At 38.0% G+C, this 288,358-nt stretch overlaps 2 protein-coding genes, 3 long non-coding RNA genes and 4 gene segments (V, D, J or C); 6 read left to right on the forward strand and 3 right to left on the reverse strand.

The window, feature by feature from the left end:
- Nucleotides 1-4,087: 4,087 nt before the first annotated feature.
- Nucleotides 4,088-31,351, reverse strand: LOC119864168. Of its 4 annotated transcripts, none has more exons than XR_005373139.1 (5): nucleotides 31,209-31,351; nucleotides 26,086-26,847; nucleotides 23,237-23,360; nucleotides 22,153-22,364; nucleotides 4,088-4,406 (listed from the first exon to the last, which is right to left on the reverse strand). It is a non-coding gene; the product is annotated as an uncharacterized LOC119864168 (long non-coding RNA). The 4 variants fall into 4 exon arrangements; XR_005373138.1 differs by lacking the exon at nucleotides 4,088-4,406 and adding an exon at nucleotides 14,816-15,030; XR_005373141.1 differs by lacking the exons at nucleotides 4,088-4,406; nucleotides 26,086-26,847 and adding an exon at nucleotides 14,816-15,030 and having other exon boundaries at nucleotides 30,904-31,351.
- Nucleotides 23,944-26,874, forward strand: LOC119864166. The segment is given in 3 exon segments: nucleotides 23,944-24,466; nucleotides 25,328-26,161; nucleotides 26,271-26,874. Coding segments are annotated over 2 exon segments (576 nt in total).
- A 5,022-nt stretch (nucleotides 31,352-36,373) lies between the features above and the next one.
- On the reverse strand, nucleotides 36,374-52,514 carry LOC119864169. Its single transcript, XR_005373142.1, has 3 exons — nucleotides 52,386-52,514; nucleotides 38,653-38,753; nucleotides 36,374-36,817 (listed from the first exon to the last, which is right to left on the reverse strand). It is a non-coding gene; the product is annotated as an uncharacterized LOC119864169 (long non-coding RNA).
- LOC119864167 lies at nucleotides 38,404-39,961 on the forward strand. The segment is given in 2 exon segments: nucleotides 38,404-38,727; nucleotides 38,837-39,961. Coding segments are annotated over 2 exon segments (468 nt in total).
- Nucleotides 52,515-53,030: 516 nt separating the features above from the next.
- LOC119877225 lies at nucleotides 53,031-60,463 on the forward strand. The segment is given in 4 exon segments: nucleotides 53,031-53,045; nucleotides 54,228-54,588; nucleotides 58,075-58,122; nucleotides 59,988-60,463. Coding segments are annotated over 4 exon segments (567 nt in total).
- A 1,788-nt stretch (nucleotides 60,464-62,251) lies between these two features.
- On the forward strand, nucleotides 62,252-89,765 carry LOC102152421. The segment is given in 5 exon segments: nucleotides 62,252-62,331; nucleotides 75,516-75,592; nucleotides 82,961-83,290; nucleotides 86,802-86,837; nucleotides 89,167-89,765. Coding segments are annotated over 5 exon segments (666 nt in total).
- A 3,047-nt stretch (nucleotides 89,766-92,812) lies between these two features.
- STARD3NL (STARD3 N-terminal like) lies at nucleotides 92,813-144,106 on the reverse strand. Of its 2 annotated transcripts, XM_038562678.1 has the most exons (10): nucleotides 143,937-144,078; nucleotides 143,176-143,232; nucleotides 117,266-117,533; nucleotides 111,326-111,403; nucleotides 108,294-108,371; nucleotides 105,899-105,952; nucleotides 105,668-105,785; nucleotides 105,365-105,460; nucleotides 94,731-94,806; nucleotides 92,813-93,554 (listed from the first exon to the last, which is right to left on the reverse strand). In XM_038562678.1, the coding sequence occupies exons 3-9, from the start codon at nucleotides 117,488-117,490 to the stop codon at nucleotides 94,748-94,750; spliced, it is 708 nt and encodes a 235-aa protein (XP_038418606.1). In that variant the 5' UTR covers nucleotides 117,491-117,533; nucleotides 143,176-143,232; nucleotides 143,937-144,078; the 3' UTR covers nucleotides 92,813-93,554; nucleotides 94,731-94,747. The 2 variants fall into 2 exon arrangements, with proteins under 2 accessions (XP_038418606.1, XP_038418605.1); XM_038562677.1 differs by lacking the exon at nucleotides 143,176-143,232 and having other exon boundaries at nucleotides 143,937-144,106.
- Nucleotides 144,107-144,329: 223 nt separating this feature from the next.
- LOC119864170 lies at nucleotides 144,330-199,931 on the forward strand. The gene is made up of 3 exons (XR_005373143.1): nucleotides 144,330-144,826; nucleotides 146,676-146,797; nucleotides 197,973-199,931. It is a non-coding gene; the product is annotated as an uncharacterized LOC119864170 (long non-coding RNA).
- An 86,242-nt stretch (nucleotides 199,932-286,173) lies between these two features.
- LOC100683828 (cytochrome b-c1 complex subunit 7-like) lies at nucleotides 286,174-286,625 on the forward strand. Its single transcript, XM_038562532.1, is given in 2 exon segments — nucleotides 286,174-286,450; nucleotides 286,453-286,625. Coding segments are annotated over 2 exon segments (378 nt in total). The 5' UTR covers nucleotides 286,174-286,245.
- The last annotated feature ends 1,733 nt before the right edge of the window (nucleotides 286,626-288,358 follow it).

Below are 288,358 nucleotides of genomic sequence, written 5' to 3' on the forward strand. Positions count from 1 at the left end.
TACTATGAAAAAGAAGCCGCATGCAAAAAAAATGACATATTCTGCAGTTATATAAATTTTCCATAAAGGTCAAATTTTCTTTTTTCAAAGATTTTATTTATTTATTCATGAGAGATACACAGAGAGAGGCAGAAACATAGGCAGAGGAAGAACCAGTCTCTATGCAGGGATCCTGATGTGAGACTTGATCCAGGACCAGGATCACTCCCTGAGCCAAAGGCAGACGTTCAACCGCTAAGACACCCAGGCATCCCAAAGGGCGAATTTTCAATACAGAAAGCAGATCATGATTTACCTGGGACTAGAAGTAGGAGTGAGGGCTAGCTGGAAATAAAGAAACATCTTAGAATGATAAAAGTGCTCTAAAATTACACACCGTGTTGATTTAAAAAGTAAAAATTTACTAAAAACCATGCAATCACACATTTACAATGGATGACCATGCTATGCAAATTATACCTCACAAAAAACTGTTTTGTTTTTTTTTTTAATTAAGGTTAGGTAATATCCTTAGCCATAATGTGTTAATACTTTTCAACACTGTGTTCCAATCTACGCACTGTACACGAAGTCACTATATAATGATCATCTAATTAGGAGCACTGCTGAGAGATAAAGGCGTTCCCGACACTGGCATGGGGCCTTGAGAGTTAGCCAGACTGTTCCAGGCAAACCAGCTTGTATGGCTGGTAATGTGTAGACAGTGTCAAATTCTAATTTCAGCATCTTCATCCACATATGCTTAGCACAGATAATATTAAGCAATTGAGCTATTCAATTGCAATTTTAAATCAGTCTTCCCATGAGTCAAGGGGTGACCAACTGCTCTTTCCTCAGCATCATGACTGGTTCATTTCAGCTGTCTGACCACACATAACACCTTTAACTCAGTTTTCTAAGAAGATTCTGCCTCCTCGTCCTTCCATTGAATACACAGGTAAGCAGAACACAGTTAGACCAACACGCAAAACTGCAAGCAAACCCCCTTCATATTCTTTAAAAGTAAATCTAACAAAAAGGTGCTAATTTATCAAGTCTCTAAGATATTAAAATTCAAGCCATTTTTTACAAGAAAAAATGCAAATATTTTAATTTTTGGCGAGTCTCATGTTTTTCTTCTCTTCTTTTCATCCATTCCTTCCACAGCTATAAATCTACTGTGTGCCAGCACCACAGTAGGTGTAAGAGAAAGAAAGTCAGGAGAAGGCAAGCTGCCCCCAGATGCCCTCTTCTCCACCAGGAGCCAACCAGCGCCGCATCAGTTCCAGGGCAGCAGAAGCACAGATGCCTGTTCTGTTAAATTTTCAGCCACTTGCCTCCTGAGCCAGCGGTGCTTTAGAGTAGTCTTCTGTCCTCAGCACATTAATTCCAATTACAGTTTTTAAGTATAATTCTTTCCTAACTTGAAGGTCAGACAATGAAAATATAATACAATAAAGTAAGTCACTTTGAACACTCCTTCTCTCCTACTACACACTTGCATTTTGTCTTGAACAAAGCAGCTTCCCAGCAGAGCACCCTGACCAGGTTTGTCCTACTTCAGCTCCATAATCCAATGAAATGGAAATGCTCCCAACACCACTAGGTGGGGGTGAAAGTCAGAGCCAGTGGATTTGGAACTGTAAATCTGATTCACAATGATGTCTCCAGAGGTTTTCCTCCCATTATTATCCTGCTGCTCTGAAATTCTAGTTAAGTGAACACATTACTCCTAATACTTTTATTAGTCTTAGAAAATAAACGCTATGCAAAAACATGCATGAAACTGTGAACTTCCTTTCTTCCAAAGAACAAGTCCTACGACCTACAAAAAATTCTCCTTGTAATAAGCCTCATATTGAGGTATACAGAGTTTAATACTTCTGAGGTTTCGCTAGCTGAGAAATTAATTTTCTGCAAATTCACATCTGTATTTCATCTAACTCTATGCTTTCCTGTTTAACCTACATTTAGATGCAATATCAAGAGTCCAGAATATCATGTTACTTGGAGTTCCCTGATTCGCTGGGTCCCATTGCTGTGTCTCTGATCACTCACATGAGTCTTTCTGCCTGGAATCTGCTGTACCGTCGTGTGTGTGTGTGTGTGTGTGTGTGAGTTCAATTACTCACTGAGCTCAATGCTGGGAATACAATAATGCAGTCTCTAACTCAGGTACCCATCTGCATGGTAGGAACAGCCGGGTCAGCGCTGAGGGCAGGGAGCCAGCACAGATGACAGGGCTGTGGGAGAGGTTCCTAAGGAAATGCAGAGAACACCCTCCCAGCAGCCCCGGGGTGGGGGTGGGGTGGGAGAAGCCTTCTCTCCTGTGAGTGGACAGTAGGGCTGCAGAGGAACAGTGGGAAGGATAGAAAAGCAAGCTGAGCAATGGCCTGGAGGCTTTGGCTCATGACATCTTCAGCAAAGCTAAAAAGGGAATACAAGGAGACAGACAGGGTTGGACAACTGGTAAGTGAGGTCAAATGGTGCTTTCTGGAAGGCTGAGGACCCATGACTTCCTTGATCCTTTCCACAAGTGAAGGCTTTTGCACAGGGAAGATGTGATCAACACTGTGTTTCCATTAATACTGAAAGGCCGCACATGGATTAGCTGTGAGCATGGACTCCAGCCCTGAGCCGGGTTCATATCCTAAGTCCATCTCTTACTCTTTGTATGACTTTGCACAAATTTCCCTCTCTGTGCCTATATTTAATCATCTCTAAAACAGGGTTAATGAGACTTTCAAGTCCTAGACTGGCTTCAGGAACCAATGGAACAAGGCTAGTGTTCTATTTCACATGGGGCTCTGGTGGGGCTGGGACAGGGTGACTGTGGCAGGAGGTAGGAGGCTGGTGCAAAAACCGAAGCAGGAGATGCTAAATGGAAGGTGGAAAAGCAGGAGTTGGGACAATGATGAGACATAAGAAGCAGAAATCCAGAGGGTGGACATGGCCCAGTGAGCAATGGGACAAGAGCCCCTGAGAAAGGGCGGGTCTCCAGGGAGGCTCTGGTCTCCATCACCAGCAACCAGGTAGACAGAGCTCCATCCTCACAGTGGGGTCCTGGAGGATGGTCAGGTGAGGGCATGACAGGTAATCAGAGAACATCCAGCCCCTTCCCCTGGTCTGCCTGTCTTCTGAGATGCAGAGGGCACATCACAGGGTCTGTGGCCCTCAGAGACATTTATTTTACACTATGGGTCTCACCACGGGTCCCACAGCAAGACCAGGTCTCAGTTACTTTCCTGTCTCCATGCCTGCTGTGCTCCATGTCTGCTCAGTGTTCTGAGAGCAGAGGGAGGGAGGAGAGGGAGGGAGGACTGGGCTTTTGAGTGATGAATGAAAACACAAATGACAATCACATTTTTTACCTGCTTCAGATTCAGGAGGGAATAAAACTAAAAAAAAAAAAAAAAGTATTTTGAAATCTCTTGACAAAAAACCTGTTTTGTTAATAAGCTATGAACAGTTCCAACTAGTTTTAAAAATTGCCTGTTATTCATATGATTCCTTGACTCAGTATTTATGGCATCTCTCCTTGGGGAACACCGTCCTCCCTGCAGAAATCAACAGCATCATCACAACCAAAGCCCAAAGCAAATCTAAATTCCCGGTCATGTCAGACAAATGGCCTAAAGTATGGATTTCAGTAGAGAAATGTAATTTGTAAAGCACAATAGCCTTTTATAAATGTATAAAACATTATAGGGCTGCCTGGGTGGCTCAGTGGTTGAGCATCTGTCTTTGCCTCAGGTCGTGATCCTGGGGTCCTGGGATCGAGTCCCACATTGAGCTCTCTGCTTCTCCCTCTGCCTGTGTCTCTGCCTCTCTCTCTCTGCATTTCTCATGAATAAATAAATAAATAAAATCCTTAAAATAAAATAAATAAAATAAATAAAACATTATTAAGATGATTTTTTAAAAAGCTATTCAATAAAAAGGTGCCCACAGATAAGAAAGGAATTTAAAAAGCACAGAAAAGAGGAGGAAGCCTGAGGTGGGAGCTAAGCAAACTCACACGTGGTGACAGGGACCATCTCAGAGAGGCTCAGGGCCCCAGGGGAGGCAACGCTGAGAGAAGTTGGGGGAGCACTCGGCCTAATATGCTGTAGACCATGAAAATACAGGCTGTTGTAAACTGTTTCATTCATCCCGTGTTCTGCTGTATTATTTCTTCTGAACTTGGTTAAATCACATAAACTTTCAAGCCTCAAGCCTCAGTCACGTTAATAGTTGACGTGCTTTCAATCAAGTCAATTTGATGTTGACACACAATTACAGAAGCAACTTCCATGAGCTCTCCCTGCCCCTGCTCCAGGAAAGGTTTCATAGAAGGACAGAGGGCACAGCACAGAATTATCTTGATCTGATTCAGGTGTTTTAAAATTTCCTCTTGAATAATAATTATGCCCTTATAGATCTCTGCTCTGTAAAAAAAAAAAAAAAAAAAAAAAAGGAAAAAAAAAAACGGAAAAAAAAAAGAACATTTACAGGGTTATTTATCCTCCACTGTTCTTTGGGAACATATTCATGGTTAACTTTCTCTAGGACATAAGACTTTTTTTCTTAGGCAGAGGTGGCTGAGTGGCTCAGTCAGGTAAGTATCTGCCTTTGGCTTCGGTCATGAACTCAGGGTCCAGGGTTGAGCCCCACATCGGGCTCCCTGCTCAGCGGCAAGACTGCCTCTCCCTCTGCCCCTGGCCCTTTGCACTCTCCTTCACTCACTCTCTCACAGGAAAATAAATCAAATAATTTTTAAAAAGCCTTTTTTTTTCTTCTTAGGGCAAACCAAGCCGGATGAGTGACCGAGCATAATCACAGCATGTGTTGAGATGGCCTGGGTCTCTGCACGGAGCCTGGATCATGTCACCAGCAGGAGGGCAGGTGCGGCCCCTGGACTTCCACTCACATCATCCTGCAGAAGATTCCAGCCCAATAATGAACCTTGCAGCTCAGTCCGTCATGGGGATTTCCTGGTCAGTGTCCAGGGAGCTCCCAGCCCATAGGGAGGTGATAACTGCCTGGGAGGGCTCAGGATCCCACAGTGCTAGGAACCCCTCCGCTCCTCGCAGGAGGATGGGGAAGCTAAAGGGGGCTGAGCACTTGTCTGGCTGGCTGCCCCCCTCCTCCACCATTCATGCAGAGAGGTGCTGGCTGTTTCTGTGGCTGGGATGTCCTTTCCCCCAGGGCTCCCACATCTTCTGAGGAAGCCTGGCCTTATAGCTCGAGAGAGGACCACATTCTCTCACCAGCCTGTCATCCACCTGCTCGGGATTTCTGCTGGGCCCACTGAGGGATGGAGCCCCGATGTCCCCCTAACCCTGCCAAGTGTGTCAGATCATGACTTCCAGGCTCTTCCTTCTAGAAAATGTGGGAGGCTGTACTGTACCTGTGACAGGATTGCTCTGGGAGTAAAGGGCACTAGTCACTGCTGTCATCAACTGACAGACACATCATCCAGCACCATTCGCATTAGACCTTTTACATTGGGAGGAACCTGCTCCCAAAGATCCCTGTCTGAGCCAGAAGCTCCCAATGCCTGGAAAAGCTCTGCCCACACCACTCTGTCCCCAGCCCCTGAACCGACACTGGCCAACATGGGCGTCTCCGTGGCTCCCGACCCCACTGGCTGCTGGTGCTCTCCCTCCTCCCAGGGTCTAGCAGGCCACTGTGTGGGGAAACCGAGTTTTGTCCCCACAAGGTCCAACCTGCAAAGGCACTGTCCCCACAGAAGGGACCCCTGAAATGCAGAGCCGGGGCTCCCCCTAGTGGTTAGGGAGCCCAGGGATCATCCCACAGGACCTGGGCCTAGTCTCTCCATCCCCCCAACTAGGACTCCTAGCACCATGACCCCTGACCAGGGTGATACCAGCAGGAGCCTGACAGAACAGGGATCAGGGGACATGGGGTGTCAAGCTCTGTGAGTATAAACACAGTTGCAGGAACAGTATTTTAGCAAATCACTACACACACACACAGGCACGCTCACACACACAACCATACACACCCTGCAGCCAGAGGGAGCTTCCTGGAAGAAGAGGCATTTTACATTCTGATACTCATTAGGTTTATAGGCTGACATTAAGTGCCAGGAAGTACTAACATCTATGTTCACCAAAAATGACAACTTTCATAAACAGTGATTTCTTCTCACAGCAGTCACATTTCCGGGCCACTTTTGGTAAGTTTATATTTGTTTGAACAAAATTAATAGATCATATAGAATAGGAAAACCCAATCACTGGCAAAATGTTTATGGAAAAGAATTCTTAACATCTTTCACCTGATTACTCTTTTTTTCCCTATATAATTCTGTGTACAATATAAGCTGACCAGAAATGAACATTATTAGACTTCTGAATTTGGTAGGTGTTTGTGATTCATGGTTTCAATTCTCTTGGTAGATTCCTGACTTTGATAAATCTTGATAGGGAAATAGCTCTTACTGACCCAAGATTTTTCCAGGGTCTAATTTATAGGCTGTGCAATTTGGGAGCTCCTCCATTCATACCTGTCTGTAAGATCCCTACATGAAATTAACTTCTTCCAAAATAAATGGTGCTTATTTAGTTATCTGGTCCTGGTTCAGAGCCTTTGAAAAACATTTCCACACCAAATAAGAGTCATCAAAATATTTACTTCAGAAAATTTCAAGATCCTTGATCGTCCAAAGCCCTGAAAAAAAAGGATGAGGGGGAGGAGGATGGGAAAGTGGCCTTCTCCAGAAGTGTCCACAGAGATGGTTTGGGTTTTTTGTTTTGTTTTAAGATTTTATTTATTTATTCATGAGAGACACAGAGATAGAGGTAGAGGCACAGGCAGAGGAAGAAGCAGGCTCCATGTAGGGAGCCCGATACATAACTCGATCCCAGGACCCCAGGATCACGACCTGAGCCAAAGGCAGATTTTTCTTTTCCACTCAGTGGATTTCTAGAGGATATGTGGTTACCAGTGTGAAAGTTCTTTCCACCTCTCTCTCTCCCAGCTACTCTGACTCAAGTTCTGAGGTCACCAAACCATTGTACACACATCCCCGGGCCCTATGTTGGTGAATCTGTAGCAATGTTTTATTCCAAATGGCCTTGACCCAGCAAGTCCTACCCACGCCCACTCTTGGTGTTTTCAGATTTCTCTTTCAAACCCAGTGGCGCGTGGACCTTCGAACAGTTCCAAGACCCTTAAAAAAAATCACATGAAGCAAGCCTGTGGTTTTTATTAAACAGATAGCTAGCTGACATTCCCAGCAATACCATGAAGAGATTCTTGACTTATATCTGAGTGGTGCTTATAATTGCCAAGCAGGCCCTCTCTCAATCTGGATTTTTAACAGTCCCTCCGCACAACTGGAGCCCTGGGCTCCGTGCACCATGCTGTCACACTGCTGTCACCTCGGCCTCCTGCTCCTGACAGGGCGGTGACAGCGTCGGAGGGAAAGCTGCTGAGAGATCAGAGAGGGACAGAGGGCTGCGCTCAGCGATGATGCCGCCCGAGTCACCTGGAAGCCTTCCACTGGAGCTGGTGTGCCTTCCTGCGGCCTCACGGATCTTTCCAGAAGAAAGACATTTTGCACTTTTTTCATTAAGTCTGGCAACCCTATGTGAGGCTTATTTTTTACATTAGGAGGAACAGAAAACCTCTGACAAACTGAATTACTATGTGCACCAGTGCATGTGCTCATGCACACACAAACATGCACACACACACATCCATTTACCTTTGAGAAAAGCCAAAAGCGCACCAACATCACTGATCCAAATTTCTTCTAATAAAGCAGGTTCAATGATTGTCAAATTCACTCACCTTTTTAGAGGAGTCCTTGGTGAAGAATGTCTAAGAGCCTGTCATTATCTGTTGACCGAGAATACTCATGTGCACCTGAGATTTTATTTTCAAGGGTTATAAACTAGGGTTAATGTTTGAAAGGCACTTGACCCCCATACCTGACATGTCCTGGGTGCTCTGATATAGTGACTGAGTTTGAAATGCCAGATCCACCTGATGAGAGAGGCACACAGTACAGAGGAGGGGTGGGGGATTTAATCCTGCCTCAGCTGCTCATAGTCCTGTGATACTGAATGAGTCACTTGCATTTGGGGAGCTGTTTTTTCATCCTTAAAGATGAGGAACAATGAGCTTCTGTAAGGAAGGTTTTCTTTTTCTTGGGGAAAGACTTTCCTCTGCTGTTGTCCTTCTAGTTGGATTTGGAATCAAATTGATATGAGCCAGATTAAAAGGAGAAGATCAAATTAAATAGAAATACATATGAGGGGTCCACACAGACATGGAAAGTCCCAAAACAATGAGGCAACAGGCAGCTTATAAGAGCTAAGGAGAGAGGCAGGGTCTAGGACACAAGGGGTCCAGGAGCAGGAATGTGAGAGGAGGTGTTTAGAGGAACAAGGCTGCAGATGATCCCTTAAGCAAAGGGGAGTCTCTATTAATAGGTCTCTTGCTGCCACAGGCTCTCCTTTCCAGTATAAATTTTAGCAGTTCAGGGAGAGGCACAAGCTTTTCCTGCATCTGCTAGGTTTTGATTTTTTAACTTAAAATAATCTTCATGCCAAAGTGGCCCATCAAGGTCAACCTTCCCCGGTCCCCACATTTTTCATCTGTAATTGTCAAAGTTTCTGTGATTCCTTAGCAAAGTGTGGTTCCCCAGCACACTACTTATAACTGGGTATTAATAATGGGGTTACTCATTTAACAAAAGACAATGGATTTTTTTAACTTATTTCAGTAAAATGTGTTATAAAGGTATAAGATGAATATACAAAAAAATATTTTATCCACCATCTCCTTATAAAAACATATGGATGGCTTTCCTCTTTTGGCTTTTCTAAGCTTGCCCAATTCACTAAGAGATGACATCATGTGGACATCGAATTTATCTCATGGGACCTAGTGAAGAAGTCAAACTGCATTGAATCTCAGACTTTCCCATGGTCAGAAGGGAGCTGTCCCAGGTGAGGGAGAGCAGGCCAGCCTCTCAGAGGTTAAATGAAAAGGTTGAAGCTTCAGCACCTGGCTCTTTGCACAGGGTCTGCCTGAGTCCACACCTGCTCTGACCCACCTGCCTCTCCCCTGGGGCTGAGGTCTGGGGCCATCAGAGCAGTTGTATTCATGGCAGCAGCAGGATGACCTGGGAGGACAGGAAGTACTGCTCCCTCCACAGCCACCTGATTTGATTTCTCTTCCTGGAGACCCTCCACTCTTCACAGCGGGGTTGAGGGAAGCCTTAGCTAATCTTTCTGTGCTGATCAAGAGTTTTCTGCTAATAATAATTAAAAGTGTATCTCTTTTAGACAAATAAAACTGTTCAGCAGCACTTACAAAAGTGCACAGATGCATCACAGCAGGAAGAACATAGAGGACAGGAAAATAATTGTCACTGATGAAATGCATTTCCAGGGCCAGAATGGATCCTCTACACTCTAGGTTGTCAAGTCAGCAAATCAAAACTTCAAGGACTTTCCTGTCCCTGTAAATGTTGCCCTTGACCAGAAACACAGAATATCCCAGCCAGCCAGGCCACAAACATCAAGAATCTGTAATGATTTCCCATGTATACATAAGATCAGATATGCAACCCCAGCCAATCAACCTAACCCATATACTCTATCCTTATTCCCTGACTGACTTACTAGCCTTGTAAGGAAATCCTTGACCTCCCAGCTCATCCATCCTGTTGCCCTTGGGTTACTTCTAAGGTTCTATAAAACTCCCTCTTGCCTAAATTCGCAGGGGCAGAGTGCTCCACTGCTTATGAGGCCCTGAACTCCCCAATCCATGGATAGTTCTCTTTGAATAAAGGACATCATACTCTAGACACTGAATTGTTTTACTCTTGTCATTTGACACACCCAGGAGAGTATTTGGCTGGAGGTTTGGAACAGATTTCATTATATACTAAGGGTGATCATAGATGTGAGCCAGTAGATATTGAGTCTTTACTTTCAGCAGTGTCTGAATAAAAATGGTAACAGTAATTGAGAGAAAAAGAATTTTGAATGCTGACAACATAAACCAAAATTTATTTTCATAAAACAATAGATGGTCATGGATTATCCCCCAAAAGTAGGATTTTCCTATTGATAGAAATCTAGAAAAATGGGAACAGAAAAGTTCACCCAATTTCTCCCCACCCATATTGTTCAACTTCTATATTCAGACTCTTTCCACCTGTCACTTTGCTGTGCAGATGTCACCCCCATTGTCACTCTTTTCACTTAAAATTTTGGCATAGCTGCCCTAGATGCCGTCTGAGGAATATCTCAAAGGAATATTATTTTAACAGAATATTCTAGTCAACACTTAACCAACTCAGCACAACCTCAAAGCCTGCATTTTGGAACACTTGAGCCTTAAATCTTGGTGATAGCCCACCATATCTGTCCTCCCTTCAGGCTGACAGGCTATCATTAGCATAATTAATTGATATCACAATACCCATGAGGTCCTGGTAAACAGGGCACAACTACAAAGGAATTTCGCATTTAGGTGGAAGTCAATACGACTTTTATTTTTCAAATCTTCATTTCAGAACCTTTTAACAGTTGATCCTTCCAAGGCCCTGCCTTAACCATTTCTGAGCATCTAACACTGGAAGTACAGCACCTGGTCCTGCCCCCTAGAGTGCACTGCCCCCTAGTTCAATGCAGGCTTCTTCTTTCGGACACACACACACACACACACACACATCAGATTTTTCCATAACTGTATATTCCCTATAATTCTACACTATGAGAACCCCAGAAATTATCTACAGCAATCGGTCCAGTTTTGAGGTGAACCAACCCCCATCATTTCTTGAGCACTTTCTATGCATCTGGGACAGGCTACATGCTTTGCTTGCATTCCCTGCTCAGTCTGCCTGCAACTAAATGGGGTCCCTTTTGACAGATAAGGAAAGGAGGAGAAATGCTTGCCCAAGACTACATAAGAACCAAGTTATGTTAGGGAATTTAAATCTTCTGATGAGCCCTCTGAGAGAAATACTCCAATTTACCTCAGGATGTCTGTTGCCTTTTTAGCAGGGATCTCTGCTCTGTACTTGTCTGCACAGTCAAGCCTCGCGAGCAGTCTGCACACCGATTGCTCCATTAGTATCAAGACCATTTGAAGCTTGAGATTTGTGTCCAGTCAGACCTGGCTAACATCACCACCTAATTCCTTTTACCCATACTGCTTAGGAAAAGTTGCTTAAAATACCAGCAAAAGCTTTGCCCATTTTAAAGGAAGGGAAGCAACATTCATCTCACAGGGTGATTTTCGGGATTCAATCAATGAGCAGAAACCATTTAGTATGTGCTCAGGTGTAGTGATGTCCAAGGATTGTTGTTGTCACTGGTGCCCTCGCTGCATCAACATTCCTCAGTGTTTCTCAACATCCTGGCCATAGATGGTCCCTCATCGCCCCCCTTGTGATCAGAAGTATCCCTGCTCTCTGGCCCCTCCCTCCCTCCCGCCTCTCTCTAAAGTACCTGCAAGTACCTCAGGGAAACAGAGGCTCAGACTCTAACCTGCCTCTGCCACCACCCAGGCAGTCTCCTCCCAGCAGGTACAGACTTAAGGTCACCCCGGACTTCTGTCTTCCTGTTAGGACCAGAGTCATGCTGTCCTGTGCATTTTCCTGTTTCCAGGTAAGTCTGGACTCCCTCCCAGGTGCAAGGCATAAGGGCTTCCTGAGGCTCTGACCACCACTGCCTCTTAGTGGTCCTCAAAGGCAGCCATGCAGTGATCAGACTTGAGTGAGGCTATGGTCCTGTTGCCCTGCCCACTGCTACTTACTTTGCAGCTGAGAGTCCGAGAGCAGAAGTAAAAGAAGCAGTAAGGTTAAATTCTCAGCACCCTCCTGCACTGGCATGTCTGGGCCTCAGCTCCGGGGGGGGGGGGGGGGACATGATCCTCAGGCAGGTTGATGCATCAACACTGGATGAGACCCAGGGACCTCCACCTTTACTCTTCAACTCTACTCCATATGGGATTTGGGGATCGGATTCCCTGGACTTCTCTTCTCTCCTCTGTAAAATGAGATGATTTAACATCTACAGTTGTGTGACTGATTTCAGTGTTAAAACAAAATGGTACAAATAAGATAAAACTATGTTCACTACCTTTTTATAAAGTTAGCTGGGTAAAAAAAAAAAAAGTAATGAACGAGAGAAAGAAAGCAAGTATTACTGGTTCTCTAGCCTGATCAAGAAACTCTTGCTGTACGTGGGGAAGAAGTAATAGCTCTTTGAGGAGGTCTAATTGAATTAAACCCATTTTCAGTTGAAATTTCAGAGTCTCTATACTGCTCAATAGCATTGGTAACTATGATTAATCAAAGGATATTCTAAGTGATCTCAAGGAAATCGGTCCCTTAGGTTCACTAACTCCTTATGTGTCTCCTAGAGCTTCTGTATTTGTGGTGAGAAATTTATGATTAAGAAAGACCTTTAAAAAAAAAAAGGAATGCTTTGGTTGCACTCCCATCATTGTTGGCCAGTACCCTTTTTCAGTTACTCATTTTTATAGAAATTATATTTGGGTTTGTCACTGGAAGACAAAGAGGCAACTCAACTATGAGTTTTGTTGGGTGTATAATCTGAAAAACAAGCAAACAGACAATAAATAATTATTGACAGATCTGGAAGGAATTAATGTGATTAGTCACTGATCAAGATGTATGTCTGTCACTCACATAGTGATTTGTGGACTTCAAAAGCCAGCAGTGAAGTTTGTACTTTTTGTAATAACAGTTAGTATATGTTGGTAATGGAAATATGGAATATACTGTTAAGAGCATGGTATTATTTCACTAAACTGTGGTAACTGAAATTCATGCATATTGAAACAGGCAAAGCTAGGATTTTCTGTATATTTTTATATATCAATATGCATGCATTTATGTATGCAAGTTTCTTTAAATATGACAAGACTTGTTTTAAAAAAATGTAAGACAAAAAAATAATGCAAGACAGATGGTCCTAAAAATTAGTTTTGATCTTTATCCATTCCCCCTTGAAAACTGCCATAACAGGTGTGGTGAGACAGCAATCTGGAGTGTCAGAGCATATGACAGGAGCACCTTGCCTGGCCAACTGCTCCTTGGCCACTATCAACATCAAATAAAGATGTTCTGCATGAAATAAAAAAAAAGAAATGCCTTCTTATGAAAGAGCCCAGCTAACACCCTGACCGTCTACGGAAGGCCTCGGTCAAGGCTAAGACCTCCAGCATGTGCAGGAAGAGGTAAGGGTAGAGAGATAGAAACCTATCTTGGTCTACTTGGGGGATGTTCCACCGTTTGGTCTTCCCCGTTTCCTAATACAAGCAGGCCCTCTCCTCTTGTGGCATTCTCTCAGGGCCTGACTCCACAGAGCAGTGACTCTGAGACCTATTACACTTTAGTTAGAGAGAAACTAGCTAAATATGAAGACACTCTCAGGAGAAGTCAACTCATGTCAATTAAATTATAATTTATCAAGATGGGGGATCCCTGGGTGGCTCAGCAGTTTAGCGCCTGCCTTCGGCCCAGGACGTGATCCTGGAGTTCCGGGATCAAGTCCCACATTGGGCTCCCTGCATGGAGCCTGCTTCTCCCTCTGCCTGTGTCTCTGCCTCTCTCTTCTCTCTCTCTCTCTCTCTCTCTCTCTCTCTCTCTCTCTCTCTCTCTCTGTGTGTCTCATGATTAAATAAATAAAATCTTTAAAAAAATTTATCAAGATGATTCCATAGTACCTTTGAGTTACACACAACTGGAAAGACAATGGTCTTGGGCATGGAGCAATCAACCCTTTGGGGTTGGTGGTGTAAGTTCAACTTTCCAGGCATTTCCTCCACATGCCCTTCTCCTTTTGGCTAAGGTGAGCTTCACCAAGGACACTTTGGCCACACACACCAAAGGCAAACCTTCCAGATGCCAACCAGCCCTCCTGTCCTAAGTAAACATTTGTTAATTAAATGGTTGTTTAAATCACTGATTCAGGGGCTGCCCGGGTGGCTTGGCAGTTTAGCGCTGCCTTGGCCCAGGGTGTGGTCCTGGGGTCCCAGGATCGAGTCCCACATTGGGCTCCCTGCGTGGAGCCTACTTCTCCCTCTGCCTATGTCTCTGCCTCTCTCTGTGTGTCTCTCATGAATAAATAAATACAATCTTTAAAAAATAAATAAATAAATAAATAAATAAATAAATAAATAAATATCAATGATTCATAAAAACACTGGAATAATCTTATTTGAATGTAAAGCACCAAGTTCAGTTGGTGACTCCTCTGTTGAAGTGAAATTGATATTTTGACTCTTACTAAGGGGTTCACATTGCTTCATGGTGGGGGATTTTGCATAATGGAAGCTCAAAATATTCTGATAATTTGGGCAGAACTCATTTTACTTCATTTCTGAGGTGAGTAAGGACACAATGTCTCTGAACAATATGACCAACATTATGTTATCAAATTAAGGTGGATTAACTCTCAGAGTATTTTAAATATCAGGATTTTCATTAGGTCCATGACCAACTGCCCACAAATACTAGTATTTTGGAAAAATTAATGGCTATTTACCACAGACTCACCATGTAAAAAATCACAATTCAAAAAACTACTTGGCATACCTGGAAATCCATGTTAACTGTTTTGTGTCAGGTGCTTTTCATGTTCAGCTCCTAGAACCAGCTCAGGGACACAGCCATGATAGAGGAAAGGGCACAACTTTGGAGAGGTCACCTCAGCACATTAGGACCAGGATAGTTTTTTCTGTCACTTCCACATACCCTAAATTGTCTCATAGAAATTTTGTATTATTTTTTAATTTTATTTTAAAATTTATTCTAAAAAGAATTCACGAGGCTTCTTGGTGGCTCAGTGGTGGTTCAGGTCTTATTCCGGTGTCCTGGGATTGAGTTCCACCACTGTCAGGGAAGGAGCCCTGAGCTGACTCTGCTCCCACTTCCCAGTCTCCTCCTGATGCTCCTATTGACTGCTTCCAAGAAGCACCCAGAAAATAAGGAAGACCAAAGATCCATCCTATAAGGGTCTCCATCTTAAGGGCCAGGGCAAGGTAGAGAGCCTTGGTTCATGTAGAGGAGCAAAAGGAAGAAATCAAGCAGATGGTCAAATATGTGAGTTATATTTGTCTGCAAATTAGTAAAACAATTTAGAGAGTAGGGGGGAGATTAAATCTAGTTCATTTCATTTCACTTTCCACAAAGCCACCAACGTCCCATATCTAACAGAACAGGATGTGCCCTATTCCTTTGGTAACAAAACAGGAAACTTGACAAGTGTTGAGTGATTATTATTAAATTCTGTGCTTTTCTATTTAATGAACTAAGAAAGGAGTTTGTGGATTATTTGTAATGCTTTCATTCTCAGATTAAATAATGGATTCTCTGGTATTTGGTGACTTATTCAGTAAGTCAGTAATACATAAGTCAAATAAATAATATAAATGAGATCTAGGTGTAAATAAATGACTTATGAATAAAAATTTTTGATGAATCCAATTCTGTGTTCTCAATGTTCTTTAATACAATAAGCAAGTATGCAGTAGTGAAAAAAAATCTCAACTACAAAACAATTGAGACTAGAGAAATGGCTGCCACTTTCATGTCAACAAAATCTGCCTTCCACTCTTGTGTTAATTGATTCATCTTTTCTGTAATTTCTTAAACTACCTTTTTTCCACTTTTGTGTCAACATTTAAGCATGTTTCAATCACAAGCTGATCATTTCTAGCTACTGTAGTTCTGTTGCCTGTATTTTTTAACTTCAAAATTGAAGTTACAGAGTAATTACCAAAAATGCCATTATATTCTGGAAGTAGTAGAATTAGAAATTTGCAGCCATTTGAAACTAGAACTAAATCACAAGAAGAAGTTTGGAAGGATTTCAAACACATAGAGGTTAAAGGCCATCCTGCTAAAAGATGAAAGGGTCAACCAGGAAATTAGGGAAGAATTAAAAAGATTCATGGAAACTAATGAGAATGAAGATACAACCATTCAAAATCTTTGGGATACAGCAAAAGCAGTCCTGAGGGGGAAATACATCGCAATACAAGCATCCATCCAAAAACTGGAAAGAACTCAAATACAAAAGCTAACCTTGCATCTAAAGGAGCTGGAGAAAAAACAGCAAATAGATCCTACACCCAGCAGAAGAAGAGAGTTAATAAAGATTCGAGCAGAACTCAATGAAAAAGAGACCAAAAGAACTGTGGAACAGATTAACAAAACCAGGAGTTGGTTCTTTGAAAGAATTAATAAGATAGATAAACCATTAGCCAATTAAAAAGAAGAGAGAAAAGACTCAAATTAATAAAATCATGAATGATAAAGGAGAGATCATCACCAATACCAAGGAAATACAAACGATTTAAAAAACTTATTATGAGTAGCTATACACCAATAAATTAGGCAATCTAGAAGAAATGGACGCATTTCTGGAAAACCACAAACTACCAAAACTGGAAGAGGAAGAAATAGAAAACCTGAACAGGCCAATAACCAGGGAGGAAATTGAAGCAGTCATCAAAAACCTCCCAAGACACAAAAGTCCAGGGCCAGATGGCTTCCCAGGGGAATTCTATCAAACGTTTAAAAAAGGAGCCATACCTATTCTACTAAAGCTGTTCAGAAAGATAGAAAGAGATGGAGTACTTCCAAACTCATTCTATGAGGCCAGCATCACCTTAATTCCAAAAACAGACAAAGACCACACCTTAAAGGAGAATTATAGACCAATATCCCTGATGAACACAGACGCAAAAATTCTCAACAAGATACTAGCCAATAGGATCCAATAATACATTAAGAAGATTATTCACCATGGCCAAGTGAGATTTATCCCTGCGATGCAAGGTTCAACACTCATAAAGCAATCAATGTGATTCATCATATCAGCAAGAGAAAAAACAAGAACCATATGATCCTCTCAATAGATGCAGAGAAAGCATTTGACAAAATACATCATCCATTCCTGATCAAAACTCTTGAGAGTGTAGGGATAGAGAGAACATTCCTCAGCATCTCAAAAGCCATCTATGAAAAGCCCACAGCAAATATCATTCTCAATGGGGAAGCACTGGGAGCCTTTCCCCTAAGATCAGGAACAAGACAGGGATGTCCACTCTCACCACTGCTATTCAACATAGTACTAGAAGCCCTAGCCTCAGCAATCAGACAACAAAAAGACATTAAAGGCATTCAAATTGGCAAAGAAGAAGTCAAACTCTCCCTCTTCACTGATGACATGATACTCTACATAGAAAACCCAAAAGACTCCACCCAAGATTGCTAGAACTCATACAGCAATTCGGTAGCGTGGCAGGATACAAAATCAATGCCCAGAAATCAGTAGCATTTCTCCACACTAACAATGAGACTGAAGAAAGAGAAATTAAGGAGTCAATTCCATTTACAATCTCACCCAAAAGCATAAGATACCTAGGAATAAACCTAACCGAAGAAGTAAAGGATCTATACCCTAAAAACTACAGAACACTTCTGAAAGAAATTGAGGAAGACACAAAGAGATGGAAAAATATTCCATGCTCATGGATTGGAAGAATTAATATAGTGAAAATGTCAATGTTGCCCAGGGCAATTTACACATTTAACGCAATCCCTATCAAAATACCATAGACTTTCTTCAGAGAGTTGGAACAAATCATCTTAAGATTTGTGTGAAATCAGAAAAGACCCCAAATAGCCAGGGGAATATTAAAAAAGAAGACCATAGCTGGGGGCATCACAATGCCAGATTTCAGGTTGTACTACAAAGCTGTGGTCATCAAGACAGTGTGGTACTGGCACAAAAACAGACATATAGATCAGTGGAACAGAATAGAGAATCCAGAAGTGGACCCTGAACTTTATGGGCAACTAATATTCGATAAAGGAGGAAAGACTATCCATTGGAAGAAAGACAGTCTCTTCAATAAATGGTGCTGGGAAAATTGGACATCCACATGCAGAATGAAACTAGACCATTCTCTTGCACCATACACAAAGATAAACTCAAAATGGATGAAAGATCTAAATGTGAGACAAGATTCCATCAAAATCCTAGAGGAGAACACAGGCAACACCCTTTTTGAACTTGGCCACAGCAACTTCTTACAAGATGCATCCATGAAGGCAAGAGAAACAAAAGCAAAAATGAACTATTGGGACTTCATCAAGATAAAAAGCTTCTGCACAGTAAAAGAAACAGTCAACAAAACTAAAAGACAACCTACAGAATGGGAGAAGATATTTGCAAATGACCTATCAGATAAAGGACTAGTTTCCAAGATCTATAAAGACCTTATTAAACTCAACAGCAAAGAAACAAACAATCCAATCATGAAATGGGAAAAAGACATGAAGAAAAATCTCACAGAGGAAGACATAGACATGGCCAACAAGCACATGAGAAAATGCTCCACTTCACTGGCCACCAGGGAAATACAAATCAAAACCACAATGAGATTCCACCTCACACCAGTGAGAATGAGGAAAATTAACAAGACAGGAAATCACAAATGTTGAAGAGGATGCGGAGAAAGGGGAACCCTCTTGCACTGTTGGTGGGAATGTGAACTGGTGCAGCCACTCTGGAAAACTGTGTGGAGGTTCCTCAAAGAGTTAAAAATATACCTGCCCTACGACCCAGCAATTGCACTGTTGGGGATTTACCCCAAAGATACAGATGCAATGAAACGCAGGGACACCTGCACCCGATGTTTATAGCAGCAATGTCTACAATAGCCAAACTGTGAAAAGAGCCTCTGTGTCCATCGAAAGATGAATGGATAGAGAAGATGTGGTCTATGTATACAATGGAAAATGACATTAGAAACGAAAATACCCACCATTTGCTTCGACGTGTGTGGACCTGGAGGGTATTATGCTGAGTGAAATAAGTCAATCGGAAAAGGACAAACATTATATGTTCTCATTCATTTGGGGAATTTAAAAATTAGTGAAAGGGAATAAAGGGAAAGGAGAGAAAATGAGTGAAAATATCAGTGAGGGTGCCAAAACATGAGAGACATCTAACTCTGGAAAATGAACAAAGGGTAGTGGAAGGGGAGGTGGGTGGGCAGTTGGGGTGACTGGGTGATGGGCACTAAGGGGGGCACTTGGCGGGATGATCCCTGGGTGTTATGCGATATGTTGGCAAATTGAACTCTAATAAAAAAATTTTTTTAAAGAAATTTGCAGCCAATGGGCCAACAGATTTCATTGACTCTACTTCTATTCTTTCCTTAGTCAATTAAAAACAAAGAATTCATTAGTTTCTGTGTACAAAGGTGAATGTGCAGCCATTCCGTCAAGGAGTGGAGTTCCATATGAAAATGAAAACACATAATGTAATGAGGTGATAAGAACATATGACAGCTATTGGTAATTGGTATTCCTTATGCACTAGGCACTGTATTAAGTTCTTCGTATACTTTCTGTTCTGTAATCCCAGTAACCATACCTGAGATAGCCATTATTAGTATCATCATCTCAATTTTATAAGTATTTTGTAGTTAGAAATGTGATACTTGGAAAAATTAAGTCCTCTGATAATGAACAGCAAATTGGAATCTGACTCCGGATCTGTCTAATGACAGCATCTGAGCTCTCGATCCAGAGTGATGAGCAAAACAAAACAAACACACAATTTTTTGAGGAAGACATGTTGGGGGAAATAGAATTTAACCTTCCATACGATTAAGTTTTTCTTTTCTTGATCTGAAGCATATTCCATTTCCCGGAACCACACAAAGTTATTAACATTGATCCCTGTTCTATGAACTTAGAGACAATCTGCAGATGATTTTCTGCAAAGACTATTATGCAATCATTTTTTTCTGACTTCTGGATCCCTAGATTTTTTCTCCAGGAAAGATAGGCATAACAAAAACTGTTTATTGAGCAAAAGAAAGCATTGAGATGGAAAACAAATTGATGCTCCTTGATTACTGTCTTTGGAGCTGCATTCCTCCACTCTCTGCCCACTGATGTGTACTGTACAGAAAACTCTTCATATGTGAATGGACAAGAGAGTAAAGGACCTCCAGGTCAATCATGGTGACTGCATTGAGAAGTTGATTTGATACTTTGCTTGCTGAATATGGGTGCGTTACATCCTTCTTAATTCCTTTTCTGAGTTTATATATTTTCATAAAAGGGACTACAAGAATATTTAGAATCAAAATATTGTTTAACAAAGTCTTATTGTTTTCCAATAATAATAAAAATATAACTTTAAAGCATCAAAGGAACATATTTCCAGGCACAGATGCACTTTGTGTCTATTATCATTTTTAGCATGATAGCATAAATTAACTTTCTGAAGGACATTTACTACACTAATTATAGATGTAGAAACTCAGACATGAACAATTAAATAACTCAGCTGACATCCGAGGGGGTAAGTAGTATAGAAGAGTGCCTATTTTTATAGGTCAATAATAATATTCACAATAACGTTTTAAGGACTTGATGTATTTCAAAATATGAAGTTAACTAAATGGGTTAAGTGGTAGAGGAGGAAGTTTGATTATCTCTGTCAATTAAAAATATTCTCATAGATAATTTAAAGACCTGCAATATTGCTCACAATAAGAAGTGGTTAACTTTATTTGGTTAAAATTAAGAGAATAAAAACCAAATATGAAAAATCTCCCTTAAAAATGTTATGTTTAGGGGCAGCCTGGGTGGCTCAGTGGTTTAGCTCTGCCTTCAGCCCAGGGCGTGATCCTGGAGACCTGGGATCAAGTCCCACGTCAGGCTCCCTGCATTGAGCCTGCTTCTCCCTCTGCCTGTGTCTTTGTCTGTCTCTGTCTCTCTTTCTCGTGAATAAATAAATAAATAAAATCTTCTAGAAAAAAAGAGTCTCTCTTTAAAAAAAAAAAAAAATATATATATATATATATATAACTGAAAGCATTCCTATTTCCATTTTTAAATATGCAGAGTGACGCCTGGGTGGCATAATCAGTGAAGTGTTGGACTCTTGGCTCAGGGCCTGATATCAAGGTCCTGCAATCCAGCCCTACATCCAGCTCAGAGCTCAGCATGGAGTCTGCATGGGATTCTCTCTCTCTCTCCTTTTGCCCCTCCCCCCATGTATACACAGGTGCACTCTCTTGTCTCTCTCTCACAAATAAATAAATATTTTACAAATTATAAATATGTAGCAAATGATCAAAGTAAAATTAAATGATGGGTGCTTTGTATTGTCATTTTTATAATTCATTTTTATAAGAATTTCCTTATGGAACTGTTACTTATATGTGTTTTCTTATTTCCTGTCTCTGTGTCTTTGTAGGAGTTCCTTATCTTTGCCACAGTCCTCATTTGTGAAATGGAGATTAATCATAACAGCTATTTCATGGGCCTACAGAATGTATTACATAAAATAATGCAAGAAGGCATTTACAACATTGCCTCAAAAACTGCAAGGCCACAATGGACTTTAGACTTTAATAGATATTAGCTATAAAGCTGACCACTCTACTCCACATAACATTGCTTTGAAAATTATCCCGTCTGTGACATCCTGCTCATGAGACAGTTCAAGGGACAGAGCGAGTAGAAGTCTGCTTTCCAGAGACTGCTCAGACTCATGTATCCCCAGCAGTTGTAGTCTAGTCCCTTTGTAGAGACACCTAAATTAAATATAAAATTTGATTCTTGTGTATTAATCTAGCTGGTGACATTTCAGTCAACTTTAAAAATGCTTGTGCACAAAGCATACTCTGTAACCTCATGAGATATTTCACTGTCTGAGTTCTGTTGTGCTATGTTACCAAGGAGTTCAGGTTGGGTTTCACATCCCATTCCCAGAACAACTGCAAATCGGAGAAAGACAGACATAGGGGCCAAAGCCAGCAGGCCTGTCCTCATGTTCCTGAGCAATGCTTTTACAGTTTTGGATTCCAGAGGGAATGGCTAAGTGGATATGAGCCATCCTACTTAATCCAGATGAACCTATTCAAAAGGAATTTCTTTCCAGATCTCCTGATTGGGATCCCTCTTACCCAATCTGCCCAACATTCATGGGGAGGATGCCACAAAATGCTCATTTCCTTCGTTGATTATGAAGAACCCAGGAAACTGTCTAAGTCACCACTTTTTCTGAGAAACCTGAACCAGCCCGCCCATCTGCCAATGACATGATAAGTGCTGTTAAGAGGGACCTCACTTCTTACCTTTTTGCTGGGGATCCAGCCAGGCCAACAGGATACTACTGCTGGAAGCGGTCATCATCTTACCCCTCTGGGCTTGTGAGTTGTCCCCAAGTCATGTCAGTCACAGAAGAGATTCAAGAAACTCTTTATTGTTGCCTTTCCTATAATATTTGTTCATGGAAATTTCTCTTCTTTGCTTGCAGTTGGCCTTGGGCAGGTGAAATTGGAACAACCTGAAATATCAAATTCCAGAGCAAGAGATAAGAGTGCCCACATATCATGCAAGGTAGTCACTGAGGATTTTAACAATGAAGTTATACACTGGTACTGACACAAACCAGATCAGGAGATAGAATATCTAATATTGGTTCAAACAAGCTCTACTCAAGTTTCTTTAGATGTGAGGAAAAACAAACTTAAGTAAAAATGCTCCTACTTCCACTTCAACCTTGAATATAAATTTCTTAAAAAAGGAAGACAAAGCCATGTACTACTGTGCCTGCTGGAATAGGATCCACAGCATCAGAGTTGCCAAGAGAAGCTGCACAAGAATCATCTTCTGGTCTGACCCACCCACATTCTTCTCAATATGAGAAACCACAGAAGCTGCACAGCTGGGTGCCCAGCCTGAGCCTCTCCCTCTGCATTATTTTCTGAGCTTTCAGGGAGACTTCATAGACTCCCACATGATATCAGCAAAGATAATGTATATATATAAACATTTTGATATTGTTTCCTTCAAAATTCATTTTCTGGGAACTCTGAAAATACATCATATACGGTTAAGAGAAAAATCATTTTGTCTGTTAACTGACTTTAGAGGAAGAGATTTTTAGTACTTGAATGGTTCAGAAGGAAGACAGGAAGGGGTATATATTTTACATAAATGTCCCTGTTATTATTACCTTCTTATTTTACTTCTAGGCATTACAACTCCTCAGAGTGCAATGATCTGTCAAATGTAACAATTGGATGCCTTTTAATAGTGTCTGTGGCCATCCTGAAGGAACCTACTGACCATGAAATCCTCTAGTAGACAATCAGCTATTTCGAGGAAAGGAGAGAGTAAAGTAAAAATCCTGTATCCTAGAAGTAGAAGCAGTACCTTACTCCACATTCAAGATCCATACTGGGACAAAACCAGGATTGAGCCATTGGAACTTGCCCCTGAGCAAATCAAGTGCCTCCAGCATGATAGATATGCCTCTAAGACTTTGTTTTCCAGGGTTCTACAAAGCAAATTAAAGATCCTGATTAACGACCAGATGGTTAAAAGGAAAGATAATGCAATCTCTCTACATGTCTAAAGAAAAGAAAGGTAATGTCCATCACAAATCAATAAAACAAAAATAATTTTGAGGACCAATTTATTTGATTAGTCACTGGATGATTGTGAATTTTCAAGAAACAGGGAAACACACACTGTAAAAACTCCTCTCCCACAGCTTTAGAAACCACTTTCAAAGGATGAGATAAATCCTTTACTTCACAAAAATAATGGTACTTTTGGTAACATGTTTATCTGACCATTTAATTGCCATGCCAGCAGTTTACCCCTGGTTCCTGAGATCATGAAACACACTCATTCTGTTTCTCATTCTAAGAATCATTGGCCCTATCAAGTGCAGAGATGCTATGGAAAGCAGAATGAATTCCTCCCACAGCAGTGTCAACCCCTTCCCAGCAGCAAACTCAGGATCCTGTGTCCCACACCTTGTCCATTATGACTCATAATTGTGGTAGGTCCCCAGTGGTAAGGCCCCAAGGGATGGGCCTCACCTCCCCCTCTACGCCTACACAAACAATGGCAAGAAGACGCCAGAATGAAATATAGAGTCAGAGAATATAAACCCTTTCTGGAAAGAAATGAATGAAAAGAGAGATTAAGCTCCTCCCAATCTCTGTGCTAAATACTTAATGCAGATTATTTAATTTAATCCTTAAAACAATAGTGCAGAATATGATCCACATGGCCATATGTGGATTAATCTCAGGCGATGGAGCCACCCTGATTTTTCAACACACAATAATCATGAAACACTACAGTGATGAGCAATAGGAAAGGGGGTACCTTATCTACACGGTTTTGAAGTACAGGATAGTTTATAAAGAAGAACATGTTTTTCTTGAAGAATTATAAGTAAAATTTACAAATTTACTGAAGGACAAATGAAGTCTGCCCTGGTCTGGACCTTGGCAGGCATTTCTAAGGTGTGCATATTAACCTACAAGGGGATACTCTGGTTTCTCTTCAGATCATATAAATCTTTCACCTTTTTACCTCCAAGGGGTCCACAACATGTAGCACCAAGAGAGGACTTGACCAGGATGAAAGGTAGAGTCAGTATTTTCAGCACCCCTGCCATCAATAGTTTGGGATTTTTACATTTAATAACAAATTGTTTATATTACAGTTTAAAATATACCTGCATAATAAATAATAAAATAGAACTGTATAGATGACATGTAAAATGATTATATATTTATATTATCCCATGTAATACTATTACTACCTATATCTACGGATAAAAGGAAAACTAAAATAGTATAATTAAACACATTGGCAATAATGGTTGGAAGAGAGTGTCTGCTAATTATGCCCATGCGCAGCAACCCCCAGTTTTGTAAATCAGTTTTCATTTAAACTCGGCCTTGGCCATATGCTTACAAATTGCCTATAGCTGTCATTATACCACAATGGCAGAGCTGAATATTTGCAACAGGGGCCCAAAGCCAAGATGTTGATCTCTTCGCCCTCTACAGAAAATATTTAACAATCACCTCCCTAGAATTATATACTGTGGAGTGCACTTATTTTTATTTCACATTTCCCTATTCCTCCAAGTTTCCTCAATGACCCTTTGTTGTTACATAGCCACTCCACCCATATTATCTGTCTTCCTCTAGATAAATTGTTTAAACTCTCATTCTTTTTCCTCAGTTGGAAAAGGAAAATATAAATATATTTACCTAGAGGAACTGTCAAGAGGACTTACTTGCAGAATACATATAAAGTTCTTACAAGTGCTTGGAGCATGCCTCATGCTCACTCTCCTTAGGCATCCTTTGATTATATGGGTTATTATGGCATATTTGAACATAACAAAATATAGAAACAAAACTGTACCTTATTATTTGCTTCAACTTTTTATTTTAAATAATAGAATAAATGAAAATAGACCACTTTTCCTTTCAGACATTTCTAGTAGAACACCTGCTGCTGACATTCCTGGAACACAGCCATGCCAATGCATTTCCTAACTGTCAATGACTGCTTTTGTGCTACAATGGCAGAGGTGGTAAATCACAAGAGAGATCTTAGGCCAAACAGTCTAAATAAAATATTTGCAATCTGGCCCTGTACAGAAAAATGTTGGCAGCGTCTCTGTGCAAAATGAGTAAAGGAATGAATTCATAGCTATCACTAAAATTTAAGATACAAGAAGAAAATATATTGCTATATTTTACTGCATGAAAATGAAAAAAAAACTTGCAATGCAAAACGCAGCATAAGATGAAGCAAAAGACAAATGACAAACCATGAGGAAAACTTGCAACTTGTATAGCACATAATGGTCAACTATCCTCAAAATAAAAATCCATTCTAAAAATGGAAGTAAATCACTTAACACATCCTGTAGGAAAGTAGCAAAAGATGAAAAGCCAATTTATGAAAAGAAATATAAAAAATAGTTCTTAAAAATATAAATAGAAGTTCAACTTCACTTTTAATAAGATAAATATTAATTAAAACTATATTGAGATACCATTTCACATTCACAAGATTGAATAAAAATAATAACCTCGTGAAGCTATGGGAAAAACAGACATCTCACACATTGCTACTAAGGATGCAAAATACAACACTTTTGTGAAAGAATCTGGAAACCTGAACCAGCCCCGCCTTCCTGCCAATGCCTGACAAGTTCTTTTAGCAGGGACCTCACTTCTTACCTTGTACCCTGGGGAGCTAGCCAGGTCAACAGGATGCTACTGCTGGAAGTGATCATCATCTCATCCCTCTGGACTTGTAAGTTGTCCCCAAGTCATATGAGTCTACAGGAGAGACTTGAGAAATTATTTATTGTTGCCTTTTCCCATATCATTTGTTCACTGGAGTTTCTCTTCTTTGCTTGCAGTTGGCCTTGGGCAGGTGAAGTTAGAACAACATGAAATATCAGTTTCCAGAGCAAGAGATAAGACTGCTCGCATATCATGCAAGGTGATCACTGAGGATTTTAACAGTGAAGTTATACACTGGTACCGACACAAACCAGATCAGGAGATAGAACATCTAATAATGGTCCAAACAAGCTCTACTCAAGCTTCTTTAGATGGGAGGAAAAACAAACTTGAGGCAAGTAAAAATGCCGTTACTTCCACATCAACTTTGAGTATAAATTTCTTACAAGAAGAAGACGAAGCCATGTACTACTGTGCCTGCTGGAAAGGATCCACAGCATCAGAGTTGCCAAAAGAAGCTGCACAAGAATCATCTTCAGGTCTGACCCACCCACATTCTTCTCAATATGAGCAACCACAGAAGCTGCACAGCTGGGTGACCACTCTGAGCCTCTGTCCCTTGGCAGTATTTCCTGAGCTTTGCAGGAAGACATCATTGGTTCTGCTCAGTGAATTCCACATGATATCAGCAATGATAGCATATGTATAACCATTTTGATACTATTTTCCTTGAAATTCACTTGTCTGAGAACTCTGAAAATACAAGGTGGTTGGTTCAGAGAAAGCTCCATCTGTCTATTAATTCATTTTAGAGAAAGAGATTTTTAGTACTGAATAGTTCAGAAGGAAGACAGGAACGGGTATATGTTTTACATAAGTATTTCCTTTTATTACTATTCTCTGATTTTAGTCATAGGCATTAAAACTCCACATAAGTGCAATGATCTGTCAAACATAAAAATTGTATGTCTTTTATCAGTAGTCTGTGGCCATCCTGAAGGAACCTACTGACCATGAAATCCTGAAGTAGACAATCAGCTTTTTGGGGAAAGGAGAGAGCAAAGTATAAATCCTGTATCCTAGAGTTAGAAGTAGCACCTCACTCCACATTCAAGGATCAATACTGGGACAAAACTAGGATTGAGCCATTGGAACAGGCTCCTGAGCAAATCAAGAGCCTCCAGCATGGTGGATATGTCTCTAAGACTTTGTTTTCCAGGGTTCTTCAAAGTAAACTAAAGATCCTGAATAAGGACCAGATGGTTAAAAAGAAAGATAATGCATTCTCCTTACATCTTTAAAGAAAAGAAAGGTAATGGCCATCACAAATCAATAAAACAAGAAATAATTATGTATAATTGAATTCTGTGATTAACATCTGGATGGTTGTGAATTTTCAAGAAACAGGGAAACACACAGTGTAAAAACTCTTCTCCCTCAGCTTTAGAAACCATTTTCAAAGGATAAGATAAATACTTTACTTCACAAAAATTTGGTACTTTTCATAACATGTTTATCTGACCATTTGATTGCCATGCCAGCAGTTTACCCCTGGTTCTGGAGATCATGACAACACTTTCATTATGTATCATTCTAAGAATCATTGACCCTATCAAGTGCAGAGATGCTATGGAAAGCAGAATGAATTCCTCCCACAGCAGTGTCAGCCCCTTCCCAGGGGGCTAACTCAGGATCTTGTGTCCCACACCTTGTCCATTATGATTCATAATTGTGGTGGGTCCTCAGTGGTAAGACCCCAAGGGATGGGTCTCAATAGAGACTTGAGACCTCCCCCTACACACCTACAAAAACAATGGTAAGAAGATCCCAGAATGGAATATAGTGTCAGAGAATATAAAACTTTTCCAAAAAGAAGTAAATAAAAATTGGGTTTAAGTTCCTCACAGTATCTGTGCTAAATATCCTATACAGATTACTTAATTTAATCCTTAAAACAAGAGTGCAAAATTTGATGGCAAGGCCACATGGGGACTGATCTCAGGCAATGGAGCCACCCTCACTATTCAACACACATTAACCATGAAACTTTACACTGATGAACAATAGGGAGAGAGGTAACTTATCTAGGAGGCTTGGAAGTGAAAAAATACAATGTAGCTCTTTGAAAATATGTTTTCTGAAAAAATATACATAAAATTTATAAATTTACTGAAGCACAAACCAAGTCTGTCCTGATCTGAACCTTGGCAGGTGTGCATTCTAACCTCCAAAGGGTCCAGAACATGTAGCCCCATGAGGACTTGATTGAAATGGAGGGCCAAAGTTAGAGTCAGTATTTTCAGCACTCTTGCCATCAATAGTTTTGGGTTTTTACATTTAGTAACCAATTGTTTTTATAACAATTTAAAATATAACTGCATAACAAAAAATACAGTAACTGTATAGATAACAAGTAAAATGGATATATATTTATATTTTCCCATGTAATAGTATTACTATTTAAACCTCCAGAAAAAAAGGAAAACCCAAAAACTGTAATAAACCATATTGGCAATAGTGTTTACCTTGGAACAGGAAGACTGCTAATTTTGCCCATGCCCAGCAACCCCCAGTTTTGTAAATAAGGTTTTATTGAAAGTTGGCCTTGACCATATGCTTACACATTGTCTATAGCTGTTCCTGTACTACAAAGGCAGGGCTGAATATTTACAATGGAGATCTACAAATCCTAAAATATTCAGCCTTTGTTACATATCCACTCCCCCTCCATATTAACTGTCTTCCACAGGATAAATTGCTTGACATATCTTTGATTCTTATCCTTCACTTGGAAATAGAAAATATAAATATATTTACCTGGAGGAACTGTCGAGAGGACTTACTTACAGAATACATATAAAGTCTTACAAGTGCTTGGAGGATGCCTAATACTCACTCTCCATAAGCATACTTTGAATATATGGGTTATTATGGCATATTTGATCATAAGATAACAAAATACAGAACCCAAACTATAACTAAATCTATGCTTCAATCTTTTATTTTAAGTAATAGAATAAGGAAAAAATAGACCACTTTTCCTTACAGACATTTCTAACAGAACACCTGCTGTTGACATGTCTGGAACACAGCCATACCTATGTATTACCTAACTGTCAATGACTGCTTTTGTGCTACAATAGCAGAGGTGGTGAATCACAGGCATCTTACATATTGCTGGTAAGGATGCAAAATACAACCCTGTTGTGCAGGAATTTGGAAATATCTAACAAAAACTTTTATGCATTTATAATTCAACCTAGGAAAAACACTTTTTGAAATTCACTCTTGAAGCTACAGTTTCAATACTATGAGCAAGTATATGCAAAAAGCTTCATTTGGTAATGGCAAAATCTTGAAAATAACATATCAAAATATAATGGATTTGATTGAATAAGTTATGACACATGCACCTAATGTGGGAGTATACACTGCTATATAGAATGTGAGGTGTAAAACCACCTGTAATTTATCTAGTGGCAATTCATAATTAGAAAGTGAAATTTTAAAAATAGTATAATTTACAGTAACAACAATAACTATCAAAAGACCTCTATAACACAGAGAGATGAGATGAAATTTAACTAAGCATGGGAAGGATTTCCATGCTAAAAACAATAAAACATTATTGACAGAAGCCATAGAAGAACCAAATAAATCTAGAGATATACCATATTCATAGATTGGAAGACTCAATAGTGATAAATGCATTCAATGTAATCCCAACCAAATTCCCAGAAGAGCTCTTCATAGAAATCAACAAACTGGTTGCAAAATTTATATGGGAAGAGGAAAACATAGCATTGCCAAAACAGTTTTGAAAAGTACGTAAAATGCCATGAAACTACAATGGTCAAGACAGTGGAGTATTGGTGAAAGCATAGACGCATAGATAAGAGGAACAGAATCCAGAAATAGGGCAACACATAAGCACTTAACTAATTCCTAACAATGATTGGGAAATCCAATGAAGAAAAGAGAGACCTTTCTCCACTGTTTATGAGACAACTGAACTTCTGTGTAGAAAATAATAAATTTCAATGCATATCAAACACCACATACACAAACTAACTAAAAACAGATACTAGAACTAAGTTTTGTGATTCCTTAGCAAAGTATGATTCCCCAGCACACTACTTATGACTGGTTGTAATAATAGAGTTACTCATCTAACAAAGACAGCTGATTTTATTAACTGTTTTCAATACAATGTATTATAAAGGTAGAAATTGAAAATAAAAGGAAGAATATTTTATCCACATTCTACTCATTGGAATGTATTGATAGCTTTCCTCTTTTGGGTTTTCCAATCTTGTCCAGTTTTCTAAGAGTTCACATCATGTGGACATCCAATTTATTCCATGGGACCTAGTAAAGAAGTCAAACTGCATTAGATTTCAGATTCTCCCAGGGTCAGAAGGGAGCTGTCCCAGGTCAGAGAAAACTCACTGATGTCTCAGAGGTTAAATGAAAAGGTCCAAGTTTCATCACCTGGCTCTTTGTACAGGGTCAGCCTGAGTCCACACCTGCTCTGACCCACCTGCCTCTACCCTGGGGCTGAGGTCAGGGGCCATCGGAGCAGTTGTATTCATGGCAGGATGACCTGGGAGGACAGGAAGTACTGCTCCCTTCAGAGCCACCTGATTTCTTTCTTCCTGGGGACCAGGAGGTCTTGCTCAGAACCCTCCACTTTCCACATGAGGGTAGAGGGAAAGCCTTAGCTACTCTTTCTGTGCTGCTCAAGAGTTTTCTGCTAATAGCTTTTAAATGTATTCCTTTTAGACTATATAAGTTTTCAGCACCACTTACAAAGTGCACAGATGCACCACAGCAGGAAGAGGAGTAGAGGACAGGAAAACAATTGTCACTTGTTGAAATGCACTTCCAGGTCCAGGGTGGACTCTCTATTCTCTGGGTTGTCAGATCAGCAAACTAAAACTTAGATACTCTCCTTTCCCTGTAAATGCTGCCCTTGATCAAAAACAGTCTATCCCAGCCAGCCAGGCCCCAGACACCAAGAATATGTAACGTTTTCCTGGTTCTACATAAGATCAGATACGCAACCCCAGCCAATCAAACTAAGCCAAATACTCTCTCCTCATTCCCTGACTGACCTGCCAGCCTTGTGAAGAAATCCCTGACTTCCCAGCTCATCCTGGGCTGCTTCTAAGGCTCTACAAAACTATTTCTTGCTCTGAATCCCTGGGGCAGAGTGCTCCACCACTTATGAGGCTCTGAATTCCCCAATCCATGGATAGTTCTCCTTTGAATAAAGGACATCACATTCTAGAATATACATTGTATATTATTTTGTCATATGACACACTCAAGAGAGTATTTGGCTCGAGGTGTGAGACAGACTTCATTACACGCTAAGGCTGGTCATGACCAAAAGTTGTTGAGTCTTTGCTTTCAGCAGGGTTTGAACAAATGATAACAATAATTAAGAGAAAAATACTTTTGAAGGCTGACAACACAAACTAAAATTTAGTTTCATCAAATAATAGATGGTTGTGTATTATTCCCCCCTAAATAAGATTCTCTTATTGGTAGAAATCTAGAAAAATGCAAAGAAAAGTGTTACCCAATTTCTAAGCACCCACATTGCTCAACATCTATATTCAGACTCATTCCACCTGTCATTTGCTGTGCCGATGACAGCCCCACCGGCTCACTCCTTTCCACTTACCACTTTGGCCCAACTGCCCTACACCTGATGAGGGCCTGAATGATGGCTCTGGAATATTCTTTTAACAGAATATTCTAGTCAACACTTCACCAAGTCAGTATAACCTCAAAGCCTGCATTTTGGGGCATTTGAGACTTCAATCTTGGTTATAGTTCAGCATATCTGTCTTTCAGTTTTTACCAAGAGGAGGAGCTCAGAAGCTAGGTCTGGTGGTGGGTGTGAAGGACCCAAACTTCCTGCCCCGGCCAACCCTTCCTGACCGTCTCCACTGCTTTCTTCTTCCAGGCTGACAGGCTGTCATTAGCATAATTTCCGTAACTACACCCAAAAGGCCCAGGTATACTTTCACATTTCCTTGGCAGTCAATACTACTTTTATTTCTCAAAGCTTCATTTCAGATGCATTCCTCAGCTGACCCTTCCTGAGGCCCCGCCTTTATCATTTCTGAGCATCTGACACTGGAACTGCAGCACCTGGTCCTGCTCCCTGGTCTGCACAGCCCCCCTGGCTCAATGCAGGCTACAGACACACATACACACACATGCACCTATTTTCCAAGACTATAATAGTTCTTATAATCCTACACTATGAAGACCCCAGAAATCATCTACTGCAATCAGTCCAGTTTTAAGGTGAAAGCATAACATTTCTTAAGTATTTTCAAAACTACAATGAGATACCACCTCACACCAGTGAGAATGGGGAAAATTAACAAGGCAGGAAACAACAAATGTTGGAGAGGATGCGGAGAAAAGGGAACCCTCTTACACTGTTGGTGGGAATGTGAACAGGTGCAGCCACTCTGGAAAACTGTGTGGAGGCTCCTCAAACAGTTAAAAATATGCCTGCCCTACGACCCAGCAATTGCACTGTTGGGGATTTACCCCAAAGATACAAATGCAATGAAACGCCGGGACACCTGCACCCCGATGTTTATAGCAGCAATGGCCACGATAGCCAAACTGTGGAAGGAGCCTCGGTGTCCAACGAAAGATGAATGGATAAAGAAAATGTGGTTTATGTATACAATGGAATATTACTCAGCTATTAGAAATGACAAATACCCACCATTTGCTTCAATGTGGATGGAACTGGAGGGTATTATGCTGAGTGAAGTAAGTCAGTCAGAGAAGGACAAACATTATATGTTCTCATTCATTTGGGGAATATAAATAATAGTGAAAGGGAATATAAGGGAAGGGAGAAGAAATGTGTGGGAAATATCAGAAAGGGAGACAGAACGTAAAGACTGCTAACTCTGGGAAACGAACTAGGGGTGGTAGAAGGGGAGGAGGGCGGGGGGTGGGAGTGAATGGGTGACGGGCACTGGGTGTTATTCTGTATGTTAGTAAATTGAACACCAATAAAAAATAAATTAAAATAAATAAATAAATAAATAAATAAATAAATAAATTTCTTAAGTATTTTCTATGCATCTGGGACAGGCTACATGCTTTGCTCATATTCCCTACTTACACTGCCTGTAACTAAATGAGGTCTCTTTTGACAAATAAGGAAAAGGAGGAGAAACAGCTTGCCCGAGACTACACAACTCTCATGTTATGTTAGGGCATTTAAGTCTTCTGATGAGCCCTCTGGGAGAAAGGCTCTAATATAGCTGCTCCCTTTTCAGCAAGGATCCCTGTTCTCTGCTTATCCCTGCCTCCCAAGCATACTCACTGCTCCATTAGTACCACGAGACCATTTGACGCTTGAGATTTGTGTCCAGTAAGAACTAGCTAACATCCACACCTACTTCCTCTTAGGCATGCCACATTGGAAGAGTTACTTAAAATGCCAGCCAAGCCTTCCCCATTTTAAAGGGGGGGAGGGAGTAGCATTCATCTCACAGGGTGATTTTCAGGATTTAATCCAACAATGAGCAGAAGTAATTAGCGCAGTGCTCAGGTATAATCTATATCCAATGAAGGACTGTTGTCACTGGAGCTCTGCTTGTACCACCATTCCTTAGTATTTCTCAGTGCCCTGAGTACTGATGGTCTCTCACCCTCCCTTGTGGTCAGACCTAACCCTGTCCTCTGCCCCTCCCTCCTCCCACCTCTCTCTCACTAGTACCTGCGGGTGCCTCAGGGAAGCAGAGGCTCAGACCCTAACCTGCCCTCTGCAGTCTCCTTTCAACAGGTGCAGCCTTGAGGTCACACCAGGCTTCTGTCCACCTGGTAGGACACAGGGTCATGCTGTTCCAAACACATTCCTGTTTCCAGGTAAGTCTGGACTCCCTCCCAGGTGCAGGGCATAAGGGCTTATCCTGAGGCTCTGGCCACCACTGCCCCTTAGTGGTCCTCAAAGGCAGCCATGCAGTGATCAAACTTGAGCAGAGGCTATGGTCCTGTTGCCCCGCCCACTACTAGTTACTTTACAGTGGAGACTCGGAGCAGAAGCACAGGAAGCAGTAAGGCTAACTTCTCAGCACCCTCCTGCACTGGCATGACTGGGGTTCACTGTGGGGGGACATGATCCTCAGGCAGTTTGATGCATCAACTCTGGATGAGAACCAGGGCCCTCACCTTCCACTTCTGCTTGAATTCTGCTTGAATGCTACTCCATAAGGGATTTGGGGATTAGATTCCCTGGACTTCTTTTCTCTCGTCTGTAAAATAAGATGATTCAACTTCTACGATCGTGTGACAGATTTCAGTGTTAAAACAAAATTGTACAAATAACATAGCACTGTGTTCATTACCTTCTATAAAGTTAGGTGATTAATAAGAAAGAAGAAAGAAAAAGAAAGAAGAAAGAAAACTGGTGTTTCTGTTCTCCAGCTCCAAACAGGAAAACTCCTGCTGAATGTGGGGAAGAAGTAAAAGCTCTTTGAGGAGGTCTAGCTGAATTAAACCCATTTTCAATGAATTTTCAAAGTCTACATATGGCTCAATAACATTGGTAAATATAATTAATGAAAAGAAATTCTAAATAACTGAGACAAAATTGAACCCTCGGGGACACTCACTCCTCATCTGTCTCCATGAGCTTCTGTTTTTGATCCGGGAGATTTATGATTAAGAAATGCCTTCTTTTATAAGAGTCCAGCTAACACCCACAGACACATACTCTTTTGAAGGCCTGGATCAAGGCTATGACTTCCAGCATGTGAGGAAGGGGTAGAGGTGGAGGCGCAGAAATCTTTGTTGGTCTGTTTGGGGGATGTTCCTCCATTCCGTCTTCCCCATTACCTAATACAAGCAAACCCTCTCCTCTTGTGGCATCCTCTCAGGGCCTGACTCCATAGAGCAGTGACTCTGAGTCCTGACTATTACACTTTAGTTAGGGAGAAACTAGCTAAATATGAAGACACTCTCAGGAGAAGTCAGCTCATGTCAATTAAATTATAATTTATCAAGATGATTCAATAGTACCTTTCAGTTACACATAACTGGAAGGACAGTGATCTTGGGCATGGAGCAATCGACCCTATGGGGGGCCGTGTAAGTTCAACTTTCGAGACATTTCCTCCACATGCCCTTCTCCTTTTGGCTATTTTGGCTAAGGTGAGCTTCACCAAGGACACTTTGGCCACACACACCAAAGGCAAACCATCCAGAGGCCACCCAGCCCACCTGTCCTAAGTAAACATGTGCTAATCAAATGTTATTTAAGTTGCTGATTCATAAAAACACTGGAATCATCTTATTTGAATGTAAAGCACCACGTTCAGTTGTTGACTCCCTTAGTGTCTGTTGAAATGAGATTGATATTTTGATCTTACTGAGGGCTTACATTACTTCATGGTGGGGGATTTTGCATAATGGAAGCTCAAAATATTCTGATAGGGATCCCTGGGTGGCGCAGTGGTTTAGCGCCTGCCTTTGGCCCAGGGCGCGATCCTGGAGACCCGGGATCGAATCCCACGTCGGGCTCCCGGTGCATGGAGCCTGCTTCTCCCTCTGCCTATGTCTCTCTCTCTCTCTCTCTCTCTCTCTCTCTCTGTGTGTGTGTGTGTGACTATCATAAATAAATAAAAATTAAAAAAATATTTTGATAATTTGGGCATAACTCATTTTACTTCATTTCTGATGTGGTTAAAGACACAGTGACTCTGAACAACATGACCAATATTATGTTACCAAATTAAGGCTGATTAAGTTTCAGAATATTTTATTTTATTTTTTTATTATTTTTTTTTAAGTTTCAGAATATTTTAAATATCAGTATTTTCATAGGTCTATTATCAACTGCCTGCACATGCTAGTATTTTGGAAAAATTCATGGCTATTACCTCAGACTCACCTTGTAAAAATCATAATTCTAAAAATTGCCTGGGACATCTGGGAATCCATGTTGACTGTTTTGTGTTGGGTGTTCAGTCACGAGAACCTGCCCAGGGACACAGCCTGACAGAGGAAGAGCACAACTTTGAAGAGGTCACCTAGGTACACTGGGATCAGAATAGCTTATTTTATGTCATTTCCATATTCCCTAAATTATCTCATAGAAATTTTGTATTATATTTGAATCCTATTTTAAAATTTATTTTAAAAGAATTCACATGATTCTTAATATTGAAAATCTCTGCATATTACTCAGCACTTAGACACCACATGTGAAATTTGTTATTTTAAATTCCTGTAACTGGCTCTATCTTGACCACTTTTCTCCCCTCTTCTCAAACCTTGGCTTCATTTAGAAAACAAAATTTTATTTTCTCTCAATTCCCATTGCTCTCTGCCAAGTTAGAGACAAGGTTTATTCTTGGAGAGCTCAGAGTAGCTTCTTGACCAGACTGTCTTTTCCTCTGTGTAGGATAGATACAAAGTCCTAAAGAGAGTGGCACCAAAATGCCATCTTCTTATTAACAAAGTACTGTAATTTCTTGCTTGATGTCTTGCAAGATGTCTCTTGCATCCCCATGCATATGCAGGAATGAGATCACATCTAGCAGAACTGCACACAGTGTTGCACACAGGCAGTTTCCTTCAGCAAAGATGTTTGGCACCTTTATTGCCTGAATATGTGACCTCCTAATTTGGGGAAATGTTGCTAGAAAATCATTTTCATGTGATCTTCACCTGGAGACTGGCAAAAGATAAAATTTCAGTTAGTACTCTGTGTGTCCCTTTCTTTGTGGGCACACATTTCTCTCCCAGTCAAATGACAAGCATGGATGCTGAGGGGCATAAAGGCTGGGTTCTCCGAAACCTTGCTTCCCACCCAGGATGGACACTCCTGGTTTCTCCACACTGCTCTCTGCCCCTTTGGCTAACCCCCATGCATTCCACTAATGGACATCTTTGCTCTGATTGCCAGCAGATCTTGGCCATTCAAAGCTGAAGTTTAAAACCATCACCATGTCACCTGACATAAGCATTCCTTCTTGGGCATTAGATTTCCAAGCCTGTGGAAACAGAGCTCTGGGAGAAAAGAAACAAATTCATTCAGTGGGTTAGTTGGTATGAAAGAGAATGACCTCTCCCACTGGCCGGCCCCTCTTAGTTCTGAGTATAAACCTCCAGCTCTGGAGTAGGTGCCACAATATGTTGGATGCAGTTTGATGCTGCCAACCCAAAGCCACTGTCAGGGAGGGACCCCTTAGCTGAATCTGCTTCCACTTCCCAATCTCCTGCTGATGCTCCCAATGACTGCTTCAAAGCAGCTCCCAGAAAATAAGGAACACCATAGATGCAGCCCATGAGGGTCTGCCTCTTAAGGTCCAGAGCAAGGTAAAGAAAGGTAGATGATTCTTGTAGAGGAGCAAAAGGAAGAAATCAAGAAGATGGTCACAAAAGTGGGTTATGTTTGTCCCCAAATTAGTAAAATAATTTAGGGCGTAGGGGGGAGATTAAATCTAGTTTGTTTCTTTTCACTTTCCACAAAGCCACCAAGGTCATATCCCTAACAGAACAGGATGTGCCCTATTGCTTTGATAACAAACAGGAAACTCGATAACTGTTTAGAGATTATCATTTAAAGTCTGTGCTTTTCTGTTTGATGAGCTAAGAAAGGAACTTGTGGATTATTTAAAATGCTTTTGTTCTTAGATTAAATAATGGATTCTCTGGTGTTTGATGACTTATTCAGTTAGTCAGCCATACATAAGTTAAATAAAACAAATAATATAAAAGAGATCCATGTCTAGATAAATGAATTATGAATCAGTATTTTGATGAATGAATTCTGTGTTCTCAGTGTTCTTTACTACGTAAGCAATTGTTTGGGAGCTCAAAAAAATCTCAAACTCTTATTAAATAATTGAAACTAAAGAAATGCTTGTCACTTTCATGACAACAAAATCTGCCTTCCACACTTATATTGATAGATTCATCTTGGGCAGCCCAGGTGGCTCAGCGATTTAGCACCACCTTCAGCCCAGGGCCTGATCCTGGAGACCCGGGATGGAGTTCCACGTCAGGCTCCCTGCGTGTAGTCTGCTTCTCCCTCGGCCTGTGTCTCTTCCTCTCTCTCTCTCTCTGTCTCTCATGAATAAATAAATAAAATCTTTTTTTTTTTTTAAAAGGACTCTGAATCCTGTCTGTCACATCCCAGTCCTAGATCAACAGCAATTCATAGACATAAAGGCCAAACCCAGCAGGCTGGTCCTCATGTTTCTGAGCCAAGTTTTTGCAGTTTGGATATCAGGGGGAATGGCTGAGTGAGTGTGAGAACCATCCTATCTAAGCCAGAAGGACACATTCATACCAGGAATTTCTTTCCAGATTTCCTGATGGGAGCCCTCTTACCTCATCTGCCCAGCACTCATGGGGCACAGGAAGCTCCAAATTGCTCATATCGGTGACAAATCATGAAGAACTTCAGAGAGCTTACTAAGCCACCACTTCTTCTGAGAAACCTGAACCAGCCCACCCTCCTGCCACTGATCTGACAAGTCCTGCTAAAGGGATCTCACTTCTTACCTTGTGTCTGGGGATCCAGCCAGGCCAACAGGATGCCACTGCTGGAAGCGGTCATCTTCTCTTCCCTCTGGACCTGTGAGTTGTCTCTAAGTCACATCAGTCTGCAGAAAAGACTCGAGAAATTATTTATTGTTATCTTTTCCCATATCATTTATTCATGGAAATTTCTCTTCTTTGTTTGCAGTTGGTCTTGGGCAGGTGAGGTTGGAACAACCTCAAATATCAATTTCTGGAACAAAATATAAGAGCATTAACATATTATGCAAGTTGCATGCTCAAAACTTTAACACTAAAGTGATACACTGGTACCGACAGAAACCAGAGCAGGACATAGAACATCTAACATGGGTCCAAACAAGCGCTAGCAAAGTCCCATCTTTAGATGGGAGGAAAAACAAACTTGAGGCAAGTAAAAATGCTCTTACTTCCACTTCAACTTTGAAAATAAATTTCTTACAAGAAGAAGATGAGGCCATGTACTACTGTTCCTGCTGGAGTAGGATCCACAGCATCAGAGTTGACAAGAGAAGCTGCATAAGAACCATCTTCAGGTCTGACCCACTCACATCCTTCTCAACATGGGCAACCACAGCTGTGTACCCAGCCTGAGCCTCTCTCCCTTGGCAGTATTTCCTGAGCTTTGCAGGAAGACATCATCAGCTCTGCTCAGACAGTGAATCCCACATAATATCAGCAATGATGGCATATGTATAAGAATTTTGATACTGTTTTCCTTGAAATTCACTTGTCTGGGAACTCTGAAAATATAGGGTGGATGGTTCAGAGAAAACTCCATTTGTTTGTTAACTCAATTTAGAGGAAGATATTTTTAGTACTTGAATGGTTCAGAAAGGGTATACATTTTACATAAATATTTCCCTGTTATTGGGTTATTTCTGATTTTACTCATAGGCATACTATTCCTCAGAGATGCAAAGATCTGTCAAATGTAAAAATTGGTGCCTTTTGTTAGTGTCTCTGGCCATCCTGAAGGAATCTAGTGACCATTAAATCCTGAGGTAAACAATCAGCTATTTCAGGGATAGGAGAGACCGAGGAATAAATCCTGTGTCCTAGAGGTAGAAAGAGCACCTGACTCCACATTCAAGGATCAATACTGGGACAAAACAACCACTGCTCCATTGGAACAGACCCCTGAGCAAATGAAGTGCCTCCAGAATGGTAGATATATACCTCTAAGACTTTATTTTCCAAGGCTGTACAAAGAAAAATAAAGATCCTGAATAAGGATTAGATGGCTAAAAGAAAGATAATACACACTCCCTACATGTCTAAAGAAAAGAAAGGCAATGTCCATCACAAATCAATAAAACAAGAAATAATTATGTATAATTGAATTCTGTGATTAACATCTGGATGGTTGTGAATTTTCAAGAAATAGGGAAACACACAGTGTAAAAACTTCTCTCCCACAGATTTAGAATCCACTTTCAAAGGATGAGATAAATCCTTTACTTCAAAAATTTGGTACTTTTGGTAACATGTTTATCTGACCATTTAATTGCCATGCTGGCAATTTAACCCTGGTTCTTGAGATCATGACAACACCTTCATTCTGTATCATTTTAAGAATGAGGAGACCTTATCAAGTGCAGAGATGCCATGGAAAGCAGAATGAATTCCTCCCACAGCAGTGTCAACCCCTTCCCGGGGGCAAACTCAGGATCTTGTGTCCCACACTTTGTCCATTATGACGCCTACTTGATTTGGGTCCCCAGTGGGAAGACCTTGAGGGATGAGTGTCAACCTGGCCTCACCTGGCCCCTAACACTCCCTAACACCCCTAAGAAGACCCAGAATGGAATATAGTTTCAGAGAATAAGAGCCCTTTAAAGAGAAGTGAATGAAAAGAAGGATTAAGCTTCTCCCAGTCTCTGTGCTAAATACTTTATACAGATTATTTCATTTAATTCTTAAAATAACTGTGCAAAATCAGATTACTGTGGACACATGAGGACTAACCTCAGGAGATGGAGCCACCCTGACTATTCAATATACATTTAACCATGAAACATAATACTGATGAGCAATAGGGAAAGGGATACCTTATCTAGGAGGCTTTGAGTGACAGGATCCTCTGTAACTGTTAGGAAACATGTCTTTTTTGAAGAATTATAAGTAAAATTTATAAATTATTGAAGGACAAACCAAATCTGCCCTAATCTAGACTTTGATAGGCAATTCTAAGGGATGCATATTAACCTCCAAGGGCCCAGAACATGTAGCCCCAAGAGAAGACTTGATCAAGATGGAGGGCTAAAGATAGAGTCAGTATTTTTAGCACTCTTGCCATCAGTATTTTTGGATTTTTACATTTAATAATAAATGTTTTATAAAATAGTTTAAAATATAACTGCATAACAAATAATAAAATAAAAGTGTATAGATGACATGTAAAATGGTCACGTATTTATGTTTTCCCATGTAATAATATTACTACTTATATCTCCAGAAAAAAGCAAAACTAAAAAACTATAATTAACCACATTGGCAATAGTAGTTACCTTGGAACAGGGGTCTGCTAATTATGTCCATCCCCAGCAACCCCTGGTTTTGTAAATAAGGTTTTATTGAAACTTGGCCTTGACCATATGCTTACAAATTATCTATAATTGCTCTTATGCTACAATAGCGGAGCTGAATATTTGCAACAGAGACCCACAAAGCCTAAAATTTTTATCTTTTCGCCCTCTACAGAAGATATTTGTCAATCGCTTCCCTAGAATAATATACTGTGGAGCGACACTTATTTTTATTTCACATTTCCCTATTCCTCAGAGTTTTTCACTGACCCTTTGTTACATATCCACTCCCCCCCCCCATATTAACTGTCTTCCTCTGAATGAATTGCTTAACATGTCTTTGAATCCATTTCCTCACTGGAAAATGGAAAATATAAATATATTTACCAGGAGGAACTGGTGAGAGGATGAACTCATAGAATACATATAAATTTCTTACAAGTGCTTGGAACATGCCTAATGCTCACTCTCTTTATGCATACTTTGAATATATGAGTTATTATGGCATATTTGAACATATTATAACAACATATTTTTTATTTAAATAATAGAATAAGTGAAAATAGAGTACTTTTCCTTTCAGACATTTCCAGTAGAACACCTGCTGTCGACATTCCTGGAACACAGCCATGCCTATGCATTTCCTAACTGTCAATGACTGCTTTTGGGCTAGAATGCTGGAAGTAATGAATCACAAGAGAGACCTTAGGGCCAAACAACCTAAGTAAAATATTAGTTATCTGGCCCTGTACAGAAAAATGTTGGCTGCACCTTCCATGCAGAATGAGTAAAGGAATTAGTTCATAATTATCACTAAAATTCAAAATACAATAAGAAAGTACATTGATAAATTTTACTACATGAAAGTGAAAATAAACCTTGCTTTGCAGAAAGCAGCATAAGTTAAATCAAAAGACAAATGATAATATTTGAGGAAATATTTGCAATGTGTAAAGCACATAATGTTCAACTGTGGTAAAAAGAAGAACACATTTTAAAAATGGAAGTAAATCATTAAAATCATTAAAAACCTTCTATAGATAAATAGCAAAAAACATAAAAAGCTAATTTGTGAAGAGAAATATAAAAATAGTTTTTACATATATGAATACATGCTCAACTTCACTTTTAATTAGATAGATGTCTATTAAAACTATAGAGAGATACCATTTCCTATTCATGAGAATGAATAAAAGTGAAACATTCTGTTGGTGAGGCTGTGGGAGAAAATTGGCGTCTTACAACATATTGCTAGTAGGGATGCAAAATACAACCCTTTCATGGGGTAATTTGGTAACAAAAGTTCATATGCATTTACCTTTCAACCTAGCAAAAACACTTTTTGAAATTACTCTGAAGGCACAGCTTCAACACTATGAGCATATATAGGCACAAAGATATTCACTGGGTAACTGCAAAATGTTGGATATAACACAGCAAGTTTGATTGAATAAATGATGGCACATGCACCTAATGGAGGAATATACACTGTAAATAGAATGTGATATGTAAAGCCACTTGTAATTTGTATGCTGGCTATTCACAATTGGAAAATGAAATTTAATAAATAGTATCACTTACAAAAACAACACTAACAATTAAAAAAAACTCTATAATACATAGAGGTGAAATTTAACCAAAAATGGGAAGGATTTGTATCCCGAAATCAATGAAACTTTAATGACATAAGCCAAAGAACAACTAAATAAATCTAGAGATATACCATGTTCATAGATTGACTCAATAGTGATAAATGCATTCCATGTAATCTCAACCCAAATCCCAGAAGAACTTTTAGAAATCAACAAACTGGTTCCAAAATTTATATAGGAAGAGGAAAACATAGCATTGCCAAAACAGGTTTGAAAAGAAGTTAAACACTTACTAGGAAGCTACAATAGTCAAGACAGTGGGATATTGGTGAAAGTATGGACACATAGATGAGAGGAAGAGAATCCAGAAATAGGGCAACACGTAAGTGGTCAACTAATTCCTAATGAAGTTGCCAGGGAAATCCAAAGAACAAAGAATAGACTTTTCTACAACTGGGTATGAGACAATTGTTCATCTATGTAAAAAAACAATAAACCTCAATCCATACCAAACATCACATACACAAACTAACTAAAAACAGTTTCCAGGACTAAATGTAAAAACAAAAACAATAACACTTATAGATGAAAATACAGGAGAAAATCTTTGTGACCTTGGGTTAGCCAAAGATTTCTTACATAGGACACAAAAAGTAAGAATCCTAAAGGAAATGTTTGATGATTTGCACTTCCTTAAACTTACAATTTCTGTTTATCTCATGACTGCAAATGGAAGGAAAATAGAAAAGGGAGAGAAAAGCCAGATTAAACTAAAATATTGTTCAAATACATATCAGAGAAAATACTGAGCTCCACAATACAGAGAGAAGTCTCAAGACTCAATAATAACAAATGAAACTCAGTTTAAAAATTACAAAGAGCTATACTGGGAATTTGGGCAGAACTCAAATTTACTTCTCTTCTTTTGATAGCAGAACTTTAAGGTAAATAACAATTTACACAAACAAACAAACAAAAACTAGGAAAAAGGACCCCAATGTGCTCAGAAGTGTAGAGAACATGGCTCCCATCTTAAACAACACCCCAAATAGCAGGACAACCTGAAATGTAATACTTTGTTTGAATCAATTGAATAGCTGAGATTCAGGGTACTTTACCTAAACAATAATTGTAGACACACAGGCACTTGCAGGGAGAAACGGTAAGTGAGCATTTGCTAACCTTGGACAGATGTTATGGAACACATACACCTGGTCACAAGATTAAAGTGTAAATTTCCAATGGAATATTAAGAGCTGGAAAAGTGTGAAACCTGAGGGACCATATGTAAGGTATTTCCTGTCACCTTTTAAGCTTCTTCTCCAGGATCTCCATAAAATTCTTGCAGAAAAGATCAGGAAAAATCCAGAAAAGGCTTCCCTGTTGGTGTTATAAAAGGGGGAACAACTACTGCTGAGACCCACCCAGACCTCACCTACCCCATCACCACTGTAGGAAACAAGTGACCTTATCTGGAGGGGAACGTGCTGGTGGAATCTCATTATAGTTGAGGGAAGACAAAGGAGAGGACCACAAAAAATGTTCCCCAGAAATGTTCAAAAATAACACATTCATCTGCAGAAGGATGAGCATCAAACCACAATCTGAAGTAGGTGCTTACTTATTGTGGTTGAGGGAGGGAGACAGGATTTAAATTTTAAAATTTTCTACCTCTGGAAAAAAAGGCAGGAATATCTGTGAAGGCCACATCCTTAAGACCTAGTTTCGCTGTACCTGGTTAAAATTGAGACTTAATAAAAATATCAGAGAGCATCTCCTGACCTTTCACTCCCATGCTATAAAACCTTGAGTAAAACTAAAAGTAGAATAGACCTCATAGAGCTTCAAAAGACAGCCTTTCTCAAAAAAAAAAAAAAAAGACTTTCTCTGAGGAAGAGTACAAAGCGAAGACTCAAAGACAAGTAAAGAGAGAAAGAAAAGTTACAACTAGGAAATATTTAAGTGTCTGAACTCTGAAAACAATAAATTTCAACCCTGATAACTTAGCAACTACAAGCTTCAAATCCAGTCTAACTTCTAACTAGTTAACACAAACTCCCATGCTCAAGGCCTAGCAGGAAAAGTGTGCTCATTTCAAGCACAAAATATATTAACCTCAATATCTACTATACAAGACAACATGTCCAGGTTCCAACCAAAAATTTCAGAAGCATACAGTAGGTCAAAAAGAAGTGCAGTCTGAGGACACAAAGTAATCACCAGAACCAGATAGAGACATGACAAAGATGTTGGAACTATTAAGGAATTCAAAATAACTATGTTAAAGGTTCTAACCTAATAGCAAAGGTAAACAATATTCAAGATCCAAGAGAGAGCTTCCAAGAAGCTTTTTCTTTCAACATATCAAAGAACTGGATTTTTTTTTCAAATTTTTGGTTAAATAGGAATCTATTATTTCATGGAAGATAGATTTCTACAAATCTATTCCTTCATTCCAGGAATAATATGTCACCACACAAATTATTTTCTCATTTTGCATCATGTGGTAAAGAATCATGTTGTTAAGTTATAAAAAGTCATTAAGATGAAGAACATTGTTCACATTTCTCAAATATATTTCTGTTGACATGTTTGCATTTTTGGTTACTGAAGAGTTTCCTTCTTTAGAAATACAATCCCAAATTACCAATGGAGCAGGTCTGGTGTTTGTGAGAATACAAGAGCTTTTCCTTTGATGCCTTTTCTGAGCAATAGAAAGAGCTAGAAAGCAATAGAAAGAGCTAGATTGAAGTCACCAAGTATAAGTGTATTATTATCTAAGTATTTCTTTACTTTGGTTAATAATTGATTTATATATTTGGCAGCTCCCACATTCGGGGCATATATATTGAGGATTGTTAAGTCCTCTTGTTGAATAGATCCTTTAAGTATGATATAGTGTCCCTCTTCATCTCTCACTACAGTCTTTGGGGTAAATTTTAGTTTATCTGATATAAGGATGGCTACCCCTGCTTTCTTTTGAGGACCATTCGAATGGTAAATGGTTCTCCAACCTTTTATTTTCAGGCTGTAGGTGTCCTTCTGTCTAAAATGAGTCTCTTGTAGACAGCAAATAGATGGGTCCTGCTTTTTTATCCAGTCTGAAACCCTGTGCCTTTTGATGGGGTCATTAAGCCCGTTCACATTCAGAGTTACTATTGAGAGATATGAGTTTAGTGTCATCATGATATCTATTTAGTCCTTGTTTTTGTGGAATGTTCCACTGAACTTCTTCTTAAAGGGGAATTTTAAGAGTCCCCCTTAAAATTTCTTGCAGAGCTGGTTTGGAGGTCACATATTCTTTTAGTTGCTGCCTGTCTCGGAAGCTCTTTATCTCTCCTTCCATTTTGAATGAGAGCCTTGCTGGATAAAGGATTCTTGGTTGCATGTTCTTCTCATTTAGGACCCTGAATATATCCTGCCAGCCCTTTCTGGCCTGCCAGGTCTCTGTGGAGAGGTCTGCTGTTACCCTAATACTCCTCCCCATAAAAGTCAGGGATTTCTTGTCTCTTGCTGCTTTAAGGATCTTCTCTTTATCTTTGGAATTTGCAAGCTTCACTATTAAATGTCAAGGTGTTGAACGGTTTTTATTGATTTTAGGGGGTGATCTCTCTATTTCCTGGATCTGAATGCCTGTTTCCCTTCCCAGATTAGGAAAGTTTTCAGCTAGAATTTGTTCAAATACATATTCTGGCCCTCTGTCCCTTTCGGCACCCTCGGGAACACCAATTAAACGTAGGTTTTTCTTCCTCAGGCTGTCGTTTATTTCCCTTAATCTATCTTCATGGTCTTTTAATTGTTTGTCTCTTTTTTCCTCAGTTTCCCTCTTTGCTATCAACTTGTCTTCTATGTTACTCACTCGTTCTTCCACCTCGTTAACCCTCGTCGTTAGGACTTCTAGTTTGGATTGCATCTCATTCAATTGATTTTTAATTTCTGCCTGATTAGCTCTAAATTCTGCAGTCATGAAGTCTCTTGAGTCCTTTATGCTTTTTTCTAGAGCCACCAGTAGCTGTATAATAGTGCTTGTGAATTGGCTTTCTGACATTGAATTGTAATCCAGATTTTGTAACTCTGTGGGAGAGAGGACTGTTTCTGATTCTTTCTTTTGAGGTGAGGTTTTCCTTCTAGTCATTTTGCTCAGTGCAGAGTGGCCAAAAGCAAGTTGTATTGGGAAAAGGAGAAAAAGAGAGGAGAGAAAGAAGGAAAGAAAAGAGAAAGAGAAAAAAAAGGAAGAAAAAAAACGAAAAAAAAAAAAGAAGAAAAAGAGAAAGAAAAAGAAAGGAGAAAAAAAGGGGGTAGGGGAAGGAAACAAATCAAAAAACAACAAAAAAAAAAAAAAAGAACCACGGGGAGTATCTTCTGATTCTGTGTACTTTAAGTCCCTTGGCTTCCCCTGGAAGTTGTCAGTCCGTCTAGCTGGTCTTCTGGGGGAGGAGCCTGCTGTGCTGATTTTCAGGTGTTAGCACTTGGGGGAGCTGCTCTGCCCCCTGCCTGGTGCAGAGCTCAGTGGGGTTGTTTACCCTGTGAGGCCCCAGGAGCAACAGCCCTAGTGGCGGGGCCAGCTCTGGAAACCTGGATTCAGCCCCCGCAGGAACTCCGGAGCTCTCCGTCTGCAGGGCCTGGAGGCTCCGGGGCGGGGCCGCTGATGTGCTCAGCTGGGGCAGGAGCGTCCTCGCTGTCCTGGGCCCTCCCGGCCTCTGCCTGTCCCGGGGGAGGCGGGATCCTGGGCTGTGTCCCGGCGCCCTGTGCTCCGGGGCCTGCGCTGGTGGATTCGCGCTTCCGCCCCGCAGCCCCCTCCACGGAGCCGCCCCTGAACCCCCCCGAGCTGCTCCCGCCCCGCAGCCCCTCCGCGGAGCCGCCCCCGAGCCCCTCCCCGAGCTGCTCCGGGTCCCGCCGGGTCCCGCCGTGCGCGCTGCAGCACTTAGGGAGCTCAGCGCACTCTCCCGGGGCGCAGGTGTCTGTTACTGTCCCGGGGAGCCCGAGGGCATCCCCGCCCTCCTGGGTCCTGCTCCAACTCCCCGCGAGCCCCTTTCCCCCGGGAAGGTCGGTGCAGCTCCTGCTTCTCGGGGACGGGGCTCTCCTGTCCTGGGGACACTCGCCCCGGCCTCAGCCCGGCTCCTCGCGGGGCCCCTCCCCCTTGGAGGCCTTTGTTTCTTTATTTCTTTTTTCCCGTCTTCCTACCTTGATAGCAGCGCGAACTCTTCTCACTGTAGCATTCCAGCTGTTCTCTCTTTAATTCTCAGGCCGAATTCATAGATTTTCAGGATAATTTGAAGGTTTTGTAGGTAATTTGGTGGAGACAGGTGATTTGGGGACCCTACTCTTCCGCCGTCTTGCCCCTCCCCCCCCAGCAAACATTTATTAAGGACAGTTTTGGTGCTGGAAGCTAAAGGTAAAAGGGTGATCAAGACACAGTCCCAACACTCAAAAAGCCTCTAGTCTAGAGGACAACTGTTCTGGATTGTGGTCATTGGACCACCTATTTTTCCACTTGTAACTTCCATGGACACAGAATGTCTTGGATTCATGAGTTCTTTTGTTTTCTTAATTTATATAAAAAATTACTTATAAAATCCACATATTTGGATTTGGTAGAAGAATTTGATAAAATGGACTGAAACCATCTCAGTAAAGAGAATAATAATATTAGCTAAGATTTATTGAGGACCAGATACCATGTTAACTAGTTCCAGTGCGTTATCTTATTTCTCAACAGCCCTATACAGAAAAGTCTCTTATTGCATTTCACAGACAGTGAAACTGAGGTTTGGAGAAGGTCAGTTATTTGCCTAAAGTCACATGGCTAGTTACTATGGCAGAGAGTGGGATCCAACAGAGATTTATCCATTCCAAAAGGCATGGTCTAGACTATTAAGTGATACTAAAAACAATAGACCATGTTTTTATATTCTGATATTTACTGTTCTGTAGCCTGAATTTTTAAATAGATAGTTTAGCTGAATTCTTTATTAGTAATAGCTCATAATTTGTATTACTACTCATGTGGAAAAGAATGCTTCTGCTTCTAATCATGCCACTAAAATTGACTCTCTTCTCTACACAAGATCAAATAGGTCATGTAGAATATGCATTTACTAAATTCTCACAATGTGCATCCCTGGGTGGCTCAGTGGTTGAGCGTCTGCCTTTGGCTCAGGTCATGATCCCGGGATCCTGGGATCCAGTCCCACATGAGGCTCCCTGTGGGGAGCCTGCTTCTCTCTCTGTGTCTCTCATGAATAAATAAAATGTTTAAAACAAAATAAATTCTCACAATGTGATTCTTATGGTATTTTTTATAAAATGACAAGTCTTTTTGACACCTTTGTATTCAATCTTCTTTCTGGAAGAAAGAAGAATTTTGCTGGAAATATTGAAGCTGATGGAATTGGAGTAGTTGTACCATATGCATGATTCAATTACATAACTCAGAGCAGCCTTCCCACTCATGCTGGGGCAGTTGCAGAAAGACCAAACCAAATGGAGTCCTCTGGTGGAGCAGCTCAGATTGTAAATCAGCTCAGATTGTAAATCAAAACTGCTAGATATTTTCAAGTCCAAAGGAGCATTCTTTTAGGAATAAATACATTAAGAGATCATCATTAAAATTTCAGACTCTATAACAACTCGTCAGGTCTACTATCACTTGGAATTAGATTTGGAAAGAGCTTACTTTACAATCAAACAAGATATCCACCCCTTAATGTATAGAAATAAAATAATATCTGTAAAAATATTGAACACTGATATAGTATATACTCAAATATATTATTTCTATTTTTGTTCCTCTTTGAAAATTTTAAAGAAATAATAACTATAAATTACACTCTAATAAAAAAGTGACATCAGAAGAAAACTCTCCAAAGCAAGAGTTTAGACAGTTCAGGAAAATGGAGAGAAAAGGTAAAATCATCATCTCTAACACTTGTGAGTGAGATGAGAAAGAGAGAAGAACCAGACTAGGCAGAGAGGAGTCAGTTCACATCCACTCTTTAAAAAAAAAAAAAAAAAAAAAAAAGCATTATTTATTATTTATTTTAGAGAGAGTGAGAACAGGGGAGAGGGGCAGAAGAGAGGGAGAGAGAAAAAATCTAAAGCAGATCCAGTGCTGAGCTTAAACCACAGCTTGGTTTCAGGACCCTGAGATCAAGACCTGAGCTGAAATCAAGAGTTAGGCTCTTAAATGATTGAGCCACCAGAGGCTCGAGTTCATATCCATTCTTGACGATGTTCATGTCTAATGGGATTATGCTTAAGTTTCATCTTTGTTTAATGTTAGCAGGGTCCATTTTTAATATATTTATATAAATACTGAAAAAAATATAGGCACAATTTTAAAAGAGGCATCACAGGGGTTTTTTGTAAAAGCTTTTCAAACAGTGGGTTGTTTGACTGGAGCAGAATCAAAGTGTTTGGTCCTGGCACAAAGCTCATGGTTACAGGTAAATTTCTTTACATTCTGCCCTATAACTAGGGAGGGGAGGCAGATTATACAGGGGTTGCGGGCGAGGTGCTGGTGGTGGCTCAGAATTCTAGGATTCAATCCCAGTTTGGCCAGAAGTAGCAGCAGGATACTTGGAGAGGTTAGTGACTACATCCTAGTCCTTTAGCTAATTAGCTAAAGCAACTGAAGTTCCTTAAAAAGTGTAGATGTTAATTCATTTGGGATTTCTGTGTTGAAAGTTTTGTAAAGAAGTTTGTATATCTTATTTATTTGATTTCAAAAATAACCAATGGTCCCCCCCAAAAAAAAATAACCAATGGAAAAGAATGAACAAAAAACTGTTTATGCAATATATTCAAGAATATCATAAGGTAGGGGTTTTTTTTTCCCCCTGAATTCAGTTTGGTAAATTTGTTCATTCTTCATTAGCCTTAAAGATGAAATTTTGCCTGAATGAGGGAGAACATCTCACAGGAATATTTCTAGAGCACAAGGTCTTGTCAAATAATAAAAATATTTTATATTTTTAAGATTTTATTGATTTATTTGAGAAAGAGAGAGAGAGAGAGAGAGAGAGAGAGAGAGAGAGGATGAGCGGGGGAGGGGCAGATGGAGAAGGAAAAGAAGCAGATTCCTTGCTTAGCACAGAGCTCCATGTGGGGTGACCCTAGGATACTGAGATCATGACCTGAGCAGAAGTCAGATGCTTAACCAACTGAGCCACCCAGGTGCCCCTCATATAAAAGTTTTCAAATAATTTTAACAAAGGTGATAAAACATTGAAAACATGAAAGAAATGATGTATTTAGTTTTCCTTAGTGGTTGTGATCATGGACACAAATGAATTCATAAACTGAAAACTAAGTTTCTGGTGTTCTTTTTTCCAACTCACTACATAAGCAATGTAAAGTCTAGCAATCAAGTTTAATAATGGTGACACATATAATTCATGAGGTCCTACAAAAATGTCTTCTAGGAGAGTGTAGTGCAGAAAAAAATATGGATTGTGAACCTAGATCTATCATTTTCCATATAATCATCCTTTAACAAATGCATTTTGATTCACTTCTCATTGCTTTCTTAAAATTATAAAAATAATACATTACTCATTATTGAAGAAATTGGAAAAGAAAAAAATTAAAATTTTATAGTGACACTTGTTACTGTTAACAATTTGGATTTCCATCCACTCACTTTATCAATGTAACAACAATATCAAATGAATTATGATAAGAGTATATGAAATTAAATACGGAAATAGCTATCGTTAAAATTGGGAAATGATCTGTGATAAAGAATGTCCATTCTTCAGAATTCAAATGACCACTCACTGGAGATCTTTATGATATCAAGAGTACAGAAAAATATATTACTAATTACCATCTAGTCTGAGGATCATTTTAGAACAAATTAATTTTGGAATACTTCAGTTTCTAAGACTCATTGTCACCTGCTTCTAAAAATGATGAGAATGTAGCAGGCACTGTCTCAAATATTATTAGCCTGAATATAAGGTTATCTCTCCTTTTTAAGTGGAAATATTCCAGACATAAAGGAAAAAGGAAGGAGGTTTTGCAACTTGAGTATATAAACGTATAACGATCCAGAAAAAAGTCAAGTATTCACTTGTATATTTAATCTCTTAATTGAATTATATCTAAAAGTTAAAAATTATATCAATACGAACATCAGTTGAGAAATACTGCTTTTTTTTGCCCTCAGTTTCATTAGAAAATTTTGCTCTATCTCTTCACATGCATCTCAGACTTTAGAGAAATTTCTGCCTTATCTTAAGGTCTGAGTGTCTGCTTTGGGATCCCCTTATGATGTCACTGGATAGTCTATCTGAAGACAAAATTACCCACTTACAAAGTTTTTTAAAAACATATTTTTTATTTACTTTGGTATTCTATATTTTGCAATGTAAGCAGAACATGCAGAGACTTTCATTCCAGGTAATATTTATCAAATCCATATTAAACTTCTTTATTGTCTTTTACTAGCTCTACCTCTAAAACTAGCATTGAGTTTATTTCAGTTGATATCTTGTCAAGTAGTATTGTTTGTATAGTAGAGCATTAGAATATGAGAAGCTAAAACAGAAGGCAACTTCTGTTTCATGAGGTATAATGTTGGGAAAGAAAGCCTTACCTTATGGTCTGGCATTTCAGTGTGTTGGAACTACACATGTTTTGTGTCTATATCACAGAGTGAGATTTGGAAGCATCTTCTGCCACTTTTTATGTCATCTTTGAGATAGACCTCACCAAACTATGAAGCTCTGGGGCAGAAAAAGAAACAAGCTCTGATGCACAAACTATTTTTCACTTATTTATTGCACAAACTATTTTTCACTTATTTATTCTGCATATTTCCAAAATCTATTTGAGAAAACTTAAAATAAAATACACAAGTAGAGTTAGGCCATGAAATAAAAATATAAGATCAAAAGCACTAAGGAAAGCAGAGAAAAATGGCCTGTGACTATCTAGCAAGAAACACAGAGTAAAATTTTATGTTCAAAGGTATGAGAAAAATATGGAGTACATACTTTATATTATCTGAGAAAATCATGCACACCAAATCTTCAAATATGTTATGTTTTTCCCACCATAAAATTAGAAAAGGATTTCTCTAGAAGAAATGTGAAGTGAAACAATGGGCATTGGCTTCCACAGCCATTTTGTAAAATGGAAGAAATGGTCTTTAAACAAATGCATTTCATGCTGTCACTGTGTCATTGCTATGGGCACCATGACATTTAATGTCATTCACAGATAGTGACCTCCAGCAGACATGGCCAGACACCAAGTTTGGCTTTCATGCTCATATTTACCAAAAAAAAAAAAAAAAAAAGTTTAAACTTTTTAACTATAGTTACAACTTTAAAGTTAGAGATGTCATAAATTTGAAATTCATATTCAAATATGAAATATCCCTATTTATTTATAAAAGAAAAATAGAGAACAATGATATCAACACCAATATAAAAATTGAAATATTACACTTGTACTTGAAAATGTACTTGACATTTGGTAAATTTCCATAGAATTCACACTGCTGCATCTTAAGAAAATACAAATAACTCAGGCAATTTAACTCCAATATATTTTATAATTATGCAAATGAATTTGTATAAATGTGTTAGGCTTATTTATTTTTGAATATGCTTTCTATTATACGTATTATAAAAATGATTTTGGCCATAAAATAACTGTTAATAAGTTTTAAAAAGAATGTTGAAGGAAAAACCATGTAATATAGCTACCCAAAATATAGGCACTAACCATATATAATCAAATACACTATTTTAATGCTCAGCTAATATTCCATTGAGAAAATTGTGGAAGTTCAAGATTCATTTCATGCTGGAAAGAATAAAATATCAAGAATCTAGCTAAACAAAGTAACAGGAGGTAAAATCAATGTGTTACCATCCAGAAACTTTTCAATTTCATCATTTGATTTTCATTTATTTACAATAATGAATCAGAAGTATTCCTATTAAAAAAACACACCAAAGTTTCTAAGATGAAAATTAGATTACTTAATATATTGACTAGAGGCTAACATGTAAATATCATGTACTATTGAAAAAATTAATCTCTTTTATCTAACATGCTTTTAAATTAAAAATAAAGTATATGATTGGAGAAACATACAGTATCTTACTATTATAATCAATATTTGAAGATTTAAAGGTCAACTTGTTAGATTGTCAAGTACGTGTTGAAGTACATTCCCATTCAAAAAGTGAGTGTATACTATTTTTAAAATCTCACATTTTAATCCAAACTCCACCACTTAATAGCTGTGACTTTGAGCAAATTTTTGACTTCTTGAACTGGTTTTCCCAATAAAAATAAGAACTATTAGTATCTCCTAACCCACTGTGGACAAAGGCCACGATAAGCCCTAATTCTATGACAAATTTCCTTCATTTCACTGTGGTTGGTGGTTCCAAACTACATGACATTTGTGTTGCTCTAATAGTGTTTTAATTGCTCTTCCACATCCCCCACAGATAGAAGCCTTGATGCAGACAATTCCCCCAAGCCCACCACTTTTTTCCCTTCAATTGCTGAAACAACACTTCACAATGCTGGAACGTATCTTTGTCTTCTCGAGAATTTTTTCCGTGATGTTATCAAGATAGATTGGAAAGAGAAGAGTGGCAAAACAATTCCACAATCCCAGCAGGGAAACACTATGAAGACTAAGGACACATTCATGAAATTCAGCTGGCTGACTGTGATGGGAGCATCAATGGATAAAGGATACAAATGTGTCATCAAACATGAGAGAAATAAAGGAAGGGTTGATCAAGAGATTCTGTTTTCTTCCCAGATAAAAGGTATGTGTATGTATGTGTGTATGTGTATATATCTTTTTTCAAAGGAAATACCCCGCCATTTTTTGTCAAATATTAATGAAAAGAAACAAATAGAAATCTTTCTTTAATGCTGTTACCTTTAATGGTTACATAAATGTCCTGCTATTTCCCCAGAGAATCAAAGTAGACTGGGCTTTGGAAAATATAGGGAAAAAGAAAAAGACAAATTCCCTTAGCCTTTCTCAGCCTCAGTTTCATCATCGAAAATTATGAAGTTTACAGTGGTGCTTTTAAGGTCATTATATGGACTAAATGAAAAAATACACATGAAAGCACCTACTAACCTCACACACCATAAATGTTCAGAAAAAGAGTCCACATTTGATGATCTTATTTGATCAAGAAACAAAAACAATTATACATTTTTGGGGAATGTTCTATTCAGAAGTCAAAGTCTCTTTCATTTTAATCTAGTCTAACCAGGTACTACCCATCAATGAGTGGATGACAAAAATACTATTCATTTGAGGGAGCTGGATCACAGTTCAACAAAAATAGTAATTTGGTTGCTGAGGTTTAAGTTTGTCTTGAGTTTCTCAGATTTGAATTTTATATACCACCCTAAGGTGAAATTTGGTAAATAAAGATTGGGTGAAGCTAACGTGTACAAAACATTCTTCCATTTTACACAATGAGTATATTCTTTACCATTGGTAAATGCTGCTCAGCACACATTTCTTGCAGTTCTAGTGTGTGCCAGGCCTGGAAGGGATGCAGGATGAACTACTCTCCCAAGGAGGATCACCATAGTAGAGAGAATATACTTTTCCTAATCACTCAGGGTCACTTGTGGTTCAGGCACTGAGACTCAAACTAACCTCTTTGGTAGAGATACTGGACATATTTAGACAGTGTGGGTAGATGGCTGAATGTGCCCTGGCCCCCCTGTGCTCTAGTAACCTCTAGACTCAGGAGTCAAGTCCTGAGCATGAACATCACAGACCAAGGCCCCAGAAGCCCATAAGAAGGAACCAATTTGTTCTTTTCCCTGTGTTTCACAAGGCCTTGGGAAGGACCAGAGGATAAACACTTAACCAAATATGCAAAGACCTTTGCTGTGTACCACTCTGGATTGCTGAACTAAATCTTTATCTTCTTGGATCCTTCATTTTTCCAGTGATCAAATTTAGAGTGAAACAATTATTTACTTTTTCTTTCTCCTGGCATTCGATGAACTGCAAAAATAGCGAAAATGCGTGGTTTTGAAAACATGACATGGATGCATTTATTCATATCTTTATTGTATTTATCCATATTTTCCTAGAAAAACTGGTATTAGATTACAAACAGCCCTAATTTTTTTTTTCTACACCTAGGAAACAGAGGAGACAAATGAGCAAAGCACAAGTTAATGTAACCACTGGGCTGAAGTCCTTTAGGTATTGATTTTTATAGTGATCAATGTAAAAATATAGTAGGTTGCATGGTGATGATTATCCAAAAAGGAGAAGTTCTTGTTTATGGTGTGTTTTACTAAGTAATTAAATTTTGAAAAGAATGTCTCTCAAGATCTTCTCATAGCAACAAAACTAATGAGACCATTTCTGTTAATGCCTTTCTACAGCAAATTTCTAATGCTATTGCTTGTAAGTTTTTTTGTTTCTTGAAGCACAATCAATGAAGTCATTTTGAAGAGTGAGAAACTAATCTGGTCCAAGTTTTCAACCAACCTTGGTTTAGAAAGTGAAACTAGGGATCCCTGGGTGGCACAGCGGTTTGGCGCCTGCCTTTGGCCCAGGGCGCGATCCTGGAGACCCCGGATCGAATCCCACATCAGGCTCCCGGTGCATGGAGCCTGCTTCTCCCTCTGCCTATGTCTCTGCCTCTCTCTCTCTCTCTCTCTGTGACTATCATAAATAAATAAAAATTTTTAAAAAAAAAAGAAAGTGAAACTAGGTTACATATAAAGATTTAATTTGAAAAATCGTTGCCTTAATGTTTAAACTTCAAACAATACATGATGATAAGAGATTTTTATTTTTCTTTTGGTGAGCAAAGCCACTGTATGGAAAAGAGACTTTTAACACACTTAAAAGTCTGTTCTTGAAGATATTTTAACATCTAAAAATAATTATATGAACATTTTTTATTCTTTGGATTTATCCCAAAGCTTATAGCTCAGAATCACTTTTTAAGAACATACCAAAATAAGATTGTGTGGGGTGAATAATTTGCATAACAGAACCATATTATGTGCACAAGGACACATTGAGCAGAGAAAGGATAAAACAAAGCATGTTGGGATTCTCTTCCTCCATTCAACTGTCAATGATCTTTTTAAGGATTTTTGTCTTTGTATGCATGTTGGGTTTTTGGTTTTGTTTTTATTTTTGTGAGTTTTTTTCCCACTGTGGAGGAATACAATCCCCACCTCAGTTTTATATATTCAGAAAACTATGATTATCACTTGGTCAATCTTTCTGCCTCTGGGGAAAAAGTACAACGAAATGCTGAGCTTCTGTAATAAAAAAGACATTTGCTAAGAGTAATTAAGATACTGGAAGGGATGATATCTGAGAGTCCACAATGGTGGAGTTATGTGTGATTACTATGGATTGTTTTACAAGATACTTTCTACATGCTCTAGCTCATCTAAACCCCCATAATGGTTCTTTGAATGTTGGCTCTGCCAATAACTGGTATGACTCCCAAAAAGTTACTTAGACACTATAAATCTTACTTTTTTGAGTCTAACATGGAGTCCTCCAAAATACAATTCACACTAGTGTGACTAGAGGAACCGATGACATAATACATGTGAGCTTTTCACATACTGCGTAGCACAGTAATAATCACTCAATAGATATTGACTTTCATTAGTATCATTGGCATGTCCACAAATACCAGCACTTCAGAAAAACATGTGCAGGAGCTGGGGATACTGGGAACATGCATTATTTGTAAATGTCAGGCTGCTTTCTTTTGCTTAGGAGAATTTACCTATTCTAGGCTCCTTCCAAAATGTAAGATTCTGCTGTGGATTCTAGGGTTGGATGAATGCATTTTGGTAGCAATCCTTCATGTCAGCAGTGGGTGCTGAGAACTTGACAGCAGCCACTGTTTCTGGTTATTTTTCCATTCAACAAGTATTTATAGAACACCTCCTTTGCAGCAGGCACTGGGCTAGGAGCTCTAAGTACAGACGGAAAACAAGATAGTCTTAGACATTGCCCTTAAGTTGTGAGAAAAAAAGAAAAAATGAATCATTCATGAATTTCAACATTTTCATGTGCAGAAATAAAATATATGAATTCATCTACTGAACTACACAGGTCAGACAAATCATTTCTGCAATTGTGGAGCTCATATTAGTAATGGCTCTATCCTCTGTGTTGAATAATTTTATCCGTCAGTTGATCGATCAACCTATCAATCTATCCAAAGCACAGATATATGTCAATTAATGGATATGAACAATTGAATAATACTTGCTCTCATTTCCTTTAGAGCTCACTGCTATTACCTCAACAAAATATTCTCTGAAAGATAAAAATGGTAATTTTTTGTCTATGTTTGCCTTTATGTTATGCTATAGGATCTTTCACCCCTGATCAACTTAACCTTTGAACTCCCCTGGCTTCAGAATGGCTGAATCTTGCAAAATAGACTGAGTGATATTTGAAGTCAATTCATCATTTTTCAGGGGTCATGTTCACACAGTAAATGCTGACTTGAGTATGAAAGACTGTAAATTAGGGGTGCAGTGATGTGCTCTGAATTCTTTCAACCGTGGATTTCATTCACTTCTGTGTCTTTGCTCTTGCTGGTAGTTAATAACAAGAACTGACACTGAGAAGTTCTTGTGCAGAAGTGTTGTGCGGCATTGTGAGCGCATTTTGTTTAATCTCTTAATATTCACTGTGAAGGATTTTATTCCCATTTTGCAGATGAGGGCAATGACCTAAAGTTAATTAAGTCCCTTGCATCACACCACACAGTGAGATCTGAGGCTTCAACCCAGACCATCTGAAAAAAAAAAAAAAAAGGCTCACACACTTACTCATTTAGCTGACACATTGTAAGCACTAGTTTCTGGATCTTTCTCCCAATACATGCACCAAGAAACTATAAGAAGCTTTGGCTCTAGTCCTACTCATCTGCCCTCCATGTCCAGTATCAAGGAGCCTCTGGAAGTTAGCTAACATATTACCTGACCAAGGGCAAGGAGTTATGAGTACAGCACCACTAGAAGTCATTTTCCACACCAAAGGCTAATGATTCTGGAGTTCAGACTCTTTGGAGATAAACACATAAAAGAAATTTCCACATGAAAAGACTCAGCCTGGTTTGTTGCATAGCCAGTTATTAATTATTTCTTGATATCATGTATTTTCTGCAAAACCTCAAAGGAAAAAAGATAAAATTATCCTCTAACACCATAACTAAAATGAGGGTATTCAGGAAAGACAAGGGAGTAAGTTTGACCTCCTAAAGTTGAAGAGATTTTGGTTTAACTCTTTTCTTCCACTTTATGTTATTTTGTTATTTTTTAAAGTTTTTATTCAAATTCCACTTGGTTAACATACAGTGTAATATTAATTTCAGGTGTACAGTATAATTATTTAATATTTCCGTACATCACTCAATGCTCATCACAACTAATGCCCTTTTTAGTAAAACCTCCCACCTACTCTACTCTGAACACTACCAAATTTCCATTGATTGTACCCTTGATAGGAATCTCAGTAATGCACAAGATGTAGTGGTGAAGATGCTTCTAAATCAGCAATTCTTCTTTATATTTATGCTTAAGTCTTTGTTGCCAGGAGTATTTATTACACGTGGAGGTATAGATATACAGAGTAGGTAAGAATGTGTCCTTGAACATTATGTGCTGGGATTAAAATCTTGCTTGTGGTACTTACTAATTGTATGACATTAGGCAAATTAGTTCTGTGTCCTCAATTTATTTGTAAAATGGCAATTAAAATAATAATCTCCTAGGTTATTGAAAAATTAAGTAAGATTACAGCTTTTCACACAGACCTGTCAAATTAAATGTCTGGCATTTACTTAGTGGGTAAAGCATATTTGCTAGATTATTACTTACAGACATGGTAGAGATGAGGAAATGCTAAAAGCTAACTTTCAATAATGTTTTTTTCAGGTTAACTCATTCATCTAATATATATCCTTACTTTTTAAGACTTTGGAATGTTCTAAGTGAATTTCCCAGAGGTTGTTGATTGATTTGGCATACAAGCTGGATTCTGAGTTATCTGGTGGTGGTAGTGGTGGTGATGGTATGGGAACATCCCTTCAACCTGGGTCATCAGAAATGTATGATGTGACCCCTCCCCATTAATAAGTCCTACCCTTCCAAAGAACAGAAAGTGAAACTAATAAATGACCTTTTTTAGATCCCCTGCAGCTGCAGCTCATGAACACCTCTGCCTACTACACCTACCTCCTCCTCCTCCTCAAGAGCCTGGTCTACTCCGTCGTCATCACCTTCTATCTGCTTGGGAGACCAGCATTCTGTGGCAATGGGAAGAGTTCCTAACACATGGTGACACCAAAGGTCCCCTTTTCTCCATTGGCTATTGTGGCTAAAAGTGTCTGCTGAGGATCTAGTGTGGCTTTCTCTTATTTCAGTTCAAGTGTGTCTTTTGTTAGAGCCATTACTGTAGATTGGGTTTACAAACCACTGGGCACACAGAAACTTTCACTCTGTAGCAGGAACAAATTCCGCCATGACTTACGCATGGGGCCAGAAAGCCATCTCCGGGGCTTGAGCGCTGCTCTCTCCTTAACGTCCATCAGCTCCTCAGGCACTCGACAACCATGCCTCTGAGTTCAGCCAACACACAGCTTCCAGTTGCATCTCCTGAGGCTCCTTAACCAGATAATTGCCTCAAAGCCCTTTATTTTACACATCTGAGAGCTGCCGTCTTTGCTACCTGAATTTTGTACTGCTTTTCATGATGAGAACAATAAAAACAATCAAAAGTCTACTTTTGTATCTGTGTTCTTTCATCTGGTGCAATATAACTGAGAGTCCAAGGTAAGCAACAGCATGACAACTGAGCCTTCACATTCAGTGCTGGTTGTTATATTTCCAATTCTTGCCCTGAGATGGACCTTATAACGCCTTCTTTGAGACATTGGCCCCAGGGGAGTCATAGCCAGTGAAGGCCTAGGTTATTTCTCCTTCAAAGATCAGAAGAAAAAAAACAAAAAACAAAAACAAAGATCAGAAGATTCAGACTTACTTGGTTTAAGACACTCTGGTGGTGACTGTACAATATGTCCCATGACTGGTGGGTATGGTCAAAACTTGACCAGTATTTCACATGCACTATGTTTCTGATCTCACAAGAAACCCACGAGATCTTCACTAACACTGAAAAGGTAGAGTGGTGGAGGAATTAAGGGCTTGGATTCTTAACACTAAGTGCCTGGGTTTAAAATCTTGGTTCCATATCTATTTGAACTCTCTGTGTCAAAATTTTCCCATATGTAAAATGAAGATACATTGTGCCCTGTCTCCTGGAGCTGTGTGGATGGGATGAGTTAACTTTGCTGGGCACATGCCAGTCCTCAACATCATTAGCATCTACACTGGCAGTTGGCAGTTCCACTTGGGAAACAATTGATAACACACCTTCTCCTATACACTCACACAGACCTTCAAGGTATGCTCTAAGATTTATATGCAATACCATAGCACCATTTACAACAGTCCCAAATTAAGTCAAACACCCAATAAGAAAGAGAAAAAAATAAAATAAACAACATTGTATGATGGACTAGTATGTATTTACACAAAAATGTAGGTTGTTGGAAGAAATTGAAAATCAGAAAGTGTTGTTGAGGAGATGGCTGTCTGATTCAGTGAAGGAGTCTTGATGTTGGGGTCATAAGTTAGAGCCCCACATGGGTGTAGAGATTGGTGTGCAGAGATTGGGTGTAGAGATTACATAAATAAATAAAAACTTTTTTAAAGATTTTATTTATTTATTCATGAGAGACCAGCGAGAGAGAGAGGCAGAGACACAGGCAGAGGGAGAAGCAGGCTCCATGCAGAGCCTGACGTGGGACTGGATCCTGCGTCTCCAGGACCACACCCTGGGGTGAAGGTGGTGCTAAACCACTGAGCCACCCGGGCTGCCCAATAAAAACTTTTTTAAGAAAAGAAAGTGTTGTTGAAGAAATAGACATTATAGGACTCTAATAAAACTTTTAGAATATACCACATAGTTCCAAAATTTAAACACCCTAAAAATTGAACTACAAAATCTTACTTCAACCACTGTCTCTGCCTGCCCTCAACTTATAGGTTACACTTTTGTTTCTCACCCATCCTTCCGGTTTTTACTTAGGCAAATATGAATTATAGATATAAAAATGAATAAATGCATATAGATATAATTGTCTAACACACAAGAGTAAAGACATAAATTATTGTGCACTTCTCACTTATACATCCTTGTGCTCTTTTTATGTCAATACAAAGGAACACTTAGGTGGCTTCACAGTATTGCATTGGTCACTATATACTTTATAAGATACTTTATAAGATCAGTTCCTTGTGATAGGCCAATGGATTACTTCCAATCTTTTACCGTCATAAAATATACTGAAATTACATTGTTTTATGTCACTTTGGACGTGGTTACCGGTCATGTTGGTAGGTATTGCAGCTTACCCTGATAGAGATAGCGCCGTTGTGCACTTCCAAGATGATGATGTCAGGACAGTGCTGTAAAACATCACAATTTTGTTAATCTGACAGGTGAAAAAATAGCATCTCATCATGGTCTTAGTTTGCTTGTCTCTGATGAGGATAATCATCTTTTGATACATTGAGTCCATTTCTATTTCTTTTTTATATGCAATATTTGTCCAGTCCTTAGACCATGATTTCCAGGAGTAATAACACTAACAAGTATGACATTCATTTATATGTGTGTGTATATTTCTACAAACATGAGTATAAAACAAAATGTTCAATGCCTGGTTGGTGAGGGAAGAAATAAATGATGGTTTGTTTGTCTCCTTTTCTAATGAATATTTTTGAAGTAAAAATTTTTACATATTAGAATAAAACAATGTCTCATTTAAAATTGGGAAAGATTTTTTTATTTACAATCAGCTTCAGTTTCTGTGAAAACAGATTCTGTTGGAAACCAAATAGAGGTTCCTATGTGGAAACAACGTAATACCCACTGGATGCAAGGAAGAGGAAATTTAATTTCGATCTACTTATTGATTCTTAAGAATTTTATCAGCTTCTTTGGGACAAATCACTGGGACTTTACTTAGAGCTCTGGAACTGTTTCAGCATGTGGAAAGCACAGAGGCACAGAGAGGAAACCAGCAAATGATGGAAAGCTGAGTGGGCTGATATCCCTGCTGGGGCTCCTAGGCAGTGTCTCCTGTGGCTTCCGACTCCTCAGTACCTTCCTTCCCCAACTGGATCTGGGCTGCCCTGGATTGGGATGTGCAGAGAGAGGAAGAGGGTGGTGGTACAGGAGACAGTGTGAGTGGCAGGAGACCACTGGTGTGGTGATGGAGCTTTATTTTCTCAGGCTTGTTTTATCTATGCGCTCTATCAAATGCGGTTGATTCGTGGAAAATGCTTGAGGTCAAACCGGCCCCTGCTAGTTGAGGCTGTGCAAGAGGTGGCCCCGGGGTTTGAAAGATGAAATAAGGACAGTTAAACCACAGCCAACTTTGCTCACTTCCAATAGGCCACAGCTAATGGAAGGAAAACGTCCATCTGCACACACATGCTCCCGCTGTCAAACACATTCTTGGGCTGTGAGTGAGGGGTCCCCTGTTTTATACCATTGTTCATTCCAAGTAGGAGCCACATGAGTTGTGATCATCTGACCAGGACTGTTGAGACACTGAACCCTGAGTCCCCTCCTATGACACAGTTCTGAAGAAAACAGCAGGCGACTTCCTGTAACACTAGGTGATCCCTGACATTCCACCAGGATCTGTGTTTTTCCATGGCAGAGGATTCACCAAGGCTCCTACTTTTGATCTCATTTTGTCAGCGTAGGCAGGGTGACATGAGACCCCTGCCCATGAAGCTACTAGCACAGGTAGACTGTGGATGTCACAACAGCAGGTGCTTCTCTCCTCACAAGAACACAGACATATGGAGGCCCTGAGTTCAACTGTGGAATTGGATGTCATAGGCTGAGTCTATGTCCCTCTATAGGGACACATGACTGCAGAGTCAAGAATAATCAAAGCAAGGCTATTTTTTAAATTTTTTAAATTTTTATTTAAATTCAGTTAATTAACATATAGTGCATTATTAGTTTCAGAGGTAGAGCTCAGTGATTCATCAGTTGTATTTAACACCCAGTGCTCATTACATCACATGCTCTCTGTAATGCCTATTGCCAAGTTACCGCATCCCCCATCGCCCTCCCCTCCAGAATTCTCAGTTTGTTTTCTACGGTTAAGAGTCTCTTCTGGTTTGTCTCCCTCTCTGATTTCATATTCTTTTATTTTTTCCCTCCCTTCTCCTATGCTCGTCTGTTTTATTTCTTTTTTTTTTAAGATTTTATTTATTTATTCATGAGAGACACAGAGAGGCAGGCAGAGACATAGGCAGAGGGAGAAGCAGGCTCCATGCAGGGAGCCTGATGTGGGACTCAATCCCAGGACCATGAGATCATGCCCTGAGCTGAAGGCAGATGCTCAACCACTGAGCCACCAGGCATCCCCTCTGTTTTATTTCTTAAATTCCACATACGAGTGAGATCATAATTGTCTTTCTCTGATTGACTGATTTCGTTTAGCTTAATACCCCTGAGTTCCATATACATAGTTGCAAACAGCAAGATTTAATTATTTGATGCCTGAATAATATTTCCATTCTGATAATAATATTCATTCTGACTGGTATTAGATGGTACCTCATTGTGGTATTGATTTATACTTCTCTGATGCCAAGTGATGTTGAGCATTTTTCGTAATCTGTGGGCCATTGTATGTCTTCCTTGGAGAAATGTCTGTTCTTGTCTTCTGCCTATTTCTTAACTGGATTATTTGTTCTTTGGGTGTTGAGTTTGACAAGATCTTTATAGATTTGGGGCACTACCCCTTTATCTGATAAAATATTTGCCAATATCTTCCCCCATTCTGCAGGCTGTCTTTTGGTTTTGTTGACTGTTTCCTTTGCTGTGCAAAAGATTTTATCTTGATGATGTCCCAAAAGTTCATTTTTGCCTTTGTCTCCCTTGCCTTTGGAGACATATCTAGCAGAAGCTGCTCTGGATGAGGTCATAGAGGCTGTTGCCTGTGTTCTACTGTAGGATTTTGATGGACTCCTGTCTCACATTTAGGTCCTTCATTCATTTTATTTTATATATGGTATAAGAAAATGGTCCAGTTTCATTCTTCTGCATGTGGCTGTCCAATTTTCCCAACATCATTTGTTGAAGAGACTGTCTTTTTTCCTGGATATTCTTTCCCACTTTGTCAAAGATTAATTGTCCATAGAGTTAAGGGTCCATTTCTGGGTTCTATATCCTGTTCCATTGATCTATGTGTCTGTTTTTTTGTGCTAGTATCACACTGTCTTGATTATGACAGCTTTATAATAGAGCTTAATGTCATGAATTGTGATACCAGTAGCTTTGGTTTTCTTTTTCAAGACCCCTTTAGATATCTGGGGTCTTTTCTGATTCTATGCATATTTTAGGATTATTTGTTCCAGCTCTGTAAAAAATGTTGATGGTGGGGATTGAATTGAATGTATAGATTGCTATGGGGAGCATAGACATTTTAACAATATTTGTTCTTCCAACTCAAGAGTATAGAATGTTTTTCCATTTCTTTGTGCCTTCCTCAATTTCTTTTATGAGCATTCTGTAGTTTTTAGAGTACAGATCCTTTGCCCATTTGGTTAGATTTATTCCTAGGTATCTTATACTTTTGGTGCAGTTGTAAATGGGAGAGTTCCTTCATTTCTCTTTATTTTTTTTTAATTTTTTTTTTTATTTATTTATGATAGTCACAGAGAGAGAGAGAGAGAGAGAGGCAGAGACACAGGCAGAGGGAGAAGCAGGCTCCATGCACCGGGAGCCCGACATGGGATTCGATCCCGGGTCTCCAGGATCACGCCCTGGGCCAAAGGCAGGCGCTAAACCGCTGCGCCACCCAGGGATCCCCATTTCTCTTTATTTTATCTCAGCATTAGTATACAAAAATTCCACTGATTTCTGTGCACTGATTTTATATCCTGCCACTTTGCTGAATTCCTGTATGAGTTCTAGCAATTTCAAGGTGGAGACTTTTGGGTTTTCCACATAGAGTATCACATCATCTGCAAAGATGTGAGAGTTTGACTTCTTTGCCAATTTGGATGCCTTTTATTTCTTTTTGTTGTCTGATTGCTGAGGCTAGGACTTCTAGTACTATGTTGAACAACAGTGATGAGAGTGGACATCCTTTTTTTTTTAATTTTTATTTATTTATGATAGTCACAGAGAGAGAGAGAGAGAGAGAGGCAGAGACATAGGCAGAGGGAGAAGCAGGCTCCATGCACCGGGAGCCCAATGTGGGATTCAATCCCAGGTCTCCAGGATCGCGCCCTGGGCCAAAGGCAGGCGCCAAACTGCTGCGCCACCCAGGGATCCCGAGAGTGGACTTCCTTGTCATGTTTCTGACCTTGAGGGAAAAGCTCTCGGTTTTTCCCATTGAGAATGATGTTTCCTGTGGACTTTTTGTATATAGCTTTTGTGATATGGAGGTATGTTCTCTCTATCCCTATACTGGAGAGAATTTTAATCAATTAACAGTGCTCTACTTTGTCAAATGATTTTTCTGTATCTGTTGAGGGGATCATATGGTTCATTACTTTCTTTTATTAATGTAGTGTATCACATTGATTGATATGTGGATGTTGAGCCCCTCTTGCAACCCAGGAATAAATCCCACTTGGTCATGATGCATAATCCTTTTAATGTACTGTAGGATCCTATTGACTAGTACCATAGAGATAATTTTTGCATCCATGTTCATCAGGGATATCCATCTGTAATTCTCCTTTTGGGTAGGGTCTTTCTCTGGTTTGGGGATCAAGGTAATCCTGGCTTCATAGAAAGAGTTTGCAAGTTCCTTCCACTCTATTTTTTTGAAGCAGCTTCAAAAGAATAGGTATTAATTCTTTTTTAAATGTTTGATAGAATTCCCCTGGGAAGCCACCTAGCCCTGGACTCTTTCTGGGAGATTTTTGAACACTGTTTCAATTTCCCTGCTGGTTATAGGTCTGTTCACGTTTTCCATTTCTTCCTGTTTCAGTTTTGATTTGTAAATCTTTAGGAATGCATCAATTTCTTCCAGATTGCCTAATTTGTTAGCATATAGTTCCTCATAATATGTTCTTATAATTGTGTTTCTTTAGTGTTGGTTGTGATTTCTCCTCTTTCATTCATGATTTTTTTTAATTTGGGTCCTTTCCATTTTCATTTTGGTAAGTATGGCCAGTGCTTTATCCATCTTATTAATTCTTTCAAAGAATCAGCTCCTAGTTTCATTTGTCTGTCCTACTGTTCTTTTGGTTTATTTTTCATTGATTTCTGCTCTAATCTTTATTACTTATCTTCTCCTGCTTACTTTAGGCTTAATTTGCTGTTCTTTCTCCAACTCCTTTAGGTGTAAGGTTAGGTTGTATATTTGAGACTTTTCTTGTTTCTTGAGAAAGGCTTGTATTGCTATATACTTCCTTCTTAAGACTGCCTTTGTGGCATCCCAAAGGTTTTGAATGGTTGTGTTTTCATTTTCATTTGCTTCCATGAATTTTTAAAATTCTTCTTTCCCTGGTTGACCCATTCATTTCTTAGTAGGATGCTCTTTAACCTCCATGTATTTGTGTTCCTTCTACATTTCCTCTTGTGGTTGAGTTCAATTATGAAAGCACTATAGTCTGAAAATATGCAGGGAATAATCCCAATTTTTTGGTACTGGTTGAGACCTAATTTATGACCCAGTATGTGATCTATTCTGGAAAATGTTCCATGTGACTTGAGAAGAATGCATATTCTGTTGCTTTAGGATGGAATTCTATGAATATATCTGTTAAATCCTTCTGGCCCAGAGTGTCATTCAAAGCCTTTGTTTCCTTATTAATCTTCTGGTTAAATAATCTGTCCATTGCTGTGAGTGAGGTGTTAAAGTCCCCTACTATTATTGTATTATTATTAGTGTGTTTATTTAGCTTTGTTAATAATGGGTTTACATAATTGGCTGCTCCCAAGTTTGGAATATAAATATATATAAATGTTAAATCTTCTTCTTGTATAGACCCTTTAAGTATGATATAGTGTCCCTCATCATCTCTTATTAAAGTCTTTGGTTTAAAATCTAACTTGTCTGTTATGAGAATTGCTACCCCAGCTTTGTTTTGAGGTCAATTAGCATTATAAATGGTTCTCCACTCCCTCATCTCCAATCTGGAGATGTCTTTGGGTCTAAAATGAGTCTCTTGTAGATAGCATATCAATGTGTCTTGCTTTTTTATCCAATCTGATGCCCTGTGTCTTTCGATTGGAGCATTTTGCCCATTTACATTCAGAGTAACTATTGAATGAATAGTTACTATGAATTTAGTGCCATTGCATTACCTGTAAAGTCACTGTTTCTGTATATTGTCTCTGTTTCTTTCTGGTCTGTTAGTTTTGGGCACCCTCTTCACTTAAGGGATCTCCTTTCATATTTCTTGCAGGGCTGGTTTGGTGATCACAAATTCTTTTAGCTTCTGTTTGTCCTAGAAGTTCTTTATGAATAATACCCTTGCTGGATAAAGTCTTCTTGACTGCTTATTTTTCTCATTTAGCACCCTGAATATATCATGCCAGTCCTTTCTGACCTGCCAGCTCTCTGTGGATAGGTCTGCTGCCAGTCTAATGTTTCTGCTAAGGACCTTTTGTCCCAAACCACTTTCAGGATTTTCTTTTTATCTCTGAAATTTGCAAAGTTCATTATTACATGTAAGGTGTTGACCTGTTTTTGTTAATTTTGAAGGAAATTCTCTGTGTTTCCTGGACTTGAATGCCTGTTTCCTTCCCCAGATTAGGGAAGTTCTCAGCTATGATTTTCTCAAATATACTTTTTGACTCACTCCATTCCTCTTCCTCTGGGACCCCAATTATTCTAATATTTTTTCACTTTATAGTATCACTTATCTCTCAAATTCTCCCCTCATGATCCACCAGTTGTTTATTTCTCTTTTCCTCGGCTTCTTTATTCTCCATCATTTTGTCTTCCATATCACTGACTCTTCTGCCTCATTTATCATAGCAGTTAGACCCTCCATTTCTTATTGCATCTCAGTAATACCCTTTTATTTTGACCTGTTTAGATTTTAGTTCCTTTATTTCTCTATAAAGGGGTTCTCTAGTGTCCTCTATGCTTTTTTGAAGCCCAGCTATTATCTTTATAATTCTTATTCTGAAATCTAGCTCCAACATCTACTTTTATCCATTATGATTAAGTCCCTGGTAGTTAGTGCTGTCTCTTGTTCTCCTTTTTGGGGTGACTTTTCCATCTTGTCATTCTGTCAAGAGAAGAATAGATGAGTAATAGAACAAAAATGGCAACAAGCCCCCCAAAAATATACCCTAAACAAATCAGAAGAGACCAGAAACCAAAAAAGAAAAAAAAAGAAGAAAAAGGGGAAAAAAGAGAATATAATCAAACAGATGACTAGAACAAAGGAATACACTAGATCATGGGTGTATTTTTGTCTGATTGTTAGAAGAGATTAGGTCCCAAAATTGTAAAGAAAGAAAAAATTTATATATATATAAATATATATATATATCCCTTAAAATATATATATATCCCTTAAAATCGATTTAATAAAAGAGTTGATAAAATAAGAAATTAGTTGAAGGGACACCTGTGTGGCTTAGTAGTTAAGCATCTGCCTTCTGCTCAGGGCATGATCCTGGAGTCCCAGGATTGAGTCCCACATCCAGCTCCCTGCATGGAGCTTGCTTCTCCCTGTGCCTGTGTCTCTGTCTCTGTCTCTCTCTTTCTCATGTATAAATAAATAAAATCTTTAAAAAAAAGAAATTAGGGGATCCCTGGGTGGCTCGATGGTTTAGCGCCTGCCTTCAGCCCAGCGGGCGTTATCCTGGAGACCCAGGGTCGAGTCCCATGTCGGGCTCCCTGCATGGAGCCTGCTTCTTCCTCTGCCTGTGTCTCTGCCTCTCTCCTCTGTGTCTCTCATGAATAAATAAATAAAATCTTTTAAAAAATAAAAAAGAAAGAAAGAAGAAAGAAAGAAAGAAAGAAAGAAAGAAGAAAGAAAGAAAGAAAAAACGAAGAAGAAGAAAGAAGCAGAAAGAAGGAAGGACGGAAGGAAGGACGACCCGCGCAAGCCCGTAACCAGCCCCCGCCCCAGCCCCCGACATCCAGCCCGCCGCCCTCCCCCACGCCCTCCCGACCTCCCCCTCCCTCCCTCCCTCCCCCTCCCTCCTCCCTCCCTCCTCCCCCTCCCTCCCTCCCTCCCTCCCTCCCCTCCCTCCCCCCCCCCCCGCCCTCCGCCCTCCCTCCCGCCCTCCCCCCGCCCTCCCCCCCTCCCCCCCCCCGCCTCCCCCTTCTTTACACGGATAAAGATTTTTGAACTGAAAGACTAAAGAATCCTGAGGGGAAAAAAACATGAATTCAATATACTATTTTCCCCTAGCAGTGGAGTTTTACTGCTCTGTATGATGGGTAAACTTGGCAATAGCCAGATGTTCTTGCTAATCTTCTGGGGGAGGGGCCTGTTGCACTGATTATCAGGTGTCTTTACCCCAAAGGGATTTGCACCACCCCCTTGCCAGGTGGGGCCAGGCTCAGTGTAAGCAGCTCCAGATTGCTCTTTGTGGCTTGTGTTCCCGGAAGCCTTTCCACACCACTTTGGGATATGGAAATCAAAATGACGTTGGTTGTGCACCAGATCTCCAGCCCCAGAGCTGGGAACTCACACCTGCCCCTCCTCCTCATTGTGCTCTCAGGGAAAAGCAGTGAATCACTACTGTCTCGCTAGTCCCGTTCAGCACTCTGCACTCACCCAGCCTGTGACAAGCATTTCTATCTCAAGCACGCAATCCCATTTCAAGTCTCCAAACCCTGCAGGCTCCTGCAGCTCCCACTAATGCCACTCCTCCCAGATGAGAAGGGGAAGGGGATCTTGCCTGTTGTGTTGCTTGCTGGGCCCCTGCTCAGAGAGCAGATGCCCAACTATGCTGCTGTTTCTGGTTTCTGGCTATCCCAAGCTGAGAGCCCACTCCTGGGCTCACTGATTGCAGCAGGTTTCCCTGCTCTAATGTCTGGGAACTCTGCTGTAGACACTCGTATTCTTTCTGTGACCCGGAGGATCCTGAGACACACTCTCCCACCTAGGATTTGGCCCCCTTTGCTACCTGAGCACCTGTCAAGCCAGGGTGTATCTCACCAAAGCTGGACTTCTAAAAGTTCTGATTTCATACCCTGGTGCTCTATCACTTTCCAGTGCTGGCTGCCAGAGGTTCTGTCCCCACATGGTCTCTCTTCCAATATATCCTCCCAGATTCCCTTCTCCACACCTCCTACCTTACACAAAGTGGTCGCTTTTCTATTTGTAGAATTGCGGCTATTGCTTTCTTGGCTCTCAGATTGAGTTCACAGGTGTTCAGAATGATTTGATGCTTATCCAACTGAATTCCAGAGAGCAGACAAATCAAGGGTCCCCTATACCTCCACCATCTTCCCTTCCCCCGAATAGGGCTTAATAGAAGACATGCACGTCAGAAATGTGTGCTGGGGGTGGAGCAGAGGAGGGCTGTTCAACAATGTGACCACAAAGAGTAAGTGTCAGCAGAAATCCCACCTGGTCATTCAAACTAAGCTGACAAATTTTGTCATGACCTTGAATTCTTCAGGAAGAAAATGTGAATCTCAGATCCCAAGCTTTTCCTTAATAGAGAACAAATGTGTACTATTTTAACAAATGTCAAAATTTCACTGATCATTGCTTTTGTTTTTCTCTCACATACAAATGGAAACACTTTAATAACACAGCTCATACCATCTATTACCAAGAAACAAGGAAACACAGAACTTTTAGAATGCTGAATAAAAACAGGTGCCTTTAAGAAGTATATATATATATACTTCTGTAGGTACCAATACAGTATATATATACTGTATTGGTACCTACAGAAGTCATACCAGCCTCTACAACAAACTCTGTATATATTTCCTCAAATGGAAATGTGGTCCATGAACAAAGTGTTAGTGAGGAAAGATGATACGAAGCCAGGAAACTACAGAGGGATTTGCCAGCAAGTCTCAGGATACACCGAGTTAATGAGGCAGATGCTGGGCTGTATTACTGTGCCTGCTGGGATGCACCATATGGAAATGCTCCACTTCCACTGAACAAAAACCCTTCCACAACTCCACACCCCTCTAAACATTTACATGCTCCTTTCTACCTCCCAGAGGGACCTGCTCACTCTCTAAACAGGGCTTTCTCCTACATTTGTGTCCTCAGCAAAGCTTGAGGTAGGACTTTCAGATCCAGCCTGTGACATTTCTATTGATAAGAACACTTTATCATCTATCCCTACCTCTCTGGGTCCTAGGCTGGCTTTTGTTAGTGTCTTGATTTTTTTACTTCTCCATTTATGAGGAGTTTATTGGGAAAGAAGCCAAACTCAATGTGTAAAATGGTGTGCTAACGAAAGAAAAAGAAAGAAAGAAAGAAAGAAAGAAAGAAAGAAAGAAAGAAAGAAAGAAAGAAAGAAAGAAAGAAAAAAAGAAAGAAAGAAATCTGAATTTCAAATTCCTACTCAGCCACTTAACTCACAGCACCATCCAGGAAAGTTACTAAATCTTTCTCATAGGGTTTCTGGGGACTACGGGAGGTTCCATACAGGACAGTTCTAGCACAGGGTCAACACATCACTGTGTCCTTTCCCATTACTACTAAAATGCTTCACTGAGCCATCTCAGCTAACACAGGAGCTCAGGGACTCTTGAAAAGTCACATCTTACATTATCCTCCAAACAACAGTAAAGTTTGCTTTATTTTGAAAAGCTAAAACTTGTGAATAGTAAAAGAGTTGAGAATAATAAACCAGAGGATATTTTTGCTCCAAGATTTTTCTTCATTCACATTAGAATATAGAAACATCTGAAGCAATAATTACAGTAATTTTAATATTCACCAAACTGTATGAACTTTCTACAAACTACAGATCTATATGTATAAAGTTGTATGATTATTATCTCATTTGTTATTATACAGTAATTAGATTTTAATAACATTATTACACTTTTAATTATTGCACATTACACTTCTGCCTAATGTGAGATTATTATCTCATTTGTTATCATACAGTAATAAGACATTTCTTCCAGTTCTCATGATAGGCATAGAGCTACCTATACTATCACTTAGAATGAAAAGGTGCTCAAAGATAGGTGTGTTTGAAGCAAAACCTAAAGGACAACGCAAGAATGTTATTACCAAGGAGGAGATAATAATGAATTCTTACGACATAGGTGTTTTGGTGAGGTCTAGTGGGATCTGATAGTTCTTTATACCAGGAACATAATAAAATGACACTGAAACAGATCATAATGAGATCTTTCCTTAGTCCTAAAGCAAACCTTCCTCCCCCATCCTTGCTTCTGGAGAACAAGGGGTGTCACTGCCTCCCCAGTCCTGATGTATACCCATCTTGGAGAAAATTCTGAGTAGTCATTGGCAATGCCAACCCTATGGATGCACATGTGTCTTCAGCTTGGGTTTGTAGATTGAGTAAACCCCTTTCTTGTCTCTTCACTGTTTTTATGTCCACTGTCAACTTGTTCAAATGGCTCTGATTTCTCTCCTTTGCTTTTCAGATACAGATAGCAAAATAAGAATATCTAAGGATCAAGTCTCCTTTAACTAAAGATATGAGGGAATGGCCCACATAGGTTGCAAACTGTCTGGGGTTTCCCTGGAGCAGCCTATTATGCATGGCATTAACAAAAAGAAGGGGAGCCCCTGAAATGAATCCTATATGGTTCAACCAATATTATCTGTAAAACAAGCCCAATTCTGGCTTGGACACAGATAAGAGAAACAACAGACATTTGCTTCGATGTGGATGGAACTGGAGGGTATTATGATGAGTGAAATAAGTCAATCGTAGAAGGACAAACATTATATGGTCTCATTCATTTGGAGAATATAAAAAATAGTGAAAGGGAATAAAGGGGAAAGGAGAAAAAATGAGTGGGAAATATCAGAAAGGGAGACAGAACATGAGAGACTCCTAACTCTGGGAAATGAACTAGGGGTAGTGGAAAGGGAGATGGGCGGGGGGTGGGGGTGACTGGGTGATGGGCACTGAAGGGGGCACTTGATGGGATGAGCACTGGGTGTTATTCTATATGTTGGCAAATTTAACACCAATAAAAAATAAATTTATAAAAAAAAGAGAGAGACAGCAGAGTCTTTTGCTTGATAATCAATAATGTCCTCAAGTCCAATTAAGTCACCTGCTATTGTGCCTGCTGAGATCTCACAATGTCACAAAGTCAGAAGGGACCTGTAAGAAAACCTTCTCTTTTACTAACACTCAACTACATCCTCACTTGTTCAACCACAGCAGACCTTTCCTACTCTTTTTTTTTATGATAGTCACACACACACAGAGAGAGAGAGAGAGGCAGAGACACAGGCAGAGGGAGAAGCAGGCTCCATGCACCGGGAGCCCGACGTGGGATTCGATCCCTGGTCTCCAGGATCGTGCCCTGGGCCAAAGGCAGGCGCCAAACCACTGCACCACCCAGGGTTCCCACCTTTCCTACTCTTAATCAAAGTTTCATAAACTCAGAATAGGAAGGGCTCTTTGGACATACATAGCTCAATGGCCACACAACAAATGTGAGATGTGAGAACCCAGGGATGGCAAATGCCTTGTCCAAAGCTAGTTGACCACAGAAGTACAGCTACACATAATTTGCTAAAGATCATAGAATAGCTCTCAAGGGGCTGCTTCTTTCAATGTATCAGAGAACTGGAATTTTTTTCAAATTTTGCTTTAAATAAGAATCTATTATTTCAAATAGGATAGACTTCCACAAATTTCCTCTTATTCTAGGAAAAATAATGTCATTACACAGATTATTCCCGCATTTTGCATTATGTGGTAAAGAATCATTTTTTAAATAATAAATTTATTTTTTATTGGTGTTCAGTTTGCCAACATACAGAATAACACCCAGTGCTCATCCCGTCAAGTGCCCCCCTCAGTGCCCATCACCCACTCACCCCCAGCCCCCGCCCTCCTCCCCTTCCACCACCCCTAGTTCGTTTCCCAGAGTTAGGAGTCTTTATGTTCTGTGGTAAAGAATCATGTTGGTAAGATGTACAAGTACCTGATTAAAAAATAGAAAACATCGTTCACATTTCTCAAGTATATTTCTGTTGGCATGTTTGCATTTTGGTTACTGAAGAGTTTCCTCCTTCAGAAATACAATCCCAAATTACTAACGGAGCAGATCTGGTGTTTGTGAGAACAAAAGGGCTTTTCCTTTGATGCAATCTTTGAGCAGCTGCACACAATTGAACACCTGGAAATCAAAACCTCTTAATTCACAGACTACTTTTCTTAGTAATTAATATAAGTAGTTGGTTGACCAGTTACTCCCAATCTCTCTTTCTTTTTTTTCTTTTGCTTTTATTGTTTCTGTTTCCTATTGTTTCTGTGATTACTGCCTCATTGGAAAACAGACACTGTTGTCAATTAATGTGAGGAAAACTTACAAGATATCAGATGCTATGAAGCCTATATTGAAGGACTTCCAAGAGAATCCAGAAGATCAAATTGCCAGTAAAAGGTTTTACTGTTGGTCATGCCACAAACCTCAAGAGAAGGCTGACATTTTTGTAGAAGCTCTAACCACTGTGATAACTCAGTCTGGATCAAGATATTTGGACAAGGAACTAAGGTCATAGTAACTCCTCCAGGTAAGTAACTTTGCTCTGTTTTGACCTTGTGAATGAAAACCTGATAGCTGTTTTTTAGAAAAAATAATGTAGAATCACCTCAGCACATGGACAGTAATTTTGCAGCTACGGGTCCCTCTACATGGAAACACAACTACTTTTCAAATGGTTTATTTACTTTTCTACATGTAAGCAGATTAAAATTCTACTTTTAGAAAATATATGCATGCACTCAAAAATAGACTCAGGCTTGAAGTTAAAATCATTTTTAGGACCGTGCCTACAAATCGGTTGTGTGTGCTATTCGTTCAAGATGCTTTTCTTCTAATTGGTCTCTTAAGTGAGAAACACTTTGATGAAGTACCTCTAGTATTAATAGTGCTCCTTTCTTAATGATAACATGTTTCTCTAATAACATGCAAAATCTAAGTGATTACTTTTGATGTCTTTAACAGCAGTGTAAAAAATTTAACTCTTACAGTAAATGACTATAGAACATTAATAATCCCATTTATTACTCTAGCTAGGGGGAGGCTGACGCTGGTCAAAATTTGTGCTACTGCTAGTCTTGGGATATTACCTAAAGATGGTCCAGTTTAATGAAATTTGTGAGCTCAGTAAACCACTTCAGCTCCAAAGAGTCCATAAAAAGAGTCTGTCTGCATGGTTTTACACTTTCATTTGTTCATTTATTGTTTCAGCAAACATTTATTAAAGACAGTTTCTCTGCTGGATGCTGGAGATAAAAGGGTGAAGAAGACACAGTCTCAACACTCAAAAAGCCTCTAGTCTAAAGGGCAATTATTCTAGATTGTGGCTTCATTGAGTCCTATGTTGTTTTGGCTGGTGGGTGTGAGAGACACAGAACATCTTGGATTCATGAGCTCTTCTGTTTTCTTAATTTATGTAATACCAGTTGCTTATAAAATCCATATATTGGGACGCCTGGGTGGCTCAGTGATTAAGCGTCTGCCTTTGGCTCAAGGAGTGATCCTGGAGTCCCAGGATCGAATCCACATCAGTCTCCCTGCATGGAGCCTGCTTCTCCCTCTGCCTGTGTCTCTTCCTCTCCCTCTCTCTCTCTCTCTCTTTCTCTCTCTCTCTCTCTCTCTCTGTCTCTCATGAATAAATAAAATCTAAAAAAATAAAATCCATATATTTTGTTTAGTGGAAGAATTTGATAAAATGGCCTGAAACCATCCCACTAAGGAGAATCATAATAGCAGCCAAGATTTTTTGAGGAACAGGTCTTAGTGCATTTTCTCATTCCTCAACAGCCCTATATGGAAGATACTCTTATTCCAAATTCACTGATGAGCAAACAGGCTTGGAGAAGTTCAGTTATTTGCCTAACGTCACATGGCTTGTTACTATGGCAAAGAATGGGATCCAACAGAGACTCGTCCATGCCAAAGAGCATGGTTTAGACTATTATGTGGTATTTGAAACATTAAGCTGTAATTTTATATTCTGATATGTACTCTTTTGTAGCTTGACCTTTTAAATAGACTCTTTACATGAATGCTTAATTAGTAATAGCTCATAATTTGTATTACTACTCATGTGGAAAACAATGATTCAGCTTCTAATCATGGCATTAAAATACCTCTCTCCCTCACACAAGATCAGGTAAGTCATGCCGAATACACATTTATTAAATTCTCGCAGTGTGATTTTTTGGGTATTTCTATAAAAGTACAAGTCCTTTTGACATTAGTGCATTCAATCTTCTTTCTGTATTGGCAACAAATTTTCTGGAAATATTGAGAATTTTTGCATCCATGTTCATCAGGGATATTGGTCTATAATTCTCCTTTTTGGTGGGGTCTTTGTCTGGTTTTGGAATTAAGGTGATGCTGGCCTCATAGAATGAGTTTGGAAGTACTCCATCTCTTTCTATCTCTCTGAACAGCTTTAGTAGAATAGGTATGGTTTCTTCTTTAAACGTTTGATAGAATTCCCTAGGGAAGCCATCTGGCCCTGGACTTTTGTGTCTTGGGAGGTTTTTGATGACTGCTTCAATTTCCTCCCTGGTTATCGGCCTGTTCAGGTTTTCTATTTCTTCCTCTTCCAGTTTTGGTAGTTTGTGGTTTTCCAGAAATGCGTCCATTTCTTCTAGATTGCCTAATTTATTGGCGTATAGCTGCTCATAATAAGTTTTTAAAATAGTTTGTATTTCCTTGGTATTGGTGGTGATCTCTCCTTTCTCATTCATGATTTTATTAATTTGAGTCTTCTCTCTCTTCTTTTTAATAAGGCTGGCTAATGATTTATCTATCTTATTAATTCTTTCAAAGAACCAACTCCTGGTTTTGTTCATCTGTTCCACAGTTCTTCTGGTCTCTTTTTCGTTGAGTTCTGCTCGAATCTTTATTAACTCCCTTCTTCTCTTGGGTGTAGGATCTATTTGCTGTTTTTTCTCTAGCTCCTTTAGGTGTAAGGTTAGCTTTTGTATTTGAGTTCTTTCCAGTTTTTGGATGGATGCTTGTATTGCGATGTATTTCCCCCTCAGGACTGCTTTTGCTGCATCCCAAAGATTTTGAACGGTTGTATCTTCATTCTCATTAGTTTCCATGGATCTTTTTAACTCTTTCCTAATTTCCTGGTTGACCCTCTCATCTTTTAGCAGGATGGTCCTTAACCTCCACGTGTTTGAAATCCTTCCAAACTTCTTCCTGTGATTTAGTTCTAGTTTCAAAGCATTATGGTCTGAAAATATGCAGGGGACGATCCCAAACTTATGGTATGGTTCAGACCTGATTTGTGACCCAGTATGTCGTCTATTCTGGAGGAAGTTCATGTGCACTTGAGAAGAATGTGTATTCAGTTGTGTTTGGATGTAAAGTTCTGTAGATATCTGTGAACTCCATCTGGTCCAGTGCATCATTTAAAGCTCTCATTTCTTTGGAGATGTTGTGCTTAGAAGACCTATTGAGTGTAGAAAGCGCTAGATTGAAGTTACCAAGTATAAGTGTATTATTATCTAAGTATGTCTTAACTTTGGTTATTAATTTATTGATATACTTGGCAGCTTGCACATTCAGATCCTCTTGTTGGATAGATCCTTTAAGTATGATATAGTGTCCCTCTTCATCTCTTACTACAGTCTTGGGGATAAACTAATTTATCTGATATAAGGATGGCTACCCCTGCTTTCTTTTGAGGACCATTTGAATGGTAGATGGTTCTCCAACCTTTTATTTTCAGGCTGTAGGTGTCCTTCTGTCTAAAATGAGTCTCTTGTAGACAGCAAATAGATGGGTCCTGCTTTTTTATCCAGTCTGAAACCCTGAGCCTGTTGATGGGGTCATTAAGCCTATTCACATTCAGAGTTACTATTGTAAGATATGAATTTAGTGTCATCATGATACCTATTCAGTCCTGTTTTTGTGGATTGTTTCCTTGGACTTCCTCTTTCTTTTACAGATCCCCCTTAATATTTCTTGCAGAGCTGGTTTGGTGGTCACATATTCTTTCATTTTCTGCCTATCTTGGAAGCTCTTTATCTCTCCTTCTATTCTGAATGAGAGCCTTCCTGGATAAAGTATTCTTGGCTGCATGTTCTTCTCATTTAGGACCCTGAATATATCCTGCCAGTCCTTTCTGGCCTGCCAGGTCTCTGTGGAGAGGTCTGCTGTTACACTAATATTTCTCCCCATGAAAGTTAGGGATTTCTTGTCTCTTATTGCTTTAAGGATCTTCTCTTTATCTTTGGAATTTGCAAGTTTCACTATTAAATGTCAAGGTGTTGAGCGGTTTTTATTGATTTTAGGGGGGAATCTCTCTATCTCCTGGATCTGAATACCTGTTTCCCTTCTCAAGTTATGGAAGTTCTCAGCTATGATTTGTTCAAATACACTTTCTGGACCTCTGTCCCTTCCGGCGCCCTCTGGAACCCCAATTAAACGTAGATTTTTCCTTCAGGCTGTCCATCTTGCTCCACCTCCCCAATTTGCTGGAAATATTGAAGCTAGCAGAAGAACTGGAGCTAGTATACAACATGCATGACTAAATTGCATAACTTAGAGCTGACTTTCCACTTATTCTGGGACAGCTGCAGAAAGACCAAACCAAATAGTATCCAATAGTATCCTCTGATGAGCAGTTCATAACTGTAAATCAATACCCTAGAAACTGTTAAGATAATATTGAGTTCAAAGAGGTGATCTTTCAGGAATAAATAGGTTAAGAGATTATCATTAAGATGTCAGACCCTGTAACAACTCATTTGGTCTCCAGTTAGTGGGGATTGGATTCTGGAAATAGCTTGCTTTACAGTCAAACAAGATACCCACCCCTCAATTTGTAGAAAGAAAAAAAATACCTGTAAAAATATTGAATATTTACTAAATATTCTTTGTTCCTCTTTGAAAATAAAAGAAATCATGGCTGTATATCTCAAGTAAAGGAGTTATATCATACAAGAAAACCTTTAGGAAAGAGATTTCTAAGGGCCAAGAAAATGATGAGAAAAAGTGAAATCATACTCTCCAATTTGTGTGAGTCAGATAAGAAAGACAGACCCAAGCTGCCCAGGCAGAGAGGGGTTATTTCATCAATTCTTGACTATGTTCATTTCTAACGTGATTTTTCTTGAGTTTCATCTTTGCTTAATGTTAGCAGGGTCCATTTTTATATATTTATGTAATATTGAAAAAATATAAGCGCAATTTTAAAAGAGGCACAAAGAGAGATTTTTATAAAAGCTTTTCAGGCAAGATTAGTATGGCTAGAGCAAAATCAAAGCATTTGGTTGTGGCACAAAGCTCAGGGTTACAGGTAAATTTCTTTATATTCCTCAGTATAAGATAGGGAGGCGAGGCAGATGAGGCAGGGGCTGCTGGCTAGGTGCTGGTGCTGGCTCAGAATTCTAGGATTGTTCCCAATTTGGTCACATATAGCAGCAGGATCCTTGGGGAGGTAAAGGACTCTGTCCTAGTCCTTGGGGGGAAGGGTAGTTGCTGTTTGATCTAGCATAGAAGACATTAACAAGGAGCTAACTGGGGGTCCCTAAGGGATGGAGATATTAGGGCCATTTGGGATTTCTGTGTTGAAAGTTTGCTAGAGAGGGATGCCTGGGTGGCTCAGTGGTTGAGCAGTCTGCCTTTGGCTTAGGGCGTGATCCTGGAGTCCTGGGATCGAGTCCTGCATCAGGATCCCCACCGGGAACCTGCTTCTCCCTCTGCCTATGTCTCTGCCCTTCTCTGTGTGTGTCTCATGAATAAATAAGATCTTTAAGAAAAGAAAGTTTTGTAAAGAGGTTTGAACGTCCTATTTATTTGACTTCAAAAATAACCAATGAAAAAGAATGAACAAAAAAATGCTAAACTTTCATTTAGTCAGAGGATGATTAATAACAAGTATCAAAACATTTAACTGTGTAAACATATTCAAGGATGTTATAAGCTAAGTTTTCCCCCTAAACTCAATCTACTATATTTGTTCATTCTTCACTAGCCTTAGAGATGAAATTTTGCCTGAATGAGGGAAAATATATCACAGGGATGTTTCTAGCATACTAGGTCTACTCAAATAAAATTTTCAAGAATTTTCACAAAGATGAAAATTGAAACATTGAAAAAATGAAATAAATATATCTTTCTTTCCTTAGTGGTTGTGATGATAGGCACATATGAATTCATAAACTGAAAAGCAAGTTTCTGGACCTCTTTTTTCCACCTGACTGCCTAATCAATGTATGTTCTAGCAATCAAATTAAACAAGTTAAACAGTGGAATGGCTCAGTCAACCATTCTACTGACAAAATTGTGGAAGTTCAAGATTAATTTTATCCAAAAGAATAAAACATCAAGACTATAGCTAAGGAAAAGTCACAGGGCGTTAAAACGTGTACTATTATCCTGAAACCTTTCAAGTTCATCATTTGATTTTCAATTTCTTAAGTGTAACAAATCAGAAGTATTCCTATAAAAAACAAAATTTCTAAGATGAAAATTAGATTCCTTAATATATTGACTAGAGGCTAAAATTATGTAACTACCATGTACAATTGAAAAATTGATCTTTATTTAACATGCTTTTTAAATTACAAGCAAAGCATATGGTTGGAGATTGTACAGTGCCTTACTATTATAATTAATAAAATACTATTTCTCAAAGCAAGATGTATAAACTTAAAATAAGCATGTTATGACCTAAATCTACTTAAACCATGAATAAGAACTCACTGTTTCCCTGCTGATTTAGTATAAAAATCAGGAGCTTTGCCACCCAGGTATAAATTCTCTTGCATTATCCAGTCCCTCAAAAAATAGAGTATTAAGAGCCCCCCCCTAAAAATTTTTTCCCTTTCCTTTATCAAATGAGAAATCCAATTCCCTTTTTCTTAAGAAATTGAATTATTAAACTAGTCCAAAGAGAAGATAATAAAAACACTAGAAAGAGCTGTGGAAATCAATTTTAAGAGAGTTCTAACATTTGTAATTTCAACCATTAAATTAACAGTAAATGTATAATTAAGTAACATACCAACATTCAAGTGACATGACCTTTAAAACTATGATATCTTGATATATATTTTGACATTTTATCTGCAAGAAACTCTGGAATCATAACTTTTAACACTATACCAGTTTTATGTGTACTTTATTCAGCTGGTGAAATCACAGTATATTGTGGCATTCTAAAACTGTTTGGCAGCTTTTTAGGGCACATTCAACTTTGAGGGGAATTCTAGAAGTCAAAATAAATTATGTCTTCTTAGTTATACTTAAACTACAAATGATATTCCAAAATAAAATGTGCTTTTGGTAAACATTTTCCAAAGCAAAACAAGATTCTGATAAGTGCGTTATTTGATAAAGTTAATATAAAGGCATTTTTGAAAATAATATTTTTTCATAGCAGTCTTGGAAATACTGCCCCTTAGCTTCCAAATTCAAGACATTGTAAATAATTGGGAGGCAGTTATAAACATTGTCCTACTCAAAACCCTGGAGTTGTTCAGATGTAAGACATCTCAGTCTTACAATCAGAACAATCAAGTAGGAGACCTCCATACTTCAGAAGTGCGTATGGGATTCATATCTGAAGATTTAAAGATCAACTTGATAGATTGTCAAGTACACATGGAAGTAGATTCCCATATAAAAGGAGTGTGTACTGTTTAATAAAATCTCATATATTAATCTAGACTCTGCCACTTAATAGCTGTGACTTGAGGCAAGTTATATGATTTCTGGTACCTATTTTCCCACTGAAAATAAGAACAATCAATACCTCATAACTCATTGTGGATGGAAGACTATAATAAGCACTAATTCAATGGCAAGTTTCCTTCATTTCACTCTGTGCTAAGTGGTTCTAAAGTACACAATGTCTGTTTTTCTCTAATAATGTTATTAATTGATATTCCATTTTCCTTCACAGATAGAAGCCTTGATACAGACATTTCCCCCAAGCCCACAATTTTTTTCCCTTCAATTGCTGAAATAAAACTCCATAAGACTGGAACATATCTTTGTCTTGTTGAGAATTTTTTCCCTGAAGTTATCAAGATACATTGGAAAGAGAAGAATGGCCAAATGATTCTGAAATCCCAGCAGGGAGACACCGTGAAGACTAATGACACATTCATGAAATTCAGCTGGCTGACCGTGGCAAAAAAGTCAATGGCTGAAGAACAACAATGTATCATCACACACGAGAATAATAAAGAAGGGATTAATAAGGAGATTCTTTATCGTTCAATGAAGAAAGGTATGTGATATAGAAATAGAAATATAATCTTGCAGTGCTCTTTTTTTGAAGGAAATACTCCAGCTTTTCTGTGAAATATTAATGAAAAGAAACAAATAGAAATCTTTCTAAACTGTTAATGATAGCATAAATGTGCTGCTTTTCCCCCCATGGATTGAAATATTCATGGTTTTGGAACATTAAAAAAGAAAAAGGAAAAAGACAAATTCACTTACCCTTTGTTGCCTCAGTTTTTCATTCAAAATATGAAGGGTACAGTGATTTTTTTTTTTTAGGGTCATTGTAGGGATTAAATGAAACAATGCACATGAAAGCATCTCGCAACTTTGCACAACATAAATGCTCAAGAAGAGAGTCTGTTTTTGATGATCTTACTTGATCAAGACATAAAAACAATCACACATCTTTCAGGAATGTTCTACTCAGAAGTCAAAGCCCCTCTTACTTCAATCTGGTCTACCTCAGGTATAACCTGTCAATGATGAGTTGGTGGCAAAATGCTATTCATTTGACGGAACCAGATCCCAACTCAACAAAAAATAGAATAATTTGGGTGCTGAGGGTTTAGTACGGCCCTGTGGTTTTTAGATTTGAATTTTATATATCACCATAAAGCAAAATTTGGCAAATAAAGTTTGGGTGAGGCTGATGTGTAAATACATTTTTCATTCTACACAATGAACATATTTCTTAACTTTGATAAATGTTGCTCAGCAAAAATTTACTGTAATACTAGCATGTGCCAGGTCTGGAAGGGATGCAGGATGAACCACTCTCCCAAGGAGGATCACTACAGTAGAGAGAACATATTTTTCCTAATCACTCAGGGTCACTCATGATTCAGGTATGGTGTCCCAAATTAAGCTCATTGGTGCAGAGTATGGACATATTTAGACAGTGTGGGCAGAAGGCTGAATGTGACTGGCCCAGCTGTGGTCCAGTAACTCGCTGGGCTGAGAAGTCAAGTCATGAGTATGAACATCACAGATCAAGGCCTCAGAGGACCCATAAGAAGGAACCAGTTTGCACTTTTCCCTGTGTTTCACAAGCCCTTGGGAAGCAGTGGGGAACACGCACATAACAAGACGTGCAAAGACTTTTGCAGCATGCCACTCAGAATTCCTGAAGGTAATCTATATCTTCTTGAATCCTTGGTTTTTCCAATGATCAAATTAGGATGAAACACTTATCTTTGCTTTGTCCTGGCATGTGATGAAGAGGAAATGCAAACATGTCAGTGAAAATGCTTGATTTTGAAAGCATGACATGGGTGTATTTATTCATGTTTATTGCATTTATGTTTATCTTTGCCTAAAATAACTGAACCGATTTTACAAACAGCCCTAATTTTTTATTTCTATAGCTAAGAAACAGAGAGAAGGCAAATGAGCGAAGCACAAGTTTAATCACTGGGCTGAAGTTCTTTAGGTATTAACTTTTATAGTAATCAAAGTAAAAATATACTATAATAAGTTCCATGGTGATGATTACAGAAAAGGGAGAAATTCTTATTCATGATGTGTTTCACATGAGAATTAATTTCTGAAAGGAATGTCTCCCGAAGTCTTCTCCTAGAAACAAAGCTAATGAGGGCATTTCTATTAATGCCTTTCATCATCAAATTTCTAATGCTGTTGCTTGTAAGTTTTTTGTTTGTTCTTTTTGGTTTTGTGAAAGCTGAAAATATATAGAATGTGTAAGTACAAATCCACAAAGTGATTTTGAACAGATAAAACTATCTGGTCCAAATTTTCAACCAAGTTTGATGGAGAAAGCGAATCTAGGGTACACTCACAGATTTTAATTTGAAAAATTGTTAACCCTAATCAAATTGTTAACCCTACATCAATCATTGCATGGTGGAGAGATATTTTTATTTCTCTTTTAATGGGTAAAGCCATTGTATGGAAAAGAAAGGGACTTTAAGACACTTTAAAGTCAGTTCTTGATATTTTAACATCTAAACATAATTATATAGATATTTTATTTCGAGGACTTACCCTAGGGTACCCTAGGTGTACCCTAAAGCCTACACCTCAAACCCATTTTTTTAAGAACACACCAAAATAAGGCTTGTGGAGTGCATCAATTTGCACACCAGAACCATGTCTTTGTGTGGACAAGAACATATCCAGCAGAAAAAAAATAAACCAAAACACCTTGTAACTTTCTCTTCCTACATCCGATGGTCAAAGGAATTTTGTCTTTGCATGTATGTTGGGCATTTTTTTTTTACACTATAGAGAAATGCAACTCTCACCTCAGGTTTTATATATTCAGAAACCTATATTTATTACTCGGTCTATCTTCTGTCCCTGGAAAGAAGTACACTGAAATGCTGAGCTTCTGCAAGGAAAAGGTCATTTGCTAAGACTCATTATGATATCGGGAAGAGATGATGCCTGGAGTCCACAATGGTGAAGTATGCTTGATTTCTATAGATTATTTTACAAAGTACTTTCCACATGCTCTAGCTCATCTAAACCCCGACAAGTGACCTCTGAATGCTGGCTCTGCCAGTCACTGGTATGACTCATGGCTAGTTAATTACTCACTAAAACTTATTTCCTCAAGTCTAACATGGAGTTTTCCAAATTTGTCTCATATCGTTGTCCCTGGGGGATCAGATGAGATAATGCACGTAGGTGCCTAGCACAGTAATAATCACCCAATAGGAATTGGCTTTCATTAGCTTTATTGTCATGTCCGCAAACAGCATCCCCACTTCAGAAGATCATTTGGGAGTTGGGAATAATGGGGCATACACGATTTGGAAAGGTAAGGCTTTCCTCTTTAACTTAGACAGAAATTTACCTAAATCAAACAACCAAACTTCTTCAAACATGTAAGATTTTACTGCGAATTCTAGGCTTGGGCAAATTCATTTGAATTCATTTTATAACAACCCTTCATGTCAACAGTGGGTGCTGACAACTGCACAGAAGCCACTGTTTCTGGTTATTTTTCCATTCACAAATATTTATAGAACACCTATAGTGCAGCAAGCACTGGGCTGGGAGCTATGAGCATAGATGGAAAACAAGATAGTCTTAGACATTACCCTCTAGTTGTGAGAAAAGAGGGAAAAAACCGCATCATTCATGAATTTCAACATCTTCAAGCGCCAAAATACAATGTATGAGTTGACCTACTGAATTACACAGAATCAAATCAAGCATTTCTGGAATTGTGGGACTCATGTTTGTAATGACTCTCCTCTCGGTTATATTTCTTTTTTTTTATTTTTTTTTTATTATTTTATTTATGATAGTCACACACAGAGAGAGAGAGAGAGGCAGAGACACAGGCAGAGGGAGAAGCAGGCTCCATGCACCAGGAGCCCGACGTGGGATTCGATCCCGGGTCTCCAGGATCGCGCCCTGGGCCAAAGGCAGGCGCCAAACCGCTGCGCCACCCAGGGATCCCTCGGTTATATTTCTATCCACAACATAGACACATGTCAAATAATGATTATAAACATTTGAATAATATTTGCTCTCATTTGTTTTAGAGCTCACTGCTATTAATTCTACAAAAACTGATGATGGTAAGTTTTTGTCCATGTTTGCCTTTATGTTATGTTATAGCATCTTTTCCTCCTTGACCAAATCACCCTTTGAACTCCCCTGGCTTCAGTGAGAAACCTCAGAATGGCTGGCTCTTGCAAAATAGACTGAGTGATATTTGAAGTCAATCCGTCATTTCTCAGGAGTCATGTTCACACAGTAAATACTGGGTTGGGTATGAGAAGACTATGAATTAGGGGTGCAGTGATGTGCTCTGAATTCTTTCAACAATGAAGGAATTTCTGTGGCCTTTTTTTCTACTGACTGAGGAAAACATGGTATCAAGTTTTTTTTTAAGTCTTTCTTCTTGCTGGTAGTTAATTATATGAACTGACATTAAGAGGTTCTTGTACAGAAGGTGTTGTGCTGCACTGTGAGTGCATTTTGTTTAATTTTCTTAATACTCACTGGAAGTATTTTATTCCCATTTTACAAATGAGGCAATGAGCTAAAAAGAATTCAATCCCTGCACCACACCACACAGTGAGATCTGGGGCTTCAACCCAGACTGTCTGAATCAACAATTCACACACTTACTCAGTTTTCTTTTTTTTTTTTTTTTAAGATTTTATTTATTTAATCATGAGACACACACAGAGAGAGAGAGAGGCAGAGGCACAGGCAGAGGGAGAAGTAGGCTCCATGCAGGGAACCTGACGTGGGACTAGATCCCGGGTCTCCAGGATCACGCCCTAGGCCAAAGGCAGCGCTAACCACTGGACCACCGGGGCTGCCCCACTTACTCAGTTTTCTATTCTTCCTCTGTGATGTCATCATAGACCAAGAAATCCCAAAGCCAAGGCCCTGAGACAGGTGCACACATGGGGAATCAGTGTGAGTGCAGGGCTTCCAGTGCCACAGACTGGGCATTAATCCCAGTTCTTTAATTATTAGTTGCAAGAATGCAGGTACAGTAGTTACATTTCCTGAGCCAAGCAGGGATAACAAGAACAACGTTTCACTCAGCTACTAAAGACATAATGTCACATATGTGGAATGTCTATCATGGGGTATATCATTGGCTCTCATCAGACCCTGCTCATATGCCTTCCATGTCCCATCCCAAGGGGCTCCTAGAACTTAGCTAACATATTACCTAGCCAAGGGCAAGAAGTTATGAATACAGTACAACTTGAATTAGCTTTCCACACCAAGGATTAATGATTCTGGAGTTCCTTCGCCCTGAAGATAAAGCATGTAGAAGAAATTTCCACAGGAACAGACTTGGCCTTGTAGTTCATTGAGTAGCCAGTCTGGTCCACCATCCTTGTCATTAATTATTTCTTCATATCAAATATTTTTTTCAAAATCTCAGAGGATATTAAAGACAATTATCCTATTACATCATAGCTATAATTAAGGTATTCAGGAAAGACAAGGGAATGAGTTTGATCTCTTAAAGTTGCAGAGAATTTCAATTAACCCCTTTCTTCCACCTTATTATTTTTTAAGTTATTTAAATTGCAATTAGTTAACATACAGTGTAATATTAGTTTCTGGTGTACAATATAGTGATTCAACACTTCATACATTAGTTGGCGCTCATTGCAACAAGTGCCCTCTTTACTAAAATCTCCCACCTACTCCACTGTGAGTACAACCAAATTTCCAAAGATTGTCCCCTTGTTACAAATCTCATTAATGCATGATGTGTAATGGCTAAAATGCTTCTAAATCAGCAATTCATCTTTATATTTATGCTTAACTGTTTATTGTCGGGGTATTTATTGCACGTGGATGTTCAGAATTACAGAATAGGTAAATGTGTTCTTGGATATTACGTTGCTGGGATAAAATCTGGCTTGTGGGACTCAGTAGTCGTATGACATCAGGGAAGTTGCTTCTCTGTCCTCAACTTATTTGTGAAATGGAATGAAAATAATCTCCTGGGTTACTGAAAAATTAAGTAACATATTAAAGCTTTGCACACAAAGCTCTCAGATTAAATGTTTGGCATTAGTGGTCCATATTAGCTATTATTACTTAGAGACATGGTGAAGAAATAGTAAAAGTTACTTACCACCAGTGCTTTCTTCAGGTTGACTCATTCATCTAAGACCTAATCTTACTTTGTAATACTTTGTAATATTGCAGGTGAATTTCCTGGAGGTTGTTGTTTGACTTGATATACAAGCTAGATTCTGAGTTGTCTTGGTGGTGATGGTGGTGGTGGATAGTTTACTATCAGGTTGTTTTGTTGTTGGGGTGTCCCTTCAACCTAGATCAGAAATGTATAATGTGACCTGTCTCTCATTAATAAGCCTTCATCTTTCAAAAGAACAGAAGATACTAATAAATGACTTCTTTTAGACATACTACAGCTACAGCTGAAGACCACCTCTGCCTACTACACCTACCTCCTCCTCTTCCTCAAGAGCCTGATGTACTCCATCATCACCGCCTTCTGTCTGTTTAGGAGACCAGCGCCCTGTGGCAATGGGAAGAGTTCCTAACACATGGTGGCACCAAAGGTCCATTGGCTTTTGTCGCTAAAAGTGTTTGCTGAGGATCTAACTGGGCTTGCCAAAACCAGAGTTTTGGGTTATTTCAGTTCACATGTGTCTTCTTCAATTGTGTCATTATTGCAGAACAGGTTTACAAACCCCTGGGCAAACAGAAACTTCCACTCTGCACCAAGAACAAATTCTGCCATGACTCAGTGGTGGGGCCGGGGGCCATTCACAGAGGCATCAGCACTGCTCTCTCCTTAATGTCCACCGGTTCCTCCCTCTACCCAGTACCCATGCCTCTGAGTACAGCCAGCATATAGCTTCTAGTCACATCCCCCAGGGCTCTTTAACTGGATAACTGCCTGGAAGCCTATTTACACATCCAGAACCTGCCATCTTTGCTACCTAAAGCTTGTACTGTCTTACATAATAGGCACAATAAAAACAATTAAATGTCGACTTTTGCCTCTGTGTACTATCTTTTGGCGCAATCTGAGAGTCCAAGATAAGGGACCATGACAACTTCCAATTCAGTGCTGGTTGTAATACTGCTCAACTCCACATTTCTACTTCTTGCCCTGAGGTAATCCTTATGATGCTTTCTTTGGGGCACTGGCCCCGGGAGAGCCATAACCAGTGAATATGCCCAGGTTATTTCCCCTTCAAAGGTCAGCAGATTCATACTCATTTAAGACACTCTGGTGGTGACTGATGGGTGACCTCAGACCTTATAGCAGTGTTTCATGGGTACCATGTTTCCTGATTTCATAAGAACCCCATGAGAGCTGCACTAACATCAGAAAAGTAGAATGGTGGAGGTTTAAGTGCTTGGACTCTGAAACTCAAGTGCCTGGGTTTAAATCTTGGGTCTATAGATATTTGAACTCTCTGTGCCATAATTTTCTCATTTGTAAAATAAAGATATAGTGTGCTCTGTCCCTGGAGTTGTATGGGTGAGATGATCTAATTTGGGGGTACATGCCAGTCCTCAATGCATTAGCATCTACTGTTGACAGCTCTACTTTAGAAACAATAGATAATATACCCACACACATTAGCACACACACACCCACACAAACACACACACATACACAAAAGGTATGCACTAAGATTTATGTGCAATACCATAGTACCATCCGTAACAGTCCCAATCAACTCAAATGCCCGATAAGAAACTAAACAAACTAAATGATGTCGTATGATGGAGTAGTTTGCATCTACAAAAAAATGTAGATTGTTAAAAAAAATGGAAAATTAATCAGAAAGTGTTGTTGAAGAACTATGCATGGCATGACCCTACTAAAATTGTTAGATTATACCTTCATGTGGCCAAAATCAAAACACTCTAAAAATTGAACTAAGAAATCTTCCTCCAACCATTGTCTCTACCTTCCCACCACTTACAGGTCACATTCATTGCTTGTGCATCCTTCCAGTTTTTATGTATGTGAATATGAATTTATAGATAAAATATAAATGCACATAAACTAATTTTCTTCCTTCTAACACGAAGGTAGAGTACAATATACATTATTCTTGCACATCCTTGAGCTCTTTTTATGTCAGTATAGAAGGACACTTAGCTGCAGTTATTTCACTGGTGACTTTTTAAGATCAATTCCTTGTGATACACCAATGGATTATTTCCAATCTTTTAGTATTATAAAATATACTGAAATTATAATAGTTTTATGTCACTTTGGACTTGTGTACTAGTCATTTTGGTAGAAGTATTGCCAACTTACTCCAATAGATATAGCACCATTGTGTACTTCTGCCACGATGTAGGTGGATGTCAGGACACTGCTATCAAATATCAGGATTTTGCTAATCTGACACATGAAAAATAATATCCTATCATGGTTTGAATTTTTCCCTGATGAGTATAACCATATTTTCATATATTGAGTCTGTTTATATTTCTTTTGTATAATATTTGTCCAGTCTTTTGACCATGATTTCTACTAAGTAATAATACTACCAAGTATGATATTCATTTACATGTGTGTATCTCTTCAAACGTGTGTAAAACAAAATGTTCAATGCATAGTAGGTGAGTGAACGAATATGTGATAATTTTTCTCATTTTCTATTAATCCTTTTAAACTAGAAGTTTTATGTGTTAGAATAAAACAATGTCTCACTTAAAATTGGGAAGGATTTTTTACTTACAATCAGCTTCAGTGAAACAGATACTTTTGAAAACCAAGTAAAGGTTCCTATGTGGAAGCAATATAAGATGCACCAGATGCAAGGAAGAGGAAATTTAATCTCGATCTACTCATTGATTCTCAGACCTCTTTAGGACAAATGCCTGGGCCTCTGCTTAGGGATCTAGAACTGTTTCTGCATGTGGAAAGCACGGAGGCACAGAGGGGAAACCAGCAAATGATGGAAAGCTGAGTGGGCTGATGTCCCTGCTGGGGCTCCTAGGCAGTGTCTCCTGTGACTTCCAGTATCTTAGCACCTTCCTTCTCCAACCCAACCTCGGCTGCCCTGGAGATACAAATTGGGGGGAGGGTGGTGGTACAGGAGATGGCGTGAGTGGCAGGAGGGTGCTGGTGTGGTGGTGGTGCTTTATTTTGTTTTTTTGGTTTTGTTTTGGGTTTTGGTTTTTTTTTTTTTTTTTTCTGCCTACGTGCCCTGTCAAATGTGGTCAAGTCATGGAAAATGCTTGAAGTCAAACAGGCCTCTGCTGGTTGGGGCTGTGCAAGCAGTGGCTTGGTTGTTGTAAGATGAAATAAGGGCAATTAAACCACAGCCAGCTTTGCTCACTCCCAAAAGATCACAGCTAATGGAAAGAAAATATTCATCAACACACACATGGTCTTGCTGTCAAACATACTCAGGCTGTGCTTGAGGGGTCCCCTATTTTATACCACGTTCCTCCAAGTAGGAGCTACATGAGTTGGGATCCTCTGACCAGGACTGTTGAGACACTGCACCCTCAGTCCACTCGAGACACTGTTCTGAAGGAAATAGCATGCAGACTTCCTGTAGCACTAGGTGATCCCTGACATTCCACCAGGATCTGCACTCTTCTATGGCAGGTGTTTTACTGAGGTTCGTACTTTTTGGTCTTGTTTTGTCAGCATAGGCAGGGTGACGTGAGACTCCTGCCCATGAAGCTACTAGCACAGGGAGACTGTAGATGTCACAACAGCAGTTGCTTCTCTCCCCACAAGAACACAGACATATGGAGGCCCTGAGTTCAAGTGTGTAATTTAATGTCAGACTGAGTCATCTCAGTCCCACTAATGGAACAAATGACTGCAAAGTGAGGCTGAGCAAGGCTCAGTAGAAGACATGCCCATCAGGTAAGTGTGCTGGGAGTGGAGCAGAGCTGATCTGACCTGCACAAATGGCTGCTTTCCAGCCAAATGACCACCAGTCAGTACACACAATTGAGTTTTTCTTGAAGGGCACAATGAATGAGGAAAGAAAACTGGAGACACACTGCCTTCCTATGAAGCATTAAGGTAAATATTCATGTTGGAAAGAAAGAGTTCACAATATAATTTAGTTTATTTTAATTCAAATTAGCCACACAAAGGGAAATGATGGCAATCTGGGTTCAAAATAAGGATCTCACACTATTTCAGAACCATACTTCTAAGAGAAAGATGTTACTTCATAATGAAAATAATACAAAAATGTCTGGTTACACTGTACATGTACTCGCATTCCCTCCCTGCCCCATTTGGTAATTCCAACACTTCAAGCCAAATGCATAATGCAAAACCAAAAAAATAAAATGAACCATTTTGATATGTTGTATTTATTACTCTGTAAAATTGTACAAAGAGCGCATAAGCGTGAGTTAAAAAACACAAGGGAAATGTCGGATGTTAAAAAAGAAATACAAAAGAAATCTGAGACATGAAACAAAACATTCCAAACTGCGAATCAAATAAAAAGATATTTTGCTTACTAAAAAAGTGTTATTCCAATATATTAAGAAGTCTTTTGATCGGGAATACAGCACAAGACTTTGCTCCAACTATTCATGAACAGATCAGACTCCGTCACACTGAACACAGGATGGATCATCACATTATCTTACCAGCCACAGGCAGGTCCTCAAGGTACATGGTCTATACAATGTCTATGAGGTATTACAATAAATAAATTCTTTATTAGCCATTCATTAAAGTCAGCAGTGGATGTCACCTTCAACTTTTAATAGGGAGACCCCAGCTCTGGTCCTTTTTTTTTCCCTGCAGTGACCTTCAATGATGGATTTTCACACTTAGAAAAAGAGAACATAAAAATATTTGAGATATAGTGTTAAAAAGTAAAGTCCTGCACTTTGCCTTATATTTTTATATATATTTACATGCCTTATATATTTTATAAGAAAGTCCATGAAGATGGCCTGTTATAGATACGTAAAGACCTGGATGTGGTCACATGAGAATTTATTTTAAGGCATTTTAGAACTTTACTATTCACATGTCCTCATCTTGGCTGTGTCTCAACCACCAATGCACAAAGTAAGGCTGGAGCGTGTTGGGGCCCTGGGGGTGTAGAAACAGGGTGTGCTCACTGGCCCCAGGCTGCCTCTGCGGCCAGTCCCCAGCTGTCCCACTTGCTCGGCAGCTCTGAGACAGCCACCACTTTCCTTCATCACTAATTAGGCAGAGCTGCTGTTACTACAATTCGCTTTGTGTTTATTTGCTGGCATGTCCGAGGCTGAAGTGTTTTCCATTGAGGATCTGAAGTAACTCAACAATGTGGCTCCACTTGAGGCCCATCAGGCTACTGTTCTGACCAGAACATACCTTTCATTAAGGCATCTCCCCAGCACTTGGCAGACCCTGGTATCATACTGGGTGAGCCTGAGTCCCAGCTCTGCCACTTGTCAGCTTTGCCGCTCAGGACAAATCACTCAGCATCCTAGTACCATGTGCTCGGGTGTAGACAGAGACTAGCAGTCCCGCCTCTCATACAACTGCTCCCCTCAACACACTGAGTTAGGGTTTGTAACTGAATAACACCTGACATGGAGACATTCTGGCCAAGTGAAGAATAATGAACTCATCCTTATTCTGTCTACGTGGATGGTAACTAGACTTATGACGGGGATCACTCTGCAGTAGTGATCTGTAGTATACACATATACCGAATTCTGATGTTGTGCCCTGAAACTTTCATGTTACCAGCCAATTTTACTTCAATTAAAAAAAAGAAGAAGAAAAAGAAATTTGAACTCTGAGGCATTTTTCACACTTGACAAATTCATACCAATGCAAAAGAATGTTAAGAGATTTTACATGAATAAACTACAACTATAAATTCAAGTGAATAGGACAAATCTGGCTATGTATTTATACTCATATTCTTGAATTTGACCTTGAATCTACTCAAAGAAGTGATCCATATGTACCCAGTTTCTTGTTAATGTTTCTGCTTTCAAAGACTCACTTTAACAGAAGTGGTACTCATAGTTCTAAAAGTGGTTTTTCACTGTCCTGTTTCTCTTCAGCTTCTTCTTCAGATCCTAGGAAAGGGAAAGAGAAAAAGTACTGTATTCCATTAAGGAAATGAACAATTTTTTTTAATTATACTATGTGGGCACCAAATTTTAAGTGGGAGATACCGATGTTTAACCTCAGTATCAAAGGTTTAGGTTAAAAAACTGTAACTGTTAAATAAAGTTTTACTTATTTCCTGGAGGAAGAAATATTTAAAATAGAATCTATGACTCATACTAATCTGTTAAACAGATATCAATGAGGTACTACTAAAAATATTCAGAGAGAACAAGAATTAATTACCTACTGCCCTTCCCTAACCATCTCTTTGCTGACAAGCCTGAATATTTTTTTTAAGATTTTATTTATTTATTCATGAGAGACAAAGAAAGAGAGAGGCAGAGACACAGGCAGAGAGAGAAGCAGGCTTCATGCAGGGAGCCCGATATGGGACTCGATCCCAGGACTCCAGGACCATGCCCCAGGCCAAAGGCAGGTGCTTAAATCGCTGAGCCACCCAGGGATCCCCAAGCCTGAATATTTATCAAGTGCAAATAACTTTAACCTTTGGTACAAATCATTCAATCTACTTATTTTTACAAATCACTGTACCCAGTGAGTAGGCATGGTGAAGACTTCCTAATGCTGAGGGTGATGGCACTGTAGGCTGTTACCAGTGAGCACTGGTATCACTGTGCTGGGTCCTATCTTGTGAACCTTATGTTACTTGTACATTTGAGCCCACAATTTCACTCTGGAATTATTTCTTTAGAAAATATGTCTGACGAAATAACATTCATTTTCCATTAAGCAGATTCTGCTGCTAAAAATCAGGGGAAAAAATCTAGATGTCTGAGGGTAAAAGTTAAAAAATTATTTTACTTTCACTGAGTATCTTGTACCCCCTTACATTTATATAGTTCATTACAGCATTAGAAGTGCACATTTTATAAAGTAAAAGCATATACATAATGAAAAATTAGGATCGTAATTACATAGGATCATAATTACAAAAATAAAAACCTAAGTATATATGCACCAATCAGAAAGCCTATAAGAAAATAACCAGATGGCCCGAATCATTTCTGGATGTTCCAAAATATGTGCAACAAACTGACTTCATAATTTTTAAATTATAATTTTTTCAAAAAGGTTGTATAAATACCAGTAGCATGGCCACAATGATGTGAAATTACAAACACAAAACCAGCAGGAGACAAACTGAACTGTCAACACAGATGTGGCCGTAGAGTTGGAAGGACAAGATCTTCGATTGCTCTTCTGTGCACTTTTTTTGCTTTTTTGTTTGTTTGTTTTTTGTGCACGTTTTTATAAAAGGCAAGTGTTACTGTCAGGGAAGGGACACAAAACAGGAGTGGTGGGAAGACAAGGGAGTGGGTGAGGGATGAAGCCTCCTCACACAGAGGAGGCAGTCTGCCTCATAGCTGCTTTCCTCTGGCCAGATAATAGGCCTCAAAGAAGACATTTTGTTCTTCTGAGAATGTCTGCCTGCATTACAGGCAATAACAAATTTGGTACAGGAGTATGAACAGCAGAGAACCTTAAGAAAAGATCGTGCCCCACATCTTAACCTCATAAATATCAGACGGCTCAGGTTAAGTTTGTGGTAACATAAATAGATAAATGTACAGTGGTTGGAGGGTTTCACTATCCAGTGTGTTAAATTGCTGTAAATCATAGTCACACTGGGGCGGGTGACTGCGTTCTCACTTTGAAATGAGTCTAAGGCAGATGATCATACCACATCTTCCTGTTTCTGGGCTTACGTTCCACCCCACTTGTCAGGCTAATGGCATTTGAACCACAAAGAGCTGACATGTCTTGAAATTATTTGGGAGTTCTAAATAAAGCCAAACTTTTAATTAAAACATAATAACAGGTATGTTTTACTTAATTTAAAAGTACATGCTAGCAGGGCTTTCTGGTTATGGTCAAGTGAGGCTAACAAATCTTGAAAAGCAGCTATACAACTGGACTAGATGAACAAAACCAACCATTTCAAAAGTTGGGAAATGTCCAAAGACATACAACAATCTAAGAAGCGTTTATGATTGAAAAACTGCAGAAAGGAACAACAGTAGTGCTCTTACCTAGAGCTGATCCCATCCCTTCCCGACCTCCCAGTATTCAAGTCAATAGGTATGAAGGTTCTTTAAGACAGGCCAGGCCAGGAGGACTGGCAGCAAAATTACACAGCTGAAGGGAGCTGAGTTACTTTGGGGTGGAGAGTGATGTGATGGTGAACTACAAACTCAGTGGTGTGCAAGCAGGAAGGTCATGGGCTCTGCTGGTCTGCGGTTGTGGTCATGGCTGCACCAACCATATGCTTGGCTGAGGCTGTGTGCATGATTAGCAGAGACCCAAAAGAGCCCAAGCCAGCCAAAGACTCTTGGTCAATCCTGAGGCTTTGGACATATGCAGAGGAGATGTGAAAAGACTCAGGAGAGAGTACAAGCAGAGGAAAACTTGAAAATCTCTAAAATCTGAATATGCTATTCTATATACACCCATAATATTTGTCAGAGAATGGAATTTTTTTTTATTTCCAGTATAATGTATACTGTTGTATTAATTTCAGGTGTACAAATAGTGATTTACCAATTCAATACATTACGATAAATATACTCTTAATCCCTTTCATCTATTCTACACATCTACCCACCTACCTCCCCTCTGGTAAAAAGTTTGTTCTCTATAATTAAGAGTCTTTTTTTTATTTATCTTTTTTTTCTTTCTTTAATCCCACGAGTAAATGAAACCAAACCATACGCTATTTGTCTTTCTGACTAACTTATTTCACTTAACAGAGGATGGAGATCTTATCAAGGTGCTTGAGCACAATCTCCATCCAATCTTTGGCTACCTCTAAACTATACAGACACACAGGTGAACCTACGGAGCTAGACTTAAAAATAAATTAAAAAAAGAAAAAACTGGGTACAGCCATCAACAATCGTATACTGCAAGGGACACAATTTCACAGGTTTAGCCTAAACAATTTTTTAATTTAAAAAAATAACAATAAAAGCAAACTTTTGGGGAGAACAAAATTAGATTCTCGAGTTGCTACTATGTTTTTTCAACAAAATATTTTCAAATTAAAAAAAAAAGAAAGGCAAAGATTCAGAAACTGTGTCTATTCTCAGGGGACGGGGAGGGAAATCCTGACAATTCAATGGAAACTGTCTTTGAGTGTGTCAGCAAAGTGTGAGCATTTTATTTAGCAAAGACTTCAAAGCAGCTATTATAAATATGTTCAAGAAAGTATAGAAAACCATGTTTAAAGACGTAAAAGAAAGTATGACAATAATAAATGAACAAAGAGATATTCTAAAGGATGGGACAAATTATTAAAAAAAGAGAAAAGATAGTTTTTTTTAAGATTTTATTTATTTATTTATTTATTTATTTATTTATTTATTTATTTCACAAAGAAAGGCAGAGACAGAGGAAGAGGGAGAAGCAGGCTCCTTGCAGGGAGCCTGATGCAGGACTTGATCCCAGGACCCCGGAGTCACAACCTGAGCCAAAGGCAGATGTTCAGCCACTGAGCCACCCAAACGTCCCAAAAAGATACTTTAAAAAGTAAAATGTGGGGGGTGCCTGTGGCTCAGTCAGTTAAGAGTCTGCCTTCAGCTCAGGTCATGATCCCAGGGTCCTGGGATCAAGCCCCTCATTCAGCTCCCTGCTCAACATCTGCTTTTCCCTCTCCCTCTGCCTGATGCTCCCCCTGCTTGTACGCGCGCTCTCTCTCTCATAAAATAGTAAAATATATATATATATTTTTAAAGTAAAACGTAGAATAGAAAAATATAGTACTTTAAATGAAACATTCTCTAGGAGTTTAAAAAATATATTCAAATTGGCAGAAGAAATAATCTGTGAATCTGAAGATAGAGCTGTATAAGTTATCCAAGCTGAGTAACATAGAGAAAAAGACTTAAGAAAAACTGAACAGAGCTCAAAGACAAATGAGATAGCATTAATGGCATGGGACTCCCAGATGGAACAGAAAGGGGAAAAAAAAAAAAGAAAAGAACATGAAAAATGATTTGAAGAAACAACGTCTCAAACTTCCTTATGGCTAAAACACCCAATTTTGTTGAGAAATATTAATCTACAAATCTAGTAAAACAAATAAGATTAGGATATACACAAAGAGATTCACCTAACAGTAAACCTGCTGAAAGCCATGAGTGCATGAAAATAAAAATATAACACATCAAATTTCATAAGAGGTTGCTAAAGCAATGCCTAGAAGCAAATTTATAGCTTTAAATGCCTACGTTAGGAAAGAAGAAAAATCTAAAATCAATCATAGAAAAGAAAGCAAGCTAAACTCACCCAAATAGAATACAGGAAATAAAAATTGGAACAGAAATAATTGAAGTAGAATAAAGAAAAACAAGAGAGGAATATCAATGAAAACAAGTCAGTTTTCTAAAGTATCAACAGGTTTGATAAACCTCAACCTAGAGTTACAAAGAGAAAATGAAAGAAGACACAAATTACCAAAATCTAGAAGAAAAAAAAAAAAAAGGAACATCACTACCAATTCTATAGAAATTTAAAATGATTATAAGGGAATATTATGAATAATTTGTCAAGAACTAGATAATTCAGAAGAAATGATGAATTCTAGGAAAACACAAATGATCAAAAGAAATAAAAAATCTGAATATATCTGTATGTAATAGGCAAAGAAACTGAATTCGTCATTAAGATAATTCTTGGCCCAGATGGTTTCACTGACAAATCTATCAAACATTCAAAGGAGAAACAATATTAATCATTCATAAGAATTCATTTGGAAAACAGTGTGTTTGGAAAGACTTTCTAATGTACTCTATGAGATCACCTTTACTGATATTAATGCCCAGGACATAAGAACACTACAGACCAATAGGCAAAATATCATGAGTATATATTTTATATGTACATATATGCACAAACATTCTCAGGAAAATATAAGCAAATCAAATCTACAAAAATAAGAGTGGATTATACAACATGACCAAGTGGGATTAATACTATATAAACAGTTGATGTGACATCCAAATATTAATGTACATCATCATATTAATTAATTGAATGCAAGATAAAAACCGCATTATCATCTCAACAGATGCATAAAAAGCATGTGAAAAATTTAATGCCTATTCATGATAAGAACTTTCACTCTAAGAATAAAAGCAAACTTCCTCAACCTGATAAAGGACATCTGTGAAAACCCATAGCTAACATCATACTTAATGCTGCAAGATTGAATGCATCCCCCCAAAGATCAGGAACAAGATAAGGATGTCTGTTCTTGATGTTTCTATTTAACATAGTTTTACAGTTCTAGACAGTGCAACTAGAAAAAAGAATGAAGATATTTAACAGAGTGAAAATTTAAAAAGTCTTTAACCACACATGACATAATCCTGTATGTAGACAATGCCATGGAATCTACATATACACAAAACCAAAACTAGAACTAATGAGCCAGCTTAGTTAGCACTGTCACGAGGTACACATTACATACACAAAATATCAGTTGCATTTCTATACACTAGCATGACAATATGGAAGTGAAATTAAGGAAACAATTCCATTTACTGTAGAACTAAAAAGGATAAAACACTTAGGAGTTAATTCAATAAAAGAAGAGCAAAACTGTGAAAATTACAAAACAATGCATAAATGAGTGGTAAATATCAGAAAGGGAGACAGAACACGAGAGACTCCTAACTCTGGGAAACGAACTAGGGGTGGTAGAAAGGGAGGTGGGCGGGGGGGGGTGACTGGGTGACGGGCACTGAGGGGGGCACTTGATGGGATGAACACTAGGTGCTATTCTATATGTTGGCAAATTGAACACCAATAAAAAATAAATTTATAAAAAGAAGAAAAAAACAATGCAAAAAATTAAAGAATAAATAAATGCAGAGAGAGTCCACATTCATGGATTAGAAGATTCAAAATTGTTGTGATGGCAATTCTTCCCTAATTCAGCTATAAATCCAATGTAGCAGTCTTCATTCACAAAAATTAACGAGCCCATCTCAAAACTGACATGAAGACCAAAAATTGACATGAATAGACAAAATATTTTCAAAAAGAACAAGGTTGAAGGGATGATATGGTCACCCTGCAAAAGCAGTGTAGGAGGGCACACTCAAAATTTGATTTGGATGAGGAGACTGATGATGCCACACACACAGAGGGTGTCGAAAGGTTTATTACTGACACATGGAGTTCTGAGGACAGCAGGGTGGGCCTTTCAAGTAAGGCCTTGCAGGACTTGATTTCAAGGCTTACAGAAAGATTAAGTTACAGTAACAAGCCAGTGTGCTATGAGTGCAAAGAGAACACACAGGTCACTGAGAGAGACCTGAGAGCCCAGAAATAAACACTTACATTTATGGTCAAATGGTTTTTGACAAATGTGCCACATTAATTCAGTGCAGGAAGGGATAGTCTGTTCAACAAATGGTACTCCAACAACTAGATATCTGAAGGCAGAAGAATGAACTTAATTCCCTACCTCCTCCATACATGAAAATTAATTCACCATGGATGATAAACTTAATGGAAGAGCCAACACTATAAAATCTTCTAGAAGAAAATATAACAGAGAATCTTTGCAATACAGGATTAAGGCAAGGTATTCTTAGATGTGGCCCCAAATACATTATCCATAAAAGAATACATTCTGATAAACTGGACTTCACCAAAATTCAAAACGTGTGCTTCAAAAGGCTCCATGAAGAAACTGAAAAGTCTACAGCCTGGGAAGAAATATTTGTGAATCATATAAAGGACTTTTATCTGATAAAAGACTCTTACCTAGAATGTATAAAGAACTTTTACAACTCAATAAGAAGACAAACAACATAACTTAAAAAAAGGGGGGGGGGAGTGGGGGGTAAAAACAGACATTTCTCTAAAGGAAATAAATGAATAACTCTCACAAGCACATGGAAAGGTTCTCAAGGTCATCAGTCCTCAGCGGCAAATGAAAAGCACAAGGAGAAAGTACTTCACACCTTCTAGAATAAGTAGAATGAAAAAGACAGCCTCTGCCAGGCACTGGTGAGTACGTGGAAAAACAAATCCTTAGATACTACTGGAGAGAATGAAAAATGGTACAGTAACTTTGGAGAAGACTTTGGCAATGATTTGAAAAGTTAAACAGAAACTCACCATCATACACAGAGAGTCCTCTCCTAGGAATTTAAGAAAAATAAAAACAAATGTCTCCACAAGGACACGCACATAAAAGTTCATAGCAGGATTAGTCATAATAGCAAAAACTGCCAACCATTCCAATGGCTAACCACTGATGAGTAAAGAAAACACTGTATATATATTCATAAAAAGGAATATTATTGAGTCACATAAAAGAGGAAACTACTTACACATGCTACATCATGAGTGGCTTGTCAAGAATATTATAGTAAGAGAAAGAAGCCACATGCAAAAAATTACATATTCTGTGATATTTATGTTAATTATCCAAAAGGGGCATATTTTCAGGAGAGAAAGTAGATCAGCATTTTATCTAGGAAATAGGAGTGATGATTTGATTAAAAAAAACTATTTTTGGATGATAAAAGTGCCCTATAATTATACTATGATGTTGGTTTAAAAAGTACAAATTTACTAAAAGCCATACAATTGCATATTTACAATGGATCAACTTTATGGTATGCAAAGTATAACTCATTAAAGCTATTCTTTTTTTTAAATCAAGGATTTGTAGTATCCTCAGTGGTGATGTTTTAATACACTTCAAAATTTTTAATAAAAACTAGAAAAACTGTGTGTCAAATTTATTGATTATCTGTAAGGTGACTACAGAATTGATCATCTAAACAAGAACATTTCCTAGAGATCAAAGGAGTATAATAATAATTACATGGACCCACAGGAGTAAGCTAATACTGTCCAGGGCAAACAAGCATGTGTGGCTGGTTACTATTAGAAAGTATCAAAGCAGAATTACAGTGTCTTTCCCTAGATTTGCTTAGCACAGAGTATATTATGCAACTGAACTACTCTTCAAATGAAGTCTTTTGATGATGAGGTGACTAACTTTTCCTCAACATCACAATGGGTTCACTTCAGCTGTCTGACTACACAAACAACTTCATCCCAATCACCTGACAAAGGACTGTGCTTCCTCATTCCTTCTACTGAATACACAGGTAAGCACGATATGGTTAGACGAATATGTAAACCTGCAAACACACCACCTTAATAGCCTTTAAAAGTAATCTATCAAAAGGTGCTAACTTTCAGAATCTCTGTGATACTAAAATTCAGGCCAATCCTTCACAAGGAAAAATGCTAACATTTTAATTTTTGTTGACTCTGATTTATTTCTCTTCCTTTCATCCATTCCTTCCACGGCTATAAATAAATGTACTCTGTGCCGGCACCACACTAGGTGCAGGAGAAAGTCAGGAGAAGGCAAGCAGCCCCCAGATGCCCTCTTCTCCACCAGGGACCAACCAGCGCCGCATCAGTCCCAGGGCAGCAGAAGCACAGACGCCTGTTCTGTTTAATTTTCAACCACTGGCCTCATGAGCCAACAGTGCTTTAGAGTTGAATCTTCTTTTCTAGGTACAGTTTTTAATTCCAATAACAGTTTTTAATTATAATTCTTTCCTAACTTGAAGGTTCAGCCAATGAAAATATAATACAATAAAGTAAGTCACTTTGAACACTCCTTCTCTCCTACTACACACTTGCATTTTGTCTTGAACAAAGCAGCTTCCCAGCAGAGCACCCGGACCAGGTTTGTTCCAGATCAGCTCCGGAACCCAATGAAATGGAAATGCTCCCAACCACCACTAGGTGGGGGTACAAGTCAGAGGCAGGAAGCCAGTGGATTCAGACCTGGGAGCTTGATGAAGAATGTCTAAGGTGGGATTCCTCCTGTTTATCCTGCCGCTCTGAATTTCTAATTAAGTAAACACATCACTACTGAGAACTTTTATTACTCTTAGGAAAATAAAAGCTATACAAAAGCATGAACAAGAATGCAAACTTCCTCTTTCCAAAAGAATGAGTCCTATAACAAAAAAACTCAGGGAAATAACTCTCATGAGGTATACAAAAGGTTAGTACTTACTTGAGTTTCTGTTGGCTGAGAAACACATTTTCTGCTAATTCATATCTGTATTTCATCTGATCCTATGCTTTCATATTTTAACCTGCTTTTAGAAGCAATACCAAGAGTCCAGAATACCATGTTACTTGGAGTTCCCCTGATTTGCTATGTCTCATTGCTGTCTCACTGATCACTCACATGAGTCTTTCTGCCTGGAAACTGCTGTACAGTGTGTGTGTGTGTGTGTGTTCAATTACTCACTGAGCTCAATGCTGGGAATACAATAATGCAGTCTCTAACTCAGGTCCCCATCCCCACAGTAGGAACAGCGAGGTCAGCGCTGAGGGCAGGGAGCCAGCACGGATGACAGGGTGTAGGAGAGGTTCCTAAGGAAATGCAGAGAACACCCTCCCAGCAGCCTGGGGGTGAGGGTGGGGTGGGAGAAGCTTTCTCTCCTGTGAGTGGAGAGTAGGACTTCCGAGGAACAGTGGGAAGGATAGAAAAAGCAAGCTGAGCAATGGCCTGGGGGTTTTGGTACATAGTGTTTTCAGAAAACTAAGAGACACAAGGAGACAGGACTGGGAGTTTGGATAACTGCCTATGGGAGGTCAAATGGTGCTTTCTACCAGAATGAGGACCATGACTTACTTAATCCTTTCCCCTACTGAAGGCTGTTGTGCAGGAGAAGATGTGATCAACACTGTGTTTCCATTAATACTGAAAGGCCACACATGGATTAGCTGTGAGCATGGACTCCAGCCCTGAGCCGGGTTCAAATCCCAGCTCCATCTCTTACTCTTTGTATGACTTTGCACAAATGACTTCCAGGGTTAATGAGACTTTCACATCCTAGAGTGGCTTGAGGAACCCATGGAATAAATCTAGTGTTCTACTTCACATGGGGCTGGGACAGGGTGACTGTGACAGGAGGCAGGAGGCTGGTGCAGAAACCGAAGCAAGAGATGCTGAATGCAAGGTGAAGAAACAGGAGGTGGGACAATGATGAGACACAGGAGGCAGAAATCCAGAGGGTGGACATGGCCTAGTGAGTGATGGGATGGGAGCCTCTAAGAAAGGGCAGGTCCCTAAGGAGGCTCTGGTCTCCATCACCAGCAACCAGGTAGACAGAGCTCCATCCTCACACAGGGGGTCCTGGAGGATGGTCAGGTGAGGGCATGGCAGGTAATCAGAGAACATCCAGCCCTTCCCCTGGTCTGCCTGTCTTCTGAGATGCAGAGGGCACATCACAGGGTCTGTGGCCCTTGGAGACATTTGTTTTACACTCTGGGTCTTACCACGGGTCCCACAGCAAGACCAGGTCTCAGTTACTTTCCTGTCTCCATGCCTGCTGTGCTCCATGTCTGCTCAGTGTTCTGAGAGCAGAGGGAGGGAGGAGACGGAGGGAGGACTGGGCTTTTGAGTGATGAATGTAAACACAAAGGAGAATCACAATTTTTTTTTACCTGCTTCGGATTCAGGAGGAGAATAAAACTGACCATCAGAAAGACCACCAGGTATAAGTGCTGCCCTCTCTGAAGCATCCTGAACTATCAGGAGTCCTGGAAGAGAAGAAATTCAAATGCTGGGAATGATGTCATACTTCTGGTAGCTTCTGGGCAAGGTTAATCACAATAAAATGCTGTTATCATTATATTAAAGGAAGGCTTAGCAAAAAGGTAAGTTCTGTTCAAATCAGGACTTCCAGGGTCTCCCTTCTAGCTTGGTACCTAGCTGGTCTCAGGAAGCTAATCTGGGGAGACACTCACTGTTTTCCTCTTCTGCCTCTTGAGGTAAGACTTTGAAATCCAGGAACCAGGTCTCAATCCAGGCCAGGAGGAAGGAAATGATGGGCAGCACATAGCCGAAAGCCCCTTGAGAGAAAAGCTGGAAGGACAGATGTGAGCAGGAGAGGGAAATGCAATTACCAGGAGCTCACAATGGAAAATAAGGCTTCGCCATTATAGATGGTAATGGTAAGAGAACATGGGAGGCTGTACCTTTGAGAGGATCACTTTTGCGAGTAAAAAGGCACTGGTCACTGCTGTCGTCAACTGAAAGACACATCATCCAACATCATTTGCATTAGACCTTTTACATTGGGAAGGCACCTGCTCCCAAAGATCCCTGTCTGAGCCAGAAGCTCCCAATGCCTGGAAAAGCTCTGCCCACACCACTCTGTCCCCGGCCCCTGAACCGACACTGGCCAACATGGGCGTCTCCATGGCTCCCAACCCCACTGGCTGCTGGTGCTCTCCCTCCTCCCAGGGTCTAGCAGGCCACTGTGTGTGTATGTGGGGGGGGGGGGGGGGGGAACCGAGTTTTGTCCCCACAAGGTCCAACCTGCAAAGGCACTGTCCCCACAGAAGGGACCCCTGAAATGCAGAGCCGGGGCTCCCCCTAGTGGTTAGGGAGCCCAGGGATCATCCCACAGGACCTGGGCCTAGTCTCTCCATCCCCCAAAGAGGATTCCTAGCAACATGACCCCTGACCAGGGTGATACCAGCAGGAGCCTGACAGAACAGGGATCAGGGGACATGAGGTGTCAAGCTCTGTGAGTATAAACACAGTTGCAGAGTCAGTATTTTTTAGCAAATCACCCCCCTACACGCAAACATTTATATATATATATCTCCACACACACACACCCCAGCCAGAGTGAGCTATATCTGAAAGAGAGGAGGCATTTTACATTCTGACACAAATTAATTTTATAGGCTGACACTTAGTACCTTATTAGGTACCAGGTGAGTCCTCCTTCCAGCTGGCTGACCCCTCTCTGCAAATGTTTTTAAAAGGAAAAATAAAAAATAATCAAATGGATGTGCTAAGCATGACCTATCGTTTCATAATTTGGAGTAGATATTGGATACTTTCTAAAAACTCGGGGATCCCTGGGTGGCTCAGTGACTGAGCGCTTGCCTTCGGCCTGGGGCATGATCCTGGAGTCTGGGGATCGAGTCCCGCATCAGGCTCCCCGCAGGGAGCCTGCTTCTCTCTCTGCCTGTGTCTCTGCCTCTCTGGGTCTCTCACGAATAAATAAATAAAATCTTTAAATAAATAAATAAATAATAAAAACTCACTGAGTATCACTCACGCCTCTGAAACAAATACCGAGACAGATGGTCTGACAAACACTAGTGTACGTTAAAGAAACTTTGGAGTAGAATGTCTCAAATGGGATGGCTGAAGAAAATCAGAAAGACACAATCACAGCTATTTGTTATCAGTAAAAATATATTCAGGACAGGGAGTCAAATCTGGCTAATGCTGTCAGCCTACATCTGAGACACATTAGCTTGGGACTCAGCTGAGGGTCTGATGTCCCACCTGTGATTCTGTGGATGCTCAGAAGAGCTGGCTCCTGGAGGACCACGTCTTAGAAGAGGGTCCATCCCCAGCTGGGCAAGCTTTGCTGGCCCACACACACACACCGAGGCCTCACTCCAGAAGCAGAACTGCAAGTATTCTGGAGCCGCTCCCTCCAGCTTGGGGAGCTCAATGTTATCCCCATACACCTGCCTTATTAGAGCTCTTCAAAAGGTCAGTATTCAGACATCTGTGGAAGTAGCAAAAATAACTGAGGCAGAATGGCTTATAATTCTTCTTTTAATCAGTAAATATTTACTGATGGTGAAGAGCAAGTGCCAAAGCTCCGTGCCGGATGTGAAGAAACAGAGACGAGGAAAAATACCACTGCCTTCAGGGCTCCTTCACCTTCAGTTAAGTGTCTGACTTTTGGTTTTGGCTCAGATCAGGATCTCAGGGTTGAGACACTGAGCCCCACTTCTGGTTCCAAGCTCTGCAGGGAGTGCACCTGAAGTTCTCTCTCCCTCTCCTGCTCCCGCTATGTGCTCTAGCTCTCTAAAGTAAATAAATGTTTAAAAACACCACTGCCAAAAAAAAAAAAAAAAAAAAAAAAAACCACCACTGCCTTCAAGAAGCCTGAAGGTAACAATATAAAAGGAGCACAGGAACTTTTCCCTTTGATATTAGAGGGAGGGGAATAAAATAGCAAGAAAGGCAATGATCAAAATAAGCAGAGAACAAGTCATGAAGAATTACCAAGCAGTTTCAACCAAAGGGGAAATTTTCACAAGTATCTTTATGACAGAGGTACTGATTTCATCATTCATTTGCAAAATGAGGCAGAGGGTGTGTTGGTGTTTGGCCAAGAACCATTGTTGGGTCTCTATGTTCCTCATTTGGCTCAGTATCCGTTGAGACAAAGCTAGTTACTCATTGCCATTGGAAAGAAGCCCTGGAGTGTTGAACCTACTGAAGCTAGAAGAATTCAACCCAGATGAAAAGCACATTTTCTCCCAACCTGTTGCTGTGAGCAGGCCTGGGCCACCAGCACTGGAGAAGATGAACAACTCGCACAGACATACTCACCGCTATTGCCCACCAATGGCGCAGTCTGCATACAGCATATGCAAGTATTAACACTTTAAATCGAAAAACTGCCAAAAGCTGTATTAAGAAAAAGACAAAGTAAGTTTTAAAAAACAGATACAAATATAAAATAATGGAGTTTTATGAAGAACTCACCAAAGCATCTTTATTATTCTGACTTAACTGATGACTGGCACTGGGCTATAGATCCATATTTGGGATCTCTGCTTTAGAATTTATGGAATACTGCCCAAATAAGGATTCAAATTCACTTCCCATTATCAACACCATTTTTATTTTTATAAAAATAAAACACCATTTTATTTTTCCTTTCTATTTGAGTACACATATATTTCTGATATGCTGTTAAGACTGGAGAGGATGCTCTCAGAGTTGACTTTCCCACTCCTGGTACAGACACTCACTTTTGAAAGAGACAGGTTCTTAGTAAAGTCCACTGTAAATCTCTGGGTTACAGGGGTACTGGGAGAGTTCTATCCAAGTAGCTACCACCCGATTACTTAGGGTAGCTCTGTAACATTTGTGAAATCCTTCATGTGTATTATTATCCCATGTAATCCCTTTGTCAACAATCCCATGTATCAATTACTGTCATTAATCCCACTATACACATAAAGTAGATAGAAAAATTATACAAGGTCACACAACTCCTTGGGGAGGAAGCCAGGACTTGAAACCAGGTGGTCGGGCTCTACTGAACCACTATGTCACAGCTGTCTTTGTAATTCTCATTTAGTAAGGAATACACATAGAGTAAGATTTTACCAATTTTCCTTGGAAGACATGCCTATTGTGGATAGAGAAAAGTCAGGTGACTCTTGAGCAGTGCCTGAGGGCAGGAGTCAGCCAAAAGTTTTTCACTAATCAAAACTACTGAAAGGTTGGAGGCTGACAGCCTTTTTGCAGCCACTGACCAGAGGACCACACTTAAGATCCTTTTACGTAAATGAAGGTCACAGGTTATGTTTTGTTTTAATTTGCTGTTTTCATTAAAAATGCATTTTCCAACAATCTGCAAACTGTTTAGCTTCTCTATTCATTCTAATTCTAGCCCTGCATTCTGGGTTTGGCAAAAGGATAAGTCTTCTTCAGCCCTCTATGTCAAAGTCTCCCTGGTCCAAAGGTTTCCTGGAGGCTGTGTCCATTTCCAGGCCAGACATATCAGTCCTTTTAGTCTGAGCTAATGGGCCCTGACTATTTGTCCAGGACCACTGACTTCCTAAGCATAAAGAACAGACAACTCTCAGAGATCTGGCTGATAGATTAGCCTGGTTTCCTGGCTGAGGCTAGTTTAAGATAGATTCAGCAAGGGAAAGAAGAGGAAAAAGGGAAATAAATCTTGCTATTATAGGTCAATTGTTTTTGAAGACAGAAATGTCAAGAAATATGGGATCTATCACCTCTGCCACGAACTTTAATGACCTGGGATGGGTCAAGACACCGATCCAAAGAAACTCAATTTCCTCACTTGGAAAAATGAGGGAATTAAAATTATATTAGTGATTTTCCAAATATTCTGTAGCAACCAAACACTTTTTCAACACAATCTTATTGGAAGTCAAACATATCATACAGAGAAAAATGGAACTACTTGGGTTGCAAGATGTCAATGACAGGGAACCCTAACCTCTGCTTACTGGGAGTCACAGCTCCTTCCCCATACACACTTCTGCAGGCCCCTTCAGAAATAAAACAACAACAACAAAAAAGCCTTCTAGTGTAGTTTGAAAACCACTAGAAAATATAATTACTCAATTACTAAAATTCTCAACCAAAAATGATGATGATGATAGTGACAGCAGGTGGTTCTCTGAGCTTCCAGGATGTATCAATCATTGGCCTAAATGTTTTCCATGCATTATTTTATTTACTTTTCAGAACTAGGGTAATCTTATTTTACATATGAAAACACTGAAGTTTAGACCCAATACATTAAAAGATGTACAAATAGTGATAGTGGTGTGAATCAAACCCAAGTTTTTCTGACTGTCGTGCTCTTAACAACTGTGCATAAAGCTTCTGAGGGTAGTGAACAAAGTAGATAAAATGAATTTGGAGGAATTCACTGTGAATATGAATTGCCCACACTACATCTAACATGATGTTACAATCTGATTTACTTACACTATCAACTATAAAAAGATACTGGGGAGACATACCAAACCCAGTGTGAGTTACAGTGTGCCCTGAAAGATTGTAAGCATTCTTTTGAATGAAATGAAGGCCTTGTCTATAGAGAATCACATCTGTGTAGTTCTACAACTAACTAAGGTTGCCCAGAATTATCAACAGATAACTTTCCTTGAAAACTCCAATTATAGAAAAATGAAATGTTGTATATTAATAGAAGTACACTCAGAAATCTATCTCAAGGCAGGAAAGGAATGGCATTTTCATCGTGTTGTTATATAAACAGGTCAATTTTCCTGTTAGTGATTAGGGTGGGTCACTGGCTTCTATGAAAAGAATAAAGGCTCCTTCTGACAATCATTATATGGTTTCACTCATATGGGGAATATAAAAAATAGTGAAAGGGATTATAGGGGAAAGGAGGGAAAATGAGTGGGAAAAATTAGAAGGTGACAAAACATGAAAGACTCCCTAACTCTGAGAAATGAACAAGGAGTAGTGGAAGGGGAGGTGGGTGAGGGTATGGGGTGACTGGGTGATGGGCACTGAGGGGGGCACCTGACGGGATGAGCACTGGGTGTCATACTATATGTTGGTAAATCGAACTTCAATAAAAAATATATATATTAAAAAAAAAAAGGCTCCTTCTGTTGCCCTTCCTTATCTCTCATTAATCATTTTCTTTCCTTCCTGTGACAAGACGATTCATTACAAAGAGAGTGAGAGTGCACTGACTGGTCTGGAAACTGAGAGGGAAGGAAAGCCAGGGTTTAAGAGAGGGAAAGAGAGAATGGCATAGTGTGTGTGATCGACTCAGAAGAAATTCACTTGTGGTTAGATTCATCATATCTGAAGTGAAATGTAAAATAGGAAATACTTACGAATATATCAAAATAAGAGGAGTAGTAGTCATACTGCACCACCTCCTTCTCTAATGTGTTCTCAATGCCTCCATTCACCTAGAAAGGAGAGTGAGAAGTAAAAATGAGACATTTACGTGTGAAAATAATACAAGAAAACATACATGTAAGGTTTTGTACACACTTTTCTGCCTACCTTCTTAGAACCCTGAAATGTTAAAATAGGAAGAACAAATACTCATTAACTCTAATAGAAAAAATATTGAATAGCATTTCCCACTTCAATTCTGAATTCATTTATTCAACAAATATAAATGTATGATGAAAAACAATGCCTTGTTTGTAGTTCCTATTTTAGCAAACTAAAATGTTTTTAAAAACCGCTTCTTTTTTCTTCTAAATAAAATCTTCAATTATACAAATGTATAATTTTAAGGGAGACAATTCACATTCGTCCAGGGCTGCCCTCACTCTCTGCCCACTTTCCATTGTTTTAGCTCTTGGAAGGCCAATGGGTCCTCTAATCTTAGCAAAGATCAATAACATGGGACAGAAGTGTAGATATTCTCTCTGGTTTTTCTTTTTTATTTGCTCCTGGCATATGAAAACCCTGCACTTTTATCAACATATATTTTTAACGTGGTAATGAAATGAGGGACAAACCAGACCTACAATCATATGTGCTTAAGTTACAATAAATGATGAAAATCAGACCTAAGATTACAAACTTTCCTCTGCCAATTCTCCTACCAAGATGACTTTTAAATGATCAAGTTCAGAACTCTACATATTACACTTATAGAAAATATTTTTTTAAAAAAAATAAAATAATAGGGCATCTGTGTGGCTCAGTGGTTGAGTGTCTGCCTTTGGCTCAGGTCTGCCTTTGGCTCAGGTCGTGATCCTGGGGTCCTGGGATCGAGTCCCACGTTGGGCTCCCCACATGAAGCCTGCTTCTCCCTCTGCCCATGTTTCTGTGCCTCTCTTTGCGTCTCTCATGGATAAATACATAAAATCTTTTTTAAAAAATCAAGTAAAGGAACGTGTGTCTGACAGTTAATGCAGCAGTTAAGCAGACACTAGAATCATTAGGGCCAATGGATTAGGGAATATGACATGCAACAGTAAACTGGCATTTCCAATCTGGAGTATAGACATTGTTTATCCTGGCAAACTGATGGAGATGATCTGAAAAAGGACAAACTGAAGGGTGATGGACCAAAGACCTGGATAAATGAGGAGAAAATCAATTAAGGAATGCCTTTGTAAGGTTTGCTAATTGGTCAAACTGGAATTAAAGTTGCCACAAGGAATGGATCCTCTTGGCTTGGAAACTTTTACAAGTATTTGTATTTGTTGTTTAAATGCAAATATACCATAAAAAACATTTGGTACTTTAAAATCCCTTAAGGAGGTTTTGGTTTCTGTGTAATTTGTGCAGACTAGCTACTGACCTGCTTGAATATAGATCTATATAGCATATAGAATGGAAAACTTGGGAGCAAAGAAAAATAATTATTAAAAGCCAAACAATCATGCAGTGTTATCACTGTGTGTCTCCAAACTAAGGACACTTAGCACTATCTCAAATATTAGAAGAATGATTATTCCAACTGACCTACAGTAAAGAGGGGTTCTTAATCTCTATCCTCCTTGCTAAGAACAGCTAACAACCTGCTCATGAAGTTCTTCAATCAACAGACAGTAGAAAAAAGGTTTTCTACAGTATCTGCACACTTTAAAAGACCCTGATTTGGAGGGTGCCTGGGTGGCTCAGTTGGCTAAGCAGCTGACCCTTGGTTTCAGCTGAGATCATGATCTTGGGGTTGTGAGATCGAGGCCCATGTCAGGCTCTGTACTCAGCATGGAGTCTGCTGGGGATTCTCCTTCTTCCTTCTGATTCTCCCCCTGCTTATGTTCTCCCTCTCTCTAAATCTTTTTTTTTTTTTTTTTAAAAAGACGGATTTTGTCTTGCCTTTAAATAGAGAAATCTCAATCTACATCTGTAGCTCCAACCTGCACTCTAAATCTTATTTCAAAATCTTTGTCTCTAGCTCAAGGTGTCCACTATAGACTCGTCTTTAGTTTCACATGGAACCTCTCCTCACAGTTCTGACAGAGCTCATCCTGTTCTTCTACATTCCAACACGAGAAATCTTCAGAGTCGTTTTTGGACACCGGGGATGATAAAACCAGCCTATCGGTAAGTCTATCAGCATACTTATTTTTTTAGTATTTCTCTAAGGTTAGCTTTTTCTTTTCTAGTCCCACCACCGTACATGGGATTCCTTTAACAGCTTTAGAACCGATCTGTCCGTAAGGTAATCCAACTGGCAAACCACTGCCACAAGATCTTTATCCATTCACCAAATATTTAATGAAAACGTATTAAGCGTCAAGTATGGTTCTAAATACAATGAATACTTTAGTAAACAAAATAGTATCTCTGTCTTTATGGAACTTATATTCTACCAAGCAGTGAGAGATGACAAACAAGAAAATAAGTGCCATGCAGAGAACAAAGCAGAGCAGGGTGACACTGTAATGGTTGACTTCTTTTGGTCCAGTGGTAAATGGAAGGCTTCTCTGTGGTAATATTTAAACTGACAGATTACCAGCATGATAAGCAGTCAGAATCTGCATCAAGATAAAGGCAATTAACCATTTCATTTAGAAGGAACAACTAGTATAAAGGCCCCAAACAGAAGAGAGTTTGTTACATTGTGAGACCAGGAGGCACGTCTGGGCTGCTCTGGGTGGACCAGAACAGAGAGAGAGTAGGGAAGGAAGTCTGGAAGCTCCTTGGGGCTGTGCAAGCCATGTTACAGCATTTGGATTTTATTCAAAGTGCTCTGATAGGTCAGTGAAGGGTTATAAATAGAAAGTAACATTATCTGATTTGTGTTTTTACTTTTAAAAGTCCCTCTGGCTTCTGTGAGGAGAATGGGCATTAGGAGGACAAGAGTGGAAATAGGCAAATTGGCTGGGCCTCTGGTACAGTAGTTTGGATGAGTGCTAGCACCGGCATGGTTGAGGGGACCAACTATAGGAATGGAAAGAAGAGGTCACATTTTGAATATATTCTACAAGCAGATTTGACAGGGCTTACTTTTCCCCTGGATGTGGAGCGTGAGAAATACAAAACAAACAAGCAACTTAATAAACGATGAGTCTTCATTTTTGGCCTGAGAATCCTGCTTCCTTGAAGCAAGGAGGAAAACTGGCTACTTTGAAAGTCATAGATGAGGGCAAAGTATTTTGGTTACTGTTATGATTGCAGAGGACAGCTGAGTCCCATTACTCTGCCAAAAGCCTAACACCCTTTGTGCTATTTCTTTCCTCTTTTCAAGACCAACACTACAAGGCAGTATAAGATACGTGTCTTATCTCCTCAGCCAAACTTCAAATCTTATATAATTTTTTTTGTGTAGTTCACCATGCCCTATGCCCTAGCACTCAGAAACGTAGAGACATGTAAAAAGAACAATGGATGTGAGTGATTAGAGATTTAGAGACAGACCACAAATTAAAGGGATGAAAAACCCAGGTCAGGACTGACAATATAAAACAAACCGAATTAGAAACTAAATGTTAATAAATCATTTATTAATAATAAATAAATAAATAAATAAATAAATAAATAAATAAATAAATCTTTGCTTAAAAGGTCAAGATGTGCTATTTTACTATATTCTTATATGATCTTTTAATTTTCCAACAGGGGTAACTAGTAGTCAGTGGAAAAGTTGAGTCTTAAAACACATATCTTAATTTGAAAAGATATATGCACCCCTATGTTTACTGCAGCATTGTACGATAGCCAAGAAATGGAAGCAATCCAAGTGTCCATCAACAGATGAATGAAGATGTGGTGTATACACACACACACACACACACACACACACTGGAATATTAGCCATGAAAAAGAATGTGATCCTGCCCTTTGCAATAATGTGGATGGACTTAGAGGGTGTTATGCTAAGTGGAATAAGTCAGAGAAAGACAAATACCATATGATTTCTCACTCACATGTGGAACTTAAGAAACAAAATAAATGAACAAATGAAAAAAAAGAGACAAACAAAACAGACTCTTAAATACAGAGAACTGATGGTTGCCTGAGTGGAGGTGGGTGGGGTGATGCATGAAACAGAGGGGATTAAGAGGCATAAGCTTCCAGTTACAAAACAGATAAGTCACAGAGATGAAAAGTACAGCATAAGAAATATAGTCAGTGAGACAGCAATATTGTTGTCTGGTGACAGATAGTGACTATGCTTATTGTGAGGACTGAGTGATGTACAGGAATGTTGAATCATTATGTTCTGAAACTAATATACCATTGTATATGTTCATTATACTTCAATAAAAAAATTAAATAAAAATACCTTTCTTAATTGCTAGGCCTAGTGATTTTTTTTTATTTATAACATGTTGCATAGAGGCAAAAACCGATCCTCTCTGATGAACAATAACAGTGCACAGGGACCCCTGGGTGGCGCAGCGGTTTGGCGCCTGCCTTTGGCCCAGGGCGCGATCCTGGAGACCCGGGATCGAATCCCACATCGGGCTCCCGGTGCATGGAGCCTGCTTCTCCCTCTGCCTATGTCTCTGCCTCTCTCTCTCTCTGTGACTATCATAAATAAAAAAAAAAAAAAAGAGATTCCCAGACTCTGATGAGTTTACACCTCCTCTACTGAGGACAAGAACTACCAACAAAAAAAAAAAAGAAAAAAAAAAAAAAAAAAAAACAGTGCACAGTCCACTTCACTTCCATTTCAATTTTGTTGAAGCAATAAGAAAGGAAGGATGAGAGAGTGTGATCCCCCCCCCCACAATTTCACACACTTAAAAGCAGATAGTGATATTACTGGTAAATCAATAAATGCTTTGATTTTGTGCTGTCATTAAAATTAAAATTAAATTAAATTAAATTAAAATTAAAATTTTTAAGTGAGTTCTCTTAAAACTACTGCTATGCTTTCCTGTTAAAAGATGTATTTCTTTTATTTCTTAATACACAGTCATTAGTTTTGGAAACTTTAACTCTTTTGAAATACATATTAATTTAAATATTGTCTTTAAAATATACATGTGGGACAAATAATAAAAAATATTCTAAATTACGATGTTTCTAAATTACGATGTCTTATCACTGGCTTGATTGGTTTTAAACAACTCTTGCCTGTGAAGAAAGCATTCTGGAAGTTTCCTATTTGTTGGTAAGGAATATAAACAGAGCCAAGGCTTTGGGAGAAAACAAATCTATTGAGTTATATAAAATATATTATTTAAATGTATTTTTACCTTTATTAATGTAGCAACTGGAGAACTTAATCATCTGTGAGGCTTGCATTATATTTCCATTGGACAGTATTTGTCCAGATAATTATATGACAATATAACTGCATAGACTTGACAAGACAGAGATAAACCTCCAAATGTTTCTACAACATTTTTTTCCATAAAATATGAATAGTCCCTTTCTGAAACAGTAAAGAGTGCATGAAAAATCTCAAACATGGGGATTAGAAAAGTAGGTTTAACAGCTAAAACATATTCCAGAGGCTTACTACCTTTTTGGAACAAGAAAAGGGTCAGGAAATAAATACTCAAGTCAAGCACTGAGCACTAAAGCCAGTCACGAACAATAGGTAAATGGATGGGCAGGGTTGTGTTCCAATAAAACTTTATAAAAAAGGCCAGATGAATCTGTCCCCCAGGCTGCAGTTTGTTCACTCCTGGTATAGAGCAAAACACCATGAATTCAAACTTCAAAGTGAGTTTTAAATGACCTGGCTTTGCTTTAAAACATGCCAATACAGCACAAGAAAAGTCAAAATCAGCTGGAAAAGAGCATGGAATTCACAAAATGAGACAGAAATGATGAGAAAAATAAGAAAATTGTTTCCTGTCTCTGGAAACAACTCTTATATAAAGTCATGGGAAAAAAACACTTACATTTAACTCTATTATCCACAGTAATGTTACAAATAAGAGGTCAAAGGTGACAAACAAACAGAAAGTCCTCCTGACATCAGATATGCCTTTCTTCTCTCTTCCTTCATAGGATTCAATCCTGGCCATGAGGTGTGTAGGGTTGATGGAATGGACGTCGCGCAAAGAAGCGTGAGAGCTCTGGCTCCCTGTGAGAGCGTTTTCCATGTCTTCTTGCAGGGGGTTCATCCTGAAGGAAGGTTAAAGGAGCCTTTTTCCAACTTCACCATCCCTAGAGAAAGGAGAGCTTTGTGTTAAATCAGAGCTCACCTAACACCACCATGCCAGCCCCACCACCCACCACCGTGCAACTGTTTCTTTAATGAGCAACAGTGTCTTAACTGAAGACATTTGTTTTGATGAAGACAATAAAGAGAAAGTGAAATGGGAAGCAATTCTAGATGTTATCAATCAATACCACAAAAGAGCTGTTACAGAAATGAATGAAATAAGAAGAATGCAAATTTACAGTATTAAAGAGAGAAGACAGGATGCTAACCACATGAGAAAGGTATAACTGATAATCCAGAGCAGACCCGTCCTTTGCTGTGCCAGGGATAAAACCTTTCCAACTCTGTGTCATTTCTCCTGAACCAGGAAAACATTTTCTGAAAGCTCCCCAGACAGTAGGTAACCAGAATATCTAAACTAGACAGGAAAAACATATTCCTGAAGAGGAAATGCATTTCCCCATCACCTCTGAATGAGTAAGCATGTTTCCTGGCCTCTTCTTGGAAAAGAAGTACACCCCCCCCACCACCACCAAAGTTCAGCATTATGCAAACACCTCTGTGCTAATTACACAAGTTACAGCTCTATCTAGAGATCCAGGGCCATCTCTCCCCAAGATCAGGATGCGCTTCTATAATAAAGGTAAAAGATTAGTAATCTAAGTGGTCTGATCACCTCACAGGTGATGCAAAGTCATGAAACAGTATGGTGAACAGTGTCGTTTACCAAATATTCCCGTTTCCCTCCCATAGCATCTCTCCCCATGGGAGGATTCTATACCCCTGGCTCTATCAACCTCATGAGCCTTTCTTTGGCCAATGTATCGCAAGCAGAAGTCTGTGTGCCACTTTTGTCCAGATCTAGGAAAAATGCATTGATTCCTTTCTTTCTAGCATAGTGACTGGTGATGTCCAGATAAAGAAAAGCATTTTCAAGGTGAGTAAAATAGAATTTGTTAACAGACTGCTGAGATTTTCCTAAAGCACTGTTTTCCCACTTGGTCCTATTCACAGTCCAGAACTATCTCTTTACACATGACCCTCACTTCTCTCCCTTCCCACATTCGGGAACAAAAGTCCTTCCCACATTTTCATAGATGTGGTAATAAAATGAATTAACATTCTTGAAAGCAATTTGGTTACATAAACTAAGATGCTTTAAAATATTCATCCTTCTTGGGCTAGTAACCTTACTTCAGCAAACCTAGAGAAAATTAATTGTAGACCTTCAGGACAGAAACTGATCTATGTCATTAGAGGTCAGGTTTGTGATTACTCTTGAGCAAGAAGTTGACTAGAGCTCACAAGTTTGATCAAATTCCATTTCTTGGCTTGAGTAGTACTACCATGGATGTAGGTAGTGGTTTCAGTGGTATATTGATTTGTGAATATTCAAAATGCTATACACTTATGTACACTTACCTATTTATGAACTGTGTATGTGTCTCTGTTAAGCAGACCTTATCATCATATATCTATAATAGTTCTGGTTAGAAAACAATCTAAATATCTAACAGAAAGGTAATAATCATAGATAAATAGATAAATCATAGTACAGACACAGTAGTCATTGAAATACTTATACAGTATTTAGAAGTCAGAAAAAGGCTTATATTACAATAGTAACTAGCCTAAAATCTGAATATTAAATGGAACACACATACACATACAGAGTATGTTCACAATTTTGTAAAAATAAAACCAAATTTTTAAAAGAATGTACCTATAAAGCATATCAAACGTTAATACTGATTATCTCTCCCTGATAATATTATATCCCCCCTTTTCCTTTTCCATATTTTCAGATTCCCTATTTTGTTCATAGTGTATTTACAACAGGAAGGACTAAATTCAAACGTAATATTTTTATAGTCCTGGACAGATGTCCCAGGACTTTATGAGGCTCTTTCCTACTTTTTCAACACATCCGGGTGACAGTAGATAACATCATCTTGGACGTTCTGAAAAGCTCAAAGAGGTCCACTTCAGTGCTTTGTAAAATAAAATAAAAAATTCCAAAAACCAAAATTATTTATACACAATTTCTTTCTCAATGAGATCATTACCATCCTAGGGGAAGGAATACCATTGGCATATTCCCCAGTATAGTTGCTCTTAAAACAAAGTTTGCAAAACACTAAATTTACATGCCAGGCTTCTAGGAGTTCATTCTGAAACTAAATAAAAAGGAAAGCAACTGTGTTTTCTGTGATGAAACACACATTTCAGAGTTCAAAAAGACACCAGAAATGCTCTCTACATTTGAACCCAGATAAATACAGACCTATTTCTGTAATAATACATTCTACAGTAAGAAAAAGCAATCTAAATAGCGTTTAAACCAATCTAATATTCTATTAGCAACTGTATCTAAAAATTAAATTCTCAAGTCTACTAAACTGTACAGACAATCCAACAAATTCACAACTGAAACTCAGGGCTGTTTTTAGGAAGAAAATCACTTCCAAGGTAATTAGATCATTTTCTCAGGCTCATTCATTCCTCCTTCCCTGAGCCCATTCCTCATGAATAAAAAATGGTAACAAAAGGCGAACCCTAGAAATTGAGCCTATTTCAAACTAAAACCTGACACCATACGATGGTATGCACCTGCCTTGAGAAATGAGAATCATTACATTATTTTTTAGATTCATGTGCACAACTGCTAACTAGCTAAAATATATAGGTATTTATATACCTTCAACAATAGTTACTCAAAGCACAGACTGTCGTGAGCAGATTGATTCTTATCAGACTGATCCTTCCCTAGGACAGAGGGAAATCTTAAAGGGGAGAGCTTCCTTTTAATGTATAAAAAAAGAGAAGGGTACTACATAAAGCCCGTTCCAACTCTACAATCATAGGACTTCATGCTAACTTTGTTCTCCCAAGATTCAAGTGTGGATTCCTCTAGGAAGACGTCACTGAAATGCTTGCCACATTCCAATCCCCAGGCAGGGTCAAGCACAGCTTCAAGTTCCCCTGGGACTGTAGACATGCCACTTCCGGTATTGCTTACCACAATGTGCCCTAATTACCCATTACTCGCCTCTCTCTCCTGCTGGTCAGTGTGCTCCATAAAGGCCTTGAGTTTGACTTGCATACCTCTGTGCCCCAGGAACTACCACAGTATATTGCACATGGCAGGAACAAAACAACTGCTGACTAAGTCAATTCTACCATCTAGCACAGTTGGCTTTCAAAATTCTCTGAATGGAAGAGACGACAACTGTTTTTTTTCTAAGGAAGAGCTTGGATATTCGCCCAGTTATAATTTTGGAACTATTGAATATTCAGTTCTTGGTACTGAGAGCCTCTGGGGTTGGCTTGAGGAAAGCTAAGCCTCTCTAACGTGGGTGTTACGCATTGATTAGCTGTATGCACAGGAACCTAAATCTACAATTCAAGATTTTTTCCAACTATGGGGAAAAAATATGGGGGATGAGGAGTGGGGTGGAGAATTATTAAAAAAAAGACAAACATCTCCTTATCTTTTTCTTGGATTTGTATAAGATGAGAATCCCCTTTTGTTGTTTCGGTTTTTGAAAATGAGATTCCTGTCTTCCTGCCTAGATGAATATCTTCCTATACTATAATATTAGCCAGCTATTTTTATAATCATGCTGTTTTAACAACTGCCTAAAATTCAGTGGCTTAAGACAATCTACATTTATTCTCAAGCTCACAGGTCTATAGGTTGCCTGAAGTTCAGCTTATCTAGTAGAGGCTCAGCTGGGCAATGAGGCTTCTGAGGCTCAGCTGGGCAATGAGGCTTCTGGGGACAGTAGAACTTGGCTTCACACTGTGTGTTCCATCTACTCTGATCTTTGTCTGTCCTCCTCCTTGGACCAGGACTATCTGGGTCATGTTCTTTTCATGGCAAGTGGCAAGAGCACATGAGACAAACTAGATCATGTAAATACATTTAAAATCTTTGTATACACGTCTGCTCATATTCTATCAGCCAAAGTATATCTCAAGGCCATGCCCGAAGGCAGCAGAGCTGGGATGTACGCTCCATTCAAAGAAGAGGAGAAGGAGTATTTGCTGGTTAACGTTCCAATCCAGCACAGCTATCAAGGTTCTAAACCAGGGTTGGCAAACTATAGCCTGAAGGTCAAATAATGGCCTGCTGCCTGTTTTTGAATATCGGGTTTTAATAGAACACCACCACACCCAATCGTATTGTCTATGGATGCTTTCACACTATGATGGCAGAGGTGAATTGTCACAACAGAAACCATATACTACAATATTTACTATGGGCATTTTTCTAGAAAGAGGGATTACTGTTTTCATTAGCTTCACAAAGAAAACCCATGTAAGATTTAGAGTTGTTTAGATTAGCAAAACTAGGTTAATTGATGAATATTAATTTTTCCGACACATGCTCTGATTGCGTGATTGGCAAAAACCTGTAATTCATTCTAATTTTTCCACAAGTTGCTCTAGTGACACCACAGGTTAGGTATACACCTTAATGGTGGCTTACCCGAGGGCCACTTCAGCAGTGCCTACAGCATAAATATGCTGCTCTTTGACTTAATTCTCTTTCCTTAATTTCACACTACCAGAATTGGAGAAAAACTATGCCCCATTTATGTTGGTAGCTTCATGAATGATGATATCCTTCCCACATGCAAGAACCGAAACAAAAAGAACAAAGATCCTTTCTGCTACCAAAGAGAAATGCTTACATCTTTGGGATTCTTCTACTGCACTCATCCCCAGGCTGGGTGCAAATGCTGAGCCAAAACTTCAACTCCATCTGCTTCAGCACAGAACTGATACTATCCAGATGGTAAACAGCAGCTGCTCTGAGCACTCACTACCACTGCTAGCATCAGACAAAAGTCCCATACATTCTTGTACCTTCCTAGGAGGAGTAGAGAGAGCCTCTAGGCACCTATTGCCGGTGCCAAACCATGTCTTTCAACCCAACCACCCAAGCTACTTCTCTGTACTACTTCTGGCAACAGCCAGGACACTGTATGTTCTCCAAGAGAGTGTCAGAATGACAGACTTTAAAATCACTTAATTTTAGACAAACTTTAGTCATCATCTTAACCAAAGGGCTAGGGAGCAGACTTGGCTTATAGGCATGTTTTGATTGGTCTTGCACATTGTTTCTCAAGATTTTGAACTAATCGCTAACATTTTAAATAATAAATTTTCATATAAAAATCCAGATGTGCAGCTTCCCTTGAAAAGTTAAAAATAGAATCCCCAGGCCTGCATTTCCTTACCATGACAATAAAGTCAAGAAGCTGCTGACCTCTTTAGATGGGGCATGCACTTTCTACTTGGCCTAGGTTTTGACCTAGCTTGGAGGCATTTGAGTTTGCCACTCTGACCTATTTCCTTGTTTTATAGACAAGGAGATGAATTAACACTTGAAGACTAGTCTCATCATATTGTTTCAAAGCTTTCATCTTTGTTACCAAAGTTATTCTTGCCTATAAAACAAATGTATTCTTAAAGATAAATTAAGAATAAAGAAAAGAAAAAAAATAAAGAAAAGAGAATCTGAGGCCTATGTGGATTATAGGGATGTGCCCATCTAAGAGATACTTTAAAATATATTTTAAGATTAAAATTTGGGTCTTCTACTTCTTTCCTCTCCATCACTCTGCCTCCTCCCAGGTTACTAAAAGGAACTAGGAGTTCCTTAGTGTTTAAATGGACCCAGGGATGCAGGCAATGAATTTGAGAGTCCGTAGAGACATGGGCTGCCTCGCTGTGCCCACTCTATCATAGGACTGGGTTTCTTTGGGAGGAAGAAGCAGCCTCAGCTGGCTATCCTCTTGTAAGGCCCACATGTAATAAGACCTAGTTTATGATGGCAAAAGTCCTATCTAGAGTCTAAAGGTTCCAAGATTAATCAGCTAGAACTGGGGAATGGGAATATTGAGAAAACAACCTGACACTTACAAACATGCCCTGCCAGTAAGAGAAAGAGGCATGGTAACTAAGAAACATAGACGCTTTAAAGAATAAACATGCACGGAACCCTGGGTGGTGCAGCGGTTTAGCGCCTGCCTTTGGCCCAGGGCGCAATCCTGGAGACCCGGGATTGAATCCCACGTCGGGCTCCCGGTGCATGGAGCCTGCTTCTCCCTCCGCCTATGTCTCTGCCTCTCTCTCTCTCTCTGTGACTATCATAAATAAATAAAAATTTAAAAAAAAAAAAAAAGAATAAACATGCAGAGAGAGAGGATGTGGGAAGGGAGCTAAAGCCAACCTGGAGTGTCAAAAAAGACATAGTGAAACAACCTTCCTATTTTAAAGATCTCAGTATGAGGTGAGCAAAGCTCTGCTATGCCTAAGAGTTGGATATCCTACATGTCAAACTCAATTATTAACCTTTCGTAAAATAAAAATGTCAAGACAGTGTGGTACTGGCACAAAAACAGACGCATAGATCAGTGGAACAGAATAGAGAATCCAGAAGTGGACCCTGAACTTTATGGTCAACTAATATTCGACAAAGGAGGAAAGACTATCCATTGGAAGAAAGACAGTCTCTTCAATAAATGGTGCTGGGAAAATTGGACATCCACATGCAGAAGAATGAAACTAGACCACTCTCTTGCACCATACACAAAGATAAACTCAAAATGGATGAAAGATCTAAATGTGAGACAAGATTCCATCAAAATCCTAGAGAAGAACACAGGCAACACCCTTTTTGAACTCGGCCATAGTAACTTCTTGCAAGATACATCCACGAAGGCAAAAGAAACAAAAGCAAAAATGAACTATTGGGACTTCATCAAGATAAGAAGCTTTTGCACAGCAAAGGATACAGTCAACAAAACTCAAAGACAACCTACAGAATGGGAGAAGATATTTGCAAATGACGTATCAGATAAAGGGCTAGTTTCCAAGATCTATAAAGAACTTCTTAAACTCAACACCAAAGAAACAAACAATCCAATCATGAAATGGGCAAAAGACATGAACAGAAATCTCACAGAGGAAGACATAGACATGGCCAACATGCATATGAGAAAATGCTCTGCATCACTTGCCATCAGGGAAATACAAATCAAAACCACAATGAGATACCACCTCACACCAGTGAGAATGGGGAAAATTAACAAGGCAGGAAACCACAAATGTTGGAGGGGATGCGGAGAAAAGGGAACCCTCTTACACTGTTGGTGGGAATGTGAACTGGTGCAGCCACTCTGGAAAACTGTGTGGAGGTTCCTCAAAGAGTTAAAAATAGACCTGCCCTACAACCAGCAATTGCACTATTGGGGATTTACCCCAAAGATACAGATGCAGTGAAAAGCCGGGACACCTGCACCCCGATGTTTAGAGCAGCAATGGCCACGATAGCCAAACTGTGGAAGGAGCCTCGGTGTCCAACGAAAGGTGAATGGATAAAGAAGATGTGGTTTATGTATACAATGGAATATTACTCAGCTATTAGAAATGACAAATACCCACCATTTGCTTCAACGTGGATGGAACTGGAGGGTATTATGCTGAGTGAAGTAAGTCAGTCGGTGAAGGACAAACATTATATGTTCTCATTCATTTGGGGAATATAAATAATAGTGAAAGGGAATATAAGGGAAGGGAGAAGAAATGTGTGGGAAATACCAGAAAGGGAGACAGAACGTAAAGACTGCTAACTCTGGGAAACGAACTAGGGGTGGTAGAAGGGGAGGAGGGCGGGGGGTGGGAGTGAATGGGTGACGGGCACTGGGGGTTATTCTGTATGTTAGTAAATTGAACACCAATAAAAAATAAATTAAAAAAAAAAAAGAATTACACAGCAAAGGAATTAGAGCCAGACAGCTTGTTCAGTATTTCAAAATTTGATTAAAAAGGGTAAAATATTGCAAACTGTTCCAGAACATTAAAAAAAAAAAAAAAGCTATCATATCATTAAATAAGGCTAGCATAATCCTGACATTATCTGACCAAGAATATACAAGGACAAAGAACACAAGTATAAACATATCCTATCTATGAACATGTTATTATATAACACTGTATATACCATATATTAGCCTAGTAGCAAAATGAATAATTTCCTTAGCACAGACTGAGTTACCCAGAGTACTGGTACTTAACTTACACTGGAATCATTTAAGCCTCACAATAGCTCCCATGAGTAGGATTCCTATATTCAAATGTATTTCCGAAACATGTCATACATAAGTCAAAACTCATACAAATAAAAACTAAACGCAATAAGGCAGATATTTCTACCCATTAAAATGTTTATTTGCAAAAAAAAAAATGTTTCTTTGCATTTCAAAAGTATGCATGAACAAAAACATGATTCACATGAGACAAAAAGCTTTGAAATTATATGAATTTTGACTGGTTTTCAGTTTAGGAGGCCTGGCATACTTTCAAACTTTGTGGACTCTTCATCTCCAAATTGACATCTACTGTCTTCCACTTTCCTTCAAGTATGGCTCTTTCAAGTCTCTCCTTCTCCATGTTTTGAAAGAGACAGGGTAATATATTAGTGATATAAGAAAAAAGCGTAAACTGAAAGAAAAAATTAACAACTGCAATGCTGTGTGGCAGGGAACAAGAGGCATCAGAAGAGGAGTGTGTGCCCATCCTTAGGGACACACGTGTGGACAGAGAGGCTATAATGTTGATCTATCAGTATAAGTCAGAAATCTGGACTGTAAGAGGAAATAAACCAAACACCAAGTGTTAGTTTAATCAAAAATAAATAAATAAATAAATAAATAAATAAATAAAGCCACTAAAGATCACGGAAAACTCATTACTTATAAACCATCTGGCCTGTACTTCTGCAAAAAACATCTACAGATGATAAATATGCCATCAAAATTCAGTTGCAAAAGAAAATAACTAGTCTTTCTGGCTCACAGAGAAAGAAATTTATATGTCAAAATATATTGAAGGTTCCATTTAAGTTAATGAAACAAAACCACCTGCACGCATTATGTAGTAAAAGAAACTGCAGGTAAATAAATGATTTTAGGATGAGGAATTTGTAAGAACATCTACAAAGAGAAACATCCGTATATAAAAATCAAAGGTGTCTCTATCTTACATTAGAAGTGAAACTTAACAATGTTTATAGCAGCAATGTCCACAATAGCCAAACTGTGGAAGGAGCCTCGGTGTCCATCGAAAGATGAATGGATAAAGAAGATGTGTATATGTATACAATGGAATATTCCTCAGCCATTAGAAACGACAAATACCCACACTTGCTTCAACGTGGATGGAACTGGAGGGTATTATGCTGAGTGAAATAAGTCAATCGGAGAAGGACAAACATTATATGGTCTCATTCATTTGGGGAATATAAATAATAGTGAAAGGGAATAGAAGGGAAGGGAGAAGAAATGGGTAGGAAATATCAGAAAGGGAGACAGAACATGAAGACTCCTAACTCTGGGAAACAAACTAGGGGTGGTGGAAGGGGAGGAGGGGGGAGTGGGGGTGAATGGGTGACGGGCACTGAGGGGGGCACTTGACGGGATGAGCACTGGGTGTTATTCTGTATGTTGGCAAATTGAACACCAATAAAAAATAAATTTATTATTAAAAAAAAGAAGTGAAACTTAAAAGTGATTAAAGACATAATGAAAATCTTAAAATTCAATTAGAAAAATGGGCAAAGGGATCCCTGGGTGGCGCAGCGGTTTAGCGCCTGCCTTTGGCCCAGGGCGCGATCCTGGAGACCCGGGATTGAATCCCACGTTGGGCTCCTGGTGCATGGAGCCTGCTTCTCCCTCTGCCTATGTCTCTGCCTCTGTGTGTGTGTGTGTGTGTGTGTGTGACTATCATAAATAAATAAAAATTTTTTTAAAATTACATAAAAAAAGAAAAATGGGCAAAGACAAGACACATAAGAAAAGAATGTATTGATACTCTAATAAAAAAGAATTCTCATCCGATACCTGTAAATTTTTTAGAGAAGCAAATTAAATTTATGAGATCATCTATTAAATAATTTCCTCAGACCTTCAGGTAGACATCAAACTCTTAAATCTTGCCTAACCTACCACCTGGTCTACTTCTGCCTCCCTCTCCAGAACCACTCATACTAAAAATCATAAGCACTTCCCTAAAGTAATCACATTCTCTGGAAGCTCTACTTGTATTTTTCTCTCTACCTGGAGTGCTACTCTCGTCATCTCTATGGCTGACTCATCCTATAAGCCTTAACTCAAAGGTTACTTTCTCAGGAAGCCTTGGCTTCTTCCACTCTTTCACACCTCTCTGCCCTGAGAAAAAAATTGGCAACTGCAGTTCCGGAACTTCTATAATGACATTTATTTCACTGCATCAAGATTATTTTTGCTCTTCATTTTTTTTAAAGCAAGTTTGCTTAAAATGTTGGGATTCATCTATTTACCAGTCCCTTCATTCTGGACAGTGAAAGTGGGAGAAATTAAAGACAGACAGACATGGAGCACCTGGGTAGCTCAGTCAATGAAGTGTCTGACCCACTTGTCTGTCTTGATTTTGGCTCAGGTCATGATCTCAGGGTGCTGGGATCCAGCCCTTCATCAGGTTCCCTGCTGAAAAGGAGTCTGCTTATCTCTTTCTGTCCCTCCCTCTGCATGTGTGTGCTCGCTCTCTCTTTCTCTAAAATAAGTAAATAAACCTTAGAAGAAAATACAGAAGACTATTGAAAATTGCATCAAAAACACTCAATTGAACAAAATAGATACAAGATCCCAACATTGAAAACTATAAAACACTGCTTAGAAAATAAAGATGAAAATAAATGGAGAGATATATGATGTCTACGGATTAGAAGAATTCATAGTGTTAAAACTTCAATTCTTCCCAAATTGATCTACAGCTACGACTTAATCCTAATAATAATCCCATCAAGTTTTTTTTGGTAGAAATTGACAAAGTAATTCTAAAATATATATAGAAATGCAAAGAAATGAGAATATCCAAAGTAATCTTGAGAAAAAAGAACTAAATTGGAAGACTCACATGGCCTAACTTTGAGATTTTCTATAAAGCTTCAGTCATGAAAATGGTGTGGTACCAGCATAAGATCAACAGATAGATCAATGGAGCTAACAGAGAGCCTAGAAATAGACCTGCACTTCTATGATCATTTGAACCAAGATATCAGAGCAATCCAAAGGTAAAAAGAAAGTTTGTTGGGGATCCCTGGGTGGGGCAGCGGTTTGGCGCCTGCCTTGGGCCCAGGGCACGATCCTGGAGACCCAGGATCGAATCCCACGTCGGGCTCCCGGTGCATGGAGCCTGCTTCTCCCTCTGCCTATGTCTCTGCCTCTCTCTCTCTCTCTCTCTCTCTCTCTGTGTGACTATCATAAATAAATAAAAAATTAAAAAAAAAAGAAAGTTTGTTTTTAATGAATGATCCTAGGGCAACCAGGTATCAAAACTGAACGGGAAAAAAAAAGAACTTTGAATCCTGACTCCCACTGTACAAAAAATAAGAATGTGTGGGAGAATATTTTTACAACCTTTTCACAGGCAAGGATTTCTTATAGAAGACACAAATCTATAATCATTAAAAAAATTTGTATATGCTGTTTTGAAGGGTTCCCACTGGCGAATGTAGGAAAACCTCAACATGAAAACAAGTAATGACAAGATATGTTGGAAAAACTGAGGGCTGCCTGGGTGGCTCAGGGGTTGAGCATCTGTCTTCAGTTCAGGGCGTGATCCCAGATCCTGGGATGGAGTCCCTCATCGGGCTCCCTATGGGGAACCTGCTTCTCCCTCTACCTATGTCTCTGTCTCTCTTTGTTTCTCTCATGAATAAATAAAGTATTAAAAAAAAAAAAAAAAAAACAAAAGGAAAAACTGAAAGTTGCAAAAGTCCACAGTAGTATTTATTGTGAGAGAGAGAGAGAGAGAAAGAAAGAGAGAGAGAGGTTCTCCTTTACAGGAAAAAATGTCACATAAAAAAGGAAGAAGAGATAATATAGTTGGAAAAAATCAATAATTTGTAACCCACAATTGGAGTAACTGAGCCATGTAAAAATCTTCAATGGACACTAAAAATTATTAAGAGATAGTTGAGAAATAGGATCTTCATAATCCAAAGTCTTATTCTTCAGATTATCTAATAATTCCTTTGAGGATAATATATCTTTATAGTGAAGACATCTAGCAGCCACCATCTGTACCAAGTCTTCAAACAGCATTATCAACACTGGAGTCAGCTGACATTATATACCCTCTGATGTGATGCAGTAAGAAATACATAACACCAATTACCTATTGTGACATACCCTTGCCAAAAATGTTTAACCTGATTTTACTCATAAAGAAACAGGGGAGCCTCAGTCAGTTAAGCATCTGCCTTCAGCTCAGGTCATGATCCCAGGTCCTGGGATCCAGTCGCCCCACACTGGGCTCCCTGCTCAGAGGGGGATCTACTTCTCCCTCTCCCTCTGCACCTCCCCCTGTCAGTCTCTCTCGTTCTCTATCAAATAAATAAATAAAATCTTGAAAGGAAAGAAAGAAAGAAACAATCAAACCACAGCATATTGGGATGTTCTCCAAGATACTATTGTGGACTGTTCAAAGAAGTCAACGGGGTTAAAAATAAAACAAGAACAGAAAGAAGGAAAAGTGTGCATACTCTTTGAACTTAAAAAACATAGATACAATTATCAAATGCAATGCAGAAGTCTAGACTAAATGTTGAATTTAAGAAAGAAAAAGAGAAAGAGGGGAAAAGAAAGAAAGAGAGAGAAAGAGAGAGAAAGAGAGAAAGAGAAAGAAAAGAAAGAAAAAGAAAGAAAGGAAAGAAAGAAAGAAAGAAAGAAAGAAAGAAAGAAAGAAAGAAAGAAAGAAAGAAAGAGAAAAAATATCTATAGAAGACAACTGGGGAATTGATTATAGTTCAGTACTCTGGTTATAGAGAATGCCCCTATTCTTAGTAGATGCATGCTGAAGTACTCTGTAGTAGTGTCATGAAGTACACAGCTTAACTTATGAATAGTTCAGAAATACATGAGGACAGAAAGATGTTTTGTAATAGATTTGGCTCTCTTTAACTATCCATCCAACCAGGACCTATAAACATAGATAGGACATACACTTAAATACAATGTATATACAATATGTACATGCATATGTAGCATATAGACATTAAAAGAGCAAAGTCAAATTTTCATTACAAAAAAATAAATCACCAAAGTATGAGCACAGAGGCACTAAATTCATCCTAGAAAACCGCTTAAGCCATTCTACAAAACAGAATGAACAGACATTTTGTATACATTTGCATAATTCTTCTGAATTCTTCTGTACATGACTGTTTGAGACAGTGAGACTAAAAGGAAAACCTCTGTAAGATCTCTAGGCATCCAAATCATTTTGCTCTTTATATAACCAACAAATTATCCCCACACAAATGAAAATTGGTTGAAGACTTCTAAAGTACTTGTGACTGCAGATAGAAGTCAATTTGTATGAACTTTCAGCCAGTGTCAAATACCTAATGGCCTTTTTTGTCCATCGATGGAGGCCCCAATCAAATGATGGAGGGTACATTGAGCAACAGTCTAGGCTCTAAAGTTTGCTCAATTCTTTAGTGAAAATGTGCACAAGATAATTATTTGCTGTAAGCTTTTACTAGCCAAATCTGTCCCACATTTGGTTCCATACAGTAGTACCCAAACTTTCCCCAGACACTTGGGGAAAGGGATTTTTTACAAGGTATCATGCACCGAGGCCCAGGCATACCATGTACTGTTTTATTCATGCAGTTGATTTATTATACTAACTTGTACCTACATTTCAACACCACCTCCTTCTGTTCCTACTTCTCTTTAAGAATTTAAGAATATCCAACTCCATAGTCATCTCTCCATATATATTTTCCAAGGTTTTATTCCAAATATTTATTTTTTAGGTCTCATATTTCCTAGTGTTGTTTACTCACTTGGGATGTAACAAAAGCTTTTATTCTGTCCTGACAAATCTACTCACTCTTCGCTGCTACTTTCTGCTCTCTTCCCCCTGTCCCCAACACACACATTCAAGGTTTTCTATTAAAACCCTCGGTCATTTCTTGCAGTCTTGTCTCACTCAATAATTTCTGCTAATATCAGACCAAAGTAACTGTGTGTGCATAAAAAGGATTTGACCTTTCAATAGTATGCTTCAAGACTAAGATTTATTTAGAAATTAATATTAGTGATGGGGAAAAATTAAAGTAGAAAACAAACATGTTATGGTGCTGCTTTTAGGTCAGTCTTCTTTTTTTTTTAAGATTTTATTTATTTATTCATGATAGACACAGGGAGGGGGGCAGAGACACAGGCAGAGGGAGAAGCAGGCTCCAGGCCGGGAGCCCGATGCGGAACTCGATCCCGGGACTCCAGGGTCACGCCCTGGGCCAAAGGCAGGCGCTAAACCACTGAGCCACCCAGGGATCCCCTTAGGTCAGTCTTCTAACAACACTAATTTATCTCCCAAGCCCAAAGCTGTTTTTATGAAAACCTGACTTCTAAGTGATCTATTTCTATAGCAATAGTAAAAATATTTGTGAACTTTTGACACTGAATATAGACATATTAATGTTTACAGATGGCTGGATAAATCCATAATGATGTTTCCATAATTTGTAAAGCAAACAAAAATATATACTGAGAAGCTGAATCTGGATGTGTACTACAACATTTTAAAATTGCATTTGATAATTTCTGAAAATTCAGAGTTTCCCAGGAATATACCATGTCCACTTTTATTGCTCCACAAATACATTCTGAGCACCAAAAAAATGTGTCAGGTCTTCCTCTGAGCAGTGGGGATGTGGTAATGAACAGACAAAAAAGTTCCTGCCCTCACAGAGCTTACTTTCTAAAGTAAGGGGGCTGAGGATAAACAGAAGAGCACTGTAATTCTTAAACTGGACAGTCAGGATGACCTCCCTAGGAAGGTGGAGCAAAGACCTGCAAGGAGCAGTGTGAGGAGACGGAAGAAGGCCAATGCCCTCAGGTGGGGTGCAGCTGGCCTGGCCACCTAGGAATCCACACAGGTCTTTAGCTTTCAGTTTTGCTGGAACGAAGTAACAGAATAGAGTTGGAGAAGAGGACAAGAGAGAGGTTAAGAAGGGGCAGAGGAGTTTGCAGGCCACTGTAAAACTTTAAGGAGACAGGAAGAAACTGGAAGGTTTTCAGCAGAGGCTCTCTAGCTGAGAGAACCATAGAAGCAGGAAGACCAATCAACGGACATGGCAACAATTCAGGGAAGAGGTGATACAGTGACTCAGCAGACTGGGATGGTAGCAGTGGAGGTGATGAGAAGAGACTAGTTCTAAACATGGAGGCAAAAGCATTTGTTGATGGACTGGGTACGGGGTATGGGATAAAGGAAGGACTCAAGAACTGCGGGTTTTACAGCCGGGGGACACAGAGGGATGGAGTTGCTCTTTACTGAAATCGAGATTATGGATGGGCAACTTCGAGGAAGAACTTCTATCAGTTTAGTTTCGACACACAGAGTGTGAGGCACTTATTAATATCCAAGTGGAGGGATGCCTGAGTGGCTCAGTGGCTGAATGTCTGCCTTCGGCCCAGGATGTGATTCTGGGGTCTGGGATTGAGTCCCACATCAGGCTCCCTACATGGAGCCTGCTTCTCCCTCTGCCTGTGTCTCTGCCTCTCTCTCTCTCCATGTCTCTCATGACTAAATAAATAAAATCTTTAAAAAAAAACATTCAAATGGACAGTATTTATGATTAAAGTAGCTGGAAATAAGTCAGGAGTTCAGGAGATAGATCTTAGCTAGACATAGAAATCTGAGAGTCGACAGCATACAGATGGAAGGTCAAACCATGAGACAGAACAGAAAGTTGAATGTTCTCCCTTCTTTCCATAAAAGTGAGAAAATAACAAAGTGCCTTTATTTGTAGAGCAGAAAATAAGAAAGTAGGTCCACTAAAAGTTCCCATTTTGTTAAACAATAAGCGCTGAACACCTACAAAATGTAAAACCCCAAGGATATTTAAAAGGATTCAAAATGCAATGCAAGAGATCATCACCTACTCTCAGCAGAACTTCCATCTAATTGAGGAGACAGATAAATAAGAGAAGGGAATGACCAAAGAAAAAGAAAGGAAGGAAGTCAAGTATGTCCCCCTGAGAATAACCATGTCCTTGGGTGTGGCCTGGTCCAGGAAAAGATGAACCAGTTGGAGAGAGGAAGGACATCTGACAATGTATATTTGTTCTTCCATAGATCACAGGTTGGCAAAATGGCAGCATGCCATGGAGTGGCCAGTCATGTTGGGTAGTTCATATTGTTAGCTCACTACCTCTGCAGGGGTTGACAACTTGGTAGGGAGTTATGCCCCCCGACTGGCGAGTCAGATGGCTGGTATGTTACAGCTACATCTCATCAGTGTTAAAAAAAAATAAAAAATAAAAAATAAAAAAGTCTCTCTCAAGATGGGCTCTGGCAAACAAGAACATTCATCTTTTTCAGAAACTGCTATCAGGTGGCCAAGAATAACTGGAATGACATGGTCTTTATAGCTACCTTCCTGCAGCTTCTATTGTCTCTCTCCAAACTCTGATTCTCCTCCTAGTAGAGCTCTCCTAGTGCTCAAATGGATTTTCCAGCTTTTCTCCCCTTCTCAGCTTTAGCTCTAACTTCTCAACTCATATATTTCCTTCACAGCTCACCTAGAAACAACTTTATTTTAATCTTCTAGGTCACAGAAGCTATACATAACCCCATTTCCCTTCATGAGTCAAAGTCATTTCCACAGGTATAAAACACTGCTGATTTTTTTTGGTTGCTGACTACCCACCATTTTCCAGAACTTGTTCTTGTTCCCACAGAAGGAAATCTACTTTTAGCTTTCCTAAAAAATCACAAGAGATCAGTTATTATGGCTATTATGGAGTTAGCACTATTTTTCCCAATTTTGAATTCATTAGTACTCTCAACCATCAGGAGTCGGCAATTCGGACAACCATGTTGCTCCTGACCACACACATTCTCATGAATATTTAAAACTTCATCTTAGGGATGTGCTGCCAGCTTTAGCTATCATGGAGTCAACAGTCATTATTTTCTAGACAGCTGAGGTCTGTTGGAGGAGATCATCAAGAAGACGTGACCACCAGCCAACCTGTGAGCTGGACCTGGCCAACTGGAGGCTCCCCATCCCCTTTCCTGTCCTTGGAATGTGTGTTCTGCTTGCCTTCCTCACTCCCAGAAGCTGCTCCAAAGATACAGCCTTGAAATAGAACTGTGGTGCTGAAGCCATCTGGACTGGGTGTATGACTGACTAAACTCGCTGGAGGCCTCGATGTAAACTTTTAAAGATTCTGGAGGCTGGGTGAGGAAAACTATTCATCTTGCAGCTGCTCAAACAAGCCTTGTAAGTTAAGTTCCTTGGTTCCTTACAACTGCCACAGCCAATGTGAAGTGAACTGACTCCTTCTTCACTCTGTCCCTGTCCTATACACACAGGGGCCAGTTTCGGGTTACACTCTGGAAGCTCCAGAGGAAGTTGTAAACCAACAAAATCCCTCAATTAAGAAACCTGAAATATTTTTCAGTGCATTTGAGGACATCTCTGCACCACGTAATGCAACTTCTTTAGTGCTTAGTGCAAGCAATTTTCAAATGGAGACTTTTGGTTCTCAGAACAAACTATAATCTTATTGATCTAGATCTGAAAATCAGTTAATAGCCCAAGGCAGTGAGCTCACTGGTCGCCTGGGAATCACAGGCAAGGGGTTACCAGTGTATACTTCTCTTAGTAACCATCTTTCTTCATCTCAATGACTAGAATTAAGAATGTGTTCATCACACATTCTCCATAGGCCTCTCCAAACTTCTGTTCTCTACACAGGAGGGAAATAGCAGCTAAATTCCAAGTAGCCAGCTGATGAGTAGACAGCAAACCTAAGGTGGCTATCCAGAAGCGAGTAGGGTTTCTTTTTATTCAACAACACAAGACTCCTTCTGTGAAAGAGGAGAAATAAGCATTCCTGCAAGGATCACTCTAGCTGACAAAGCCATCCTCTACTCACCGCTCCTATAGTGGCTCCGACGCAGGGAGAACTGGTACCCTAGGAGTGACGCCAGGGAAGACAGAGTATCAACCGCCCCTGGCGTTATCCAAGGCCAACTTTCTAATTCACAAACGAGAGCAAGCCAATAAAAGGATTTGTTATTCACATCTTTGCCCAGGCCTATCTGCCAACAGGCAGACGTTACACGTGTTATCTCCTCCACTCTGACATACAGATATGGCACACAGTTCCTAATATAATTACTAATCTCTACCGTGGATGAAGATCAGCTTGGTGCATATGACAGATAAGGAAAATCAATGGCAAAATCGTGATGCCTGGATTTTTTAAAAAAGTAATCTTTTCTTTTGTCATCTGACTTCTTAGGTGGTCACACAGGAAACTGACCTTCAGGAGATCAGCACCAGTAGACTTTATCAACCTAGCTTACGCTTCAGAAAACAGAATCACAAAAGCAAAGACCAACTAATTATAAGACTCAATGCAACTATAGGGTGATATACCCAGAAAACTGAATTATAGCTTCATAATGAGAATGGATGCAGAGAACGTTACAGAGGCAGAGGACATCACAAAAGTAGTAGGATCTCTTTAAGCTCTCAAGGTTCTCGATAAAGGTTTGACACCAGCTCCATTATTTGCTCTCAATGTAACAAGAGATAAGCAATTACAAAATCAAAAAGAAAATTATAAGAATGACTTAAAAATACAGATAACGATGTAAAACATATATACTACCTGTAAATATTTCAAACATGTTTAAGGTAGGAAAAAACTAACAAATAATAACCCATAAGGTCTTGTGTACAGTTTTTACTACAAAGACAATGCATTTATTTTCATTCTGCCATGAGTTCCATCCTCCGAACTGGGGACCATGTCATTCCCCTAAGATCTCTATTGGACTTTCCCAGTTTTCCCAATTATCATTTATTCACATTACTCCAATAATTCAGAATCACTTATCCTCGAAACACCCTCCATGCTGGTATCATGCTAGGTTTTTAAAAATGAAAACTTGAATGTTCATTTCATCCCTCTACTCCAAACTCAATTTCTCTCTAGCCATAGAGAACCAGGGCTCTAGCCATAGGAACCTATTTTTAGTTCCCAATACAGGAGGAAGTTCAACATGTATGCCTTTGCCCTAATGCTCCCTCTTCCTAGAGAGCCTTTTCGTCTGAGCCCTTAAACAACAACAATAAGTCATTGTTCAAGGAAGCTTAAGTACCACTTCCTCAAAGAAACCTTCTGTGGCCCCACTGCATGACACACATGGCACATATCTTTAATGGCACCTCTAATCTTTCACACATTTTTTCACATGTCCTTTTCTCAGTGCTATCAAGAGTTCCTACAAGACACGTCTATATCCTTTGCACCTGGGGAAATACCTGGTCATATGTTAAGCATTTGTTTGTTCAATTCATGAATCACTAATATCATTGTAAAGAAGTCTGGGGTCTGGGTACTTGTTAACCAAAATTAGGCAAGTTTACACACATGTCTGGAGTTTCAATATATTACATTAAAGGAACCAAAAATACTTGAACTTTCTTGAATTATTATAACTGACAAAACAATCAGAATGCCCTGATTTAATGATTTTGATCATCTCTTTTTCCAAGGTATTTGGAAAGGGGGTTAAAGATTTTATTTATTTATTTGACAGAAAGAGACACAGAGACAGAGAGAGCACCAGCAGGAGGAGCGGCAGAGGGAGAGGGAGCTGGATACAGGGCTTTATGCCAAGACCCTGAGATCATGCATGATCTGACCCGAAGCCAGATACTTAACCGACTGAGCCACACAGGGACCCTTACAGTGTATTCTGAATGCTATTTACTGAAGTTACTCCAAAACAACACACTACATAAACTGAAACAAATATATGGAAAAAGAGAAAGAAATCACTATGTGAATGGGACCCAAACAGACAGATATGTAAGTATCTACCACAAGTAAGACACTATGCTAGAGCTATGAGGAAAACTAAGATGGAAAAGACGTGACTCTGATCCTCAAGTAGAATTAGTTTTATAAAGGAGGTAAAATAGTTATACAAATAATGAGGAATCAAAGCCTAAGATAATTATAATACAGAGAACACTGAACTTTAGGTTGTGGTGACCAGAAAAGGCTTCATGAAAAAGCTGGCCCAAAAGGAAACATGACCTTGCAAGAAACGGAAAGATAGTATATTTTGAGGAAGAAGAGGAGTAGAATAGATTAAAAAGAGGCATAGGAGCACGTCCAGGAGCAGTGAGCCACGGATGGTCTGGGAGGGGCCCCACGTGAGGAAGCTTCAGAAGGTACAGCTGGACCAGGAAGGAGGACAGGTGACAAGGCCCATGGATGGGGAACAGGGGAGCATGGGCTTGATTTCACACCGAGAGCAGAGGCATGAGGGCACACAGGCTCAACTAAAGAGGCCAGAGTCTGAGGATGAGGATAATGCACTGAAGACCACAGCCATCCATCTGCTACTGAAATGTAAGCAGAGGTACTGGTTATTCAAAGCATTAAAGGTGGACTCGGGATCCCTGGGTGGCGCAGCGGTTTAGCGCCTGCCTTTGGCCTAGGGCGCGATCCTGGAGACCCGGGATCGAATCCCACGTCAGGCTTCCGGTGCATGGAGCCTGCTTCTCCCTCTGCCTATGTCTCTGCCTCTCTCTCTCTCTGTGTGACTATCATAAATAAATTTTAAAAAAACTGTTTTAAATGTGGACTCAACTGATTTCTGGCTGTCAACAAAGAGAGGTATAGTTGGGGTTTGTTTCTCCAGGATACAGCCGTTCCGGGATTCCAGAATTTATGTTTTCTCAATGTCCTATAAAAATATCTATTTTACCACCTGGAAAAGTAGAGGGCATGAGAGAAACAGTTACCAATGTGCCGAAGGGCCAGAGAGTACAGAACTTTCAAATGGTCTGCACTGAGCAGCAGAGCACTGAAAGTTCAAAGGGTGTCGGATGGCCAGCTTTCATTCTCATGCTGGCTTACAAAGCAGCAAGACACCCACTTCTAGTCTGGGAGCCCCTTGCCATCCACCCTCATTTCCAGAGCCTTCAAAGGGAAACATGCCCCTCACACATATTTCTGCCATCAAATGCACACACACCTCTCTATCATCTCACACCGCTGCAATGTTTACACACAAAAATACCCAGCCCAAAATGTCAACAGGATGAGAAATCCAGACACAAAGCAATCAGAACAGCAGCTGGCAGAGAAGGCCTCTCTAAGTGTCGGCTCTTATCAATAATGCCCAAAGTCCTGGCTGGCTTCCTACCTCGGCTGGAGAAATTTCTAATAGCTCAGGAGCTCCTTGCTTTGATGAACTTAACTACTATACAAATAGGAAAATGTACTTGAAACTCCCTGGTTCCACAGCTTTAGCTCAACAAGCAAGTAGTTAATTAAAAAAAACAAACAAACGAACACCTGCAAATATATTTTCCTAAAACGAAAAGCAAACAAGAATATACCTGGGCGAGCAATAATGCACAGTATTTGAAAAGTATCCTGCCCTGTAAAACAGGGGTCGTGGAAACCTGTGATTACCATAACTTAGAAGGCACTAGGCAAAATTCCTCTCAACTCCCAAGTTTTACACACTGAGGATACCCACTGGTCCCAGGATATTTTTTGGAAAACGAGAAGAAATAGAGGAGAAGGGTTTTAAACTAGAGGGCTGACCAAACCCACTACTTACTTCCCCAATACCTGCCCAGGAACATCCTGCAGGCTTAAACAGCTGAGGCAGGGATCCTGGGTGAGATGTCCTGCTTTGATGTGGAGTCACCACAACAGGTACCTTCCAGATCCAGATGGAGAACAAGCCAAACAAGTGAAATAGCACAGAAAGCCTCGAGCTCTGCAGGACATGGGAGCCTGCAACAGCTGGTGGGAGCCCCTGCTGCCTTGAGCCAGGGATGTGGACTAGGCTTCTTAGCTCAGCAGGACACCCACCACTGGCTAGGCTCTCTGGGCCTTTTCTAATCTTTAATATTAAAAAGTGGACTTGATATTACTTTTTCCAATACCATCAAGACAGACAATAACGATTTTTACTTGCGACAATGTGCCTTCAACATCTATAACCCCATAAACATGAGCTCCTCTCAAGGGAATTGAGGGTCAGAAGTCAGATCCTTAACTGAAACGGTAAAGAGGTTCTGTTGAATCAAAGCCAAGAAAACCATAACAGTGCCTCTCTCAAAGATGAAATGATAAATAAAACTAAAGGGCTCTACAAACCACAAAAAACTTTGCATGTTATAACATGAATCCTTAAGTGTCTTTTAGACTCAAGCAAACATATATGTATAAGAGTGTATGACCAAGGATACCAGGTAATATAATTCTACTTTGACTAATGAAAGACAATCTCTATTAACTTATATAAGGAGAGTCAAAAAGCCACCAGAAAGTACTTTCTTGTACACTGTTAGTTTACTATTATTCACCTGCCATATCCCAATCATAATGAACTAAGCCTGGAAATGAATAATAAGTATTTTTAAATTTGTAGGAACATAGTAACCCATTTTCAACCATGAAACTCATGAAATTATTTTTACTTTTTTTAAAAAATGATTATATATTACCAAGAAAGAGAAGTTATATTTCTGAGCTAACCCGAGGACTTCCTCAATTCCAGGAAGAAACTCCACTTGCTAACAGAAACTATGAGCCTGCAATTCTAGACAATGTTCTCATACTTGGAAGTACACGGTTAAATCTGGAAAACCAGTAACAAGTTTTGAACTCCATTTCAAAGATGTGGGCAATCAGGGGCACCTGGGTGGCTCAAGTCATGATCCCAGGGTCCCAGAATGGAGCCCTATGTCGGGCTCCTTACTCAGCAGGGAGCCTGCTTCTCCCTCTCCCTCTCTCACTGTCACTGTGACTCCCTCTCTCTCTCTCTCTCAAACAAAATTATTTTAAAAAAATTTTTTAAAAGATGTATGCAATTAATCCTTAAATCTTAAAGTCATTTTGAAACTACTATCTTTCTTCTAACAAAAATCAAGGATTCATTCAGAAAGTCTGCAGCTGCTCCCTGCTGAGAAAAGGTAAGGAAAATAAGGCAATGGACTGTACTAGCCCAAGAAATATTACTACCTTGAATGAGTTGATGGACAATAAATTCACCATGTTGAAATATTGTATTCTCAGGAGCGCCTGGGTGGCTCAGTCAGTTAAGTGTCTGGCTCTTGCAGGTTATGTCTCAGGGTCATGAGATTGAGCCCCACATCAGGCTCTGCACTGAGCCTGGAAACTGCTTAAGATTCTCTCTCCTGTGTCCCTCCCTCCCCACTCTCCCACCTGCTCATTCAAGATCTCTCAAAAAAAAAGAAATATTGTATTTTCATATATGTAGAAACCCATTGTGATGGAACTTTTATGAAGTATAACAGAAAAAAATATTTGGCTGAGATTCAGTAAGGTAAGAACTTGGTGCCAGTTATGCTTTGAAAATCTGGGCCTCAAGGATATTCATAAATTGTAAAGTTGACAAAGCAAACTAGTATTTTTTTGCATTTAAAAAGGAACGGTAATAGGTACGTAATAAATCAATCGATTTGAAGTCATCCTTATATCTTCCAGTTTAGCAATCTGTACTTCTTATCCAACCGCTACTTACAAGAACTAGGAAATAAACTCAGAATGTAATTTTCTTCATTTGTATTTCTGAATCTCTCTGCTCTTCAGCTAATGTGTAGAAGATGTGTGACTTGTTATTTGATCATTAAAATGTAATAATTATTTCTTAAAAAAAAAAAAAAAAAAGAAAATCTGGGCCTCCACAACTTGACCTTTAAATTGAGAGGACTGGGGGCGCCTGGGTGGCTCAGTCCATTATGCATCTCCCCTCGGCTCTGATCACAATCTTGGAGTCCTGGGATCAAGCCCCACATTGGGCTCCCTGCTCAGTGGGGAGTCAGCTTCTCCCTCTCCTTCTGCCCCTCCTCCTACTCATGCCTGTGCTCTCCCCCCCCCAAATAAATAAAATCTTTATAAAATGAGAGAACTGAATCATCATGACCTCTAAAATATCATTTCAAAAATATAATTTCAAATAACAGAGATTTGTAGCTACTGCTATATATTCAGGGAAGCAGTGAGGTGGAGTAGCATGGATTAGACTTTGGGGGCAGGCTAACTGGAGTGTTCAAATCTTTACTCACTCAGTACAAGCTGGACAGCCAAAGGGTAAGCTTCCTTTCTGATCAAGAAGGGATCATATTTACCTCTGCAATATGTTGGAAGGATAAGAATGTATGTAATGCACCTGACACACTGTAGGCACTAAATAAAGGCAGGCATTAAGTCTCTGGTCAGTTCAAAGTTCTCATGGAAAATGGTAATCCACTTGACAGTGCAGTTTCCTAGAACTCAGCTTGGACAAGAGCTGGGATTGACAGCCAGTTCTTTCCAAAGGGCCAACACATAAAGATAATACTGGAGGATTCATAGGAAGGAAGGATAAAAGCAGGGAGCTGAGAATAAGCAGAGGCTTAAAGTCCTGCACATAATAATGAACACACACAAAAAAATAGCATGGGACACAGTGCTCAAGGGAAGAGGACATATTTTCATTGAGAGGTGACTACTGGTGAAAAAAATACGTAATGAGTTGCTGCAATGATTTCATAACCAAAATAAAGCAGAGAGCTGGCTAGAGTCTATGAATGTCACTAAATAAAGAGGGATTGGCAATACACAAATCCTATGTCCTCTGCCTGTCTGCACGGGGTTCAGATGATGCAGCTCACACCCAGCTCTCCACTGTCATCTCCCCCCCTTCACTCTCTCCAAGGTTCACTCCATTGCACATAGCTTCTCTTCTACCCCTGGAACATGCTCCTTTGCACTGCAGTGTCTGCCTGGAAACTTCCACCGATCTTCCTGTGGGCTGACTCATTCCAAACATTCACGTCTCATGAAACTGTCACTTCCTCAAGGAAGTCTTCTCTGATTACCATACCTAAATTCCCTCCTACTCTCCCACATCCCAGTCACATTCTATCCTCTTATCCTGAACTATTTCTTCTACCATTTATCATTACCTAAAACTGTCATTTTCGTTTACATGTTTATTGTGTCTCCACCAAAATGGAAGGTCTTTAAGGATGTAAATTTTTCAGCACTTAATCCTCAACGTCTTCAGGCAAAATGCGGCAGAGATGAGGTACTCGTCTGATAAACTTGTTCAAAGAATAAATTCAAATGATTAAAATGGTCATCCTGTGAACATCAGGAAGGAAAAGTCCCCCCAAAAGTGACTTCAATTCCATTTTTAATGCAGTTTTATGCAATAATGCAGACTTAAAAGTCCAATGTTTTCGACAGCAAGATTTAAAGGGAATGATTTTTTTATGAAAAGAAGAAAACATCATATATGTATGCATATATTGTGTAGTGCACATTTTTCACTTTATGGGCATGAATCCATCAATAAAGCAAAGGTAATGAAAGTTTTATTTTTTGAGATCCAGCTTTTAGAAAGAGAGGGTATATAGATGGGAATGATCTTTCAGAGCCCTTCTCAACAAAGATTCTAAGGGAAACCATCTGAACTAGTTCCAGTATATTTGAGGGATTGGACCTGTTAGTTTGTTACCTTGCTAAACTTATCCAAACTATTAACTGAGTCAAGTGATGAATTCAGTGATTCCATCTGTGAAATAGAAGACAAATGACATGGTGAATAACTGGCGCATTAATGGAAGGGTAAGAAAAGCTCCACAATGTTAACCCATATTTGAACAAAAGAGAGGGGAGGGAAAAAAAAATATCTCTTTGTAGAAAATCCTCAACAAAAATCATCATGCTACTGAGATTTCAAAATATGGCCGGATACCATGGGTGGGCAAGGCAGTGAAATGAAACTACCACCACGACACCCATAACTTGTGCTTTAATTTCTAAAATTTTTGAACACAGATTGTCTTAAATGAGTAAAATTGGCCAGGGACCGTCCCGGCCTGCAGAGCCCAGGCGTCGCCCTAGTCTCCCTTCCTGGTAACTCTGGAGGGCCCCGGGCGGGAGGGTGGGGCGGGACCCCAGCGGGGACTCCGGAGGGTGAGGGATGCAGACCTCACTGCCTGCATCCAGCCCCGCATCCCGGCCCGGGCGCCCAAACGAGGTGGGGCTCTGCAATCTGCAACTTCACCCGTGCATCCTTTACGAACAGCCGAGCCCCTCCTCCTCCCTCCTCCTCCCGGAGGACCGCGCAGCGCTCCGCAAACGCCCCGACGCTCGGGCTCCGGCCTCCGTCCGCGCGGTCTCCCGCGAGCTCCCAGCAGGTCATCTGACCCCCCCCGCCCCCCGGTGACTCAGTTTTCCAATCTGTCAAATAGGGTCACGGGAAACCCAGCCTACCTTATCGGGGGGCTTCGGGCCGGCCGCCCCAGGCTGGCCCGGGGACAGCGGTTCCGTGATTGCGCCCGCGGGAGCCCCAGCGGGCGGAGGGGCGGGGCTTGGCGGGGCGGGACCGGGGAACCGAGCCCCGCAGCCGTCGCGCAGCCCACCGCCCGCCGTCAGCCACCCCCGGGCCTCCTCCAGAGCCCGGCCCGTGACGTCAACACGCTGACGTCGACGCACAGAGGCCCCTCTCGCCCGGGGGACCGCAGACGGGGCGGGGGCGGGGGCGGGGCCGTCACAGAGCCGGCGATTGGCGGGAACGTCTGTCGATCACTCGCTGCCCAATAGGCGGCGCGGATCCGGGGGAAAGGGGCGGGCTGGCCTGCCCCGAGGGGAGGGTGGGAATCTGGCGTCCGGACCCTGAGAGCGCGGAGCTGCTCGGACCTGATGGTCGCCGCGCGCCGCTGGGTGAAGCGGCCGCTTCCCCTTTTTCGGGGATTCTGCTTCTTGGGCTTTCCTACAGTGTCTCGGTGGGGATTGAGGTTCCAGTTCGCGGAAAATGGTCCTGGCCTGGATTTCGGGGCCCCTGGCACGTCGCACCGAGCGCTCCGGGAGGCAAAAGTGGGACCTTCCGCCCCTGAGCGCGGGCCCGCGGCCGCGGTGACCCAGGTCGGCCCCGGCTGGGCGGCCTCGCTCTGCGCCCCGCGGCGGGGCTGGCGCCCGACCTCCGTGTCGTCACGCTTAATTATCCTCGTCTTCTGCTTTCCCACGAGATGGAGCGCCTTTCAATTACCTTTTAAGTCCTAATTGAACTTTTTTTTTTTTTTTTTTTTTTTTACCAAAAAGATGCTACATTTAAAGAAGAAAGGCCTAGAGTGAAAATTCTTCGGCTTCCAGGCCCTCCCGCGGTCAGTTCGCCTATTGGAGGGAACCCGTGTTGTTCTCTGGATGGATAGGCTTCCAAAGGCACCCTAAGTGCTGCTATTAGTTATTAAGTTACACATAATAATGGGCACGTTGCAAATTGGGCTGAAATCCTTTTCCGCCGCTAGTTACAAACCCGGTCCCTATAGGAGGACACCTAGTTCCCATGCATTTGCATATGTGTAGGGTTCCCCCCCCCACCATCAACATTACATCCTTGGGATTTTTCCGTATTATATATAAACCTTCCTCTTTTTTTTTTTTTTTTTTTTGGAATACTGCATGGTAATCCTCGGAACTAATAGATACAATTTATGATTTCCTTATTCATTCATTCCTTGAATATGTACTTGGTTTCTTTATTTTCCATTGGAAGCGTTGCTACTGGGTGTTAATGCTATCTGTTGGCAAATTGAACTACAATTAAAAAAAAAAAAGCGTTGCTACATTCCACCTAAGTTCATGCTCCTTTTTGTGACCCACATCCAAGTGTTCTCTAGGGTAGAAATACTAGCAGGTCGGGGTGCTGCATGGAGAATGTACATTTTAAATCCCCATGGTGGGTTCTCTTCATTTGCTCCTTTAAGTAGCTGTTACAACTTAGCATTCCTACCCGTAGTATATGATGAGCAACTCCCTGCACCCTTGCTAAAATTGAAAAAATAAAATTAAAAAAAAAATTCTGGGATGATCGGTGTGAAAAAAAAGTTTTGAGGGATGACACATGTGCAAAAGAAGTGCACTGATCATGAGTGTATGTCTTGGTAGGAAAATGAGTGATCTTGTGTAAGCATCTCCTAGGCTAAGATTTTAAAGGTTTACCAGAAATATAGAATCTCTCCTCATACTTGTCACAGTCATTGTTCTACAGATGAATAGCTACTATTGCAAAATTTTCCACCAAAATTAGTTTTGGCTGCCTGAACCTTTGTAAATGGACAACAGATAGTATGTACTCCCCCATGGCTCTTTTAGCTCAACAAGATGCTTGTAATACTGATCCGTGTTTAAAAAGGTAGTAGTTTATTTTCGTTTTTGTATACGCTTCCAAAGTTTCTCCATTGATTCTAATATTGCTTGACATTAGGTTGTTTGAAGTTTGCAGTGGCTACAAGTGATACTGCTATGAATATCCTTGTCCATCTCTGTTGATGCACCTAGTTACCCATCTGATTTTGGCATATACCTGGGAGTAGTGTTACTGTGCCACAGGATATGCATATTTTCACTATTAGTAGACCCTGGCAATTAGTGTTTTGGCTTGCCAATTTACAACTCACTAGTAGTGAGTAAAAATTCCAGTTGCTCAACATCTTTGTTGACACTTGATATTCTCAGTTTTGTTTTGTGCTCATCCTCTTTTTTCTTTGTTTTCAGTTTTATTGAGACAAATTGAACATACAAAAAAGTTGTGTGTGTGTAATGTCTAAATAGTAATGAGTTTAGACAGTATGTATATACATGATACCATCACCACAAACAAGATAATAAACATATCCATCATCACCAAAATATTTCTTGTGCCCCCTTGATTTTGTTGCTTTTTGTTTCTTCCCTGTAAGAGAACATAGCATGAGCTCTACCCTCTTAACAAGTTTTTAAGTGCACAGCACCCTATTATTAACTATGAGTTCTGTGTTGGACAGCAGATCTCTAGAATTTATTCATTTTGTACTATAACTTTGTAACCATTACAAAATTCCCCATTTTCCCATCTCCCATCTTCTGGCAACCACCATTCTAGTCTCTGCATCAATGAGTTTGACTATTCCAGACTCTTCATATAAGTGGAATCATGCAGCATTTGTTCCTCTGTGACTGACTTATTTCCAGGCATGTTTTCCATGATGATACAATGTCTCCTGTTCCTCACACCAAACCTCATGAAAACCCCAAACCGGGCTAGTCTTCAGTGTCTGCCCTGAGGATAATCATCACGAGGGGACCACAAGCAGGTAAGAGGTGCTGTGGTAAGTGTGGGTCACTTTCTACTCCTTTCTGCCTGCCGCCCCTCTTAGCCCCCACCTCAGACTTCCCTAGACCTGGCACCTAAACCTAAAAGTTTCTCTGTAGCCGCCCCATTCAGGTTCCAGGGACCCATGTTTGCCTAGATGTCCAGGATAAGTTTTGGCCCTGGATTTTGTAGTCCACAAATCCCTAGGAATTGTCTGAGCAAGACAGATGCTATAAAGGAAGAGTGATGTTTGAACCTAAGTGAGACAACGTCAGAGTAAGAACTTGTCTCTGGTTCTGCAACTGGCCTTTCACATGACTTTTAGGTAATCATAACTACAAAATGCAATCATTTGTGACCCGAGTAAGTTTTTAAGGCCAGAAATGCATGGATTATCTCTTTAGCTTTTGGCTTAAAGCAATTATTACTTAGATGAAAGGATATTTAAAATGAAAAATGGGGCAGCCCGGGTGGCTCAGCGGTTTAGCGCCGCCTTCAGCCCAGGGCCTGATCCTGGAGACCCAGGATCCAGTCCCAAGTCGGGCTCCCTGCATGGAGCCTGCTTCTCCCTCTGCCTGTGTCTCTGCCTCTCTCTCTCTCTCTCTCTCTCTCTCTGGTCTCTCATGAATAAATAAATAAAATCTTTTAAAAATGATAAAACTTAATCCAGAATATTCCCTTCTACTTTTTAAATGCTTGAAAAATGCACAATATTTTCTAAGTCTATCCATGATGTCACAAGTGATAGAATTTCCTTCTTTTTTAAAAGCTAAATAACATTTTATTTATGCATACGCCACATTGTCTTTACTCATTTATCTGTTGATGGCAATTTGGATTATTTCTGAATCATGACTGTTGTGAATCATGCTGCAATAAACATGGCAGTGCAGATAACTCTTTGAGATCCTTATTTCAATTTAGATATGTACCCAGGAATGGAATTATTGGATCATATGGTAGAAGAAATAGAAAATATAAACAGACTAATAGATAAGCAAGGAAATTGAATCAGTAATCAAAAACTTCCTAACAATGAAAAGCCCAGGACCAGAAAGCTTCACTGGTGAACTCTACCAAACATGTAAAAGATTAACATCAATCCTTCTCACACTCTTCCAAAAAATTAAAGAGAAGCAACTCATTGTACAAGCCCTGCATTACACTGATATCAAAACCAGAAAAAAAGACACTACAAGAAAAGAAAATTGCAGCTCCATATCTCTGATGAACATAGATGCAAAAATCTATAAAAAAGAATGCTCAGTGTAAAAATTTGTGACAAATATTCTAGCAAACAGTTCAATGGCATATTAAAAGGATCATATACCACAATAAAATAGAATTTATTCCTGGGATGCTGAAATGCAATCAATAGATGTTTATTGATCATATCATAAAAATCATTATTATCTCAATAGATGCAGAAAATGTATTTGACAAAATTCAACATCACTTTAGGTTAAACATCTCAAATTAGGTATAGTAAGAATTCATTCAACATAATGAAGGCCACATATGAGAAGCCCACAGCTAACCTCCTGCTCAGTGGTGGAAAACTAAAACCTTTTCCTCTAAAATCAGGAATAAGACAAAAGTGGCCTTTCTCACCACTTGTATTCAACATAATACTGGAAGTCCTAGTAAAAACAATTAGAAAAGAAAAAGAAATAAAAGACATCCGAGTTGGAAAAGAAGTAAATTGTCTGTTTGCGGATTATATGATCATATATATATAACCCTAATAATTACACACACACACACACACACCTATTAGGATGAATAAGTGAATCTAGGAAAGTTGCAGGGTATAAAAATCAACATAGAAAAATCAGTTGCATTTCCATACAGTAACAAACTATCCGAAAAGGAAATTAGGAAAACGTTCTCAGGTACCTTAGTATCAAAAATGATAAAATATTTAGGAGATGAAAGATTTGTACACTGAAAATAATATACTAGTGAAACAAAGAAAGCACAAATAAGTGGGAAGAGTTTTCATTCATGGATTAGAAGGCTTAATATTATTAGAATGTCCATACTACCAAAACTATATATTCAGTTCTATTCCCATCAAAATTCAAATGGCATTTTATACAGAGATAGAAAAATAATCCTAAAATTTATGTTCAACAACAAAACGCCCAGAATATCCAAAGTAACCTTGAGAAAGAAGAACAAAGCTGGAGACATCACACTTCATGATTTCAAAATATATTACAAAGCGGCCATAGTTAAAACAGTATGATACTGCCATGAAAAGACTCATAAACTAATAGAGCATACTAGAGAGCCTGAAAATAAACCCACACATATATAGGCAACTAATCTTCAAAGTGGTATCAAGAATACACAGTGGGAAAAGGCTAGTGTCTTCAGCAAATGGGGTCAGGAACACTAGATATCTGCATGTAAAAATATGAAAATAAACTACCTCAAAACACACACAAAAATAAACTGAAATAAGATTAAAGCTTTAAACGGAAGACCTGAAATTGTAAAACTTCCAGGTGAAAACCTTCAGGACACTAGTCTTGGTAATGATTTCATGGGTATATGGATTGGACATCTAAAAGACAGGAAACAAGCAAAAGTAGAACTAAAACAAACAAAAGCTTCTTCACAATAAAAGGGAAAAACAGAATGGAAAGGCAGCCTAAAAATGGAAGAAAATATTTGCAAACCACGTATCTGATAAGAGGTTAGCCCCTCTCCCCATAACATATATATGAGGAACTCCTACGACTCTCTGACAAAGAAAACAAAAACAAATAGCCCGGTTAAAAAAGAGACAGGAGACTTAAATAGCTATATCTCCAAAGAAGACTCATTAAATTGGCCAACATATATATGAAAAGGTGCCTAACATCACTAATCAGAGAAATGCAAGTCAAAATCATTAAGATATACACCCCACACCAATTGGGATTAAAATGAACAAAAGATGGCAAATATTGACAGAATGTGGAGAAGTTAGAATTCTTGTACACGGTGGGGATGTAAAATGGTACAGCCACTATGGAAAACAGCATGGAAGTCTGTTATACAGAATGTTATACATTCTGGTGCATACGTAGAGGAATCACATTGTAGGTTTAATTTGCATTTCCTGGATGACAAAGAGTTTAGCACTTTTTCATATGTCTATATGCCACTTGTTCAAGTCTTTTGCCCAATTTAAAATTAGACTGTGTCAATTATTTCTAGGAGATTTTTCTATATTTTAGGTATGAGTCCTATGTCAGATATATGTATTATGTATCTTTTTCTCACTTTGTGACTTACTTTATAATTATAAAATATTCATTTTACTAGAATGTACAACAAATTAATATTTTTTCTAGTTTCTGGAAAATTCAAGGACTTTAGAACATAAATTTCATTTACCCAACTCCTGATTTGGGGGCAATTGTTGTCATGCATTTTAAATTCTATTAAATTGAAAAACCCAGCAAAATATTATTATGTAGAGAGAAATTTAGATTTATCCATATATTTTTCCTTTACTCTCTCTTTTATTACTTTTGGCTTTTCTGACATTACATTTGAATTTTTTGTGCTCTTTGTTAAACAGTTTTAGAGTATGTCTGCTGATTTGCTAATGATGACATCCTGGCTATCTAAGATGATATACCTATGCTGTCTCTCCTGGCTGTTTTGGTGACTCTCTGATGCAACTGTTTTCTTTTCAAACTTAATCCAGCATTGTGGTTATTCTTGGTAGGAAGTTGGTTTGATACCAAATAGTAAATTATAGCTCAAAATGGATCAAGTATGTTGACAGGTGTGGATAATATTATTTTGGTGTCCCTTAGCCTAGAATAGTGATGTGCACCACAAGAAAAATATTTGGAAAGACATAGGTGAAAAAGGTGGAGTAGGCAGCTCCAATAACTTACTCGTCCACAGAAACATTAAAAAATTAAGCAAAAACTGTCAAAATCAACTCTCTCAGAAGTCTGGAAAACAGACAAAAGTTTACAATACAAACATGTGTTGAATCAAAGAAAAGGCAACTGTGTAATGGTAAAATAGTTTGGGTTGTTTTTACTTGCCCTCAACCAGGCCCCTTCAGGTTCTGTAGTGGTCTTGAAGATGGGAGCCTGTGTTCCCAGTGTGGGACTCTGGTCCCTGGGTAGGAAAAGAACAGACAGGAATAGAAGGTATCCAGATTGGAAAGCGAGAAGTAAAACTATAGATATTCACAGATAGTATAACCCTATAAATAGAAAATCCAAAGAATTTTTTTTAAAAACCCTACTAGAGCTAATAAATAAATTTAGCAAAGTTGCAGATACCACATCAACACAAAAAAATCAAATGTGTCTCTGATCAGGTGTTTCTCTACACTAGCATAAACAGTGAGAAAATGGAATTAAGAAAACAATTCCATTTACATTCACATAAAAAAAGCTAGGAATGAATTTAACTAATGAACTGAAAGGCTTATATACTGGAAACCATAAGACATTGCTGAAAGAAATTTAAGAACTAAATAAATGGAATGACATCTCATGTTCATAGGTAGTATTTCTCAAAGCTCTCTACAGATTCAGTGCAATCTCAACCAAAATGTCAATACCATTTTTTTAGAAAGGGAAAAGCTGATCTTCCAATTCATATAGAATTGCAAGGGGCTCCAAATAGACAAATCAGTCTTGAAAAAGAAGAACGAAGAGGGGAATTCATACTTTTTGGTTTTAAAACTTAGAACAAGGCTACAATAATCAAAACCATGTGACGCTGGAATGGAGACATATGGAGCAATAGAATAGAATTGAGAGTCCAGAAATAAACCCCAAAATCTATAGCAAAGTGATTTTCAACAAAGATGCCGATAGCATTTAATAGGGTAAAGAACAGTCTCTTCAACAAATCATGCTGGGACACCTGGACATACATATGCAAAAGAATAAAATTGGACCCCTACCTCACTGGTGTGTCAAAAATTATCTCAAGAGGAGGCAATAATCTAAATATAAGAGCTAAAACTCTTAGAAGAAAACATAGGGGTAAATCTTTATGTCCTTGGATTTAGCAGCGGATTCTTAGCTTTGATAATAAAAGTGTGAAAAACAACAAAAATAGATAAAATGGAGCAGCCCAGGTGGCTCAGCAGTTTAGCGCCACCTTCAGCCCAGGGCGTGATCCCAGGGTCTCGGGATCAAGTCCCACGTCAGGCTCCCCGCATGGAGCCTGCTCTGCCTGTGTCTCCGCCTCTCTCTCTCTCTCTCTCTCTCTCTCTCTCTCTGTGTCTCATGAATAAATAAATAAAATCTTTTTAAAAAATAGATAAAATGGACTTCCTCAAAATTAAAAACTTATGTGCATATATCAAGAAAGTGAATAACATATCAAGAAAGTGAAAGCCTGCAGAATGAGAGAAAATATTTGCAATAATGTATCTGATAAGAGGCTGGTATCCAGATTATATAAAGAACTCCCATGACTAAACAACAAAAGACAAACAAAAAAAAAAATAGGCAAAGGACATGGATAGACATTTATTCAAAGTAAATCTACAATTGGCCAATAAGACATGAAAAGATGCTTAATATCCATCATTAATTTTAGTAAAATGAAATCAAAATCACAGTGAAGTACCACTGCATACCCACTAGAATGACAAATAAAACAAGAACAACCCCCCCCCAATAAAAATGGAAAATAAAAGTATTAGGAAAGATAGGGAAAAATTAGAACCCTTGTCCATTGTTGCTGGGAGTGTAAAATGACATGGTTTTTATGAAAAACAGTTTGGCATGCCTCAAAAAAGTTATATATAGATATAGTATGACCCAACATTTCAACTTATAGGTGTATAAACAAAATAATAAAAACAAGTCAAATCAATACATATACATGCATATTCACAGCAGCACTATTCGCTATAGCCAAGAGGTGGAAAGAGCTAAAAAGAACACATCAATGAGTAAATGGGTATGCAAAATTTGGTATACACACACAATGAAATAATATTTAGCCATAAAAAGAATAAAGTATTGAAACATGCTACAGTTTGAATGAACCTTGAAAACATTATGCTAAGTGAATAAAATCAGACACAAAAGATTGTATGATACCACTTATATGAAATGTCCAGAATAGGTAAATCCATAGAGAGAAAGTACATTTATGCTTATCAAGAGAGGGTGATAGAATGGGAGCAAAGCAAGTGCTTGAGGGATAAGAGGTTTTCCTTTGGAGTGGTGCAAATGTTTTAGAACTCTATAGACATGGTGATTGTACAACGTGGAATGCACTAAATAAATGCCACTGAGTTGTTTACTTAAAAATGTTAATTATGTTATGTGAATTTCACTTCAGTTTAAAAAATAGCAATTTTCTAACCTCTCCCTGCCCCAAAGAAAAATGGTTAAAAGAATTTTCTTCTTTCCCCAAATCCCATGGATTTGAGGTAATGAAGAGACAGACCTATAGCTGTTTTAAATAGGGAAGAATTATCTAAATTACAGTATTCTACTTAAGCTATATAAGTGTAAAAATAGAACAACACAGAAAATTCTGTCATTATATGCCCAACTTATCTGCCCTCCTCCTCCAACTTTCCATTTGGCTAGCTACACCTTTTTTCTGTTCTAGATCAGGTCAGGGGCTTAGAAATGTTTGTTGAGGGCAGCCCCGGGGGGCTCAGAGGTTTAGCGCTGCCTTCGGCCCAGGGCATGATCCTAGAGACCCGGGATTGAGTCCCACCTCGGGCTCCCTGCATGGAGCCTGCTTCTCCCTCTGCCTGTGTCTCTGCCTCTCTCTGTGTCTCTCATGAATAAATACATAAAATCTTTCAAAAAAAAAGAAATATTTGTTGAATGATGACACAATGAATAAGCATTTTACAATGTTCAGGCAGTACAATGCTGCTGTTTAATCTGTCCTCTATCCTGCCACTAGGTAGTCTCTATGGGATATAAGGAAAGCCTGCAGGCTTGCAGTAATGTTTATAATGGAAATCAGTAAAATACATCAGTATGGATTAGAAAGGAAGTAATGAATATGTATGTAAGCTATTAAAGAAATAGAATGGACAAGATTTGACTATTGTCTTTATTTGGAAAAATGGGAAAATAAAAATTGGGAAGAGGGGAATGGTTAGAGAATTTCACTATTCGGAATTTAGGAGGAAAGCTAGATTGGACAGGGTCTGTGTTCTAGCCTCTCTTTTGAACATTTTGTGTTTGAAATAGGTATGCTTCATTTGGAATTGTGTGTCTTGTGTGTCTTTATAATCTAGATTACAAACCTAGAGAGTTCAAGGGCACCTGGGTGGTTCAGTCAGTTGATTGTCCAACTCTTGGTTTTGGTGCAGGTTATGATCTCAGAGTCATGAGACTGAGCCTAGCTTGAAGATTCTCTCTCTCTCTGCCCCCACCCCCCACTCAAACTCTCTCCCTCTCTTCCTCTTCCCTCAAATAAATAAATATTAAAATATGAATGTGTATATATATATGTACATATACATAAGAGATTAATTGTAACTTGGATCTTAGGGAGTAAGTAATATAAAGCAGTAAAAAAGTAGGTGGAAAATGGAGAAGGATAAGCATTAGAGAAAAAAAATGGAGGTAGCAATGTGTGAGCAGCCTGAAGGTAGCCTTGACTGAATGGTACATGGAACAATAGGTCCTTTTATTATTTAAGCTGGTAAATCACTTTAGATTCTGAGAGAGGCTATGTTTGGTCCTATGATGACAAGAGGGATTAACACATTTTGTTCTGATGTTTTCACTTTATTATTTATTAGTTTGCAACTGCAAGAGTCTGGAGTTTATCTAAAAGGGGTATTTAGGAATCCTAGTATTTAGGAATTTGACAAAATTAGGAATTTGACAAATCACGAGTATAGATTACAGTTAAGTTCCCATAAAATACTACTACTGTATAAGTAAAAAAGTTAAAAACCTGGGATTGGAGGTTTCAATAAAAAAAAACACATACACACAACACCAACACCCCAATCCTGGAGAATGCAGTAGTGGATGGCTGTTGGGAAGGGCAGTATGTGTACTGTCCAAAGAGACATGGGCTCGGAGGCAAGTTGGGACGTTGAGTCTGATCCAGGATAGACCTTAAATGTTAATTCACCCTTAAACAGAATGGAAATTCCTATAGAAATTATTGAAAAGACAACTTCATTTGTAGCAATTTAATTACTAGAAGTCGAGAAGACAAAGGAAAACATGATTTATGAGCCCAGAGCTAATGTTAGAACTTGATAGAATTTTGCCAACTCAAACCATCAGTGAATTTGGCCTTTCTCATCCTGTTCTCTCCTAATTTGAGGGATTTGGTTGCATCTTGGTGAAGCTGTTTAGCTCACCGCGGTCTCTCACGTAACAGGACCACAACCCCAATGAGCATCCTCTTCTGCTCCAGAGTGAGTCAAGACAGCCAGGAAGGAGGCTCTCTTCTGCCACTGTGACTCATGGCACATGAGACTGAGCTGGTCCCCTGGGGTATGGAGCCACTGCACACCCCTCTTCCATGTGGACCTGATGTTAGCCAAGGCTGGGCAAACCACCAAATCCACATGTCAAATTAGGCCTCTGTCTTGCAAAGTTGCTAAGAAGTCATACAGAGTTCATTGGTTTATTCTTCCCAGTGATGTTTGTAAAGTTTTCACACAATGCTTATGTTGGCAGGAAGCAGCTCCTATAAGATTCTAGTGGTAACGTGAGGAAGGGCCAAAATAATGGCAGTATATGCAGGAAAGCAATGCTTACCATTTTCAAAGAGGGTTTTCCAGTTTGCTTCTTTGACCTGTTGGGTTCTCCTAGTCTTTTTGTAAGGGCTGCCTTTCCATGTCACAACAAAGAAGTAAAGGCGTTGTTAGTAATTCTTAACTTTGGAAAGCACCATATTGATGTAAAATTTCTCCATAAAATTGTGCTATCCATAAAGAGGTTTAAAAGAAAAAAGAAAAAGAATACAGACAGAACTATAATGCTAACGTTCACGCTTGGTGAAATTCACTATCAGCAGAAACTGATCGAGTTAGTAAGGGTTTGGGGTTGTTTTCCATTTAAAAATTATAGGGAAAAGAAGCCTGGACGTACCTCATGCTCCCTTCCTTCCCCTTCTCCTCCACGTGTTGCTTCCTTCTTCCTCTTTTTGCTACAGAAAAAGGAAAAAAGAAAACACAGACTTCACACCTGGCTTCATTTTTGATGCTGCATATTGATAATTTCAAAAAAAAAGTTCTTTCCCACGAGGTTCACTAATGTCTGGTTATAACAAAGTGGACAGTATTTAGGCAGACTCATTACCTGTACAAAATAAACGTACATAACCTGTTAATTCCAAATTCTGACTTTAAAAATCAGTAAGTGATATATAAATATATACTCCTTGCAAATAACTCTAATAGGACAGATGTAGAGTGCATGAAGAAGAAAAATCTTTCTTTTTTTTAAGATTTTATTTATTCACAAGAGACAGAAAGAGAAAGAAAGGCAGAGACAGGCAGAGGGAGAAGCAGGCTCCCCAATGAGAAGGGAGCCCAATATGGGACTCCACTCCAGAACCCCGGGATCATGACCTGAGCCAAAGGCAGACGCTCAACCACTGAGCCACCCAGGTGTCCCATTTGATCTTTCAAATGATCCCCTTTTTAATCCATCCCCAAAGATGGCTGCTATTAATCACTTAGTATACAGCTTTTCTCTATATTAATATTAAGTACATTAGCATTTGAAACTAATATACTGGACAGGCAAAACACATTGGATATACATTTAAAAGATCTTCATTTTCGTATTTCCTATTGTGTCTTTTATACAAGCTCAGTGGGAAATTTCTCTCTCTGCCAATAGGTTAAAACTGGGCATATCTATTTACTCTTCTGCTCCTTCCTAGTTAACTCTAAATTATAAATTATGGTCCTGTCTTAGAAATTAGAATGCTAAACACTACATGTTGATCAGCACTTGAGTCTCCCAATCACAAACCATCCCTCCTTCCCCCAATCACAAACCATCCCATCCTTCCTTGTAATGACTGGGCTCATTACAAGTGGACCACCTGCTGCTAGAGAAAGGGTGCTCCTCTTCTCTCCTCTTTTTAGTACTTCTTTCCCTCTTACTGGCAGTGACCCACTCTAGTTGGAGCTAGAAGGATGGGAAATAGGGAAGAAAGAGAAATGGCTATGGGAGGTAGGTAGGAAAGTGTTAATTTTTATTGACCATGAAGGCTTCATGGTCTCTGGTCTTGGGTGTTTTGTATTATTTGAACTGTGGTTAAAAAAGTAAAAATTACCATCTCAGCCAATTTTAAGTGTACCCCATAGTGTTAACTATATTCACATTGTTGTGCAATGCTCTCTAGAACTTTATCATTTTGCGAATCTGAAACTCTGTACCCGTTGAACAACAGCTCCCCATTTCCCCTTTCTAACAACCCTTGGCAACTACCATTCCACCCTCTGTTTGTATGAGTTTGACTACTTGAGATATTTTGTGTAAGTGGAGTCGTACACTATTTGTCTTCTTGGACTGACATATTTCACTTAGCATATTGTCCTTAAGGCCCATTTATGTTGTAGAATGTATCAAGATTTCCTTCTTTTTTAAGGATGAATAATATTTCATTATTTATATATATATATATATATATATATATATATATATATATATGGTACTTTTTTTTAAATCCATTCATTCTTCAATGGACACTTGGGTTGCTTCCTCCTTTTGGCTATTGTGAATTACGTTACAATGAACATGAGTATGCAGAGCATTCTAATTCCTTGTCTCAATTCTTTTGGAAAAATACTGAGAAGTGGAATTGCTGGGTCTTATGGTGATTCTATTTTTAATTTTTTGAGAAACTTTACATTCCCACTAATAGTGCATAGGGTTCCAATTTCTCTACATCCTCACCAACATTTGTTATTTTCTGGGGTTTTTACTGATACTTCATTGCATTTTTCTAATGGTTGGTGATGGTTACTATTTTTTCATATCTTTGTTGGCCACTTGTTTATGTCTGTTTCGGTGCTTTGCACATTTTAAAATCAAGGTTTTGTTGTTGTTGTTGTTGTTGATTCATAGGAGTTCTTTTTATATTTTAGATATTAACCCCTTATCATATATATGATTTGCAAGTATTTTATCCTCTATTTTGTACGTTGTCTTTTCACTCTGCTGATTACTTTTTTTGATGGAGAGAAGTTTTTTAGTTTGGTGTACACACATTTATCTATTTTTACTTTTGTGGCCTATGCATTTGGTGTCATATCTAAGAAATTATTGTCTAATCAATTGCCACAAAGTTATTCCCCTATGCTTTTTTTAATACAGTTTTACAGATTTATGTCTTACCTGTAGGTCTTTAATACATTTTTAGTCCATTTTCATGTATACTATAAGGTAAAATTCTTTTGCATGTTGTTCTGAACAACAAAGATTCATAACAGCCATGTTTTGGTTTTGAAAAGGAAAGAAAACATTGTTACTATTATAGAGACCTAATAGAAACAGAAGAGGAAAGGAATCTACATATAGGCAATAAATAAGAATGAGGCAAAGTTACATCAAATCAGCTACTTATGATATCCAACCTCATCAGCTGGGGAAGCCCCATGGAAACAGCCAGGCTGGAGTCCCAGTTGAGAAGCCTGGGTGGAGTATCCTCATGTCAAGTGAGACTTCCAACTGACCATCCCCATAAGGGCAATATTTATAGGCAAATGACAGGGTTTGAAGTTAAACATTTGTTTGCCTACGTGCAGTTTGGAGTGAGCTGCATTTCTATGTTATCACGGTTTTTATGTTTTCAAGTAGCCCGGACTATATGGATATGACTGCCCTCCCACATTCAATTCTGGAAGGCAAGCCCAGCCTGGAGCAGGAGATGTGAGACAAGATTTGTAGTTCTTTGCATCCAGAACAGAAGGTCCAGTTCTGACCTGGAGGCCAGATCATATGTTTTAAATAACCAGGCTCCCAAGATTACTCACACAGCATGAGTCTCACAACCATTTCTTAACCTGCCTATGAATATGGAGGTCCAGGTGGTCGGTTATGCCAGACCAATCACAGAAACATCCATATAGAACACATGTGAATACCTAGTTTTCCCAGCATCATTTGTTGAAGACTATTCTATTCCCATTGTGTGGTCTTGGCACCTTAGTCCAAGGTCATATGACCAAATGCATGAGGGTTTATTTCTAGCCCCTCTAGTCTGTTCTATTCGCCTGTATGTCTATCTTTATGTAGTACCACTATGTTTTGATAACTGTATAGTTTTGTAAGGTTTTGAAATGAAAGAAGTGTGAGGACTCCAACTTTGTTCTTTTCCAAGATTTATTTGGGGTGCTTTGAGATTGCATATGAATATTGAGATTTTTTTCTATTTCTAAAGAATTGTCATTGAGATTTTCATAGGGATTGCATTCAATATGTAGATTGTGGGATGCCTGGATGGCTCAGCGGTTGAGCATCTGCCTTAGGCCCAGGGCTTGATCCTGGAGCCCTGGGATCGAGTCCCACATCGGGCTTCCTGCATGGAGCCTGTTTCTCCCTCTGCCTATGTCTCTGCCTCTCTCTGTGTATCTCTCATGAATAAATAAATAAATAAAATTGTTAAGAAAAATCTGTAGATTGCTTTGGGTAATATGGAGATTTCAGCAATATGAAGTCTTCCAATTCATAAACATATGATGCCTTTCCATTTATTTGTGTCTTCTTTAATTTCTTTTATCAATGCTTTGTAGTTTTAAGTGTACAAGTTTCTTTTTTTTTTCCATCTTGGGTAAGATTATTTCTTTTTTTTTTTTTTTTTTTAATTTTTTTTTTTTCATTTATTTATGATAGTCACAGAGAGAGAGAGAGAGAGAGAGGCAGAGACATAGGCAGAGGGAGAAGCAGGCTCCATGCACCGGGAGCCTGACGTGGGATTCGATCCCGGGTCTCCAGGATCACGCCCTGGGCCAAAGGCAGGCGCTAAACCTGCTGCGCCACCCAGGGATCCGGTTAAGATTATTTCTAAGTATTCTGTTCTTTTTAGGGCAGCCTGGGTGGCTCAGTGGTTTAGTGCTGCCTTCAGCCCAGGGTGTGATCCTGGAGACCCAGGATGGAGTCCCATGTCGGGCTCCCTGCAGGGAGCCTGCTTCTCCCTCTGCCTGTGTCTCTGCTTCTCTCTCTCTCTCTCTGTATCTCATGAATAAATAAATAAAATCTTAAAAAAAAAAAAAAAAGAACTTACAAACTCTGTTCTTTTTAATTTTGTGGTTGTTTTCTTAATTTCCTTTCTGGATTGTTTATTGTTAACATATAGAAACACAACTGATTTGGGGGTATTGTTTTTACATCCCACTACTTTGCTGAATTTATTTCAACAGCGTTTGTATGTCTGTTATCTGTGTGTCTGTGTTTATTTTTTAGTTTTCTACGTATAAGCTCATGTCATTTGCAAACAGAGATGATCTTATTTCTTCCTTTCCAATTTCCATGTCTTTTTTTTTCTCCTGATCAATTCCTCTGGCTAGGATTTCTAGTACTATGGTGAATAGAAGAGATGAGAATGGCCATCCTTCTCTTGTTCCTTATCTGAGAGGAAAAACTTTCCGTTTTTCTCCATTGAGTATACTGTTGGATGTGGGCTTTTCTTATATGGCCTTAATTATGTGAAGTAATTTCCTTTGATTCCTGGTTTTATGAGTGTTTTATCATGAAATTGTGTTTAATTTTGCTGTATGATTTTTCATCAATTGAGATGATCATGTGGGGTTTTTTTCCCTTCATTTTGTTAATATAGTATACTAAATTGATTGGTTTTCATGTGTTGATCCATCCTGACATTTCAGGAATAAATCCCACATAGTCACTGTGGAATGCTTTTAATGTCCTGTTGAATTCAGTTTGCTAGTAATTTATTGAACATTTTTATACCAATATTAATCAAGGATATTTGCTTCTAGTTTTTTTTTCTCATAGTGTCTTTCTCTGGCTTTGGTTTCAGGGTAATGCTGGCCTCCTAAACTGAGTTTGGAAGTGTTCCTTCCTCAATTTTTTTGGAAGAGTTTGAAGAGTACTGGTGTTTTCTCCTGTAAATATTGGTAGAATTATCCAGAGAAGCCATCTGGTTCTGAGGTTTTCTTTTTTGGGAGATGTTTGATTACTGATTCAGTCTCCTTAGTGATTATAGGTCTGTTAGGAATTTTTTTCTCTATGAGTTGGTCTTGTTAGAGTCTATATTTCTAGTAATTTATCCATTTCTTTTAGATTACCCAATTTGTTTGTGTATAACTGTTCACAGTCCTTTTTACTTCTATGGCATCAGGTGTAATATCTCCTCTTTATTAATTTATTTTTTTACTTTTATTTTAATTTTTTTAGAGAGAAAGAGACCTTGCAAGTAGCAGAGGAAGGGCAGAGGGAGAGGGAGAGAGACTCTTAAGCAGACTCCACACCCAACACAGAACCCTACATGGGGCTCCATCTCATGATTCTGAGATTATAACATGAGCCAAAACCAAGAGTTGGATGCTTAATCAACTGAGCCACCCAGGCACCTGTCTTTTATTTTTTATTTTATTTATGTGGGTCTTCTGTTTTTTCTCAGTCTAGCGGAGTTTGCCAATTTTGTTGGTGTCCTAAAAAAACAACTCTGTTTTGTCTTTTTCAATGTTACTCTATTTCATTTATTTTTCCTCTAATCTTTATTTCCTTCCTTCCACTAACATGGATTAAGTTTGTTTCTTTTTAGTCCTGAAGATGGAAAGTCAGGTTGTTGATTTGAGATATTTCTTCTTTTTTAATGTAATTGTTTACTGTTATAAACTTCCCTCTTAATACTGTTTTCACTGCATCCCTTAAGTTTTGGTATGGTGTTTTCTTTTATTCTTTGTTTCAGGATATTTTGTTCATTTTTGACCCATTGGATGTTTAAGAGTGTGTTAAGTTCTATGTATTTGTGAATTTTCCAGTTTTCTTTTTGCTATTGATTTCTAGTTTCATCTCATTGTGGCTGGAAAAGATCTTTGGCATGATTTAAGTCTTCTTAAATTTGTTAAAACTTGCTTTGTGGCCCAACATGTGATCTGTTGTGGAGAATGTTTCATGTGCAATTGAGAAGAATGTGTATTTAGCTGTCTTTGGGTATAATGTTGTATATACTTGTTAGATCTTATTGGTCTATAGTGTTATTCAAGACCTCTGTTTCCATATTGCTTTTCTGTCTGGTTATTTCAGCCATTTCATAATAAAGTCCTCTTTTAATATAGAGGACTGTTAAAATTTCCTTCTATAGTATATTGCTATTTCTTTCTTCAATTCTGTCAACTTTTTTCCTAAATATAAGGGAGCTCAGATGTTAAGTGCATATATTTATAATTCTTATATTTTCTGATGAATTGATCTTTTAATTATAATAAATTGTCCTTCCTTATCTCTTAAGACAGTTTCTGTCTTACCTATTTTATGTTATAATTACAGTCACCTCACCTATTTACTTTTTGCCCATTATGTATTTTCCTATCTTTCTGCTTTCAGCCCTATATGTGCCCTTAGATTTTAAAGTGAGTTTCTTATAGACATCATATAGATAGACCTTATGTTTTTCAACCCATTCAATAACTCTATATCTTTTTATTGGGAGCTTTGATCTATTTACATTTAAAGTAATTAACAATAGGGTAGGACTTATTATGGCCATTTGTTAGTGGTTTCCCATATGTCTTGTAACTATTTTGTCCATCTTTTTCTCTTACTACCTTCCTTTGTGTTTCATTTATATTTTTTTTGGTAGTTACATGCTTTGATCCCTTTCTCATTTCTTTTTATGTATCTTCTATAGTATTTTATTTGTGGTTACCATGGAGATTACAAAAAACATCTTAAAGTTATAACAATCCATTTTATTTTATTATTTTATTTATCTTTAATTTTAATTAAAGTATATTTAGCTTACAGTATTATATTGGTTTCAGGTGTACAATATAGTAATTCAACAATTCTGTACATTACTCGGGGCTCCTCAAGATAAAGTACTCTTAATCCTACTATTAATCCCCTCTACCTGCCCCCCTCTACATAACGATCTGTCTTAAACTGATAGCAATTTACCTTTAATTGCATACAAAAACTCTGTGTTTACATCTCTGTTCACTTTATGTTTTTGATGTAATAAATTACATTTTTATACTGTTTATCCATTAACATAGATTTATAGTTATTTTTAATGCCTCTGTCACTTAAAATCTGTGCCAGAATTAAAGGTGATTTATGTGCTGACATTGAGGATTCTATGTTTGCCTATATGTTTCTCTTTACCAGAAAGTTTTATAATTGTGTAGGTTTTCAGATTGGTATCCAATGTCTTTTTGCTTCAACACAAAGAACTATTTTTTAGCATTTCTTGTAGGGCAGGTATTGGATCAGTGAACACCTTCTGCCCTTATTTGTCTAGGAAGGGCTTAATTTCTCTTTTATTTTTGAAAGGCAGCTTTGCCATTTTTCTTGTTTGGCAATTTTCTTCTTTCATCATATTGAATATATCATCCTAAGCCCTCTGGATTGCAAGATTTCTATTGAGCAATCCACTGATAATCTCATGAGAGCTCCCTTATATGGGATGAGTCACTTTTTTCTTGCTGCTTTCAACATTCTTTCTTTGAGACTTTTGACAATTTGCATGACCCTTTTTGTATTTATCCCATTTGGAGTTCTTTTTATTTCTTGAGCTTTTATATCCATTTTATTTCTCAAATTTGGGACATTTTTGGCCTTTATTTCTTCAAAGGACTCTTTGTTCCTTTCCCTGTCTCTTCTGTGACTCCCATAATGCATACATTACTCTTTTGATCATGTCCGTAAGTCCCTTGACTCCTATCACTTCTCACGCTTTTTTCTCTTATAATTCTGACATATAATTGTATATTATTTTTTATTGGAGTTCAATTTGCCAATATATAGCATATCACCCAATGCTCATCCCATCAAGTGGCCCCTCAGTGCCAGTCACCATCATCCCAACCCCTTGCCCGCCTCCCCTTCCACTATCCCTTATTTGTTCCCCAGTGTTAGGTCTGACTCATAATTTTAAATGACCTATCTTCATGTTCATTGTTTCTATCTCCTGCTTCATCAACTCTGTTTTTGAATCCTGCTAGTGAATTTTTCAGTTCTACTTTTGTATACTTCAGCTTCAGAATTTTTCCTTGATCCCTTTTCAGTATATTCTATTTCTTCATTAAAGAAATTATTCTCATTTTGTTCATGCATTTTTTTCCTGATTTTATTTAGTTTTCCATCAGTGTTCTCTTTTAGCTTATCAAGCATCTTTAAAATTGCTATTTGTAATGGTTCTTCATCAGCTAATTCATAGATTCTCATTTCTTTTTTTCCTTGTTCAATTAATTAATTTTTAATTTAATTTAAATATCAATTGATTAACATATAGCATATTATTACTTTTAGTTGGAGAGGTCAGTCTTATATAATACCCAGTGCTCATTGAATCATGTGCCCTCCTTAATATCTATTACTCAGTTACCCCATCCCTCCACCCCCATCCCTTCCAGCAACCTCAGTTTGTTTCCTATGATTAAGAATCTCTTATGGTTTATCTCCCTCTTTGATTTAATCATGTTTTATTTTTCTCTCCCTTCCCCTATGATCTTCTGTTTGTTTCTTAAATTCTACAATTGTCTTTCTCCGATTGACTTATTTCACTTAGCATAATACCTTCTACTTCCATTCAAATCATTGCAATGGCAAGATTTCATTTTTTTGGTGGCTGAGTAATAGTCCGTTGTATATATATATATACCACATCTTCTTTATCCATTCATCTGTCAATGGACATCTGAGCTCTTTGTTTTTGTTTTTGTTTTTTGATTTGGCTGCCAGTGTGAGCAGGTGCCATTTAGTTTTAATTTCAAATTACCTATAGATTTTTGGGAGATCTGTCAATGAACTATATAAATAAGACATAAAAGTATAGAATCCGTGAAAGGATTCTATACTTTTATGTCTTATTTATATAGTTCATTGACAGATCTCCCAAAAATCTATAGGTAATTTGAAATTAAAACTAAATGGCACCTGCTCACAGGGAAAGGAAAAAGAAGGGAAGGGGGAAGAAATGTGTGGGAAATATCAGAAAGGGAGACAGAACGTAAAGACTGCTAACTCTGGGAAACGAACTAGGGGTGGTAGAAGGGGAGGAGGGCGGGGGGTGGGAGTGAATGGGTGACGGGCACTGGGTGTTATTCTGTATGTTAGTAAATTGAACACCAATAAAAAAAAATAGAATGGAGTGAAAAATAAAAAAAATAAAAAAAAAAAAAAAAAAAAAGTATAGAATCCAGTGAACTGGATTCTAAAGTATAGAACTCAGTGAACATTATTTCAGAAACTGCTGGGCTTGAGATCTGTCTCAGGAGAATCCCGGCATGTTTCTTATAGAGTACATTCTTGCTTGTGAATGTCTCCAGCTGTCGACAGAGAGGTGCCAGAGCTGTGAGGTGGGTGAGGATGAGCACTGGGTGCCTGCTCCATGCTCTCACTGGGAGAGCATAGTTTAGCTATTGTGGACATTGCTGCTATTAACATTGAGATGTAGGCACCCTTTTGAATCACTCCATTTGTATCGCTGGGGTAAATCCCTAGTAGTGCAATTGCTCGGTCTTAGGGTAGCTCTATTTTCAACTATCTGAGGAACTTCCACACTGTTTTCCAGAGTGGTTACAACAGCTTGCATACCCACCAACAGTGTAAGAAGTTTCCCCTTTTTCTACATCCTTGCCAATATCTGTCATTTTTTTTTTTTTTGCCATGCTAGTTTTAGCCATTCTGACTAATATGAGGTGGTATCTCATTGTGGTTTTGATTTATATTTCCCTGATGCCAAGTGATGTTGAGCATTTTTTCATGTGTCTGTTAGAGCCATTTGTATGCTTCTTTGGACAAATGTCTGTTAATGTCTTTTGCTCATTTCTTGATCGAATTATTTGTCTTTGGGTATTGAGTTTGTTAAGTTCTTTATAGATTTTGGGTACTAGCCCTTTATCTGATAAAGCATTTACAGATATCTTCTCCCATTTTGGTTTTGTCAACTGTTTCCCTTGCTGTGCAAAATCTTTTTATCTTGATGAAGTCCCAATGTTCATTTTTGCCTTTGTTACCCTTTTGTCTTTGGAGATGTATCTAGCAAGAAATTGCTATGGCCAAGGTTGAAGAGGTTACTGCCTGTGTTCTCCTCTAATATTCTGATGGATTTCCCACATTTAGGTCTTTTATCCATTTTGAATCTATCTTTGTGTATGGTGTAAGAAAATGGTCCAGTTTCAGTTTTCTGCATGTGGCTGTCCGATTTTCCCAACACCATTTGTTGAAGAGACTTTTTTAGCATTGGATATTCTTTCTTGCTTTGTCAAAGATTAGTTGGCTACAGATTTGAAGGTACATTTCTGGTTTCTCTATTTTGTTCCATTGATCAATGTGTCTGTTTTTGCACCAGAACTATACTTTCTTGATGATTATGGATTTGTAATAAAGCTTGAGGTCTGGAATTGTGATACAACTAACTTTGGTTTTCTTTTTCAATATTCCTTTGGTTATTTGAGGGTCTTTTCTGGTTCCATACAGATTTTAGGATTATTTGTTCCAGTTCTGTGAAAAAGATTGATGGTATTTTGATAGGATTGCATTTAATGTATAGATTGCTCTAGGCAGTATATATGTTTTAACAATTTTTGTTCTTCTAATCCATGAGCATGGAACAATTTGCTATTTCTTTGTGTCTTCCTCAATTTCTTTCATTAGTGTTTGATAATTTTCTAAGTACATATCTTTTGTTTCTTTGGTTAGGTTTATTCCTAAGTATCTTAGTTTCGGGTGCAATTGTAGATGGGATTGACTCCTTAATTTCTCTTTCTTCTGTCTCATTGTTGGTGTATAAAAATGCAACTGATTTCTGTGCATTGATTTTATATCCTGCTATTTTGCTGAATTCCTGTATGAGTTCTAGCAATTTTGGGGTAGAGTGTTTTGTGTTTTCCACGTAGAGTATCATGACTTCTTTGCTGATTCAGATACCCTTAGTTTATTGATTTATTTTTCATCTGATTGCTAAGGCTAGGATTTGTAGTACTATGTTGAATAATATAGGTGATAGTGGATATCCCTGTCTTATTTCTGACCTTATGGGAAGAGCTCTCAGTTTTTCCCCAATGAGAATGGCATTCACTATGGGCTTTTGTGTATGATTTTTATGATATTAAGGTATATTCTCTCTATCCCTACACTGTGAAGAGTTTTAATCAATAAAGAATGCTGTACTTTGTCAAATGCTTTTTCTTCATCTATTGAGAGGGTCATATGGCTCTTTTCCTTTCTTTTATTAATATAGTGTATCACATTGATTGATTTTCAGATATTGAACCACCCAGGAATAAATTCCACTTGGTCATGATGCATAATCCTTTTAATGTACTATTAGATCCTATTGGCTAGTATCTTGGTGAGAATTCTGTCATCCATGTTCATCAGGGATATTGGTCTGTAATTCTCCTTTTTGGTGAGGTCTTGTCTGATTTTGGGATCAAGGGAATGCTAACTTCATAGAAAGAGTTCGCATGTTTTCCTTCCTTTTTTATTTTTTGAAACCACTTCAGAAAAATAGATATTAATTCTTCTTAAAAACCATAGAAGATACTAGAGAATCCCTTTCTGGAATAATAAAAGAACTAAAGCCTAATCAAGTCAATTTTTTTAAAAGCTATTAATGAAATACAATAAAAAATAGAGGCTCTAACTGCTAGGATAAATGAGTCAGAAGAGAGAACTAGTGATATGGAAGACAAAATGTTGGAGAATAAAGGAGCTGAGAAAAAGAGAGATAAACAACTACTAGATTGTGAGGGGAGAATTTGAGAGATAAGGGATACCATAAAGTGAAACAATATTAGAATATTGGATTCCATAAAAGGAAAGGAAAGAAGGCATATTGTAGCAAATTATAGCTGAGAACTTCCCTAATCTGGAAAAGGGAAAAGGCATCCAAGTCCAGAAGGCACAGAGAACTTTCCTCAAAATCATAAAAATAGATCAACACCTTGACATATGAGAACGAACGTTGCAAATTTCAGAGACAAAAGAAGAGAAAATCCTGAACACAACTCAGGACAAGTGTCCATAACCTACAATGGTAGAAACATTAGACTGGTAGGAGAGCTCTCCACAGAGACTTGGCAGGCCAGAAAGGACTGGCATGATGTATTCAGAGTACTAAATGAGAAAAACATACAGCTGAGAGATAAAAAGCTTCCAGGACAAACAGAAACCAAAATAATTTGTGATCACTAAACCACCCCTGCAAGAAATATTAAAAGAGATCATTTTAAGTGAAGAAAAGGCCAAAAAGTAACATAGATCAGAAAGGAACAGACACAATATACAGAAACAATGCCTTTACAGATAATACAATGGCACTAAATTCGTGCCATTATCAATAGTTACTCGTAAATGGGCTAACTGCTCCAATCAAAAGGCATATAGGGTATCGATTAGAGAAAAAAGCAAGACCCATCAATATTCTGTCTGCAAGAGACTCATTTTACACCCAAAGACACATCCAGATTGCAGGTGAGGGGGTGGAAAATCATTTATCATCAATGACATAATCAACATCAAAAGAAAAATGGGGTAGCAATCCTTAGACAAATTAGATTTTAAACCAAAGACTGTAATAAGAGATGAGGAAGGACACTATATCATAATTAAAGGGTCTAACAAGAAGATACAACAATTGTATTTATGCCCCTAACATGGGAGCAGCCAATTATATATAAATATTATATATATATAATTATATATAATATTTATATATAATTATATATAAATATTATATAAATATATATAATATTATATATATAATATTATATAAATAATAACAAAATTAAATACATTGATAATACATTAATAGCAGGGTACTTTAACATCCCACTCATAGCAATGGACGGATCATCTAAGCAGAAGATCAACAAGGAAACAAAGGCTTTGAATGACACACTGGACTAAATGGACTTTACAGATATATTCAGAGCATTCCATCCTAAAGCAACAGAATACACATTCTTCTCTAGTACACATGGAACATTCTCCAGAATAGATCTCTTATACTGGGTCACAAATCAGGTCTCAAACAGTACAAAAGATTGAGATCATTCCCTGCATATTTTCAGACTACAATGGAGTGAAACTTGAACTCAGTCACAAGAGGAAATCTGGAATGAATTCAAATACATGGAGGCTAAAGAACATCCTACTAAAAAGTGAATGGGTCAACCAGGAAATTAAAGAATTTTAAAAATTCATGGAAACAAATGAAAATGAAAACATAACTGTTCTAAACCTTTGGGATGCAAAAAATGTGGTCCTGAGAGGGAAGTATATAGCAATACAAAGCTTTTTCAAGAAACAAGAAAGGTCTCAAAATATACAACCTAATCATACACCTAAGGGAAGAAAAAGAACAGCAAATAAAGGCTAAATCCAGCAGGATAAAAGAAATAATAAAGATAGAGCAAAAATCAATGAAATACAAACCAAAAGAACAGTAGAACAGAAACCAGGAGCTGGTTCTTTGAAAGAACATGATTGATAAACCCTTGGCTAGACTTATCAAAGAGAGAGAGAGAGGGATCCCTGGGTGGCGCAGCGGTTTGGCGCCTGCCTTTGGCCCAAGGCGCAATCCTGGAAACCTGGGATCGAATCCCACGTCGGGCTCCCGGTGCATGGAGCCTGCTTCTCCCTCTGCCTGTGTCTCTGCCTCTCTCTCTCTGTGACTATCAAAAATAAATTTAAAAAAAAAATTAAAAAAAAAAAAGAGGGAGAGAGAGAGAGAGAGAGGGAAATCATGAATGAAAGAGGAGAGATCATTGGGACACCTGGGTGGCTCATGGTTGAGCATCTGCCTTCGGCTCAGGTCATGATCTGAGATCCTGGGATCAAGTCCCACATTGGGCTCCCTGCAAGGGGCCTGCTTCTCCCTCTGCCTGTGTCTCTTCCTCTCTATGTGTATCTCTCATGAATAAATAAATAAAATCTTAAAAAAAAAAAGAAAGAGGAGAGATCACAACCAACACTGAAGAAATACAAACAGTTATAAGAACATATTATGAGCAACTATATGCCAACAAATTAGGCAATCTGGAAGAAGTGGATGCATTCCTAGAGATGTATAAACTATCAAAATTGAAACAGGAAGAAACAGAAAACCTGAACAGACACATACCCAGGAAAGAAATTGAAGCTGTAATAAAAAATATCTCACCTCAAACAAGAGTCCAGGGTCAGATGGCTTCCCAGGGGAATTCTAGATCCCCATTTTCTAAGTTTGGTTTCTGGATATTTTCCTTTTTTTTTTTTTTCCTTTTTTTTTTTTTTTTTTTTTTTTGGTATATCATGTGATTCTTTTGAAATTGGGACATTTGAAAAAAACACCACTTCTCAGTCTTTTTGGCCTGACTTTGTACAGGGGAAGATTTTCAGCAATGAAGCTGACTAGAGATTCTGGAATATCTCAACTCTCTTATGTGTATGTGACTTCTTTAGGCTTGTACATGTAATTTCTATGTTAAAGAAGTTTGACCTTGTTTCTTTTTCAGGAACTTGTAATATTTTGCTTTCCCTGATTCCTGTCTATGGTAGTGTAGTCTCCCTAGTGTTGAAAAAGCCACCATGCTAGCCTTTGTTCTCAGTAGCCTCTAGGCATCCCAACTATATTGGTTCCTGTCAGAGCTGAGTGAAGTAAGACAAAAACTAGTCCTTGGAACAGCCCTCTGAAAGTCAAAGTGACAGATGTTCCATGCTCTATGTCTCCCTAGGGAGAAGCTACAAGTTGGAAGTTTTCTACCAATGTGCTGTTCTGTGCTGCAGAAGGGGAGGGGACATGGTAGGTCAATGCAACAAACTTTCTTACCAGATTTCATGTGGCTCTTCTTGGCTTTGCCCACATCAGGGGTGCTGCAAACTCTTACCTGGTTTCTTGAGTTCTCACAAAGGCAATTTAGCCTATACATTATTGAGTTGGTGTCTCTGTGGGAAAACAGAGGACTGGGCCTTCCTATTTCACCATCATACTGGTGTCACTCCTGAGCATGGGTATTCTTTGTGTGTTCTTCATTCACTGACAATTTTACTTTCTCTATTTCAAATTCTCTATATAGTTTAGTAAATAATTTGGAATATACATCTATTTTATCTCCAAATTTAACATCCTGTTTACACATATGGACTTGAAGTTCCCATAAGGCTAGTAATGCATTCTTATCTTTGGGTTTCTTACTCCTCAGTCTCTGTTATTTTAGTATGCACTCCATTTTGATGTTCTTCTGGGGTCCCATCTCAAGGTCAACCTCACAAGTAGAGGCTAGCTCTCTCCTTTTTATTGTGATCCACAGGAAATATTCTTGCATCCTTTGCACCATGGCAGTGTAAGTTTAGCAGGCTCCCAGCAGAGCCCAGTTTCTCTGTCTCTGTTCTGCACCTCCAGCATGATAGCTGCAGCCCCTCTCCTTTAGAGTCCTGGGGGTTTGCCAAGTATTAGGTTTCTGTGACACCCAACTGCACAACTCTCATAGAACTTATATCATGCCTTCTGAGTGCTCTTACAGGACTCCTCCTTGAGAAAGGTTAGTATCCTCTAAAATACCCTGTACCCTTCCACTTGCTGTATATGTGACAAACATGTATAATTTGTTCTAAAGAACTCTTTCTTCTAAAATCTTCTCTCAGCTTTAACGAGTTTTACTTACCCTATTTCAAATTCTGAATACAGTTAGGTAACTCTTTTAGAAGACAATCTCATATCTTTAAATTTAACATCCTATTTACACATATAGAATTGCATTTATAGGTGCATATAAATTTCCAGTTATGTGTGTGTTCATGTGTGTTATTTGTATGTTTTACAAAAATGGAATCATACCATGTGTGGCAGGCAGAATAATGGTGCTACAAATATGTCAACATCCTAATGCTCATAGCTTGTGAATATGTGATTTTACCTGGCAGAGGAGACTTTGCAGATGTGATTAAGTTAAGTGTAATCATGAGGGCCCTTCCAAATGAAAGAGGAATATGTGAGAGTCTGAGAAGGAGATGTGATGATAGGAGCAGAGATTGAAATTATCTGATTGCTGGTCAGGGATGTGGTTTGAGGAATGTTGGCAGCCTCTAGAAGATCAAAAAGACAAGGAAAAATTATTTTTTTCATAGAACCTCCAGTGGAACATGGCCCTGCCAATATCTTGGTTTCAGACCAGTGAAATCCATTTGGAACTTCTGACCTCCAGAAGTGCAATGCAGAAAATTTGGGGTGTTTTGAGGCATTAAGTTTCTGGTAATTTGTTGAAGCAGCAATAGAAAAGTAATAAGTGTTTGATTAAATGAAATATAGAAATCATAGATCAATAACCTGTGGAAGAGCCAGGTATTAGTCACTCCTACAACCTAGGTTCCAAGTGCACCCCTACATTTCCCAGGCTTCCCTGAAGTTGAATTGAGACTAATCATGGCCAGTAGGGTGTTATTTCCAAGCCAGCTAAAGGCTGGTGAGCTTTTATCACCTTCCCACTTCCCTTTCTCGGCAGCGTCAAAGGCCATATGTTTAAAAGTGTTGCTACGATCATGTCCACAATAGCCAAACTGTAGAAGGAGACTTGGTGTCAATCGAAAGATGAATAGATAAAGAAGATGTGGTCTATGTATACAATGGAATATTACTCAGCCATTAGAAATGAGGAATACTAAAAAAAAAAAAAAAAAAAGAAATGAGGAATACCCACCATTTGCTTCAACGTGGATGGAGCTGGAGGGTATTATCCTGAATGAAGTAAGTCAATCGGAGAAGGACAAAGATTATATGGTCTCATTCATTTGGGGAATATAAAAAATAGTGAAAGGGATTAAAAGGGAAAGGAGAGAAAATGAGTGGGAAATATCAGTGAGGGTGACAACATGAGAGACTCCTAACTCTGGGAAACGAACAAGAGGTAGGGGAAGGGGAGGTGGGCGGGGGGATCAGGTGACTGGGTGACAGACACTGAGGAGGGCACTTGACGGGATGAGCACTGGGTGTTATGCTATATGTTGGCAAATTGAACTCCAATAAAAAATTATACAAAAAAATAAAAGTGTTGCTATGATAGAATTGCTAAAAGATGGTGGTGGACAGTCATTTTACCTTAAAGTCTTGGTTTATCACAAGTCTTTACCTGCACTGTAAATAAAAATTATCAATATCAATAATGTCATAAAGAAGTTATCTTTTTTCCCTAAAACATTAGTTTGCCTTTTACAGTTAGATATTTATTCAACTAGGGTTTATTCTCTATATTAGGTAGTAATATAATTTCATTCTATATTCATAGCCAATTGGACTCTTTTTTTGAATGGTCAACCCATTTGCACATATTTGTCATTATGTATTTGTGTATGTGTGTATATGTATATATATATTATATATACACACACACAGTATATATATATATATATATATATATATATATAGTGCATATATATATATGCACTATTTTGAGTAGTCCTCATTTCTATTTTATTTGCTTGATTTATCTATCCCTGAGCTAATACTAGACTGTCTTAAAGTCTATTGCTTCATAACATGTTTCCCTTCCTTTTTATCAAATTTGCCTTTGAGATTTTTGGTTCTTTATTAGTATCCAATGGAAAGTCTGGTGGGATTTTGTGCTTATATTTAATTTGTATATTTATTTAAAGAGAATTTCTAGAGAGGCTTCTAATTTTTGGAGTTGCTATTTTTTTCCTCTTAATTTAGGTTTTCTTTTCCATTCTTCAAAAATGTTGTGTGGCTTATTTATTTGTGTGTGTGTGTGTGTGTGTGGTTTATTTTGTAAAAACTCATTAGATTTTTTTTCTGGACACTCATAAATTTTGGTCACTGTTATAAATGGAATATTTTTTCTACTACCCTAATAGTAGAAACAGTCTAATATATAACTGGACATATATGAGGATACTATAGATTCTTTTCTTTGTATCTGGAAATATCATTAATCACTCTTACTGAGTCTAAGGGTTTATCTGTAGATATACTTGAATTTTCTATATAGACAATAATAGAATCTGAAACAGAAAGTTTTGGCTCTTCTCAATTCTTGCATCACGTGTTTATTTTTCTTATTGATTTAACTAGCATACTAATGTTAAATGGCAATATGACATGAAAAGATGCCCAACATCACTCATCATCTGGGAAAAATCAAATCAAAACTACAGTGAGGTATCACCTCATACCAGTCAGAATGGCTAAAATTAACATGCAAAGAAAGGGGAACTGTCTTACTGTTGGTGATAATGCAAACTTGCAATTACTCTGGAAAACGTCTTGGAGATTCCTCAAAAAGTTCAAAATAGAACTACCATAGATCCAGCAACTACACTACTAGGTATTTAACCAAGGATACAAAAATATTCTTTTTTTTAAGATTTATTCATGAGACACAGAGAGAGAGGCAGAGACATAAGCAGAGGGAGAAGCCGGCTCTTCACAGGTTGCCCAATGAGGGACTCGATCCTGGATCCCGGGATCACAACCTGAACCCAGGGCAGTCACCCAACCACGGAGCCACCCAAGTGTCCCAAAAATATTCATTCAGAGGAATACATGTACCCTGATATTGTTAGCAGCATTATCAGTAATAGCCAGATTGTAGAAAGAGCCGAAATGTCCACTGACTGATGAATGGATAAAGAAGATGTGGTTGGTGTGTACACACACACACACACACACACTGGGATATTAGTCAGCCATAAAGAAGAATGAAATCTTCCTATCTGCAATGATGTGGAATGAGCTAGAGAGTATTATGCGAAACAAAATATGTCAGAGAAAGACAAATGCCATATGATTTCACTCATATTTGAAAGTTAAGAAACAAAACAGATGAACATAGAGGGAAAAAAGTGAGAGGCAAACCATAAAACAGTCTCTTAACTATAGAGAACAAACTGAGTGAGAGTTGCCGGAAAGGAGAATCACTAAATCCTGCACCTGAAACAAACAAAAACAAAGGCAATGTGAATTCCCTCTTGTTTGTTTGTTTGTTTGATTTTCTGTTTCATTGATTTTTGCTCTCATGTTTATTATTTTCTTTTTCTGTTTTCTTCATATTATTCTTGTTCCTTTTCTAATGTCTTGATTTGAATGTTGAACTACTTAACTTTAAATCATCTCATTTCTAAAATATATACAGTTGATTATATACATTAAACTCTAAACCCCACTTAACTGCATCTCATGAACTTTGATATGTAGTACTTTCATAGATGTTCGTTTATGATTATTCTATTATGATATCCTCTTTATATTTTAAAGGTTTCAAATATGGAGGGTTAAAGGAAGTTTGGCTTTTAAATAATCTTAATTTTTTTCTAATTTTATTGTATTATAGTCAAAGATTATAATTTACATGCTAATGATTTTTAACCAAATACCACCAAAGAATACTCTATGCATTGCAGCTTTTCTAAATATTCCATTTACACATTAATATACTTTATATGTTTCTCTGAAGCAATCGTTATATACACAGGAGTGTAAATATACGAAATCAAGTTGTTAATTCTGTTAAGTGTACTGTATTCTAATTTTTGTTCACTGGCTCTATCATTTTATAAAGTGCATGTAACCATTCCCCACTGTAACTGGATGTGTATTCTTTCCCTATAGCTCTATTTTTGCCTAATGCATTTTATTTTATTGTGATATGTAACATAAAATTTACAATTTTCACAATTTCTGAGTACAATTCAGTGACATTAATTACATTCACAATGTTATATAACCATCACTGCTATTTCCAAAACTTTTTCATTAGCCCAAACAGAAACTCAATAACCATTAGACAATAACTCCCCGTTCTTCCTTCCACTGGCTCTGACTGTCATTAATTTACTATCTGTCTCCAATTATGTGTCTATTCTGGATACCACTTGGAATCATATGTCCTTTTGCATCTGGTTTATTTTACTTAGCATAACATCTAAGAGGTCTATCCATATCATAGCTTGTGTCAGAATTCCTTTTTATTTTCAGGTGTGTTCAAAACCCAAAACATTCTGTTTTTTAATATTTTATTTATTTTTTCATGAGAGAGAGAGCGGCAGAGACATAGGCAGAGGGAGAAGCAGGCTTCATGCAGGGAGCCCGATGTGGGACTCGATTCCAGGACTCTGGGATCACGCCCTGAGCCAAAGGCAAATGCTCAACCACTGAGCCACCCAGGCCTCCCAAAACCCAAAACATTCTGATTAGTAATTTTTTTGACTGTCTTTTGTTATTTTATATGTTTTAGAATTCAGTTTGCAGCTTCTTTTGCAGTGAAAAGGTCTCTCTCACTCTCCCTTTCTGTCTCTCAGTCTCTTTGTCTCAGGTTGCCTCCAGTAGAACCATCTGGTTTCCCAGTCTAGAACCAGGTCTGTGTAATACAATGAGTTAATGCTCACATTCTTCTGTGACACAGACATAAAGCAGATCAAGATCTGAGCCAGCAGGTGGTTGGTTTCCATTCTTGTGTATGAGGTTGTTTACAAGTCTTCCCATTTCCTTATGCCCAAAGCTTCTTAAAAGCTATAGCCACATGCTGTATTGGGCAACCACAGTTGGGTTTTTTTTCTTCTCAGTGCCCTTTCATGACCAGCACAACTCCACCCCAATATCCGGCATTAAGTCATGAGTCTAGCTCTCTAATTTCTTGTCTTGGATGGATCTTTTTCTTGTATGTTACCTTACATAGCTGAAAATCCCAGACTGCTTCCACACCCAGAGCCTTGCAGGCCTATTGGTGTAACCCTGCTGACCACTTGCATTTTTCTTTTTTCAGTTTCTGGTCCAGAGAGATGTTTATCTTGTTTTCAATCTCAGCTGTGTCTTTTCATATTTTATCTTCCCCTGCCTTGAATCAATAAAATTTCTATAATCCTTTTCCCCTTTATTAATTTGGAAGCTGTAGCTTGTATTTCTGTTCCTTAATGGCTATCGTTAAGGGTTTTTTTTATTTTTTTAAGATTTTATTTGTTTATTTATTTATTTATTTGAGAGAGAGAGACAGGGATAGCAAGACAAAGCACAAGCAGGTAAGAGAGAGAAGCAATGTCCCCTACTGAGCAGGGAGGCCAACTCAGTGCTCAGTCCCAGGACTCTGGGATCATGACCTTAGCTGAAGGCAGATGCTAAACCAACTGAGCCACACAGGCACCCCAAGTTTTTTAAATGCAGAGAAATGTAACATTCTAATAATGAAGTATATGAGAATATATTCATTCTGTTTAAAGAACAATTATAAAATGTCTACATCTTTACCAATATCAAGACAAAAAAAAAGAATATCATCATGCCTTATAATCTATCTATGAGGCCTTCTTGGATTAGTCTCCTTTGCTCCTTTTTAGTGATAGTTAATGTACAAGAATTTATATTAATTCTTTATTTCCTAACTTTTACTGCTTTTCTTTCCTATCTATGTCTGTATCCTTTAACAAAACTAATGTTTTTTTTAAACTAATATTTGTCTACTTTTGAAGATAATGTAAGTGAACTGCTTGTTTTCCTATTTGCTTCTTTTACCCAATATGACATTTAAGATTTATCTTTATGCATCAATGTATATGGTTAGAATAATATATTACAAAATTATCCTTTCCATATTGAATTGTTTTGACACCTTTGTTGAAAATCAATTGACTCTACGTATGTGGATCTATTTTTGGAAACCTTATTCTACTCCATTGATCTATATGTCTATCTTTATACAGAAAACACAGTGTGTTATTTTGTGTAGCTTTATAATTCTCCAGAGAAACCATCTGGATCTGGATATTTCTTTTAAGTTGCATTCAATTTCTTTAATCGTTATAGACTATGAAAAAAATAGTTATAGACTATGAAAACTATTTCAAACTGGCTGAGTTGTGGCAATTTGTGTTTCCAAGGAATAGGTCCATAGCATTTAAATTGTCAAGTTTATGAGTATAGAATTTGTTCGTAGGGATGCCTGGGTGGCTCAGCAGGTGAATGTGATCTGGGAGTTCTGAGATCAAGTCCCACATCGGGCTCCCTGCATGGAGCCTGCTTCTCCCTCTGCCTATGTCTCTGCCTCTCTCTTCTGTGTCTCTCATGAATAAATAAATAAATAAATAAATAAATAAATAAATAAATAAATAAAATCTTTTTTAAAAAAAGAATTTATTTGTAGTATTTCTTTATTATCTTTTTATTCTCCTAAAAATCTTTGCTGATCTCTACCTTTCGAATGGCATATTTAGACTATTTACACTTAATGTAATTGTTGATGTGTTACGGCTTAAGTCTATTATTTTCTGTCTTATGTTTGTTGTTGGTTTTTTTCTGTTTTCTTTTTTCCTGACTTCTTGTGGGTTACTTGAACATTCTTAAGGGTTCCAGTTTTATTTGTTTAGGGTACCCTGAGGTATATTTCTTTGTGTAGCTTTTATAGTGGCTTCTCCGGGTAGTACTTTATATTTATACATAATTTATAACAATCTATTAGTGTCATTATTTTATCACTTTGAGTGAAGTATAAAAGTTACTTCTCTTTACATCCCTTTACTGTTTCCATTTATAATATAATTGACTTAAGTATTTCCTCTTTATACATTTATAACACCAATGTGGATGGTGTTACAAACCACATTGGTGTTACAAATAGTTTGATTACACCAGCAAAAATCATTTAGAAAACTCAGAAGGAGAAGGAAAATCTATGGTATTTATCTATATTTTCGTTTATTCTTTTTTTCCCTTCTGATGTTCCAAAATTCTTCCTTCTATCATTTCCTTTCTGTTTTGATGACCTCTTTAGCCATTCTTTGAGAATAATTCTACTGGCATGAATTCTAGTTTTCCTTCATATAATAGTTTTTCAATGTCCCCTTCATTCCTGAAGGGGATAATATCTCTGGATATAGGATTCTAGGTTGAGTTATTTTCTATCAGCTCTTTAAAGTGCTGTGTCTCTTCCTCCTGGCCTCCTTGGTTTCTAATGAGAAATCTACCACCATTTGAATTGTTTTTCCCCTAAAAGTAAGGTGTCACTTCTCTCTCACTGCTTTCAAGATTTCTTCTTTGTTTTTAGTTTTTATAAGTTTGACTATGACATATTTTGGTATGGATTTCTTTTGGCTCATTCTCTTTGGGATCCCCTTAGCTCTAAAATCTGTAAGAAAGGTTTTTTTTCCCTAACTTAGGAAGTTTTCAGCCTTATTTTCTCATTTTTTCAGCCCCATACATTGTTCCTCATCTTCCAGGATTCTGATTACAGCAGTGTAAGACTCATCCACAGAGTTGTAATTATCTATGTTTTCTTCAATCTCTTTTCTCTACATGTTCTTCAGAATTGATAGTTGTTGAGTCTATCCATTAGTTATTGTGTTTTTCACTTACAAAGTTTCTACTACTTTTTATCTTCTATTTCTTTGCTAAGACTTCTATCTTTTTCATTCCAAATTTCACTTCATTTCAGTTGTGTTCACAATTGATGAGTATCTAACTACTCACTGGGTCTTCTCTGACACTACCCCAGTATGGAGTAGGACAGATATTTTGTTATTACCAGACAAGGGATGGAATTCCAGAAGTGATTGAGTATGGCAAAAGGTAAGATCAAAGAAGTATATAGTACTTCTGTATACAGAGTCCACAAGGGCTCTGTAATTCCTTGAAGATGTTTTAATACTGAAAAGGTATTCTTAAAAAATTTGTTTTCTTGGGATCCCTGGGTGGCGCGGCGGTTTGGCGCCTGCCTTTGGCCCAGGGCGCGATCCTGGAGACCCGGGATCGAATCCCACGTCGGGCTCCCGGTGCATGGAGCCTGCTTCTCCCTCTGCTTGTGTCTCTGCCTCTCTCTCTCTCTCTCTCTCTCTGACTATCATAAATAAATAAAAATTTATTTAAAAAATTTGTTTTCTTTAGTCACTTATATATCCTTTCTTAGATGCTCTTTAAGCCACAAAACATTTTCCATAGCCTGATATTTTTTCATTACTTATTCTTAAATGAGTTTTCTACCATGATCTGGTTTTCTCAGGTGAGTGGATTCTTCCTAGATTCTAATTTTCCATTTTGATGCTATCTTAGGCATTCTCTTAGTTCTCCAGCATTGCCTGGACAGGTAGGAAAGAGACCTGGACCATTGATGCATCTGTTAGTCCTTGTCCTTTTCCATCCACTCATTTCCTCTTTGGTAAAGTTACCTTGCCAGATGTAGCCCTAGTGTACACAGGCCTCTTTGTTAGGTGTAAAACAGCCTTGTCTTTTGGGAAAGACAGTCCTTTCCTGTTGGCCTGTTTTATGGTGTTACTACACATATACTCAGTCCCATGTTTAATTTACCAAGAAGCTCTTGAATATATTAGCCATAAACCCTGATCACTGGGAAAACCATACCTCAAAGTCATTGCTACATTGTCCATGGTCTTCTTTTCTCAGTAAATGCCTGTTCCCAGGGGTCTGACTTCAACAAGGCATTTGCCTGAAACACTTCTCTAGAACTGCTTCCCTGTTTGCCTGCTACTCAGGAAATCCTCTGCTGCATCTGACTTTACTACCCAGTGGTCCCTGACTTTTCCCTTCACTATGGGCAAGGACATTGGTCTGAGTCTCTCTCAGTCTTTCAAACCCTACTTCCAGCCTTTGCTTCATAACTAAAGTACATTTTTAGAATTCAGAGCATTTCTGCTTATTTGTTTGTTCCAATATGGTCTGATTGGCACTGTGTATAATATATAATCTTGAGATTTCATTATCTAGAATAGCTGTTAGCAAATGCCTGCTTTCTGGGGCTGGCATTTCTTATCAACTTCTTGTACTAACAATGCAGGTTATGCTCTCTCGCCACACACATACTTTCTGGGTACTTTTAAAAGAATGTCATTGGAGAAGAGAGAGGTCATACATATGCTTTGACTCACCATCTTTTTCCAAGAAATCATGATCATTATATGCTAGGTACTTTCTAGTTCTCTATTCCATTTTACTTTAAACTCTAAGTTTTTTACATTGCTAGGCTTTGAAATATCCACCTATCACAATATCATTATCCTCCCTTTTTCAATTACTTCTCCCTACCCATGTATCTTTTCTCAAACATGACTAGTAGTACATTCACAATTTACCTATAATTCACCCAAGAAAATTTGTTGATGGGGATGACATTCTACTAGTGTCTATACCTGAAGTTCAATATACATGCTTCTATGTTTTTTTGAGCTTCCATTTTTCAGGAGTTTTCAAGCAGTTTTTCAACCCTACAATGTATAGAATAGAATGTGGTCAGCTTTTATTGATTGATTGATCAATTGAGAAAGAGAGTGTGAGCAGTGGGGAAAGAGAATCTTAAGCAAGCTCCGTGCTCAGCACAGAGCCCAATGCGGGGTTCTATCTCACCATCCTGAGATCATGACCTGAGCTAAAATCAAGAGTTGGATGCTTAACTAATTGAGCCACCTAGGTGCCTCTGTGTTCAGCTTTTATAGTGAAAATGGTATCCTTCAGTCAATCTTCAAATAAGGAACTTCTCTCTTTTGGGGGGGGGGGGTTTCATGTCAGGACATATTAAAAAATATTTGATAATCCTAGCTTTATCCTCTCCAAATCACATTAAAATTCCTCCTCAGTATAAAATATTTGTAGGGTACATCTCTAGTGTTTATTTCATGTTTATTTCAAAACTGTGAGGAAGTTCTCACAGGTGGGACAAATTGCTTCTCCATGAATTGCTTTGGTTTCTTTATCACCACATTCTTTGTCACATGAAAGAGTAATTTACTATAATATTCAAGTTCAAGTAATTCTTTACTCTTACAGCATGTAGCAGGATGTAAGTGTGGTTGGGATAATGTGTTAGTATACATCTGTATGTGTGTTTATGATATAATTCAACACTTTTTTAAAAAAGATTATCCCACCACCACCACAATACACATACACAAGTGTACACCCTTGCATGTACACACATATACACAAACTGAAAGTATTCCATAGTCCTAAGAGTTTTATAGTTATATATAAAAATGAGGAGATTTCTATGACCCAGGAGTTACAAAATCTGTTTTATGTTCTCATATCCTGCAAACCATGAGAAAGCAAAACTTAGCCTTTGTGGCAAGGACAATTGCAAACCAGAGTAAACAAGTCCCCAGATGTGCTGAGCCATCAATTTATCAGCTTCACTAGGAACATTCGATTTACTCTAAAAAAGATATGTTGTGATTTTTCACATCTATGCAACATTTACCATTTTCCCTACATATAATAGTTTCCATTCTTTCAAAGAAAATGATGCAGTGTTTCTTTTTTTTGAAATCACACTTATTCATGAAAATGTTACATATCACATTTTTTATTGGAGTTCAATTTGCCAACATATAGCATATCACCCAGTGCTCATTCTGTCAAGTGCCCCCCTCAGTGCCCGTCACCCAGTCACCCCAACCTCCCACCCCCCTCCCTTTCCACTACCCCTTGTTCATTTCCCAGAGTTAGGAATCTCTACATATCACATTTTGAAAAAGTAGAGGACAGACAGAGCTCTTTACTGAATTACAAATAAATCCATCCTTGGCTGACTAGGCCTTCTGTCATGTAGGTGATCCTTTTTGTTGTTTTTTTTCTTGTGTGCTTTCTTTCTGCTCTTCTAACTTTAGGGCTGCTAATTAAAGATGAGCAAGGAAAAAAACGTGTTGATATATGGCGAGACACTATTTTAATATTTTGTAGGACCAATCCCCCATGGAATTTGTGACATACTTGGGAGAACAGAATCATTGTGGAAGTTGGAGAAAAGATATTTTGACCAGCAGATACCTAAGGAGTACTGCTACAAGTGCAGGATTCTCACCCTGATATCCCTTAGTTAGGGGTGTTCTGATGGTGTATGCATAGTGATTCCTGTAATATCTACAAAGAAACTAGCCACAAGACCACATTAGTTTCTTAGGGTTCCCCTAATCAAGTACCACAAACTGAGTGGCTTAAAACAATAGACATGTGTTGTCTCACAGTTCTGGAGGTTAGGAATCTGAAATCAAAGTGTCAGCAGGACCATGCTCACTCTGACAGCTTTAGAGAATATCCTTCCTTGCCTTTTCAAGGTTCTGGTATAGCCACAATACTTGGTGTTCCTTGGCTTGCAACTGTGTCACTCCAATCTTTGCCTCTGTCATCACATGGTGCTCTCCTTAGGTATCTGTCTCCAGGCAACCCTCTTTTCTTATCAGAGCACTAATTATTTTGGATTAAGGGCCCATCTTATTCCAGTAACACGTCATCTTAACTAATTACATCTGCAACAACCCTATTTCCAAATAAGGTCACATTTGGAGGTGACATATTTGAGATTTGGGGGGGGTATAACTTAAACATATATTCATAGGGGACATAATTCAACCCCATAACAAAGACTAAACCCTATCTCAGAGGTCCTGGAGAGGTAGTAGTTAGGTTACATAGAAATGTTCTAGAGGACAAAGAATAAGATAGAAGTCCAGTCATAAGAATTGGAGCAAAAAGGGATCCCTGGGTGGCGCAGCGGTTTAGCGCCTGCCTTTGGCCCAGGGCGCGATCCTGGAGACCCGGGATCGAATCCCACGTCGGGCTCCCAGTGCATGGAGCCTGCTTCTCCCTCTGCCTGTGTCTCTGCCTCTCTCTCTCTCTCTCTCTCTCTGTGACTATCATAAATAAATAAAAAAAATTTAAAAAAAAAAAAAAAAAGAATTGGAGCAAAAGGTCAGAAAGTGAGATACTGCCAAAGCATACTGTTAGCAAAAGAGAAGGAATTGTGGATTGTGGACAAAGTTACAATTTGTTCTAGTACCATAATATTGGGGTCATGGGGAGAGAGTGGATTGTGGAAATTGGGAGCCAGGTAGGCACAGATAATCTTTAACATTTTTATTTTATATTTAATGACATGAATCACTTTGTGTAGCCCTTTATTTATTTTTTTTAATTTTTATTTTTATAAATTTATTTTTATTGGCGTTCAATTTGCCAACATATAGAATAACACCCAGTGCTCATCCCGTCAAGTGCCCACCTCAGTGCCCGTCACCCAGTCACCCCCACCCCCTGCCCACCTCCCCTTCCACCACCCTAGTTCGTTTCCCAGAGTTAGCAGTCTTTCATGTTCTGTGTCCCTTTCTGATATTTCCCACTCATTTTTTTCTCCTTTCCCCTTTATTCCCTTTCACTATTTTTTACATTCCCCAAATGAATGAGACCATATAATGTTTGTCCTTCTCTGATTGACTTATTTCACTCAGCATAATACCCTCCAGTTCCATCCACGTTGAAGCAAATGGTGGGTATCTGTTGTTTCTAATGGCGGAGTAATATTCCATTGTATACATAAACTACATCTTCTTTATCCATTAATCTTTTGATGGACACTGAGGCTCCTTCCACAGTGTAGCCCTTTAAATTTTTCAAAAACATGAGACCATCTTTTATGTGCCAGGTCCTCTACTGAGTAGTGCAGCAGATATAGTGATAGAGGCTGCCTTGTTCTTTAGGGCTTTCTAGCATTTTGGCAAGGCAAAATTATGGCATTTAGACACGACTGTTACTATAAAGGGCAATCAGACTGATAATTGGTGCATAAATGTGTTATTGAATGGAGGGGAGGGACAAAATAACTTGACAGAGAGTATATATTGTTTCCCTCAGCCTGCCACTCCTTCTCCACCCCCTTTTATCTGTCTTCCTCTCTTAGTTCTGCCTTCTATGTTGATCTGATCTTGGCAAGCATGTCTCCCTACTTTACTGTGACACTGAAGCCAAAGGCTTCTGGTACAGACTGGATTTTGTGTTCTCTCAAAATTCATATTGAAACCTAGTGCCCAATATGATGGTATCTAGAGCCTTTGGGAGGTGCTTACACCATGAGAGAAGTAGTACCCATATAAAAGAGACCCCACAGATCTCCCTAGCCCCTTCTGTCATATGAGGTTACAGTGAAAAGATGACTGTCCAAGATCAAATCAAATCTTGGACTTCTTGGCCTCCAGATCTGTGAAAACTAAATTTCTGTTGTTTATAAGCCACCTAGTCTATAGTATTTTGTTATAGCAGCCCAGAAAGACTAAAACAGTTTCTCTTAGTCTTTATTTCTACTTTGATGCCTACTTGATGGATGATTAGATGGGTGGAAGGAAAGAAGGAAGAAGAAAGGAGGATGGGAAGGATGAAGAGAGATCCTCAGTGTGCCAGCGAGAAAACATTGAGGAGGGGAATTGCTTGGAAAACATATATATTAACTCTGAAATCTAACCCTGGCTCAAAACACTGAGGCAAAATCACCGTCTAAGCCTTCATTGTAATTAAGTTTTTAGACCTGCAAGCTGCTACCTCACTGTTAACTCTGAGGAATCAGTGAGTTTACGCGTACTATGACAGGAAAAATGTAATTTTAGTGGTTGACTTGCACATATACACTTTTCCCCAATCAGCAAAATGGGAATATCAGCAGATGCACTCTTTCCTGTCTTTGCCTGAGCATAAGAACCACCTGGGGCAACAGTTAAATGTCCAGATGTCTGCCCTAGCTCTAATGTATCAGCCTCTCCAGGGGAGGGGATCTCAACATCGGTTTTTAATTTAGGAGAGCCTCATGATCAGGCAAGTTTGGAAACACTGAGCTAATATAGGGAAATATTTCTGAGAAAAAAACTAGTAGAGCACTCAACTTACAAATAATGTAACATGTTTTTAGAAATAACTATCCCATTGACTAAACATACTTTTTAAGTAAGGAATGTCTAGTTGATATCTTAAATCTTTTCTAAGTTTGAGGATGATATACATACCCATAAACTTTCCCCTCTGCCTCATCTTCTGTAAAAATAATGTAATCATATTGAACTTCCTAACTGGCATCTTTTAACTAAATGAGAATTCCAAGTAATTCTTCATGAAATACTGTTATTATTTGTTTAAAAGAAAAGTTTCTGTAGAAACAAAAGGAAAATCAACCTGCCTCTTATATGAAGGGAAGAAATGATCTTTATTTGAGCACTATGATTCTTATGCCATATGCCATGTAACTTCAAATCAAGGCTTGGGTTTCCATTTTACTGATTGAGAAGGAGATTGGGAAAAGCAAAGAGGCTTTCCCATGGCCATAGAGTATAATATGGGCCAAGATCCAAACCCAGATAATTTATTAGTACAGCTAACTCAGTAACTAAGTGGAGATGAAAGTCAGAGAACTTATGTTGTATTTTAAAAACAAATCTGTCATAATATATGCAAGAAAGAAAAAGCTGACAAATGCTTATTTTAACTCCTAAAGGATCTAGGCTGATTTTGTATTGGCGTTTGTGTTGATTATAGCAACATCAGTGACATCACAGACTGTGGGTTGAATTCTACAAGGGTAATGAGTAAGTGTAACTATAGCAAACAAACAATGACAATACAGTGTCCCACAAAAACAAAATAAACATCCCTGTCTTCTAGTCTCTTGTCATGCAGAAGCAAACCATAGGAAAATTTCTTGGAAAAGCAAAGTCAAAAATTTTATATCAGAATACAGAATAATGGGGCTTAACTATTTTCCAGCTTCTCTCAATATCTTGCCCACTGCTGTTAATTCTACAGATCCTCATATCAAACTATCTTCTTATTGTTTCAGATTTTTCTTTTTAACTATTTTGAAAGCTAGTGGTCTCTTATGTTGACTATAATTTTAACCAATGATAAATAAAACTATTCAGTTTTATAATTTTCTAATACCACCCTAAGCAGGATCTCAGTGAAAAATGGCTACTGACTCATTTATGTTATTTACCCTTCAAAGATAAACTATAAACATCTACTAGAATCTGTGTCAGGAAATATTTTGATGCACAATTTATTAAGTATTTAAAGAAAAGATACCAAACTTGGTGGGACATCAAAGAACTTTCCAGAGAAGCATTACAATAGGAAAAAATAATGCCACAGTATAGCATACAGTGTTTTAGAATGTATACTGGCTTTCATAGGATTCTGACTTATATTCAACCTGTGAGATAAATTTCTCATGTATAAGTTTTACTAGTAACTTATTTAAGTAAATTATACAGGTAAGTTACTAGTAACTTCTCACCACTCAAGGATAGTATGGATTCGACTGTAATAATTCATGTAAAGCATGTAGCATAATGTCTGTAGTCACCAATAAAATTTAGTCATTATTAAAAGTTGTCATTATTAAAATTGTCTCTACAGCATGTCTCCTTCAAAATGAGCAGTCCTGTTGGAAATAGAAAATGTTAAACATGTTTGTGTTGCTGGTTGGTATATCAAAAAACTTGAAAGCATCATGTGGTTTTATAAAAAAAAATCACATAATACTATAGTAAGATCCTTGGGAGAGATGAAATATTTATATAGAAGTTCATCACACATATGGAAAATTACAAATGCATACAAAAGTAGAGAGAATAGTATAATGTGTCCACCAGCAGCTTCAACAATCATCAACCCATGGCTAGTGTTTTCTAATGTAGCCCCTGGGCCATTCTTCTCCTCCATCACACAAGTTATATTGCACAAATTGCAGAATCATATCATTAAATAAAAATTTTAATCAGCTTTAATCTCATTAAATAAGATCAATTTAAAGGATATGAAACTGATCATAAATATGATCTAAAAAGCAAAAATGTGAAAAAGTCTCATGCTGTGGACTTTCATTTTTTTAAAACAGAAGAATAAAATAATATTATCTTTCTGCCAGATGTTTCCTATTTACCTCTCAAATATATGATTGGAGAAGTAAAAAATTACGGAACATTTTTAATATTGATATGTTTTGAATGACTATTATTTGATAATACTATCTAATCATTTATTTAAAGACTAACAAAGTATTCTAAAATGTAGTTATCACAGGATCTGTTATTTGGTAAGGGGTATGTGGCAAGGTACTAATTCATTTCTCAAAAAGACAAATCAATTTCTACTGAAACTAGAGATGACCCTTTTTTTTTTATACTTAGATATGTAGGTTATAGTAATATGAAAAATGGGTAAGTCAAAGAGGAAGAAATGTCTGGATGCAGAATGTAACTGAACTAAAGACTTGGTGTAGGCACAGCCCCACATAAGTACTATAGAATATTCACCATCCTGAGATGCTGGCAGAATCACAAACTGGCCCTAGAACAACATGCAAAACATTTTCTTCCTATGATATGTGTATTAGTCATCTACTGCTGTGTAACAAATCACACCCAAACTTAGAGCCTGAAAACAGAAGTCTTAAAAAAAAAAAAAAGATTTTATTTATTTATTCATGAGAGACACAGAGAGAGAGGCAGAGACACAGGCAGAGGGAGAAGGAGGCTCCTCATAGGGAGCACAATGTGGAACTCGATCCCAGGACCCCAGGATCACGGGATCAGCTGAAGGCAGACCCTCAACTACTGAGCCACCCAGGCGTCCCAAAACAGAAATCTTATAGTCTCTACTGGGGGAATCTGAGCTTAGACAATCTGGGTCCTCTGGCTCAGGGATTTTCACAAGGCTATAACCACAGTGTTGTCGGCAGCCATCTCCACAATCATCTGGGGCAGGCCTGCTTCTAGGCTGTTTTGACCGTTGCCAATGGGGATCAATTCCTCACTGGCTGTTGTACTAAATGCCTTAGTTCGTCCCTGGCTGTTGGCCAAAGGTTGCTCCCAGTTCCTAGTGATGTGATCTTCTCAGCCATCTTGCCATTAAAGCCAGCAAGACAGTCTGCTAGTAAGACAGAAGTCATCATTTTTGTAACCTAATCAATTAAAGTATTCTACTCACTAGACACAAGTCAGAGGTTCAGCCCTCATTCTGGGAAAGGGCGTTACACAGAGTGTGACTACCAAGAGGCAGGGGTTATTGGGGTCATCTGGGAAGTTGGTCTATTGAATTAGGTCTTTATAAACTTCAGCCCAAAGCCACATTTCCTTTTGCATTAAGATTTTTTTCTACCACATCACAAGAAAATCTTTGACCTGCAATATATTAAGCCAAGAAATTCACAAATCTATGAGGAGACTGCCTCAAAATAAGCAAAATTTTCATTCTTAGATATGTGTGAAAATTATAAAGTTACAGAAGCAGCAGAAATTCTGAAACATGACATCCATACATCAATGACTTTAGTACAAATCACATCAGTTTATATAAACAGGATATGTTGATTGGTCAGCACAGCACATTTTTTATGTTTTTAATGTGAATGTCTTTAAAGTATGTTCTTTCTGATTCCTTACTGACCCCTTCACTGCTCCTGGACCTTTGACAACCCTAAGTGGTTTCTCACGTAACTAACAAACCCATCACCAAATCCATAGTACTGGAACTCCCCATGGTGTCCACTTGGCAGAAGCTTTTTAGACATTTCATAAATCTAAGATTCTCAGTTTCTTAGTGATGGAGTCTTTTAGAATCTCTTTCATGTTCTTGAAGAAGACTAGCATAATGGAGGGACAGCATATAACCTTCATCGTTATGCTTAGTATAGGTGGTCAGCAAACCAAGGTAGCAGATATTTTAGGTTTTGTGGACCACATATGGTTTCTGTCATATATTCTTAATTTTGTTTTGTTTTTATTTAAAAATGTAAAAACTCGCTTAGTTCCAGGTTGTATGAAAATGACTGCAAATTTGATTTGCCATAGCAGTTTTAGTTTAACTCTGAAAGATTAGTTTTCTGAAAGTTTTTGATGTTCAAAAATGAATATACCATGTCTCTATTTTAGATGGCACATTTGTTACAAATAGTGATTCAAATTTATTTATTATTTTGTGTTTTAAGAAATTTAGTTAATATTTTCCTTTTTACTTACTAACATATTAATTGAGTACAATATTAAATGAATGAAAGGCTACCTGTCATGCCTGATACTTTGTGGGACATTTGATTTGAGAAAAATTTCTTCAAGAACTTTGAATGGATTACTCTGTTAATAATTTATCTCTTTCATTCTTTTCCACCCTTTTAATGACTTTGTTATTATTAAGATATTAGGCCTCTTGAATTGATCCTTTTTTTTATCACATTTTTCCACTCATTTTTGGGTTTTGGTCATGCTCTTTGGGAGATTTTCCTAATTTTTATCTTTCAATCTTTGGATTGTCCTTTTAATAGTTCTAAGAGCCCTTTTTTGTTCTTCAGCTGTCTGCATTTATACATTTTCTAAAGTTTCATTCAGTTTACTCTTTTAACTCCATTACTTTGTAGTTTTCCCACAGATAATATTGTGATTACTGTTGTGTGCTCACATTTATTTGCATTTCCCTGCTAGCCTTCTGTGGACATAGCATGTTTTACGGCAGTCTTCCTCTTTTCACTATAAGGAAGGGATGCAATGTACTGACCGATGGGGTGGCTAATAGCTAGTTTTCTTTTATGCAGTTTTCCCCACCATTCTTCTTATTTTGCCAACATGGCACCAACTTGATTCTTAGCAAAAGTCTCCATCACTCTTTTTTTGTTAGGCACAGGTAGTACTGCTACATGCTCATATGTTATAAATCATTTCATGAGTTCCTGGGGCTGGATCCCTAAAGAGTGTGTAGATGCCTATCAGGATTATCCTCCTGCAGAGTAACAGAGAGCATTTGTTATCTATCACTTCCTGATCCCCATTGGTTGAGGGTTCCTCAACAGGTTACTAATACCTGAGCTTTTGGTCTGCAAATGTATTCATGCAGAGTGGTCTTTTGTGTCCTATGCTGCAATAATGAGAAGTCCTGAAAAGGGAGCATGGGCAGCTGAGGTATTAGTCATGTTAGTATGTCATGAGACAAAATGTTCACAGAGTTTTTTGCCATAACATGGCTAAAATCAGGGATAAGGCTGAGAAAGTGTAAGACAGGTACAAATGACATCTGATATAGGGAATGAGGTAGGAAATTTCAGGCAAAAGATGTTAGAGAGACTCCTTCTGCAGATACTGTTCCCATGAGACATAAGAGAAGCTTAATAAAAGCAAAGACAGGTCCTATTTGTTGTTACCTGCCTTTACAAAGACAATAACCTATCCAAATAAGTCTCAGGTGAAAACAGCTCCTTACAACACTTAAATCTGATTCAACGGAATACATTTTAGACCAAGATATACAAGCAACCCTCTTCTCAGGATGCCTGGGTGGCTTAGTGGTTGAGCATATGCCTTTGGCTCAGGGCGTGATCCTGGGGTCCTAGGATTGAGTTCCACGTTGGGTTTCCCACAGGGAGCCTACTTCTCCTTCTGCCTATACCTCTGCTTCTCTGTCTGTGTCTCTCATAAATAAATAAATAAAATCTTTAAGACAAAAGCAAAACCCTCTTCTCATTGCCATTTTTTTTGCATTACATCCTTATTTCAGGATCCACCCAATGCTGTTAAAATTCACAGCATAACAATAAGAAAGTGGGCCAGCATTAGGGAAGAGGGAAGGAACTAGGGATACATGCTCTCTTCACCTATAGCAGGGACATTTATCCTTGGAAATCTGTCATAGTTTCTCTTCTCTCTTTGGTCCTTATGATTTTTAGCATCCTCCCACAAGCACTGAAGGATCTGGACTTTAGCAGACAACTCAGAAGAGGATTATAACTTCTCAATAATTATTAGATTCAGTGTGTGCCAAAATTATGTGTCACTCTGTGTGTGTGTGTGTGTGTGTGTGTATACACTATATGTATACACTAGGGGAAATTAGTCTCACAAAGACGATGGATAAACTTTTGCTGAATAACTGCAAAACTGACACAAAATTACATGTCACTGTGTGTGTGTGTGTCCAGTAGGGGAAATTAGTCTCACAAAAACTATGGACAAACTTTTGCTGAATAGCTACATTTATAGAAAATAATAGAGGGCAGGCATGTAATGGAATACTGGAGGACAAAAGTAAAAAGAATATTTACCTCTAACTCCCACTGTTTATGGAAATCTTTTACAATACAATTTCTACAGGATAGTCTCCTTATAAAGCTTCCTTTTAAAAAAAGGAAAAAGAAAAAAATTTAAAAATTAAAAAAGGAAAAAGATACAATGTGAGTGAAAGCAACAAAGAAAGAAAATTTTAAGAATGTGGAAAATACCATCCATCCCATGTTGCTGCAGCAGCAGCAAGTTTGAAGGAGGGTGTTCTGACATTCATAGCTAAAGGGGTAGGTAAGGATTAGAGCATGAAATACCACAGTAAGTTGCCCAGGCATTATTCTCTGGGCATTCACTGAAGAGTCTTAAGCATGAAAATGATGTAATCAGTCTTCATCTAAGAAGAGTGATTGGAAATTTTGAGGAAAATGAAAATGAAGGGACAAAATGAGTAGCAAAGAGGGTATGTAGGCATCTTCTGCATCTCCTTGAGGGTTATGATGGCAGCCTGATCCCTGGCAGTGAAACTATAGTTGGAGAAGAGAGTTATGGTAGCAGAATATTTGGGATATAATCCACGACTAAGTTAAGAGTGTGGTATAGATAGTGAGGAAATAAGGAGCTAAAAGGTACAGCAGACTTTAAGCTTGAATTTGGGTGGCTGCTTGTATAGCCAGTGCATATTAGGTTATGTAAAAATGCTTGAGGAAAGAATGCAGTAGGAAGAGATTGCTTATAGAAATACTAGATTTAGATTCTCTCAAAAATTAATAACTGGTCCAGCCAGCTAGTGAAAATCTCAAGAAGGGGAGGAAGTTGAGTTGGAAATATAGAATTGGAAGTCAAAAGCATACTGATGATAGTTAAAAATGGCATAGGATGAGTTAACTTTACATACTTTTTTTGTCCATGGTTATGGGCAGAGGGCTGAGAAAATAATCCAAAATTAAAGAATATGTGATAGAAAGAGATTCACCCATAGAATTGGAGATAGAAGTAAGAAAGTAGTGTGTCTTGGAGAATAATGGCATAACACATTTCAAAAAAGGATAGCATTAACAGTGTTACATAAAGTACAGGGATCCAGTAAGATAGAAACTAAAAATGACTATTTGGTGACAATACTATTATGGACTCCCAACAAGAGCAACTTCAATGGAGTGCTGAGAGTGGAAGCCAGAATTCAGCAGATCTGAATGGCAAATACATTGCACATCTCATCCTTCAATCTAGGATCTGTGGATCACTAATTATGGTGCTTTTTGTGGGGAGGAAGGGTGGTAAAAGAGCAAGTAGGACAGAAGTGATCAAACATTTAAGAGAGACAGTGGATGATAGAAGGAAGTGCATGAGGTCAAGGGCTGGGTGGCTGCCCATCACCTAAGTAGGGAGAACTTAGACCAAAGGAAAGAAGGTAAAACTGGATAGGTGATAAATAAATTTGCAGATAGGATGGAAAATTCAGAATGAGAAAAAAAATTAAAAATACTCAAACCAACCATTGAAAGCTTTGAATATACTCTGAGTAGAATTTAACATTGAGAAGATATGTGAGGACAAGTTATATTGTGAATTTAATGGCAGAAAAGTCACGGTTTATATTAAGAAGAATCGTTGAATGGAATGAAAGGGGAAACTTACGTTAGCTAATAAAAGTGCAGATAGAAGGCCAGTGACTTGTGAAGTCAGAGCCCAGAAGTCAGGTTTTATCAGTTTGCAGAGTTGTTCAATTAAGGGCTAAGTCCCCTAGATAAAGTAGTAAAAAAAGTAGATTATTCCTTGTCTTTTAGCCAAGGGTCAGATAGTATGCAGAGTGGATAGCAGGAGAATAGAGTATAGGTAAACCCAAGGGGCTTGTAAAAAGGTAGAGAAGATCAATCATGAGGTTCAGGGCAGGTAGGAAAGCTACTAGTGAGGGGACACTTGGGTGAGACAAGATGAAGAACTGAGGAGAGGGACGTTTCTAGGGTAAAGATAAGGAGATCCTCCAAGAAGGTCAGGAGGTGTTGGTAAGAATGTAGGATATTGAAATCTATGATTTCTAAGGCCTGAACACATTCTTCAGACCAAGATGGGACAGACTGGTTTTGGGGCTTCGGGATAGAAGATGAAGACCCAAAGAATTATTTCTATCCCATGTAACAATCTTCATCAATACCCTAGATCAATACTGGAGGATAGGGGATCCCTGGGTGGCTCAGCGGTTTGGTGCCTGCCTTTGGTCCGGGGCACGATCCTGGAGTCCCGGGATCGAGTCCCCCGTCAGGCTCCCAGCATGGAGCCTGCTTCTCCCTCCTCCTGTGTCTCTGCCTCTCTCTCTCTATGTCTATCATAAATAAATAAATCTTTGAAAAAAAAATACTGGAGGATAAAGTAGCACAGTGGTTATCTATTTACAACTTTTCTGATTCCTGCCTCTTTTATCATTCAAGAGAAATCTGGTTAAAAACAACCATTAATGGGAGCCTGGGAAGAGCTGACTATGCAGGAGAATGGGAAAGTTAATCTATTAGACATTCCCTCAATCACCACTCAGACATAATGTGATTATGAGTGGTCTCTAGTGGGAACATTTGCAAGGTGGGAATATTGTACCACAGGAAATATCGTATTATGTACTTGTTTCAGTATATTTTAACAAAATGCTATGTGATGGAATAATCTGATACTAGGTGTAATGTTTAAAGATACGTCAAAGAGAGGATGACTTAGCCTAGAGGTTTTGAAACACTACGGAAAAAATGGAAATCTTGGGTTGTTCTCATTAACTATTGTGGATAACCACTATATTTCTCAATCTGCAAAGTATGCAAATTGTAGAATATTCACAAAAATGTTTTTGGAAAATGGTAACAAAGATGTAGATAATCTAAATGATTTTTCTTCCAGAGGAGATTATTAGCATTTAACTTGGTTTTCCATTGTACCCTTAAATATTATCCCCTACAACTCACACAGGAAGTAGAGTATACTATACTGCATTTTTCTTTTGGTTACAGGTCTGTCATCTTTCAAAGCTTTGTGAACTTTTTTCAATCTAAAAAGCATATGACCCTAGAGTAGAAATTGCTTTAAACATTCTTTTATTATTAGATCACTTTATAACATTATTCAGATTTTCTAGCCTCTTCCTTCTGGGTTGGTACTCTGACTTAGGGGGAAAATAAGGCTAAAGCTTAATGGAATAAGGTATATTGCCAATCTAAGCAACTTTTTAATATATCTTAGACTGAGCTGGTGAAGTTCAGTAATTAGCATCATAAACACATCATTTTCTTTGCTTTGCTGGTTTAGAGTGTTTATGTACTCTATGGGTATAAATTTTTTAAAAAGTCCACCCTTGTAGTTAAATTTTCTATTCCATCAGCAAAGTTTAGTTGAATGGGGCCTAAAATATGCCTTCTGATAGAATGAGGTATCCTCCAAATTACTGACACCAAACTCTGCCGCTCAGTCAAGGGTGTATACATTTAGGAAAAAGACACTGTTTGACCAGTGAAATGTAAATGTTTAATAATTTAGAAACACAAGAACACAGCTTGTTTTGATTTATTTTGCAACTTTCCAGCTCCAACCCAGCCTCAGGCAACCATGTAATCGAAGTTCCAGCCAAGTGCGACATTTCTTTTTTTTTTTTTCTTTTAAGAATAAGGGGAAAATAAATATTAAAATTTAAAAAGGGCAAATTGAAATTCCTTACCGTCTCAGAGTCACAGAAAAAGAATAGAGATGCAAAGTAGGCCATCATGAACCTAAACCAGTGGGTGGTACAAGAACTGATTGGAAAGCTAGTGACAGACTTTCAGAAGCCTTCTGTGTGTATGTGAATTAACTCCCCACACAATAAATTCCTTTATTTCAGTTTTTCTAACTCCAACATATTGCTCAATTTTTCCCCAGTCACCAAAGGAGATCTTTGTTTACATGTTCTGTCCTCTACTTCAAATTCACTGGAACTAAATCTGAATGCATCTCTTCCAACCCAACTCTCACTCCTAAAGATAACTCGATAACACAGTTTGCCTTCCAAAGAAGGGTAGATATTCAGTGAAAAAGGCTATACAATGTGTATTTCCCTGCTTTCCAACTCAGTGGGGCTTTTTTCTTTGCAGAAGCCTATGGAAGATTAATTCAGTGAGACTGAGGGTAGGGCATAGTGAGCACAGAGGCAGACATGTGATTTCTGAAGGAAAATCTCTTTAGACTAATTCACAAGGGAGAGAGAGTTCTAATGTTTCTCTTGTGGTTGTGTTGTGCTTTACTGCACTTTGTAATAAACGCTCTGGTCAAAAGACCCAAGTTCTGATGAAGTGGCACAAAACTGCATGTCATCCCACAGCCTCAGAAAGGAGGTCTCTCTGTTTTTATTTTAAGCATACCATAACATGGGATCCCACCAGTCTTTGAGAACTGAAATATAACAGCACACAACTGTTGTTTGGATTGCCTGTAAACCACAAAAGAATAGCCGCAATGCCAGCAACTTTCCTTCTCAGCTCCAGCCAAATGTTCTAAAAGCTGTATCCTGGAATTCTAATGTGGAATATCATTGATTTCTGGGGGGGGGGGGGGGGGGTAGTGGTTTTAGAAGACAATGACTGATTAGTTCTAATGCAATGTATGGTAATAGAAAGTGCCTTAGATAGGAACTTTTTTTCCACCCCAGTAACTAACCCTGCAATTGAGGTCAAATCATTTGGAGCCCTTCATTTAACAGATGAGAAAATTAATGTTGATAACAATGAGTTTCCTTATCTGTAACTGAAAAAAATCAAACTTTGAATATCATGGTCTATAAGAACTTTCTAGAATGCTAAACTCTCCCTTTTTGCTTTGGGAGGGGTTGTATCATTGATGTAAAAAGTATTAGTTACTTAATACCCTCCATTTTAAAGATATATGACTTCTCAAGAAATTATTTTTCTTAATTCCTAGGGAAATTAATCAATGTACTAATTTTTTAAAATGATTTCCTTGGCTAATTACTTCTAGAACTGATTGACTAGAGGGGATATGCAGTTCTACTTCCTGGGAGATCAGAGATTAGGATACAGGTACTTCTCAATTACAATGGGATAGAGTAATCGAATTCCTACTTAAAGGATAATGAAGCAGGACTCAGAAATTAGACAGTAATTAGTTATTATTGCCACCAATATTCACTAGACCTCCCTCTCCTTTCCCCAGAGGACCAGAGCAAGGATGGTGGCTTTAGGGAAATTTGAGCCAAACCTTGGAGATAGGCTGCTTCTAGGTTGGTAGAAGGGAGTTGGGAAGCAGTAGAAGATGATGCATAGTTTATTTCAACTTTGACTTTGGGTTATTTATGAATTTCTCTTTGTTCAGATTAGTTGACGGTTGAATATATGTCTGTATTACTCTATGTCCAGAACAAAATGGAAATTTACCAAGGTTGTTTCTGATCTAATCGTTTGATGATCCTCAAATCCATGCTCAGCATTTTCTTCATATTTACTCTTTATCTCATATCTGTACTTAAAGATACAGAAATATTTTCATGAGTAAGAACACTGGCATATAGTGGAATTATAAGAGAAAAATATTTTGCAGAAATGGAAACTTCATTTAAATATCATTTGTTGTTCCACAGCATACTCCCCTAGCTCTTAGTTGGCAAATAATAATCACATCAATTATTTTTTACCAAGAAGGGATTTGGGGATCATCCACTTGGCATTGAACTACTGAGGATGCTTCAAATAGTCCACATCAAATCTCTGAAGCCAAGGTGATTGAATCCAGCAGAGTAATTCTATTGAACAATAGAGAGATTAATAGGCATAAAGTTCACTGAATCCAGATGAACCATACTTTTGTAACAAGGTCGAGTGTTGCCATAAAGGAATGTTGTTCTACTTTTGATGAAAAAGGGGATGGTCATTGAGACAAAGATAGAGAGGAAGTTCTTTCACATTAGGGGTTAGTAAAGAAGGTAGGAGGGTAGAGTGGTAATTGTAAGCAATTACATGGCTGTGACTAAAAATCCCTCCAAATTCAACCACCCCAGAAATTTAGTGTGGATCTTGTAAAAATGTCTTTATATGTATACTCAATTAGTCTCATAAATAAGACTGAAGTCATGGGGGTACTCAGGCCTACAATGGCGCAGAATTATCATAGTGGAAAAGGATACTAAGGAGAGTTTTCTTCTCCCTGTGGATAAATGATGGATGGCAATAGTGGTTGTAGGTCACCAAACACCAAAGCTTTTTTTTTTTTTTTTTTTTTTTTTTGCAGTGGTTTCCTGCCACTGCACCTGTCCGGGACTCAGCAACAACATGAAGCAGCAGGAACCCTACCTGGGTGGCTGTGTTCCCTGTGTTTCAATAGCGACACCGTGTGGCAGCAACTGTAAAAAAAAAGAATGGCCTCTGCCACTGAGGGAGCAGATTTTCTGGTTCTTTCAGCCTGGGTAAGCATCACTGGGTGTTTTGGAGTTCTCACAGGAAGGAGAATCCTTGAGAGAGAAGGAAAAGAAGGATTGCATCCAGATGGACCATGGCGCTACCTGAAAGGGAGCCTTTTCTTTTCTTCAAAATGGAGAAGACAGAGGGGCACTCCTAACTGTCTGCCTTCTGGAATGATGTCACTCAACAGAGAAAATCAGGATAACCAGTTTTAGGGCTCACAAAGATCCAGTGTGAATGGCAAAGCAAACCAAACTACATGCCTACCTAATTACCACATAATTTCTCTGCAGCAGGGGCCTTAGAGTAGAAACTAAAAGCTTGGCCTTTGCTTCAGACTTACCTGGGCTTAAACCGACTTCTGCCACTTACTGTGTTTGACTTTGGAGAAGTTATGTAAACTCTGGGACACACCTTTCTTATCTGTATAATATGAAGGAAACAACACACCTCATAGAATGATTTTAAGAATTTAATGCATGAATCTATATCAAATGCTTAGCCCAGTACTGGATTCAGTCAACTGACATTTGCTGTATGCTGTTGGTTTTTTACCTTTTTATGATGTCTTGCTGCTTACCTTGCTCTAAGCCTCCTTTACTTTCATTAATTCAGTATTATTTCCATAAGGTAGTAACCAGATCTTAATTTCTGCCTTATTTCTTCTCTTTTGACTTTACATCTATATTTCTGAAATACACTTCAGTATTAAGTTATATTTTTCTTGGGTTTGGTTTGGTTTTGTTGAATAAATAGCTATTGCTTGAGACTTTCCGGTACAACTATAATGTACAGATCACACAGCTAAACAACTATAGAGGCCAGATGGGATTATAAGTGATTAAAGCAGACAAGATGAAAAAAATAAGCAGGGCCTCATGTGAGAACACATGCTCTCTTTATAGAAAGGATTTGGTAGAGTCAGTCTCTACCGGCCGTTGGCAGGTAGAGAGGCAAGAAATACAGTTTTATAACATGGAACTCTCGAATCTTAAACATAGACCAGTACTACAAATTTTTGAAAACATCTTGGGCCAATCAAAACACGTTTGTGGGTGAGAGTCAGGCCTTGTCAGTTTGCAACTTCTAAGCCATCTTCCTGGGTAAATACAACTTTGGATGAAGGCCACCTAGTGGTAAAAATGATAATTAAGAGACAGTAAGTAACTTTTACACAGGGTTTATAGTTTATTATTATAATGCTAAGTATACATGGTATTGGTGTCCTCTGATCTTTTCCTAAATAATTACCCATGGATGCTTGTGGAGTCAGTTAGTTTTAGGAATCTCTTTTATCACAAGCTGTGATATCGTAAAGGTGGCTGGCTAAACACTGCCCCAGAATTGTAAGCCAGTAAGATCACTTACATTCCATCATATGCGTCTTGGGGATTCTAGTCTTATAAACTCTGCTGTCTGAAATCACTCTCTAAGCCTATGTCCTAATTTTTACTTTGTCTAGAACTGGTATGAGGTGGGAATGAGGGAAAAGGGAAGAAATGATGAGTTAATGATGAGGAAGAGGGTAAAAATTCAGGCTATCTACCATTTTTGCTAGTCCCTTTTCCTCTATTTTTACTGAATACCTATTCCAAATTCTGAGATTAATTTTTCTTATAAAACCATGATATCTTAATTTATTTCTTTGTATCTTAAAATATTCCTTAGTATATATGTTAGGCCCATAATGATGACTTTTCAATAGACCAAAGGTCACAAACTATGGCCCATTGGCCAAATATGACCTATCACATGTTTTTGTAAAAAATAAAAGTCTTACTGGAACACATGTATGCTCATTTGTTTATGTAATGTCTGTGGCTGCTTTCTTACTACACCTGCAGAGTTCAGTAGTTGTGACATATAGCCAAAAATATTTATCTGGCCCTTTACAGAAAAATTTTGCTGACTTCTGCAGTAGAATGTCTTTTGATTACTGAATGCATGGTATATATTTTATTACTTATAATCTTTCTGCATATTCATATTTTAAATGTGTCTCTTTTAAATAGAATATTGCTTCATTTTATTGAATCCAACCTTAGTTTTTATTTTGCATTAAATATTTTGCATTATTTAACTGCCAAATTCAGTTTAACTGACATATTCGTCATTTATTTTTGCCATCTTATTTTGTGATTTCTGTTTATCTGCTTTTACTCTGTGCTCCATTTTCCCCTCCTTTCAAGCTTTAGTAGATTGTTTTATTTAAAAACCCAATAACACTTTTAAAGCTTTTGTTCTATTTCTCCTTGTAAATAAACAGTCTTACATTTTATTTTATTTTATTTTTTTAAAGATTTTATTTGTTTATTCATGATAGTCACAGAGAGAGAGAGAGAGAGAAGCAGAGCGAGAAGCAGGCTCCACGCACCGGGAGCCCGACGTGGGATTCGATTCCGGGTCTCCAGGATCGCGCCCTGGGCCAAAGGCAGGCGCCAAACCGCTGCGCCACCCAGGGATCCCAGCAGTCGTACATTTTAAACACACACATGCGACTCTGGAAAGTTGAATGTTAATCAGTATTTTTATCCCTCTCTCAAAATACTTTAAATAAGTTGTAAATAATAATTATAATACTTTATGTATAAATTCTTATTCATATTTACCCCAATATTTGTCAGCTCCTTTATTTACCACTGATTCTTGCTTTGAAGTTCTTTTTTTAGGTTACATTTCCTTCTTCTGGAAACATATTTCTTAACTGATGTTTCAGGGAAGGTCTATCATATAAGAAATTGGAGTTCCAGAAGGGAAAAAGACAAATGATAGGAAAAAATTAGTATTTCAAAAGATAATCTTTCCAAAATTGTATAAATCTGACCAGAGATAAATAATATAATCAAGAAGTGTATAAAGTAAAAAAAAAAAAAAAAAAAAAAAAAAAAAAGAAGTGTATAAAGTCCAAGCAAGGTAAATACAATGAAAGCCACACTTTGACACGTCAGAATCAAACTGCTGAAAATGAAAGAAAAAAATCATTATAAGTATGCAAAGAGAAAGGGGATCCCTGGGTGGCTCAGCGGTTTGGTGCCTGCCTTTGGCCCAGGGCATGATCCTGCAGTCCCAGGATTGAGTCCTGCATCAGGCTCACAGCATGGAACCTGTTTCTCCCTCTGCCTGTGTCTCTGCCTCTCTCTCTTTCTGTGTGTCTTTCATGAATAAATAAATAAAATCTTTTAAAAAAAATGCATTACTTTTAAAACAGTAACAATATGGTGGACAGCTGATTCCTTAACAGAAATGATGGAAGCCAGAAGACAGTGTAATGACACATTTAATGATGAAAGAAAATAACTGCTTTAGAAATATCTATTATTTATAGTTGTAAAAGAAATAAAGAGTTTTCAAATGGACAAAAACAGGATTTACTATCAGCAAAAACATTACAATGAACACTACAGGGGATTCTTAAGACAGAAGTAAAATGATCCCTGACAAAAGAACAAAAATGTGAGAAGGAAAAATATCAGTGATATTGGAAAATGCATGTATAAATATAAAAAAATTATAATAAAAACTAAATAGCAATATTTGGGGATTTTAACATGTAGAGAATTAAATGCGTAATAGTAACAAAATGTCAGAGGATGTTAAAAGAAGTTTAAAAAATCATAACTTTTCTCATTGTTAAATAGAGTAAAAACTATTATATGAGATGATAATAAGTCTAAGTTTCAAAGGATGCATATAGTAATTTCTGAGGTAACTATATGTATATATAAATATATATAGTATGTGTGTGGATAAATAGAAATATATAGTGTAACTATACCTATACCTATCTATAAACATAACTATGTATCTATATGTAAATATATTTAGATATATGAAGCTACATAAAATATATACATCTATTCCTGTATTTACGTACCTTACAAGTTAAGAGAGGGAAAATTAGAATAATAAGATACTTGATCAGTGAAACATAAAACAAATTGTATAAATAGAAAACAAATAGTTGGTAGATATAAAAGCAATATTATCAATAATTGCATTATGAATATACTAAATATTCAAGTTAAAAAACAAAGATTTCCAGACTGAATAAGTAAACAACACTAAACTATATGCTCCTTAAAAGATACAAGTTTTAAATGTAAGAATATAAAAAGATTGCAGCAGGATAGAAAAAGATATTCTTTGTATACTTTTAGTAATATCAGATACAATGAACTTTAGGGCAAAAAATGTTAATAGAGTCAATAACAGACATTTGATTTTGCTAACCACATAAATCTACCAGAAAGAAAACAATTCAAAATTTGTTTGTACCTGGTAACTAATCACTTTACAACAAAAATTGGCATAATTTAGGAGAAAAGATAAACTCATAGGTACAGTGGTGAACTTAAACATGCCTCTCTCAGTAGCTGATAGACCAACCTTTAAAATTTAGTAAGCATATAAATATCAGAAAACATGATTGACCATATTGATTAAGTGGCATATGCAGAAAACTGCACCCACCTATGAGAGTATGCACATTCTTTTCAGAGCATATGAACAATTACCAAAATTGGTCATGTGCTGGGCCATAAAACAATTTCCAACAAATTACAAAGGATTCAAATCATTCAGAGGATGTTCCCCTACCACACTGTAGGTACTCTAGGAATCAAAAGCAAAAGGTAACAATAAAATATATAGTTACCCAAATATTTAGAAATTTAATAACATTTTTTCTGTTTATTAAAATGTTTAATTTCAAAGAAGGCAAGACAAAAAAAAAAAAAAAGAGAAGGCAAGACAACTTGTTTTAAAAAGAATAAAACATTACCAACAAAGCATCCAACCAGCTACCAGAGAACTTCCTTTCTAACATTGACTTTCTGAAATAATGATTCTTTTTTTAATAACATATTTCTAAGCAATTTCGAGTAAAAGAAGAAATCAGAAAGAACTAGAAAAGAAGCCTGAAAATAAGTTATCTAAGTATCTATTTTAAGAATATAGAAAATGAACAAGTTAAACTCACTTTTAATTAATTAGAAAACAAATGCAAACTAGAAAATAGGAAATAAACCAAAAGTATCCTCTTTAAAAAGACTAATAAAGTTGATAAACTTTGGGGAGAGAGATCAATGAGAAAAAAAGAAGAGAAAGGCAGAACTTATTAATTTCAAGAATGGATGAGCACTGGGTATTATGCTATATGTTGGCAAATCGATCTCCAATAAAAAATATACAAAAAAATTTTTCAAGAATGAGAGTAAAATGGTTTTATCACCAAACAATATTTGTGTACCTATCTATTCTTTGGCTAACATTCCACAGTCTTGTTCTAGTTTTACAAGTTTTGAATAAAAGTAGAAAATAATCATCTTAACATGTTTTTTAAGACACTTTGACTATTCTTGAATCTTTGCATTTTCATAAATTTTAGAAACAGCTTGTAAAATTTTACAAAACGACCCTGGTGTATTCATTGAGTTTGTATGAATGTATGAATAGATTTTGAGAAATGACAAGTTTACAAGGTATTGAACATTTCTACCCATGTATCTTCCATTTCTTTAGGTCTTATCTGTTTTTAAATAATGTTTTTCTCTATAGAGAATTGCACATCATTTGGACTATTCATTTTTAGGTATTTTATATTTTTAATTGTATTTAAAATTGTAGATTTTGCAAAATTTTATCTTGTATTTCTTGGCGGTACAGTATGTGGAAACACTTTTTAAATGGGGATGTGACAATAATCACATTTGATATTTAGAAAAAACTGTGGATGATGTGGAAAGTATATTAGAAGAAGAGCAAAGTTGGAGAGCAAGAAAATATAGTAGCTTTCTGCATTACATGTGATGTAGTCTAAAATAAAATTGTGACAATGCAAAAAAATAGTTAAAAGGGAGATATTCATAGCTTGTGTGACTATTGGACATGAGCTGAGGGAGAGAAAGGATCCAGAATTACTCTAAAATCTGGAGGGATTATAGTATTATTCACAAAGGTGGAGGAAGAAACATTGGGGCTTGAAAGAAGAAAGCCAGACCTAAAACTGGAACTCATTGAGTTTAGAATGGAACATCTAGGTAAAGCTCTCCAGGATTTAGCTGAATTTAACATGGGTATGAAGTTTAGAAGAGAAATCTTAGCTTACATTATTATGTAAGTGGTAGGTACAGATACCTACAGAGGTTCAGAAAATTACTTAGGAAGTGTGTAGGAAGAGAAGCAAGCTGTCAGATGTAGAACCGTAGATACATCAATATTTAAGAGATAGGCAGATAAGTTAGAGCTTAGGCATAGGATAAAGGCATAAGATAAAGAAGTAGGAAGAAATTAAGAAAAAAAACGGCCAAGGTAAAGGAAAGATCAGTGTCAAACACTGCAGAAATCTAGTTACAAAAGAGTTGAAAAGTTAGAAAAAAATCTTTTGAATTTATCACAAGAAATGTCATGATGACCTAGGAGGATATATCTAGCATCTTGGAAGTGAAAGGCAGATAATGAATCTTAGTCTACTCTGTAAGCCACCATGAACTATACTTTTAAAAGAACGAAAGGGAAAAGAAAGATCAAATAAAAATCGAGGGAGAGAAGAGCCAGTGGCTATTTTTAATGTAATAAGCATGAAAACAAACAAACCAAAAGTATATATCACTAGTTCTCAAAATTTAGCATGTGCAAATATATTGTCAAGGACACTCAGATAAAAGAGATTTCTGAGTTCTGCCTCACAGAATTGCTGATTTAGTAGGTTTGAGGTGAAGCACTGGAATCTGTTTTTAACTAAATCTGCCAGGTGAATGTGAGATGTATATTGGAAAGACCACAATTTTAGAAACACTTCAGGAAAGGGAAAGTAAACAAGAATAAAACTGATAGAGGTTTAGAAATAAAGAGTTGGCTGGTCAACTTGCATGTTACTGACAAGAGGTTATTGGGATTATTTTCTGATGGGACTAGCATGTCACTAAAGCAGGCCTTTTGATATATTAAATTTTTTTAAAAAGCAAAACAGAAGTTTAGATTTTAATCCTGTTGTAGGGTTTTTCTGAGTCTTCGTTTTTACAGAATCACCCATTTGCTTTGGCTGTTTCCTTCCTATCTCTGCTCTATGAGGTCATGGGGACAGCCCTGGAGTCAGAACATTTGTCATTTTGTATCCTAGTGTCTATTCTGAGTGTGGGATGCTCCTTTCCATTGTTAAGATTCCCGAGGAGTTACTTTTTCTTTTATAATAAAAAGCAAACCCCATCTTCATCCCTAAAAAAAAAAAAAAAAAAAAAAAAGAATAAAACTGATAAAACCTAGCACATGGAGATATGGGAGGGATGGGGCCTAGGGAATTAGGTGCTAGAATAAGCATTATAAAGGAAAAATACACTTTTTCCTCCAGGACAGGAGGGAAGGAGCAAAGTTTGCAATAGATGCACCTGTTTGTTGTAAGCATATGAAGATGAGTGAGTTTTGTTCTGAAGATTTCCTTAATTCTCTTTAAAATAAGCAACAAAATCATTAGAAACAATGGACGAGGCTGAAGAGTAGAGACATGAGGAAATAATTTTTAAATGACTATTTTCAGGGAATGGAGAAGAGACAGGATGCTCGTGAGCATGACGGCATTGCTGGACACTAAGGCCCAGGCGATTCGCAGTAACCGGTCTCCCCTTCTCTCCCACCAGTCTATACTAGGTATTGAATGGCTCTAAAGTTAGAGTGTTTGCAACATTCTTGGAAGAACAAAAAGGTATGCTGATTATGCCAGTTGTCGATTTATTGTCTTTCATTTCCAAATCCACCCTTCTTGACCTGCTTTGTGATACTGGGGCTGCGCCCTATAAACATTTCTCCGAGCCAGTGGACACAATGCAAAGCCTTGTCAGGAGAGTGCTGGACGGACACTCTAAGAGGAAGGGAGCTTCTTCTCCTTACACTGATGCTTTCCTTCTTGATCCTGAGGCACAGCTGCTGAGGATGGCTTCCTTGCCAAGGACACTTCCTGGACGTGGGCAGCTTCTTGATCAGTGGTGTGCTGGACCCCAGTGGGTGGCTTCTTGGCAAGTCTCATCCATGCTTGAGGATGGAGTGGAATGCTCCTCTCAATTTGCTTCTTTCTTGAGCTGTTTCCCACAGCCCAAGAGCGATGAGTGTTCTTTACACTGCTTATTTTTTAGAGTTCTCTTTATCCCTTTTGTAGCTAATCCCCTGTTACTATGTTTTTATGTTAAAATTGCCCTGCTCACAGTAATCACTGGTATCATTTTACCTCCTTACTTCATCCTGAATGATTACACTGATTGAGAACGTTTCCTTTGAAAACAGCAATTTGAATAAGTTAAAATCTATATTCACAGAAGGTTGAATAATGAGACAGATTTTTGAGGGTAAGATGAGGCAGGGAGTTCGGTCAACTTGAATCATTGCTCCCCGTGCTCAGTGACAAATATTGGTTTGTTTGAATGTAAAGACGAGTGGTTCACTAAGAAGAAAAGTAAAAGGAACTATTGAATCTCCACATAAGACATCTGGAGAGCCATTATTGTGGCTAATAGTTATTGCAAAAGTACATTGTTATACATGATTTTCTTCACATCTTAACAGTGACAAAACATCTGCACAGATTTGCCTCTTTCCAACTTGCTTGAAAGTTCACAGGATATATGAGATGTTTTGACAAATTATATTTAGCCAGTTGTTTTTATATGTTAATAAAATATAATTTTCTGCTATGCCAGCTCCAAATCTACTCCCACTTGCCCTACTTTGTGATACTGGGCTGGACCCTGTAAACATTTCTCCTTGCCAGCTGGACGGTATTCGGCCTTGTCAAGAGAGTGCTGGAGGGACACTGTAGAGGAAGGGGCTCCTTCTCATAGTGGTGCTTTCACCACTTAATTTTGAAGATAGTACTTAGGACACATATAAAGCTCTACTTTTAATTCATGACTGCTATAGGAAAGGAATATTCTTATTTAAACAAAAATCTCCACTTAAGTACTTATTTTCTATCTTTAGGAAAGCAAAAATGAGAGTTCATGCTTTGTTGATATGCTTTATCAGCATTTTTCTGGCCATGGGTGAACGCTTTATTCATTCACCAAACATAATTGCACACATCACCATTAGATACCAGGAATGAAGAGATGCAGAAGTCAAGATCACTGCCCTTGAGAAAATCTAAAATCAAACAATTACTTTTTTACCATATTCTAAAATTCACACTTTTCCCCACATTTTGACACTTAATGTCTAAAATTGGTAGCCCTGAGCCATGCCAGCCATCTAGCTGATGGCATCTTACCCCTTTATAGTTACTAAGGACCGGGATGCAGTTGGGAAATCATTGTCATTGCCTGCATATGGGTGAATTTGGGCTTAGCAATTCACCTAGTCATGTCAGTAATATACCACTAGTCGAAAGCCTGGTGGAGGGAGAGAAAAAATGGACAGAATAGAATCCCTCCCTCAAAGGAACATGAAACAAGAAAGACATTTCTCTGACCAGAAAGAGACTCCTCTAGGGTTCAGAGTGAGAGGGAAAATGAAGTGGGATACCTATCAAGTATGAAATTGATGGATTAAAGACTCTCCATTACTGATCAAGCATGCTACTTTTTATTTAATTTTGTGGACAAGCAGTGGGAGAGCAAAAGGAAAAGCTCAACAATAAATATAATGACTTTGTTGCTGTGTCTGATGGCATGACTAGACAGCTTCAGCTCTGAACACCTTAGTCAGCAAATATTAAATACTCATTTAAAAAGTAATGTGAGCCCTAATTATTTGAAAATATTCCACTGATTCCTTCTGGTAGACTTTTTAATGTCAGCATCAAACACTTGAAAAGCAGATGTTGGTAGTCTGGAAGAAAAGCCCGGACACAAGAGTGGACCCTCTTCTTAGCATGTGATGTAACAACACATCTCCTGATGCCCCAAAGGTGGTATGAGGGAAAACATGGGCATCGACATCTCTAATTTGGAGGAGTTGAACTCTGAAAGGGAAGAAGTTTTAGGAATGATAAGCAACTTTTTTGGTAACATTTTCTTTTCTTTTTTATAATTTATTTAAATTCAATTTGCTGACATATGTATAATACCCAGTGCTCATCTCATCATGTGCCCTCCTTAGTGCCTGTCACCCAGTCACCCCATCCCCCACCCAACTCCCCTTCTGCAACCTTTTGTTTCCCAGAGTTAGGAGTGTCTCATGGTTTGTCTTCCTCTCTAATTTTTCCCCATTCAGTCTCCTTCCTTCCCCTTAGAGTCCCTTTCAGTATTTCTTATATTCTACATATGAGTGAAACCATATGATGATTGTCTTTCTCTGATTGACTTATTCCACTCAGCATAATACCTTCCAGTTCCAACCATGCCAAGATAAATGGTAGGTATTCATCCTTTTGGATGGCTGAGTAATATTCCATCGTATATATAGAGACCACATCTTCTTTATCCATTCATCTGTCAAAGGACGTTGTGGCTCCTTCCACAGTTTGGTTATTGTGGACATTGGTGCTGTGAACATTGCGGGGCAGGTGTCCTGGCATTTCACTAAATCAGTATCTTTGGGGTAAACACCCACTAGTGCAATTGCTGGGTCGTAGAGGGTAGCTCTATTTTTAACTTCTTAAAGAACCTCCACACTATTTTCCAGAGTGACCACACCAGTTTGCATTCCCACCAACATTGCAAGAGGGGGTTCCCCTTTCTCCACATCCTCACCAACGTGGTAGCATTTTTCATTTGATATAAGCATGAGAGTTACATATGATAAAAATCTGGGTCTGAATATGTCCCAAAGAGCTCTTTCAAAGCGTGTAAATTTAAAAACATAACATGATAGAATTGGCAACTTTTTTCTTTCTAGTGGTATATAAAACGATGTATTTTATAATTGGTAGCATCATGGTTTCAGTGAAATGTGGTTCATAAAATTGCTATATAAAGAGATGACATAAAAAATATGAAGGGTTTCTTTGCTATAGACTTGGAGCTTGTTATCACATATTACTAAACATCGATTAACTTTTAACCTCTAGAAGAGACTAGATAAATATTTTACCAAGTGCTTAGAAACAAATTTCTCTATTTCCAATCCCCCATTTCTTCAGATATATTATTTCTACATATACATTCTTAGAAGCAGAGCAACTAGATTGAAAATCTAGTATGGAAAGAGTAACAAAATTCCATAATTCACATAATTGGTATTGTATTCTGGAACTTTTTTGGTAAATTCGTCACACTTCCATGCAACACTTCTAAGTCTAGCTTCTGTTAAATTCTGACCCATGCCTCATTCCTTAAATAGTGAGTATGGATAGAGAGAGAGCTTATTTTTGTAGACTCACCTGTGAATGACATTGAGCCTGTTAATTATATAGCTCTTTCCATCCAAAGAGGCAAAAAGAAAGATTTCAGTGATGCTTACGGGATATTTATGACATAATGAATACCTGTATTTGCAGTGCACGATAGGTTGTGTAGTACACCAGTTCCTTTTGAACCAACAGTATGGCTGTCATAGAAGAAAGGCTCAGGGCACAAACCTAACCGTTTGGTTTTCTGCAGTCCCAACCTAATGTTTCTTTCTTCTGTCCTTGCTTATTTTACCCTCATTAGGTTCATACAGAGTTTAAACTTATTCCCCACCCAGAAACCCACAGGAATCAAGCAAATGTGTTTTGATGGATTTTTGTAGTTTCCTTTCAGATCCAGATGTTGGACAGTAGCCACCTTAGTAAAAACACTTGCTGCGTGAGGCAGGTTAAAAAGAGAAGGAAATCTGAAGAAGAAATCAATTGGAAAAAAACTATGTTCAGCATATCCGCAAATTAGAAATTTTATTGGTTGCTAAATAGTAACTCAAAATTTGAATTCTATAATCCCTGGAAGTGACATTGACTTCCACTCACCGAGGCTGACCTGGCTTTAGCCACTGCTGAGTGCCCAGTCGGCCAGCAGCAGGGACTACTAACATTCAGACCCCAGTATGACACCATGCTCTGGGTTGACTGTGCATTAAAAAAGGAAACAGATTTCTGTAAGATTAGTGGTCACTGCTTCCAGAACTGATATTAATTCAAGGAGATTTGAAATGTCACAATGGTCCTCCAGTGAGAGCAGGGACTTACAGAGATCAGGAGAGCAATGGAGTTTCAGCTCAAGTCTTTCTCACAGTGTGTCCAGTAGGTCTTTGAACTCATCCTCTGGTTATTTCCCCAGTGCCAGAAAACGTAATCAGACTAATAGGCATAATTCGCAAGTAGCAGAATCCCAAACAATTTCAAATATTAGTGGTATTAGAATTGCCCTGAGGTCTTATTCAAACACAAATTTCTGTGTTTCTGATCCAGTAGGGCAGGAGTAGAATTCAAGAAGTTGCATTCCCAACAAGTTCCCAAGTGCTACTGCTGCTGTCGGTAATAGTGTCAGCCTTCGAGAACTACTGACTTAAGCCGTGATATAATTAAATATTTTTATTTAATTTCTTACCATAAATATTAAAGACCACCGAGATGCTATATGGGTCAAAGAAAGGTGTTGTGAGGGACTGAATGGATCAGTGTAAGCATCCAGCCAATATAAATGATGAGAAAATTTGGATATTGTATCTGTAGATATATAACCAATGAGGGAAATCTGCACAATTCAGGAATTAATTCTTAAATTTTGTTGTTAAGAGAGCTTTCATTAACTTTGAAATAAATGAAACTTTTTTCAGTCTTTCATTCTTTCTGCAGCATGAAGATCATCTAAAATCAGATGAACTAGAAGTGGAAGCTTTAAAAATAGTATATTGCAAAATATTTTCTTTTTCTTTTTTTTAAAGATTTTATTTATTTGAAAAAGAGACAGACATAGAAAGAGAGCATGAGTGGGGGGGAGACAGAGAAACAGGCTCTCTGCTGAGCAGAGAGCCTGACACAGGGCTCAATCCCAAGACTCTGGGATCATGACCTGAACGGAAGGCAGAAGCTTAACTGACTGAGCCACTCAGGTGCCTCATAAAATATTTTCAATAAGGGTTTGATAAAGAACTATGTATTAGTTTCTTAAGGTTGCCATAACAAATTAGCACAAACTGGTTGGCTTAAAGCAATATAAATTTATTTTCTCACAGTTATGAAGGCCAAAAGTCTGAAATCAATGTGTCAGCAGGGCCACACTCCCTCTCAAGTCTTTTTTTTTTAAATAAATTAATTTTTATTGGTGTTCAATTTACCAACATACAGAATAACACCCAGTGCTCATCCCGTCAAGTGCCCCCCTCAGTGCCCGTCAGCCATTCACCCCCACCCCCACCCCCGCCCTCCTCCCCTTCCACCACCCCTAGTTCGTTTCCCAGAGTCAGCAGTCTTTACGTTCTGTCTCCCTTTCTGATATTTCCCACACATTTCTTCTCCCTTCCCTTATATTCCCTTTCACTATTATTTATATTCCCCAAATGAATGAGAACATATAATGTTTGTCCTTCTCCGATTGACTTACTTCACTCAGCATAATACCCTCCAGTTCCATCCACGTCGAAGCTAATGGTGGGTATTTGTCATTTCTAATGGCTGAGGAATATTCCATCATATACATAAACCACATCTTCTTTATCCACTCATCTTTCGATGGACACCGAGGCTCCTTCCACAGTTTGGCTATTGTGGACGTTGCTGCCGTAAACATCGGGGTGCAGGTGTCCCGGCGTTTCATTGCATCTGAATTTTTGGAGTAAATCCCCAACAGTGCAATTGCTGGGTCATAGGGCAGGTCTATTTTTAACTCTTTGAGGAACCTCCACACAGTTTTCCAGAGTGGCTGCACCAGTTCACATTCCCACCAACAGTGTAAGAGGGTTCCCTTTTCTCCGCATCCTCTCCAACATTTGTTGTTTCCTGCCTTGTTAATTGCCCCATTCTCACTGGTGTGAGGTGGAATCTCATTGTGGTTTTGATTTGTATTTCCCTGTATTCCCTCTCAAGTCTTTAAGGGAGAATCTTTGCAAGCGTTATTAGCTTCTGGAGGCTCCGGGTATTGTAGAAACAAAACTCCAATCTCTGCTTCTCCAGTCTCCACATGGCATTCTTTTTTTTTTATTTTATTTTTTTTTTTTATTTATGATAGTCAGAGAGAGAGAGAGAGGCAGAGGGAGAAGCAGGCTCCATGCACGGGGAGCCCGACGTGGGATTCGATCCCGGGTCTCCAGGATCGCACCCTGGGCCAAAGGCAGGCGTCAAACCGCTGCGCCACCCAGGGATCCCTCCACATGGCATTCTTCTCCCTGTGTTCCTGAGTCTTCTCCTCTTCTTACAAGCACACTTGTCATTAAATTTAGGGCCCACTCAGTTAATCCAGAATGACTTCATCCTTAATTACATTTACAAAGACCCCTTTTCCATAAAAGGTCACATACATGGGTTCTAGGGGTTGGGGCTTGGATGCATAATTTTAGAGGCCATTAGTCAAACCATAACTCATGAAAGAATCCTTTCTGATTTAGTGTTGACTAAAACTTCACATATTTGGAATTTTGAGAAACAGAGTGGGATATACTTCTGTAGTTAAACTGCTATGTAGCTATAGGAAAAAAAACAATGATAGTTTTCATACCATTCTTTTATTGGGAAATAATTTTTTGTTACATCTTACTGAGGAGCAAAACCTTGTGTGGTAGATTTGTCTGCAAAGTAGACTATCAGTGATTACTCCTGTCCCAGTAAAACAGGAGCCTCTTTCTTCCCCTGAATTCAAGTTGGCTCTTTGACTTGCTTTGTCCAGCTGAATGTGGCAGAAATTATTTGGTATGATCTATGGGCATAAGTCTTAAAAAGCTTTGCAGCATTCATTTTTACCTTATTGGATGCCAGCTACGATATAAAAAAGTCAAATACACTGAAAGAAAAGAAACCACATGAACAGAGAGGCATTGGAGGAAAAGAGGTTACAAACAGAGAAAAAGAGGAATGGGATGCTCAGGTGGCTTAGTCAGTTAAGTGTCCAACTCTTAATTTTCAGCTCAGGTCATGATCTCAGGATTGTGGGATCGAGCCCTGCATCAGGCTTCATGCTGAGTGTGGAGGCTTCTTAAGATTATCTCTCTCTTGGGGTATTTGGGTAGCTTAGTTTGTTAAACATCTGCCTTCCACTCAAAGTCCTGGAATTGAACCTCACAGCAGGCTCAGCTTAGAGTCTTCTTCTCTCTCTCCCTCTGCCTGCCGCTCCCCCTGCTTGTTCTCTCTTGCTCTGTCAACAAAATAAATAAAATCCTTTAAAAAATAAGATTCTCTCTCTCCCTCTTCCTCTGGCCTTTCACCTAAGGGCATGAGCTCACACACTATCTCTAAAAAAAAGAAAGAAGAAAGATAAAGAGAGCTGGCCAGTTGGAAACATGTGAGTTAACCCCTAGCTGAGCTGCCCTTATCCAAATTACATGGCGCCAAGAGCTGTCACTGCCAAGTTCTGCTCAAGTTACAGAATTATGAGCAAATCCATAATCATAATGCAGCAATAGACAATTGAAACAGTTCGTTTTAAATTTAAAATATATATATATATATATATATACATATAGTACTCCCTTATTGTGAGAAAATTCATCTTACTTTTTATTGTTAAAAACTTTTTCAAAAGCATCAAATAATTGTCTTCTGATTTACTAGTTCTTTTTTAAAATTTAATTCAATTCATTAACATTTAGTGTATTATTAGTTTCAGAGTTAGAAGTCAATGATTTATCAGTCTTATATAACACCCAGTGCTCATTACATCATGTGCCCTCCTTAATGTCCATCTCCCAGTTACCCCATCCCTCCATCCACCTCCCCTCCAGCAACCCTCAGTTTGTTTCCTATGATTAAGAATCTCTTATGATTTGTCTCCCTCTCTGATTTTGTCTTGTTTTACTTTTCCCTCCCTCCCTCTGTGATCCTCTGTTTTGTTTCTTAAATGCCACATATGAGTGAGATCATATAATTGTCTTTCTCTGATTGACTTTGCTTAGCACAATATCTTCTACTTCCATCCATATCATTGGAAATGGCAAGATTTCATTTTTTTTTTTGATGGCTGACCAGTATCAGAACAATACATTTGTATTTGGGGGTAAATCTTGAGTAGTGCAATTGCTGGGTCATAGGGTAGCTCTATTTTCAATTTTCTGAGGATCCTCCATACTGTATTCCAGAGCAGCTGCACCAGCTTGCATTCCCACCAACAATGTAAGAGGGTTGCCCTTTCTCCACCTCCTTGCCAACATCTATCATTTCTGACTTGTAATTTTAGCCATTCTAATCAGTGTGAGGTGGTATCTCATTGTGGTTTTGATTTTTATTTCCCTAGTGCTGAGTGATGTTGAGCATATTTTCATGTGTCTGTTGGCCATTTGAATGTTTTCTTTGGAGAAATGTCTGTTCATGTCTTCTGCCCATTTCTTCTTTTTTTCTTTTAAAGATTTTATTTTATTTTTTTGAGAGAGAGAGAGAGAGAGGCAGTATGAACAGAGTAGAGGGGCAGAGGGAGACGGAGAGGCAGACTCCCCACTGAGCAGGAAGCCTGACTGAGGGCCTGATGCCAGGACCCCTAGATCATGACCTGAGTTGGAGGCAGGTGCTTAACTAACTGAGCCACCTGGGCACCACTTCTGCCCATTTTTTGATTGGATTATTTGTTCTTTGGGTGTTGAGTTTGATAAGTTCTTTATAGATTTTGGATACTAGCCCTTTATCTGATAAGACCTTTGCAAATATCCCTAGTTATTTCTGTCAGTTATTTATTTTGCTGTGAATTGAAGTGGTAAAACCTGAGAGGGTCAGTAAATAACTTGGTAAGAAGTTGCAATTGTCAGACAGAGGAGGATGTTATTATTCCTTTCTACCTTTTTGCTTTTTTTTTTCCTTTTTGCGTTTGCTAGGAATGGCTGGGTAGCTGTGAAAATGTTGGAGATAGAGAAGTACTTGAAAATAAAGTTATAAATATATTAAGCCTAGTTGAAAACATGAATTTCAACTCAAGGAATTTTGACTGAGTAGTAAATAGCCATTTCATGTGATGGATTTGCAAAATATATTAAGAAAGTTGAAGACTTTCACTTTCAGACTGACATTCAGTGTCTTCCCACTGCTCACCAATTAATCTGTATATATTAGACTGCCTCCAATTGGTACGTTAAACTAATCAATTAAAAGACAGAGATTGCCAAAATGGATTCAAAAATTGTCTCTTGTGCTTGGAGATCAACTATGTTCCATAGAAATAGCACCCAAAAGAAAGCTGGATGGCTATGCTAATATCAGACAAAATAGACTTTAAGTCAAAAATTGTTGCAAGAGACAAATAATGATATTATCTATCAAGAAAAAGTTTAAATTGTCAAGAAGCTATAATAATTATAAACATATATGCATCAAACAATAGAGCCTCAAAATATGTAAAGCAAAATAGCAGAACTAAGGCAGAAATAGTTCTACAATATTAAACATTTTTTTAAAGATTGTATTTATTTATTAGAGATACAGAGAGAGAGAGAGAGAGAGAGGCAGAGGCACAGGCAGAGGGAGAAACAGGCTCCATGCAGGGAGCCCAACGTGGGACTCAATCGTGGGTCTCCAGGATTACACCCTGGGCTGAAGGTGGCGCTAAACCACTGAACCACCAGGGCTGCCCTAGTTCTACAATATTAGTTGGAAACTCCATATCCCACTTTCAATAATGGACAGGAATAATGGATAGAAATGTACAATTACAAAAACTGAAAAAGAAAGAAATAGAAAATATGAACATACCAATAACTAGTAAAAAGTTTGAATGAGTAATTGAACTTCCCAGAAAAAAAAGCATAGTATTAGATGGCTTCACTGATGAATTCTACAGAACATTTAAAGAATTAAAACATTTAAAAAACACCCATCCTTCTCAAACTCTTCCAGAAACTATAAGAGAAAGGAATACTTCCTAACTTGATGTATGAGACCAACATTATTCTAATACCAAAGCCAAAGATATTAAGAAAATAGAAACTACAGACCAAAGATCCTTATGAATATAGATGCCAAAATCAAATATAGTTTGCCAAATATACAGACTAATGAAGTCAGTCCAATAGCATGTTAAGAAGACCAAGTGGGATTTATCTCAAGAATGCAAACATATTTCAATATAGGAAAATCAACCAGTGTAATATATATTTCATTATTATAACAAAAGGAAAAATTATATGATCATCTCAATCAATGCAGGAAAAGTATCTGACACAATACAACACCTTTTCATGGTAAAAAAAAAAAGAAAGAAAAACACTCAGAAGACTAGGAATAGAAGGGAAATTTCTCAATGTGATAAGGGCATTTATGAACAGCCTACAGCTGGCATTGTAGTCAGTGGTGAAAGAGTGAAAAATTTCCCCCAAGATCAGGAACATGATACATATGCCTGCTTTTACCACTGCTATTCCATGTTGTACTGGAAGTTCTAGCCAGAAAAAAACGGGCAAGAAAAAAAATCATTCAGATTGGAAAGGAAGAAGTAAAACTATATTTGCAAATAACATGATCCTATAAAGAAAAATCCAAAGAATACACACACACACACAAAGTGCTAGAGCTAATTAAAGAATTTGATTAAATTAAAGGATAAAAGGCCAATACAAAAAACAGTTGTAATTCTATAAAATAGCAATGAACAATCTGAAAAGGAAATTAAGAAAATAATTTCATTTAAAACAACATCCAAGAGAATAAATTCCTAGAAATAAATTTGACCAAGGAAGTGAGAGATATACACTGAAAACTATGATGAATACTATAATCTTTCAACAATATTGTTGAAAGAAATTAAGGACACAAATAAATGGAAAGACATCCCTTCTCCATGTACTAAATACTTAGTATTGTTAAGATGACAATAATACCACAAGCTATCTAAAAATTCAATACAGTGCCTATCAAAATTTCAATGGTCTTTTTTTTTTTTTTTTTTTGCAGAAAAGGAAAGCTGAACTTCAAACTCATATGTAATTTCAAGAGGCCCTCAATAGCCAAGACAGTATTGAAAGAGAAGAATAATAATTAGGATCATACTTCACAATTTCAAAATTTGCTACAAACCTATAATAATCAAGACTGAAGTACTGGCATAAATATGGACATCTAGACTTATGGAATAGAATTTAGAGTACAGAAAACAATCCAAGTAGAAGTGATAAAAACAACCTAATGTGAATATGTAGTAAATATAAAACTGTAAAACTCTTAAGAGAAAACTTAAGGGTAAATCTTAATTTAAAACCTTGGATTTGGCTAGCCAAAACAATCATGAAAAAGAATAACAAAGCTGGAGGTATCACAATTCCGGATTTCAAATTATAACACAAAGCTGTACTAATCAAAACAGTATGGTAACGGCACAAAAATAGGCACATAGATCAATAGAATAGAAAGCCCAGGAATAAACCCACATTTTTGTGGCCAATTGATCTTTGACAAAGGAGGCAAGAATATGCAAAGGGAAAAAAAAGACAGTCTTATCAACAAAATGGTGTTGGGATAACTGCACTACTTTCTTATACCATACACAAAGATAAATTCAAAATGGACTAAGGACCTAATGTGAGACCTGGGACTTTAAAAATCCTAGAAGAGAGCACAGACAATAATTTCTCCAACATCAAATGTAGCAACTTTTTTCTAGATATGTCTCTTGAGGCAAGGGAAATAAAAGCAAGACTAAACCATTGGGACTACATCAAAACAAACAGCTTCTGCACAGCAAAGGAAACATCAGCAAAACTAAAGACAGACTATTGAATGGGAAAAGATATTTGCAAATGACATCTCTGGGAAAGGATTAATATCCAAAATATATAAAGGACATATAACTCAAGACCCAAAAAGCAAATAATCCAATTTAAAAATGAGCAGAAGATGTAAACAGACATTTGATGGCAAGCAAACACATGAAAAGATGCTCAATATCACTCATCATCAAGAAAATGAAAATCAAAATTGCAATGAGATGTCACCTCACACCTTGTCAGAATGGCTAAACTAAAAAACACAAGACGCAACAAGTGTTTAAGAGGATGTGGAGAAAAAAGAACCCTCATGCACAGTTGGTGGGAATGGAAACTTGTGCAGCCACTGTGGAAAACAGTATGGAGGTTCCTCAAAGTGTTAAAAATAGAACTACCCCATGATCCAGTAATCACACTACTGGATATTTAAAAAAACAAACAAACAAACAAACAAAAAAAAAAACCATGAATTCAAAGGGACACATGCATCCCTATGTTTATTACATGGAAACAGCCCAAGTGTCTATCAAGAGATGAATGGATAAACAAGATGTAGTAAAGATGTAGTATGTATGTGTCTGTGTGTGAGTAACGGAATATTATTCAACCATAAAAAAGAATGAAATCTTGCCATTTGCAATAACATGGATGGAGCTAGAGAGAGTATCATGCTAAGCCAAGTAAGTCATACAGAGAAAGACAAATACCATGTGAGGGACAAATACCATATAGAGAACAAACTGATGGTTATAGGGAGGGGGAGCAGTGGCAGATAGGTGAAATAGTCAAAGGGCATTGAGAGTTACACTTGTCATGCTGAGCACTGAATCATGTATGGAATTGTTGAATTACTGTATTGTACACCTGAAACTAATATAACGCTGTATGTTAACTATGCTGGAACTAAAAACTTCGTTTTTTAAAAGGTACAGAAGAACCCCAAAAAAGCACCTCGGATTTAGCACTGGATCCTTGCAGATGACACCAATAGCATAAACAACAGAAGTAAAAAGAGATAAATTGGACCTTATGAAAATTAAAAGCTTCTCTGCGTCAAAGAACATCGTTAAGAACATGGAAAGAAAGAAAAAAAAAAGAACATGGAAAGACAACTTACAGAATGGGAGCAAATATTTACAAATCATGTAAGGCTCTAGGACTCAGAGTATATAAAGAACTCTTTTATCTCTCAACAACAACAACAAAAAAAAGATGAGCAACCCAGTTTTAAAATATACAGATGACTTAAAATGACATTTTTTTTCAGAAAATATACACAAATGGCCAACAAGCACATGAAATGGTATTCTACATAATTAGTTATTAGGGAAATGCAAGTCCAGACCACAATAATTAGGGAAGTGCAAGTCAAAACCACAAAGAAATACTCCTTCACATACTAATTAAGAAAAGAGAAAATGAGGGTTAGCAAGGGACTATAGAAAATAGAACACAAGGACATTGTTGGTAGGGATATAGAATGGTGCAATCACTGGAAAGCAATTTGGTTTCTGAAAAAAACAAATTTGGTTACTGAAAAATCTAAACATAGAATTAATATATGATTTCATAGTTCCTCTCCTACCTATTTATCTTCCCAAATTGAAAACAAGTACACAAACATATACTTGCACATAAATATTCATAACAGCACTATTCCCAATAGCCAAAAAGTGGAAACAAGCCAATACCCAGCAATGGATGAATGAGTAAATAAATTGTGGTATAGAGACGCCTGGGTGGCTCAGGGCATGATCCCGGGGCTGGGATGGAGTTCCATATCCCACTCCCTGCAAAGAGCCTGCTTCTCCCTCTGCCTATGTCTCTGCCTCTCCCTGTGTCTTTCATGAATAAATAAATAAATAAAATCTTTAATAAATAGATTGTCATATATAAATTGTGGCATATATGTACCATAGAAAATTATTCAGGCATAAGAAGAAATGAAGTGCAATGTATATGATCCTCAGAAAGATGCTAACTGGAAGACACCAGACACAAAGATTACATATTGTCTGAATTTATTTGTAGGAAACATCCAGAATAGGTAAACCTGTAGAGGCAGAAAGCATATTGGCAATTGCTAAGGTCTATGGGACGGAAAACGAGGAGTGACTGCCTTATGGGTGTGAGTTTTTCTTTCAGGGTGGTGGAAATGTATTGGGACTAGATGGAGGTGTGGTGGCTGTACAGCAGTGTGGCTGTACCAAATGTCATTGAACTGTACATTTTAAAATGGAAAACTGTGTGGAGGTTCCTCAAAGAGTTAAAAATAGACCTGCCCTACGACCCAGCAATTGCACTGTTGGGGATTTACCCCAAAGATTCAGATGCAATGAAACGCCAGGACACCTGCACCCCGATGTTTCTAGCAGCAATGGCCACAATAGCCAAACTGTGGAAGGAGCCTCGGTGTCCATCGAAAGATGAGTGGATAAAGAAGATGTGGTTTATGTATATGATGGAATATTACTCAGCCATTAGAAATGACAAATACCCACCATTTGCTTCAACGTGGATGGAACTGGAGGGTATTATGCTGAGTGAAATGAGTCAATTGGAGAAGGACAAACATTATATGTTCTCATTCATTTGGGGAATATAAATAATAGTGAAAGGGAATAGAAGGGAAGGGAGAAGAAATGGGTAGGAAATATCAGAAAGGGAGACAGAACATAAAGACTCCTAACTCTGGGAAACGAACTAGGGGTGGTGGAAGGGGAGGAGGGGGGGGGTGGGGGTGAATGGGTGACGGGCACTGAGGGGGGCACTTGACGGGATGAGCACTGGGTGTTATTCTGTATGTTGGCAAATTGAATACCAATAAAAAATAAAATTATTATAAAAAAAATGGTTAATCTTTAATACCAGATTTTACTTTGAGAGATCAAAAAATGAATTACTTTATTGATTAAAGGCAAGAATATCAAACAGGGGCTTGCAAATATAATGAATTGAAGTAGATGGAATGGCCTAATTTAAAAAATGTCTAGTAGTGATTTTCATCTTTGCCGCCTATTCTAATAAGCTATTTGATTGCTATAATGTGCGATTAGACGCATCTACATAATGCTTGCCTTGGACTGAAGGGGAATGAGTGAATATGAGATGGAATCAGAATATCTGAGTTACTAACCTTTTCTAAAACCAGAAAGAACCCCAAAGAGCTAACTCCCTGCTCTACCAGCACAAATCCACAATTCCACAGTGCATTCTAAAGCAAGCACATCTGGTCCTACCTTGTAAATCCAGACACATTGGTTCTTGGCAACTCCAAAAGTCTCACCTCAGAATGATTTGTGATTTTCGTTATGCGTAAGCTTATTCTCTAAACTACTAGTTAAATCTCTCTTCATTAATACATAAGCATATTAAGAACCTCAACTGTCATGTGGAAAATTGCCTTAATGCAACAGTAGTCTCCAAATACACTTTATCATCAAACTACCCCAAAGAGGCTCCTAGATTAAGCTAAGACACTTGAATCATTCAGTTTATTGAATTAAAACACGTAAGAAGAGGAAAAAGAAGTGGTAGGTTAACATATTAAGTATAAGTTCCAAGCAGAGCAGAAGGACCACACTACTTAGATCCTAGCTTAAGCAATGTTTATTTGGCTTGCTCCTCCCTCCGCCGCATTAGCATTCTTTGTTGATCTTGGAGTTATGAGGACCAGAATTAAGGTTGAGCAAGGGGGATAAGCAGATGGAAGGTACCCAAAGTTAACCATACACAGTTGCTCTAGCAAAAAAATACAGGACAAATACTGGTCACAGCTGTAGTTCACCAGTGAGCCTAATGAGCAGCTACGCATTTTATGTGTATTTCTTGGGTTGGCCAGTGGCCAGAATGGGTGTCAACAATAGATGATAAATATAAATCATCATGAATAAGTGAGTGCTCAATATGTCTCATTTGTTAGCATATCACACACATTAGATGCCTCTTGGTCCTTCAATCTCTACTTACTTCACCTATGGTTTAACATAACTCACAAGTTAATAACTTGATAATCTATGTTGAAACATTTAAGGGCTTTGTCCATGTTGTAAAAAAAATACAATTACTTATCCATATTTAACACATTTTATGAGTCTCTCCTATGTCTGAAAACTACTAACTTATTCATTATCTGTATGCTTAGCATGGCTTTCAAGTTTTATACATCCCATTTGTTCTTCTCGTGTTCCATAGCAGAGTTAAATACTCATAGTTAATCTATGAATCATTAATTAATGGGAAATGACATGTTAATAGCATTAGCTATGTTCAAGGTATTATGTTATATGAATTTTACATGTAGTAAAATTTACTCCAGGCTTTTAGCCGATGGGTAAAAATTAGGTAAAATTAAACAGTGATAACCCACATTTCACTGACTAATATTCTTGTCTAACACAGGACCCAGTACTCTCCAAAATTCTCTGGCAGATAGGTAATTTGGAGAATCCTGAGTGCCTCTGTACACCCACAAATAGAAATACTCTGCATCTCATCTGCACTGTACTTCACTGGTGGATACAGTGCATATAGCGGATACAGTTTGTTTTGAATTTTTCCCTCTTGAGCTCAGTGAGGCTCTTAGATAGGAGTCCAGTGTGTGAGCTGGGTAAAACCATATCTTCATGATCCTAAGTGATTTTGAAAATGTAGTGTCTGAGGCTGCCTTACTGGATCATGCTTAATATTCTTGACTTTCTTTAAGAATCTTTTTTTTAAGGTACTGTGGTCCTGTTCCAATGGATCTCTTGTGGTCCTACCCCACAGATTGATCAGGAACAACCACATATACATGTCATTGAAACTGACATGCCCACAGCCTCACACATATCACATATTTATTTACTCCAAATCTTTTTAACAAGTTTAATGATAGATATCCTCACAGTTGAGGCACATGAGCTTCCTTGGACATGAAGAAAGTTGCGCAAGTATGATAGTCCCTGCTTAGGCCTGCTACACTCAAGCCCTCATAAGCTTTGTCATACTAGGAGTGACTGCATTTATTCCTATATCATTTCAAGGGAACTAAAGATAGAAGATGCCTTGTCATCACTAAGGATAAACCCCTAATAATGATGCTAGATGACTCTTGTCAGAAAGAAATGATATCTGGGCCCTGATTGTTATTTCCAGGTGATGGGGCTTGTGCTGAGGTATAATCATGCCCTTCATATTCCTTCCATATTGTTGGCAGCAGTACAGCTTGTCATTAAGTTGGGGAGTGAAAACTGGACAGATGATTAGTCGAGTATTGCTCTCACAGATTTCTCTTCATATCTTCTATGAGCCTCGGCAACAGAAAATGGAAATTAGACCCAATGTGGGGCTTGAACTCACAACACTGAGATCAAGAGATCAGATGCTCCACTGAGTGAGCCAGCCAGGCACCTCCTAGGAAACAGAAACTATTACGAGGCCTTATAAATATTATAATTTCTATCCTATCGTGCCAGATTACATTCTGGTGACTGTAGGAAGTGTTGTACCCAAAGACCAAGTCTAACAGAAATCTTAGAATTACAAAACTAACTCTCTAACAGTAGCCTTTTCATGAAGACTTAGCCACTTGAGTGTGTCATTTTGGAGGCTAAAAAATTGTCTACTTCCTTTAAGGAAAAGTTTCAACCAAGAGGCAATATTTAAGCAGATCCCCAGAACTCAAAGTCAATGGCATATTTCAGAACAATCAAATTTAATATGGTTTGAGGTTTTGCAATAAAATCTCATATGATCCTAAGCAAAGAGTGAAACTCCCTTCCCAGAGTCCAGGAAAGAACTTGAACTGACGATACTAAAAAATAGGTTAAACCAAACCAAAGGAAGCAGACAGTAGGATGAGAGGCTCTGCCAACACAGGGTGGACTGGAACAGATAGTCACATACATTATCATTTTCCAAAACATCCTCTCTCCTGGAAGCCAGTGTTACCACTTGGCCTGCCAAAGGCCATGTGACCAGGCCATTAATAACAAACTCAGGTCAACCATATCCTATGAAGATCTTAACCCATTAATCTCACAACAGTGCTGTTTTGAAGATGAACTAATATGTTTCTGTGTTGAAGGAACTTGAAGATTTGGGGTATCCCAGAAGTCGTATAAAGGGACATTTTTCTTTTAGAAGTTATATATTTTGTTCCTCACTGAGGACTGCAGAAGATGACAGTTAAAAGATGACAGTTAGAATTATGCCTAACATTTTAAGCCAAATCACTATTTATGGAAAATTATTTTCTGTGTTTGGATATTCCTCAAGCAAAAAAAAAATTTAAGTAAGCATTCTATTTAAGCACATGAAATAAAAATTTTACTAGTTACTAAAATGCTACTTTACCCTCTCTAGGCAGACACTGTATTTAGAATGTTCATTCACTTTCTAATTTAATCTTCTAAATAACTCCGTTGTGCAGAGTTTAAAGTTACAGAAACTCAGGCCTAGACGAATTAGGTAATGATACCTTAATCCCATAAAGCCAATCAGTATGGGAGATTGGCTTTTTGGGATTAAGTTCTCCTCCCCAGTCCCTCCACTACCCATATTATTCCCAGAGAAAATACAACCAAACTTTTCTTTGCAACTTAAATATGCATTTCTTAGTGAAACTTTTTTCAATTTTTTTGTGATAAAATACTCATAACAAAATTTACCATCTTAACCATCTTAAAATGTAACGTTCATTGATATTAAGTACATTTATATTGTGCAACAGTCACCACCATCCATCTCTGGAACTCTTATCATCTTGCAAAATAGAAATTCCATGCCCAGGGGATCCCTGGGTGGCTCAGCAGTTTAGCGCCTGCCTTTGGCCCTGGGTGCCATCCCGGAGACCCGGGATCGAGTCTCACGTCGGGCTCCCGCCATGGAGCCTGCATCTCCCTCTGTGTCTCTGCCTCTCTCTCTCTCTCTCTCTCTCTGTCTATCATGAATAAATAAATAAAAAGAAATTCCATGCCCATTAAACATTCTCTCCATTCTCTCCTCCCCTCAGCCCCTGCATTCACCATTCTACTTTCAGATTCTGTGATTTTTGACACCTCTAGGATCTCACATAAGTGGAATCACACAGTATGTGTCTTTTTGTGACTGGCTTATTTCACTTAGCTTAATGTCCTCAAGGTTCACCATGTAGTAGCATGTCAAAATTTCTTTCCTTTTTTTTTTTTTTTTTAATTTCTTTCCTTTTTAAAGCTGAATAACATTCCACTGTATGCATATGTGGATTTTACTTTGCATTCATTTGTTGATGAACACTTGGGTCTCTTCCCATTTTAGCTATTGAAAATAATGCTGCTATGCACATAGGTGTACAAATAAATATGTGAGTTCCTGTTTTCAATTCTTTTGGGTGTATACTCAGAAATAGAATTGCAGATCATATGGTAATTTTATGTTTAATTTTTTTAAGATTTTATTTACTTATTAGAAAGAGAAAGGGAATACAAGCAAGGGGGGTGGCAGAGGGAGAGGGAGAAGCAGATTCCCCTGCTGAGCAGGGAGCCCAAAATGGGGCTGGATCCCAGGACACTGGGATCATAACTTGAACCAAAGGCAGATGCTTAGCCAACTGAGCCACCCAGGCACCTCTATGTTTAATTTTTTTGAATAAACACCATATTCTTTTCCATTTTCCATTTCTACCAACAGTGCACAAGGGTTTGTTTCTCCGCATTCTCACCAATGCTGGTTTTTGGGTTTTTTTTTTTTTTAATTTATTTTTTATTGGTGTTCAATTTACTAACATACAGAATAACACCCAGTGCCCGTCACCCATTCACTCCCACCCCCCGCCCTCCTCCCCTTCTACCACCCCTAGTTCGTTTCCCAGAGTTAGCAGTCTTTACGTTCTGTCTCCCTTTCTGATATTTCCCACACATTTCTTCTCCCTTCCCTTATATTTGTTTTAGTTTTTGTTTTTATTTTGTTTGATAGTAGCCATCCTAATGAGTGTGAGATGGTGTCTCATTGTGGTTATAATATGCATTTCCCTGATTATTGGTGATGTTGAGCATCTTTGCATGTGCTTACAATATACTCTCTCATGGTTTATAATCTTTTTAATATGCTGTTGAATTCAGATTGCTGGTATTTTGTTGAGGATGTTGGCATCAATATTCATAAGGTATATTGCTATATAGTTTCCTTTTCTGGTAGCAACTTTGGTTGGCTTTGGAATCAGGGTAATGCTAGCCTTATAGAATAATTTAGGAAGAGTTCCCTCCTCTACAATTTCTTAGAGAAGTTTGAGAAGGATGGTGTTAGTTCTGCTTTAAGTAGTAGAATTCACCAGTGAAGTCATCAAGGCCAGAGCTTTTCTTCACTGGAAGATCTTTTTAACTACTCATTCAATCTCCTAACTAGTTATAGACAAATTTAGATATTTTATTTTTACATGACTCAGTCTTGGTAGGATTTGTGTTTCTTGAAAAACATCCATTTCATCTAAGTTATCCACTTTTTTGGTGTATGATTGTTCATAGTACTTTCTTAAAATGCTTTTTATTTACATAGTAATGTTCCCATTTTCATTTATGCTTTTAGTATGATTTTGAGTTTTCTTTTCTTTTTCTTAGTCAATCTAGCTAAAGTTTGTCAATTTTGTTGATCTTTTCAAAGAACCAACTTTTGGTTTTATTGATTTTCTATTATTTCCCTATTTTTATTTTATCTCTGCTCTAGTACTTATTATTTCCTTCCTTTTGTTATACCTGGGCTTAGTTTGTTCTTTTTTTTCTAATTTCTTAAGTAAATTTAGGTTCTTGAGTTGAGATTTTTTTTTTAATGTAGACATTTATACCTATAAATTTCCCCCTCAGCAGTGCTTTCACTGCATTCTATAAATTTTGGTGTGTTGTACTGTTATTTTCATTTGTACTTCAGTATTTTTTTAATTTCCCTTATGATTTCTTTTGTTCATTGATTGTTTAAGAGTGTATTATATTAATTTACACAAATTTGTGGGATTCCCAGCTTTCCTTCTGTTATTGATTCCTACCTTCATTTCATTGTGGTTGGAGAAGATGCTTTAAATGACAAATATTTCTAAATCTACTGAGGTTTAATTTGTGACCTAATATGTTGTCTATCTGTATAATGTTCCATGTGCATTTGAGAAGAATATGCATGCTGGTATTTTGGGGTAGAGAGTTCTGTATGTGTATGTTAGATATAATTGGTTTATTGTGTTGTCAAGTCCTCTGTTTCCTTATTTATCATCTCTGCCTGGTGCTACCCATTACTGAAAGTGGAATATTGAAGTTTTTCAGTTATTATTGTAGAAATACCAGTTTCTCCCTTCAATTCTGTCAAATTTTGCTTTATATGTGATGATTTGTTTATTAAGCGCATTAACGTTTATCATTGTTATATCATCCTTCTGTGTTGAGGATTTTATTTATATATAATGTCCTTCTTTGCCTTTTATAAACTTCGTTGCTTTAAAATCTATTTTGTCTGATATTAGTATAGCCATTTCTGCTCTCTTTTGGTTCCTATTTTCCTTAGATATCTTTTTCCATTTTTTTTTTCACTTTAGTTCAGTTTGGATCTGAAATGAGAATGTTGTAAATAACTTATAGGTGCAACTTAAAAAAATACATTTTTCCAACCTCTGGCAGTTTGATGGACTAATTTACATTCATAACATCTTTATCTCGATAACAAAAACTGGGCTCATATATAATATGGTCTTCATCCTTTTCAGATACTGATATCCCAGAATTACATATTTGTACATTGTATGTATAGTAAGAGAGATGAAGAATGTCTTCTATAGGCTCAACAACAGCCAAGGAAAGAAAACACAAAAAAGACAAACAAATATAAAAATATCACAACAGAATGTGCAAGAGGGTTTGTGAAAAAAAATGTAAATTGATCTAACATGTATAATTATATTTCCAAAAAGAGACAAGAGGAAGAACAGACCAGAAGAAATATCTGGAGAGACAATGACCAATAATTTTCCAAAATTAATAACAGATACCAAAACAGATTCAAGAACCCCAGAAAACAAAAGCAGGGTGAATACCAAAAATAAGCAAACAAAAACACCTGAATATATATAATCTGCAAATTGTTGAAACTTAAAGACAGAGAAAATTGATGTTATCTATTCTGCCTTCTATCTTCTATACAAGTACAGTCGATAGGCCAAACATAAATCACATCCAAAATCCTAATTTGGTAAGGAGATGTGAAAAAGTAGTTTTTAATTTTCCAGACTCTGCAAACCAGAATACACACTAGAAAGATAGTGGCATGGATTTAGAATACCAAATCAGTGTGCCCACCATGCAATGTACATTTAAATGGTTTTGCTTTGCATGTGGTTTTTATGTACCTCATAAATATCCAAAAGTGCATAAATACAAACAAATATAAATGTATAATTTATGCAGGAAATTACAATTTGAAAATTACAAATACAGTATCTATATGTATAGATAATAATATCTATATATATAGTTGTATATATGTATATTTGACCTTTTAACAACTCATAAGTTAATTCTGCATATAACTTTTGACTTCTCTTCAGCTACAAATAGCCTACTACTGACCAAAAGCATTACCAATAACATAAAAAGTCTGTTTGGAGAAAAGTGATTTATTATTAATTTAATATGGATTTTTTATATTACTGTGCAATTTAATATTTTCACATGTTTCTTGTCACCTGAACTTCTTTAAATTGCCTATTTATATATTTTACTCTTTTCTTTACTCTTACTCTTTTCTTTTCCACTTGTTAAAGCTTATTTTTATTTATTTATTTTTACGATTTTATTTATTTATTCATGAGAGACACAAAGAGGCAAAGAGAGAAGCAAGATCCCTATGGGGAGCCTGATGCAGGACTCGATCCCAGGTCCCCAGGATCGTGACCTGACCCAAAGCTTATTTTTTGAATTATAGATATTAATCACCAAAATGTCATTACATGATTTTTTAAACCTTTGGTTTTATTACCACAAAATTTTAATATTGAAAGCTCAAATTTACAAATATATTTACATATTTTTAAAAGATTTTATTAACTTATTCATAGAGAGAGCGAGAGAATGGCAGAGTCACAGGCAAAGGGAGAAGCAGGCTCCATGCAGGGAGCCCAACGTGGGACTCGATCCCGCGTCTCCAGGATCACACCCCGGGCTGCAGGCGGCACTAAACCACTGCATCACCAGGGCTGCCCTATTTACATATTTTTAATAGCTTCTGGGTTCCTAATATTAAGATCTCCCTTGCCATAGATTATATACAATGTCTTAAATTGTATTGTAAAACTATTATTCTTATTATAATTATTATGACATTTATGTGTGTAATATACCTAAAAGGCTTCTTTTAATGATTAAGAGTGGGATCTAATTTCCTTCCTTTCTGAGAGCTAGTAGTGATAGCACTATGTATTAAATTTCTCACCTTTTATCATTTTCTAAAATGACAACTTTAGTCAAATATTTAAGGTATCATGTCTGTCTTCCTGAATAACAACTCAGTCCATAACTGTGCCAGTATCATATTTGTTTTCCTAATATCTTTGTACTGAGTTCTGATAGCTTCAGAAACAAGTCTCCCCATGGTCTGTTATTTTTTTAATAATTGACATGGCTATTCTTGGACCTTTTTTCCATATAAAATTTAAGATAATCCAATTCCAATAAGAAACTCTATTAGAATTCTAATGAAATCTTAGTACACTTTATACTGTTTGATAAGATTAACATTTTTATGATGGCAATTCTTTCAATCCTAGAGCATATGCTTAAATCTTGATATGTCTTTCACTAAAATAATATCATTTTTGTATATATACATGTATATATATATATATATCTTGTGACTTTTATTACATTTATTTTTAATATTTTATAGTTTATTTCTGTTATCAATGGAGTATTTTTGTTTGACTTCAGTGTTAGGTGCTTATTGCTAAAATAGAATAACTCTAGTGATAAGTATACTTATCTTTTGTTTTTAAGATTTTTTATTTATTCATTCATGAGAGACACAGAAAGAGAGTGGGAGTGGCAGAGACACAGGCAGAGGGAGAAGCAGGCTCCATGCAGGGAGGCCAATGTGGGACTCCATCCCGGACTCCAGGACCACGCCCTGGGCCAAAGGCAGGCACTAAACTGCTGAGCCATCCAGGGCTAAGCCATCTATACTTATCTTTTATAAACAACTTTGTCAGATACTCTTACAGATCTTTTTTTAATCTATTCTAACTAAAGTCCCCTTGAACTTTCTAGTTGTATAACTATATTATTTGCAAAATTTATAGTGTTATTTATTTCAAATAATTGAGCCAGTTATTTAAATTTTATGTTGTTACATTCACTAGAAATTTTTAGACAATGTTTAGTAATAATGGTGACAGTTGATACATCTAACTATATCTTGATTTTTAAGTAAAATGGTTATTTTTTTTTAAAGATTTTATTTATTCATGACAGAGAGAGAGAGAGGCAGAGACACAGGCAGAGGGAGAAGCAGGCTCCATGCACCGGGAGCCCGATGCGGGATTCGATCCCGGGTCTCCAGGATCACGCCCTGGGCCAAAGGCAGGCGCCAAACCGCTGTGCCACCCAGGGATCCCAAGTAAAATGGTTATTGTTTTACTATTTAGCATAATAGTTACTACTTGATTTTGGTAAAGAATCAATCATATTTTAGTCTTTCCTTGCATTCTAATATTACTCAGAATTTCTATAAGATATCTCTATTGAAAAAAAATAAAAATAAAGATAAAAATAAAATAAAAAAAGAAATCTCTTTTGAATCTTAACAACCATATTTTCACCACCAGTTGTTATATTCATATGAATGACTTTTCCCTTTTAATCTTTTTTTTAAAGATTTTATTTATTTATTCAGAGACACAGGCAGAGACACAGGCAGAGGGAGAAGCAGGCCCCATGCAGGGAGCCCGATGTGGGACTCGATCCCAGGTCTCCAGGATCACACCCTGGGCTGAAGGCAGCGCTAAACCACTGAGCCACCCAAGCTGCCCTCACAGTTCATGTTTTAATGTAACAAAATATACTGATAAAATCTGGCAATGTATCAAAATAAGAGTAAACTCAAATAAGTAAGATTTGTTTTAGGACTGTAGGTTTGGTTCCACATTTTAAAAACTTACTTTCTAATATTTGGTACAATTTATGCATCTATGTCTACATTAATAAATGAGACTCTCTCTCTCTCCCTCTCTCTCTCTCTCTCTCTCTCTCTCTCCCAATACTGTCTTTAGCTTTAAAGTTATCCTCAGTTCACAAAGTTATTTGGAGAGTTTTACAGTTTTATAGCAGCCTAAAATAACACATTTTTTAAGAATACATAACAAAGTTTGAAAGGAAGAAAGGAAAATTCTTAGGTGCCTAAAACAAAAATGGAAACACAAAGCTAGAGTGATGAATAGGAATTTGAGTCAGAACTGAGTTTCCTACATAAAGGTGGATTCATGCTGAGCCATTTATTTCAAGGGCTAAGTTTTTGTAGAATTTTACCTTACTAACTTGTGAAACTATAAGATTCTTATCATCTATCTGAGGCCTTACATGGAATAGGGAATTACCTTAAGACATTATAACAGGAAGCCTGTGCCATGCTGAGGTGTAGAGTATAAAACATATTAACCATGTAAACTCGAGGCAAAAATTAACATTAAAATACATTAAAACCATTTGACCCATAGAGGCTCCCAATAAAAGCAAAGATTGTGGAGAGTATCTCCAGAACCTGTAGAACAACCTCTACCAGAGAAGTAAATAGTCAAAAATCAGAAACCACATTGGTAAACAAATCACCATGAGGATGATTCAGTAGATGCAACAAACGGAAGAATGAACAATTCAAAACTAAAACTGAAAGATATGGTAATTGGAATTTTAAAAATTCAATGAATAAATTAAATAGTAGATGAGACCGGCTAAAGAGAGTTGACACATTGGAAGATTGATCAATAGAAAATATGAAAAAGACATTAATAAGTACAAATAATAGGACAGGAGGAATCAATTTAGGTCTAAAAGGAGTTTCATGAGGAAAGAATAGAAACAATGCAATACTGTATATACAAAAGGTTCATGAAGGAAAAATTTCCAGAATAAAAAAATGACTTTACAGACTAAAAGATTATACTGAGTCCTAAATGTGATAAGTTAAAATAAATCACCACTGGATAAATCACATTAAAGCAAAACAGAAATTTAGAGATTAAAAGTGATTTTAAAAGTACTTTAGGTCCATGATGTAACTTTTCAGTATACCATGTCCTCAGCCTTTATATTCACTTTTTCCATTAACCATTTCATTCCTTCCTTGCATGAACTCTTTTTTTTCTCCACAGAACTCTCTTTCATGCAGTCTAGTTTCATCATACATCCCAAAGGATGTGGGTGATCTAGTTTCATAAGCATACTTAGAAACTGTTTCTTCCAATTTTTTGTAAAAACCCACATTTTGAGATTTTGACATCTTGTTATAGCATCCTTTCTACCACTCACAATTGTTATCATTGATTCTCTTGGTTATTATCTATCATTTATAAAGGTTCATGGGCAGGAAGTTCAATGAAATGAAAAATTTTAGTAAGTTGAAAAGAATGGTCTCTTAGAATGTCCATATAGTGCTAGGGCAACTGACTTCAGCCTGTTTTAGTCACAATCCAGTCCTCTGTTATTCACTGAAGTGTATGGCTCCAAATTTTGAGGTAGCATCTAATTCAGTAGTACCAGACTTTATAACCTGTCATTATAAATTACTTTGCGAATATTTTCATTTACTTCGCTTATTGACCCTTCCTTTTTCCTCCAAAAACTCAATCCTAGATCAACCCAAATGTCTATAATTGGTAATTACATACCTAGACCACTGGCTCTACCTGATTAAAAATAATCCATACAGATTAGTGCCCAGTTTAGGGTCTCCATACTCATCTGGGCTCTCAGTACTGTCTTACCATTTCTTTCACATTTCTCTACTTAACTCTTTCTTCTCATACTCACAGTATTTATTTTATGCCTTCAGCACTGTCATCAAATTTCTTATTCATGACAGCATTATACCCATCATTTACTACATAGGAAGTTGACACTCAGTTGAATTGACTATATTAAATATTCTTCACATGGAAAAACAACACAATGAAAATGAAAATGTTCATGAAACTGAAAAAAAGATCTGTAATATTCATGATAGACAAAGGTCTATTTGTACTATGAAGAAAATGGACACAAATAAGAAAAAAATAAACATCTCCATTTAAAAATGGACAAAGAACTTGAACATCCATATGACTGGTTGGATGAGATAACATTTTTTCACCCATCAATCTACCCAACATTGAGCATGGGAGGGACTTGTTTGACAACCATGTAAGGAAATTGCTACTGTCCATAAATGGTGACAATCAACAAGTTATACCAATTTAGATACATATTATCATAATTTTAAACTTTAATTTCACCTTTAGGAACACATGCAAAAAATATGGAACTGATTTTTTTCTTCTAATCTTATAAGAAAAAGTAGACATAGAATATAAAAGTAAAGACTGAAGTTTGGGTAGCAACTATTTACAAGTTCTGCAATAATTGAAATAAACCAGTCAAGAGAGACTTTGCAGGAAATAGATGGGAAATTAGAAAGTACAATATAAAGGAAATAAGAAAATGAAATTCTAACAGTATGTCAATAGTATCCATTTCTTTTTTAAGAAAGATTTTATTTATTCATGAAAGACAGAGAGAGAGAGAGACAGAGACACAGGCAGAGGGAGAAGCAGGCTCCATGCAGGGAGCCCAATGTGGGACTCAATCCCAGGACTCCAAGATCATGCCCTGGGCTGAACGCAGATGCTTAACCGCTGAGCCACCCAGGTGTCCCAATAGTATCAATTTCTATAAAGAATCATTAACTTGGGGATCCCTGGGTGGCTCATCGCCCAGGGTGCAATCTTGGAGACATGGGATCGAGTCCCATGTCGGGTTCTCTGCATGGAGCCTGCTTTTCTCTCCGCCTGTGTCTCTGCCTCTCTCTCTCTCTCTCTCTCACCTTCTCTCTCTCTCTGTGTCTATCATAAATAAATAAATAAATAAATAAATAAATAAATAAATAAATAAATAAATAAATAAATCTTTAAAAAAAGAATCATTAACTTGAGTTTCAAATGGATGAGACAGACTGGAATTCTGTCAAGAACTTGTCTGATACTTAATAATCCTTTTTGGAAATTGTAAAATTCACCTGTTGCTCACCAATTGGTTTAAACCTCCATAGGAGTAAATGCACATATATATTCACTATCATTGCCTTTTTAAAGTCTCTTGTATTCAAATTAAAGTCAATTGAGAGAGAGAGAGAGAGAGAGAGAGACCTAAAATTTGAATCTCATGCTTTCCACTAGGCAACATTGCATTGTTTTTTTTGCTCTAGGCCATCAAAATAAAAACTATTCAAAAAGTCAGTTGCTGCTATAAAGGTCATCTGGAAAGTCCAGGGAAGGGCCCTGAGCTGCTGCTGGGAAAGGGAAATTGTCCTCTGGCCCGTGATCTGGCGTGTTTGTCTGCTGAGTGGCTTCAGTGGTTTCATCTATTGCTGAAAGAGCCAAGAGAAAGGAATAAAACAGGACTGTAATCCACACCACAATGAGCAGGATGAGAAGAGCAGCCAAGTGAGTGTTTTGTTTATGTGCTGCCCCTTCTGGCATACCAAATTGCTGCACAGATTTTATGGGCTTCTAATCATCATTTAAATATGAGTGATTCAACCTTGACATTTGTTAGGTTTTTTACACAGCTTGCTAATAACCTAAGGGCTATTAGAACATACAACTCCAAATTACAAGTTTTCAAAGTATAGTGATGTCATGGCATAAAGGGTAAATAGCTCCCATATTCCTATATGCTGTGTACATTCACTGGATGTTCACAGAGAGAAATACTAGAAAGAATACCTAGAAACTGGTTATACTTTCAGTCTCTGACTAAGCACAAATCAAATCATGAAAATAGACTGAAGGCACATCACAGTTTGGATCCCCACACTTCGGATCTTAATACAAAACTAGGCAGTTGAAAATTCTCTCTTCTAAGTGTTTTTTCCTTGATCCTAAAGTGCTGATGGAGAGAACCAGAAAACAAATTATAAGACTATTCCATTAAAGATATTTAACTGATTAGCAAAGATGAAAAAGGAACCAAGTCTTTATGGAAATGGAAATCATATAAGGAAATATGAGGAAATGGAATCTATCTCTTCAGCAAGAGAGAAAATTGTTCCAAATCTTCTAGATGAAGATAGGAACCTAAATCCTTAATTCCTAATTGACCTAGCAATTGTGCTCATTAATCCTAAGTATCTAATAAGACAAGTGCCTAAATATCCAAGTGTAAGGATAATTTTTGTAATACAGCTTATACTATAAAAATGTAAGCAATTTAAATGTTTAGCAGTGCTTGAATTATATTCCAGTCTATAGATGTCATTTCAATCAATCTTTTAAAACATTATGGAAGCATATTTGACATGGGAACATGTGATATGTTCTTTTTGTTGCTAACATTTTAATATGAAAAAATTATGAACCTACAGGAAATTGAACAAATTGTACAAAAAGCACCCACACAACTACCACCTAAATGTGATCATTAACATTTTACTATACCTGCTTTATCACATATTTATCCATCTCTCATCATGCATTGATCTTTTTTAAAAATGTATTTCAAAGTAAAATGCAGACATCAGTTCCCTTCTCCTAAGTACTTTAGCATACATATTATTAACTAGAGTTCAATATTTTTTGTTTTTTCCTTAGGTAACAATTTTCATACAATGAAATGTACAAATCTTTTTTTTAAGATTTTATTTATTTATTCATGAGAGACACAGAGAGAGAGGCAGAGACATAGGCAGAGGGAGAAGCAGGCTTCATGCAGGGAGCCCGACTCAGGACTCGATCCCAGGACACTGGGATCACGACCTGAGCCGAAGGCAGACGCTCAATTGCTGAGCCACTCAGGCATCCCGAAATGTACAAATCTTAAGTGGACGGTCAGATGAGTTTTGACACATGCATTCAACTGTGTAACCCAAACTCCTATCAAGACATAGAGCATCACATCCACCCCATAACTTCACTCTTGCCCCCCTTCTCTCCCTGGCCCATTCTGCCAAGGCGACCACTTTTCTGATTTTTTTCCATCATAGGTGAGCTTTCCCTGCTTTAGAACTTTATATGAATGAACACCTGCAATATATACCTTTGGGTGAAGCTTCTTTCACTCTGCATTATTTTTTTAATTCCTCCACATTGTTGTATATATGGGTAGTTTATTGCTTTTCCTTGCTGAGCAATACTCCATCTATTACTCCATTGTATAAATGCACCAGTTTATTTATCCAGTCTCCAGTTTTACAGACACCTGGGCTAGGAAAAATGTAATGTGTTCTTAAGTGAAAAGAAAAAGACTATAAAATAAGATAGGTCCTATGGGCTTCATATTTGTAATATTTTTCAAATTGTAAGACACTCAAATGTGTGTGTGTTGTCTATCTTACAGAGACCTATCACTTTGGATCATGAGGCTCAAACTACATTTTGAACTCTAGTCACCACTACAGTTGGCGACTGTAGTGTAGTTGCCAACACTACAGCACTAAAACAGAGGATTACCCCAGTGGTTGACTTTGGGTGTTTAACTTTTTGCTTGTGTGCTTTCTAGCTCTTCTACAATTAACATTCCATAACTAACCGTTAGCCCCTCTTTGTTATTAGACTTCATGTGATGGGACTGTAGGGAGCTGAGACTGGAAAGAAAACAGTGGGATGTAACGTGAGTTTCCTTCCCTGAAATCAGCGGGAAGAGCAGCCATGTAACTGCTTGGCTGGAAGAGCTGCGACATGATCGTCTCCCCACAGAGAGAGTTTCGGTTACTGTAAAGTGACCAAAGTGCCGTCTGTGGAGAAACAGCTTGTGAAAAACTCCTCTCTAAACTCCTCTCTAAACAAAGACTCAGACCGGAGTCCTGTGCCTGGATTTGAAAGCCACCTCATAAAATCCCCCAAAGTTATTTTTTCTCTATTTTACAAAAATTCCAAATTAACCTTTTGTTTGCGAAGGAGAACACGGTGAGGAAACAATGGAGCATATTACCAAAGGTAACTGAGAATAGAGGGCCAAGGAGAAGGGAGACCTGAATTTGCATGGAAGGATAAAACAATAATGCTAACTAAACACCTCACCTCCTATCATCTTTAAAGCCACATGAGGTACACAGGGTAGGTCCACTGGCAAAGTGGAAATAATTAAAAGACATCACTTGACAAAAATCATGGAAAGTGGTAGCTTAGAACCCTTGTGCCTTTTTTGTTAAACTAAAACTCTGCCTCCTGTATCTGTTGAGGATGCTCACCTGTGTCATTGTATTTAAAGTGCTTTTGTTTTAATGTATCTTAACCTAGGCCTGGTGAGATTCGTTTGTCATCAAGTGAAAAGGCACACCAGTCATTGGACATGACCATTTACCTTGATGGTCTTCAGGAGGATCCTGGGAGGGGAAATGAGTGTCTCACCATCTGTGCTCAAGCCTTCCTGAGGGGCCCAGAAAGTCCTGTTCCCTGTTCTTGGAAAACAGGATTGGGAGCTGAAGAGCCAGCCCTGATTTTTCTCTCTGCCTTCTCTTACTCAGAATGGAGTGGTTCAAGAGCACAGGATTATTGGTGAGGCAGGAATAGAAGCCAGACTTTCCCACTTTTGATTTGAGAGTCCAGCAAGCCAGTAGATGAGGCCCAGACAGGGCCACTTGAGGGCCAGTGGCCTCCTCAGTTCCATGGGTACCACCGGTCTTCTTCTTCTTCTTCTTTTTTTTTTTTTTTTTTTGTATATTTTTTTATTAGAGTTTGATTTGCCAACATAGTGTAACACTATGCTCATCCCGTCAAGTGTCCCCCTCGGTGCCTGTCACCCAGTCACCCCAACCCCCTGCCCACCTCTCCTTCCACTACCCCTTGTTTGTTTCCCAGAGTTAGGAGTCTCTCATGTTCTGTCTCCCTCACTGATATTTCCCACTCATTTTCTCTCCTTTCCCCTTTATTCCCTTTCACTATTTTTATATTCCCCAAATGAATGAGACCATATAATGTTTGTCCTTCTCCGATTGACTTCCTTCACTCAGCATAATACCCTCCAGTTCCATCCACGTCAAAGCAGATGGTGGGTATTTGTCGTTTCTAACGGCTGAGTAATATTCCATTGTATACATAGACCACATCTTCTTTATCCACTCATCTCTCGATGGTCCACTGGTCTTCCTCTGCTATCCCTCATTACACAAAGGGTTCACTGAGCTCTTTGGCCAATCTACAGTGTGAGAGCCTCAGAAAGCAGCCCTTGCACACAAGTGAACCAAGGGAACCTGAAGTTCATGGGCCTGCTAGAAAGATCACTTAGCAGAGTGCTGGATGTAGAGTCAGACAATGACTTTGAATCCTGGCCCTACCCAATGGGGCCAAAGGCTCTTGAACTTTCTAAGTCTTAGTTTTGTAATATGGGTGAAAAATGTGTGAAATAAAATACTTACCATGTTAAAGCACTTGCTATGGGTCCCAGTATTAATACCCCAAAATTAGAATAATAATCTCAGTTTTTTTTATTAAGCATTCACTTGTCTAACACTCTATGCTAAGCATTGATGACTATTTAAATATAATTTAATGACTTAAAGATTGAAAATCTAGACTCCAAAATTGGACTCTCTCAATTTGAATCCCAGCGTCACTACTGGCTATCAGCAAGAGATTAGGAAGTTATTTAACTTCTCTGCTCAGTTTTCTAATCTGTAAAATGAGGATAAAAGTACCTTCCTCAGGATGCCTGGGTGGCTCAGCAGTTGAGCATCTGCCTTCAGCCCAGGTAGTGATCCCAGAGTCCCGGGATGGAGTTCTGCATCGAGCTCCCTGTGTGGAGCCTGCTTCTCCCTCTGCCTATGTCTCTGCCTCTCTCTGTGTCTCTCATGAATAAATAAATAAAATCTTTTAAAAAAAGAGTACCTTCCTCTAGGGTTCTATGAGTATTACATGAGTTAATCTGTATAAAATACTTCCGGCAGCTCCTGGCCTATAGTAAGTGCTATACATTTGGCTATTATTAGTGTTATTAGACACGATACCTGCTTAAAGACAGGAACAATTATAAAGATGAGAACTGTGTGTATCTAGGTGTTATTCTGCAGAAGTATGGACACAAAAGAAGCAGGGACCAACTTGTATATGAGCTAGAACGTTTATATTAATTTATTTGACATCAGAATTAATCAGTTAAGCTAAGAATAGCTATGTATCACCACCCAAAGAAATGTAAAGAAACTATTAATCTGTTCAGGCTTTCCAGGTCTGGGCTGATGTAGTATCCATGATGGAAAATGAGTTACCAGGGCCATGCAGCAACTAAATGGATCCCTTTGACTCTCTCAGTTGCCAGAAGTACCAGCTCAGAGAGGTGGACTGGGAAGAGGTCACAGAGAAAGGACTGTAGGACCTTCATTGCCAACTCAAGGACCAGCTTCTCTGGCCTAGTTCCACCATCCTCTCTCTTCTCAGAAGCACAGCAGTCTGGGCTGACCTTTTCCATTGCACCTCCCTATTCTTTTTCCTAGATTTATTTCTCCTAGGGGAGAGATTAAGAAGAATAAAACAATTGCACAACTTTTCCCTTTTCTGCCTTTGCTAAAATTATACTAATGTACTGGCCACAAAACACCAGCAACTCAAAAGCAGGAGTCTGCCAGGAGTCAGTGCTGGGATGGAGAACACACACTAGGACTAGTTGGAGAAGACTGGGCAAGATCGAAAAGACAAGCTGGAGTTAGAGACCAGCTGTCAATATTGAAATTTCTAAGAGCTGAGTGGGGATGAATACCTGAAAGCAAAGAAGAAGGGAAGGGAGGGGGAGGGAAAGATAAGGAAGGGAATGAGGAAAGGAACCAGCAGAGACAAAGTTGGCAATGAAGGAAGTATTGAATTATTTCTATAGACTCAGGCTACATTTTAGTTATCCTGTGGTACTTCTTAAACATATCAATAATATAGGTTTGACAGAAATCATTTTTTTACACTACTTACTTTTGGGAGGAGAGTTATAGACTATAGACTCCCAGGAAAGAATTTTTAAAATACTGTTTTTTTTTTTTCAAAGGAGAAACAAATTTTCAGTTTGTTTTTTTGACCTAAATGCAATTAAACATTCACGGAATAGACAATCCACATAGAGAAACCTGAGGTTTCTCAACATGAGAAAGCAGCATGGTGAGGGCAGTGGGGTGTCTGGAGGCAGGAATGACAGACCCTCCATGGCATTGGGATTGAGTTTCATCTCTCCCTTGTCTCAGGTGAACAGCCAGAGCTTATTCTTTATAGTACCACCCTTGTGCAGGTGCAGAGTGCTAAAGACATCAAATGTATAAACATCTTTCCCCTTCCCAATTCCACTGACTTTTTTTTTAAGATGTGTTTATTTTAGAGAGAGAGAGTATGTATGTGAGCAGGGAGAGGGACAGAGGGAGAGAGAGAATCTTGAGCAGACTCTGTGCTGAGTGTGGAGCCCAATGTGGGGCTCCATCCCATGACCCATGAGATCATGACCTGAGCCAAAACCAAGAGTCAGATGCTTAACCTACTGAGGCACCCAGGTGCCCTTCTGTTGCCCTTCTTGATATCAAGGATCCATCCTCCTTTTATTTTTTTTAAAAGATTTTATTTATTTATTCATAGAGACACAGCTAGAGAGAGAGAGAGGCAGAGACACAGGCAGAGGGAGAAGCAGGCACCATGCAGGGAGCCTGATGTGGGACTCGATCCCGGGTCTCCAGGATCACACCCCGGGCTGCAGGCAACGCCAAACCGCTGCGCCACTGGGGCTGCCCCATCCTCCTTTTAAAGAAGCTTTATGGCATCCTGAACCATTAAAAAGAAAGAAGTTCAAAAAAAAAAAAAAAAGAGAGAGAAGTTCTCATTGGCGATACTTCAGACAGGACTGTGCAGGGTCACAGACAGCTCTTCCTGCTGAATGATCAACAGGTCGTAGGTGGGTATATGTCCTACATGTTTAAATCCACTTTCCCCAGAATTGGTGGGTGATGCTTTCAAATATTGGATTTCTCTCTTATTAGTTCAGCATAGTCTACTTTAGGTCTGGGGCCCAGAACCCCATATAATATCCCAATCACTTTGATCTCTAGTTCAGTGTCCCTAAAGTCATATATTTTACTCTTCCTTATTTCCAACCCCAATTCAAAGAAATTCAAACAGTTTCCCCTACTCTCAATCTGCAAACTGCTATGGTTCTCCAGACTTCTGAGAGAGTCACATTTTAGGGCCTAGAGAACTTAAGAAATGGAGGATGAAATGACAGAGGGGACAAAGAGCCAACAAAGAAAGACAGCAAAAGGACTTGTTCCTGCTGAGATAATGAGCAAACCAACTAGAGGTGAAAACATGAACCTTCACAGCTCCATGTTGGAGTGAGTGGGAACATCGGGAGCAGAGGAAGGACATCCAATGATTTATTCTAACTCTCACACTGTGGTTTCTCTCTTTTCCCTCATTCTCCCTTTTGTCAGCTCAAACGTCCTCAGTGATTCCCTTCATGTAGCAATTAAACGAGTTTTAGCAGTTCTGATTAGCATGATCAGGATGCCCCAACACGGACACCAGACACCGGGCTTATCCCCTGAGAAACTGAGCAGGGTCAGAAGTTCTGACCCTGAGCAGGGTCAGGAGTTCAGTCCCTCACATCTGGGGCCTGTGAGAACCTCTCAAGTTCCAGCCTTATTATGTAAACTTTCACTTTTGGAAATATTTTAAAGGGCTCAAGTGCTGTAGGTAGTTCTACTTTGGATCAGTGCTGGGGAGGAAAGTTCTGGCCCAGCTCATTGCTCTGATTGCCCTGGGGTGTGGCTGGAGGCCTCAGTCAGGAAAAGCCCAGAAGCCCATATTTTCTCTTTTGTCCATTCTCCAAGGGCCATTTAGAAATTTAGTGCTCATGATTTGCTAAAGCATTTTGGGAACATTTTCTAGAAATCTTAGCTTGGGGTGAAGTGCACTACATATGGCAAATCCTGGTTTATGAGCCAAATGGAAATATGCATTTCCAAGTGGGAAAAATTCTTTAGTACATACCTCCTTTTAGTGTTGACCCAATCTGGGTGTGGTGTAACACATGTATATTTAGACTTGATTTAAGCTACTGACCATGAGTTCATTTATTAAGTTGACAGAAGAGTCCAGATTCAATGGGGCACTTGTTTCAACACAATAATCATTGCAGTAACATATATAATGTATATAAAATAACTAATTCGAATATAAAGCTTAAAGTAAACTTTTTGAAGTTTTATATTTTATAAATTAGAATGTGCTAAAAAAAACATAGGGAAACATATCATCATAAAAGTGTTCTCAAAATATTAGAACAGAAAGAAATCTTATAAATAAGGAAATTGACCCTGAAAAGAGATTAGAATTAATGGATTCACTAATGCCATTGGTATCAAAACACTAGAACCCATTCTGATTTCAATTTTTCCTCCTTATATTATGAACTATTTTAAATGCATAGAAAGAATGGAGAAGAGCATAATACAACATTCTTGCAATAAAATTTTACTATATTTTAGTCAATAATTTTTAATCTGAATTTTCAAACCCTATATACCCTCACTGACCATTTATTTCTCTCTCTCCTCAGAGTTAGCCATTCTCAGTTTGCTGTTCTTCATCTCCCAATATGTTTTACTGCTTTTAAATCATATTTAATTATCCCCAAATATATGTATAACATTATTTTTCATGCATTTAAACTTTCTTCTGTTTGTAACTCTTGTTTATATTTTCCACAATGTTTGAATTCTGTGTAATGAAAAAATAAAAAGTAATACTGAAGACAAGCCATAAACTGGGAGAAAATATTTGCCAAAGACACATCTGATAAAGAGCTATTATCCAGAATACTCAAAGTACTCTTAAAAATGAATAATAAAAAAAACAAACAACCCAATTTTAAAAATGGGCCACAATCACCTCCCCAAAGAAAATATACAGATGGCAAATAAGCACGTGAAAAGATGCTCTACATTGTATGTCATCAGGGAAATGCAAATTAAAACACCAAGGAGATACTACTACATACCTATGAGCATGGCCAAAAAATCCAGAACACTGAAAACACCAAATGCTAGTAAGGATATAAAACTACAGGAACTCTCATTCATTGCTGATGGGAATGCAAAATGGAACAGTCACCTTTGGAAGATAGTTTGATGGTTTCTTATAAAACTAAATATACTACTACAATGGGATCCAACAATCATGCTCCTTGGTATTTGTCCAAAGGAGTTGAAAACATGTCCACACAAAAATCTGCATATGAATGTTTGTAATACTTTTATTCGTTATTGCCAGAAACTGTAAACAGTCAAAATATCCATAGGTTAATGGATAAATTATGGTCCATCCAGACAATGGAATATGATTCAGGGCTAAAAAGAAATGAGCTATCAAGCCATGAAAAGACATGGAGGAACTTTAAGTGCATATTATTACCAAGTAAAAGAAGCCAACCTGAAAACCTCCTACTCTGGGATTCCAACCACATGTCATGTTGGAAAAGGCAAAACTAGAGAGTGGACCATCACAGGTTGCCAGGGGTTGGCGGGTGGGAGGCTGCATAGACAGAGCACAGCTTTTTAAGGAAGTGAAAATATTCTATCAGATACCATAATGATGAATTGAAGTCATTTTATATTTGTCCACATCTACAGAATGTAAAACTCCAAGAATGAACTATAATATAACTGTGGACTCTGGGTAATTACAATGTGTCAGTGTAGGTTCATAAGTGGTAAGAGATAGACCACTCTGGTCGGGGATGCTAATAATGGGGGAGGCTATTCCTTTGTGGAGATGCGAGTATATGGGAAATCCCTGTATCTTCCCCTCAATTTTGTTGTGAACCTAAAACTGCTCTAAAAAATGAAATGTTAATTAAAAAATTAAGTCAAAAAAGGGGTACCTGGGTGGCTCAGTGGTTGAGCATCTGCCTTTGGCTCAGGTCATAATCCCAGGGTCCTGGGATCAAGTTCTGCAGCGGGCTCCCCTCAGAGAATCTGCTTCTCCCTCTCTCTGTCTCTCTGCCTCTCTGTGTGTGTCTTTCATGAATAAATAAAATCTCTAAGAAAAAGTTAAGTCAAAAAAATTAAACCTGGTCAGCAAAAAAATTCTGATAAAAATACTGATTATATATAATATTATATACTGATCATATGTATAATATATATAATATCAGCATGTAATAAATCAGTATATATCAGTATTATATATTATATACTGATTACATATGTATTACACTATATGTATTACACTATATAATTATATGATATGATGTATAATCAGACTGTTGCTGTTGTAGTAGATGAGAAAAACAAACACCACATGGAGCCTGTAAATGTTTTTGTATAACCTGTAAAATATTCTTGGAAGTGGCTAGTAAAGAGGGTTTTAACATTCTTTAAAAAAGTAACTGTGTCATTGTTTACATCCATAACTTTTTCCTTTCCTGTTCTCATTAAAACATTCTGGAGAAAATGTAGGCAAAGTAGCTTTCAGCTTTAGAGTAAATAAGCATTTGGATCAAACACACACACACTCACACACACACACACACATGATGATGTGTAAATTTCATCACTTTTATTTTCTGGTTTGAGCCATGAGATAAATATGGTATGAGATCCCAAAATACAAGATTTCCAGGAAGTGAATTATACATCAACATTTAAGGGATGGAGCAGCCTACAAAGAAATTAGAAGGAACGGAGTGCAGAAGAAAAATAGAAGAATGTGGTATTATCATAGGACATCATCAAAGTATTGGAGTAGTTAACAGTGTCCAAAATGACACTATTTTTTTAAGATTTTATTTATTTATTCATGAGAGACACACAGAGAGAGGCAGAGACACAGGCAGAGGGAGAAGCAGGCTCCATGCAGGGAGCCCAATGTGGGACTCGATCCCAGAACCCAGGGATCATGACCTGAACTGAAGGCAGACACTCAACCACTGAGCCACCCAGGTGCCCCCAAGTGACACTCTTTTAAAGAATATTGAGAGCATTTTTAGAGTTTTACGTAGGAAGGAATGAGGAGAACTGAAGAATTCATTTCACCACAAGACATGTAAGCATTCAGTCCTTTGCTCCGCCCACAGCCCCAAAGGCACACAATTAAGTTCTTTCATTTCAAGAAACTTATGTGAGAGTATCCAGAATAGAAGAATTTCAGACTTTATAATTCTTTGCATGAACCATCTCTATAAAATAGTTCAGAGTACAATTTCTTCTTGTCCATTATTTCCATCTAGAAGACTATCATTTAAAAATATTATTTATCAAAACCAAATCCTGTATACATCCTTACCCACTATATTACGTTGCTTCCTCCAAAAGAAACTTAAGAGTTTGGGTTTGGAGCCAGTTGGAATACCATCAATGGTAGGAATTAGCTATGTAACACAGGGCAAATTATTTAACCACTATGAGCTTCAGTTTCCTCTCTCTTAAATGGAAATGATAGGGTTGTTTTGAGGATATGTCAGATAATTCATGTAGTAAGTGCTTAATAGTTATAATAATACTAAGGTTCTCATAACATGTTTTAAATGCCATTGCCTTTGCTTTTTGTGATTTTTTCCTTCTCAACAACTATACCCAGGTCTTTTGTGTTTGAAAAATACCTTGTAACCTATGCTCTAATTTATATGCACTTATTTATAACTGTTATTAGTACAAACAATATGCCATCTCCTTGACAAAACTGAGCCCTGCCTCTTGGTAGAACTTTTTAAATTTTTTACCCTTAGCATTGATTCTGGCCCCTAATAACAGGCCCTATTAATGAACTGAAGGACAAAATCATGATAATCTTGACAGATGCAGAAAATGTACATGATGAAATTTAACATTCATTTATGATTTTTAAAAATACAAATACTCTTAGCAAACCAGATTAGAGGACATTTAATAATCCAATAACGAGTTTCTACAAAAAAAAACTAAACTAAACAAATAAACATAGTGATGAAATATCTACAAAAAAAACATACATAGTGATAAAATAATGAAATTAGACCTTTTGAAATTGGGAATAGGCAAGGATGTTATCACTTGTATTCAACAATTGTTCAAGTTCATGATAGTGCAGTAAGTCAACAAAAGACACATGAAAGCTTTAAAGTTTGGAAATGAAGAAATAAAAGTAAACTTCCAATATATGAAGATAATATGCTTATATATGAAGAAATTTTTTTTAAATTCACAGATATATCACAAGACTTAAAGAGTGCTTTGCAAGGTTGCTATAGGGGAGATAAATATTTTTAAAAATTATTTTCTATATACTAGAAAGTGTTCGGAAACAAAATTTAGTAAATGCTTTTATAATAGCATCATAAATCATCATAAATCTAGCCAAAGTTGTGCTAGACATCTATGCAGAAAACTGTAAACACTGAAATAAATTGAAGAAAAACTAAATCTAAATTGTGTTATAAAATATGAATAGATTGGAACACTCAATCAGTTGTAGTCTAAACTTAGGGATTTTTTTTTTTAATTTGACAAGCTGAATCTAAAGTTTATAAGGAAATGCAAAGAACTTAAGGGAACCAAGACTTTCTTAGAGAAAAAATATAAGAGGACTAATTCTCAGATGCCAAACTTAATAAAGCTACAGTTTGAAACAGACCTCCAAAGTAGAGCTCTCAGATCTGGCTAGACTCCAGTTTGCATGAGGAGTATCTTGACTAGGGAGTCCGGGAAGCTGTGTGGAGGTAACCTGCACTTCTGCTTGGTGTGGCCACCTTGTCTCCATTAATTTTTATAACCTTTATCTAGAAACATTAGTCTGTAGCTCATCTTATATATTTTTCAGAAATGTTTTTGGTATAACAAACTAGAATTGGGGACAAATGCCAAGATTTTCAAGGAGAGAAGGGAGGATGACAGATTTAGACATGATAACTCAATGGTAAGAAGCTGGTTCTTCAGGGGCAATTTTTATGGGCAAATCGTATCAGTTGAATTTGTCTACTAAACTAAACCCCTAATTTCTTTCTTTTTTTTTTTTTTTTAAACCTCTAATTTCAACTGGTAGGGCCTTAGGTTAAATAAATCACACACTGTGGTGTGATACAAGAAATAGATAAGATCCCCACCAGTTCCCAAATATGGTAGCCAAGTGCTGACTATAAACCAGCCAAGTTGTAAGGATGAATAAAATCTTCAAAGGAAGCTGAAATCGCAGAGGGAGGAAAGTCTGTGATCCAAGTGTTGCAAGTGGAAACCCTATTACCTCCTGGGGCCTTAGATAACACCTGGGAAGAAGGAAGGTCTGAGGCTCTCTTGAGTGCCTGCTGGACTGGCAGTTAGTGACTTTAAAGGCAGAAATTAAATAAATGCTAGAATTGTGGATGTGTGAAGATGAGAGAGTGGAGCTTTAAGTTTCCCTGACCTAACTCTGTGTGGGAGGGGCTAAAAATACAGGGCTGACTACAAGGCAAATGACGTGTTTAGTGCCTATGTTATTGCTTTTAATTCAGAGAAACTTATTTTTACATGCAAGTTCATCTTTTTATTCTTACAGATGGTTCTTCTGCCTTCCAAAAAGAGCTAGAGCAGGCCCTCATTTAACTAGTTTGGATAAACGTATTCTGAGGTGTTTGAGATTTTGTTTTAAAAAGTAGAGCATTGAAGGTACATAATGGAGGCATGGATCATTTGTTATTAAAGTTTAAACATTGTTATTGACATGATTTTTTTAAGGAAAACATTACTTTGCTGGATGAAAGCTGAAGAAAAGCAACGTTGAGGATAATGCCAGAAAAAAATGGACTTAAAAAAGTTATCTGCTGAGTGAAAAGTACAGAGAGCTGCTTCAGGTATAGCTGGATCTAAATGCTCTAATATTTGACCAGAAAACTCTCAATATTCATCTCTTATCTTTGAATTTTTTTTCATTATCTTCATTCTCTAAAAGATTCTTCACGCCTGGCAGGAAGATAGACTTGAGTAACTCAAAACTTCATTCTACCACCTTCACAACTCCAGTGAAACAAATGCACCCTCTTTCTTTTTCTTCTTCTTTTTGTTTACTTTATTTTTCAAATTTTTTCTTTGTTTCTGAGGTCTGATTGGTATATAGCACTGTATTAGTTTCAGGTGTACAAAATAACAATTGCATGTTGGTGTACACTGCAGAATGATCACCATCGTAAGTCTAGTTAACATCCATCACCACACATAGTCATAAATGTTTTTCTTGTGATGAGAACTTTTTAAACCTACTCTCTTAGCAATGCAAACAAATGCACCCCTTTTCTGATGTAACTGGTAAAAATCTTTGGATTGACTCTAGTTTTCCAGACTTGTGTTATTGGGGCTGGAGTCAACCCCACTGTAAGCACATAGACAATAATGTGGAAGGGGGTTTCCCCAAAGTGGTGCTATGCTAATGAACACTTTCCATTGCAAAATATTTCCTAAATGGAGCTGTAATAAACATCTCTTGCTAAGGAAGTATTTGCCATGCTTCTGACATCACTGTCTTGCTAAAAAACCAGGAAGACACTCAGGTTGTTGACATCTGCCTCCTTTTCAGGTATTCACACTTCTTGCTAGCCACCAGAACTTGTCGTGTAGCTTGTTCTTTTTCCCCCCGTGGAAACTTTTATGATTTAAAACCAGTGCTATTTTTCAAATCTCTGCTTTTCTATTTAATAAAATACCTAATATATGTGAATGTTTAAAATTTGGCCCATAATTATTTAGCTGATGTTTTGAACTACTTTTTTTAAAAAAAGATGTATTTATTTATTTTAGAGAGAGAGAAAGCACATGTGCATGAGAAAATCTTCAAGCAGACTCCCCACTGAGTATGGAGCATAATACAGGGCTCCATCCCAGGACCCTGAGATCACGACCTGAGCCAAAATCAAGAGTCAACAACTCAACAACTGAGCTACCCAGACCCCCCTGTTTTGGGCTACTCTTATCTCCCAAAGTATCCTTTATGAGATACCTGAACTTCAAAAGTAAAGTTCCCCGCCACCAAGTCATTTGACCTCCCTTTACCAAGTGCCTACCAGTTAAGCTCTATTTATGCACAGAGTACGTTCATTAACAAGTAACTTAGAGTCTCTAGACATTCCCCAATTTCAGATCTATTTCTTCTCTCTCCAATCTGATTTATATTTTCCCCCATGTAGGAAATTTAAATTTCATCAACAGAAAGTTCAATATTTCATGGTAACCAAAGCTACACGTGAAGGTACATACCCATAAATGCGGTCTGATGCAAGTGACACCATTCATATCAAACAGCGACAAGAAAGCAGCAGCTTTGAGTCATTTTAGTAAATAAAACATGCCTATGAACTCTGGAGCCCCAGGAAAGGTGTCTGCCACTTAATAATTAAAACAGTGAATATGATACATTCCTTAAAACTAACCCATGTCAGAAATTCAAACCAGAGTGGCGCTGCCAGGCACTGTTCTCGAAACAACTTATAGTAAAAGAAAAATAAATGTTTTTCTTCGATCACCCCCCCTTTCTTTTTTCAGGAAGCAGCAAAAGGCAACCTTTTTTTTTTTTTTTTTTAGCAAAAGGCAACTTAATGAATTAGACAGGTATAGGTGGTTTCTAAGGACTGAGTCCAAAGGTAAGTTGAAGTCTGTAGGAAATAGCATTAAATTCTCTCCCTCTGTTCCTGGTATCACCTGCTTAGGCTCTCAGCAGTAGCCAGTGTTCTTCATACTTTTCTTCAGGCTTTCTTGTCTTTCAGATAACAAAGAAGTAATCCAAGCCACACATCGAAAATATAGAGTTGTGATCATAAATACAAACACAGTCAAGGACTCCCCAAACCCTGGCATTTCTGAAAATAGGCATATCCAGGTGCCAGGCCTGGGCCGGGCATGTGGGTGACAGTGAGACTGACCACTGTGAGGGCAGTCAGTTCTGTGAGGCTCCGCTGACACGAGTCTTGCTGCAGGGCTGAGATTTTCTTCAAGGATTCTGGGTGAGCTCTTGGAGCCATCTAACTGGCTGACCTGGGAAACCCACACCAAGCAGCAAGGACACCAGCGGGGCATCATGTTTAAGCTTTAGTTATCGTCTCCAGTCTCCACCTCATTCCAGGAAGGAGGCAAAGAGCTCATCTGCTTTGCAAAGCTCAAAGTTATGCAAGGAAACAAAAGCCAAGGTCAGTCTAGATTCAGAAAAATCACTGCACCAGAGATTCCATAAACCTCTCCCTGCAAAAAAGAGGGAGGCAGTTCTGGGTCAAGCTAGTTCTTAACACATGTGCAAAATGAACCACCCAAGAGGTGGCTCTTCCTGAGCAAAATGACCGGCCTGCCTTCTGCCTTCTGCCTTCCTGCATTTGCAGCTCTGAGTCCAGGAGCAAGCTGGTGACACTACTCTAAGGGCATGGAGGCCTTCTCCTTTCATTGTTGGGCATCTAAGATAGCAGATAGCGGGAGAGAACACTTGTAATTCAGAGACTTCACTACAGGCTCTTATATGCAAAGTACTTCTAATGGCAAAGCATAGGAGAGGATTTAACAAGTAAAAATAGTCATCTCACCAATGCATTTTTTAATGTCTTTCTTCCACATTTGTACAATGTGACAAAATCAAGCAGAGGTGCCCTAGAGATTTCTTGGAATAATTCACAGCCAGGTGATTTTGTGTTCTATCAATACTAAAGTCCCACAGCGTAAACCTCTCTTTCCATATTATACCCCTAGTGTTGTTTATTCTTCTTGACTATTGTGTGATTTGCCTCCTCCAAGTGACACAAAGTTTAGCTTGAGGCTTTGACAGCTATTAAAACACCAGGTCTCCTTCAGGTAGTAATGAATTTGATGACTGTTTTCACTTAGGATGTGAAGTTTGTTATCCTATCAGCTGAGCCCAAAACAACCCCAGTCAAATTCACCAGTTTGCAGACTACAGACTAAATCTGGCCTGCAGATATTTTATTTGGCTGGCTCAGTGATTTTTGTTTTGTTTTGTCTTGGTTTTGTTTGGTTTTGCTTTGTAATTGAATTTGAATGACTTTTGGCAGAAGAGTCTCAAATTCCGTAGACCCCACCCCTCTCTATTGCTGTGAACCTTACAGACATTGGGGTTTGTGATGATTGCCTGATACTGTAAATGGCAATAGCAGGCACCCATGTCTCATTCCCAGTCTCATGATGAAGGCTTTCCATATTTTGCCTGTAATTTGATAAGATTCTTTTTTTGGTTTGCATTTGTACTATTTGTGGGTTTTTTTTTAGATTATCAGATAAAGAATCCTTTCTATTTCTTGTGTATCATAAGTCATTATTTTAAATGGGTGTTGAGTTTTACCAAATGCTTTTTCTGTCTCTACAGAGATGATCATATTATTTTTCTCCCTCTTTTCTGTTCATTGCTAAATTACATTGCTTGATTATCAAATGCTAACTAATTATATTTTCAGGATAACTACCTCTTGGTTATGATACATTACCCTTGTTATACGGAATTTGATTATCCTTGTTATACAGAATTATTTTGTTTAGAATTGTTACCTACCTAAGCTCTAAGAGAGAGCTTAGTTTTTAGTTTTCCTTTTTAGAAAAGGAAAAGTCCTTGACTGGTTATGGAGGTCAAGGAAATGCTCAGCTCTTTACAGAAGTTGGAAGGAGTTCTTCTTCTCTATTCTCTGGAAGACCTTGGATAAAATATGTTATTTTATATTGTGGAAAGGGTTTTATTTACTTTTTAAAAAAGATTGTATTTGTTTATTCATGAGAGACATTGAGAGAGAGGCAGACATAGGCAGAGGGAGAGGGAGAAGCAGGCTCCCTACGAGGAACCCTATGTGGGATTGGATCCCAGGACCCTGGGATCATGACCTGAGCCAAAGGCAGATGCTCAACCACTGAGCCACCCAGGCATCCCTGTGGGAAAGATTTTAATTTCAAATTTTAGTAGATACAGAACTGTTTGTGTCTTTTTCTCTATGTGACACTTTGTTAATTTGAATTACTCTACAAATTTGAGCTTTTTAAAAAAGGAAATATCAAGTTAATTGTCATAGTTCTAAATAATAGCCTCTTATTACCTTCTTTTTTTTTTAAGACTTTTATTTATTTATTCATGAGAGACACACAGAGACATAGGCAGAGGAAAAGCAGGCTCCATGCAGAGAGCCTGACATGGGACTCGATCCGGTGTCTCCAGGATCAGGTCCTGGGCTGAAGGTGGCGCTAAACCACTGAGCCACCCGGGCTGCCCCTCTTATTACTTTCTTAATGCTGGCATGATTTCTAATGATGTCTCCTTTTCCATTTCTGATTTAGTAACTTGAGCCTTTTCTCTGTTTTTCACCACTACTACTAGGAGCTTATTCATTTTATTTGCTTCTTCTCAGAATTAACTTTGGGCTGTGTCTATTTGTTTGCTTAATTTAATTACTTTTAATTGATAATGCCTCAGGGATGATGCCACACATAATTAAGCATCCAGACATTTGCAACCATGTGCAGAATTATCATGGATCTGGTAGCTACAGACTCTGACCATCCGGGTGTGTTGTGTAGATGGCCTCAAAATCATGCACAGCATTGCTGTCAGTGATGGGATTTTCTGAGATAGTGAACACTTTGTGGAATCATTCCAGTGAAACCAAATGCAATCTTCTATTTTCAGTTATTACTCAAAGATTCAATACATATTAATTAAAACTGCATAGAAATGCTTTGTGTTAATGTAAAGTAAGGTAAGCTCTCGGTAGATGTTTCCACCAATGTAAATATCCAGCGAGACAAGGAAGTTGTGCAGGATGTGGTACAGTATCTGTTTGCAGGAAGCTTTATATCCCTGACCCCTCTCACTGAATGTCCATAGTGTGTGTTTACCAATCAGTGACAAAAGGGGGAAAAAGCCTCCTAAAATTTCCAAAATGTCCTTGGAAATGTTAAAGTCCTTGGGTGACTCTAACATCCCACTGAGGTATAACCACTGTTATGGGGGATCCCTAGGTGACTCAGCAGTTTAGCGCCTGCCCATTCAGCCCAGGATCAAGTCCCACATCAGGCTCCCTGCATGGAGCCTGCTTCTCCCTCTGCCTGTGTCTCTGCCTCTCTCTCTCTTTGTCTCTCATGAATAAATAAATAAAATCTCTTAAAAAAAAAAAAAAACACTGTTATGGGGGAAAGTCAGATGGCAGGTTATCCTCACATTTTCATTTCCAAAGGTGGGTCTTTCTTTAACTCCTCCATCTCCGCTATAATCCAGGGTTGACTACTGGGCTCCACTTTGCCTCTTCTGCTTGGACAAGTTGTAGCTCCCATGAGCTTGCCCTAACAGAGGCTTCCTCTGGGCTGCATTCACTCCTACACAGTAGTGCTCACTCTCCACCACCACAGCAATGCCAGTGCAAGATCTGTTCCCAACCTATGTGATAGCCTGGATTTGGGTCTCTATAAAGTACACTTCCACTCCTCTTCTTCACTTGGGTCACCTTGGTCTGACCTGCAGCGCAGCCTGAGCTCTGTATTCCAGCAGGTGGTTACCTTGGCATAAAACTCCCTCCCTGGAGGGCCCAGGGAATTTACCAGATCCATAATCAGCATCAGGGCTGAGTGGAGGCACAGTATGTCCTGATTGGGTCTGGCATACGAGTTCATTAAGTATTTTAGGAGCACTGCCTAGATTAGTTGTCAGTTGCAAAATCCTTCACCCATGCTTTTACCTGGTTGCTACTTCTGCCTCTTTGGGCCTTCAGCAACCTCTCTTGGGCCAACATGATGTTGTGTACCAATAACAAAACTATCATTCTCTATGCAGGTAGCCAATTCTAGGATAATGTTAACCCACCAGATCACAGGACTGCAGCTTCCAGTTCCATAGCTAACTGGGACCTCCTCCACTGTGGGGCCCTGCCACTGATGGATTCACCATGCTCTCGATACCGAGGCCCTCAGCTCAGGCACCTGTGGCCCTGCCTGTATTGAGACAGCATCCCTCCTTCAAGCACACCTACCCAGGTGATACATCAAACCTCTTCTGACCTCTTCTTTAACACAAGTTTCTGCTTTCCTATCAAGCTAGAGTGAGATTGTCATCATGACAATGTGACCAATGGCTCTCTGCTGCAAGGGCTGCTCAGGTCCTGACTTGTTGAGACTCCTTCTCCTAGTGAGTCTCCTACGGGTGGTGTTCCTGTAGACCTGGAGACCCCTATAGACAACACAAACCATGTCTCCAGCTGCTCACCAGTGCACTGCTCAATTAGGATTGAAGAGGAGCCTGACCGTTGAAGGAGTCCTGTTTTGTTTTGTTTTGTTTTGTTTTAGTTATGCCTCCCTCTTTCCTGCAATAACCCAGCTGTAACTGTCAGAGAGACATATGTAATCAATTTTAACACAACTAACAAATGGTCAGCAAATGATTGGTCAAACTTACCCTAAGCGTACGTGTGGTATAACAAGACAGGGCAGACCTGGGGAAAGCATTTTTCAGAAAAGGATACTATTTATGTAGGCAGCTGTTCTGATCCCAGATCTGGATTGTACTAATACTGGCATCAACCTTGTTCGTGTGTGTTTCTGCATATCTTTACAGTCCTGATTTTCCGGTACCCTAACATTCTTCTTTACTCTGGGGTTCTTGCTTTACCTCCTCACTTGCCAGAGTTGGCACTACTTGTCTTCTGTCAGACGCAGATGAATCCAAACCATGTGAGTGGCCTGTTGAGAATTTGGCCTCATCCTAATTTTGGCCACAAGCTGACTCCTTTTACGTGTGGATTGTCCCTACATTTGGTGCCCAAGGTAGGTGGTGCCAACAATGTATTATAAAATGAGAACACACATAGAATAGATTCTGGGAGATATCAGTGTGTATAAGCTACTTAGATGTTCACTAAAACTTTTCTTTGTAAATATTTTCTTTATAGTTAGTCACTAAAAATTACAGAGCTTCAGTCACCCAAAATGTATTTCTTATGCATAATCACGGAAACCAGAAATGTAACCTGATTCTGAAGTTGAAGCAAGACATTTTATTCTGGTTTTCTTCATGGGAAATGACCGACTTTGGTAGGGTAGAAATAGAAAGTTAGAAGTTTATGAATAAGAACCAAAGATATATAATGCACAAAGCACCCATTACAGTGTTTGATAAATCAAATTTAATACATACAATTTAAAATGGCTAAAGGGTTCATTGGCTTTGTAAAAACTAAGCTATATCTGAGTTGAACTTTTGGCTGCTGAAAGGTTTGCTAAAATATCTGGTCAAACAGATACATATTAAACACAGAGACGGTTTCAGATGCACCTGTAAAGCCACAGCTCCAGGCCACATGCCCCTCCTCTCAATGTCCTTATATATTCCTTCACTTGTTCACCAATGGCCACACCATATAGTTGAAGAAATATTTTCTCATTTAACAGAAACCTGTTCAAGAGGAATTAGGAACCAAAAAAAAAAAAAAAAAAAAAAACCTATTTCCATCAACCTTCTGTGACCTTTCCCATTAATATGTTGCAATGCTAACAGAAAAGTCAGTTATGGAAATAAGAAGTCTTCCATGGAAAGTGAATAAAGTACTATTCCTTGTAAGGAGCACAAGCTAGAATATTAGGAAGTGGAATTTAAAACATACTAAAATTTCACTTGTGGGAATTTTCATACATTGTATTTCCTTAGTATAAAGATATATATATATGTGTGTGTGTATATATATATACATATATATATTCAAGACATATTTATAAAAGAAAAAGCACAAAAACATATATGCAACAGAAAATTGGTTAAGTACAAGAGTCTTCCATATAATAGAAAATACCGCCTTATCACACTTCTTAACATAGATCTTTACTAAATGTCACAAAATATTCACAAAAGAATATCAAGCAAAAAAAAAAGTTATGGAACATACCTGATTGATCACATTTTCAATAAAAATATATCTATTTATGTGTTCATACAAAATCTAGATAGAGATACATCAATATGTAATAATAATGATTATCTCTGGTGGGGCTTTAGGCAATTTTTCTTTACTACTTCTAATTTTTCTGCAATAGACTTGGATTGATTACATAATAAATTTGCTGAATACACTAGAAAGTGTAACATTTCTCAATGTCCCAGCTTCAAGTCAAGGAAATGACTGGTAGGAATGAAAGTAAGTCCACAGTGTTATATAGTGACTGCACAGTCTGTCTTACTCTTGCCTGAACGACCAGCTTTCTTGCTTTGGAAACTTCTATCCTACATTAAATGCCAGATGGATTGACAGAAAATTCCTGTTGGCCTTAGCTCACCAAAAGTGAAATGGGCTCATTTTATCATATATTCAGAATGAAATTTACAATATAATACAGCTGGTTATAAGCATGACATGAGGTTATGTGCATTAAGATTACATCAAAATGGCTTTAAAATTTAAATTACTCAGTGTTGTTTTTAACTATAAAAGACAAAGGACCCGGAAGAAAGGTCATCTTCATCTTCTAGCTCAAACTATAGATGGCTGAAGTGTAGCATTTTCAGTACTATATGTTTATTAGACCCGAGAGAGAACTGTGTTTTCTCTAGTAGCATAATCTAAAGCAACTTTGCACCTGTCTTCATATTAGTTAAATTATCAGGGTATTAAAAAGAAATCAAGTTATTAGAAGATTAAAACCAGTAGTTGAGTCATTCTGACACATTGTTATACAACCTTTTTTTATTTTTTATTTTTATTTATTTATTTATCTATTCATGAGAGACACAGAGAGAGAGGCAGAGACACAGGAAGAGGGAGAAGCAGGCTCTCCATGGGGAACCTGATGCGGGACTTGATCCTGGGACCCCAGGATCACGCCCTGAACTGAAGGCAGACACCCAACTGCTGAGCCACCCAGGCATCCCCAACCTTTAACTTTTAATAAAAAATTGTTCTACTACAAGAGAAAAATTAATCCATAATAATTATTGACCTGTTTGAGGATTTTCTTCAAAAGAGATTGAGCTGTTAGGCTAGGAGACCGCCTACAAGTAGTGTTTACATAAGGAGAAAGACGCCTCATATTCAAACATGCCTTTACTCAAAAGCAAGTAGCAGAAGTTGCTGCTCATAAGAAAACTAATGTGCAAGTGGCAGTTGTTCCACATATGGAATGTATACTCTGGGAGTGGTGCCTTTGGTATTATCTTTAAACCTCGTTACAGACCTGTTTTGCAAGTGAGAGAACTAAAATATACACGTGGCCTAACCCAACAAGCTAAGGAATGGCAGCGACAGGTTTTAGACTATTTTGGTTTGATTTCAAAGTCCTGCTTTTCCTCAAGCTGTAATGTTCCCATAATTTCACCATGCCTTTATAGGAATTCTTAGGCTTTTTAAAGTACCACTACATAACAAATTCTGTAGGTGCCTTTTGACCGATATGACAATCAAAGAAATATCTAACACATGTATGGCTCATAGAAAATTTTGCAACAGAAAAATCCAAAAGACAGAATTTTTGTTACTATAAACGTAAAAATAAACCCTGTCTATTCTTTCCTGAAAGGTGTTGTGATACAAGACATTTAAGCTTGCTTATTGAAAATAGAGAAGTCCTGGAGGGTATTATGCTGAGTGAAGTAAGTCAGTCGGAGAAGGACAAACATTATATGTTCTCATTCATTTGGGGAATATAAATAATAGTGAAAGGGAAAATAAGGGAAGGGAGAAGAAATGGGTGGGAAATATCAGAAAGGGAGACAGAACGTAAAGACTGCTAACTCTGGGAAACGAACTAGGGGTGGTAGAAGGGGAGGAGGGCGGGGGGTGGGAGTGAATGGGTGACGGGCACTGGGTGTTATTCTGTATGTTAGTAAATTGAACACCAATAAAAAAATAAAAAATAAAAAAAAAAAGAAAATAGAGAAGTCTTTAACTCAGTTTTGATCCAGTTCCAAACCAAAGGAACTCTGGTGCTGGGGCTTAAAACAGAGCGCTGAAATGATACATGTCCCTTGCTAGACTGGGAACCACAATCCCTCAATTCAGATGACCTCAAGGCTTGACCAGAGAGTACTCAGCTGCTTCTTCCGGTTACCTTTTCATGCTGGCTTGTCCTTAATATAGCTAATGCTCCCCAGATGTATCAGCTGCTAGCTCTCTTTAACTCTCACTGGTCTCACATGCATCGCTGACTACTTTTCACAGACACAGAGGGAAAAGAAATATCTCCTAATGCAGAAAATTTCAGGTCTCTCTGGGGCCCTCAGAGCAAAGCAATGCCATGCAGGCAATGATATCAAATGCATGTTTTTATTTTTAATGTCTTATTTTTAAAAAAATAAAATAGAATACTGCAAAAAACTCCCCGTGTGCCATTGTGCAGCTTCAACAAAATGATGTCATATGTACTGTTACCACATTCACCTTCCCAGATGATCTTGTAGCAAATTTTAAACATTTTATTTTATAAACAAACATTTCAGTATGTAACTCTAAAAGAAGAGGACTCTTTTCTTTCTGCATAACCACAGAACCATGATAGTACCTTTAAAAATTAATAATTCTGAATGTCATCAAATATTTGGTCAGTGTTTACATTTCCAATTCTTTAATGTCACAAAGTTCTCTAGTTTGAATTAGGATCCAAACAAGGCCTACATGTAATGACTGGTTAATATATTCTTTCTAAGTCTCTTTTTGGTTTCCCCTTCCACCCTCTTTTCCCTCGTTTCAATTTATTTGCTGAAGAAACATGATCATTTGTCCTGTAGGATTGCTTGTCCTGATTACATCTCTGCAGTACAATTTGATATAATCCATTTTCCTCTGACTTGTCTACAAATTAGTAACTGGATCTGGAGGACTGACCAGATTCAGGTTTGATTTTCTGAAAAAGCTCCTTCCTCTATCAGGAGACATCTAATATCTGGTTATCTTTTTCTTTTTGGTGTTTGATGCTTTGATAATTGATGCCTAATACCTAGATCCATTAGCTCATTTTGGGTTACAAACAGATGATATTCCAGGTCTGTCATTTCTTTTTCATTTATTTGCTGACATACCACAATAAAGAAAATCTTACTCTTATATACTGTTTGACTACCCAGTGGTTCTTCGTTTACAGATTTTCAAAATAATGAGTTGGTTCACTATCATCTTCCAATGGCTGACCAATTATTTTTTTAAGTATCATTATGAACTCACGGATTTAAACTTAGTTGATGAATTTCAATCTTTTGAAGATTTTTTTCCTCATTTATCTTCATATTGCTTCATCTTTGGCTGCCTCTGTTAGCTGATTTTCAAGTCTTTGACACAGAGTTAGTAATCTTTGATCGCTTCCTCATGATCTGATGTGACAAGACTTTCCGAGCTAATCTCATTTTTTTTGTGTCCCTGATCTGGACCTAGAATTAACCATTTCTCCAAGGAGCTCTTGTTCCTTTCAGAAGGATATTAGAATTCAACACCAAAGTTTGGGTGCTAAAAGTACTTACTGCTACTCTGTTCATCAGTGTTCCCAGGACTTTTCAGTTGAAAAAATTAGAAATAGTTTCTCTAAAGCAGAAAATGTCAATTTATATATGCTTCAAATTCAGGACTAAAAGCTCTTAATCTCTTTTTTCTGACATCAGTTTTTCCTTTCTCCCTTGCCAAGAATCTTGCTTGTGAAGGACACTGGATATATAATATTGCAGAGTTATACTTTATGCATACAACATTTTTGAATTACAAAACCATCACTACCACCTATATTATGATTACTGAAAACTTTATGATTTTTTTCTAGCTTTTTTTTTTTTGTGTCCTTAAAACGTATATTATTAGGGATGTGTAATCAAAAGCTGCTTTTTAAAAGTTATTTAGGTTAGTTTCTGGGTGGTCATGACAGCACTAGTTACTTATTTGTATTCATTTATCTCATTTTAACTCAGTTTTTAAAGATTTAATTTTTTATTATATAAAATGCTTACATGGTTTCAAAATCAATCCTATAAAGCAAGATATATTCAAAGAAGTCTACCTTCTGTCCCTGTTCCTTCATCCTGTCCACTCTGTACCCTTAGGGGAGATGTCAGTTTTAGGATTGGTACATATACCTATTACATATTATATTTCTTCCCTTATTACCATCATTATCCATAGTGCTATAATCAACTATATGCTAATGCCCACCAAAAGTCCTTAAACTGATATATCTCTAGTCATTTTAATTGTCTGAAGGTTATTCTTTAATTAATACCCTAGGAATAACTAATGGAATGTTAAGAAGAGTTTGACTTTATACTTGAAAAGCAGCTTATCTGAATATAAAATGCTTGGTTTGGATTTTATTTTTTGATTTACCCTAGAAGGCATAAAGTGTTACTAGTGAAAATTCTTCACAATTTTAGATTCTTTCAGTTATAAGTGACTTAGACTTTTTTTCCAGATGTCAAGAGAATTTACTCACTTTCTTTAACAACCAATGATTTCATTAGACTTGCTTCACTGTTCTCATTCCATTTTCCCAAGTACACAGTGTACCCTTTCAATATGTATATATGTGTATATATATATATATATACACACAATATATATGTATACAATATATATACAATATATTATATATAGTATATATTGTATATATAGTATATATATTGTATACATATGTATATATGTATATATACATATATATTCTCAATTTTAGGAAAATATTTCTTATACATTTTTTAAATACCTCTTTTTTTCTTCTTCTTCTTTGGGGACTCATTATACATGTGTTGTTTCTTCTTTTCCTGTCTTGTATAAGGCTGGATATATCAAAGATTTCCAGAGGGCTGATACCTGAACTGTACCTATTAAAGGCCCAACTTTGAATGAGCAATAAAATGTTAAGGAATATAATCTAAGGATGGAATTGATCAACTGATGAATTGAATGCATATTCTCCTATGACTCAGACAACCAATAGGCTATATGTTTCCTAGTAAACATATATCCTCTTATTTCTTAAGTGACTAAAATAAGAAATTACATGAAATTTATAATTGCATTTGAGATTATACACAGTTCCCAGAGTAAAGTTCACAAAACAGTTACAGGCGAAATTATTTATAATTCATTGTTGGGCAAAGCTTTGTTTTCCCTAAGACCTATGTTTCTTTTTTCTAACAAGAGTCACCATAACCAGGTTTTCTATTTCCCCCAGCTGCTAGGAATCTGAGCCAAATTGTGGCTCGGTCTTGTAATAATAAATATAATTATGACAGGGTCCTTGGTGCATGTATGTATTCTTTAACTTGGCCTCAGCTTTTACATCAAAGTTTTTTATTTTTTTTTAAATTGTTATTTATTTATGATAGTCACACACAGAGAGAGAGAGAGGCAGAGACATAGGCAGAGGGAGAAGCAGGCTCCATGCACCAGGAGCCCGACGTGGGATTCGATCCCGGGTCTCCAGGATCGCACCCTGGGCCAAAGGCAGGCGCCAAACCGCTGCACCACCCAGGGTTCCCCACATCAAAGGTTTTTAAACTTTGGTATCAAAGGACAAACTTGCAGAGAAATTGTATACAAAATTTAGTTTGAATATACATTTTTTGTGGGGAAGTCTGGACATTTCATCAGATTTTGATTCCAAAAGAGATCTGTGATGCAAAAAGAATGTGAAAACTATTGTTCCTCTATTAATCATTCCAATAATAAAACAGAAGCTTCTGTTCTAGTTTAATTTTAAATTCCCAATGATTTACATCAAAATGAAATGGGAATGACCCTAAGCTTTTTTTTTAATCTCAACAAAATATAATTAATAATGAGCTAATGAGTTTAAATGTAGACTCCAATCACTTAAAATGATCATACCATTTACAAGTGTAAACTATGTAATATAGGGAAAACAAAACTAAGCTCTGTTTCTACAAATATTAAGAACCTACTGAAAATTAAACTGGATTCACTAACTTTAGAAAGAAGGCTGCATCATATACGATCATTTTAAGTGTCTCTTCAAATACGTTGAGACACAAACTACTTCAATAAAGTAATTATTTTTAAATAAGCTAGTTTCATTTAAAACTTTTTTTATTTTTAAAGATTTTTACTGATTTGAGAGAGAGAACATAAGTGGGAGGACAGGCAGAGGGAGAGGTAGAAGCAGAATCCCCGCTGAGTGGGGAGCTCAATCTCAGGATCCCAGGACTCCGAGATCATGACCTGAGCCAAAGTCAGACAGTTAACCTGCTAAGCCACCCCGGAATCCCTAAGCCAGTTTCCTTTTATTTCATCTCTCTCTTCCTCCTATGCATTATGTGTTCTTGCACATGGGTAAATATCTTGAGGTCTTTTGGTAAACATTTATCAAATTGGTCATAGGCTTGTTACCATAAATCAGACACCTCTGGAGAAATGCTTCCATCCACTTAAACAAGAGCTAGGGTCTACAAATAGTTATCTTGCTTGATGCACAAAGACAAAAGATACTGTAAGAGTGTGCTACAGAATTAAAACAAATACTAAGTTTACATTAATATATCTACCTGAGTCCAGGGAAGAGGTAGAAGAAGGCATGCAGTACTTGTCAAATCAAAGTTGACCAAACTTTGGAAGGAAAAATTAATTATGTTTGAGAATCCAAAGTATCTCCTTTAAATGTGTGATTGAATGGAATCAGATACCTAGAATGCATTCATTTTGTATGTTGTCAAAGATTTACTTTTAACTGTTTGTGTTAATTCTTTAAGTCCTTTTCTAGTGTAGAGTAAGTTTGTGAATCTGTGAGCAGATTGGCATTTCAATAAAAAGAGTTTTGTTCACTTAAGAAATAAAATTAGCATTCTGATTTTGAACCTATTGGAAATATGGTTTACATTCTCCTTGCAATGGTCTACAAAATTAGTCCTGAATAATTTCTTCCGGTTTTGCTATTTCTAGTAGAATTAAACACTTTAAAATTTAGAGAACTTAGATTTAACTTGACATTTCAAACTGTTTAGAACGAGGCTGATGATTAAGTGTTGAATAATGGTAATAATATACATAACTCTTCATGACATGAATAAAAACATGTAGGTAAAATTTCCCAAATCATTTGCCCTTTAAGCAAATGATTACACATTTTTGGTTTGTTGAGTTATGCAGTCAACTAGAATTAGTAATTTACATGCAATCCGATGGAGTTGAAGTAGGAGAAAAATATTTGAGGTTGGAATTTGTTTATATAAATGTTTTTGTAAATTGTGGAGTCAGCTTAAATGCCTGAAGTGGATTCTGACACTGACACTTTTCTTCTTCCCTGCTGATTCCATTCATGGGGCCAGTAGCACTTAAGTGGCCAAATAGTGAGGTTACAAGCAGTCATTATTAAGGTAAGCAAAGCCTCACTTGTTGCTCGTGGTCAGACATCTGATTTTAATTGTGGGAAAGGTAGATAAACATTGATGCTATGGTGAGATAGAAGCTGGTATGCCATTTCTAAACTCATTAGAGCTTACAGCGTGCCAATTTACACATACACACACACACACACACACACACACAAGAGGGCTGAAATAAAGCCTAATTTCTGTATTCTTTGTTTCTGTATTCTACTGATAATCTTCTAGACAGATAAATACAGCCTCAAATGTAACCCTAGGATAAAAAAGCAAAAATATGAGAAATGAAAATGGACTCACTTTCAGTTCACACCCCTTCACATCCACCCTCCAGCCCCAACCTCCAGCTCTCACTGGGGCCACACTACTCAGTTATTTATTCCTAAATCACAGTCCCCTTTCTCTACTACTTGTTTTCCCTACCTGCACTCTAACCCCTGCCAAAAACAAAAGACAAAAACACTGACATCAAAGAAAATCCCCACAGAGGTTTTAACCTCTTTTTCACCCCACCTTCCATCAAATTAATTCCTTAGAAGTCATATCATGATTTCATAATTCTAGTTTTCTGTAGAATTATTCTACTAATTTAACAAAAATCAGATTCATAAAGATAGAGGATTGAACATCATTCACATTTTCTTATTTCTTCTGCATTTTATGCAGTAGTCCTAAAACACAAAAACTGATACTTGCTAATGTGTCATCTCTACATATGAAGCACATCAGAGAAAATTTAATAAACTCAACTCATTTTATGGTAGCCTCACTCAGCTTGTTATTGCTGTTATTTTTTAATAATTTTTTCTCTCAAACTCATTTTAAATTTACACGCTTACAAAATAGAGTTTGAGTGACTTTTTCATATCTATTTTCTATTTATTTATGTTTTCTATCATCTTGCTACCCAAAGATAAGCCAGCAAAAGGCTTCAAAAGGTTTGGTGATATTGATCACCTCCTTAAACTGAGGAGATAACCAGGAAATATGTTTCATGCCTCATTGCCTTTGAGTAACCACATGCACAACCAACCATCACTGAAGAAAGACTCAGGATCCTGGAGACACTAGGTCATGTGTGATTATAGGCAGCATTTGATAGATCAAACCAGCTCTGAGTTACCATGGGCAAACAACTTAACATAAATCTGTTCTATAGATCCCACCTGCTGGATAGGGTTGTTTGTGTAGTTCTGTGTAAATATCAGTGGGAAGCAACTAAACTTCTATTACGATAAATAAAATTAAAAACAGCAACAGCAACATTTGCCAATGTGATGCACGCTTTTTCCCATCTTGGCATCTGTTTCTTGGGGGACAAGTGGGTAAATTGTACTGTATATAAATTATAGCTTAAAAAAAAAGATAATGTCTACCATATAGTGACAGCTCCATAAGATGCTGTTTTTGATAGCTCTCAGAAGCCAGACCTATCAATCCTATGCAAAAATGACAGTGAACATAACTAAATGACAATGAACATATTTTACTTTGAGAGCTTTAATTAGGTAGTTGCTTAAGAATTTCATTACTGTATTTGAATTCACCTTAACTTTTTTACCAAAATAAGGAATTTAAGGATTTCCAATAAGGATTCAGTACATTGGTTAATTTAATGAAGTTGTAATGGCTTAAAATAAGTAAAAATTTATTCAAAAATATTTAAGAACCATTTTCCCCCAAGAATTAGGAATTTTTTCAAATATCCAGAATCTATAATCTGCATGCTCTCTTTTCAAACTGCAAAAAGTAATACTTTTGTCTTGTAATTAGTGAAACAACACAGTGCAGTTCAAAAGTGAGCAAAGCTGCTATCACCCATTCCAGCAGCCAAATCCTATTAACCCACTCCATCCCAAAACCAGCCCCTGGAGATCGTTCCACACCCTTATTTTTGTTCAGGCAAGCACATACAGCCATAGATATGTCTATATAGAATTTGGTTAATTTCCTATATCCTGAAACAGAATCAGAGGGTACGTATTCTTTCTTTTTTGTGTTTAATACATAATGGACATCTTCCTAAGTCAGTAGGTAGAGATCCACCTTGTTCTTCTAATTTTTGTAAGCATATAATTTCATACGCATCATATCCTATTATGGATTCTTCATTAGTAGTCTTTTCTCCACTTTAATTTTTGGCTTACCTTACTTCCCCACCCTATCCTTTGCTCTCATGATTGCCCCTTCCACTCCCCAAGTTCTGTAACTTTTTGTAATTTATCTACACATACCATACACTTTTTTGTCACTGTTTACTTTACAAAAGTGGGATATTAAATACTCTTCCCTACAGGTCATTTTCCTCATTCAACACATTTTAGAAAACTCCCAAGTCCCACTTCAGTTCACATAGCTTAATTACTCCTTAATAATAGCTGCTGTTATTGCATAACATTCCACATATAATTTATTTAAGTGTTTGCCATTTGGTTGACATTCATCTGGCTTACATTTTTTTTGCCACTTTAAACAATGCTGCAATTATTTTTTAATATATTTTCCTTTATATATTCTGATACTCATACCCATAGGATAGAGTTCCAAAAGTTAGACCATCAGACTGAAGTGTATACAGATTTTTTAATTGATATTTTTAGTTGTTTTCCAAAAAAGATAGTAACCATTTATATTTCCACCACATCCATGGCATCAATAGACATTATCATTTATTTTCTAATTTTATAGGCACATAAGAGCTATTGAGAACTGTCATAAGACAATTTCTAATTCTTTGATAACTATGAATAGCCACTGGAGATGGGAGTGAACTCTGACTTCTTCCTCCAAACCTCGCAGTCATCTATTACAATGAAAACATCTTGAACTGAATTTTCCTTATGTTCATGTATTAACAGTCACTAGAAGAGTTTAGCTGGTCCTCTAGGCAGTCTAAAATTTCTACTCTCTGTCCTTACCACACTCTGAGAGCACCTTGCTTTAAAGATTTATCGCAAGGGAGATGCAGGAAAAACTTCGGTGACAAGATCACTTCTTTTTTAATTAGTAAAGATGACAAAATCCTCCATTAAATGATTGTAGTGGAAGGATGGGGCTGTGGTGGGATATATAGTTATATCCTGCCTAAGGCTTTGTTTGCTGTAGAAGTGTTACTATGTTGAGCTCACCAGATTCTTTTTTTTTTTTAATTTTTTTTTAAATTTATTTATGATAGTCACAGAAAGAGAGAGAGAGAGAGGCAGAGACACAGGTAGAGAGAGAAGCAGGCTCCATGCACCAGGAGCCTGACGTGGGATTCGATCCTGGGTCTCCAGGATCGCGCCCTGGGCCAAAGGCAGGCGCCAAACCGCTGCGCCACTCACGGATCCCGAGCTCACCAGATTCTTAAGCCCATTTGTGAAAGGGTTGAGGGGCCCGCACTAATTTCCTTGGTGATCACACATCTTGATCATCTCTCATCTCACCAGTGAAAACTCATTTCTAACCAGCAAATGCAATAATGGAGATTTAGACTGCAATTTAAAGTATTTTATATATTCTCTTCTGGAAAGTGGACCCCTGACAGGGTCTCTCGAAGGCTAAGTAACCCACCATAAAGTGTGAACTCAGGATTAGGGAACGTCAAATGTTAACCAACTTCCCTAAACTGTAGATTGCGGATAACTTCTACACATACATTATATTATCAAACTGGAATGTTTTCAAGCAAATACAGTATAGCAGGTATAAGGCAGCAGCTTAGCTTGCTGCTTTTCCAATAGCAAATAACAACAAAAAGCAAGACATATTTCTACATTTTACTAAATATGCTTCAGTAATTTCAAGGCATCAGTCATGTGACCTCCATTAGCCAAGACTACAGGAGGAGAGGAGAAAGAAAGACAGCAGCCAGAATACAGCAGTTGAGTGGATATGTTCATAAGCTCATGAGTATGACATTAATGTTTAGAGGAAGAGGCCTCATGAAACCTACATTTGCAGGTGAGGAGCAAATGTGGACAAACTGTGCCTGCGTTGTAATGTTTGATCTGTTTATCTGCACAACTCCTCCTAATGGTCAAAGCAATTCATTTAGGGTTCAAAATACTTTAAATGTTGACAAATAGATTGGGACAAATTCTTTTTCCATAGAACACATTCATGTTTCTGCAAGAGAGATTCTGAAAACATTGTAACAAAGTTAGAAATAGTTCGCCATATTCCAACATATGGGTAAATGTTCAAAAGACTTGTTGAAATAATTATGGAACTTGAATTGTAGGTCTAATATGATAAGCCTTGAGGGATGCAGAGATGAAATGCTCTCCCAAAGATAATGGAATAACTTTGAGTAGCAGCCACTTGGTTGTCTTTGTTTTTGACACAGTGGTGGGAGCATGTGATGGTCACTGCAGTTTGATAAATGACCTTCCCATCATTCTCATTTTGTGGGTTTAGGTCAGACACCCATATTGTGACTTGGTTGGTGTGGAGGCTGGTGTTTCACTGTATTTTTAGAATATTTAGTCTATTTAGAAAGTTTACATAATTTTGGTTACAGTGACTAAAGTGACTAGGACTAAAATAAGACTGACTTTTACAAAAACAAACTCTTCTAGCATTCGAAGATGGCAGTGTGCACCAGTGCTCCTCCACAGTCCTTTTGATTCCAGGTTTGGTACTTAAGATTGCAAATAAGGGTGCACACGGATGAGAGAAAAATACTTTGTTCTTTGTAGGAACAGAGTGTTTCTAAAAGACAAAGTGAAAAATGTCTATTTTTTCATGTTCCTTGTTCTAGAGTGGAGATGACAAGTTTCATTCATCTTGCCAAGTCTGAACAATTAATAGCGGCTGCCCGGAGCACTCTGTGGAAAACAATTGGGGTAGAGAGTTGGTACCCTGATAGACAAGATGCTAAATATTAGTGATAACTGCCCAGGACTGAGTGCAAGGGGAGAGGCACGGCATATGTGACATGTATGGTATTTCTAGACTAATGGGAAGGGAGAGGGGTATGGTCAAATATTTCATATCTAGTTGATATTTACAGGGTAGTCTATACCATACTTGAAATCCACTGAATCAGGAATTTTTTGTGGGCTGATTTTTAAAAACATATTCCAATATTTATAACGTATTTACATATAAAATGGATTTTCATAGTGATTATACATACATACATGCACACACATGTGTGTGTGATTCTAAAGCACAGTGAAAGAATTTTAATTTTTAATTGATTTTAAAGACGTTAAGAATTTTATTTAAATTAATTTTTTAAAAGATTTTATTTATTTATTCATTAGAGACAAACAGAGAGAGAGAGAGAGAGAGAGAGGGAGAGGCAGAGACACAGACAGAGGGAGAAGCAGGCTCCATGCAGGGAGCCTGATGTCGGACTTGATCCCTGGTCTCCAGGATCACTCCCTGGGCTGAATGCAGCGCTAAACCGCTGAGCCACCCGGGCTGTCCTAAATTAATTTTGATTAATTTTAATTTTTTAAGAATAGTGCTTGAGGGGCACCTGGGTGGCTCAGTGGGTGAGCGTCTTGCTTTTGGCTCAGAGCATGATCCCGAGGTCCTGGGATCAAGTCCCACATCAGGCCCTCGACAGGGAGCCTGCTTCTCCCTCTGCCTGTGTCTCTGCCTCTCTATGTGGGTTTCTCATGAATAAATAAAATCTTAAAAAAAAAAAAAGTGGTGCTTGAAATCCAGCTAAAATGGAACCACATTTTGCTTAGTAGTTAAATAATATGTTGCAGATGTTTTTTAAGACAATACTTTATTGAGTTTTGAAATAATTGAAAAAGTATAAAGAAATGTACATAGATAAACAACAAAATACATGAGTAATGGTGTATATTCAGAATCTGAAAACCAACAAACATCTTTTCTGGCTAAAGTTGTATGTACCTAGGTGGTATAAAGAGTTTTAGACAGTACTCAATTTATTGTAAATTATTTGTAAAAGATTTATATTCATGTTGTAGATGACACCTCCTCATGTCTTTTGTTCCTAAAATGAAGTTTTCATTTTTCTTATTGGTCTGTATAGTTTATTTATATACATTTCTAAATGTATAAATATATATTATATATAAAATATAGATATGTCTATATTATCTCTATATGGGTATATCTCTATATACCTATATAGAGAGTAGAATCTATATATGTACATATATATGTAGAGTTTATATATATAAATTTATAAATATATATCTGTATGTGATATATAATCTATATTATATATTATTATCATCTACAATATATTATATTAATATAAATTATATATAAATATTATATCTATTCATATAATATATAACATTATATATTCATCATTTTATATATGTATATATACATTTTATGTATGTGTATATATATGTATATATACATATATATATATATATATATATATCCTGGATACTAATCTTTTGAGGTTGTATGAATTCAACTGTATTTTTCCAGTTTGTGAATACTTTTTGTTTATGTGACTTTTGTAAAGAAGTTCTTAATTTTCAAGAACCTATCAATTCAAACCTATTAATCTTTTACTTATGGTTTATGCTTTTCTGTATCTTATTTAGGAAATTCTTCCCTACTCTGATTCACAGAGATATTCTCCATGTTGTCATCTAAGTTTTATAGCTTTGTCTTCACATTTAAATAATTAATCCACTTGGATTTTGTTTGTAGCAAAATTAACTGTCTTATCTCCTATATTTTTATAGTAAGTTTTGGTATATGATAGCACAGTCCCCCTTAACACCATCATCCATTTCCCTACTTACATTTCAGAATTTCTGGATTATTCTTGGATTTTGCACTTAAATATAAATTTTAGGATCAGTTTCTCGAGTTCCACAGTAGATCTTTTTATTCTTATGTATTGTTCCGTATTTTCTTCTTTTTTTTCTTTCATTCCAATATAATTAATGTAAACTGTCATATTAGTTTCAGGTATACAATAGAGTTATTTTGCAGTTCTGCACATTATGCAGTGCCCACCACAATAAGTGTACTTTTTAATCCCCATCACCTATTTCACCCATGTGTCCAACCCATCCCCCCTCTGGGAACCACCAGTTTGTTCTCTATGTTAAAGGTTGTTTTTTTTTTTTTTTTTTTGTCACTTTTTTCTTTGTTTTGTTTTTTAAATTCCACATGAGTGAGATCACATGGTATTTGTCTTCCCCTGACTGACTTATTTCCCTTAGCATTATACCCTTTAGATTTATCTATGTTGATTTCAGAGTATTATTGTAGTGTGTGCGTGTATATATATATCAAAATTAGCAGTCTAAATATGTATATATATATATATATATATATATGCACACACACACACATCTTTGGTATCGTTTCATCTATCGATGGATACTTGGATTCCTTCCATAATTTGGGTATTGAAAATAATGCTGTAATAAGCATAGGGGTACAGATATCTTTTAAACTAGTATTTTCATATTCTTCAGCTAATATCCAGTAGTGGAATTACTGAGTCATATGATAATTTTATTTTTAATTTTTTGTGGTACTTCCATACTGTTTTCCACAGCGGCTGTACCAGTTTGCATTCCCACCAACAGTGCATGACGGCTTTATTTTTTCTCCACGTTCTCACCAACACTCGTTTCTTATGTTTTTGATTTTAGCCATTCTGACAAGTGTGAGGTGATACCTTATTGTGGTTTTGATTTACACTTTCCTGATGGTTAGTGATGTTGAACGTCCTTTTATGTGTCTGTTGCTGATCTGTAAGTCTTGTTTGGAGAAATGTCTGTTCATGTCTTCTGTCCATTTTTTAATTGCATTGTTTGGGTTTTTTGGTGCTGAGTTGTATAAGATCTTTACATATTTTGGATACTAACCCCTTAACTGATATATTATTGGCAAATATCTTTGATTCAGTAGATTGTCTTTTTGTTGTGTTGATTGTTTCTTTTGCTATTCAGAAGCTTTTATTTTGATCTGGTCGCAATAGGTTTTGTTTGTTTTTGCTTTTGTTTCCCTTGCCTCTAGATATATGTCTAGAAGAATGTTGCTATGGCCATTGTCAGAGAAATTACTACCTTGCTCTCTTCTAGAATTTTTATGGTTTCAAGACTCACATTTAGGTCTTTAATACATTTTTAGTTTATTTTTGTGTATAAGAAAGTGGTTCAGGTTCATTCTTTTACATGTGGCTTTCCAGTTTTCCCAACACCGTTTGGTGAAGAGACTTTTTCTTATTGTATATTCTTGCCTCCATTGTCATAGATTAATTGACCATATAATTATGAGCTTATTTCTAGGCTCTCTATTCTGTTCCATTGATCTATGTGTCTGGTTTTGCACCAGTACCATACTGTTTTGATTACTACAGCTTTGTAATATATCTTGAAATCTGGGATTGTGATACCTCCAGTTTTGTTCAAAGGTTATTTTGGCTATTCAGGGTCTTCTGTGGTTCCTTTTTTGTTGTTGTTGTTTTGTTTTTGTTTTTTTTTTTTTTGTGGTTCCATACAAATTCTAGGATTATATATTCCATTTCTGTGAAAAGTGTTCTGGGTATTTTGATAGGGATTGCATTAAGTCTATGGATTGCTTTGTGTAGTATGGACACTTTAACAATATTTGTCCTCCCAATCTATGAGCATGGAATATCTTTTCTTCACAGTAAATCTTGTCTTGGTCTGGGCTTTCTTGGGAAATAGACTGAGATGGGGATTCATGTGCAGGAGCTTATGCCTTGCAGTCAAGCAAGATAAGCAGGACAGGGCAGAAATAGAAATTTTTTTATTATATATATTTTTTTTATTGGAGTTCAATTTGCCAACATATAGAAATAGAAATTTAATTGTGGAAAAAAAAAGAAATTTAATTGTGTTTCAGCTTGTTGGAGGCTTCTGTGGATATCATGGGGACCCCTGCAGCTTACTATGCCCTTCAGAGATGTCCCAAATGAAGGTAAAGGAATCAGGCCTTTTAATGCCCACATCTACCAAATATTGCATGTAGACTACTTACGCAAATGGAATATAACATTAAGTAAGGCAGTTTCCTTTAGCCAAAACCAATTCTTACAGAAAGAGCCAATTATAAACTGTCAGTTGTCAATACTCCAAGCAGCGTAGGAAATGTGTGCCTTTGTGGTTTGGGGTAGTATACTACAACATCCACTATAGCTGAGCCCTTTCTGGTTTCTGCTTGTCTTCTTTTCTGAGGAAATTCATAAAAGGAAGACTAATGAAATTGACTATAGACTGTGCTAATTATTCAAGTAACTATTTAAGTTACTTGAAGATGTAACTTACCCTTTCTTTACCACCCTTTCTAGATTCTTCTCTTCCTCTGCTAGCACCTCTGCTAATCTAGGTGACCTAGATTAGAAGACAGAAGGCATCACTCAGCCCCTTATCCATAAATATCTGAGACTGTAATTATCAAGGCCTTCTTACAACATGTTGCAGAAGATGATAGAGTGGTTTACCTAAATGCAAACTTATTTTTTCTTGCCCATGTAACAGCAGCCCTACCTCCTGCATGTGATTAAAGTTGATTATCCTTTTTTCTTATCTACTGTACTCTTGACACAAGAAGTCTTCAGGAACTGGGGAGCAGCCATAGCTTAAAGTTGAAATGAATTTTAGATGTTTGTTTTGTAATGCAAACTCCTCCTCTGGGAAATACAAACTCTAGACCTACAGGTTGCAGATACATATTCCAGTATTCCATCGTTTCTAAGTATCAACTCTAAGTTCATGCCTCAGCTGTTCCTTCAAAAGGCCATTTAGTGGCTCCACTGAGCCAGTATATTCTAGACAGTGTATTTTGTGATAAGACTCATGGGTCCCATGGACATGTGTCTACTGCTGTAAAGTCTTTGCTGTAAAGTGGAACCCTTGGTCCAAGACAGTATTGGGTGGTGGTCTCTGTTCTGTGTTGGTCAGTCACATTGAGCCTTCAGCTATGCTGGCCAAAGTCAAAGATGAGCTATACCCATAACATAGATCAATTCTAGATGAGATAAACTGCTGCCTTTGCCAAGGGTGAAAGTGGCACTGTGTTTGTTTTCTAGGGCTACAATAACAAATTACCATGAACTGGATGGCTTAAAACAACAGAAAATTATTCTCTCACCATTCTGCAGGCTACAAGTCTGTAATCAAGGTATTTCAGGGCCATGGCTCTCTCTCCTACCTTCTTGTGTTTGTTGGCAGTCCTTCATGCTGTTTAGTTTATAGCTACATAACTCCCAACCTCTGTCATCAGATGACCATCTTACCCCCACGTATCTGTGTCTTCACATGTGTTCTCTCTGTGTCTGCCTCTGTGTCTCTGCCTCTTATTATAAAGATACCGGTCATATTGGATTAAGGACCCACTCGACTCCACCTCATCTTAACTTACATCTTAATTATACCCTCAAAGACCATGGTTCTAAACAAGGTCACATATACAGATACCACATGTTAGAACCTTAACATATATATTTGGGAACCACAATTCAAGCCACAACAGATGCACTGTAATCAATTTGCCCCCAAGTGGCTGCTTGTTCTCCATGATATGATCCTCATGAATTAGGGGGTTCAGGATAGTTTTCTGTTGCTGGAAGGCTGAACATCTGGTAGCAGCAGAAGCTTGCCCAGCCTTGGTGAGTAGAAAACTTGGTGTTGGACTCATGCACAGTCTCCATCCCTGCCACCACAAACTACTTCATTCTTCAGCCCATTAGCACTGAGGTGACTAATGGCAGAGGCTGACTGGGTCAGCTGCTTACACCATTCATCTGTTGCCATTTAGCATTTCTTACATTATGAATGCTCGCTGAGAGGTATTATGATGTGAATTTAAAATACCATGTATGTTCATGTCTTTTGCCCATTTCATGATTGGATTGTTTGTTTCTTTGGTGTTGAGTTTAATAAGTTCTTTATAGATCTTGGAAACTAGCCCTTTATCTGATATGTCATTTGCAAATATCTTCTCCCATTCTGTAGGTGTATGCTGAGTGAAGTAAGTCAGTCAGAGAAGGACAAACATTATATGTTCTCATTCATTTGGGGAATATAAATAATAGTGAAAGGGAAAATAAGGGAAGGGAGAAGAAATGTGTGGGAAATATCAGAAAGGGAGACAGAACATAAAGACTGCTAACTCTGGGAAACGAACTAGGGGTGGTAGAAGGGGAGGAGGGTGGGGGGTGGGAGTGAATGGGTGACGGGCACTGGGTGTTATTCTGTATGTTAGTAAATTGAACACCAATAAAAAAAATAAATTAAAAAAAATAAATAAAAAAAAAATAAAATACCATGTATGTAAGTAAGGCTGTGTTAATCTGCCCTCACAAAGATACCTCATATGACATAGCACCTGTGGCTAGGAGTAGCCCTTGGTTGAGTTTGCAGTAGACTACTATTGTCCACCAGGGTCCATCTCATTTTGTAAGGACCATAAAAGTGAATTAAATGAGTGTATGGCAGGGGTGCCTGGGTGGCTCAGTCAGTTAAGTGACCAACTCTTGATTTCAGCTCAGGTCATGATCTCAGGGTTGTGAGATTGAGCCCCATGTGGGGCTCTGAGCTCAGCAGACAGTCTGCTTGGGATTTTCTCCCTCTCTCTCTGCCCCTTCCCCCTAAAATAAATAAATAAATCTTAAAAAAAATAAGTGTATGGCAGAGACTAGCATCTCTGCGCATTTTAGGACTTTAAGAGCAGCACTCGTGTCTGGCTTCTGCCCTCAACTCTAAGACACAATATTGTTTGTAACTTGCTATTTTGGTGGGAGAAAGGAGAGAACATTCAGAGGTTTCAACTTGGCCTTCTACAAATCAAAAAATAAATGTGAAGATTATGCCAACTACCAAGTATACTGTTTCCATTTTAAGTTCAGGACTGAGAGAAATGACCACTGACTGAAGCCATAGACTCAGTGGACACTGTGAACTGGACATTTTATTGCTTCATCTCTGCATGCCCTCATCCCAAAAGGAGAACCATTTGCCTCTTCAGACCAACTCAGTCCCTGTGCCAAACAGTCCTCTATATATTTGGGTTTCCCCCTTTCCCCCTAGTAAATGGCATTTACATCCTTTGAGGCAAGACTAGAAAAATGACCACTGAGTGCTATTGTGGTGTAGGACCCCATCTTCTAGTCACCCAACCTCTACTTAACCCCAGTGGGTCTGAGTCAGAAAACAGTCCATCTCTTGGGCACCTAAGGAGACTGTATTCTATTAAATACCTCCGTGGCTGCTCCTGGCTGTCATTGTAACCTACCATTGTTTGTGATAACTGTGCCACCACCATTCTGATGGTTAAGCAACACATCTCTTGGCATTTAGTATTTGGGGATCATCCCCATTGTTATCTGTGAGCCTAGTTCTGTAATGACAATTCCAAGCTTAAAGAGAAAGAGCTTCTCAGTGCTGCTGGTGTCCGTCTCATTAGCACGTTCTTTATTCTAATAAATGCAGTGACCTCCAGGCCCTCCTGTAGAATAGTCAGGATTTTTGGTCTTTATACTATATCCACTTTTGAGTGTCTGCTTCTGTGAATTTTTGATCCCTTCCTCCACTTCCTGCTATGGCAATTCTGACACATCTACTTCACTTAGTGGGTGCTGTTGCTTTTTCTAGGCATCCAAGAATTATCCTAGCTATGCATTAACATTGTCTCCTAGAGTCCTTTTTAAAGGATTAAGTTGTATAAGGTAGAAATGTGCTCCCAAATCAGAAAACCCTCTCTTATCCAATTTTATGATCTGACTTAGTTTATCCAGCACCTTCAGAGTCCAGTTCCATGTGTCTACTACCACCTTCTGCTGAGACATCCTGACTAGGCCCTGTAGCCCCACAGTGCCATCCAAAACCATGTTCATGATTTTTATTGAAAGTTCACTGCATCTACAGCTATCTTATAACTATAAAAATATTTTTAAGTCATGTATGAATAATGAATATTTTTATTAAAGTATAAGTAAGATAAAATGTTGTATTAGTTTCAGATGGTTAACATATCAATTCAACAATTCTATACATTAAATACTCACCACAATAAGTGTAATGCTCACCACAACATTATTACAGTGTTATGGCCTATATTCTCAATGCTGTACTTTTCACCTGTGATATTTATTTTATGACTGTAAGTGTGTACCTCTTAAACTCCTTTATTTTGCTCATTTCCCCATCCACCTCATTGCTGGAAACTGCCAGTTTATTCTCTATATTTAAGAGTCTTTTTGGATTTTGTTTGATTGCTCATTTTTTTTTCTGTATTCCACATATAAGTGAAACCATACGGCATTTATCGTTCTCTCTATGACTTACTTCACTTAACATAATACCCTCTAGTTCCACCCTTGTCAAAAATGGCAAAATCCCAGTTTGTGTAGCTGATTGCTATTCTATTATATATATAGTATATACATACATATACTATATCTTTTTATTCATCTATCAGTGTACACCTGGGTTGCTTCTATATCTTGGCTATTGTAAATAACACTACAGTAAACACAAGGATGCATGTATCTTTTCCAATTAGTCTTTTCATTTTGAGGAGGTGAAAACCCAGTAGTGGAATTACTGGATCATATGGGTTTTCTTTTTTTTTAAGATTTTATTTATTTATTCATGAGACACACACACAGAGAGAGAGAGAGAGGCAGAGACACAGGCAGAGGGAGAAGCAGGCTCCATGCAGGGAGCCCGATGTGGGACTTGATCCCGGGTCTCCAGGATCACGCCCTGGGCTGAAGGTAGCGCTAAACCACTGAGCTACCCGGGCTTCCCCTTATTTTTAAATTTTTAAGGAAACTTTATATTGTTTTCCAGAGTGGCTGCACCAATTTCCATTCCCACCAAGAGCCAAAGATTCCCACCAAAGATTCCCTTTTCTCCACATCCTCACCAAAATTTGTTATTTGTCTTTTTGATACTTGCCATTCTGACCGATGTGAGGTGATATCTCATTATGGTTTTGATTTACATTTCCCCGATGATTAGTAATATTAAGCATCTTTTGGTCATCTGTATATCTTCCTTGGAAAAAATGTCTGTTCAGGTCTTCTGTCCATTTTATAATCAGATTGGGCTTTTTTAGTGTTGAGCTGTGTAAGTTCTTTATATATTTTGCTATTAATTTCTTATCAGATATATCACTTTTAAATATCTTCTTCCATTCACTAGGTGTCCTTTCTGTTTCATTGATAGTTCCCTTTGCTATGTAAAAGCTTATTACTTTGGTGTAGTTCCAATTGTTTATTTTTGCTTTTACTTCCTTTGCCTAGTCACCTTTATCCATAAGTCTGTTGCTAAGGGTGTCACCTAAGAGATCACTGCCTATGTGTTCTCTTAAAAGTTTTATGAATCTAGATCTCATGTTTAGGTCTTTATGGATATTGAATTTTTAAATGCTTCTTCTGTATCTATTAAGATAAAGTCTTTCTCCCTTAAACAATTTAACATTAATTGATTGATTGATTTTTTTAAGATTTTATTTATTTATTCATGAAAGACAGAGAGAGAGAGGCAGAGAGAGGGAGAAGCAGGCTCCCTGTGGGGAGCCTGATGTGGGACTCAATCCCAGGACCCCGGGATCATGACCTGAGTTGAAAGCAGACACTCAACCACTGAGCCACTCAGGCATCCCTAATTGATTTATTATTAAACCATTATTGCAACCTAAGGATAAACTTTCCTTACTCATGATGTATTAACTTCTTATATCTTACTGCATACAGATTGCTAATATTTTATTTAATTACTAACATTTTGCATTTCTGTTCAAAAGGGTAGTTGTTATGTAATTTGTACTATTTGACTATTCTGGTCAGTTTTGAACATCAAAATGCTCATCATAAAATGAGATGGGATATATTTTCTCTTTCTCTATTTTCTTGGAAGAGTTTTGTGAAAGACTGAAATTATTTTTCCCTTTGAATGTGTGGTAGAACTATTCTCTAAGGTTGTCTGGGTCTGATGTTTTCTTTGTGGAAAAATTTTTATTGACTTTGAATCATCTTTACTCAAGGAAAATTGGTATTTTCTGAGACACTAATTCACTGGCAGGTGAATCATAATACTTTTACTTTACCGAATTATACCAACATCATCATCTATGAGGGAGAATATACTTACTGTATTTCTACCAACAGTGGTTAGAGATTAGTAAATATTTCTGCTTCTATTGCAGAATTTCTAGCACCTTATTAGAAATTTCTTCACTGGGGGCATCTGGGTGGCTCAGTCAGTTAATCATCTGACTCTTAATCTCAGCTCAGGTCTTAATCTCAGGGTTGTGAGTTCAAGCCTTGCATTGGGCTCCATGCTAGGTATGGAGTCTACTTTAAAAAAAAAAAAAAAAAAGGAAGGAAGGAAGGAAAGAAATCACTTGACAGAGAAAAATAAATGTAATTACTAAGAATTTCAGAGACCAGGATTCTGATAACAAATGTATAATAAAAATATAAGTAACAAATCCAGAGTTCAGAGAAGATACATCTATTTTTATCAGGAGAGAGCAAAGAAAGATACATATAGTTATAGGTGTTTTAGAGCTTGGGATCCTAGAGAGGGACAACCACGGTTAGTAAGCCAACTCTGCCACTTCCAGCTACCACTTACTAGTGACCTTCAGAAACTAGCTTCCACATCTGTAAAATGCAGATAATAGTGGTTCTTGTCTCAAACATCCTTGTGATGATAGCTACTAGAACATAGTAAGTGCTTAATATATGTTATCTATATCAATTTACCTAGAACAAATAAGGAAGTGATATTATAAACTATATTCGAAAGACAAAGAAAATGGCAGTGATGACAGCCAAGTAGTATGGTTAAGGAGAATGCTAAGTTGGGAGTAGAACATCATTTCCAAAAGGACCCAGGATCAAGTTGCAGTTGGACAATGAGCTTTAAATGGGCCAAGTTGTCTTGACTATGTAGATTTCCAGGAGCACCCAACTGGATGGGTGGTGGATTGGAGTGGTAAGGTGAGCAGAGTTGAGGATCTGTATAGAAAATTTCCAGGAAGGGAATAGGCAAGCAATTGTTTCATTCTTCTCATTTTATTACCCAGTATTGCTTTTACCCAGGACACTTCAAAATTCAACTGTGAAAAAAAAAAAAAAAAGATAACTCAATCAACAGACAACTCAAAATAGGTTAGGACCCAGAGTGGTAACACTTTAGGAAGAAAAGTTAACCATTATCTAATTAGCAAAAGAAGTTACCCAGTCAGAAATCTTAGCTACATAAGGTCTTAGCTAGGTCACTCATCAGGGTCCCATATTTCCTTGACATACCATTAAATAATAGGTCTACTTTGTTTTGGGGTCCAAAACCCAATAATGCTGCTTTTTATTGCTAAAAAACCTTAGTTACTTTTTAAAAATCTACCTGTTATCTCTTAGTGGATGTCTTAACCAATTATGGATGGTGGCACAAAAGTCAAGAGAGAGTCTGAGGGAACCTAGCAATTTTTGAAAACATGGTGCTAACATGATTCTACTCAAAGTCAAATGTATTGGGGGGGAAAGCTTATGTTAGATTCTCTGGAATCTTGGGTGCATTGTGATATTTTAGAACATATTAGTGTGACTTTCTTTTTTCCTTTACTTTTCCTTGTTCATGAATTTCCCCCAATCCATCTGTTATCTTGGAGAATATTAGGATGATTCTAATGAAACATTAATCAAAAACAGTGTTAGCAGTGACTTCTAAAACAGGCTTCTACAGCTGCCTAAAGGAGCATAACAGTTCATCATAAGCATTTGGCAGATTGCCTTAGCTGCGATAGAGAGAAAAGTGGAGGCAGATAGGATGGAAGCCTATGAGGAACCTTCAGGACTTGGAGGAGATAAGCAGAATCAGTATCCAAAATCTGCTCAGCCTTTGCTCCATCAGCACCACATGGCACCATAGAGTGAGCTGACCTAAGTATGCCCATGCATCATCCTTCCCTCCAGGTAAGCACCCACTGTGAGGTGACTGTATTGTCCATTTATTGTCCAACAGGATAGTGCCTCCTAGGTCTTATTTTGGGCAAAATATTTGAGTGTGTGGCTTTTCTCTTATTTTACATGATGAAGAAGGTCTGCTTTTGAATATGTCACTCAGGGTGCATTAGGTAAATTGTACACCAAGAGATAGAAACCACAAATATATCTGTTCTATGTCCTTCGGAATCCTATAGTACAACTGGAGATTCTTAGCCAGTAGTTTCCACACATGCAGCCAGCAGTGATAAAACAGGAGACAAGGCGATTCAAATCACTATTTGCTCCTTATTTCTCTCTGACATACATCTTAAATCCAAATTACCATTTTTAAAAAGGCTCAATCTATAAACGCTTTTTCCTCATGCCTCTTCAAGAATGTTGCAATAAAAGGTAGAGAGAAAATGTCTAAAGGAGAGTAACCAGGACGGAAGAAACAGAACTCAGGCCTGTATCTATAACTTATTCACCACGTGGTTGGCTAAAACCACAGCCTTGAGGGAAAAGGCAAAAGAGGAAGAATGCTCTTCTAATTTTACCAGAGCTAAAATCATGAAAGTGTCTCCTTCTGAGGAAAAAAAAAAAAAAAAAGAAAGAAAGAAAGGAAGGAAGGAAGGAAAGGGGAAAGGGTGGCATTATATCTTACTTGCTATAATTTGTAAGTGCAATTAAGGTTAAAGTCATACTTCCCTTCACAAGAAAACATGACCAAAAGCATTATGAGCAAGAGAGCTTTGTTTGTAAAGAACTTTTCAAGATACTGTTTTTCTCCTGGAAAATGTGGTTTATCTAATTGATGGCTGAGGAAAACCATCTTTTTAAACTTCCCACTCAATGAGTCAGCCTGGGGTGTGTCTGCCTTGTAGCATCCTGTGAGATCCAGTAATCTAAAGTGGCATGACCGACGCAGCCCGAACCTCGTGCGTCAAGCGGAGCTACCGGCGCTGGGAAACCAGAGGGAGCCCGGTTTTCTAAACAGAGTGGTTTACAAAATTGCATGTTATGAAATGGGGTTTCAGCCTTTAAAGAATCATTGCCTATTTTAAAAAGAACCTGTTGAATGATTCCTCTCAACACCCAAAGGTCCACAATTGGTAAGGGCCAGGTAATTACTCCAACCTAAGGGCAAGTATTATCACCCCAGGGTTTCTTTGTGTTTACCTGGAAGAGAATTTCCATGACACAACCATCTGCATGAAGCGGAGGCGAGGTGGAGAATTTGGACAAGTTCTTTTCCAAACCTAACTTGAGAGACACTGACAAAGCATCGTGAGTACTGAGGCAGCCTACCAATGAAACTTCAAACGCTGAGGGAAAAAATGTCAGTAGTTACCTGAAAGGCTGCCCTGTACCGTAACTTTCTTTCCAAAAGGAGAGATGTATGTGTACAGGTGACTTAGTGGCGTTTTGGAAGAGAACACGGAAGATAAAGGGTTCAAAATCATGTGATCTTTGTTGAAAAATAGTCTATCTTCTCTAATATAGAGAGGCCCAAGTAGGTATTTACCTAGACATGATTAAAAAAAAAAAAGAATATGACAGGATTGTATTTGGGATTCCTTAAATTTTCTCTCATCAAATTTGCAGAGTTAGTGTTTTGGAAGAAGATGTAGAAGCTGTAAAGTGAGTAAACAAATTGCAAGTGTTACCTCAAAATGAAGAGCCTTCACTCAGATTTGCAGAGATCAATATATGACATACATTCTTCCCACTGGGAAGAATGGACAGGATGCCAGATAATGGAGGTGCCTAGGGCTTTATGGGATATTTGTTTGGGGGAAGCAACAATGTATAGAGATTTACTCTAGCTTCTTAAACTTCGCTTACATGATTAACACTAAGAAAAAAAATGTATTAGACTCTGGTAACACAAAGGTAGAGAAGGAGATGAGTGGACAATACAGCACTATTTTAGGTAAAAGAGGAATGGCAGGAAAGGATCTTAACATTGAAATGAGCTAAATAAGATTATCATGACTTTAGGTTTCCAGGAGCCATATCAAGAAATGCGAATTATGAGCCCCTACCCATTTTTTCCCAGATGTTATAGAATATTGGGGTATTTAGAATGATCACCACATTATAGATCTAGGAGGATACTCCAGAGGTTTGAGCCTGAGAAAACACATGTTTCTTGGTTCTCTTGTGTTTTCCTGACTGCTCATTAGCAACAGTGTAATTTTCACTGCTCTACAGCCCAGGAAACATGACAATTATATCTCTAGATCATGATGATCAGCTCTGGTCAGCTCCAGATGGGAAAAATCATGACCACCCATGAGAGACTGTGAAGTCGCTCCTCATTCATAGGACGATCTTAGAAATGAAGACAAAGGACTGTTATACCACCCAGTTGTGGCCACTGAAAGAATTCCTTTACAATGTAGAATATCTAATGAATCCTTTACACTAGTTTTTGGACCTCTTCCTTAATAGTTCCAAAAAGCATTATCACTGTAGACTCTCTAATTTTCTCTTCTTTCTTTTTTAAATTTCAGCTTTATTGAGGTATAACTGATATAGAAAATTATAAAAGGGGCACCTGGGCGGCCCAGTGGTTCAGCATCTGCCTTTGGCTCAGGTCATGATCCTAGTGTCCTGGGATTGAGTCCTGCATCAGGCTCCCCACAGGGAGCCTGCTTCTCCCTCTGCCTATGTCTCTGCCTCTTTCCCTCTGTGTCTCTCATGAATAAATAAAATCTTTAAAAAAATAAAATAAAATAGTGAAAGGGATTATAGGAGAAAGAGGGAAAATGAGTGGGAAAAATCAGGGAGGGTGACAAACTATAAGAAACTCCTAGCTGGGACACGAACAAGGGGTAGTGGAAGGGGAGGTGGGCAGAGGGATGGGGTGACTGGGTGGCAAGCACTGAGGGGGACATTTGACGGGATGAGCACTGGGTGTTATATGTTGGCAAATCGAACTCCAATAAGAAAATATACAAAAAAAAAAGAGAGAGAGCATCAAAAGACAATCTACTAACTGGGAGAAAATATTTGTAAAACATATATCTGATAAAGGACTTGTTTTCAGAATATACAAAGAACACTTAAAACTCAATAATAAAAAACAAACAACCCAATTAAGAACTGGGCAAAGGATCTAAACCTCACCAAAGAAAATGTACAGATGGCAAATGCTTATGAAGATACTCAACATTGTATTTGATGAGGGAATTGCAAATTAAGGCAACAATGAAATACCACTACACCCCATCAGAAGCTAAAATTTAACAGACAATAGCAAATACTGACAATACTAGTGAGAATGCAGGGCACAAAAAAATTCTTATTCTTTACTGTTGGAAATGGAAAGACAGTTTGGAAGATAGTGTGGCTGTTTCATACAATGCCAAATACAGTCATACAGTCTAGTCCAACAATCACATCCCTAGATATTTACCTAGGTTTTATCCAGTTGAACTGAAAACTTATGTACACACAAAACCTTGCATGCTTATCTTTATAGCAGCCTATTCATAATTGTCCCAAACTGAAAGATGTCCTTCAGAAGGTGAGTGGATGAATAAACTGTGGCACATCTGTCCAAAGGAATACTATTCAGCAATTAAAAAAAAAAAAGTAAGCTACCAAACTGCAAAAAAGGGAGGCTGTATGATCCAATTATATGACTGACATTCTGGAAAAGGCCAAAGTGTACAGACAGTAAAATAATCAGTATTTGCCATGGGTTCTAGGATAGGGGAGGCACAAGGGATTTTTAGGGCCATAGAACTGTTCTGTGTTTGTGTGGTAGAGTAAAGTGGACACATGACTATGCATTTGTCAAAATCCATAGACCTTTAAAGCACAAAGAGTGAACATTAATATATACAATATCTTTTTAAAAATCACTTAGACGTTCTGGGGATGCTAGGAATTCAGACTGTGACAAGAACATCTAACTGTGCTAAAATATATGAAACATCACACTGCAGAGATGGAAGGGAAAGGTGCTGATGTAAGTAGCTTTGGTAACAAGAAAAGTCTGTAAGACTAAAGTCACATAACTATATTCCAGTTGATGAGATTTTTCCCACTAGGTGATGAGTTAACAATTCCAATACTGCTACCCATATTACTGGACTTACACAATTGAGCAAATGGATGGCAGATGATGGGGGCCAGATTTTTCACTGCTGGAATGGGAGTTATAGATAAGTAACTGGAAGAGCCTGAATGATCCATGTGGTAATAGAGTAGATCTGGAGACATTAGAAATGAGCTCATGTTTAACCTGCTATAAATATGGTTAGTTACATATAAAACACAGATGTGCATAAATACACAGGTTAGTGTACATACATATATTTCTTTGCTGTTAGCTGAAAAGCCCAAAAATAAATGATAACCCATTAGCATCAAGCACATCTAGGGCTCAAATCTTGTTTTCTAATACCATTCTCCAATAAAAGGAAATGGGGCTCCTTAGAGAAATAACTGAATATTGGACTAAGACAGAAAATATACATGATGTGTCTGAAGTATTTTTAGAGGGAGAAAGTAAGGAAATGTTGAAACACACACATTGTTGGGGATATAACAAAGGCGCAGGAGAGTCAACTGAAAGAGCTCCTAGTGGCCAAAGCTACAACAATTTGAGCAATGAAGTTAATAAAGTAGTATTGTATTATAATCCAAAGTATAAAATCAATATCCATGAATCTGAACTGATACATATACATGATCAAATAAGCTAATAAACATGAGAGATAAAACAAATATCTCATGCAGAAGAATTTCAAATGATATATGGAGGTAATCCACCTTCAAGGAGGGAGACTATATCTTCTCACTACTTAGAGTGAGGCTGTGCATTTCCTTCCAAAGAGGGCAGTGTGAAATGGGGGAATGTAGTAACTTTAGAGAAGAAACCTGTCAAATGCTACCTCAACCAGGTGATCAAGGTCAACATCAACATAAATATACTAGTAGGGTGATAAGTACCCTTGATATGATGTGATAAAAATGGCACTCTACCTGTGATGTCTTCTTCCCAGTAACCCACTGTCTCAATCTTATCATGCGAAAAAACATCAAATTTTGACAGTGGGTATCCTATGAAATACCTGTCCAGTATGCCTCAAAGCTGCCAAAATCATCAAAAACAGGGACGCCTGGGTGGCTCAGTGGTTGAGCGTCTGCCTTTGGCTCAGGTCGTGATCCCGGGGTCCTGGGATCCAGTCCCACATCAGGCTCCCCTCAGGAAGCCTGTTTCTTTCCCTGCCTGTGTCTCTGCCTCCTCTGTGTGCCTCTCATGAATTAATAAATAAAATTTTTTTTAAAAAATCATCAAAAACAAGAAAAGTCTAAGAATCTGCCAGAGCTAAAAGACATGACAACTAAATGCAGTGTGCTATCCTGGATGGGATCCTGGAACAGAAAAAGGACACGTGATATAAACTAAGGAAATATGAATAAAGTATAGACACTGCTTAATAAAAATGTATCAATATTGGTCCATTGATTATAACAAATGTACCACGTTATTAATAGGGCACTCTGGACATAAGATATATGGAAATCCTCCTATTCTCTTCTCAATTTTCTGTAAATCTAAAACTTTTCTAACAAATAGTCTATTTGAAATTCCTCTGGGGGGATTTAACCAGAACCCAACTAGACAGCTGTTGTCCTGGGGCTTCATTCACACCCTGGAAATCCCCTCTGTCTACTTCCTTTGCTAGATTTCCAGGGTCTTGGATCATGTCCTTTTTCTATCTTACTTTATTCCCTCATCTTGTTGGAGTTTATTGTCCATAAACATAGCTTTCTGATAAAAAGTACATAGAAGGTAAATATTTGAAAATGTGTGTATTTCAAAATATCATTAATTTACACTTGCCCTTGATTGATCATGTGGGTGGATCATGTAGAATTCTAGGTTGGAGATCACTTGTATAAGTTTTCAAGCATTTATCCTTTGTCTTCTTACTTCCTGGATTGCTCTTAAGAAGTTCAAAATCGGCAGGCTCGGTCAAGATGAGGGGCAGGCCAGTTGCAGCATCAAGCCGGTGGCTGGAGGGCTTTCGAAAGTGGTATTACAATGCTGCAGGGTTCAATAAACTGGGGTTAATGCGAGATGATACAATATATGAGAATGAGGATGTGAAGGAGGCCATAAGAAGGCTTCCTGAGAACCTTTATAATGACAGGATATTTCACATTAAGAGGGCACTGGACCTGACCAGGAGCATCAGATCTTGCTTAAGGAGCAGTGGACGAAATATGAGGAAGATAAATTCCACCTTGAACCTTATCTGAGAGAAGTTATTCAAGAAAGAAAAGAGAGAGAAATGGGCAAAGAACTAATCATGGTGTTGAAATCTGTGGTTGCAGCTGTCCTCGAAGAAGTTGGGTAAACCTGAAATGTACAATTTTGGAACTATTTGAGCTGCAAATGTATTACTTTAAATAAATGTCTACTGTGATTATTGAAAAAGAAGAAGAAGAAGGAATTCAAAATCATTCTAATTCCAGATCCTTTGAAACTGACCTCTTTTATCTCACTGAAAGATATGGGGATCTACTTGATTCATTACTGGTTGTTAGTCAGTTTTCATTATATCAGGCACCTGGTGGTCCCTTTCAATCTAGAAATTCATGTCATTCAGTTATGGAAAATGTTTTGTATCAGTTCTTTGATAATTTCATCTCCATCTCTTTTGCACATTTTTTCTTCTGGAACTTCCATTATTCAAAAGCATTTCATGGGTTGCTTTTGTAATCTTAATTGTCTCCTATTTTACTTTTTTTTGTCTTTTTGTTGGACATTTTGCAAAATTTCCTCAGCTTCATCTTCCAACTCTCTGTTTATTAAAGAATAATACCCTGGTCTGTTAGTAGAATATGTATGTGTGTATGTGAAATTGTCTTCCTCAATCTAATCTCTCTGTTTCTTCCCTTAATCTGTTCCCCTCCTCCTATTCTTCCCTCCCTTTTCCTTTTTTTTTTTTTTTTTTTTTTTCTGCTTGTTTTCTTCCCCTCTCTGATTTATCTTTCTTCTTTTGGTCCTTCTTACTCTGTTTTCATGCTTGGTTCTTTCTTTGTTCCTTTGTTTCTTTCTTTCCTTCCTTCCTTCTTTCTTTTTTTCTTCTCTCTCTCTCTCTCTCTCTCTTTTTTGAGAGAGAGAGCACACAAGTGGAGGGGAAGACAGAGGATGAGGAAGAGAAAGAATTTTAAGCCAGTTCCAGCCCAGTGCAGAACCCAAGGTAGGGCTCAATCTCACAACCCTGAGATCATGCCCTGAGCTGAAATCAAGATCATGACTGAGCCACCCAGGTGCCCGAGTTCTTTCTTCTTAATACTTTCTTTTTCAAACCTGTCTCTGCTTCCCACCTGTTTTGCTCTCTGTTTCTGCCCATCTTCCAGTTTTGACTTCCCTTCTTATCTTTCCCACATCTGTTCCTGCTCCTCCATCTGTCTCTCTTCTTCTACTTCTCTACCTCACTTCATTTCTCTCCTCTCTTCCCCCTAGATTTATTTTTTAAGATTTTATTTATTTTTTATTCATGAGACACAGAGAGAGAGAGAGAGAGAGAGATTGAAGCAGAGACATAGGTAGAGGGGGAAGAAGGTTCCATGCAAGGAGCCCAATGTGGGACTTGAACCCAGATCCCTGGGTCACACCCTGAGCCAAAGGCAGACACTCAACCACTGAGCCACCCAGGCATCCCTTCCCCCTAGATTTACACTCTCATTACCTTACTGTTCCACTCCCATCCCTATATTCCCTCTTTCTCCTTTTCTCTGTTAAACCACATTTCTCTCACTCCTCTTTTCCTTTCTTCCACCCCATTTCTATTTCCATCCTACTCTCTATTCATACTTCCTATATTGCTCCTTCTCTGAATGACCATTAATTTCAAAAATAATATACTTATTCTGATTATTCTCTAAAACTATATATAGCATGTCTTATTTTATGGATGCGGAATATTCTTATCTTTGAGAATATTATAATTTTATTTGGAGTTCTTTTTTTTCCCTGTGGGCACCCTGGTTTTTTTTTAAGATTTTTTATTTATTCATGAGAGACACAGAAAGAGAGAAGCAGAGACATAGGCAGACGGAGAAGCAGGCTCCATGCAGGGAG

The sequence above is a fragment of the Canis lupus genome, chromosome 18 (assembly GCF_011100685.1).
Source record: "Canis lupus familiaris isolate Mischka breed German Shepherd chromosome 18, alternate assembly UU_Cfam_GSD_1.0, whole genome shotgun sequence".
In the NCBI taxonomy this organism is placed as follows: domain Eukaryota; kingdom Metazoa; phylum Chordata; class Mammalia; order Carnivora; family Canidae; genus Canis; species Canis lupus.

Bases quoted from the DNA above. Each gene is read 5' to 3' on its own strand.
- STARD3NL (XM_038562677.1), bottom strand. From the start codon at position 117,490: ATGAACCCCCTGCAAGAAGACATGGAAAACGCTCTCACAGGGAGCCAG. The intron at 105,953-108,293 runs GTGAGTATGTCT...TGTGTCTTTCAG, and splicing joins GCCATTGGTGGGCAATAGCG to TTGACGACAGCAGTGACCAG. The intron at 105,786-105,898 runs GTACAGCCTCCC...CTGTCCTTCCAG, and splicing joins CAAAAGTGATCCTCTCAAAG to CTTTTCTCTCAAGGGGCTTT.